Raw genomic sequence first — 288358 nt, 5'->3', positions numbered from 1 at the left:
CTGAGCCTGAAGTAATTCTGAGCTGACCAGGATTCTTGTCCTATGCCTGTAGATCTCAGCTGTGTGGCCTTTGCAAGCTGATAAATGGCTCTTTGTAGCCTTGTACTATTTTTATTGCTTGCAACATGTGTTTTAGCCACAACAGGGAAGCATCCCTCTAAAAGTAAAAAGCTGACACGTGTGAAGGAAACCCACAATCTATAACATCATTTAGCAGAAAGAGATTTTTATGTTGTTTTCTAGTTTCCATCTGTGTAATGCATTTTTAGTGATGGATGATGGTGTGAAGGATCCTGCCCCATTCCTGGTGCTCTGCAGTCCACAAGTAGTGCAGCTGGAGTGGGACTGTACTCACCTGCAGTGGCAGAGTGTCTCCCCTGGGCTGTTTCTTCCCAGCCCTGCTGTTCAATCCTCACTCCTCTCTGCATGAGGGGAGAGGCAGGGAAAGTAGGGAAACTGATGATTTCCTCTGTGTACTGGATCCTCTTACAGGATATGGGTGTTAAACACACTCCTGTAGTGTGAACCTTGGATTTCAATATAATAATTCTTGTCTAGACTATTTCTCTAAGCTTCATGTAAATTGCTAATGTCATTTGACTTATAAATTGTGTTTTTACAATATGCCAGGTAATTTAATACTCCCTAGAAATTAAGCCATTAATCCAATCTCCATCAGACATTTTTGTGCTTTTTCCTGTAATAACGCACAAGAAAGGCTCTCCTAAAAGCCACAAAATACTACATTGTCCTTTTTCAAGTCTCTCCTTGACTTTTGCCCCTAGTGCATTGCCAATAAAATATTCAGCAACAGCGTGGCAGCTACTCTTCTCTAACCACTGCTTATTGCATTAGTCACAATTATCTCTCTTTATATCCTCCTGCTGTTATTCCAACTCTTGTGGCCTTTTCCAGTTGTGCAAATACATATGCATGCTCTTGAATTCATGAATAGGATGAATAATCACTTTGGAGTCTTTGGAACAACCTACCTCCTTCAAGATAAGGATGTGAACAAGTGTTCAATCACAGCTTTAAATTGTGAAGTCTTTGGAACAGGAATTGGTTTCTGGTAGGTCTCTAAAATGCATTTTGTACTAGAGGACCATAACTGGACTTCCGTCCTACTGTGAATAAAATGCAAAGATTTAGAGGTTTAAAGCTCTTTATAATATAGCCTAGTAAATATGAAGGTGGTATCTTTGAAACCAGTAATTAATCACACAAAATAATTGGCAGCTAAGGCGAAGTGGTAGCCTCTCAAGAAGTATTCAGGAATTAAAGCTAGCTATGTAGTGGTGTTTAGTAAAAATTACAAAGTGATCCCTCTGCACTTGGAGGGGCAAATCCCATTCCTGGAGAGGAGCCACCAGCCTGGTTCCTTCTTGCATGCAGAGGAGTGCTTGGAGGTCAGGACTCCCCTCCAGTGCACTCCTCACCTGCAGGCTCGCTGAGATCTCTGGACAAGTCAGACTCACTAAGCTGGGTGTCCTTGCCATAGGGGCTGATGCCAGCTCATTTTCCAGCATGCTGGAAGCACGATGGAACAGGACAGGGGATGATGCTGCTGCACAGGCCCCTCTAAGAGGATTTGTTCTCTGCATTCTTAGCTTTCTCCAGTGTTTCATGGATGGTTTTCCCATGTACTCTTCCCTGCTTGCACACAGCTCTGGCAATGTCTTACTGCAGTGTTTAAGTGAATTCTTCACAGGAATTGCCCATATGGATTGCCTTGGGGGATGAGCAGGGACAGGTGACAAACTCACAGGTGGTTCCTCGTTTGCTCCTGATGTATGATTTTGCTCCCTGCAAGGAGCAAATGGCAATGCCACATCCTCAGCCTCACCACTGTCCTGGGTGTCTGTGACCCGTAAAGGGACCTCACAGAGCAGTGGCTGGCTGTCAGGTTATAAGGACAGTACTTCCCTATGAAAGTTTGATATTGCCAAATTTTTCTGGGGTTAAATGTAAGCTCACACAGTCAGTGGAAGACTCTCATTGATTTTAGTGGACTTTGGATTCTTAGCTATATAGTTACAAGGCATTAAGTGCCAGGAAAGACAGGCTTTAAAATACCAAGGTATTGGAAGTATTGAGCTGCAAATGGAAGATGTGTCTTCAGATGAACTGCTGAGCAGAGGGAACCGTGGTCAGTAGTGGGAGTGTACACATTGCTTCACACCAGATGTGTTTGAATCAGCCCTCGCAACATTTTGGTGAGCAATTTAAAGCCCTCATATTAGTAGAAATCTGGCTGCTTTCTTCCCAATGATGATTTAGTGCATGAAAAAAAATGAGGTGTAGGAAAGTTTTGGATTGCAGCCCCCAGGGTGGAAGTGAATGATCACAGTACTCAAGCCATCCTTCACTGTGCTGTCATCATCTATTGGAAAGTTGGAGGATGTAAGCAGCAGCTGTCCAGGGAGACAAATCAGTTGAAAAAAATTATGTCTTACAGGTTTCCAGATAATGACCCTGGGAAGATAATCAATTATAAAATCAATGTAATACATGGAACTTGGGATCTCATTCTGAGCATGCTGGGTTTTGAAAGATTCTGGCTGTGTTGGAAAATGTGAATGCTGCAGGAGTCATCCTCCTGTCTTTATAAGAGATGATTTTAAAAGCTGAAACTATCCTAATTCACACATGCCAGCACGTTGTCCTCCTCTGAGCACACTGACTGCAGGTTTTCAGTGTTCCTCTCGTAAACTTCTTTTAACACGTGAGTTATGTGCAGATGTTGTGCTACTGCATCAGATGGAACAGCTTTAGAGACTGGATACAAGATACCTGAGTGTTCAATGCAGAAATCTTGATTGCAGTAAAGTCAAGGCAAAACTCCCATTGACTTTGGTGGAGTTGTGTGTTCTACCTGCCTTCTCTTTTGGAGTTACCTTTTTTTTTTTTCCCCTATATGGACTTTTAAATATACTATTTGATTATTAAAGCAGTCTTTCTGACCCTTTAAAGTATATAGCAATTGTGTCAGCAGAGTGGCCTCTTCCCAGATGTGCCTATTAAATATTTCCTGATCAGAGCATTATACCTGCTGTAGGAGAGAAAAATAAAGACAAATTGAGTGGCCCATAGCTAAAAACAAAGCTAGTGGCACAGCTGGGAAGTGAAAACCAAGGCACTGAGTGCTGACCACGGGGCTGCCCCTTCCTGACCTGCTGTTTTGTTTGTCTTTCTGTACTTCTTTTATTTTTGAAAATGCCAGACAGAGACAGGATTATAAGTGTAATTAAAAGTCCTTAAGATTTGTGTCCCTCCCTGTCTTGACTACTTTTCTAAAAGCAAGGTCTCTACAAGAAAGTAGCTAATGGAAATTTGATGTCTGTTTTCAGGTGTCTGCCTAAGAACACTTTAATGTTTGGTGTTTGGGAATACAATGTAACTGCACTAAAAAATCAATATTCTTAAATATTCCATTTGAGAACCCCAAAACAAATATCTAATATCTATTAGGTTTCTCTGAATTGTTTTCTACGGAGTTCATAAATGGCCTAAAAAGATGCCATTGTTAGAAAGCAAATTAATTCTGTTTCTGGGAAGGTGATTTACAGCTTCCTATAAAAAGAATTGTGCATGACATCTGTTGAATTTTGCTGCCCATTTTCCCCAAATATAGAGAGCAGCTAGAGGTTCATTAGGGATAGTTTTTGACCCTGGACAGCTCCGTAAGACAGTAAGGTTTTTAATTTGGCTATTAGTACATTATTAATTAGACAATATAGCTAGAAGCAGAAAAGACTAAATGTAAAGTAAAAGATGCCATAAGCAAAATGGATTGCAACTCTCCTGCAACTCTGTGTGAGCTCAGTTGAGATGCTGGCTGTATCTGCACCTCAGTCAGTGTCTGCTGTGGAGGGGAGGGCTGTGTGTGACAGCTCCCTGCTTCCAGCACTGTTGGAATATCGTTAACATTCATGGCACACTCCCATTCTGTGCCACAGGGATAAATTCTTTCCATTGGTGTTGGCATTTTGCTCATCAAAGCCACAGATCCAGGACTATGATCTTTTCCTCCAGATATGGGGGAGTTTGTTCCGTTTGAGACTTCTGCTAGGAGCTCTGCAATAGTCACTCCTGGGGAGTGCAGGAGGGCGTGGGGATTTCTGATGTTGCCCAGCTGAAATGGAGTGTTTGCACCCAGGGCAGTGTGGGCACTGCTCCTGCCCTGTGTCCCCAGAGCCTGAAGTCTGCCTCCAGCAGGAGGAGAGAAGAGGATGAAGAGGGCTGCAAATCCCCAGCAGCTCAGCAGGTCTGGGGAAGGCAATCCTTCTCCTGCGTGCTGCATCTGTTATTTACTGCAGGGACCTGAGTCTGGATTGGGGGGGGATACTCAGGGCAGGACAGCAGATCTACAGGCTGGGATGAAGGCATAAAAGGGAGAGTTTTCTGGTGTTCTACACCCATTCACACAAACCAGCTCTGCGTAAACTAGGGAGCATGAATTTGTTCAACTTTATAGCTTTTTTGCCTTTTTTATTTGTGTATAAATCCTGATTTCTGTCACAGACAGAGAGCACTTCACCAGCCAATATATGGGCCCTCTGCAAATGCTGTGACTTGCTCAACGCTTTAAGGACAAGGCTGAGCTTTGTAAAAAAAACATTAATAAAAAAGAGCTTATAAGAGGCATAAAGTTCAAACACATTGTGCTTTCTTGTTTATAACAAGATTTCTGTTATTTTTTTGACATGCATTTTATTAAAATTTCCATAATTTTATTCTCTCTTCTCAATGACATGTTATATAATCTCAAGCACCGTCATAATCCACCTTCAAGAGATGATGTACTATGAAAACTCTTCCCTGTTGGTGTGAGGTATTTGGAAGCTGGTAATGGGTGTAGGTTTCTCTCTTAGCTGGCAGCTCTCCTAGGACATGCTACCAGAGCAAGGCTGGTGGAGCTACTTGATGACCAATGCACATTTCACTAATTTGGGGCAAGGTGAAACCTTTGTGTCCCATGCAAATTTTATGCCAGGTTGCTGTTTGCTCCAGAAGGTAAGAGACAGACTCTGCTCTTGCTTTTAGTTTCCAGAAATTTAAGATGAATTTTTAATTAACTTGAGATCCATATGTTCATCGTATCATGATCAGTGATAAACAGTTTTGAGTCATGACTGGTATTTTGAACATATGACATTCCTCAATGTATTATTTTGGAAACTCTTACTCCGGGCACATGGGGCAGTTTTGATTCAAGGTGAACTACATCAGTCACCAAAATTAGGTGGCTATTGCTAGAGGAAGAAATTCCTTATCCTTCCCCTGGAAGTCAGCATGTATTTTTACAATATTGGTTTCATAAGAACAGTTTCTCACTTTTACTCATTTGAAAATTGAATTAGTTTTTGCTGCTGCTTCACTGATTTCACAGAACATTTCCCCACAATCATTTAACATGCTATTAAATTCTAGAGTATGTTGTCAGTACATCTGATAATTTGATTTTGAATGATGTTTGTGTCATTCCTAAGTATTTTAGTCAGCAACAACAATGTTGGTAATATGTAGTGATGCTTTTACAATGAGCTCAAAAACAGATGCAGAAGCCCTGGTGTAAAACTGGCAGCAACCAGAATGGATGACTTCTGAAGCCATTATCTCCCAACAGCTTCTGAGGTTCAATTCACTTAAACTTGCTGCTTTTGCATTTTCATCAGCTTCTTCAGTTTCTTCTATTTAGTCAAAACCATGCAAAATTGAATTTCTTAAAGCTATTTTTAAATAGTTTAGAGCTTCCAACCTACAAAACGTGGAGTACTCTGAGGATTGCACTTCTCTCTAAACGTCTTTATGTTGCATGTTGTAATTCAGGGGCTACCAAAGCCAGAGGAGATCTAACAGATTATTAACTGTGGCCAGCTGTTGATTCTCCAATTCTGGACCTTGTTGCACAGTGCAACTCATTCCACTGGAAATGAGTCCTTTCAAAGCTGTGCCAGTTGAAAAGTACCAAATATGAGGAATACTTGGTGTGATCAAATACCACATCTGACAGAGACGTTACCTTGGTTTAAACAACTGGTTATGTGGAAGATTTGCTCAAAAATGAAGAAAAAGGAAAATCCTGGTTGCTCAACAATGCAGATTTGTCTTGTTGCCCCTAAATGTTCATGTTAAGGCTAAATGTGTTTGTGTCTGGGGCTCCATGTTGCCAGTCTGTCGACAGCAGAAGTGGTTTACGGGATGTCCATCCCAGTCCAAGGGCTCTGTGGTGGCCTCCTCTTCATCCTCTCCCACCAGAGAGTGGTGGTCTCTGTGCACATCTGTGTGCTTCTTCTTTAACACGGAGCTGGGATGTGATTTAATTACATACAAAAAGCCCAGTGCCAATGACTGGGAGTAAATGTGGCTTTAATTCACTTTTTCAGGTTCTGGAAGTGCCCAGACCCTGATGTGGCTGCCCATAAAAGCCAGCACAAGCTCATAGACCAATTGCTGACCAGCCCCAGCGTGGGTGCTTTGTCTACCTGCAGTCAGCAGACACAAAATGCATGGCTATTCCAATTACTGCCTCTTGCTCTGCTGACTTTGTCATTTCTGCACAGGTTCACTGAGAAGGAGGAAGGTCTCTGTTGGCTGGGTCTCCATGGCCTGAATCTTTGTGGGTGCTGTGGCAATCCAGCTCCATGGGATAACTCAGTGCAGCCAGGTGCTAAAGGCCAGCAGGGTTGGGGCCATTGCAGGGAGGGTGTCCCTGCACTGAGGGGACAGGGGCAGGGTGACCTGGCCACTGCTGGTCACTCTGTGCTGTTGGTGAGGACACAGTGAGTGCTCTGGAGCCGGGGTGAGGGCACAATTCTGAGCACTGCTCACCTGGACATGCCTTGCCCCAGCTGCAGGGATGGGCACACGGAGTAGCTGGTGCCTTTTCCACCATTTGGTCTTCAGCCCCACGATTTCTCCCTGGCACTCTTCATTAGCAACAAACAGCTAATGGAGACTGTATCGCTTTGCTTTGCTTTCTCGTGGGGTTTTGGGGTTGGTTTGATTGTTTTTCTGGGGATGGGAGAAGCGATATGCCATGATTAGTAGAAAAGCTCTTAATTTGCTGCTTATTGGGTTTTGTGTATTTTTGGTTTCTCCCTAAAAGTCTTGCTCTAGAGAATTCTCCTGTGTCTTGTGAATGCTTTGCTTTGTGAACATTTAATCCAGCGTGGGCTTCGGCAGTAATTAGTAACATGGATATTTATGGAGACATTCTAACCTGCTTTGTTCATGAATATTTCACCACGGTGGAAATTTCACACCCAATAAATCACTAATGAAAATGTCATTTCCCAGCTGCATTTACCTGATATGCTGTTAATCTTGCTGTACCCATTGGAGGCAGAATTACTGCCAGATTTGCAACACAGAGAGGAATTGATTTTTAATTAGTGACCCCAATAGTGTAGGTTAAAAATTATTTTTTAAATGGTGATTTAATGGCCCTTTTCATATAATGGCATCAGCTTCATTGCCAGTACTGATGTTTTGAAGGCTGCCATTCAAACAGATACTTTGAAGGACAACATAACAACTGCTGGGATCAAAGGAGGGATCAAGGAGAGCAGAGGTGTGGGGAAGGTGGCTATGAAAGCAAGAAGTGTCAGAGAAACCCAGTACCCTCTGTATTGACAAATCTCACAAGCCAAATATGTCAGTCTACTTGCATTTGGCCTCTTCCCAATGTGGTCCTGAACTGGGCCATTCAACTCTTGTATGACATTTCATGAAGGAAATTATTACAAGATAGATTATCGTCTTTGGAAAGATCATAAATTATTTTGCCTGACAGATGAGTTTTATCCACTTTCCTAAAGTAATTTTTATCATGGCCAGCATTCCTGTGGACAGACATCTCTAATTTTAGGGAAAGCAGAATGGCACAGCACAAAAAGAGTGTGGCTTCCCTGAGATTGTCGCTGCAGGTTAATTGACTAAATTAAGAACGTTAATGAAATACTAGAGTAGGATGATCACTGTTAAAAATTATCAGGAAAAAGGATGTGAATCATGCCATAGGAGGGAGCTATAGCACTCTCCTTTCCTGGAAGTTAGGCTCTCTAGCTGCATTTTATTATCCTGCATATTGCTGACTGCAGATGCTCACAATTAAAAAAAAAATAAAAAATTACCAAGCACTGGTCAGTCTCAGTGAAGCTGTCAGCTCATTAGATTCTGTCAAAATCTGGATTTGCAGAAATCAAGCCCTGCTTTTGAGCTTGTAGGTGTGTGTGCCTTGTACAGACAGGTGCTCCTCTGTGCAACTGCCACAGCATGACCTCTGCAGAGAGGCTGTGACTGGGGACCACCACCATCACCTGGGGATTTTCACCTGGATTCTGGATGCTGCATGAGTAAGGCTCGTCTGCATCTGTGTTGATGAAGCTCTTGATAAGGCCATATGTTTCTCATGTGTCTAGTGTTGTGACTTTTCCTTCAGGAAGGATAACCCAGGCTGTCTGTAGGCTAAATTTTGAGGTCTCTGTCTTGGTTGTTTAACGCGCAAGTTGAGCGAATATCCAATATGTCTGAAATAAGACCTTTTTTCTATGACTGTTGCTAAAATAGGAATTTAAAAGCTTGAGTGCTCAGAGTCCGCCAAAACCAAACCTAGTTTTTCTTTTCACATTGCTAGGTTTTGGAGCAAAGCTTAATTCCTGAATTTAGAGCACTCATTGTCTTTCATGACTAACAACTGCATCATGTTGGAGACCATGGAGCTGTGACATGACTAAACACTCCTCTCCCAGACTTCAGGCTCTTTTATATTTTATAGAGGCTCATAACTGTGGCATTATTCACTGCCTTGAGACAACTCCTCTCTCTGAGGTGCTTTGTCTGAATCAACAGTCCAAAAGCAGCAGTCTCTCACATGGGTTGTCCTTGCCTTCAGCAGAAATGCAGGGTACTCTGAGAAGAGAAGGCAAGTGTCTCTGAGAAACAGATTAACAGTGAGAGTCGCTATTGATTCCTTGAACTGCTGTGGGGTGGGGCTGTGTGTTAGCTCTCTCAGAGGGAAAGCACCAAGTTAAAAAAGCAGCCTGCTCTGTACATCAAATCACACCACAGGGAGCTGTAGGGTAACATAAAAATGATACAGTGCCTCTCTGAGGGCTTGTTCATTTGTATTCTGTCTTAATGTGCGTTTGCCCCGTGTTCTGGTGTTTGCAAGAGCAGCACTGATTCAGGACTGAGTGCTTTCCAAGTCCCCGTGCTCTCAGGCTGGTGGGACAAACCCCCCAGTTCCTTCCTGCTTCCTACAGCTTGGAAGAGCAGCCCGGCTGTACCTCTGCATTTGGCCACTTTTTTTTTTTTTTTTTTTTTTTTAATTTTTAACTAGTTAGTTATTCTGTGTTGGTGAAGTTTGCCAGCAGAATTGCTCCCCCTGTGCTGATGAGAGAGCTCCAAGCAGCCTGTCTGTGAACTCAGCTGAGCCAGCCCTGCAGGGCAAGCAGAGTTTGCAGGAATGGATCCCCAAGCTCGTATTGTCAAGTGGTTTGACAAAATGGCAGATGAAATTCATTGTTGATAAATGTGCAGTGATGCACATGGGAGGAAAAACACACTCAGTGATGGTCTCTGAACTAGCTATTAACTCCAAGATCTCTTTCCTGAGTGGTTTTATAGGACTATCCATTACATTGTCAATTCAGCAGCAAAGTAAAACTAAACAAACCAAAAACCCGGCTAGAATGAGAGTAATTACTAGGAAAAGACCGGTGAATAAAACAGAATGCATTGCTGTGCAGCTGTATAGATCTGTTGAGTGCCCACATTTTAAACATTTTTATCCAGTTTTGATATCCTACAGACCTCCCCATCCCGTTTCAAACAGGGATGACACTTTCAGGTAAGATGATCTCATGTAAGATTAAGATCAACTAAAAAGAGCTGTTCTGAGCTGTGAAACTGCCATTTATTGCTGTGGAGATGGAAGGAGCAGGTGAGTGAATTCTCAGAGCAGTGAAGTACCTCCATGGAAGAGGTCTGTGTGTGTTACCTCTGGCTCTGTGAGGATCTGAGCTGCTGGTCAGTCAGGAGGTGCAGCAGGGAGTTTTCTCTCCCTGTAGGTGATACGTCAGGAGCTCTGCCCTGGGCACCTAGACACAGGAACCTGGACCTTTGAATGATCCCATACAGCTTGCCTTTTGTCTCTGCCACGCCAAAATCCTTGCAAGACTCTTGAGCATTTTGGACACAGATTATCAGCAGGAATTCCTAGAAAGAAGTCTCTGTAATGTCATTCATCCAGATTTAAGGAGACTATGCAGCCTGACATCTGTCAGATACCCTCAGAGCTCAGCACAGGAGCTTAATCTCCAAATATGACTGCTCTTTAGAAGTTATGAACACAGGGGACTTGGAGCTTAGTGTAATTTGAAATTTCAGGAAGAGATGAATGGTTCCAAGACAAATATTTGAAAAGACTGCTCCTTTGGAAGCACGCTGGCTTGCTGCTTCACCTCTCCATGCTGCGAGCTTTTGGCAGTTACTGGTGGAGCATTAAATTCTTTACTGTGAAATGTAGTGTCTCATCCTTCATTAATAAATTTTCTCTGGAGAAGACGCAATGGCATTTAGCTGTCATGACAAACAAGAAAAGCCTTGTGGAAGCTGAAGATTCTGCATGTTCACCACCAAAGACACTGCAAGGGCAACTGAGCTCTCAGATGCCTGTAGAGGTGCAGTCAGATTCAGATCTCTTCCTGAAGGCCTGAACCTTTTCAGAGAACAAAACCAAACCAACAACCAAAGCACTCTGCTTGTGGAGGTTCCTCTGGCATACCCAGGCTGTCCTGGCTTTGCACTGAAATCCCCAGAAGGAAACAAAACAAACACATCACCTAGTTTGAACTGAAATTGTTGCTTCTCGTCTTCAAAACTTTCTACTCTAAAGCTGTAGAAAGGAGCTTTTATGAACCTGAACACTTCTGTCCTAAAAGTTCTACTCACTTCCCTCTGCGAGCTGTGTCTGAGCAGCCTGTAGGATGAGATGAGGACTGCCTCATCTCTCTGAGGGATCCAGCTCAAGCTGTCTCCCTGTTTGGGAGAGACCAGCATTTGATCCCACAGTCCCAGGTGGTGGGACTAAGGGATGGGAGGGGTCTCTCTGACCCTGTACATTGGCACGCCTGATGCTCTGCATGTGGGAGAGCAATTGGTTGCAGAAAGGGAAGCACTGAGCCTAAAATACAAATAAAAAGCCTTGAGACTCTGTTTAGTCTTGATTATATCACCAGCTAATACAGACATCCTAGACAGAAATCAGATTTTCTGTCTGCTGAGTTCATTTATTTATTTTTAAAACAATGTTACTTTTTCAAAAGGGCAGAGGAGCACTGTTTTTAAAAGCTATCTTGTATACTAGAAAAAACAAAAAACAAAATAAAACCAGGCCTTGAAAATAAACTCATTGGCCAAAGTCAATAATGAGCTAGAGGTAAAAGGGTTCTTAGCTTGTAAACCAAGAACTTTCCCACATAGCTGTGTAAAGTCTACTTTGAAAAAATGCAGTTTTATTGTTAACTGAGAACTTGGGTGACAGCAATAGGAAGAAAAGATGACAGTGGCTCCACTGCACGAGGGGCTGAGAACAGCACACAAATTATAATGAATTTTTCAAGATTTTTTTCTTCACACCCCATTGCAGGTAAATCTCTAAAAGTTCAATGGAACAGCCAATCTCAGCAAGTGCTGAGAAAAAAGCAAAAATCTTTAGAAAAACAATCTTAGATTTAAAACTGGGGTTTCCATATTTCAGTGTCTTTTGGGACTCATTCAGAATCATGTTGTGCCCTATAAACAGTTCATTCACAGTTCTTACAACATGATTTTTTTGGCTTTGTGTGTCACATGGGTGAATAGAGCCTTTCATATCAAATGTAGCTCATATAATTCCTAGAGGCCTTCAGTGTGTAAGGGGAAAATGTATGTAATTTTCCTGATAAAGTCATGAAAGACTAACAAATAGTGAAAAATGATGGGAGGTTCTGAGACGGAAAGAGCTGAGTGTGTGAGGAATTTTTTTAATACAAAAAATGTCACCTTAGCTCTTTTAGGCTTCTCGTTGATGCAGTTTAGTATTTAATGAAAGAGGGAAACCCCCCCTCACATAATGCTTTAGGGAGTTTTTGATAAACTGTGATTGACCCAGACATAAATGGCATGTTCCAAAAGTGCTGTGTGTATTTGAAGCCAAGATTTTATTCTGATCATGGGATTAGCCAAAAAAAGAAGAAATTAAGGTTGCAATTTATGTTTCAGACTCTGCATAGTTCATTAAAATGAATCGAAGGAAGAAGAGCCAAGGGAGCCACAGGAGCCACCAAGGGCTGCTCTGTCAGGTCACTGCTGGGGCTCTTCCTCGGCTGTGTGAAGTGGAAAATCCTTCAGAGCTGGAAACTGAGTGATAATGGATTTTGGGCCACAATTTCTCTTCCTATGCTCTTTGTTTTGATTTATTGATGACTTCGAGGAGGTGACATAAGCTGAATCCTAAAGCATCAGACTTTTTCACTTGTTTTCTTCTTGAACAGGAAAGTGGAAGGGAGAGCATAGGCAAGGCAAGCAGGATGCAGTTTCTCCCTTCCCACTTACCAGGGAGCTCGCTGTGGGACTGGAGGGCAGAGAAATCCTTTAAGAGATTGAATGCAAGACAGGCAGGTGGTTTTGCTTAACTGATTTATAGATGCCTAAGCCAGATTCTTGTACAGCTCAATCTCTCTGCACACTGCGATGCCTCTCTGCCTTCTGAGCATCAGCAGTTGTGCTTTGGCTGAATCCATATCTGAAGCAAAAAAACCACAGCTGACTGTGCTGGAGAGGGCCAGGAGTAATTCTGCAATCTTGTCAGGGAGCTGCAAGGCTGAGGGCAACAACGAGGTCTGCAGGAACACCTGTGTACAAATGGGTCTTTCATTATCCAGGTAACAAAGCTGTTACTGACATGTACAAAGGGAATGGCACACTTCAAAATTTATCATGTCTAGGCTGCTATGTTCCAGCAGTACGTAGCCAGAAGGTGAATTTTTGTTCTGCTTGGTCTGGTTTCACTGCCTTAAAGCAGTTTCCAGCAGTCTGAATTTGGAATTGGTCCCTGGCCACCCAATGGCTCCAGGAGGCATCAAACCAATGAAACCCCTGAACTCTGCTGTGCCTTTTCCAGCACTTTACCACTGACTGGCTCTTCTGCCTCAGCCCCAGGCAGAGATGGCACCACCTCTGTCCTGTTGCAGGCAAACAGGAAAGGACTGTGCTGGATTTTGTAATGCAGGAGTGGAGGTAGCCACATAAGCTTTGCTGAGATAAGGGAGACAGACTGCCCTGCAAAAATCTGGTTTGTTATAAATCTCTTCCCAATAGCTCTCTTATGCATTATTTTTAGTACAATTTAGTGTGATTACCCATCAGACAATAGAATGATGACTTGCTATAGCTAAAACATGTATTAGGAAAAAAAAAAAGTTTTATCCAAATCAGCCAGATGTAGTCCTAAAGGAGAAAGCCTTCATTGCTAAGAAATGTACTTCACCTATGCATAATTCAGGAAAAGTCATCTGTGCATGTGTCTTTCTCCTGCTTTGACTGAAACCAAGACTTCCAGATATGTGTCCTGAGGCCAGCCTGTCCTGTCCGTGCTCAGCCTGGCTGTCTCAGAGCAGCACCACTGGTTGTCCTCAGTGCCACCAATTGTGCTTTATTTCTTGCTTCCAGCTGGGAGCACTGTGTGAACACACTGCTGGGAGTGGAACACCATGCTCGGATTTTCCAGGCTGCATGGGGTGTTTAAAATGGGAGCAGAGGACTAGAAGGGGGGAGGTATTGTAAGCAGATTCAAGATATTTGGGTTGTGATCAAAACTTTTCTTTTTTTTTTTATTTTTTTTTTCAATCTCATCTTCTCTGCTTGGCTGCTTCACTCTTTCATTCTCATGACTCCATGGCTACATTGCTGAAGGGTCTGGAGCTGTATGGTTTTATGGCCCTTTGAAGATGTAATTCAGGCTGATTTGTAAATATCCTCATCCTCTCTGTATCTTCTAGCCTCTGAGTGGTATTTCTTTGCTGACTGTACCTTTTCCACATTCTTTGTGCATTCTGTTTACTTATGGTATGCTTTTTTCTTGGAGAGATTATTCACCTAGACTTGGAGCCCTTCATTTTTTCTCTCTGTGACTTCGACAAAAGCTCTTGGGAAATTCACTATCCTGAATTCAAGAATTTCCAGGCTGTCAGGTACCCATGGACCCTGAACACATTGGCCCAGATGGTTTCTAGGTACTTTAATGTAGCAAAATTTGTCCTTCAGGTTTGGTTTTGATTATCTTTCCATTTAATTTAAATAGAATCACCTTCTTCCCACTCAATATCAATTTATTGTTCAAAGTCACATCTGTCATGCCCTCATTGCTTACAAGACTGAGTCTAGAATAGCAAAAGCTCTTGTTGGTTCAGTGTCTTAGCAACTTGGACTTAATTCCTCTCACATTAATAAAGAAACCCTACACTTGTCAGGGGGGAAAAGAAGAAAATAAGGGCCCAGGCTTACAAAGTGGTGGGAAGTTTATCAGGGAGCTGGGAGATGAGAAAAGCTAATTTAATTCTGATGCTAGAAATGCCAAGGAATTCATTGAAGTGGTGCATGGTTGGAAATAGTTGTGCTATAGTTATGAAACCTGAGGAAGAGTGTTTAAGAAAAGATGGGATGTGGCACTCAGTGCTGTGGCCTGGTTGATAAGGTGGTGTTAGGTCATAGGTTGTATTCAGTGATCTCAAAGGTCTTTTCTAACCTAGTTAGTTCTGTGATTCTGTGAAGAGCAGCTTAGATCTGGCAGTGGAAATCATTGGCACAGTTGAGTCTGCCAAGAAAAAGTGGAATCAGTGACTGAGCATGGAGCTGCTGAGCTGTGGAGCTGCAGGGACCCTGCCACTGGTGGCCACAGAGCCAACCCTGCTTTTCAGAAGTGCCCAGCGTGGGGCTGCAGTCATCATTAATTACAGGAACCGCACAAGTTAATAATTTTAATAATTGCATTAGCAGTGTTACTAACTGCTTGTATCACAGAAGTATTCAGAGATGATTTTTCTGGATGAAATGTGTGTAAGTGATGAGGAGAGGCTTGGCTGAGGCTGTGGGTGCTGTGCTGACAGAAGCAGCTCCACTCCCAGGTGCCTGCCCACATGTGGGAACAGCTGCCCACCGTGGCTGCCAGGGGATTCTTGGAGAGATTGTGGCAGAGACATTTTTTGAGTAGATGCCAGCTGCTGTATCATCTTCATTATACCTTCCAAATAACTGGAAGATAAAACAGATTCCCTCTCAGTGTATTTCTTCCCTAAAAATACCTACATGAAACATGAAATTTCTGGATAATGTGAGTCATTCACTTCTTGCATCCATCAATTCTCTCAAACAGCGAAATAAACTGAAAAGAAGGTATTTCTGGATTGGGTTAGGGTTTATCTGAAAGCACTGGTCTGAGCTCACAGGTGGATCCCCAGGGGTACCTGCCGGGGGTGGTGGGACCCCCAGAGCTGCACATGCTGTGGGTGAGCCTGGGCTGGGTGTCAGCCCTGCTCTGGGTGGTATTTGCTGAAGAACAGAAAAAGGGAGGGCATGTTTTGCCCTGAGTCCAGCAGCAGGTGAAGGCAACTGTACTGCAGTGACAGAGTCTGACCCTTACCCTCTGTGTGATGCCTTGGGTTTCAGCCTTTATAGTTGTCAGATTCTCTGCTGCTAGTGTGTAACTCTGAAACTTCATACCAGGTGTTAGTCAGTTCTCTTCTCTGGGTGGTTAGACAGAACAATCCCTTCCCAGCTAGAGAATCAAGGACACCTGGTACCCAAAAAGCAGAAACAACGGCAAAGGGAAGGGGGCAAGGCAGGGGACTGAGACTTCATAGCCTGGGGCTGCGGTTGGACAATTAACCCCAATGTGTAGATGAACCAAAATTTATAGAAGTGTGAAAACTCATGACCAGGATCCATCTTGGATTTGATTGGAGTGTAGCCCCAGCCAGGCTCTTACAATGTCCAAGGTGTATCCTTTCAATAAATTCCTGTTTTGTTCTTTTTGCTCTGCCTAGTCTGTGTTCCAGGTCAGCCTTTCCAGGCAGCAGCTCCGGCAGAACCTGCAGAACGAGCTCGTGTTTGCTGGAGGGTGAAGCTGGGTTGTTTTGGCACTGTTCAGTCAGGGCAGGAGGTGACAGGGCCATCCTAAGTGAGAAGAGTCCTCGTGCCAGGGGCTGGCACTCCCTGGCTGGGAGCCATAAACCACTTGTGTGGCTCCAGACAGGAGCAATGAGGGTCACACACACACTGGGGGTGTCCTGCTGCTTGTGCAGCTGGGTCACCTCCCTTGCCTGTGGTTCCCCCAACAGCTGGGGCCCTGCCCTGCCCTTTGCCATGAGTCCCCTCCAAAAGCTGAGCCAGGACAGAACTTGCAGGTGGCGTTTGCCCACAGCAGTCAGTGGGTGAGGAGTGGCACCCTCTGAGTGCACCCCGTGTTCCTGGGGCCAGTGCTGCTCTGGAGAGGGCTTGGACTTAGAGAGAAGCTCAACAGGACAGTCCAGCTTAGCTCAGGGAAAGAAATGAACTTAGCACTTTATTTTATGGTAATGATACTGAATTCTGATATGAACAGACTGTGCCTTCATTTTACATCTTTCACTGAACTTTGCTGTAAAAGCTGCCATAGAAATGAATTAAAATACTTTCTTCACTTGGGTTAGCTCAGTGTAACTCTTCCTCTGGGTCATTTACTAATTCCAGATGACTTGTGAATCCAAATGAAAGTGTAGATAAACAGATGTCAGGTATCTTTCAAGTGGTCAGGACACCACCCACTGAAACTCAGGGTGTGGAGTTGCTATGGTTCTCAGCACATCACTGTTAACAAGACCTTTTAGAACCTCTCTGTGCACTGTGTAACACCTGTGTCTGCTCCCAAACTACTGTTTCTCCCTAGATCTGACTTTCCAGCATCACACTGTTTAACTAGCAACTACATAAATGTCGTAGTACCCTTTAAATTACAGTCCTCATCCCTAAGTCACTCCCAAAGCCAGTCAAAAACACCTTGTCCCCATGGCTCTGCTTTCAATGGCTGCTGGAGATGTTAATCATTTGGCCTTTGACCCTTTATCAGATTTATCTAGAGTTTAACTCATTGCTAACATTTAACTCTTTCTTACACCCAGCTCAGTGACCCATAACAGGCCAGCTGAATGACCCATCAGCCTTGGCTGCCTCAGTTCCCACATCCTAAACAGCCACATCTGCTCAGAACAGTGCCCTAAGGCTGTCCAGGATCCTGCTACCCTGCTATTCCAGTCTTTGGCATTGCTGCTCACAGGGTATTTACCCCCTACCTCAGCACAGGTGATTCACTGTGCTGCTTCTTGGTTTGTAAGTAGTTACATTTTCCAGAGAAGCTGTGTCTGCCCCCTCCCTGGAAGCATTCAAGACCAGATTGGACAGGGCTTGGAGCAGTCTGGGATAGTGGAAGTTGTCCCTGCCCATGGCAGGGGGTGGAACTTGCTTTTCAGATCTCTTCCAACCCAAACCTTTCTATGAATCCATTACTTTCTACCCTCCTGTCTAAATTATTACCTGCTTGGAAGCTAAAGTTCTTTTATCTCAGCTTGTGTCCTCTTCTACACCCAGTCCCATCTTGGCTCCACACCTTTGTCTAAGAGGGCAAATCCTTCAACCCTGCCTACAGGATGACTGCTGCAGCATTTAATAATTTTTTATGGAGGAAGGTGTTATCTTAAATGTGATCTGATTTTCTCAGGCATTGACCAGTTTTATTCTATGTTTTTCCCCAAGTCTGATGTATAGAATTCTGCACAAGTTTACCTGTGGGCTATCCACTTGATCCCTGCCTAAAACAGAATGGAGAAACTTGTTGCAGTCATTCTTCTCCCTTGATTGTGGTAATCTCAGCTGAGGTTAATTTGTCAGCAATACAAGCAGGGGAAATGCAGTGTGCCTGATCTGCATGAATGGAGCAGGAGAAAATGCACAGCCTTGTGATTTAAATTAATATTGATCCCACTAATAGGAATCAGAGGACCAAAATAAATTACATAAATGGAGTAATCAAGACAAAAAATTTCTACAGAGTAACCTTGTGTTAATGGAGCTGATTTTTCTGATGTCAGGTAAAGACATAGAGAAGAATAACACACCATTTGTTTGGAAAGATAGTGGACACTGCTGTCTCCTGCTCTGACTGCCCAGGATTTCTAAGATAGAAAATTATTTCTGAGTACCCTAGATAGACTTGGAAAAAAACTATTTTTCCCTGTTTTTCCTGACTCTCTGTGAAAATACCCAAAAGCCTGAGGCTGCCAACATGTTTTCTGTTTCTGATTGATAGCCCTATTTGCCTTCATTTGAGAAGTCTCCCCACCTGGCAGGTGTAAGTAACCTTTGCTGGCAGGAGCTCAGGTGGTGCTGCAGGCAGTGCCTGGGAGTTCTGTGCCCCTGCAGAGGGGCAGAGCAGCAGTGCAGGTGTCAGGCAAACAGGTAGGGATGAACGGGAGCTGGGGGGCAAGGGAATCAGTTCAAAGCTTCTTGGAGACAGACAGAGGGGATAACATTTTGAATGCTGCTACTCCTGTACTCCCACATCACCCCTTGCTGCACAGGAGGCTGCTGAACAGATGTTGCTTAACCTGTAACTCCAGTTGCTGAGCACTGAGCTTCAATCCACTGGGGAGGAAGGAAGGGAATGATTGTGGGGATCGCCCTGGCCGAGTACAGGTCTTCTCACAAGGACCTCATGGATGTGTTTTGCCTCATGGTAACACACACAGCAGTGTGTGATTTGTGCATGATACTTTGTGAGCATCTTTGCTCTCTGTGGGCAGCCTCCTACAGAATCAGGGCACTGTCACTGCTCCCTGTAGGCAGGGTAAGAGGAGACAGCTGGTTGGGGCTCTGTCTGCCAGGTTCTATTTGCTTGGGGAGGAGTACCTCAGGAGATTCCTCTTGCTGAGGAATTGATATGCAGAGTGGGACTCGGGCAAACCTTGTCAGCTCAGGGAAAAAGCTCATGGTAGAAAGCCTCAGTCCCAGCCATGCTCACCCCTGAGTTCTAACACAGCCAGGCAGCAGAAGCACTTGGCATATTTTATCTCAGGGTGTTCAAAATGGCAATGGTGCCTAACAGGGTGCTTATTTCAAGCTGCTCAAAACCTGGTTGGAGATGCTCTGCCCCTTCTCCAGATCAGCAGATCAAGAATTTGTTTCCACTCCTTACACAGCTCTGTCAGTTGGAGTTCAGATGTTCATTTGAGGACATTCAGTAACATGCACATGCATACCAGTATATCACTGGTGTTTCCCCAAGAACAAATTGGGAATGTGGCGTCTCCACCAGTTTGATCTGTGCCCTTCCTGTGCATTTCCTTACTGAAATGTTCTATCACCTTCTCCCACTGCTTTTACCCCCGACAGCAACCATAGTGAAAAACTTTCAGAAAGAGACTGTGGTAAGAAAAAGATTTTAAACCAAGTTTGACATTCACTTAAGTTGCTTCTGGAGACTTTGAAACAGCTCAGGGAATTTGGATGTGCCATTTTCATTCTTACTAGTTCTGTTCAATTTTCATTATATAGACTTCATTTAAATGTCTCAGACTGCATCAAACATTGCTATTATTGGATGTGGATCTGTGCTGGATTGTTGTGTCAAATGTATTATATGCTGCATCTTGTTTTTGAAATTTAACATTTTTTCATTACTTTTTTTGACAATATAACTTTAGTCATTCAAACGTATGTTACATTAGTACTTTCTTGCATATTTAATACATTCCAGTTCTATCTCTGCAGCAGTTGCCAAAGTTTTCAGACAAAGCCTTCAAAAATATAGTAAGTATAAATCATCATTAAAAAGTTTCAAGGAGATTATTGCAGCTATTTTCCCGTGGTGATGATTTCCCTGTGTTTGGTAGAGAGCTTGTGTGCTGTGGTGCTCTAGGGTGCTGCACACACAGATTCAAGGGATGTAAAAGAAAGACTGAGACAGTGAATCTATAAAACAATATGGCTTCATAATAGCTGAAAAGCTGCATTATCCCAAATACTCAGAAAATAATCTTTCCTATGCATTGATTGTATTGCTACTAGACAAACAGTTGCTATAGAAAAGAAATAAAACCAGTCAATTTGGATATCTTAGAAATATTAGCCGGATGTCAAGGAGTGAAGAGCAGAGCGTGCACATATGAGCAGAGGATTTTTGCTGAATTGAAGATTAGGCTTCTCTTAATTCTATCCTGTTATTGTGCATTCAGCACGTGCCTGCCTTGTGTTTACATGAGCACATCCAGGGAATGCTGCACCAGGGATACTAATTAACACCCTGAGCAGCACCTTCTTCCTGGTTCATGTCTCTCATTATGTGATGCTGCTAATGGGAGAAGCAGAATGCAAGAATTCCATGCCTCAGTTTTGAGCTGTAGCAAAGATGAGGTGCCTGTGGTCTGAGGCATTGTTTTCCAGCTATCTGAGTTTTACTTGACTGACTGTGGGACTGGCCTAAGCCTCCTTTAACACTCCCAGCACTGGTTAAACAAAACTGACCCATATTCCCTTCCTTGTAATTGTGTGTTTGCTGACCACTGTGTGTTTCCTGGGATGCTGGGATGGCAGGGTCAAAGCAGGAAAGGGGGAGGTCAGCACAAAGCCATGGGAAAATTGTGCAAAAAGCAAATGTGGACATAGAACCAGGGGAAGGAGTCGTGAAGGAGACCAGGATGCTGTGTTGGGGAAGAGGGAATGGAGGAATGGAGCAGATGGGAGAAAGTGGAGGATGGCCACTCTTGGGAGACAGCCACTGGACATCTGGTTAGGGTCTAAAGACTTTGCAGAGATACCAACAGGCCTGAGGGATATTGAAGGGGATGGAGAAAGTATAAAGGGCAAGAAGAAATAAGTCCTATGGAAACCTTTATAGAAATATAGAAATATTTGAATCTCTTATGTTGGAATCTCTGTGAAAGTCTATATCTGCTATAATTATAATATATTCATCCTGAGGCAAATAATAATAATGTTTTCTGGACAAATAAGCTCACACTGGTTTAATTTCTTCTTCTTGTTTCTCGAGGGCAAGTATTTTTTGGTAAATTTTCTGAACAGGTTTTAGAGCTGGACTACAATTTCTCAATAGTTTGTATTAAAGCTATTGCTAAAATTCAAACTCAATTAATGAGAATGGTGTTAGCTCACTGCACTTTGGAAAAGCAAAAAGAGAGCACAGACAGAAACCTGCCTTGCTGTCCTTTTCACTGAATTTGTGTCTTTTACAGCGGGAAGCTGAAAGGCCAAAGCAGCACTGGGGAAATACACTGGCGAAGGAGAAAGTCATTCTTCCCTCTTTAATTAAAGATAATGAACAATTTAAACTCACAGTTGATTGTTAGAAAACCAAAGCCAGACTCATGAACTTTCCAAATGTACTGAAGTTCCCTGAAGTCTGCATCAGGGAACTGGCAATGGCTTTGTGTGTAATCACTCTGTTGGATTATTTGGTCTATTTTTCCGTCCTCTTTCATGTCTGACTCTGGTAAACAACCTCCAGCAGAAGGACCAGTATTTGATTTTTTCTGAGCTTGGTCCTATGGCTCAGCAACAATTTCAGCGCCCAGGCAGCACAGGCAGTTTGTGCTGGCACTGAGGTGGCACTGGGGCAGTGTCAGTGTGACCCTGCAGAGCTCTGTCCCCGTCTGGAGAAACACCCCAAGGCATGACTGCAGCCAGAGACTCCTTGCTGCAGTTTCTCCCAGCCTCCCACAGCAAGGGTGGAAAGCTTTTGCAGTCTTGAGCCCTGCTGCCAGCCAGGTTGTTGCAGAGCCCTGTGGCCCAGCTGGTCCCAAGGAGAGCCCCACCAGACTCTCATCAGTGACTGTCATCAGACTGATGGCAAGGGAAATCCCTCTGAGGTCTTGTGAGTCCCAGGTGCTGTGCTAGGGGATACCAGAGACATTTTAGGTATTTCTGATGGGACTGGAAAATGTCCCAGACCCAAGGAACTCTCTCTGAGCCATTCTTTAGCTCATGAGTTTTCCTTTAAAAAAACCCACCTTTTATCAAGCTCCCTGACATGCAGTGGAGCTGGATTCAGCAGGTTCAGATTTACTGACTTGAATTCACTGTGCTAGCTTTTGCTGGAGACCAAAGTTGTGTGTTTTTAAAGAAAGTTAAGTTCTTATGAAAATGTAGCTTAGAAGACCTTTAAATAAACAATAAACATCTTCTGTTTTATTTGTGCATATAAATTTACATTAATCTGCCGCTTAGTTAACAAATGCTATTTTTTTGCCTTAAATACTGAATTTCATGAAAACAGTATTTTGTGCCAAACTGGTTATAATGATCATGTAATTGAGGAAATATATGACATTAAAACTCTGTGACATCTCCTTCACATGCTAAAGACTGTAAGAGGGATTGATGGGGCCAATAAATCCTTTCCCATAGGGAAGAATGTAGAAAAACCAGGGAGCAGTACAAAATATAGCCCACCTGGTAGTTTTATGGCCCTATCTGAATGCTGTAATCATTTTAAAGAGATGTGGATTAGTACCAGCAACAGGAGTTGAATTGGCAGCATCAGTAGCATCAATTTCAACAGCAACACTGGAGGTCCTTTATTTCCCATTTTGTGGCTTGGATGCACATGATTCATCAGTCAGCAGGTGCTCTTCAATCCATACTAAATATATGAAGCAAACAGATGAAGGAATGCAGAATTTGCACTTACAGAAATAATTGAATGCCACAAATGTCACTAAAATTCATTTATTTGAAAAGGCATTTTACAGTATGGACAGAAAAGATACAGCCCCAGCTTCTCAGGAGAGTAAATGTTGCCAAGCCAATTTATTCTAACTGGGAGTCTGGTATGGAGATGGTTCTTTCCCTTTTATCATGAGTTTCCATAGTCTCCACATCTAAATCTCTTCCTGCTAAAACCCAGTCAAGCAGCAGTGATTGGCTCCAGCCAGATCACCAGGATTCATCTGGCTGAGCCTGAAGGAGGAGAGGCAAACCATTGCAACTCAGAGAATTGGAAACACCTTTCCAGAGCTGCATAAATGCTCTTCATGAACCTGAAAACCAGCATGATGCCATCAGCAACAATCATCAATGATTATGTTTCTCAAGCAGCCCCTGTCTTTCCATTCAAAGCTTGTTGTTGGGGTTTAGGTGTTTCAGTTTCTTCCTACCTGTGGTGCCTAAGGCACCCAACCAGAATGAGCACTGGAAGTCCAGAAGCAGCAGGCAGTGGAGTGTTGTTTATCCAAGGTTCCATACAGGCTCACAGTCACTGGTGTTTCACTTTGGTGCTGATAAAAGGCTGGCAGATGTATTGCATTGACGCCGGCTGCTTCCAGCGTTTTGACATTCAGGCTGCCCGTCAAAGTTGTTTAAAATGTCAGTTCTATTATGTATCAAAAGTAAACTGAGGCCATTGAAGGCCATCTCTGAACAGTGAGTGTGGAATTCAGAGGGTTTGGCAGGATTTGCAGCAATCCTCACCTGGGCTAAACCAGTCCCATTTTCACCTGAGCAGGTGAAACGAGAGCTGCTGTTCTGCCAGGGTGCACAGGGTCCCATCCCAGCACGCTGAAATCCACTTATCCACAGAGTATAAAACAGATTTTTCTCCTCAAACCCCTTTGATGCTCCAACAGTGTTGTACCATAGATGCAACTTTTGGTGTACCTATTAGAATTTTTGCACTCTTTTCCATGGAATCAGTTTCTACAGAATTTTATGACAAATTTGACTTAGTTTAGCAAAACTTGAATGAGCTGGCCATTGCTCTTGTGGCAGAGTATATTGCTCTGTTATTCCTGGTGGTTCAGTTCCTATCATCATTTCTTTGTTTTGTTTCCTTGTTAATAAAAGAAGGGTGGCAAATACCTACTGTGCTCATTATCTTTTCTACATCCCCCTTTTTTCCTGATAATTTCCTGATATTTTAATTTCTTTCTTTCTTATTTTGGTACATTTTCCTTTAAGGCATTGTAATTAATGGACTGTGCTAATTTCCTTTGAGAAAACATTCTTAATTGCTGTAATTCTCACTTATGTTTTTTAGGCATCCCTGCTGGCATTGATTCATTTCAATTTGCATTCCCAAATGCTGTGACTATAAATACCCAATACATGTAGGAGTTGGTCTTTTGTCCTCTGAATGCTATACAGGTTTTTCTTTGTGCCTTCTTTTTTTTTTTTTTTTTTCTTTAAACAAAACTAAACGGTGACTTATGGTGTAGCCTTATTTTAAATGCTGGCACGTGTGTGCCTTTATCATGGTTATGATTTGGGTTGGTGGCAAAGTTCCAGAGTGATGTTTTCCACTGTGCACACCTGCCATTTTGGGATCATTTTGAGAATTATAACCTTTAGGGGGTTTTTGATGCCAAATTGTCCAAACAAATGAGTTTTCCAGGGATAGAAGTGACAAGTTATGAATAGGACTTACAAATCTAGAAAATAAAATAACAGGTACTGGTGCACAAGATTTCTTTATATAGAAGAAGTGCGAATGAGATCATCTGAAGCTGAAGGTCTCCAGCCTGATGAAGGCAGCAGGAACAGCAGAACCAGGCCATTATACAGAAACATTTTACCTCTGCACTCACCCCAGTGCCACGGGTGATCCTGCCCCAGGTCAGGGTTGAAGGCTCTCCTGCCACTGCCCCCAGCTCATGCTGGCTTTGAACTAAACAGCTTTAAATAGATATTTTGCCACTTTCAACTCATTTCTGGCAGGCCACCAGAAAAGACGCAAGGGAAAGAGGTTTTAGTCTGAGCTGCAAATAACACAGAGCAAAGCAAAGGCAGCTCTGTGTCCTGTTCCCAAACTCTGCCTCATTCAGACCTCCAGGTTTCTCATTTGACTTTTCACTCCGGTATGGTTACTTCTTGCAGGCACAGAACTGCAAAATGAGATGAAAATTACTTGGTTACACATTAGAATGAGTGTATCAAGATTGCTCCAAATGCAGTAAAAACATCCTCTGCAGAGGAGTCCTATTTATAGATCAAAGAAATACAACAAGCAATCCAGTATTTTGTTAGTATCCCTACAAATGCATTCCCATTGAAGGGAACATGAAGTGTGGCTCTGCAGTCAGCAGTTGAAGCAGTTGCAGTTTCTCTATTGATGACAGAGAGCTATAATGGGCAAAGATTGCTGGATTGCAGGAAAATGGAGAAGGAATTGTCTTCTCACCCATTAAGATGATTAATCAATGAATTATTACAAGAATTAAATGCCTAACACACTAAAATTATATCAATAGTGGTGATTTAAACTGCATTCATAGATTACTTCTGTTTAAATTTGTGTCCAGTGCATATAATTCCCAAACAGGTGATGGCAGTGCACAGCAGGGCAGGAGGCAGAAAGGAGAGAGATCCTGCACTGGAGGGGTGGCCAGGCACTGGGATGGGAGAAAGTGGGGTCACACCCCTGGAATTGTTCAAGGAATGACTCCATGTGGCATTTAGTGATATGGTGGTGTTTTATCAAGGGCTGGATTCAATGATCATGGAGGTTTTTTCCAACCTTAATGATTCTTTGGTTCTGTGATTTGTGCTAATGTGCAATTCCAGGGTGACCACTGGCAATTTGTTGCACCTTTCCCTTTTTCCACATGTGTTTATTTGGAACTCTTTACTTGTTTTTCAGCACTCTAATGTCTTTTTATTTAATGGAAAGTATTTGTGAACTATCATCATGTTCAACAGAGAATCCCATTTCCCCCTGCCTCATTTATTATTGTTATAAATTTTCCATTCGCTGACAAAAATGAGTTCTGTTTTCCTTGTTTTTTATGAAGTATAGAGTAAAGGGGTTTCAATACAATGTCTTAAATGCCAATTAGAATGAAATGCAGCATTGGCTGGCAGAAAAGCTCACCTGCCAGGCAGCCTTGGAGTCCAGGTAAGGCTGTAATGTGCTCTGAGAACAGGTTGTGCTGCTTTTACACCTTCTGTTGTCATCTTTCCTCTTAAATGATGGGCTTTTACACAGCCCTGGGTGCTGGTGCAGGGCACCTTTCCAAAGTGTGCTGTCCCTGTGCTGAATTTTGTGCCTCCAGGTCACTTACCTTCAAGTCAGTATCAGCACCAAGCTGGACACGCTGTGATGAGCTGAGTGGACCAGGCTTTCTCTGCAGATTTGTTTTGGTTTTAAGTAACAATAAACTGGCTCATTCTCTTTGTGTCTGGGTTTAAAACAGAGATAGATGACTTCAAATGAGAGTGAATTAAAATTCAAGATGTGTTGGGAGCTTGAATAAGCTGGGCTGGGTTCCAGGATGCTTCACGAAGAGACAAAGACAGAAGGGGAGACAGCAGAAGTGGTGAGAGCAGACAAGGAAAAGTGGAGTGGTGGCTGGCAAGGAGCAGGGAGGGAGTGATTCCCCCCATGCTGAATGGGAAGGGATGTGAAGGAGGTGCTTCTCGGCCTGTGCTCTGTATAGAGCCAACTTTTGCTTTAAATTGTTTTTAAGTTAACCAAACGAGGAGGAAAATGCTTTAAAAACATTACCCCTTTTCCCTTTCACTCCTTCCTCCTACAGCTGATGCTACTTCTGTCTTTGCCATTTTCTAATTTTTCTTGTTTCTACTGGCTCTGTGCAAAATGAAGGGAAATATTCCTTTTTCCTTGATTCCCTCTTGTCCCAAGCAATCCTTTCTGGGACAAAAAGCTGAAAACAGCAGTACATCCCTGGCAGGGTCCAAGGCCAGGTTGGACGGGGCTCTGAGCAGCCTGCTCTCGTGAAAGGAGTCCCTGCCCAAAGCAGGGTGGTTGGAACTGGATGATCTTTAGGGTCCCTTCCAACCAAACCCATTCTGTGATTCTGTGACATGGAAAACACTGCTTCCCTCAGGACAAGGCAAATATCAGGGAGGTTACTGATGGCCTGTGGGAGCGTGGCTGCAGCCCAGAGGGGTCACAGCCAGGATGAGGCTGAGAAAGTATCTTTTTTTTCCAATTATCTCTTTTTTTAAAATGTGATTTTTTTTTAATTCCTTCTTTTGTATTTAGGTGGCATTAATTGGTATTTTCTTATGAAGAAAATGATGAATGGGTTTTAGGTTAACACTACTTTACTTGCAAATGAGCATAAAGTAAGTCCATTTAATAAATGATAACAAATGTAATAGAGCTGAATGGAGGGCCAAGTAATTTTTGATTTTTTTTTTCCAAATTAATACATAAAATAAATTCGAACAATATATTTTTCAGCTGGCTTCATACAAATAAGCATATTTTGCAAAGCACTATTAAAGCAGGAAGAGATGTAAAGAAGACAACATAGTATTCTGACTGGGATTCCATTTTTGCAAAAGAAAGTTGTACTTTGTCAAGGAAAATTAATAGTTAATGATCTCATCCTCTGAAATGTCAAAGGAGATATGAAAGATTTTCTGTTATTATGTAGGATTTTCATCAAGGAAAGCATATGCAAAGGGTACTCAGCCTGCTGTAGAACTTCTCCTCCAGCAGTTTTTCTTGTCTATAAATCCACAGAATTAATTGTACTCTGCTGTGCTGCTCATACAACATTAATGCAAACACGTGTGACTCAGTTTGTCCCCTGCACTCTGGGGCCCTGGTGAGTTCAGGTGCTGGGTTTAGATGGTCTTGTGGAACAGACCAGAAGCCAATCCAACCCAGAGGTGGAAGGTGGATAAATTCTTGTCCTAAAGGAGCACAAAGAATTAAGCCAAATATTGGCAAATGCATCCTGGGCTGCATCTCTGGCAAGAGCAACCCAACTCTTCTTACTTCCCTGAATTCAGTGTCTGCCTCGTAAATTCTCCTTCCTGGGACTGCCTGACATAGGAGCACACTTATTTAAGGTCAGAGCTAGCTTTTTGATAGTTTCCATAATGGTGTCTGCCATTCTTAAGAATATATACTGTAAGAAATATAAATAGACTGGCCTTTGCTGCCTGCTGCTGTTTGTCAAAGTTCTCAGCTGTAAAATATAAATATGATTGTGCTCCTGGATCTTGCTGACTGGAGCTGTGGGCTGAGCAGAGAGTGGCAAATGGGTCTGTTCTGAGCTGCTAAAACCATTTGTTTGGGAAGGGTGCTGCTGTCACTTGAGTCCCAGCAAGCCCTGGTTTTCCTAAGAAAGTGCAGGAAATCTGTATTGAAATCATACAATTGTTTGCACCAAAGTAACACCGTGGAGCTTTACTGTGCTCTAGAGACCTGCTCCTTCCCCAGCTCTGCTTCTGCCTGGGCATTCTCTTCACATTAAGATGCACAAGTGGGAGAAGTTAAATAGGGCTTTCTAGATTACACTTCACCAAGTGAAAATGAAAGACAGAACCAGTAACTTCAGCAGGTTTTGAGAGCAGCTGAAGAGTCTAAGAGAGTAATGTAATGTGCAAAACACAGTAGAAGTTCACCATGGAAAAATAATGTGAAGTGCTGGCAATAATAAGAGCTCCCTGCTCTTATGCTAAATCACATAGAGATCCACAGAGGTGTTTGTGTGACTGACAAAATCCAGCTGTCTGTGGGGATATTCCTTCCTTGGCCTTTGTGAGCAGCAGCAAAGATGATGGCTGAGACTTGCTTGGGTTCCCTGGAGTGCAGAGGGTACTTCACTGGCACAGTAGATCTCTCTGGATGCACCACTTCTTCAGCACTTGTTTTTTTGTCCTTTGTGCCCAAGCTCTACTCCTGGAATATGACTGGGATTATGATAAAGGTTGCTGATGCTATGGTATAAGTGTTTTCATGTGCTGTGCAAAGTTACTTCTCTTTAGAAGATTTAGCTGTGCTGGCTCAGCAAAGCTCTGGATATCTGTTCATGTCCCTCTTGTCCCAGTCAAGTGTAAAGGGCAAACCCTGAGATGTGCTGCTGATCCTTTCAGGCTGATAAAAATGCCTAAGTGACTCATGGATTCTGGATTCAGTTGTTCAAAGAAAATTGTTACAGGAAAAGTTGAGATGTACATACAGATAGTTCACTCATGTCTTAAATGCAGAGGCAGCATGGTAGTTAGACATAGCCTGTAGCATTTAAGATTTATCCATGATATGCAGAGTGGCTCAGTAACACATCTCCAACCCTTGTTCTCCTAAGGAACAGTGTAGATAAGTTTATGGAAATATCTTTGGGCGAAGAAGCAAAAAAATCTGCGTGTCTGGTCCAAAATTTAAAGTGAATTCAAACTAAAACATCTGGGGCATTTTGGAAAGCTTGGTTAACTTCTGTAAAAATGTAAATAAATCCCTACACTTGATTTTCAGGTTTGAAATTGTCTTACGTGTAGCTCTTGACGGGAATCTATTGAACCCACAGTGTGGATCACTTTGCTCTTCTCACATTCCTTCATCCTTACTTGTGTGACACCATGCTCAGATCTGTTGAAGCCCCTGTAACTTGGCCACTGATTGCACGTGTAGGTTTATCTCAGAGTTTCTAGAGCTGCCACCATGCAGAGAGTTCAGCCATAAAATTCACAGCGGCTGAAAGATGAACTTGGAAAACCACAAAAGTAAGGAACACTTCACATCTTTCTGCTGGTTGCATTTTATGGTGTACACTTCATATTCAACTTCTTAGTATAGAAGACTGAGGACAAAACTGTGGGTTTTTTTCTGTCACAGCTCTTCAACATAACAACTCTTATTTTCTTCAAAGCTTCTGACTGCAGCTTAACATAAATATTAAATAAGTTACACTGGTAGTGTTCCCATGCCTCCACTTAAAGATATTACACTGTCCCAGCCTTCAGCTGTGACTTTACCCCAGCTGGGCGCAGCGTTTGGCTGGGCAGAGTGCTGAGATGATGCTGCAGGCAAAATCCTCAGCTCTGCTCCCACAGCCGAGGGTGGCTTCAATATTAGTTCTTCTCCCAGAAATACACTACAGCTTGTAAGTGTTATAACAACAGCCTTTCTTTTTCTGAGCACGGCCTTACCTAAGCTCAAGGGGAAGCTCTGTGCTCCCTCATGGTCCCTGCTGGGGCGTGGGTGTTGTGCTGAGGACTCTGAGGACAGCAGCAGCCAAGGGGTGACACCGTGTGCCGGGGATGCCACCCAGCACCCGCCCTCAGAGCCAGCCAGGAGGGGCTGTAGCAGCACAGGTGAAGTGTACAAAGCTGGAAGCCTGCTGGCTGCTGTCCCAGCTCTTGGCTGGGGACAAGAAGCAAGAGGAGGAGGAGGCTGCAGGCAGCACAGCACAGCACAGCACAGCACAGCACAGCATTTCTGGGCACCATGGCGGGTGTGAATCAGGAGCGCTGGGGGTGGCTCTCAGCAAGCTGCTCTGTCTCTGGTTTGCGTCCCACAGTCAGTCCCTGTCTAGCACCAGAGCCACTCTCCCTGGGTGACACCACACCCAGGCTTCAGTCACCAACGGCTTCAGCTGTCCCCTCATGGGGACAGATTTTGACCTAGCATTGATCTACCACCACTCCCAGCCCGTAACATCTTGTACCCCTCTGAGCTGCAGCTGGAAATCTTGACCAAAGGCTGTTTGCTTGTGTCCTTTGCTGTCGGACTCTGAGCATCAGTACAATATCCTCTTGCAAAGACCATGAGGTGTGAACTCTGCATGTTGCAAGCCACACAGAAACTACTCTTTCCTGCTTTCCTGATCTGTTGAAATTTTGGAAGGATTTCAGCCCATGCCTCCATTGCACTGTTTTATTCATGCAACACACATTGTGTTAAAAACACATTGAAAACACTTAAAGAACAGAGAGAGGAAGGAAGAAAAACCTTGGTGAAGGCTGAAACAGATTTGCTGCATCTGCCCCTCATTACCCTGTCACCAAGGGGTGCTTCTATGTGCTTGCATTTCTGCCAAGATGCTTGAGGAAATACACCTTGTTCTATCCTTTCCTGTGAATTTTGTTGCCTTTATGGTTTCTTGGTATCAGGTGACTGCCAAGGAAACACAACTCCCACTCTATTTAGGAAGTACACTTTTTAACTTCAGTATAGGTGAAGTACTGCTTTTGTTAACAACCAATGGGAAGATCCCAAACCTTTAGAATCTTTGTGAAACTTCACAAGTTTTTTCCTAATGACTATATTTTTATTTTTTTAATGAGAACTAAAGCTTATTTCTGTCCTTCTTGCTTTGATGTCTTTATAAATGCTGGAAGGCTGTCTCCCTGTCTGCTGTGGCTCTACATTTATAGCATGCTTACAGCAAAATCCTATTTCTATCTGTAGTTGTAAGAACTCCCAAGCTGATCCTTATATAGATCTGATTGCTCTGTAGTCCTTACTGCCTCAATTTGTCTGAAAAATATTGGTCTATTCTTTCTAGTTAATAAATGTATGCTCCTTCTCTCTGCCACCAAATATTTCAGTGGTGTAAGTAGAGCAGAATACTTCATATCTTCAACATGTGGAGTAAAACAGGCTTAATGGAACGTAAGTTTTTATACTATTTGACTAAACAGGTCTCTGCTTTTTTTCTGGTTATTCATTTTGCTTGTGAATTTTGCTCATTTATTTTGAATGTTTTGTTCTGTCTAATAGACCTGCCACAGGCATCTGTGAGACCTGAGATCAATAATTGCTGAAAGCAAAAGGCTGGAGGCAAGCTGTAGCTACAACAGATTTTCCAGATGAGACTGGGCATGCTAAAGGGCAGCTCAAGCTGGCCTCTTATGTGACAATTTTTTTCTGACATCCATGGCATGGTCTTTGCAGCTCAGGGGGGGTTTCCCTGCTGAAAGGGTTAATGCCACATCTCTGTCACTCCTGTAGGGATGAACCATTGCTGTAATCACTCTGGTGCCAATATAAGGCAATGTATTTTCTCTTCCTTTAGTGTTACGAATTGTTATTGATAGGTGTGTTTGGAAAACGTTATTTATACTGAAGAAATTATTGGCACTTTTCTGCTACTTAAAGCTTTCTTGGTTACTTTCCTTGTGCTCTTTTTACTTTGCTCTTAGACTCACACTTAGGGCTGAGTGGTTAGGAAAAGGGTCTGTGGCAGAGTGAACTGAGATCTTTGGAATTACTGGGGAATTTTGTATCAGGAAATTATTCAAAATAAAAATTAAGGAGTACATCTCTCAAATGATTTGAAGTAATTTGAAAGAGTGGAGGATGCTGGTAAGAAATTAGGTGCTGCTGCAGATAAGACTTTTTTCTCAAACAAAGACAAATAGTCACGTGTTGAGATCTGTTTTTATCAAGGGCTTTCTGTCTCAAAGGGAAGAAGGATGCATGTGAGGCCCTGTATTGCTATGGACTTTACAGATCTTGCCAGGGGAGGCATTGTTTTAGGAGCTGTCAGTGTAGAGCTTTGGCCCCTCCAAAGACATGCCCAGAATGTGAGCTCCCCTCCACGAGCAAACCTTGTGGCACCTGCAGTGGCAGTCACTGAGAGCGTGTGTCACCTTTGTTATGACAAAAAATCCACTGGTTTTTAATAGAAATGCTGTGTGGAGAAAAACTCATTAGTTTCTCCCTTTTTAGCTTTTTAATCAGAAGTCTTGGGAGCAATGCTTGTGTTTGATTTCTGCAGGGTCTCTAGCTGAGGTCCAAAGTCACAGCCCAGGGGTGGCTGCAGTTGTCCCAGTACAAGAGCTCTTAGATTACCCAAGGTAGTTCACACCCTGTATATAACCTTCACCTCTCCCTCTTAAAGAAACAGCTGAAAATATCTTTGCATTTATGTTTGCTTCCTCTGAGACGTTTAAAGATCAAGCCCTGTGCAGTATTTTAATATAATTGTTATGTACATTTCTCCCTGTGTACTTGCTCACTTCAGCCAAGAATTGCACTTCATTGATGTTCAGAGTGTGCAAAAGTTATTCCTCAGGGTTGTTTATACACTATGCTGGTTTATTTTTTTCTCCTGATGCTCCTATCTGTCAGACGACAGCTGGGAAATTCAAGATGTGTCAATATGAAATGAGAAACTATTTTGTGTTATTTTAATAGACAAGGCAGCAGTTCTAGGAAGGAGACACCACCTTAAGGCCTGAAAAGAAATGAATACTTATTTCTTGTTCTGCCCTGAAGTGAGGCTCCTGTGCAGGCAGCAGTGGGATCAGTCCTGGGAGCCCAGGTGGAGGGATGCCAGTCCCCAGAGGTTTGGGGTAACAAGCAAAATAGCTGTGACACTGAGTGTCTGCTGGAGGCTGGCTCTGAGCCTTGCACTGAATTAAGGATCACATGGAAGATATTTCACACCTGTGCAGGTGGCAATTACATAAGTGAATATGTAACGCTGTGTTCCATCAGTTGAGCTGGGTATGGAATGCTCAGGTCTGCATCCATGGTGCATTCCTGGTGTCTGCGAGGCTGCAGCTCCAGGGGCTGGGCTCCTCTTTATGTCCAGAGCTGTCACACGGTGTCACAGCACTCACTGCACACCAGCACGAACCACACACAGGTACAAAGGCTGCTCTAGTTTGGGGTGGTTTGCTTCATGCCCGTGGATAAACAGAGAGGCAGTAAGGCCCATCCATGGAAGCGGGCAGCAGCCCAGGAATGTCAGCACTCCTCCATAACTGAGGCTGTCCTGCTGAGGAAAGCTCCTGGCATGGCCAGAGCTGCCCCCAGGCACAAGGTGTCCCTTTGCCAGCCTTCTCTGGCCTCTTGCATTGTGCTCTTGGGCAAGATGCAAAGATGTGGCGCTGAAACATCCTCATCTGCAGAGGAAAGATTACAATACTTGTCCTCCAAACAGGGATTTTGCTAGGATTAGGCAGTTAATGTGTAAAGGGATGAATGTCCCTGTTAAACACCAGGGACATTAGAGTTATTGTATAAATAGCAAACCATAATAAAAATATTAAATTGGATAGGCTTCTTATATATTTATTTCTCCAGGCTGCCAGTAACATTGTTTTTAAATAATTCAGAAGCAAATTAGCATGCAAATGTTTCTGCCTCCATTAACAGAGTATTTTTGCAGTTTTTTAGTCTAAAAGACAATGCAAGATTAGAAGTTAGAACCTGTTATTCTCTGCCTGACAATGGAAAGCAGCTGTCAGAATCCAAGAGATTTCTGCTTCTAGTTAAAAAATGTCACTGTTGCTTCAAGGAAAGAGGAAATATCATCTGAGATCTGGTAAAATCAAAGGTGGGCATAGCTAAATACAGAGTTTTGTAAAAGCTCACCTATACCCATCGTGGAGAGGCAGAGTGTCTGGAAATTTATTTGCACATGATCCACCTTTTGAATTTTGCAAGGTTATGTGTGCTTGATCTCACCCAAGCACCAAAGTCAATGAAACCCAGAAGAGTTTTTGGGTGGGCTGTGAGATTTTGAACAAATCCTAACTGAGTTCAAAACAATGTGAGTGAGGCAGACAGATTTTGCTTGATATGAGCTAAAGGAAAATCAGATTTGTTACCTGGAATCAGAGTCAATTCATGGATCTCTCTGTTATTTTGAATGCCCTTTCTACTTATCTCCAATTTTCACTCTCTTCCTCAGAATTGTTTCTGACTCCCAGATTATATAAAGGAACATCCTTATTCCCCCATTAGGTGCAGTCTGGTATTACACCTATTTAATGACAGCTGCTGTCAGAAATGCTCCCAGCTCCACTCATGGCATTGCATTCCTGCTCTCCCTTCTGCACTGGATCTTGCAGAGGTGCTTGGCCAAATTTGACAGGAAACTCTCTCAGTAAAAATAACCCCACAAAATCCCATACCCTGCCTGTTCCCTTTGACCAGCCCAGTCATCGATTTCAACATGGGCAGGGGGACAAACTGTGGGAGGGAATGCAAAGTGGTTCTGACAGAAAACTACAGTTGCACCAGAAAAAATACAATGTGAAGTTCCTGTGGTGGCACTCCTTGAGTGGGAAAGGTGTGATGTGAGCATGGGTTCAGGTGAATACCTCACACCTTTGGCTGAGAGAACACAGCCCTGCCCTCTCACAAAGAAGATATCACAGAAGATGTTTTCATTTGCAGTGTCGTAAAAAGCTGTTCTGACTTAAAAAAAAAAAATAGAAAAAGTTGACATGAGTTTTTACTTTTCTTAATGTTGGGAACAGAGCTCTTGTGAAATATGACTCCTGAAGTTTTCTAGGCTGTACAAAATGCTTCCACTCCTCTAGTATTTACTAACAGCTTGATTGACTGAAGAAGTGCTGTGCAACTTTCTCTTGCAGCAAAATGAGGTTCCATTTTCTGTTGGGACTCTCTGTGTGCTATGTGATTTCTGCAAATGGCATCAGAGGAAGGAATGAGTTAATATTTTCCAGTTGAAACCCCCTTATGCCTGCAAATTGAATGGAGTTTGATGTATTTTAAATTCTTGGCTCCACACAGAAACCAGGTTGGGATGTTCAGTGGGTAAGAAGGGGTAGTATTTCTGAGCTTAGCATAAACCATTTTATTTGCCTTTTTTCCTGTCAGACTTAAAACTTTACTATTTCCTGCACCAGAATGAAATAAAATAATTTCATGCATGATAAAGAAATCCCTGGTCAGTTCTGTTCTGCAAGACCACTGTTGGAAGCTTTAGACTGAGATAAGTAAAAGGACAATGTATCTTTTCAATATCTATTTCAAAGATTTTTTTTCCCCCTGCTTAATCATCAAAGACTTTTATTCTGTCATAGCTGACATAGTTTGATCACTAATGTATCCACAGTGCTCTCTGTACAGGCTGTGGGCGTTCCAAGATGATGGGGGTGGTGTTTGCCATTACTGACTGGGTTGGATGCCCTGGGCACCTGCAAGGAAAACTGTCATCTCTGGCTTGTGCTGCATCCTCTTATGCACAGGTAAAGCAACAGGAGCGTGGCATTCAGTGTAAGCTTGAGAATAGTCAGCAAAAAAAAAAAAAAAAAAAAAAAAAAAAATCCATACAAATAACCCCTTCCAACCCCTCAGGAGGCATTAGACTGAAAGTAACTGGTTTGGAGATTAATTTCTTAGAAATGTCTAAATGCAGAACAAATCATCTCGCCTTTTGAGTACTAATTGCATGCAAAGCCCATGATTTATGCATTTGTGACAGGCAGTGAGTGATTGCTGAAGGATGTGCCTGGGTCCCCTCTGGGCTGACTCTGGGCTCAGGAGATGGATTTGGTGTCTGTTGGCTGCTCACCCCTCCTGGGCACACGCTGCTGTGTCTGGCTGCAGGCCACTGGACTGTGCCACACTGTCCTGCTCCGTCTGGTGTTCCAGGAGCTCCTGGTGCACCTGCCAGCTGAGAATTCCAGTGCTTCCCTGGGCTGTGTCTAAAGCAGTTTCCCAGCCCCACGACCCTGGGGGATTCTCAGTGCTCAAATCCTGCACATGCCCTGTGTGTGGCCGGGCTGCCAGGGGCCAGGAGGGCACCCGCTGGTGCAGGACAGCCTGGGCAGCACAGGAGCACTGGGGCAGACAACCTGACCCCACTGCTCTCTGTCACAGCCAGGGGCTGATCGTTCTCTGCCAACAGCGAGCTGGGGTTCAGTCTGTCTTTGAGAGTGAGCAGAGCCTACTGAGCCTTCCTTACAGCCATTCATCAAAACCTCACATAGTCATGTTTTCCCTGTAAAGTAGGGGCACAGCCTGGCGTCTCCTTTTCCCATTTACTTAAAGCAGTAAATTGTCATTTTCTCAGAGCTCTAGGACCAATTTCTCATCTCCCCTGCTTATAAAGATGTTACTTATGCAGACATCTCTTCTGCAAAATGTTTTCTGCCTCAAAACACTCAGTACCCTTCAAGCATTCCATTCCCCTTTTAACACACATTATGTTTCCGGCCCAGCACCCTGCATAGCCTTCTGTTCTGGCTTCAGCCTTCCACTGACAACAGGTAATTTGCAACTCATCCCCCTCCATATGAAAGCAAAGCTGATCATCAGCTTCTTCCAACCCAGGGCCTCTTCCCTGAGATAAAAGGTTGTCCTTTCTCAGAAGGCGGCAGGAGAAGCGTGTCAGGAGAGCAGGGAATCACACAGCCACACTTGTCACATTAGAGGGGAGTCTGATCCTCTCCTTGGGGACCTGTCATCCCCTGTTACAGACCACCTGAGTGGCTCCAGGGCTCTCTCATTAGCATTCACTGCACTTAACGTGGAACTGTAAAACACTGAACTCGAGGAAAACAGCCTGCCTCATGTCCCACGGCCAACTGCAAGCTATCCTAGCAAGCCATGTTCTTCCTGTGGTGCTGGGGCAGCATTAGGCCAAATCTAAATGCTTGTGGCAACTCTGTCTGGGTTTTAATTAGAAATAATTTGGTAATACTCATGGCACTGAAGAAATGAATATCCATGTACTGCTGGTGTTTGTGTGGGTATTTTTGGCACACTCTCAAGAAGCTGCTCCAGGACACAGTGGGGCACAGGAGAGAGCTCAGGGTGCTGAGTGCTCCTGGGTCAGAGTGCCCTCAGCCCAGGTCTTCTGATGCTGTTTGACTCCACACTTGCCTTGCACCAGCCTGAGTTCAGTGGCTCCACCAAGGTTTCTCAAGTTACAAACATAAGAAAGATGAAGATTTGAGCAAAGCCATGATCACAGAAGAAATGCCACAGCAATAAGCTGGCTGCTTATAGGGGGAAGCAGAGCAAGTGCTGTTTTCAGGCTGGCTCTGGGAGCAGCAGTGCTGGCCAAGCCAGGCAGGAAAGGTGCCAGCAATCAGACCTGGAGCCCTCCCAGCAGCAGGGAGGCACCACACACCGTGCTGGACTCTGCTGAGCTCCCCTTTCCCCACTTGGTCCTTTTTCAGTGCTGGTGCTGCAGCTGTGGAGCTCATGGCTGGTCACACCACGTTGGTGTCACTGCAGTGTCACTCTGCAGAGCAGAGCCATCCAGCCCCAGCTCAGGGCAGGTCACAGGCAGGGGCTGTGTGGGACTGAGCTTTGCTCTCCCTGCTGTGACACTGCCAGCTTTGCAAACCCTCCCAGCACTACCAGTTCCTGGGCACATTAAATGATACCACACTGCAAGTGCACCAAAAAATTCCCTGGAGCCCAGCTACACCAATGAATGGCACTACTTGTAATTCATCCTGTCGACAAGTGGGTGTGTTAATCAAGGGGAAAATTTGTGCAATTGGCTGATCCTGATTCCAATTAATTTCCCATTAACAGATTTCCTAAATCACTAGCAGAATGCCTAGTTAGAGATGATGCCAATAACTCTTGGCACATACGGCCTTCCTGCCATTGTGGGAGGGAGTGGGCTGGTGCAGTCAGAAGGGAGAACTTGCATCCTGGTGCTTTTCTAAAAATAAGGATTTTTACCTGAATATTTTTATAGATGGCTGCTTGCTGGAAGACATGTGTCTTGGTCAAGACTGATCCCTTTGTAAAGGGAAATTAGGTTTTGTGTGATGAGAAGCAGAGTTTGTAATAGCATGTGTATTGTGAAGTTTGATAATTTTAATTTCTATCCCAAATTATCATGTCTCTGACTTAAGATTCTGGTTTCTGATTCAGAAGACTTGTTACAGGATCTGACCTCTAAAATGTGTAGTATTGTTTTAGAGAAGGAAGAAGCAGTTAGGAAACATGGGTATTTTAAAGGTTCTGTAGTGCTTCAGGTTCCTGTTGCTTTGCTGTTCCAGTGTTGAAGAGTTGCCTAAAATCAACCTATCAAGGGGACCCTTTCAGCAGAGTGGAAATTTAGTGAGCTGGGACTTGCTGGATGGGAGTTTTGGATTTAGACCTTGAGCAGGACAGTGTAGTAAAAAAAGTTAATTTTCATAGAAATGCTTTCATAGTTCTGGATATTGTTTTAGATCCCTTCTTTAGTACATTAGATTTCAGTTGGTAGAAATAAGGACTTTTTTCCTTCCATGGGGGATTTCCTCGTGCCTCTGAAGTCAGTGGGAGTTCTACTGTGACTACAGCTGCTGACCTGTGACTTTATCCTGCAGCTCTGTGGTTTACAGTGGCCCACCTGAGTTTCCCTCACTCCTGGACAGTCTGATTTAGGCTGCTCTTGACTGCTGGCTGTGCCATTGACTCTTGAGTAAGGACTCTGCTACTGGAAAAGAAAGCGCTCAGGGTGAACCCAGTGGAGTTACCAACGGTGGGCACTTTATTCAGAGCGTTGTCTCAAAGGAGCTTGATGTCATCTCCCAGTGAGGGTTGGCTCTGGCAGGAGTTATTACACCTGCTTTTTACAGGTGTGTTGTTCCTTTGTCCCTGGAAATGTCTGAGCTTCCCTGCTTTTTGGGTATGTGGCAGCCCCCGCTGCACTCTAGAGGGGCTGTACACAGAACATCACAAGTCAGCGTGCAAGAATTTAAATAATCCTTTGCCTCTGTTAGAAATGGCAGGCTTGAGCTTGGACATGACTGTCTGTCAGCACCTCTCAGCCCCAGGGGGTTACAAGTGCAGTTTAGGGCCCTGGCAGAGCCTGCATTCCCTAAGGAATGCTGTGCTCACCACCAGCCCTGGGAGCAGTTCCTGAAGCTGGACCCAATGGATCAGTTACTCAGCCCTGGAATTTAAACAACAGCTTGAGGAAGGGGGGAAAAAAAAAGAAAAACACAGCCTGGGGGGAATGAAAAATAATTTTATTTTATAATTAAGCTACAAAGCAGGATGACAGACTTCATAAACTGAGTTCTGTTTCCCCAGACAAGCCAATTAATGTACATGGTTGGAATGATATGTGTTTTAACAAGCAGCATGAAGAATAGTGTATTTCAAGTTAGGAAAGTCACAGTCGAAGCCTTTAACATGCACAGTCAGCTAGATACAAAACACCAACAAATCTATCTTAACAAGCTTTTAAAATGCATTTGGAGTAATGAGGAGAAAATATAGGAGGACTTATAAACACACATGAAAGTAATTTCAGCAGATATAGATTGCATAGCATAGTGAGAGCATTTCAGTTACTGAGCAGCAGTAAAATGCGTTGACTGTTTAATTTGTACACAGTTTTTTAATAGCATTTAAAAAGTTGCCTTTTTGCAGAGAGAATACATAAAAGGATGTCAACTTATTGTAAGGCAGATGGCTGACAAGAGAGCTCAAGTTATCCGAGGTTAGAGCAGTTGTGTGACAATAATGCTCCTGAGGATCTGGGATGTGCGTGGCTGTGGCTGGGTCCATAATCAATTTCAATTTTATGGATCCCACCAGCAAAGGCATTCTTGGATTAGCAGCTGGATTTCAGATGTTCTGCTGGCGCCTGGGTCTGGTCTCATGCTGGACAACCTGCTTGTCATTCCATGGACCATAGAAAGGGCCTAATGAGAAATTGTCTTTTCACCAATGCCTATAATCAAAGAGAACAGGGGCTTCATCACTGTTTGTAAAATGACTGAGATTTCCTGCACATTCATTTTTTTAAATCCAGCAACCATGTAGGACTCCCAATAGTCCTTATGAGGCCTGGAAAGCTAATCACAGATATTTTTACAGTTGGTATTTTCCATCATAATTCAGCTTAAAAGAACTGCACTTTGAATAGTAAGTGTATAATGTCTTCACCTTGGCCAAGAAGTTCCATGCTTTCATCTGAGAGGCAGATGCTTTTTAGTCCTAAGGGCAGTAGTTTGCATGATAATAACAAAATTGTACAGAACTACTTGACCATGTGTGAAGTGCAAGTAGCAGGATGGGCAGTAGTTACACCCACTGTATATCGGTGAAGGAAAGGCAGTGGAAATGCTGAAATAGCTGCAAGTCCCAGGAGAGAAGGAATCAGTCTTCAGTAAGGACTAAATGGAAACAGAGATGCGCAAGAGCAGACCCTGCACTTCAGTAGCTGAGCACGGTGCTCTCTCTGCATGCTGCAAGGCTCCTTTTTGATGATTTGTCTCCCCCCCTACCCTGGCAGTGCCTGAGGAGAATATCTGATTATAGGCAGCCTGGCTCAGGCTGAGGGCAGAGCTGAGCTCCTCTAAATCCAGCAGCCCTGGAAGTGCTGTGCTGTACAAGTACTTCTCTGACTTGTTTTCCCGAAGGAAAGCTCAGCCATTTGGACTGATGTCAACTGAATACAGCCACAGGTGTTTGAGCTTGGAAGCTGTTAGTTCAGAGATCACAAATTTCATGCTCTCATTGGCTGTGTGAAGCTGTTGTTTCCTGGCTGCTCATCAGTGTATTTGAATGCACAGGATCAGCAGCAGTGATTTTTATGATGCTTGGGTGGGGTTCGTTGTGACTCCCAGATTCTGTAGGCACAAGCCAAGGAGTCCTGGTGGAGCTCTGTCCTATCAAACCCATTCAGTTGTGTCATTGCTGAGCTGAGGGCTGGGGAAAAGCTCTGCTACACTCAAGACTAGTAAGAGGCCTCAAAATAGCAGCCCAAAATTTACCTCTCTTTGTGGCTTGGTGCAATAGCCTATGAATCAGCAGCAGTCAAGGCTTATTTTAATCTATTTTTCCTGTCTGTGAGATGGAAGACCAGGGCCCCATGCTTGAGTAAGAAAGTTTCACCAGCAGTTCCTTCTGCTTATGGATGGCCCAGCTGTGTTCCCTGAGCAGAGCCAGCTCCAGCCACTTCTGGACCAAGTTACACTGCACCATCTGCTTGTCATTAGACAGGAGTGAATAGCCCTGATTTTCCATCTCTTACACGTTAATACAGCCCTGCTGCACTCCAGAGCATGGAGGGAGGCTCTTTGCAGAGGTGGGATGTGCACAGTTCAGCTGTGGAGGTGGCATCAGTGTGCCCATTCCTCCCAGGGGTTAACCTGCTGCTGAAGCCATAAAAAAGGAAAATATAACAGTAGCTTAGATTAAGTTATAGCTTTATTTCTCTTACTCTCCATGTGTTTAATTTATCTCTACATTCAGAATCCTTCAAGCAAATTATGTCTGTTTAACTCTGCTTAACTAATTGGTACTCGTATATGCAAGATTGGAGATCACCTATACTAATATTATTGACCCCTGTTTGCCCCTTAGTGCTATCTGTTTTTCCCAGGTGAATGCAATTAGAGTGTAATTACTTATCAAATAACTATGTTCCTGTTATTGTGAACATTGTAACAATTACTGAGATCGGCACAAAATCCTGAATACATAATACATTGTTTTGTGCTTTCCCTATAGACTCCATTGGAGATTTCCTGGACAGCAAACACAAGTAGTGGATACATAATGTATTTGAAGACCTATAAAAGTTTCATCCTTGAGGGCCCACTGGGAGGAGGGTGCTTGAATGTAACTTTTAATTGTAGAGCTGAGAAATGAAGTACAGATAAGGGATAGTTACTGTAACTGGCGCCAGACCAAAGTAAATGTTGGATGCAGCTATCCGCATCCATGAATACATGAGTAACTTTCTGCTCTTGCCTTGTGTAATTGGATTCTGTGGGACTGTGAATTTGAGTAAACTTATTCATGCGTGGGCGTTGTCTGAGGATCAGGCTGTCGCGAGTATTTCACTGTGGCGCAGAGGAACAATTTCAAGGTGACTGTGGATGAGGCGGTGTCTGACCCTGGCCGTGCAGCTCCAGCCTTTCCCTGCGAGGGCCCGGCCACGGCACCCGCGGAATCACAGCAGCACGGGGAATTATTCCCAATAAAAACTGCGGCGGAGGCTCAGCGCGCGCTCCCTGATCCCCAACCAGATCCCGATCACCGATCCTGGTCACTGTCCCCGGTCCCGATCCCGATCCCGGTCACTGTTCCCGATCCCGGTCACTGTCCCCGGTCCCTGTCCCCGGTCCCGATCCCGATCCCGGTCACTGTTCCCGATCCCGGTCACTGTCCCCGATCCCGGTCCCGGTCACTGTTCCCGATCCCGGTCACTGTCCCCGGTCACTGTCCCCGATCCCGATCCCGGTCACTGTTCCCGATCCCGATCCCGGTCACAGTCCCCGATCCCGATCCCGGTCACTGTCCCCGATCCCGGTCACTGTCCCCGATCCCGGTCCCGGTCACTGTTCCCGATCCCGGTCACTGTCCCCGGTCACTGTCCCCGATCCCGATCCCGGTCACTGTTCCCGATCCCGATCCCGGTCACAGTCCCCGATCCCGATCCCGGTCACTGTCCCCGATCCCGGTCACTGTCCCCGATCCCGGTCCCGGTCACTGTCCCCGATCCCGGTCACTGTCCCGGTCACTGTCCCCGATCCCGATCCCGGTCCCGGTCCCGGTCCCGCGCGGGCTCCCGCGCCCCCTGAGCCGGTGCCGCGGCGCCACCTGGCGGCGAGGGGGCAGAAGCGCGGCCGCTCAGGCGAGCACGGGGGTCCCGGGAGAGCACAGGTGGGCACAGGTGGGCACAGGTGGGCACAGGAGAGCTCAGGTGAGTTTAGGCGAGCACAGGAGGGCTCAGGTGGGCATTGGCCGCCCCTCCGGCCCGCAGCACCCACACGCGTTGCGAGCCGGGGCGCCGCCCCCGCCCATCCCCCGCCCATCCCTCGCCCATCCCTCGCCCATCCTTGCTGGTCTCGGTTAAACACAGGCGGGAGCGCTGCCCCTCTGTAAGCATGGCCCCGGCCTGTGCGGGATCTGTCTGTCCGTACTCTCCCGATGTTCCTAACAGCCGGGAATTGGTATTCAAGAGAGAAGAATTCTACGTTTGTTTTAGTAATTTTCCGAGAGATTTTCCAAGAGCGATCCTCTAATGCTGAGCTCAGCTTTCTATGGCAGGTTTTACCAGTTTGAGATGGAAAATAGCTGTTAAAAATGGAGAGGGAGGAAAAAGAAAACACCCCGAAGTCTAATGATGACAGGTTGGAATACAATTAGCTGAGCTTTTCCTGGCTGGAAAGCCCTGAAATACTGAGGGCTGCAGGAGACTCTTGGAATGATATTGCAAGAAGCTTGAAAAATATGTTCCATATTGTCCCTAAGTTTTAGATGGCAGGGTGAAACAGCAAAATTTCATTGGTAGAAAACATCAGAGAGTTCGTTATGTAATTCTCCTTTTTCATCACGGTAGTTGTATTTATGTTTTCCAACATAAGCACTTACCTGGAATATGCTGTGGGCATTCTAAAATATTGCTGTGTACCTGTGGGGGTGCCTGACACAAATTAGGCCAGAGGATTTCAAGGATTCACCAAGTTACTGCTCTTCTTGCCAGCTGATGCAGCTCAGAAATGGTGGACCATGAAGTCCAGATTTTAATATCCACAAACATCTCGAGCAGAGAGATTGATTCCAGGTCCATCAGCTTTGAGTGTGGCTTTAATGATTCCAATCAGTTTCCTCTGTCAGAATGTGAATTGGGCAGCATGAAGAGCCAGTCCATTTTTAACTCCTCCTTCTGATTAACAAGAATAGTAGCGTGTGAAGGTAAAGCTCCTTCCCCTAAATCAGGATTTGCTCCCTGGCTGCCATGTAAAAATAACTCCAGAACAATATCTGGAGACACCAGACCTCTCCTCTTTCAGTTGTACCACTTGGAAATTGCTCATTTGCTAAATGAAAGTTGTTCCTAATCTTAGCTTGGATTACACAGGCTGCTTTTCAGTGAGATTTACATGAGAAAAGATAACATTCTCCACCCTCACATACTTTCATTTCTGCTTTTCAGAGCCTTTCTTAGCTTCCTGTAATACTGAGAATTTCTTTTCTCTTCATTGAAGGAAGGCTGGTGACTTTGACAGCTGCCAGGGTATCAGTAGTCTTTCACTCACAACAGCAAGTCACAAGAGCTGAAATTCTGCCTGCATCTCTCAAAATAGGCTAGGTAGATAGCAGAAGCATTAACAGAGCATTCCTTATACATTATGATTAATTGAGCATGAATTATGAATTATAGTTCACATTTGGTGCTCAGCATGCTGCTTAGGAACACTTGTCACATGTGGTACTCTTCCATTTTCCAGAAAGAATTAAAGGATGTTTGTAGAGGAGAAGGAATTATTTTGATGCTACTCTGGCATAAATTTGAATTGCTTCACTGTTCGGTGATTTTAGTCTGGATTCCATCCAGCATTACTCAAGGGATAATTTTACCCAATTTTTACTGCATTTCTTCCTTCAAATGTTTTGTTGTTTGTAGGTTGTGTGTTGTCTCTTCACGCTCATTTCAAGGGAGTTCCTGATACTCAGGTTTGTTCCTAGGTGCTATAGGGCAGGCAAAAATTTTGGGGCAAAAATCACATTGTAGAGTCTTCATCAGTTTGGGGTTTTTTTTAACAAGGCAGAAAATGAGTTTTAAATCAGTATTATTTTACTACATCATTAACATAATGATAGTGGGGATGAAAGAGCTATACTGGGCCCAGAAGAAACATTAAAAATTTAATGTACTGCATTACATGTAAATCAGGACAGGTATTTATTCCACAGTTTTGAAAAATCAGGAAAACATAACTACATACTGTGACTGAAGAGGTTGTTCTGTTCTGGTGTTATGCTAACATTAGATTTTTTAGTTGAGTTCTAAACAGAAAAATTCTGGTTAAATGCCCAAAAATTGTGTTTCTTTCACCAAATTCACCTCAGCCTCTGAATCTTATAATCCAAATGCTCCTCAGTTTGTCCCTCCAGCACATTTCTCCATGCTACCTCTTCTCTCTTTGTCCCTGCTGTGAGCTTCAGCTCCCAGGGAAGGTCCTTATCCCATGCAAAATCCTGGTGACAGAAATGGGATTGTCTGGGCTGGAGACAAGAGCTGATTTTCACCCAGGGACCTCTGCTGGGCAGGTCCTGGGAAGGGCTCTCAGACCAGCACAAACGCTGTGACTGTGACACAGCAATATCAGCTTCTCCTTGCCTGAAGAGCTTGGCCAGGCCCTTCTTTCTCTCTCACAGAACTACACTTCATCGCACATTACAGATCACTTAAATCTTCTTTGGGGTTTGTTCTTTCTTCATTTTTTTTGTTATTACTAAAATAATCAACACTTAAAATGGGATGAAGCGGGGGAGAGTTCTTCAAGTCACTGATTTCTTTTGAAAGTAATTCTTCCCTGTGTTTATTTATACAGATAAATCCATGGTTCTAATTAAAACAGCTACATGTGCAAATGTAAATGGATTTTTGCTTCTGCTTTGAAGGTGGTCATGCATAGGTCTTGAAACTTCTTTGTGAGCCTCAAGCCTCTCCCGTGGGATGTTTTGCATAGGACAACCACAATGCAGGTAATCAATTGTAAAGCACAAATTCTGGCAGTGAAAGATCCATTTTTAAAGGAACAGTGAAGAGCAAATTGAGAAGAAGATATAGTTTGAATGTAGAAAACTTCCAATCAAAGAAAGTGATGATGGCTTGGAATTGAGGATGTGTTGAAAAATCTGAGTTTACCCAGTCTTAGAGACCTTATTTTTACAAGCTCTAATACTTTTGATTTTGAGAAAGATCTTACAAAACAAGATCACTCTACATGTAATTGCCTGAATTTATTTAGAGGCAAATATGTACCAGAAGAATACAAGATGTAAACCAGAAAACCTAGAATCACAGTGAAGTCTGAATGAAATTATTCTGTCAGCAAAGAGTATGGTACAAAGAGTATGGCAACCTTCTTGTTCAAGGAAGATGTAAGGAAGGGTTGTCTGGATGTTATCTGCAGAGTCTCTTAGAGACATGCCTTGGCAAGCCTAAAAATCTAATATTATTTATTATCTAAGGGTAAAAGATAACACAGCAGAAGAACTAGTACATATTATATCAAATCTAAATATTTTAGCAGTAGTTATGGTTATTGTATACAGAGTATAAATATGCATTAATAGAATTCTTGAATGGGTGGAAAGGGATTGCTCTGGAAATTCTCAGTTAATGTTCCCAGTTCCTACAAACTGCTAACCCACCCCTACTGGTACTTAGTGCCATGTTTTAACTTGTCCTACCTCATAATTTAATTAATATTTGTTTTTGTAACACTAATTTAAATAGTGTAGCTTACAGCATATTGACTAATCCAAAATTCTCTATAATTAAACTAGAAGATACCAGTAAAAATGGTAATCTGTCCAGAACAACCTTTTCCCTATATTTATAAATTGAAAAAATATAAAAAAATCACAGGGACCATTTTTGTAATCTTCTCTCAGGTTACACCGACATGAATTAGTTATGCTTAGGACCTTTTAAGGGGATTTTTTTTTCCCCTAAACCTGCCTTGATTTGACCTTTAAACTAGAGATGATGTAGATTTTTCCCTGAGAGTCCAGGGTGAGCTGTTCTATCGGAGTTTCGATCCCAGCCTTTCCGTACAGTGCCCAGCTGCAGAGTCAGCCAGCCTGTTTTGCTGACCTCTGCTGTACTAAACAACACAGCCTCAGGTTTTTTTTATGTGAATCTTGATTCTTTTTTATTTTAACAAACATTTTCAGCCGCTTGAACTTCTTGGTGGAAAGGGTGTTCCTCCTAGGCTCTGCCCTTCCATCTCTCCTTTGGTTTTGATGCCTTTCAGTTTATTAACATCCCCCACTGTGCATATGGTGCTGGATTTAGTATTCTGATCATGGCTGAGACAGTATAGGGTCTATATAGCTTATTCTTTAAATGCTGAGGCACATCAGGATTCTCTTTTGGCCATGAGGAAAGAGGAAGATGCCCATGCCCACAAAATTTCTGCAGTTTCTGTGCCTACTGAGTTTGTCTGAGCTTGTGTTGTGTATTTGCTGCTGGTACATTTTCTTGCAGAGGGAGGATACACTACAGTACTTATCTTCTCTGTGCTTCTTCTGGCTCTTGGGGGAAATTTGGCCTTTTTAGTATGCAGTTCAAACACTGTCTGAAAAGGAGTCATGGCTTGGATAATAATTTTTCAAACAAATTTAATAACTGATTTCCTTGGGATGAAGATAAAGTACTGTTTCATCCAAGATGCACCTAAAGGGCAACTTGTTTGAGTTAAGTTTACTGAAACAGAAGTGACAGAATATCAATTTGTTTTCTACCTTCATGTCATAGTTGAGAATCAAATAAGCAATTACACAAGAGTAAATTTGATTTATTTCACTATCAGATTTGCAGTTCACATCTTGGCTCATTTGATTGAGAAAAAATAGCCCTTCATTTTACAGTAAACATGCTCAAGTATTACATTTGTTTCTTGGCTTCTTCAAGAGCTCGTAGTTCCTCAACCTAGGGTTGAAAACATTCCGGATACACAACATGTGACTGACTTAACACCAGAAGCCTTCCCTGTAGCAAGGTGATGAAAAGTCCCAAATATCTCTCACTTTGCAATGAGGTGACTTCTAAACTGGTGCCAATTTATTCATGTCAACTTCTCCCATCATTTGCATTTACCAAAACACCAAAATTAAGTGTAAAAATAAGACCTCATACATATGTATTTGCTTAGTTGAAGGCTTCAGCCAAGTGTAAATATAGATCCAGACCCAAAAAGGGTAAAATTTTTTCTTCCATCTGCGAATTATGGCGTTTTAAGATTCTTCCTAGATTTTTCCGAATGTTCAGATGCTTTTAAATAATCCAAATTGTCCTACTAAAAGGAAGTGGATTTCAGCAGGGTTCCTCTTTCTGTTTAACAGAGCTCTTACTGTAGTTTGCTTTGTTACTAGTTATGATTTACACAAATGTTGCTGCTCTCTAACACTACCTAAGGCTCCTAGACAGCTCCAAGGATTACTGCAAGGAACTGTACGTGCTCACTTCTAGGCCTCCTGCTCAAGGTGATGGAATTGCTTCCTTCCCCTGCACTCACCCACCATGTATTTGGCTAAGTATGTCATATCAGGTTCTTCCAACTCCATTTTCTCAATTAATTCCCATGGTGGAGAGGGAAAGATTATGTTGCTTTTGTTTCAGTTCATCTTTAATACAGAATTATTTTGGAACATTCCATTACAGATTGCTTCTGTATTAAAAAAAAAGCACATTTTATCTAGAATTGTAATGCCTCTCTAGGCCAAACAGAATTTTGATGAAATATGTGAAGCTTTTTGCCAAATCCCTGGGCCACTGAGAGTCATTCCATTCTACGCAAATCAAATTTCTGCATTTATAATAAGTGTTAAAGAAAATCCAAACATGACAATTGAGGTTTTACAAGCCTGAAAATTATAGCCCAGCCATGATAAGTGATGTTCTGACAGCAATGAAGCCGAAATTTGGCGGCCAAAAGCCATATTTAGCTGTTTGCTGTAATGGTTGTGCTCACCATGAATTCTGAAGGAGAGGAGCAATCTCAGCCACGTAGTTGCAGAGCATGCAACGTGCAAGAGACAGCCAGGGATCTACCTGCAGAGTAACTGCTGCCAGCCAAAGGGATGGGCTCAGTCAATTAAAAGCTGAATTAGCCTCTAAATGAAGGACTCAGAGGAGCTGCCCACACAGCTCTTTGCTGGAATGCACAGGCACTGCCTGACCTCATGCTGCCACTGCCTGCTGGGGTGGGAAATGCAGCACTCGCTTGGTGGGTGCTGCCAGCCTTTCACAAACACTGAATTCAGCTCTCCTATTTCTGCTCTTTGCAAACATTTCTTAATTTCTTATTGCACTTGTGTCTCTAGATTCTTTCAAAAAAATAATACTGTATATTAATAATGTGTTTCTTTTTCTAGCATCCTAATTTTCAGATAGGAAACATCAAATTCATCTGTGTTTCCATGTGGAATTGGCAGGCTCCTGCTCCTTTGGTTCACCTGCTAGCATGTTCTGTAATATTGTAGCATACTGGGAGGGAAGGGATTCCAAAAACTCATTTTGACCTTGGGGAAAATCAGAAGCACTGAAGCCATTCTGACAGCTTATTCACTAAACTGCTTTTGGAGACCTCTCAACTTCCCTAAATTATCTTAACAGTGCTTAGAAAATTTTATTAATTTATTTCTAAATATTTTCTTGTTGTAATTGAACTCTGAACAATTAATTGTTTTTCTCTTTGCAACAGTCTTACATATGTTTAAAGGCCATGAGCATATCTATTAATATTGTCCCAAGATACATAATACATATTTTCACATATCTTTTTCCCCCCCTTACAAAGCAGACAGATAGGCTATGTCACAGAATTTACCAATTCCAATCTTATCTCATGCTAGGTTAAGGACTTGGATGATTTATTTATTGCCTTCCAGCAAGGGGTGGTAAAGAGTACAGCACTTTCTCCTCCATAAGATTTTTAATTGCTCCTGTCCCACTTGTGCTTGGTCAACAGTAATATTTTGCAGATTAGTCCAGAAGAGGAAGAAATGGCAATGTGAGACAACAGCACAGCCAGAAGTGTTTCTCCTTGTTTAGGGTGCTCTTTTTCTTACTTCATAGTAAGACTAAAGGTTTTTATAGCCCTTTTGCACAATTACTTAGAAACCCGGGGAGAGGTTACTCTTTTCACTAATCACTTCCTTTCCAGTCCAGCTCTGTCAAAGGACAAGATCCCCATTCTCAAATAGTCTTTACTGACCGGAAGGAGAACAGTTTGTGAGAGTGCTGCCTAATAGGCTTCTGACAGAGGCAGCTGGGCAAGTTTAAAGTTTATAAATGGATAGTCTGAGCTATGTCAGACAAATTTGCTTGAGGAACTGTAGGAGTCTTCCTGTAAATGTTTTCAGTAGAATTATCTCCACCAGGGAATGGTGACAAGTACTAGCAAACCTTGGAGGACATATGAAAAATAAGTTGGACACGCGATTCAAAAGTACTGAAGGCACAGAACTTGCCACAATACTGGTTTTAGGGGAATGTCCAAAAGCCAAGACACTACGAACAGGCAGTAGTGTTTTGCAAAGGAAGGGCTAAAAATGTTAGGCCAATGTAAAGTTAAGAGCTGGTGCCCCTGCAGCCAGACCCAGGGTAGGCATGGTACAAGCCACTGACTGCTCTGGGTCACTTGCATTGCTGTTAAGTCAGGAGCCAGCACAGTGAAGTCCAAAGATGTGCTGCTGAGAGCAAAATCAGGAATCATTTCCATGTGCTGGGATTTATTTGCTGTTCAGGATTTACAGTCATCTCTGGCAATTGCTTCTTGCAGCCACAAAACCAAGTATATCCTATACTGAAGCACAGCAATAACAAGATTTAAATGTCATTAGGGGCTGCTCCTACACATCTTGTATTAAAGCAGCTAAGTGTTTAACCCATGAATAGAACTCCTATTATCTTTGCTTTTGAAACCTCAGTATAGATCACTTAACCACTCTGCAAGAAATCCCGTGAGAGACCAACAACAGCAGGGAACAAAGTCAGGCAAGAAATAGCAGATTGTATCTGCTAGACCTTTTAAAATACATTTTTCATATGAGTGCAGTCAACTTGAATATTACTCCTAATACAGATTAACTTAAGACAGATTTTTGCAGAGCATGAGGCTCTGAGAATTTGGCCAGATAGTTTTTTTACTGAAAAGCTCTGCCAATTATATACAATACAAAGGAGAGAATAATGCATGAAATGCATAATATGCCTTTTTCTTCACTACATGGGGCTTAAAAATAAATGATACAGATCCTCTTTGTGTTTTTCCATCTGTGCTCAGGTAAATCTGAGGTAAGAATCTGTTTCAGTGGAGTTCATCTAGCAGAATGAGCTACCAAATTTGTTGGTTCAGTTTCCAGGCAAGAATGTGGTCGTTTGAGAAGTTTCAGTGTTGTATAGGATCAGCTATAGTCTCATCAACAGTTGTGTTAACCTGGAGGATCAGGGTTGAGGAGGTAATAGCAATGTGAGATCTGCCTGTATGTACCTTATTGTGAAGGAATCTAGAGCCTCTTTTTTGGCTAACAAGCAAATTACCTTATTCACTTAAATATATTTTATGAATAGTAGCTGATCTGCATAGCACCATTTTTTAAGGCCTCAGTTCAGCAAAGCTCCTAAGAACATGTTTTGATTGAAGCCCTTGCCTATGTCCCCATATTCAATGGGACCATACATGTCATTAAATGCTTTCTTGCGTTGAGACCTAATTGAATTTACAAGGAATTTCAGGTGCTTATTTACATCATGAGAGATATAAAATATTTTATTGTAATACTTTTCAGTGAAAGAAAGATCTGATACAAAACTTTACTTTCACTAATTGAGAAAGGTGTGCTTAACTATTACATCAAATTGCAATACTAGAAGCCATCCCAGGGCAAAAGATATGTCATGAGTCACTTTGCTGAGAATGCAGATTGTGTTGAAATGGATCATTCATGTGTTGTCAAAATTTACTACATGATTCAGAAGTTGGATTAAAATTCATCATAATAATTTTTTTACCTTAAAGGTGGCTTGCACACTATATACAAATAACTTGTTATATGGGCTTCCTGAAGAATTTATCTTGTACTGTAATTTGGAGAATACTTGAATTGTTTTAAGAGCATGGTATAATCACTTAGGGTCTGCTTGTTTTCCCTTCCACTGAATAATATATATATATAATTTTTTTTATTTTCTCTGCCTAGACAAGAAATGTAGCACCTTTTAGCATCAGTACTGGAACAAAACATTGCAATTTAAATTCCAATCCCTAATTTGTATTTTGTGAGCTACACTTTTATCCATGGCATCTACTTGTCTATTCAAAAGGACTATACACGGATATCCTGGGTTTTGTGTATTTAGGTATTGGAGCAATTCTTCAATATAACATGTGAACTACACAGGCAGGTGTCTCCTGCACATCACCTCACTGCCACAACAGTGGCAAACACCTCCTGGTCTTTTGGAGTAGAATGTTCTCCAGGCAAATGAGTTGTCAGATGTGTGTGTCATACCCACAACTTAATAATGAAATAGGTGGAAGGAACTAGTAATTTCAGCACTGAGTTATCATGGCAAGAACTGTACTATTCAAAAGTTAAAGCTGCAGTCATGTAAGTATCTCCATTTTACAAGGCAGACCTGAATGAAGAAGCAGCAGCAGAATTTACCATCTCCCTCAGCGAGACCACAGAGCAAATAAGCCTCTACCTCCAGCAGCCCTCACTGAAGAGTTAGCACATCCACAGTACTTCTATATGAGATGAGTATCCATTTTCAGAACTGATGGAGCCACGATGGTGGGCACCAAACCATGCCTTTTCCTTAAAAGTGGTTCTAGCAGTACGTGCTGCAGTGTGATGTAACTTGGCCATTTCCATGCACACCTGCTTTGTGCAGCTGCAGGGTGACACACAGCAGACAAACTACTGATTACAAGTGTGTGCAAGTGAGTACTGCACAGCAGCCTCTGCTCAGGCACAGCCAGGAACAGAGCTCTGCAAATTGTAGGGAGCTGGTATGTTTTGTGTCAGGTTGCTGATGTGGACAGAGAGGTTTACCAGCTCTTTTTCCTCCCAGTCCTCACGTTCATCAAAGCAGAAACCACTACAAGCCCAAATCATACAGACAACACTGGGATTACCTCACTTGGTTGGAGCATGGTGCTAATAGTGCCAAGGTTGTGGGGTTGGATCTCTGTATGGTGTTGCATCCCAGGAATTAGCAGGGGAGGGTGTGCTCCAGATGCCCAGGAAAAAACACCCCTTAAGGTTAGGGAGACGCTCTCCCACAACTCTCTTAAATTCTATGTTAATATTCGCAGTTACATCATCCCTTTTCCCCACCCCAGTTCTAGAATGTTCCCCGCTCCTGATTTCCCTGATTGGTCCCCATTCCTAGTTAGTCCTCCCCTAGATCCCAGTTGGTTGCTACCCCTGAGTCCCACCTCCGCACTGCTCCTGTTCCCTTAGCCCATTGGCTCTCAGTTCTGATGCCCCAACCTCCACTGTTCCCTATATAGTCCTGGACCCTCCTTTGTTCTCGGTTCCTTGACCCCGGTTCCCTTCTGTGTGTGGTGAATAAAGCCCCCCCAGGAATACCTTAAACGAGCCCCTCCTGTCTTTACTCGTCGGCCTTCAGACAGCGCTGTGGTGTGTGAGTGCCTGGTGCGCTGAGCTGTCCCTTTCTTGCAGAGATGCTCTCAGTGGTCTCAGCAGCTCCTGCCGCAGTAGAGGCCACTCACTTGTTTCTTACCCTTCTCTGCACAGGGAGATTGCAGCACAGTCTTCGCCTGTCAGCCTGCTGGTGCCGTGATAAAGCATCACTTACCTGGAGGCGGCAGGACTGCTGACTTCTGCCGTGTTCCTATAGTGACAAGCAGCCTTCCCAGGTGCGTGGAGCAATTAGGGAAGGGGGAAAAGCTGAAGGGGAAAGGAGGCAACTCGTTTTTGGGGTCTCAGGGGAAGAAGGTGTGAGAGAGAGCACGGAGGTGGGAGCAGCGAAGTCCTTACATGTTGAGCAGCCTTGCTGCAGTCTCTGCAGCCCCTTGCTGTAGTTTCCCATCTGCCACCACACTGAGGTGTAATATAAAGGTTATACCAGTGTACCATTTCAGGTTTAATTTTTATTCCACAGGGGGTTAAATTATTTATGTGCAGCACAGCAACAACTGAACCTGCTGTTAGAAGGTACCTTGTAAGACCTTTTAAAATATTTAGTACTTACTAACAGAACAAAGCAAACAAGCAGGAGTAGCTAAAGTGTTGAGGATGCACTCACTTAAGAGTTGGACTTGATGATCCTTGTGGGTTTCTTCCAGCTCAGAAGATTCTGTGATTCTGTGAACAACCAGATGTAGAAGAGCACCTCAAGATACTGTTCTGTCTGCTTCTGCAAAACTGCTGTTAGTTACCTACTTCACAAGAATTCTTTGGCTCCTCAGTCTCCATGTGGCTTCAAGAACCCTCCTTTTTGTCTTGCCAAGGTAGGCATTTGTTCCTTAGAGGAGCAAGTTTGCTAGATTCACATGGAATCTCACATGTTTATGGAGGGTTTTCCATTGTGATGGAAGAATAGGGCACAGATAAAGTCAATGCTGTCAAGAATGGGATGAATTCTCACAGACTGTAAAGGAGCTGTCAGCTTTACCAAAATCCTCCGTAATTCATTAAGGAGGTGTTTACAATGTGTTACTACTTCTATGAATTCAAAAGCTATTAAAATAAGAGATCATACAATGTATGACATAGTCATCTTTGCCATACATGGACTAATGCTTTACTCTCCCAAAAACTGTATTTCTTTTAAGGCACATCAAATACCTTGTCTGAAAACTTCCTTTTCTTGTAGCATCCAAATTACAGCCAAACATGGTTTTGCACCTGCTTTTGCTAATGACTTTCTAAATACAGAAAGATTGATAGTTATCAAGTTTGTTTGCTTGAATTTGTATAATTGTCTTTGCTCTGTAAAATCCCACATAGCCCATAGTGTTGACAGACCAGTTTCAGAGGGAAGCTGAAACACTCTTTTGCCACCTCAGCTGTTAGAAACTGCAGCAGGGAATCAGACTACCTATTCAGTTCCCATCTCCCAGGGGAACATGGCACAAGTGCACTTCCCCCACTCCCTGTCCAAGGGTTTGGAGACTTTATGCAGAAGCTCATGCAAGTGTCACTGTCATGCATTGGCAAATAGTCCCAGCTCCACCTGACATGCTGTGCTCTGTGGGACTGCCTAGTGAGCACAAGGGACATGAGTGCATCAGTGGTAGCAAATGATCTGTTGAGGCTGCCAATACTGGGTTTGACATATCATCATAAACAACGTTTCCTGACAGAAAAGCTTGTATTAAACCAATTGCCACAAAATGGCTCTATTTATGAAGAACAGTCACACTATTTTATCAGATCTGTTTTCAGAGCAAGCTTTCATACAGATGAATTTGTATCATATCAGGAGCTTAAAAATTAAACTTTGCCTTTAAAATACTGTATTTTCCAGTGTTAGGAAAAATGAAAGATTATTGAAATTTCTTTAAAACCTTGTTTCATTTCTAGTTATTGTTCCTGCAGCAAGTGATAGTGATACCTCAGTAGGAATTTAGACACATAGAACATATTTCAGGTGACTACTGGGATAAATCTCTACATATACTTTACAGTGGTATGTCATTGAAGTAAATGTAGTTTAAAAACTGTTGGGTGTTCTGAAAAACTGGTTAATCATGTAAACAAAACCCACAAACTCACTCTTAGTGAAAAAGTATATTTTTTCCATCTCTTTTCCTTTGATTGCCCTTTTTTGTGTACCACTTGTCTTCTTCCATCAAGTGGACAGATAGAAAAAAACCCCAAAACCGAGAATGAAAGCCCAAGCCAAAGAAACCTTCTGCATCTAAACAAAGTGCTATTTTCAACAGGCAGTGGTTAGTTCTAATTTAGATAATCCAAAGTAGGTCACTTTCATGAGTCTTCCAGACTTTCCAACTTAGCAACTCAGATGGATAATAAAACAGTTTTTAGTTTTTAGTTAATGAGAGAACATCAGAAAAAAAGAACTGCAGGAAGCTGTGAACTGCAGTATCTCCTCACTGAAGACAGAATGCCACATGGCAAGAACAGATGGGTAATCCTTCCCTGGTTATCCTTGACCACTGGCTGAAAGAAAAAGCTGTTGCAACACGAAAGGCTGTATATAAAATACATATACAGGCATTTCTTCTCATTGATAGTAAAAGGTTTTATATGCTGGGAGTTTATAAAGAAAAAGAGACACTTTAATGTGATGGTGAATGGAATAATTCTTCCATTTTCCTTCACTTCCTGAAGTGGAGCATATGCCAAGGTCCTGAACTAAATTCATCTCTCAGAAGGAAGGGGTAATATACATTCCACATGAAATTATGTATTTCATACAAATTGAACACTGAGACTGCTTTTATTGTCTTTGAATCCTGACACAGTATGTTCAGTTCATGATTTATAGACAGTGTTACCAGAATGAAATGTTGGTGTCAAAAATTTGGCTTTTGCATATTCCTTGACATCAGAGTTTACACTTTTGATGTGGCAAAATGAAACCAGAGTGGATTAAGAAAAGTTTGGTGGAATCTCAAATTTTACAAAACCACCAGAATGGAAGGCATTTCTTGCATGCAGTGGTCACATCTCCATTGACTTTAGTTCTGCCCATACACGAGAGAGAACCTGAGTTTTATAACCCACTTGGCAAGTAGCCTGATGTAAAATGGGTACTAGGCAAGTAATCTTGGTTTTGTTTATGAAAAGAAAATATGGAAGAGTGAATATCCATGGTACAATATACCTAAGTGGTGAAGAACATACATATAAACCATAAAATGACTGAATTGCAGAACATTAAATTAATGGTGGTTCTGTGGTTCCAAAAAAATCAAAATACACTTCCTCTACCCTTTAAGTCTAGCAATATACCAGCATGCAAAAACAAACAGCAGTGTTTTGGGAACTTGTTGCAGAGCAAACAGTGACCTATAGTCTGAGATGGTGAAATTCTCAAGGAGTAATTCCCTACCCTGTTTTGCTCTTTCAGATTTGATGCTTAGACCAGTAAGACTGCCAGACTCTCAGGGAAAAGGTCTATGTTCTCCATATGCACTAAAGGGATTAGGAGTCATGTGCTGTTCTGGTAGTGATGGAAGGAAAGGAAAAGAAAAGAAAGACTTTGTCACTTCAGGGAAGAAGCCCAAGGGAAGGTCCAGGGAAGACAGTGCTATTGCTGCTGCAGATTGCTCATTAAACACTGCTCATGGCTATTTCCAACCTTTTCTATTCCTAAGGCACATTCCTTAGGTGCTGTGATTTTTTTGATATCATGGGAATATCCACAAATTTGCTATTTGTTCTGTTATCGTCACAGATCTTAAGACTGATTATATTAGAGATACCAATTCTTGGACAAACCAGTTCATTCACCTTTTTCCCCTTCATCTCATAACACATATCCAAAATCTAAATTTTGATGTGATAAGGACATGACTGTTTTTAAGAAAAATGCAAATCTTCACTCTGAAATAACTTAGTCTTCAGTGATTACAGAATGTGCTTCTAAACCGCCTATGAGTCAGGCTGTGAGTTGGAGTTCAGATAAGCCTGCAGTGTTTGTTCACCAGATGGACCATAAGCTCTGCAAAGCAGAGCAAAGGATATTGCTAATTAACACTGCTCTCAACTTCATGTATTTCTTTGTCAAAAGGCTGGTTACTTGATGCAATTTTAGACTGTATTTACACTGTTAGGAGGAGGAAACAATTTTTTTTTTGTAACAGGATAGGTAAACCTAGCAAAGTAGATCAGACTAAAATGGAACTGAGAATGCTTCTTTTTTTACATAATTTTAAGTAGGCAAGATTGATACCTTCCATCTCTCAAACACACCCACACTGAATTTACATACCTGTGCAGTGGCAAAAAATATTTAAATCAATTGTATCTTGGGACTTTAGAGCAAATTAACCAAGTCACAGTTGTTACCCTTGCTTAAAACACTGCCACTTTGACAGTTACGTGCAACCAACATAATACTTATATAAGAAACAGATATGTTTTTTTCTCTTATGCACTTTGTACTAGATATTAATTCCCACCTAACGTGGGCAACCTGGGAAGTCTTCAGAGTGGTAACTCAAGTGTCTTCTGTGTAACCCAATTAAATATTTTCTGATGCAACACAGCTCAAACAAACTGCCATTATTAATAAACCTTATAATAAAACTAATTTAACAGTTTTATGCAATCTCTGATTTTAGTTTGTTCTTTGGCTTGGTAGAGTTAATTTCTTCAGTTTCTGTGTTTTTTTTCATCTTCATGTTTTCAAGATGTTCAGCCTTGCCCTTGTCACTTTTTAGTTTCAATCAGCCCAAGAAAAAACAATGTTATTAAATTGTTTTCCTTCTATATGGTTGTTTCCTTTAGCACAGAAGAAGGATGTTTTGAACAGTTAGTGGTCATTGGTTATAGCACAGTTTTAAAAATGAATGCCACACCTACTGCACTGTCCTTTCCAGATATTACATGTCTCTAAATATGGGGAAAGGAGGATGTAGAAGGTGGAGAAGTCTGCTCCTCTCTCTGCTCTGCTTTTTCTGTCAATGCAGAAGTGTCTCATGCTGAGGCTCCCACCCATACACAGGGCTGACTTTACACTGAAGACTCAGATCTTTATGGCCTATAAATTATTGTGGTTTGGATACAAATCTTCTCTCCAGAAGGGCTTTCAGTAGGACATGGGTGAGACTGACCATGCACTGCTGTTCCTCACTGCCCTATCAGTCATAGTAATTATTTACAGAGATTAGGAACACCCGGAGATATTTTCCAGCACAAAAATTAGTCCATAAAATCTGGAGGAAATTTTCCCATAGGTCATAAAAGTTTTAAGAACCATGGATCACAAGTTCATCACAATTGCTGCTGTGCTCCCTTTATAGGAAGCAGTGTTGCCCTGTGCTGAAGTATTGCCTGCCTTGGATGCTGCTGTGAGGGCTTTTAGCCATTTTAGGGTATCCATGGGAATGAGTCTCCCATTTCCCAATGAGGTATGCAGGACTGGAATCAGGTCCTGAGGCTCTCGAGAGCTCTTGGTCATTTGGCCTGTTCAGAGTCTGTTTCTTTTCTGGCACCATGAGCACCATCTGCCATTCACAAGCCCAAGGGAAGACTGCAGGGAGCAACTACTTAGTAGAACCACAACTTCCTTTTGAAAAGAAAACCCCAAATGGAAGACACTTTTATCTTGTATTCGTCAGCAAATTTGCTTGACTGTGTTCATAATGCCCATTTGGTAGTTTGGAATAAAAATTAGCCATCATCTTCCTGAGCTGTGCAGGCTCTGTCAGAATATTCAGGAACACTTTGAGTGTTTTTCATTTCTTTGTTCCAACAGCTCACTTACTTCTCTGTACTGTGAGACCAGCAAATCTGATGCATGTGCAACTGGTGTGGAACTGTCAAAATTTGTTATCACGGGCTCTCTGCCATCACCCCAGCTGGCAAAAATGGTACATGGTTCCACGGCATGAGTGGGAGGTCAGCCAGACGATGCTCTGCTGTCACACAGAGAGGAGCCTTTCTGGGCTGACTTTCCTGGAAGTTGCTAATGATGTATTTTGACCTCTCTGTTTTAGAGACACCTTGCAGTCAGCAATACTCAGTGTGTGGCACTCTCTGAAACTGACACACACCTCATCTGCTTGTGAAATGTAGCAATGAAGGAAACCTCCTGTAAAATTTGTAGCCTTGCTGGATGATTAGGAAAAGTCCCTTAATAAAGGATGCTTCTGAATCTTACTGCTTGTTTTATTTTCTTCAGATCAGAAACTAAAGCACTTCCAATGGAAACAAAATCCCTCTGGTCTGTGCAAATCCTACCTGGCTGTCATTTTAAAAAGCAACTGTTCTTACCAGGCGATAATATTTTTTACCTTTGGATTTGGTTTTTAAAGTGGAATTAGGCTTAGAAAAAGAGGCACTGTGCAGGCAGATTACAAAAACCTCCCTACTTCTGTCCTATCATCAGATAATGAGATCTTTCAGATTAGAAAGCCAATATCAGTATGGGAGAAAAAGGCAACTGAACTCGTCCGTTTTACGTTCACTTTTTGAGACACTGGGCTTTTAGTTACAGTCGCCTTGTGCCTGGTCCCTGCAAACCTCACCGGGATGTGGAGGTGTTGCACCTTGCACTCACTCTCAATCCGCTGAGGCGAAATTCTGCCAGGGACCCTTTGACTTCAGGAAAAACCAAAAAAAAAAACCCACAAAACAACCCAAACAAAACAAACCCAAAATACAAACCACAAAACCATCACTGGGGAATCTGTGCCCTTTTTGCCGGTGACCGGTCCTCAGGCGGGGGCTCCAGCCCTCCAGGTGCCGCCGCCTGGCCCGGCCGCCGTGAGGCCGCGTTCCCTCAGAAGATGGCACTCGCCGCCCGCCCCGCGCCGGCCGCCCCCTCGCCTTGCCTTGCCTCGCCTCGCCTCTGCCTTCCCTTCCCTTCCCTCGCCTCCTCTCCCTTCCCCTCCTCTCCCCTCGCCTCCTCTCCCCTCCCCTGCCGCCGCCCGCCCGCCGGGAGCCGCCGCCCCGCCCCGGCCCCTTCCCCTCACGCAGCGCCGGGGCTCGCCCGCCGAGCCCCGACCACCGCTCCTCCTCCGCCCCCCAGCCCACCCTCCTTCTCCTCCTCCTCCTCCTCCTCCTTCTCCTTCCTCTTCCTCCGCCAACCCCACCCCTGGCCCCCGGCTGGCCCGGCCGCGGGCTGCCGCGCCGCCAGGGCTCCCCGCCGGCTTCCCCCATCCCCACGCGCCGCGAACACCTCCTCCTGCTTCCCCCCTCCCTCCTTCCCCACCTCCGCCCTCCTCCTGCTGACGTCTGGCTCTGCCCGGCTGAAAACTCGGTGCCGCGGCGGATGCGGCGGCTCTCGGCAGCGCGGCGGCGGCAGCGGCAGCAGCGAAGATGGTGGCGGCTCCGTGCGCCCGGCGGCTGGCGCGGCGCTCCCGCTCGGCGCTGGTGGCGGCGCTCACCGTGCTGCTCCTGCAGACCCTCCTCGTCTGGAATTTCACCTCCCTCGACGCCGGCGAGGAGCAGCGCGGCGGCCGCGAGAAGCGAGACCGCGGCGGAGAGCAGCGGGGGCAGGCGCAGCGCCGCGGACCCGCCGCCCCGCACGGCAAGGCGATGGTAGGCGGGGAGCGGGAGCGGGAGCGGCGGTGTCTCACGGCGGTGTCTCACGGCGGTGTCTCACGGCGGTGTCTCGCGGCGGTCCCTCGCGGCGGTGCCTCGCGGCGGTGCCTCGCGGCGTCTGGCGGCGCTTCTGCCGGGACTGCGGCGCGGGGAAGTTGGGGCGAGCGAGGCGCGGTCGCCTCGGGGCTCGCGTTCCCCGCAGCCCGCGTGAGCGCCTCTCGCAGGTGCCCCGGTCCTGCCCCGGTCCTGCCCCGGTCCGGCGGGAGCGCTCGGGGGGCCGCGGTGCAGAGCCAGAAAAATGCATCCGTGGGATCCTCTCCCTTTCCCGAGACAAACATCTCCCGTCCCATTCCTGGCGCTGCCTGCCGCGGGCATCCCAGCATCCTCGAACTTCGCGGGATAGCCGCCTGCCCCACTCCCTCCTAGGGGTTTGTTTTAGCTCAGCTTTGCTTTTTCCACCCAGAAAAGATCACAGGCGCTATTCTTTATTGCACAGCTCTAACAGGCCCAGGAGGTGACGGGCAGTGAAATGTAATGCAAGCATTTTATTAACCGCTGACAACTGAGGGACACTGTAACTGTGCCCACACAGGATGAGGACCTTGTCTCTTACCTCATTCTTTTGCAAACTCTCTGGTTTTCATTCAAATGACTCGGGCCTGAAACCACAAGGGGTTGCAAATCTGGCTCTATTGCCAGTTGAGTTTTCTATTTTTGAATTTTCTATTTTTGAATTTTCTATTAGGCATGTGAAGAAGCAAATTAAGAGTGTTCTTGCAAATGTCAGATATGTAGCACCAGTACTAGCATTCCCCAGCTCAAGAGAAGCTTCCTTTGGTTTTCATTTTATTCTTTTAGCAGTAGGCTTACATTAAGCAAGTGATGCCTCCCGAAGTGCATGCTTAATTTTGTCAGTGTGTGTATTTTTATTTACATCCTTGAGAGAGAAGGCAAGAACTTAGACTCAGAAGTGACTTATCCTTGTAAATTACAGTGAGTGATTTGGCCTTGAAAGGCTGCAAAGAGCTGGGCTCCCAGGGTATGAGTACTCAATCACTAACGTTTGGGACAACTTGTAGTATATACCCATCCACTGTGTGCAGATCCTGCTCTTCTTTCTGGATGTGAAAATTTAAACTCTAATTTACTGAGTGCAGTTTTTGTCTCTACACATAATCTTATCTTGGTATTCGCTGTGTTCATAAATGTCGCTATTTTGGCTCCACTATTTTCCCTCCAGCACCTTGCCCTCTGCCTCTTTTCCTGTCCATCAAGTCTTCTATGCTTTCATCCCTCAGCCTTCTGCAGCCTTTTTCCTTCCTGATCTCTCCACTGTGGGATATCAAGGATGGCAGGTGCTGGTACCTGGGCAGGCAGGGGGCCGGGAGAGGGCAGGCTGCACCTGGAGCTTCAGACCTGCTTCCCAGCTCCCCAGACTTTCTAGGAAATTATCCTCTTCTGTGGGTTCTGGGCTATGTTGGAACATGTACTCTTAACAGTTGTCCTACAAATGTCCTGGCACAGTGTCCAGTTTGCACCCTATGTGCTGGAGCAAGTGCTGGGTTCGGGGTTGTGAGCTCATTGTTTCCACACTGGCCACATGCAGACACCAAATATGAGTATTTTGATGCTGGCAGTTATGAATCATGCCTTTTGCATACAGTTTTGATCAAAGACCTAAAGATGGAGCACTGGGGTTCTGAATAGCAAACATGTTTTAAAGCCCATGCTGAGTGCACCTATTTTCCCCCTCGTTATCTAAATGACTGGTATGGATCACACTGGGCTGTGCCACAATGTCCGACATTGATTAAAAAAAAAACAACAAAAAGGAACAATGCTCAAAGCAAGTGGAAGCATACTTAACAATGCTGTGTCAAGAGGTGATTTGGCAAGGCTCCTTCAAGATGGCTTTATGGTACTTGTGGCTTTGCTTAGCCTGGGAAGTGGGGACCATCCTTAAAATTACTTTGTCAGAATACAAAACCTCTCACTTAAGTATCCATCTGTGGACTGCAATGTGTGTTTGGTGGAAAAGTGGTAGAGAAATTGGCTTTGTGCAGCCTTCTGCCTTAAAAATTTGGCACCTGTAGGTGACAATTAAATTGGTAGGTAAAGATACCAGTCTTACCTATGTTTCCAGTCTTGATTTTATACTCAGTTCACAAGGAAAATCTGAGAAATGGAGTTGTATATCATCTATGTGAAGGAAGACTTTTTTTTCCTGTTGCTTTGTTTGCACATTACAATGCAATTTATGTAATATCCAAGCAAAGTTAGTATCCTTCTCAATCCTAGTTTTCCATAGTGTATATCAGATTGTTTTGCAGTTGTTGGAGGAACTGACTGGTGTGTATACAGTGGTTCCATTATATCCACATGTCTTGGGTTAAGTGCATCTGAGGGGCCCTCCAAGGATTTTTCAAAAAATTTCAGAGTCTTACATTTTAACCAAAAATAGTATTAATTTCAACGTGTCTTTGGCCTGTGAGTGGACTGGTGAGTTTTAATACACTTTGAGGAGTAGATTTTTGAAAGGCTACTAAATGTTCATCTGTGATGTAGTACTTGATTGTGGCTTTTTGTATTTTTTTTTCACTTGCCCTGCTAACTATCCTTGTACGAGCGTTTATACTAAATAATTATGCAGACCAGATTTTGGACGCTTGGCAGAAGATGCTGCTTTTCAAACCTATGTCTGAAAGTTGCCAGATGAGGCTACAGTGTTTTTATTTATCTTGTTTCTAATTTCAGTCTTTTACACAGGCCTGAGACAAATGGGAGTGCCTGCTTTACTTTATCGAGTTAGACATAAGTAGTGTGAGGATTTGGTAATTTGTGTCTGCGGGAAAAGAAACATATTCCTTTGAACCAGGTGTTTAAAAAATATTTAGATTTTTATTCAATGCTGTCAGATACGTGCAATAAGCACTATCATTTGGTAGATAAAATAACATTATCCTGTAGTAAAAGGTTTGCCACTTTACCTGTATGTAATTGAACGGGAATTGCCAACTTGGCAGGAAGAAACAGATTTGAATTGAGCAATTTTGCAACTGAAAACACTTACTGTGCTAGATCCCCTGACCAGCTACATCTGGAGCTTTCATTAGTCATAAGCAGTTTCCTGCAGTTGTTCCATATTTAATTAAACCATCTTATAGATACTTGTAAAGCAGCATCAACGGTATCATTAGCACTGATTTTAGGGTGTACTTTGAACCGTTCTGACAGCTGCACCCTTTCCACAAGCTTTATTCATGCAGTATAACTCAAGTGTAAAAGCACAGGAGAATTGAGCTCCCTTTTGAGAATAGGTTGATTTTTATGTAAGCGTCTTTATCTTTGAAAATCGTGCAACAGTTTCTTGTGAAAATACCGTAAGCATGCTGCTCAGTCTTGGGTTTCCTTAATGCAGCCTGCTACGGATGGTGGAAGGGGCTTGTGGGTGTTGTGTGTTGGGAGCCCAAAGGGAAAAAATTGCGATGCAAATGTGTGCTTTGGGGCTGCTGAGGATGAGAGGGATGTGACAGCAGAGCATCTGCTGCTGTGGTGTTGCACTGACAGGCTGTTGTGCATCACAGCGATGCACTTGTGCTGCCCAGCTGTGGCCCCTGCCTTGGAACTGGGTGTTGAAGGCACTGTCTGTGGTATGTGTTGCTGCTTTGTGCCTCCTGGTAGCCTTGGGCTTTCACTGTTGCCTGTTTTGCCATAAAGCAGAAATGCCAGTGCACTGTTACTGTCAGTTCAGTGAAATACAGCTCTTGCCTGCTGGTGTGGGATCAAAGCATTTCTTCAGCCTGAAATTTTGTGTGTTTTGTGGTATGCTTCTTTCAGCATAAAGCTGTCAAAGGCACCAAACATATCGATAGCTCAAAATGTTGAGAACTGTAGAATGAAAAGAAAGTGTGTTTGGGGTCAGTGAGCAGTTTTAATTCCAAGCAAAAGTTAAGCTAGGAAGGACAGTCCTGAGGATCACCAGTGCCTCTCCTTAATTTCATAGCTGCAGTGGGAAATGTGGTACTTTTTGTTTTCTTGGCAGCGTGGAGAGTGAGGCTGGGCCCTCCATGGGTTGATTAGCTGAATGTGCTCAAGCTGTTTTTTCTTGCTTTTTCCTCCCTTGTCACCTCCTGGTGATACATACCGAGCTCCACGAGGTTGAAGGTACAAGAAGCAAAAAGTAATTACAATGTGTGCCTAAACTCTGTAATCCCTGTTGGTTACTGAAGCTAGCAAAGGTGTCCAGGGGCTGCTCTGCTGCATGCTAAGGGCTATAAAAACTGTGATCAGTTGTAAAAGCAAAGTAGCAGCAACTCTAATGCTGGAAAACAGTGTGGAAATCATACAGGAAAGAAAACCCAGGAGGCTTTACTCCACTTTCTCTAAGGTTCATCCATGAATTATTTCCCCAAAATGCTTTTCTGAATGCTTCCCCTAACTAAGATCAGTGCAGAATTCACCTTGTGTATTGAATACAAGCTCGGGATTCTTTCAGGTTTGGAAAGGAGGGTTTTCTTTTGAAGTGTATGTGCCCCTGGAATGTTTAGATTGTGCAGGTGGATTCCCAGCACTGTTTTGCCAGAAACAAACACACAGCCTGGACCAAGCCTCTGCCAAGCATCCTCGTGGGAGGTACAGGACAAATGAATTTCTGGATGGAGCACAGCTTTAGGTGCAGCAGCATTAAAGCACAGCTTTGCACAGGGCTGGCAGCAGGTATGTGTTGAAGGAAGGAGCCTCTGCCATGGGTGAGGAACTGGGCTACTGCTGGAGCAGTCACTGTAGTCCCTGGGAATTCACTCTGCAGAGCTGCACTTAAGTGTAAAATAAGCGATTAAGCTCCATAAGACACATGAGTTTTCAAGAAAAAAGGAACTACTCCACCACTGATTTATCCTTTTTGCTTAAATCAGTGCATTTATAGGTTCCATATATGTAGACGCAATCAAATGGTACCTATTTAAATATATTCCACTCTAAATTTGTTGATGTAGACCTGTGGCCTCAGTAATTTCATCTGATCACACGAAATGAGGGAAAACTGCTTTTCAGAAAAATTCCCAGACATGAAAAGTGCGAAGAAGCTTACTGTGAACTAATCATTTGTGTGTTAAACTTCAGTCCAGAATTAATCAATCTCTGGAAACTTGAGTTTCACTTCAGTACACTGGGCTCAATGGAACAGTTTAGTTAAAAAGTACCTTGCATTGTGAATAAAATTAATAGCATTGAGTTCTTATGTGCCCCAAAATGATATATTTCGTAGAGAATGGATCCATAGTACTGACTTGACTGTTAAGTACAGTTTTAATTATTATCAGGAGCTTAATCATGCTTCAATATGGCTTTCATAACAATCAAGAAAGAGAAGGGAGATAGCTCATGATTTAGTAATGGCAAAGGGGGAGACAATACATCTGCAGGTGGGAGGTGCATAATCATTTTTACAAAGTCTTAGCACTTAACAAGGCACACGTTAATAAAACAAACAAATCTTTGCAGCATGAGAACTAATGTATGCATCATTTAAGGGGGGCATTAGAACCAGATTAGACTGTTGGTCTCCTGCAGCAGTTTCCTTGTTAAGCATCTTCTCTGCAGGAACGTGGGAATGTGTTACATGAAATGGATCAGAAGCCTTTTCTAGGCCACCGGTGTATTTTTTGTTGTGTTGGTTTTTATTCCTTAGTGTGATGGGATTTTGCAGATGTTCTCTTTGAAATAGAAGCATTTTAATTTTTTAGCAAGAGAAAACCAGCTGTTGTACAGGGGACATACAAATCCCATTTACTTCCTGTCAGCTATTGCAAAATGGGTACTTCTTGGTGTAAAAGGCCCTCATTACCTGCCGCATGTTTTGGCTCTATTCAAAAATTTCATTTTCATTAATTTTTCAGAATATTTCTTCCTTTCAGCATTGGAAGTCTGTGGTCTCCAATATGGTGTCTTATTAGTGCTTGCTGAAGGGCCAGGAGTACAATGAAAGCATGTAGTGATCTTAATTTGTAGCAACAGTCAAATTGTATAACCTCAAGGATTAATTTTAATAAAATACTTCCTGTTTTTTCTTTGTAGTGTTAAAATTAGATCTGGCACTTCACTGTGACTCTTCAATTGGAATACAGCATCCTGTATTTTTCCTTTTTGATGTAGGCTGATGGGATGTCTGATTTGGGCAGAGGTAGGAGCATCCCTGTGCTGATACTCAGAGGGCACATGGGTTCTGGTGTGTATGACTGCTTGTATGACTTTGAGGACTAGCAGTTTCAAGTGTTTGGGTCTGATTTTTAGACTTGGAACCTAACTCCTGCATTTTTTTTTTAAGTAATGGTAGACCTTTGATGATGTTCCACAGGGCACATGTTGAATAAGAGACAGCTCTGTGGGACAAGGGAAAGTTGAAGTCATGATTGTCTACTCTGATCTGTAACTTCTTGACATCTTTAGTGAAGTGTTTAGGGCCCCATAACTAAGGGTAACAGGTAGTTTTGGGTTTTTCAGTTATTGGTACTCCAGACTAGTCTTCTTTGGTCTGATAATTGTGGTTTTTTATCTCTTTCTTCCAGAGGAGCCAAGCCCAGTCTGGTCCCAACTTTATTCTTCCCTTTCACACTTGGTACTGCTGATTATGGCTGTTTCCTTTTGGCTGCTTAAGCCTGGGTTGAATCTGGGGTCTGAGGTCTTCTGAACAGAGCTGAGTGTCTCCAGAAGGCAATTCAGCTCATTTGAGGTGTGCATCTGTGCAGAAGCCTGCTCCTCTGTGCCAGCAAGGCAGGGGCCATGGCTGTGATGCTCAGGTACCTGCCATGCCTGTAGGAATCCATTTCTGCAGATGCCAGCTCTGGTGTTTTGTTTTCCTCAGTCTGCCAAGTGTGTTTAATTAACGTCCCATCCTTCATGGAAGTGGTGTGGGTTTGAAGTAATCTGTTCCTGCAAAGCAGCTGAGATCTTCAACAAGGACCAGCAGCTTGCACTGGTATAACACCATTAAAGTCAGTACAGACCAGCTGGGGATTCTGGACCACTAATGTAATTATTGTTATAATGATAGCATCAAACAAGTAATCATTATTTTTACTCTCTCTTTTCATTTCAAAATGAGAAAATTATTTCCTCTTGGATCACTGAAAGTAATTTACATTATGCTCAATAATGGTCTACATGAAAATATAATTATTATTCATTTGTATGACACCATCTGGGCACTAGAAGCTTCACAGACACATGCGAGGAGAGGTCCCCGTCTTGAAGAGTTTAGAGGATGAATAGCAAGTTAGAGCTGCTAGCAGTTAACCAGAGTTACAAATAGAACTTTGCAGTATTGGCATCAGGGACCTGTTCAGCACAGGACTTCCACAAACCCTGCTTCAGTGGTTCCCACTCAGAATTTCTCTGTATTTGGCACTATAGAGCCTAGGGGAGGGGTGAGTTTAAGGATTGATTAGTGTGGCTGGATCAAGAAAGAAGGCAGCAAGAGGCTAGTATTAAAAATTGGCTGCCCAGCTGGTTTTTGGCAAAGTAAAGGATATTTCCAGGCTTCACTTGGAAGCACAAAATGGTTTTGATGCCTTGTGGATCTGTGCTTCCTATAGAGTAATTCCCAAGCTTTACAACAAATATAGGACTGAATGCTTTACTGAGTGTGAGTGTGCACTGGAAGTGAAGAGACCAGGCTTTTATAACTGTATGGATATAAAAATTGAGCAACATGTAGCATTACCTAAACATATGTAACCTGAAAGGGTCAGTGCAGGAGAATGAAATCATATGACTTCTTATTTTTAGAGATGATTAGAGAATTTCTCCAAGGGACAAACTATTTATAACATGTCTATAATTTGCTGCTTTTCTTTTTTTAAATGGTGAAAAATTAAACCAATAAATGGATACCAGTTAATTTAAAAAGTTAGCTAAAAAAGATTTCACACTAGTGTGTGGTTGACTTTGAGGTCAGATCGTGAATGCCTCCCACATATATTTTGTTTTCAAGCTACTGTTCTGTTGCTGTTCTATTATTAGAGGGTAAGTGGGATCTTATTTAAAACAATTCTACAAAGCTGAATGACACTGCAAACTTCAGTTTAACTTGGATTTGGTTGAATGAGTCATGGACACTCATCTCTGCTTCATGCTGCAGCCTTTGCTTGCCCTTCAGATGTACTTTTTGGTTCAGATATATTGGTGAAATCTGAGTATTTTTCTTCAAATTGATGCTATTCGCTGACTTTTTGTCATGCTCAGTTTTGGAATTAATGCTGTCTGAATTTCTGAGACATCTCATTTTGTTCTTAAAACTCAACCTGTTTCTAGTTATCTTTGTTCTTTATAATTGCATTCTTTCTGATTCAGTAGCACACATGGTTCAGTAAAAATGTCTTCTTTCAAAGAAAAAGTGTTTGAGGTCGTGACTGTATTGATTCAAGTGAAGCAATCTCTCTGAAACTACATCCAGCCTGTTGACCTTTACTTGGGAGAGGCACAACAAACCTGAAAAATGACATTTCCACGGGAATTTTTTGGTTCTTTAGAATTGCACCACTGCATGTCACAAGGCAAGTAGAGTCCTATGTGAACTCAGAGGGTGACAGCTTGGCCACCCTTGATGGGGAGACCCACAGTTGCCAATGTCATTAGTTACTTAAGGAACCTTTTTCTCAGTGTGGCAGTGTACCTGGAACTGTAACTAAATAAATGGCCATCTGCTAATTATGAAACTCTAGACTGGATTTCTCTGTGGAAATTGAGTGTTACCAGAGATCTGGATTGGAGCCATCTTGAAAGGACATGTAAATAAAAAATAATCTGTTATCAAGCTAATTCTGCCTTGTAGAAAAAAAAATACTTTCACAAAAACTAGTAACTTGTCTGCAGATATCCACATTTGGCTAGCTGGGGATAAATCTAGGCACTTAACTAAATTGACTTAGATGTTTACAGGCTTGCTTTTCTCTTAAAACTTGCTGTGGGTGCCTGACAGCTATTTAGATGTGTAAATAAGAATTCAGGTGGCTACCTTTTGGCATCTAAGTTCAGCAACTTGGCCCACAGTATGTAAAACCAAGGAAACAAGAAGAGGAGTGAATGTAGTAAACAAAGCTGTTAGTGTGTGTGCACTATGAGAATAATAATACTTTGCATAGCTACTGTGCCTCAAACTGCTTATGTTTTGGCATTTGCTGGAATTGAGTTTAGTCACTCAGTGGCAGAAATAGAAACTTGGAGGTGCTGCCTGCTAGCAGAGTACATGGAGCAGTACCTCAGCAATGAGCTGCCTTTTTGGCAGTCTTACAACAAAAGACGTGAGAGTCTTCAGTGCAATATTTTGATAAGTCATTGATTCTTATTAAAATAATAATTATGACAATAATTATAGCTGTAGTTGGCTCTGACTGAGCTGCTAACTGAATAGAGGACAGGGGGAGGAGGATTATCAAATATTCTTGTAAAGCCATTGGAGTCCTGCTCCTCCAGCTGAGTGCACACAAATGAGGATGTTTGTGTCTGTATTTTGGCATGTCGTGTGCCAGTACATGGCAGTGCCCGTGTGCTGGGTGGGTCCCCCAGGAGAGAGTTGGAGATCCCTGTGCAGTCTGCCCTACAGGTGACTGGTCACCTCTGTGTTCATGTTTCTAATAACAGAGATATGATCAAAATAGGTGATAGTATTTTACCTTTTTACCTATTCATAGCTGTACAGTGATAAATTGGTGCAATAAGCTCCCGGCCATCTGCCTTCCTGTAGTTAGCTCTGTGATGTTTGCTGTGTCTCACCTTCATAGCAAGACCACATCATCTCATCCCCAAAGCCCAGGTCAGGCCTCAGGGATACTGAAACCAAAGGAAAGTTGGGTAGGTTTTGCACGTGGCACTGTAGTTATGATGACACTGTCCTGAGCCTTTCTAATCTTATTCAGTATTAAACATTTACACTGGCCAGGCTGCCACTGCATGACCTCCTGTGCTAAGTGACTGCAAGTGATTAATGACTATTTATGAGGAGAAGATGGTCTCAAACATGCTCACTTCACAGACAGTGTAAACAGAGATTTCTGCTCCTTGCCCTTTACCCCCAGTTTAAAAATACGGTGTTTTGCTTTCTTTTGAAGTTGATTTTTTTCATCTCTGGTTGTCTAAGAAAAGCAGACTGCAGTGGCCTTTTCCTGCCCTCCTGTGTGAAGCTGCAGTGGGCTTCTAGAGTGTGAGTTTAGGGCTGTTTGCTCCCCTTGGCTAGGTCTTCAGTGAAATGCCTTGTGGAATGGACAGTAGGACAAGCTTGTACTGCAGGACAAGCTTCTGTGTGGGGAAGAACAAAAGTTAGGTCAGCTGTAAGGCTCTGTGGGACTTGAGAGAGCACAACTAGTTTAAAAGTTGGGTAAATACAAATGCATTTGTTGTGCTTTCAGAGGACAGTGTTTTTTTCAGAAGAGAATCTCAGAACGGTCAGCAATTTTAAGAGGTAGTTGATGCAGAAAAACAACCAAGTTAGTTTGGAATTTTGGGTAGGTTTGTGTAGCCTGGGACTCTAATTCTACAGGTGCTGTGGTATCCTATGTTTCACACACCAGAATTTGACCTAAAGGTATTCTGTGGGAAAGTTGTTATAGGATTTGTTTGCTGTTGTACAACCAAATATATAAGTTAAGATTTCAGACAAATTTGATACAGTTATTTAAAGTGGTTTGGGGTTTGTCCATGTTAGTACCATCACGACTCTGTCAGACTGAGCAATGATCTCATGTTCTCCCAGAATGTTATCAATAGTTTTAAGTTCTTCAGGGAATTTTCATTTTGTAGTGGCATTGATGTAAATTTACAGTAATTCTCATATTGAGGGCCTATGAATGAATAACTGTGGAAAGAAAAATGGGGTCTTGCAGGTCAAATGGTTCTTCAGGGGCTTAATTTTTGGACAATGGGGACAGCTCAGCAACTGCTGGAACGTTTTGTTGCTTTTGAAGTGTCAGTGTAATTTTGCAGTGTTCAGCAGTCATGCCCTGTGCTCCAGATGCTCTCTGTGGAGTGGTGTCACCTGGAAGGGAGAAGTGAATGGAAGCCCTTGAATTTCATACTCTCCTGGATTCAATCTCAGGGTTGAGTTTCCAGTTTAGTTACCAGAACTAGCCAGGCTTTGCTCTAAATTCTGCCACCTAAGCTTCAGTGCTTTCATGCCTTTGGTAGGCAATGAACGAGGTGCTGTGTGTTTTTGTTTGCTTGTCAATGTTTGTATATTCTGAGTTTTAGCACAGCCTTGTATACTCACTTCCTCCTCATCCTTGAACAATTGCCTCCTGTTTCTGGAGCTTTTGTCAGTGGTTGCAGAGGCTGGTCCAGGCTCCAGCTGGGAGTCACTGACAGGTCTGGCAGTGACTCCAGTAGCTCAGCTGGGACTGTGTTGGTTAGGAAGTGGGTTAAGGTAACTTGTGAGGAAAGTTCTTCAGGTCACTATTCCACACTTGGTAAATAGTAACTTCATTATGAAATGCTGTTTCATTGTTGAATAAATTGGTGCCAGGCTCTTTTCCTTGCTTGCTATCATAAATTGCTTTCTTCCTAACTTGTGTTGTCCAGTTTGAAATGCTGTTTTCTGTTGGTTTAAAATAAACCCTTCTGCAGCATTTTCCTGTTTTATGTGGCCTATGGAGAGCAAAATGTATCCTCAAAGGTTTAAATCTGTTGCTAAGGTTAGGATGGTAGTTTCGTAGCAACACGGAGATACCGCAGGTGTTCGAATCATCTCCTTAGTAGAGAGTTGGTGGTTTGGTGGTTTCTGTGTTTCTCCCTTTCCTGTTTACTAGAGTAAAATGTGCTCAGGACTCAGTTTTGCAACTCTCATGCAAACAGAGGCATGCATGCATACCTATATTCCATAGTGGCCAAATATTTGTGGTCAAATACAAGCAAGAGTTTCTCAGGCTGGAATTTTGGAGGCTGAATGTTGCTTAGAAATCTTTTGCTTTGCAGCATGCAGTTTAAACAAGTCTAGGATGTGGTAAGTTATCACTTCATCAAGATCACGCTCTTTTAGTAGCAGATTCCTTAAGAAAATCTTCACATTTAGGTTCCATGTTTGATCATTATCCTGTGTAAGCATGAAGTGAGAGAGATTTTTGTAAAGGACTGGTTTTGAGACACCTTTGTAGCTAAATTTCACCTTTTTCAGTTGTTTGCTATGGGATGAAGATGCAGATGTGTAAAACAGCACATTGAAAATAACCTGTGTTTTTTCAGGGCCATGGAGTGTCTTCATTAGGATGTGGAGTGCAGGTGTGGATGTAAAATCAGTCAAGAATAGTCTTGTGAATATGACTGTGTTAGGGTGGGTTTTTAATACAGCCTTTGTATTTTCACTAAAATTGTTAAAGTGAAAAGGGTCTTAAAATAAAGGTTGTTCTGTTGTTCTAAATTGTTCCCAGTATATTAGGAAAAAAAAATTGATAGCAATACTTCTTTTAGTGGGTTTTTATAAATATTGGTTCTGTAAAGCTAATATATAATGTTATTTTCTATTCTTTGTTCTGAATGGAATTACCTGTGGTATGAGAGATTGGTGGTGCTGGGCAGTTACAGATTGAGTTCTTGCATGTTTCTTTTGGCGGTGGTGGAATTATTTAACAATTACTCCCCATGTTTAGTGTTTTATGAGTGCAAAAACTTTAAACTTAAAACTTAAAATTCAGGGGTTTTTGTTTGTTTGTTTGTTTTTTGTTTTTTGTTTTTTGTTTTTTTTTCTTTTTTAAAGGGCTCTTCATATTCTGCTGGCCTGGTTTGGTCTCAGTGAACGTTGTGGAATGTTAATAATTTAGCCCCATGCTGAATTACCAAGGATGCTCATGCAGGAAGACTCTGCTCTGAGTTTTGCGTTATGGAAATGTTACATTGATGACAGATGTTTTGAATCCCCCTCTGCTGCATTATGCTTTACCTCTGATTATCTCAGCTTTTTAGAGCTCATGTGCTTCAGTGTGTAACTGGTGGACTTCCTTGGGCCAGATTTGAAGGGAATGGGTGGCTTTTCTCTATGGGTTTAAAATGCCTGTTTTGTATTCAAGTGGATTACCTGTGTTAGAATTTAATTTAACTGTATTGATCCCCACCTAAGGAGATATCCAAATTACCCATGAGTGATGATCAGCTCAGGCATCTGCCAGTGTGAGATTAAACTGCAAACATTTATGTTGAAGTTTGTTTATGCAAATATTTATGTTGTTGTCGTGTATTCAGATCCACTTCTACAATGTGTCAGCTTCAATGGCTGGTTTATGGTGTTTTTAACAGGTGGGCTCAATGATCATGTCATTTCCAACCTAAATGATGCTATGATTGTATGAACCTAACTTTGATGAAAAATAAAACAAAGCCTCAGGGTCTAGAAGAAAGGTGCTCTCTGTGACTGCAAGTGGATGTAGATTCAACTCCCATCTTTAGAGAATGCTGCTTGTGTGGCCTCTCCTGGAGGAGGAAAACACAGTCTGGCTGTCTCTGCTTCCCAGTCAAACAGAAGCACTGAGTCACTGGGCAGGGACCAGATTTGTGTGCACCACTGCCTGGCAGACAACAAACACATGTATTGAAGCTGCACTGTGGAGTGATGTTTGCCACACATCCATGTCTGTTTGTTGTTTGGGGTTTTTTTAGTGACAGGGTGACTATCCTGGATAGAGCAGTCACCCAAAGGAGTTTGAAGGTTTGAAGGGCATTCATAATGTGGTAAGTGACTCACTGAGGAATGCAGAAGAGAAGGTGAATTTGAAGAAAAGCATGAGATAGTTTTTTTGCCACAATATCTGTTGGGGATTGCTGTGACTAAGGAGATGGCATAAATGTACTTGGCTGTGACAAATTCTTATTCCAATACCAGTGCAGAAAGTCACTGTCGTTTACAGCTTCTAAGTCCTGTGCCTGACACCATCCTGTGCAGGATTCCCAGAAGCAGGTGAGCTCTTTTCTCTGTTTCAGTTTGAGTCTTGAATTTGTTTGAGCCACACCTGGAACTGTTAGTTAACAGAACAGTTGCCAGCCCTTGAGGTACCCAGGTGGGTTGTGCAGGCACCTTTCCTGCCCCAAGAGAAGAGACCCTTCTACTTCAGCTGTCTCACAGACCCTGGTTTGGTGGGATGGGTGGTCCAGGTCTGGACAGTGATGGTTAGATCCTGTTACCAGTGCTACAGGCTGGGGTTGTGCCTGGCTCACTTTGCAGCAGCTGGTTCTGTTTTGGAGCAGTTGGTGAATTTAACTCATTTTATCTTCTTTCTGCTACATCAGTAATCAGGTTAATTTTTCTGTGAGCTGCACACATCTGTGGCCCAAAACCTGTGCTCAGCCTGGAGGAAGTCAGTGAAAGGTGATATTTCCCTCAGCTCAGTGCCCACTTCCCAGTAGCAGAAGCAGCTTATGCTGCTTCAGTTCTATACATTTTATTTTTAAGGATTTAACACAGATATTTGTGAAGTCATTTGATTTGCATGTATCAGCATAAGAGTATCTTTTGAACATACCTAGTTACAAGCCTAATATTTCTTTGAAGATTACCAATCTCAAGTAGTTCTTCTGTGTGTGTGTGAAGGGGGAAAAAAACCCAACAAACCCCCAAACCTTTGGTCATTCCAGCTACCGACTGTGAGCATAAGTCCTTGAGAAGAAGCTTTTCTATTATTCCTAATGCTTCAAAGCTTGCTAAATAAACAAAATGAACACAGATGTTTCCTTGCTGGTGATACAGGTCATAAGAAGACACTACTCAAGGCATTGCTCAGTTGCAACTTCTGTGTGTGCAGAAACCTGTGGACCAAACAATTCAGTCCTACCCAAGGAAACTTCCTGTGAAGTTGAACAGGCTTGTTGACTAATACCTTTTGTGTTCATAGTGTATTAACCATTTAATGAATTACCCAGATGTGTATAAATTAGCCAAAAGCTCATTTCTTGCCACATGGAAATGCTGTGAGGATGCTGCAATGTGGTGCTGAGGTCAAGTCCCATCTTTGGAGGAATGACCATGTGAACAGACATTTGCCTGCTGTTCTGGGGGGGGCACTTATGTGGCTCATAATTGAGCAAAATCAGAATCAAAATCAGTACTGTATAGAAACCCTTTATGGGTGTTTTAATTCTGGGTAAACTCAGGTTATGCTGGTTTTAACAATTTTGTAAGAGACCTTCTATACATGATGAAAGAAGAATAACTATGAATTGGTTGCAATCTGTGTGTTGTGACAAAGCCACTCTTTGCTGTTACTCTGGTCAAGTTGCCTCTCTGTTTGCTCTTTTTTGCAATTATTTTCCTTATTTGGACAATTTTTTTTTCCGGAGTAAGATCTTCAGGCTTATAGAGCAGAATTTGATAATGTGAGTGTGAAGGGGAAGCCAGAAACAATGTCCAGCTCTGCAGTGAAGCTGTGCCATTAGCAGTGGATGTGCCTCCAGAATGCCCTGATCTTAGACAGCTTTCACAGTCTGCCTACAGACAAGGTCATGGTTTGGAGAGGAGAGCAGGAGTATGTTAAGGCTTTAGGGAAAGCTTGACGAATCTGACCACTTAGACTCTGTTGCTGCAGGACCTGCTGTTGTGTTAAAAAATAAAAAAGAAACACTTGGATTAAGTTTGCAAGGACTCATGTTTTAATAATGATTTCAGACTATGCATTCCGTGGATTTTAGAGGTATCAGTTGCTACTGGAAGGCAACTTCAGTCACTTTGCTCATGAGAAGTTCAAGGCAATTTGTGTAGGATTAAATTATTTTAGTGCAGCTGATTTCCCTTACTATGCTACTAGCTCCTGACTTCTTGGCAACTCTGTTGCTGCGCTTATCCACAAATCCCTTTTTGTTGAAAGCTGACTGGTCCATTCCCCTACCTGACTGAGCTGCTGTTGCTGCAGTTGCTGGTAGCCCCAGGCAGGGGCTCATGGGGCACTCAGCTCCTGTTCTGTCCCTGCCCAGGGGCTCTTGGGGCACTCAGCTCCTGTTCTGTCCCTGCCCAGGGGCTCTTGAGGCACTCAGCTCCTGTTCTGTCCCTGCCCAGGGGCTCTTGGGGCACTCAGCTCCTGTTCTGTCCCTGCCCAGGGGCTCTTGGGGCACTCAGCTCCTGTTCTGTCCCTGCCCAGGGGCTCTTGGGGCACTCAGCTCCTCTTCTGTCCCTGCCCAGGGGCTCTTGGGGCACTCAGCTCCTGTTCTGTCCCTGCCCAGGGGCTCTTGGGGCACTCAGCTCCTGTTCTGTCCCTGCCCAGGGGCTCTTGGGGCACTCAGCTCCTGTTCTGTCCCTGCCCAGGGGCTCTTGGGGCACTCAGCTCCTGTTCTGTCCCTGCCCAGGGGCTCTTGGGGCACTCAGCTCCTGTTCTGTCCCTGCCCAGGGGCTCTTGGGGCACTCAGCTCCTGTTCTGTCCCTGCCCAGGGGCTCTTGGGGCACTCAGCTCCTGTTCTGTCCCTGCCCAGGGGCTCTTGGGGCACTCAGCTCCTGTTCTGTCCCTGCCCAGGGGCTCTTGGGGCACTCAGCTCCTGTTCTGTCCCTGCCCAGGGGCTCATGGGGCACTCAGCTCCTGTTCTGTCCCTCCAGCTCCTCTTCTGTCCCTGCCCAGGAGATTGCAGGAGGCTTTATGGGAAATGCTGGAGGCTACACCTTCAGCCACCCCTCACCCTACACAATCTGGCTGATTCACCTGCAGGACAGCTCTTGCTGGGGTAGAGATGAACTTACTGTTTGGATTCTCCCTTAGCATGCCATGGAAACTTGCTTTTATGTCCGTGTCTCTGCTCCTCTTTGCTCGCACCTTTCTTCTTTCTAAAGATCATATTTTTCTGTTCTCCCTTTCGTTTTTTATTCTCATTGATGTGTGTCTCTACTTTTGTTCTTCCATCCTTTTTCTGAACAAAGACAATTTATTGTTTCTGAGCATTTTAGTAACAGTTTTGTCACCATTTTGCAGAGATGGACCAATTCTGATCAATAGAAAAAGAAAGTGCTTTGCAGAAATTCACATTATGCACTTGAATACTCTGTAGTGTCTTTGTAGCTGGTCCTTAGCATATTGCCTCTGGAAACGTGTTTCTGGCATGTAGCTTTTGTTTGTGCAGCAAGAGACCCTGACAAATGCTTCAAGTTTGATATGAATTCAGATGTTGAATAATATGAATGAGGGTTTCCCAGCATCTTCTCAAAGAGCACTTTGTGCCCTGCAATGGTGGCATAATACAGTATGGTGTAATAGGAAGGTTGCAAACGGTGTTTGAAATACTATGATCTGTATTAACAGTAAAAGCAATTAAATGTGGAAGGAATTTCTTAGGAAAACTGTGACTTTTCTGATGTTGAAGTCTCTTAAATGAAGTCTAGATTCTCTAGGGGAACTGGAAGTTAATACAGTTGTCACAGGGTAATGTTCTGGACTTAATGAACATTACATTAGTGGTACATGTCTGAGCTTGTGGTCTGTTGGAATATCAAAGGGCAGACAGGTAGTGGAGCCCAGGCTGTAGGTGAAGTACTGTTCTTGATACATTTGTGTGTGATACATCCGCATCACTGTGCAGGAGCTTTACCTGGTGCTAATGTTTCTGTTAGCTGGGCTCAAGGATGCTGTGCTTGATATTTCTAATTTCTATCTTTTCAAGATCACTTATGAGTTAGAATAAAATTATAATCTCCATTATCCTTTAATATGTAGCATCAGTATGTAGCAAATTCTTAACTCCTCTGAAGCTGGTGGAAAAATTCCCAATTACAAAATCACAGAATTACCTGGGTTGGAAAAGACCTTTGAGATCATAAAGTCTGGCCTAATACTTTGAAGGAGTCAAGATTTCACCTTAAGGCTTGTTTGCTCCAGCATTTGTCCTTTGAGTTGTAAAGTCCTGGCACGGCTGTAAGACCTGAAATATTTAGTAGTGATTGGTAGTGACTGACTGCAGTCAAAGTCACCTGAAGCTTTTCACCAAGTTGACATTTTGTTCTCTGAGCTCAGGTTGATGTTTCCTTTAATGTTTCTTACTCGAAATCAAGTTCAGTTTTGGCTCACATTGCTGAAGAGGCAATACAAGCTCTGCCCTGAACTAGAGCAGTGCAGTGTGCTGTGCTGTGACATTTGTATCATGGCAGATGCACCAACCTCCTGAGCTGATGTTTAGGCTTCTTTTGCCAATAAAATGCATTTATGGATTTTTCTCCCTGCTTATGAAATGCACTTGTCTCAAATATGGTATAAACAAATGCACTTGGAATATGCCCTGTTTGTTGAGAAATCAGCCACCCTTACTTAAATATGTATATGTACATACATGCATTTATGTCCATAAATATGTTTGTGTGCATATTTATGCATATCTGTATGGTGCAGAAGATTCTTGCTATGTGAAGCCAGAGATCAAAGGGTGAATGCTCTCCTTGAAAGGCAGTAGGGTGTCAGCCCATCCCAGCTGCTGTATAAAAAGATTGTTGTAGGACTTTGATGCTGCATGAAACAGCTTTAGATTCCCAGTGAACATTGTTTTGTTGCATAGAGGAAGACAAGGACACTAAATCTGTGGAGAGTGAATCTTGAGGAAAAAGAACTTCAACAAATAACAAGATGAAATTTGTATTCATACACACCTCAGGTGTTTGGAGATACAGGCTGTGCACAGAGTTGTGCCGTTGTAACAAACCAGCTTTTTGTTCTTAACAAAATTGTTGCTATTAGTCTCTTGCAGCACATCCAGAAGCTTTTGTCACATTTGATTTTAGGTTAAAGCTGTGTGAAGCCTTTAGGGTTTTTTCAAAGGAACTTTAAATTTTCCTAGTCTGTTAGTTGAGAAGTGGTGTCTGCCTGCTACTTCATTTTTATTTTCCATTTTGAAATTTTTCTCTTTGGTATTTATAACAAAAGCTGCCATCTAAGTTTTGTTTCGCGTTCACTCCATAGCAAAGTGCGTAGTTGGCACAAATTTTTATTTTATAACTGGAAGAGAAAGCACAATAAAGTAAAGATTTGGAAAGGGAAGTAGTCTGTCTTTATCGAAAACAAATGTTGATAATCTTGTGACCTTTCCAACAGTGTAAAAGTGTGATATCTTGTATTTATTTGCAGTCTCCTTGGTTATAGAGGTTGTAGTGGGATCCTTCCCATCCTTTGCCAATTTCTGCCTTTTTGCCCCCCAGTGTCATCAGAAGTTTGGAGCATAAACAGCTCAATTTCTGCAAAAGAAAATGAGATCTTGCTGGTCTGCTAGAAGTTATCAGCAAAATAGATGATAAAGAGGTGAGGAATTATGAGTCTGCAGGGTAGTAATGAGCAATTCCATTCTGAAGCTGTTGACAGGACACTGCTAGAGAAAGTTTTCAGAAAGTGGCAAGCAGCATCCTGCCTGAAAGATTATAAATAAATATTCAAAATAAATTGCCCATTTTTATTGTTTCAGTGCATTTGTTGAGAGTCTCCTCTGAGGTTCTAAAACCTGGAATAAGATTGGTTTGTATCACCAAGATGATAGCTTTGTTTTAAAAGCTATATTAAAAACCTCTTTGTCAAATAAATAGCTGATCCTCCTTTCTTGGCTTGCTTTTCTTCCTCTACTTTGAAGAGATCTGAAGAAATGTTTTCCCTGTATGCAGGAGCTGCTTCTCAGTAGCAGACAGGGCATGTCATCATGAAGAAAGGATTGAGTGTCCTCTTGGTCAGGAGTGATTGGAGCATCTCACAGTTGAGTGATATTTGACAGAACTTTGTAACCTCAGCTGAGGTAACAACTTACCAGAAGTGCCACCTTGGATGGGGGGGTGATGCCCCTTAAAACCTTACAGGAGCTGATGCACAAAGTAACTCCTATGCACCTGTATTTCCTGTTGGGATCTTTCTAGCTTGAAAAAATTGAAAGGACAGCAAAATGTAAAGTGCAATGACCTCTGAGCCTTCTCTCAGAAAGTAAAACATGTTTGCAGTTAGGAAAGCATATTATTTTGTGCTCCAAATTAAGTCCTGTAGTACTGGAGAAATACAAGATGATACAGCAAGTGAGGTGCTGACCATGTTAGTTTTTATTTGTCATATGGAAGTTTTTCAGAAACTATCACTGTATTCATTATTTTTTCTCTGAATTAGTTCTTGCTGCCACATTTCAGTTGGTAATGTTGTCTTTAGAATTTTAAACCATATTTAAAATGTATCTTAGGGTAAGAATATATAATGAACCGATCACTATTCATGATAAAGCATCCAAAGACAGATAAATTAATACTATGTGAAGAGTCTCTAGTTTTATAATTTCAAATTACTTCATGGCCTGAATTATTTTTTGATTACTAAAGCACTGATAATTTAAATACCTTGACTTTTTGAGTTCTAGCAAGAATTTCAAATTAATGTTACAAGTTGCAAGTTCAGGCCTCAGAGAAGTTGTCCAGCACCTCTGCAGTAGCTTCACCTCAGTTAAATTAAATGTGGAGTGATCTTTGTCTTGGTTCCTGTAGAGAAGTGAACTCTATACTTAATCCTTGTGTGGCAGACCCTCTAGGGATGACTTTTGTTCTGCACAGTGGAAGAGTGGCTTTGCTCATTGTCCTGTGTCTCCTCCTGACTTCAGAGCATGTTACAGTTTATTACTGGGAGTGGGAAGAAGGGTCAGACGATGCTGGGAGACCTCTTGACTCTGCAGGGGTGATACTGCGTACAAGGGGACAGAACTTGGAAGTTTCATTCTTGCTGACCTTTTTCTGTGGCCTTTGGTGGCCTCAGTGCCTCATTTTGTTTCTGGATTGCGTCTTTTGTCTCTTTGGATCTTGTAAGTTTTCTTTGAAGCAGGCACGTTATTTTACTATATGTTCAGCACAGAGAGGCCCCCACTCCCAGTGGGGTTATTCAGGGGCTTTTGTGTAACATATAACGATGGTCTGCATTGTAAAAAAGGCAAAGCAAACAAACCCAGAGAGGAGAATGTGCTGCTGGTTTGAAGGCAGCTTTTGTGCATAAATCTGTTTGACTTCAGGAAACTGCAGTTTGTTACAAAGGAAATGTTTAGCTGCAGCTTTCCACACACTTCCAGATTTTCAGTTCTTCTGTTCTTCCCCCTGCATCTAAATGGTTCAGGAAAATGCATTTTCCAAATGAGTGTTTTGCTATTTTAACAAAAGTAATTGGTCCTAGGACTTTCGTGGAGCTAACATCAGAGGCAGGCTGCTTGTTTCTATTCAAACCTCTTGGATTTGATGGCAAGACTCTTAGAGCTTATTATTTCCTGAAATTGTGCTTAGTGGGGTTTACCTTTACATTGCTCTACCAGTTTTTCTTCGGAGCTCTGTTACTCTGTTTGCGTCCATCTTTGAAGAGCTGTTCTACAGCATTCTATTTACTAGGAGTTTTGATTCATTTAGCACTTCTTGTCTCCTAGCAGATTGATTTACAGACATGGTTTGGTACATGTTGTTGTTTGCTGCTTTCAGAAATGTCACGTTGGCAACAAAATGCCACAGTTTCCTAACTACGGTAGTTAAACCAATCCATGAACTGCAGGGATGGTAAACCTTTTAAAAATTGAATTTTATATCATAGAAGCTTATTACTCTGTGAGGAATAAATTACTTCTTTGCAACATTTTCTGCTAAGATGTTCTTCCTTTAGCTTTCTGATTATTCATCAGCTTATCAAACTCTTCCTGTTGCCGTTTATCCTTTTGTTTTAAATACCTCATAAGTTCTGATTGATTTGCCAAATTTTCTTAGTTTGGAAGAGAACACGTTTGAGAGCTCTGAAATAGTTGCTACAATACGATACCATAAGAAAATGCTGTGGTATTGAATAAAAATTCAAATAAAAATTGGCTGGAAACATTAATTTTCTGGTAAATGCTGTTACATAAAATTCTCAGGGATCTCACATAAATGTTTAATTCCTACAAACAAAGCCCTGAGTAGACACTTTATCTGACTCATTCAAATTTAAAAAAAGAATTAGTGCTCTCTTCAGAGTGAACCTGCAGGAGTCTGGAAAGTTGCGCTGTTAATGTGATTGATTTTTATGTCAAGGATAAATTTTTCCTTCAACATCCAAGTGCAAAGGTTCACACGCCTGTGTGGAATAACTAATAAGTGTGTGCGGTTTCAAAGTCTTCAGGAGGCAAAGGAGCAGAGTGTTTCCATGCAAAAATGCCTGTTTTGTTTCTCTGGAAAGCAAGAGGCCTGGTGTGGACTCTGTCAGGGAGAAACTCGTATTAGGCTTTATTTCAAGATCCTGTCAGATGGGCTTGTGTGATGGGGCTGCACAGCTTTTCCCTCTCTGGAATCTCTGGATGCTGTGGCCTGATCTGCATTTGGACAGTCTTTTGCAAGCACTGCTTGAGATGTGGCACTTCAGTCATCTTGTAAAATCACAGTTACAAATATTGGCTCATTGGCAGTGCCTCAAAAGCAGCCAGCCCTGTTAAAATTGTAAACCCAGCAGTGCAGGGGAGTGGTGGGGAGCCCATCAGAATTGTACCTGTGTGCACCTGCCTTGGGCAGGCTGTGCCAGTGGGCTCTCAGTGGCCCCAGTGCTGCTGCTCCCAGGAGCTCCAGCAGCAGAACACCCACCCCACAGGGTCAGGGCAGCTGAGCATCACATCCCCCAGGAGCTCTGCTCGGGCAGGGGCTCCTTGGAGAACGTGCTTCTAGGGGAGAAGGGCTGGGGGACACTGCCTCATGTGCATGTATGTGAGCAGAGAGAGTGAAAGCTTTGCTAAAATAAATGAATTGGCTTTTTTCTGCCCAAACATTCTAGGCATAATGGATGGAAAAATAAATTCACTGGGCTTTGATAACAATGTGGGTAGCCTGTCTTCATCCATGTATTTATTTTTGCCAAACTCATCTGAAGTGAACAGGTTGTGTTCACTTGCACACTTGCAGGTTTCATTTGTACTCTCCTGCACACGCACTCTAGTCATTGCAAACATTTTCTGTCTTCCAATAATGAGTTGGTGTGAGCTATCATTGTGTTGGTGTTGGTTTCTCAGTTGCAGCAGGCTTGTGTGTGATGATCCTGACCCCCCCAAATTAGGATGTACTACTCTTGCTCCTTACTGTTCTGGTTGGAAATACTTTGAACATTGCTTACCTACTTAAAATCCCTGTTTTCCACAGTAGGGGTTAGTGTGACAGAAGCCTTCCAAGCTGCTGCTTAGGTAACAGAAAGATGAACACTTAAATGTGAGTAAATGGCGAGGCAAGAGTTTTATTTGGTATAGGGGAGCTGTTCTGTGCTAGAACATTGCTGTTTCACCTGCCTGTCAAGAAGAGGATGGGTTTCTCATACAGTTTCTCACTGCAAATCTAATTCATGCATGGCTGAAAGTCTTGTGTAAAGGGATTCTAAATATTATGCAGAGAATTCCCTGAGGAAGTTTGATAAACACAGCAGCAATATAGGTTATTGCATGTTCATTACATGTTTGTAGGTCTTTTTTTTAAGGGAATTTAGATGTGTCCTACAATGCAGATTTTGAAGTTCTGATCTTTTGGATAAGGTAGCAGAGGTATTGTTAATGAAAACTGTCTTGGGTACAGCAAGGACTGCGGGTTTCCTAGCGCATGAAATTATTGATGGAAGGAGACAAGCAGAAAAGCAAACAGCAGAGGATTATGTTTCAGGGCAGAGCTTAAGCTTTCAGGAAGAGAAAGATTCTATTTTTGCCGAAGTGCCTGTCACGGAGATGATGCTAGCGTTGGGTGTTTCACCGTGTTCTGCCAGCCCCTGCAGACAGGTAGATGCTCAAGAAGACAAGCTCCCATCTGTGCTTCCTGTAAAAATCTTTCTCAGCTTCCCACTTTTAAACTTATTATCTCTACCTCTTCTTGCCTTTCTCTGGCTGTTACCACGGTTCCTCATTTTGTAACCACTCTTGGTTTTACTCTTTTAGCACTCTTTCCCCCTGTGAATCCCAGCCGCATGCGCTGCACTCTCCCAGCTGCGGTGCTTCCTCTTTGGGGTTTCTGTGAGGAGCCTCAGCCCAGCTTTACTGGGTGCTCTTGGCACCCTGAGCCCGAGGCCATGGCTGAGCCAGTTCCTGTTTGCTCTGAGTGCTGTGTGCTGGCCACAAAATGGCCCAGCTGTGGAGCCACCCAGTGCTGGCTCCTGTCATCTTCTGTAGTGGGGGAAACTGGGACCAGCAGCACACAAAGTTAGGAGTGTTAAGGGATAAGGTGCCAGGGAAATTACTGCCACGGACCCTCGGGGGTGATTCTCTAAAGTGATGCTTCTGCCTTTCAGAGGGGCACAGCTGTCTCTAGGGAAGTTTCCTAACATTTGTTTGCAATAGAGCGAATTCTTGAAACCAGTAATACTTGCATAGAGTAACTGCCAGAATTTTCAGGGGTAGCAAAATCAACCTTAGTCTGTGTCTCAGAGTGCTGAGGAATTTCACACACAGGTTGGACAGTCAGTGTAGAAGATCTGACTTCTTATTTATTTATTAACAGAGCAGTTAACATTGGAAAATGCACTTTCATGTGTGAAAACTCAATGTAAGATTTTAAAGAACTAGAGACCAGAAGAGACACTACTGCTCTGCCACCCTCCTAGCATTGTTGTCATCTTGTTCTAGCCCATAACTTACAATATAATCTGAATATACACTACCTGGTAATGTCTGTACATGAGGGATAATGCGTGCATTAGAGTAAATTCTTTATTTCCTAAAGTGAAAGCATAGAAAGCATTAAAGAAATTTTATCTAGAATTTTCATAGAACTAAATTTTCCAACTTCTGTTTGATTTTAAGAATTATGGTTAATTTCAGGTTTTCTTTGTGCTGGAAGATCCATTTTCTGTCCCTGTCTGCAACAATATTTGAGCAGATACTTGAACTCTCAACAGTAGTGTCTGGAGTTTTGTTTTACTGTTTTAGTGTGTGGAAAAGTGTAAGACAATGCCTGTGTTTTTACCAAATGAGAAGAATTTAATCAGGAAATGTCTCCACTCCAAACATGTCCAGCTTTTCTTTACTGCATTCAATACAGTTATTAATGGATTTCTGCTCCCAGCTCTCTCCTGGCTATATTTAACATATGTTATTGTACTGGGTTACATAGTTTTAAGAAAGTTGTTATTGTTGTACAGATGTGTGCTGCAGTGAGGCCAGGGCTGAACACAGCCAGGGTGCTGTAGAAATCTCCTGCTCCTGTAAACATGAGCAGGGTTGCTCTGTGTGTTGGGTTTTGCTGAGGACTGGTTTACATTCCTGTAGTGGCTGGAGCTGGCCAGCTCAGAACATCATCCATGGTGTACATTCAGCACTTCACACCTTTGCATAAATAACTGCTCAGATAATCTGTGTAGTTTGTGTAGTGCTGAAAACAATTTGCTGCTGCTGATGCCTATGACATTAAATATCTGCTTGTTGTGAGGATGTGTCCTCTGTTGACAGAACTGGTTTATTTTATTTTTCAGGGGTTTTGAGTGTTCTGAAATGAAATGACTTTTTTTTTAAAAAAAGGTCAGTGGCTACATAGACACAATTAGGAGCATCTTGGCTGTTTTTATTGACAGGGATGAGCCAACATCACCTGTGAGAAGCAAATAGTGTATTTTATTTAATTTTTTTCTCTCACTCATCTGATTGAGAGTGAGAGAAAGAGTCTCCAATTGATTTTCTGTTGAAATGTGATGCTAGGCAGTCAAGGTAGATCATTTAAAGTGAAGACCGCTCCCAAGCTGAGCTTTGGGATTTTTGGGGCACACATGTACCCCAAAATGAAACCCACTTCATTACGGATGCAACTACCCACAATTTTCAAGAACTTCAATAGCATGCAGGTCTCTGGCACCATCCAGAGGACATTGGCCACTTTTTAGTTAATCCCAGTAGAATATTTGTTAACACTTGTAATTTTGAAGAGTGTTTGGCACTTAGGCATGCAGATGCCATTAGTTTTGAATGAAATTGGCTCCCTTTGGAAACCTCAGCTGTGTGTCCTTCATTGGGACAGTTCTTTTCCTTGGGATCACCATTGCTTCCTACTTTCATCATCTTGGGGTGCCCTTGTTTCTCACATACAGTTTCCCACGTAGCAGCCTGCCAGCATTATCTGCAAGAAGTTTTATTGCTCCGTTCTACAAACACAGCATTTAAACAACAGCAACGAAGTTTAACGTATTGCATGTTTACTCAGGAAATGCTGCTGTGCATGGGATCTGGAGGTTTGGGATAGGTGCCAGTGCAGGATATGACCCACAGTGCCCTGTGGCTGTGCTTCCTGGGGCAAGGCAGGCAATGAGAACACAGGCCAAGGCACACTGGAGTGGGTATCAGCTGCAGAGAGCTGGGGCTGGTGCCTGTCCGAGAGGCAGCAGTGCTAGGGCTTGGTTCATTTCCATAACATTGTTCCAATAGGATGCAGTTTCCTAAAGCAGAAAGCAAGGGCTGGCAGCAAACTCACTTCAATTAATACAGTGAAATTTCTACACAACTTTAGGTAGGGATTAAGTTAATTTTTTTTATTGAGAACTGTTATCTTCCTACAGTTTTGATTTAATAGGCCAATGAGGAGCTATGATTATATTAATTTCAGGTGTCATCCCTTTAGGGTAAAGTCATATTACCTGATTTTGAGAGAGAATATAAATGCAGAGGTTATCACAAAAGTAATTTTTGTCATTTTAGTTGCTCTGTTGCAAACTATAGATTGCAACTTGACAAGAAAGTGGGATTGCAGCCTTTTTTGAAATGCTGTCACACCTGTTTTTGTGGTAAGTGTTTGAACTCTGAAAGAGTGAGAGCCCTCAGGCAGAGGAGGTACCCCCATGATATTTTGCTGAGGTTGGGCTGTAGTATGAATTTGAAATATCTGAGAGCTTTTTTCCAATCAAATTGTTTTAGATTGGATTAGGTTAGAGTAATCCACTTGATAGTAATGCTGGAAATCTGTAAGATGATCTGGTAAAAATATTCCTGGTTTTCTTTGACCTCAGTACAAGTGTATTGCCTTGTAAATGTGTATGAATGTGCTCCCACATCTGGTGAGGAAATGAAAGGTATGCCTGAGGCCTCACAAAGAGGTGGTGGCAGATCTACAATAAAAAATCAAGAGCTCAAATCTAGGCTGCCTGAATCTGCCCTCGCTTCTCTGGATCCATGTTTTCTTTTCATCAAAGAAGACATCTCTCTCTCCATGTTATCCACAGATACCTTTAGCCTTTGCAGGTAGTCCCAGCAGTTTTGAAAAATTCAGTTATTTGCCAAGTGAATGGAGAACTGGAGCTGCTGGATGGCTCTAAAATGGTGATGGAAGGGTGTGTACAAGTGTTTGAACAAGGTCAGCAGTTCATTTTCTGTGTGTGCATGCATCATTCATCTTTACCAAAACCCAGCTCTGTTTCTCTACATTGCCAGGCCTGGTGTCCCATCCTGGCTGGGATCAGAGCCCCAGCCAATGACTTGGGCTATTCCACAGGAGATTCTGCTGGGGACAGCTGCAAAGAGGAGCAGACCTGCTTTGTAGGATCTACTCAGTTCCTCATGTTTTCAACTTGATCACCTAAACTCTATTACCACTATTATCTTAGCCCTCCCCTCCTTTTTTCAGAATCAACTGACTATGCCTGACAGTGGAACTATGACTTTCATGCTTGAAGTGATATGGTTATTGCAATAAAGGTTTTACTAAATTCACAGCTGGCTATGGTTTGCATAGTGAGCATAAATTAAATTCAGTGAGCTCTACTGTGTTAACTCCCTGACATAAAAGCTACGTCAGGCAGAAATACTTACATATACCCTGCAGAAATCCCAAACAATTCCTCTCCTGCAAAACACTCTATGTAGGTTGGTTGAAGTTATTAATAAGTTGCTTATCCTTCTTATTTACTGATATGTGGGCAGGCTGTTGTGCTTTTGTAAGCTGCACAATTCAAATTGCTCTTGGCCACAGTTTTCAGTGATAGCGTATAGAATATTTTAAAGACCGTCTGTATGGTCTTTATGAACCCTGAGCTGGCTTCACAGTTAAAGTGGCCATGGTGTGCCTGGTCATCTGTGACAAGTGGTACCAGTAGCTACCAGCTGTTGGTTGCTGTTGGGAAGATATGAATGAGAACATGTCAATTGATAGTCTGTGAGTGATCAACTTAGCTCTGTTATTTTTGTATGAAGCAAAGTGAAAAGCTTTTGCATTACATATTAAGGTGTAGGAGGGCTTTGCTTCTTTTTAGCTGGAGATCTTTTAATCACATTCAAAATACTGTGTGATGGCATACTTCAGACTTCTGCTCATACTGATATTCACACCTGACAGTAAAAAAGACCTGTAAGTTAGGTTGCTTGCCTATCACACTGTTTTGTTTTGTTTTGCCCTTGTTTATATTTGTAAGCACTAGACTAAACAGGATGGGGTAACTTTTGGTCTGCTAACTAGACTGGCCTTACCTTTAGTTCCTTTGGGAGCAGGGCAGTGCAGAATGGCTCTCCTTCCCCATGCTCCTGCATTAGTGCAGATTGCTTCCACTCCTGCCATGAACATGTCTAGTTACCTTCCACTGCTCTTTGCAACTTGTTCTTGATGCCGAAGTTGCCCAGTCCTTTGAGCTGTAGGTGCTACTATCAATTCATTATCTAGATGGAATTTAAGCAGTGTCTGATGTCAGCTCAGAAATATTAAATACACTGTGGTGCAAAATGTTAGATCTGGTGTACCTTGTACACGTGTCTGCTTCATATTGTGAATTTCAATGGGCTTGACTGTGTCGGTGTGCCCATTACAAAGAACTTGGAAAATACTCTTCAAAATGTTTTGGTTACACTAAAACTGTTGGCGACCTCCTAAAAATGGAAAAGCAAATACCTCCATTGTTTCATGTAGTGAAAAGAGAAAAATTTTGGCTAGTATTTTGCAAGAACTACATACAAAATGGTGTGTAAATGGAGACAGTGTGGTAGATGTTCAGCTGGTGTCTCAGATTAGCCCTGTCTCAGCTGCGTTTTGAGGGTTGGCTCTCTTGGGTAACTGCTAATTTCAGGAGTCAGTCCTGGCTTTCTTGGGATTCAGTCAAGTAATTTTTGCCCAAGGAAAAGAAAAGCAAAGCCGTGTAACATTCATAACTGCTTTTAAAACCTCATAATCGTGATTTGTTTGATTTGGCCGCCTCCCTCTGTAGTAACCCCAGGTGTTAAGTGTCCCCCCGGTGTCACAGGTGAGGGAGCCTGACAGGGAGCCCTGTCTGTGCCCCGTGTCCCTGGGGTGCTGCTGGAGCTCCGGGTGCCACTGGCAGCCACTCTCAATGGTCTGCTTTCACCAAAGTGTAAACCTTGGCTGCAGGGTGCCCTTGGAAAGACACACTGCCTCCCTGCTGCACAAAGAAAATCGCTGCTCCTCGGGGCGATAACGGAGTTACAGCCCGGGTGCCCCTGTTAGAGGATGCCAGCACAGCCAGTGCTTGTGTTCTCAGAGCTCTCTGCCTTGCCATTAACAAGGACTGATTGTGCAGGACCAAAGGATTTGCCTTCAAGGCCTGTACTTAAATTGCCATTAGAGTTTATTCATTGCCTGGTACTTTTCCTTAGACACCATCAGCTGCCATACTTGACTTTAAACTGGAAGGAATTAGTTTGTAGTAGATTGCTGTAAAGTGATACAATAATCTCCCTGTTCAGTAAAAGTCTGATTTATATGGCATTGTTTTCCTCCCAGGATGTACATGTGAAAGGAAAGAGCATTCTAATTGCTCTTACATAACATGCAGTAAGAAAATGGATTTTGGAGAAGTTAATATAAAAAGCAGAGTTACTCAGTAGTTAAAGGGATTTGTAAAGTGTTAAGCATTTAAAAAAAAAAATGCACTTTTTTTGCTCCTGAGTAGGTGAGCAACTCAGGTTACTGAATGTAGAGGTCTCTCTAAAATTTAATTTTTAATTTTTCATGATAAATTTAGGCTTAAGTCTTTCTTACAGCCTTAGGTTATTGAAGGCATAAAGGACTTGCACTGGTAAATTCAGAGAAAGGTTTTCACAGTGGTCGTGATGCAGAATAGGAAGGAAAATAATCCACTCCATCTGAAGTTTTGTGAGAACATTGGTCAAAAAAACCATTGCAGTGTGTCTCCAGGTGGGAAGGGTGTAGACATCTTTAATGGTCACTTACTGCAGAGTAATGCTGTCAAGTAGAGACTTCCATATCTGTGAGTATAAACGGAGTAAAGGATTAAAACCTTTTAATGGTGAAGAGGCATTTTGGTTGTATTAGGGTGGTGCTGAGCACATCAGTGTTTGAATGAATGAGTCCCAATGTTCATGGAGGGTTAGTCTTCCTTTTTGCTGCAGTGAACTACTACTTATTAATTACATGTTTCAAACCTTACTTTATGGTGTTTTTATCTCCTCATCAGTGATCTTCTCATCTGGATCTTTCATTACTTCCAAAACATCATGGCCAGGATTGATGAGCCAGACCACCCTGGCCTCTGCTCCTGTCCTGAGGGCTGTCTGCAGGTTTTAGCTCTTAATTGCAGTGCTCTGAGTCATCTCACTTCAGCATTGTAGCTCCTCCTTTTTAAGGCTTTGTGTATTACTCTTCCTCAAGCTAGCAATCAAAAATTCACAGGCTCATTTCCTTGCTTCCTTTTTCAGGAATGAGCTGTCTTTTTTAGCAGAACTTGAGGATAAAGCCCATCCATTACTATTTAAAGATCCTGATTATCACATGTTGAAGAAGGTCATGAAGTTTCTTAACCTTCAGTCCATTAAGACAGATCAGAAGGGCTGTGCATTAATTAAGTTTCTGCTTAGCTTAGAACAATGGTATTTCTTCCTTACTGAGAAAGCCTTGTCTCCAGGTAGTATGAGCTCTGCTTCAGGGGAACAGGTTTTCTCCTGGCCATTAAGGAATGAAGGAATGAAGGAATGAAGGAATGAATGAATGAATGAAGGAATGAATGAAGAAAGGATGTATTTGGTTGCTTTCAAAGACATCTGTTTAAAAAGCTAGTGATTGCTACTTTGATGATCCTTTCTTTACACACCTACCCCTTATGCTTTCCCAAAGTCAGATGTGGTGACTTGCTCTTTTTTAATTCAAATTAAAAACATCCCAAAAGTCAAATTCTGGTATGATACAGATGTGGTACATGATAGGCATGAGCAGTATCAGCTCAAACATACATGCATTATAGGGCAGAAAGCAATGTTAGTTCATATTCAAGTAGACTTATGGTTTATTTCTCCTGAAATTTTCAGTTTTATTTTCAATCAAAATAATACAAATAAATGCTTTATTTTAAATGTTAACTAATAGACTGTTTTTTAAAAACCAAAGCCATTTCCTTAGAACTGAACACTATTGATTACATTGACAGATTTTGCTGTAGAAATTTTGTTTTTTGAAACCGGTTGCCTGTCTAAAAATATAATTGCTCTAGGAGGGAGATGATGTTTGAAATCTGCGTTATTTTTTCAAATACAGGAATCTTGTTATTTATAGTTTGAGATGTGTTTGATATGCATTGCCTTTAAGGAGCTGTTGCTCTCGGAAACTACCAAAAGAATGAGAGGTTGGTTTCCTCTTAGATAAAACTGAATTTCCTATCTGCAGCCCAGCAGTCACCTGTCAGTTGCAGAATTGTTAGAATGAGAAATACCTTCTTCAAAGTTTTTTTTTTTTTTTGTCTGAAACACTTGTGTCTTGTATAATATTGCCATTAGCAATGTAATGTTCAGTAAATTATCTGCCTCTGACAGAACAGCAGTGTTTATTTATGCTTTAGATCAGTGATGGTATTTTCAAGAAAAGAGATGTTGTACATGTAGCAATTTCTTGTAATTATATTTCTTTTACTAAGCCTGGATGATCAGTCTGCACTCTTCTCAGAAGTTCTGGTTTGTTCCAGCAAGTTAGGAAACTTTTCCTTATGATTGGGTGAGAACCTGTCTACAACTTCCCACTAGTTTACAGTTTCCATGATGATTTAATTGAAGGTGCCATATCAGAAACTGAAATATGTACTCCTGAGTTTTAGTTAAAAAATCAAATAAGCAAACAAACAGAACCCACAAACCAAACAATCATTAAGAAACAAGCAAAGAACCCAAACCTCTTGTCTGGGCATTCGGGATGAACTGGCTTCAACCATTCTGCCTTTAGTTGTAGGTGAGTATTTATGTGCAGCTGAGATGCACATACATGATGCACATACATGCACTCAACATGATTCAAGATGTTGGGAAACACCATTGAAATAGGTGAAAGTCATTCCTGTCTTGTCATGTTTTTAAATTTCCACCACTGTCCCAGATCCTGGCACTGACTTACTGGCAGAAAGTGCCCATGGCCCGTTTTTGTGGCCAAAGGCAGCTGGAGTGTCAGACAGGTGAGGGCTCTGTGCCTCAGTGATCCCATCTCAGAGGATTTCTTGGCTATGGATGAGTTCCTCTCTGAAACAATGATGTGCTGTCTGCATCCCCTCTACTGTGCTCATCTGAATGCTGTGTGTTTTCTTCCACTCACTGGAAGGAAGTTGTAGTTTCACAAAGACCTACTTGGCTTTCATTCCAAAAGGAAGATAATTCGTTTTGTTTTGTTCTCTTGACTGGGCCAGCAATTATATCATAAAAAGGATATGGTTGCAGTGATTCAAATGAATTAGCCAAAATGCTTATCAAGGTACTAGAGCCATGAAATCACACAATTAGTGATGAAGCAGTAACAGCAGGTTTGCCTTTCACCTCAATACTTCTACAGGTTTTTGATTCAGAGAAGTAGAATAGAGAGTTAAATTCTTCAGCGTAGGAATAACTCTGTAATGAAAACCTCAAGTGACCAGTGTATTGGTAAAATATATATTTGCCCAAGCAAAGAAGATATTATGAAGGAAAACTGTTCAGCCCTGTGTTCTAGATGCAACAATAAGGTACTTGTTTTTATGGTTTTTGAGGCTACATTCAGAGATGCTAAAAGTGTAGACAGATTTTAAATGATGATTTAATTGTTTACAAGTGAGTGTTTTCTGCAGCATACAAAACAGATGAACTAATCCCCAAAGGCTTTTCGATATAACTTGAACAGATGATTTCCTGACATTGTTATATATCCTGGTTTAAGGCAATGAATAATTAGCTATTTAAGTTAAAAAAAAAAATACCTTGAGAACTAAATGTCAGCTGAAAAGCTGTCAGTAAATTGGGAACAGCTTTGCATGTCAAGTTGATTATAGCAATGAATAAAAGGCATTACAGGAAAATGAACCATGCAGTGTGCAGTTTTTAACTTCAGTCTCCCCACAGTTTCTCCCATTTCATTCTCCAGATTCCTAGGGTGCTTGTGATACTATCAGGCTGTGGAGTTGCCTTTAACAAAATCCTTCACTGTGGACAAGTTTTTCTTGTTGCTTACTCCTCTTCCTCAATGTGCAATGACTTGAAAGTTTACATTCAAGGATTTCCCCCCTCCAGCCCCAAGTGCCATTAATAGCATCTTTTGTCTGAGTTCCTGAAATCTGGAAAGCCATTTACTACACAGCTTCAGTTCCAGGCAGCTGCCTGGGATCAGGCAGGCAGCTCAGCCTCCCCTGCACATCCTGCAAGCTGCCACGTTTATCCTCCAGTAACAGAGATTATTTTATGTTTTCTGAAGTGGATTGGATGTGACAGAACAGTTGCTAGGTCTGAGCTGTGTGTTTGTGAGATGGTACTAAGTGAGTTTCAGTAAAGAGTTGTGGAGCCTTTTATGCACAGCCAAAACCAGCCCAGTGCTCTTGGTAAAAAGGGTGCTATGGACCTACGAGCTAATTAGGATCTTATACATCTGTTTCATTTGAGCAGATGGGAGTGAATGAATGTTCTTTGAAGTATTCAGCTTGAAAATAAAATTGTGCATCTGTATTAAAGTTACGAATTTAGGTGGGCTGAAGTCCTCTGACACCTCCCCATGTGGAAGTAGCACTGACTGGCTGCAGCGCAGGGGATGGGGATGCTTTGGCAGGAATCGAAGGACTCGCGTTCATGTTCTTACATGAGCAATTGTCACCGTGGCGTCTGAAGGCCAGTGCAAAACGAAGCTGCTGTAGGGCCATCTGGATGACAATTGCTGTTTACCAACACACAGTACCTGTCTGGCATGTGGAAGTGGCAGAGTTTTCCTCTCTGTCATCATCATGACTGTAGTGAGCCAAAGCAGTGCTGGAAGCCTGGTCCAGAAGAGAGAGGGAGCCTCTCCTGGCAGAGGCAGATGTGCTGTTTATGCAGAGGTGGCTTGTTGAAAATAGATTGCAGATGGTGTGACAGTAGTGATGTGCAGAAGAGGGGTTAGAGGGAAGGAAAAGAAGAAAAACCTGGAAATTAAGGATGCAGATGAGATGTTCCTCACTGACTGCTTCCCGTATTCAGGCAATGAGCAGCAGTTGCTTTGCACTGTATTGCTGCAACCCTTTCTTTTGCCTGTGCATGTTTCTTGTCTTGTCATCAAATGTGTGATGTGCAGCAAGGTTTGCTTAAGAATGGTTTGAAATCGTGGGGACTGGGTACTGTTACTGTGTCCCATCTTAGTACAGCATGCTGGCTTCAGCTCACCAGTTGGAAAGAAACGATCCTTTGAGGCTGCAGTGATTGTCATCGTGGTGCAGCACCAATACAGCAGCAGTGTGCACCAGCACAGGGTTCAAACCTGAGCTCCTACAGTCTATTACTAAGTACTTGGCTGTTTATGAGGGGCTTAATAGCATCACATGAATGGATTGGTAGCTAAATGAAGGATTGACGAAGCTAATCTCTGTGAGAATCCTCTTTAATGAGTTAATGAGGTGTTCTTATGGGCTCCCTACACACATAGATGCTAATGAGAGTTTTTCTAACTTACCAAGTGATGAAACTTGGATCTGCATCCAGGCTGATAATAAAAATGATGGATAGGTTCTGTTATTTGGGAAAAATATGATTTAGTTCTGGCATGAAAACTGCAGAAGGGAGCCAAAACTGCTATTCTACCTGCATATTCTTTGTCTTTTCCTGTAGCTTATTGATAAAACTCAAAGTCTAATGCTAAACCCTCAGTGCTTCCAAAGCTGAAAATCAGCAACTGTACTTTTAAAAAGTAACTTTCTATTATAAATCTATATAAATCTATTTCATTCATTAAAGATCAGTGTTACCAAATTCTGTTGTTAAAAATTTCATTCAAAATTTTTCAAAAAGTTGTTGGTTTGGTCGGATTTTTTTTGTCGTGTCTGTTGTTTTGGGTTCAGAGTTTTTGTTTCTTTCTTTCTTTCCTCCCCCCCCATCATAAAGATTGGAGTGTAGCCATTTCATGCAGAGGAAGTGTCTGGTCCTAAATGAATTTATCAGGGACTTTAATCCATAGCCCCACAGTTTTTTATGATGTATCAGGGAGACCATGAAAACACAACTTGGTGGGATTTAAGACATTTGTGTTATTTTTAGTGGTGGGATTTTCTTTTCCTGGCTGTGCTTAAATGGGAGGTCTCAGCCTTCCTCTTGTAAGTGCACTCCTGCATTCCTGGCATGTGCCAAGGGCTGCGTGGCTGCCTGCACACCTCGTTTGGCTCTGGGGCAGCAGCAGTTGTGTTTATTGCAGGGTGGCCAGCAGGGAAAGGAGATGTGCAGTGCTGTGTGCTCAGGGTGAGGGCACGGACGACAGGCAGCTGTGGCTGGAGCATGCCACACCTGCCTGCCAAGGATCTGGGAGCAGGATCCTGGTGCTGGACGTGTCCTCTCCTCCTTACTGCAGCCTTGCATCCATCAGATGCAATCGAGTTTTAATGCAACCATCACGTTTTGTTGGCATGTTCTTTAATCCTCATTCCAGGTCATGAATGAATTTGTTCAATATGACTTCCCCTCAGCTCAATACAGGGCCATTTATCATTATCATTTGTTTACAGTCCTGCAGCCAGTTCTCAAGTCCAGTGCTGTGCTTGCCCCTTCCCAAGTCTTTTTGAATTAATTTTTCAATTAAGATTTCATAAGACACAGATGCTGTCCTAAAATCCAGAAAATATTGCCTCCTCTGTGTTCCTTTCATTCACTCTATAACTCTGTCAAAGAATAAATAAAGCAATTGGATTTGTCTGGCAGGCTTTATTCTGTATGAAGCTATACAGACTGCTTCTCATTCTATTACCCTAAAGATTTTTAGCTGGATTTTCCCTTAAAGCTGATTTTCCCTTGTCTTTTCCCTTTCCCTCTGGAAAGACCCAGGGCTGTTTATTCTTTTGAAAGATCCTTCTCATGAGAATAGCAGGATGGAGAGGCTCAGGGCATGACCCCAGCTCTGTGCCAGGCTGTGCCCCTCTCCGGGAGGGCCCTGGGTGGTTGCAGAAGGGTTCAGGAGGGCGAAGACCTGAAGCTGCTCCCAACAGCACTGGATGACTCCCCAGCGTGGCTGTCACTGAGCAGCCTTGCTTTGCTGTGTTTTGAAAGCAGGGACTGCATGGGTGTCTCTTTCTGTGTGCAGTGCAAAATCTGGTGAAAATGTGCTTTCTTTTTGTTGTTGTTGTTGCTACTGGGGTTATGCCAACAACACTTAAGCTGGCCCCCCAACGTGTCTCTGTCTTTTCCAAGTTCTTTGATGTGGATTTCCAGCTCGATTACCTGTGATATTTCCAAGTGCAGTATGCAGCCCTTGTGCTGACTGGCTGATTTCTGTTCTCAGCATAGTAGTGCCCACCTCAGCTTTGAAACTGGCCCTGCCCTGTTCTCTTCAGTTGCTCCTTTATCTTTGGAACATGTTTCTTACTGTGCAGGCTTTAATTTTCTTCCGGTAACTTATTTATCTGGAAACTTCAAATGAGCCAGATCTTTGAGTTTGGTCAGGGTCTTCTTTCTGATTTTGTACACTGTGTCCTGTGTCAGATAATATTCGGATATAGTAATAGGCACATTGTTCTCATAACAGATGATGCCTGGAATGGTTGTCAGACAGGACATTTTTTTCCTATAAATGTAATGCTTATAGTCTCAAGTGAATTAGTGTCTCCTTCCATGTGCTTTTTTATGTAGCTGTTTAAGACACTTGGTTACTCTATAAATACAGACTCCTCCAGCTCTATTAAAATGTTGCATAAGGATGTGTCTTTTTTTTTTTCCCCATCACTAGAACTACAAATAACTCACATCCACGAGTGTAATTAAACTTAAAATCATACCCAGGCTGTACCTTGTGGGGTGCCCTCTTGGAGGCTTCCATAGCTGCATCCGCTGGGGAAGTGGGCATGAAACTGTGGTTCACAGCAGCGAGGGTGCTTGGGGCTTTCAGAGATGAGCTGGGGCATGGGGGGAAAAGATCTTTGTCAGCAGCATCCGGTACACTTTGCCATCTCTAAGCAGCCCAATTACATTGATCCATTAGATTAGCGTTCCTCGTCTTCTTACACATTTGCATTTAGTGCTGAAATTCAGTTGCTGCCTGAAACCAGCTGTGCAGTTGGTTAGAGCAACTGAACAGTGCAGCAAAGCCGTGGCTCCTGCCAGCTCTTAATAAATTATTAAGGCAAGCAGGACAGTTGACCCTTGCTGTGAGTTGGTCACATGTATCATTCTTAAGCACAGATTTGGTAAGTGGTGTTGGAGCAGCTGTGCTGTATTGAGGTGTCAGGGCTGAAAGATAAGTGTGCCTGGAGTTAATAAGTGAAACCATTAACTGTCTGTTGCTCATACCTGTGAGAAAGCATGTCTGGCCTGGGGAGCTGACATATTCAAAATGTCAAAGCAGCACTTGGACAGCATCATCTCAGTGGCCAGACATATTTTACAGACATCTGGGAAAGCTCCCTGCTGCTATCCGTGTGCTGCAGTCACTGGCCCTGGCTATATTCACAGGTCTGTGCTGAGCTGGATGCAGCAGATACTTTTCAAGTGGTAAAAGACACTGAAGATGATTAGGTATAATTCCAGCTTCATTTGTAACTGGAACAGTAATAGACGGAAGATTCAGTGTATGAGTTAAATGTTCAGTAAGATGGTATGGATTTATTTTGGGTAATGTTTTTTATGGAGGTATTAGGGAGTTCTGGGCTATTTCTGGGCACTGACTGTAATTGCAAGCTAAGGAGTAGTAGGTGTTGCTGCAGTTTAGGTTTTGTAAGTGACTACAGTCTTCTGTACAACTCCTGCAGACAAGAGAACAGTTTTATATTTACTGAAAAGCAAGGAACTAGCAGGTCTTAGATTTAACTGAGCTGCTCTTCCACTGCTAGATAAGCATACAATTGTTCATTTAGGAAACAACACAGACCCTCAGATTTTTGGCTTTGAAGAAGCTGTACTGATTTATTTTACTAACCGAGCATTAGAACAGTTTGTACCAAAGCCATCAGCTATCTAAGACTGCAGTTGTTTCTGGTGGTGAAATATCCAGAGTTGGGGTAGACAGGGGAGGAGAGGTGGTGGGGAAGCCCTGTATGTGAGGAAGTGTTTTGGTTGTCTAGAGCCTGTGTTGTATGCTTAGGGGTGTTGCCCAAGACAGCACTTTTATGAAGCTGATCATGAAAGTCTTCATCTTAAATTTTGGTGGGTGTCCTGGCTTAAAATGCCCTCCCATTTTTTGCAGCTTCTCATCAAACTAGTTGAGAAAATGATCTTCAGTAAATACATTTTCATCCAGCGGTTTGTTTAGTTAGGATCAGTTCCGCAATTTGGCCACACAAACAGTACATTTGTCAAAATTAAGGACTGGCAGAGCCACGTGGGCTCATGTTGCTGTTGAAGAGCAGGTTGGTTAAGCTGTGCACCAGGGAGGCTGTTGGCAGTGAGGGCACTGATGGCAGCTCGGTGGATTGGAGCAGCCTCTGCACACTCTGGTGGCCCAAGAGCTCCCAGGAGCTGCAGGACCACCCAGCACCTCTGAGTGGGGTTGATCCACTTCCACTTCTTGTCCCTTCACTGCCACCCAGACCACCCTGGAAATGCTCGCTTCTCACAGGCATTGGTGCAGCTTCTGATGGTGGGCCTTGTGATGAAAGTCAGATCTGCCAGAGCATTTTCTGGCTGACTTGGGAATTTCCTGTACCTTGCCCAGCAGCTCCTGCCCCAGCTGGCAGGACTGGCACCGCTGGGAAGTCTCTCTTCCCCGACAATTCAGCGTGTGAGATAGCGGGTGGTGCGGAGGCAGCTGTTAATGTGACTTGTAGCTAAAGGCTACAGTTAAGGTTACTGAACGCTTCCTGTAATTAGAGGCTGGGACGTGTCTGCAGGGAAGCTCAGTGCGTTGGTGCCCTGGCTGCTGCTCCAGGGCACTGGTGCCACCGCCATCCTCGGGATGTGGGGAGGTTCCCTGACTTGTGCTCCCCCTCACTAGTGCAGAGGTGGCAGAAATGCGGGGAAATGGCAGTCCCTCCAAATCCTGTTGTTTTCTTTTACTTTTTGCTTCTGTGAATATACAAAAGTTTTGAGCCACTTTCGAGTGTAGGATAAAAACCACAGGCTGGCAGGCTAACAAACAAACCTCTGGGTCATAAAATGAGTCAGCAGAAGAGACATAGCAACAGTGCCTTGGGATAGCTGTAACCCTCAACTGCAAATTGTAAAAACAGCACTGCCCACACAGGGATCTGCTGCTACCTGATCCTGCCTTGCAGGCAGCAGAGCAATTGTAGAGGACACCTGAAATGTCACTTTTAGGTGAATATTTTGTATCTTTGTCTGAACCTGTGGTTTCATGGGAAGAAGTGTTTGGTGGTGGTCCTGGCACTTGTTATTCCTACTTGCCTTCTTATCCTGTTCTAACTGCTTGGTTCTTCCTTGGTATCCTCCTGCTCCTGGCATTGCTGGCCACCTCTCTGCTGTACTGGCACAGCTCTCTTTGCCTAGTGGCATGAGCTGACTGAAAGAACTGTTTCAGCTGTAAAGTGACATAGTACAAATCAGTGAAACTGAAATAGAACTTTACAAGCCAGTTCCCCTGTATCTAGCTGCGTAAAACCTGGAAAACCTGTGCAAGTGCTGAGGTTCTGGGGTGAGGGCACCTGTGGCTGGCATGGCTGCCACAGGCCATTGCCTTGTGCCAAGTCACACACAGATCTGTGCTGCCTCCAGGGATGGAGAGAAGTGACCAGAAATGAGTGAGAATTGCTCATCAAGTATAAAAAAATATTTTGAAGTTCCTGCCCCACTCACCAAAGCTGAACAGAGCTGCATGGAAGCTAAAGGTGTGCAGTCTAGAAGTGATGGGAGGAGCAGTGAGCAGAAGGCTTGTCTGCAGGAACAAGTCCAGGGCAGCCAACAACACTTGGAGTCTAAGCCCTGGGCTTCCCTGCAGTCAAGCTGAGGTCAGTTGTGACCAGATTGAAGCAGTGATGGAGTTACCATAGTAAAACCTGGTGTCTCTTAAAACTTCTGGAAAAACATCTTTTGTGGCATGGGGGAGAAGCATATCTTGTGGGCAAGGTCCTGGATGCTGCAGGTTTCTCTCATGTTTCCCATGTGACTTTGGAATACTTGGTTTATTTGTCTGTACCTCAGTTCCTCCAATCCTTCCTATCCTTTAGTTTTGTTTTGGGAAGGTTGCAAAGTATTTGAAAACATGTCTATTTCCTTTATGGGAGTGAGATATTAACCCATTATAAAAAACACAGTGGCCAAACCCCAGAACAGAGCTGCTGTTCTCAGTGTCACCTTTCAGTAGTAAACTGAATGTTACCCTGATCAGTCTTTAAAGGTGATCAATGTGTCAGGCTGTTTATACAACACTGTCAAAGTGTTTACACTCCAATCCCACTACAGATTTCATTTGATCACAAGCACTGGAGATTAATGATTCATAGCACTTGAAAAATGGCAGTCTGAAATTTCAGATGGGATGATTGCTGACATCCCTGGGGTTTAGGTATCAAAACTCTTGTGGTTCTGTGTCAGGCTGCTAAAACCTGCTAGAATTAAAGTGGAACATACACAGACCAACTGAAACTTTGCTTTGAATGGTGCCAGTTATTCTGCTGTTTTTCCTGAGTGTTTCTGTGTGATAATTTGCTCTCTTACCTTTTGTTAGCAACTAATAATCAATGAGGGCAGGTAGGTTGGACAGAGGTTGTAGCTTTAAAAAAAAAAAGGGTTCCCTCATCCCTCACATGTGGGTTATTGCTGTGCACATTGTCATCCATAACCACGCATCAGGCCATGCACAGGAGCTGGAGGAAAGCTCTGGGATTTACCAAAATATCACATTTATTCGGCACTAGTGATAAGCAGATGATTTTAAGAACATCCTCTTCCTGCAGTAAAAGTCTTTCTGACTTTGAGCTTGAATTTTAAAACTATTTTTGCTGTTGAAAATCTAATTTGACTGTATTTATATCCTCCCACCTTCTTTGCCCTTCTCAGCTTCCTTATTGCCTTGCTTAAAGAGGAGAATTGGGGTGTATTCTATGCAGTTGTGTTTTGGGGACCCTCAGGTTGGCTCCAAGAGCTGTCCTGAGCGTGGTACCTGTAACCTGCATGAGTGAAGCAGGAAAGTAGAGTGGGCAGTTGGGAATGGGGTGAAAGAAAATACCTCTATGCAAGGCAGAGGTGGCATCCAGAGACAGCCCAGCCACATCTCTTCGTTTCACAGTCAGTGGAGTGCAGACTGAGAGGCAGCAATGTTGTACTGTATGAACTGCAGATGGGAGAAAGGTTTGGGTTTTTGCCCATCACCATCTCTAGCAATTGTGCAAAAAGTGCGAGCTGGGAAAGGCGTTAACCTGGATTGTTCATACTTTTGCCCATAAAAGCCAAGTTTTGTTTTTTTCTCAGATAATTTGGAAGTGAGTATAACATTTGGGTGTTGTGTGTTCTAATGATGGGGCAAAACAGTCCCCCTTGCAATGCTGCACAATTGGATACAACTTAACCACAGCCAAAATGAAGGGGAAAATAAAGAGGAAAAAACTGAAGATCACAGGCCCACACTGATGTATGGTGAAATAATGCCATACAAAACCTGGTTTATATTTACAGCTTTCATTGGTGCCGGAAGCTTTAAAGATTAGTAATTAATGTAAGAAATCCGTTCTATTCAGGAAATATTGGATTGAGTTTGTCCAGCTTTTAAGCAGTCTGAAGCCTTTATCTATTACAAGAATCCCCTGATCTTTCCAGGATGTTTTATACATACAGTAGCTACTTCCTCTTACGGAAGTATTGTCATTTGGAAGTGAACAGTACATGCTGAAAAAGCTTTTGTCTGTAGTCAAATTGGCACTGGCTGAGAAAATCCAGATGATCTCCCAAAGGGAGCCTGTGCAGCTGAGCTGTTCTTTGTTACAGTAGTATTTTGCTTTTTTTAAACACACTTTGTGTTCTATCTGCCCCACACACCTGCTAGTGTTGTGATCTTCTTGCTATGATATAAATGTGAGTGGGACAATGGAGGACAATGTTGTGGCCAAACTAGCATTGCTTAAGAGTCCAGCTGCAAAATGGATGAGTTTATCCCAGCTAAATCTATACGAGAAGAGCTGTGAGTGTTGTCATCATTTGTTTTAGAGTAGGGCAGTCCAAGGACAAGAGTCCTCTCACCTCATCTCTCACCTTCAGATGATTTTTTTTTCCTCCTCTAGCTTATGTCATTTGATTTCATTGAGGTTTCTCAGTTTCCTTCCAGTCTTAGTGTCATTTGGCCAGTTGTCAGATGAGATCTACTACATCTGTGTCATAATGGTGGTGGCACTGGTGTTAAAGGTAACCTTTCATCAGCCTGTTGTAAGTTAGCAGTGTGACAGAGGTAATCATGAGCTTTTTCACCTCTGCACACTGTGCTGCCTGACCCATGATATTCTGGGTGGAGGAAAGGTGTATCGAGGTTTTTCAAGGCCAATTTCCTCCTTAACCTTTTCTTTCCTGGGCTGATAGTTTGTTTCTTCATTAGTATATTTATAACGATTGTTAAAACAAAAGCTGCTTTATAAGCATAATTAGAAATAAAAGGAATATATAGTTTATTGGAGAAACTTGGAAAAGCCCACATTTTTTTTTTTCATTCTGTTCTGTGATTTAGCCAGAGTGAGAATCACAATGGCTCAAAACTGAAAATTAGTCTCAGGAGCCCAGTAATGTGATAGACCAGAATTTTCTAAACTAGAAGTGTCTAAATGAGACAGATGTGATGGATTGAAGAGAGAGGACCAATGACCTGGTTTTGCTCTGTTAGGCTTTCCAATTAAACAGGCTGTGGAAAGGAAGACCTTGCAGAAGAATGCTTGGACCAGCAGGACTGAAGTTTTAAATGTTCCTTATACTTTAAAAGATGTGCTTTTAAAGATTTTGCTTGAGTGCTAATCCCAGAACACTAATGATGGAGTTTCCTACAGGGATGTTATCTCTTGCTAACCTTTTAATTAACAGGCTAAATAGACGATTTTGTGCTTTTGTGTTTAGAAGCTCTTTAATGAGCTTTGAATCCTCTGGCCAAGCTAAGCTGAGAGTTCAGATTTTGACACCAAGGAAGATGCCAGACTGCAGAAAATGTACAGTGCACTTGCATTATAATGTGCAGAACTGGAGAGAGGCATTCACTAGGAAGAAATTTGATGGAAAACTAAATAACCACAGCCAACAGCAGCTGTTGAGAAGAAAAATTTTGCCGAGGATGTGGCCAGCCCATTCACCATTAAGATCAACTTTCTAAAAAGGTCTTAATGTCTTGAAGTTACAGCAGCACCAGTCAAATATCAAGATCTAAAACCAGTCAGCTGTAATCTAAGAGTTTTAAATGAGCATCAAATCAAAGATATGAGGGCCTGCACATGGGTCTCTGGTATACTCCTGTTACTGCAACTTTTTCTACTCATCCAAATTGTAGAGATTCTGTAAATTCTGTGTGATTTCCAAATGTCTGGAAAAGTGATAAATCTGAAAAGAAAATTAAAAAAAGAATCCTGCCATCCTTGTTCAAGTGGGTGTGTTTGTTCCTGATATCACTACTTTAGACCAGTAACAGCTCAGAACACCTTCTTTTCCACTATTTCAGAGTAATGGCTCTTTCTGTCTGCTCTCTTTGTAGATTGAACCTCCTAGTCCCTACACCAGCTTGGAGACTCAGGTTAGTACCACCCCCCATCCCACTTCTTTCTCACAGAAGATTCTCTGAAAGAGAGGGCTGGGCTGGTGTTGCCCACTGTACTTATGGTGTTTACCCCTGCTGGTGTCCCTGGAGAGGGTGCAGGTGTAGCAGTAGCTCCTGACATACCTGGCCGGGAAAGGAGAGGAGCAGATTCCTGACAGGAAACAGCAGGTGCAGATGGTGAGGAAGGGCCTGGCATGAAGCTGGACAACAGCAGAACTGACTTGTATGTGTTGGAAGGGAGGGCACAGTCCTCAAGGCAGAGTGAGCATCCTTTCATGATGTTCTCATTTCTTTTTGTGCGTTCTGCTTCCCAGCCTTTTCCCAATTCCTGCTGCTGGTGTTACTCTCAAACACTTGTGCTGCTGATTTTTTCTTCAGACGTTACAATGAACGGTAATGAATCTGTGGGGCTGCCTGGCACCAGAAGGTCAAAGTGACAGAAGAGATTTTACAAAGTCACTGATGCTTTGATTTGTGTTTTCTAACAAGGCAGCATCATTGATTTCCATTCTTGCTGATCTTTGGGAGACAGCAAGGGCTATGGAGCTTGCATACTGAAGATGAATGTTTATTCAGAACACATTTCCAATGCCCCTGAGTGACTGCATAAATATTTCTACCTTTGTCTTCTGCTTCCTTTCTCTGGGGAAAGCTTTTGACTGTTTTGTTATTTGTTTCAATAAGCCTACTACATCTATTTTATGGACCTCACTTCAGAGCCAAGTCCTTGTGAGTCAAAACTGGCAAGGAAGGATCACACAGAATTTGTTAAACACAGTGGCATTATAAAGTGGTCTCAAAACACAGTGTCTGTAATAAAATACTGATCTGTGCATGATTTAGAACTAGAAATACACAGTAATGATGAAGACTTACATTATTACTGACTTTAAAAAGTGTGAGAACATGAGTTTGTGTTAATGAAGGTGCTAGGAGAGAATGCACATGTGAGTATGAGCAAGAAAACTTTTCATTTGGAGAAGGAAGTGACAAGATTATCAGCTCCAGCTGCTGGAATGCTCCAGCTGCTCTAAATTATGGCTGAGGGGTGCCTTCAGCCCCAACAGACCTCCTCCTTACCCTTCCCTGCCAGCCTGCATCCCCTGACCTCCATGGCATTCCCTCTTCTGGCCCATTACCTCCTTGCTAAGATTCACTGCAAGACTGCCAGTCCCAAAGTTTCTGTACTTTTGAGGGACCTTAATGTTGTTGGGGTCAGGGAAGGCACAGATACATTGTTTAATGAATAACCAAAGTAGAAATTAAGAGTATCCTCTTATGTATTGGTATTTCTTTCAGTGTTATTGAAAGTCACATCTGCTTCTGAATCCATTTTCTGTAGAAAGCTGATTTCTTCTGGAGTTAAAATAGATGAGGAGAGTCAAAACTTCTCCTAGACAATGCACTTATGTCCCACAGTGTTGTAGACTGGGGGCTGCTCACATGCAGGAGCTGAGACCAGAAGGTGTCCTGGAGTTGGGAGGGAACAGATTGTCTCTGTGAGGGGCAGAAGTACATCTGGAGGACCTTCTCAGCTGAGGGTCAGGGTACAACTTTGGTTTCTAGGGATGTATTTCTCTTTACCTGAAGTATTCAGAAGCATTCAGATTAACCATGGAAGGATGGTTTGCATCCTGACTAAGAAATTACCACTCTTAGCTGCAAGTATCTCTGTTTTCTCTGCTGTGAAAAAGCACTTTGAGAAGAATAACATCAGCAGCTTTAACGTTTTACAGACTTGAACAGAATGTTAGCTCCCATGGTTGGTAAAGAATCTTCAAATTTGCCAAAGTTTCCTGCATGCTTTGTTCTCCTCCTTTTTCTTTGGGGGCAGGTGGGAGCAGAGTGTTGCACTGCACTCACTTGAGTAGAGTGAGCAGCTTCTCTGCTGGGTCGTTTCCTGCACAATCTTGGCATGGATCACCTCTTTTGAGAGTTTTTCTCCACTGTCTTCTGGTTTCCTGTCTTGCCTTGGTTTGGTTGGTATTTTGAGTGTTGACATTTCAAACCCATGCTGTGTTCTGGAGGCCGCCTCATGAATTTTCAATACAATTTCCTCTCCTTTCCCTGGTATTTCAATCAGCCATACAGGCTGTTGGAAAATTTTGCAGGTTTTGCTGCAAGTGGCCTTCTGAAGAGAGAGAGTGGGTACTCTTCCAATGTGCTCAGCTTTAGCAGATCTCTTTGGACTTTGAACTCCCATAAAAAGATTATTTTGGTTTGTGTGCAAATGAACAGAGGAAAGTACTCACTTGTGAGCTAAGCAAGTGTTCTCCCTGATATTTTTCCAAGGAAAATATGCACAATTCCCTCATGTTCCCTCTTCTAGAGGCTTATTGAAGCAGTTTGTTCCAATTGGATCTGCCAAATCACAATACTTGTGCTAATCAAATAGCAATATAGTGGGGATCAGTGTGATTCACTAATACCAGCACCGGTGCTGGGACAGCGTGTCACAACTTGATACAGTCAGATAAGTTCCTGTTCTACCTGGTTTGATTTTCTTTCCCCCCCAAGTGTGATTATATAGCTCACAAACAACTATTCTTTAGCTTTTCTCATGTTAAATAGTGTGTAAAAGGCCTGAATTATGTAATTTATAAATTTGGTGCAGCAAATTAGCAGCTACCTAATTACTTATGTTCAAGGGAGTGGCAACTTTATTTGCAGTGTGTTGCAGATGATTCTAATCTAGGGTAAAACCAGAAACTTGGTCTTATTTGGAAACAAAAACATTTTAAGAACAAGTGTCCCATTTCCTATCTCTAATCTCACTGTGGGCTAATGCCAAAGCCAGATACCCCTGAGCATCCTTGAGGTGTTCATCCTTTATCAAACAATAAAGTCACATCAGGATTCTTTGGGAGGGTTCAGGCATGTTTGCTTGCACTATCACACAGAGAAGCTGAGCAAACTTTAAGATGATGCAAACAAAAAGAGAATGAAAGCTGTCTTCAGCAGCTTAGATGTTTATACATTGCATGTGAAGCAGCTGTGACTGTTTGTGACTCCTTTTCTCATTATTTCAGAAGTTATCTCCATTAATGAGATTGTGGCTGTTTCCATTTTGCACTTCCCATCCTCCATTTCACACAAAAAAAGCAGGAGCCAAATAGGACAGCTTTAGCAGCAGTTAGCCCAGAGATAAATTTTGGCCCAGTTTTTCATTCCCTCGGAGCAATGGAGTTTGTTAATGTCTGTAGGTTACAGAGGTGGTTGCTGCTCTCCTTCCAAAGCTGTGGCTTTGTGCCTGTTCCAAGCTGTGTGATGGGATGCTGTGGGGCCCTCCCAGGCTGACTGGTACAGGAGCATGGAATAATGTGCCTGGCAGAGGGAAAGGGGCTCTGTGCCACAGAGGGACTGAGTAATCAGTGCAGCTGTGGCAGTTTTTACCTTTTCCCCTGTGAGGTGAACCTTGCCCTGGGTTGTCCTTAGCCTGACTGTGCTCAGTGCTTACCCTGAAAGCTGCTCTCTGAGAGGAGCTGGGCTAAGCCTGCAGCAGGCACATATCTGGGTGGGAAGTGCTTGGTTTTATGTCTCTTGGAATTACTTTGAGTTTTATTGTTACCTCACGTGTAAGAAACCTGGGGATTTTTTCAGTTTAAATAAATATTAGTGAAAAAAATCCCCCTTGAATCCAGCAAGCTTGGAGCATGTAGAAAAAGAATGTCTTGCAGTTTTTGTGACAAGATAATTGTGACTGGTAACACCACAAGCATGGAGTCTTTCATAAAATCCTGTTGTGAAGATAAAGGAAACTTCCAGGGTGATTGCTTTTCAGAATTCAGATAAATATTTTTCTTGCAAAGCATTAGTTTGGGGGTTGAGGAGGGATCCATGCCAGTTCATGATGTGCCAAGGAAAGTAAAGAGCTGACCTCTCAAAGGGGACACGGCCACTGGGGAAAATTCTGCAATTTCTTGTGGTGACTGTGCACACAGTAATTGAGGATTTTGCACTCAGCTGTCAAAGTGAATAGGAAACAGCATGTTTTCCTTCCTGCTGAGGAGCATGAATATGCAAGTAGAATTCATGAGCTTCCCCCTGGAATCTTCATAAAGCAGTTCCCATAGAAGCATCCACTGCAGTCTAACTGCTGAGCTGCTGTTGTCTTAATAATCAGATACACTGATTTTGACAAAGATAAGTCCAGAAACACAGTGGATAGAAATGTCCCCATTGTTAAATCACACAGGAAGGAATTTAGATATTATTAGGAGAATGCATCTTCAAATGTATCTGCTGAGTGGGTCCCTTTTGGATTTGGGTGGAAAATCACCAGTCAATCCAGCAGGCTATTATTTACGTTGAAGATACTGAGGTTAAATCTTGTGCAGTATTTTGGGAAGTTTCAATTTCTCTTACACACCCTGTGTAACTTCTGTTACCTCCAATCCTTGTATGGGGTTCAGCCATTGCCACAGAAAGGAAGCACTGAATGGCTTTGAACTTGCACGCTCTGAACAAACTGAGAAGTCTGGCGTTGAAGGCCAGTGAAATTCTTTGCATCAGTTTGTTGCTTGAAAAGGCTACACACTTGGAAACATTCTTCCAATGCTGGGAAGGCTGAATTTTTTATGAAAACTCTTTTTAAAAATCAAGTTAAAAAAAAAAAGCTTACATAAAGCTTTTTAATTTATGCAAGAAGAAAAAAGCACTTGTCAGCTCACAGTGACTTGGGTGCTGTGTAATAATGTAATTCCTTTCTTTTGTTCTTTGCAGGGAGTTTGATATTTTCGGCATGTTTTCAGTCTGCTTGGTGCTTGTAAAAGCTGTCCCATGGACAGCACTGAGAATGAAATCTCCTCTGTGAGAGCTGCCACCTGGGCAAACTTCCCAGAGCTAGCACATATAGAAAGGAACTTCTGTGATGGACAGGAGAGGATTTTCAACTCTTACCTGAACTCTGCAACCACAGCTTGCTAAGCATCCTTGCTCTCGTTTAATTAAGCCTGAACTACAGCTTGCATTCTCTGGATGTCAGCTCTGGTTTGTCTTTTTGTTCCCAAAAGTATTCCTAAGCTGTCCAGTGGCTTGTCTGTCCCTTCCATATGCTTATTTGATAAAACATACTTGTCTTTTCTATAAATGGGCAAGTTTCTAATTGTCCCTAAGGCCATTCAAACGTGATGAAGCTTCAGGAACATGGGGTGTTCTTATGCAGTTGTCTTTAATTATGAATATTTTTAGCAGTGAACCTACCAAAGCCTTATGCTTACAAGCTATGATTTTAAAGACTTGGGGAAATAGTGATATTTGTGCTACATTTAAAATGCAATAGTGAAGGAAAGAAAATTGAGTTCTGTGCTTGCCTGTTTTTATTGTATAGGGCAATTTGGCAAAAGGGAAGTTATACAAATTATAAGGTATCTAAATTACGTTAATTATAATCAACTGCTCTCAGAACCAAATGTGTCATTCTGATTCTGTTTCTGTACTGTAAAGCTATTCTATGCTGTTATACTCTGCACTTCAAATAGCGTCACAGAACAGGAAAATTCTTGATTTTTTTTTTTCAAAGTAATGGTAGTGGAGATAAAGCATAAAATATTAATATTTGATACCATGAGGTCCAGCTGATTGCTTAAATAGAGCTCTAAGGCATATCTTTTCTCATAGCAAATAGACAGTTGTGCTAACAAAAATATTTGGAGACTCATGGAATGCTTGTGTTTCTGTCTCATTTCTTTAAGTGAAATAAATGTAGAAGTTGTTCTGATAAATATATCTAGGAAAAAAAGAGGTACTTCATTTCTTACTGATTGCAAATACAATATGTGTTTGTGACAGCTGCGGTGTTGAAGTGAGGGCTCTAAAGGATTTTAGTGCTGCTTCCTTTTTCCTGAGTGTCACTTGCTGTCAGAACATCAAGACAGGAGGAACTCGCCTGTTATTTTATGTGCTGGGTGGGCCCCATTTATCCCCTCCTAGGCTAACATTGCAGAGCATGCTGATTTACAAGCACCCAGTGAGCAGTGAGGGAAATGCGAGTTGACTTGCCAGGGTGAATGTTGTGCAACAGGTAGGACAAAAAGCTGTGTGCAGGTGACCTTGTTCACTTTACCCTCTGTGGGATGTTTTCTGCACAGCATTTCTTGAAAACTGTCTGGGATGCATTTCACTTTGGGGTTGGTTTGAAATGATACTGACATGTGGGGTCTGTGTTTTATTTCATTTTCTGTAATAGCTACAGCTGAACACAACTGAAAAGGCTTTTGTGATGCTGCTTTTTTCTCTACACACACTCCTGCAATTTTCCTCAGGTTATGCTGGGAGTAAACCTCGGTGGCATAAATAGCTTTTGTATAGCAAAGTGATTTAAAATGTTAATTCCATTACTGGGATGGAGAAGCACGGCACAGAGCATAAAAATACACCAGGAATTTCTTACAAACAATCAGATAATAATTGGATAAATATAGACGTGCACAGCTGTGTTTTACATGCAGCACTTTCCAGATCTGGTTACAATAATTTTGTAGCCAGGGCAGCTTTGAAGTGGCTATGCCCGCTTCCATGTAACACACTGAGAGTTGTGTCTCTTTCTGTAATTGCCTCTCCCCTGAGTCCTGGAGCCCCCAGCACAAGGAGAACCAACTCCTGGAGCTGTTGTTCCCAGTGCACAGAAGTGAGATGAGTTGTGCAGAAGATTCTTTTGCTCACCTGCCTGGGCTGTTGCACAGATCACATGGGCATTTTCCACAGTTACCTTCCTCCTCCTCCTCTGACTGCCTTGTTCTACAGCCCTGTTGACATAGCTGTGCAGTCCCTGGAGTTTGGCTCATTGTTAGAGCTCCCCAGTACCCCTTGGTGAGGAATTAACTGGGCTGTAGGCCAGCACTAAAAGTGTCTCAGTAGCTGGAAAATCCCACAGATATATGGAGCTCTGTGTTACCTACTCCTGTGTCCTGGCTTCTGATTGGGAAAATGACAGCGACTGAATGGGCTGTAGTGCTGAAGCCAGAGCAAGATTTAAAAGAAAAAGACACCAATGTTTGATTGTCTTGCCTTACAGCAGTGTTTATTACCACACTTGATGACTGTGCTGAGGCAGTGGGCGGTCTGTCAGTTGACACTCCCAAAGCTGCTAGCTGGACATTTGTGGAAGTGATAAAATTTGTCTGAAAACACGTTTCCATGGGAAATTAAGGAAGGAAGCTAATAATCTCAGGTTATTTGAAATATTCCCTGTATTTCCTTTTCAGGAAGAAGAAACCAAATTTTGGCTTGCTGGTGTGGCCCCTTGTTAGTACTGGTGGGAAATGTGTGGTTCAGTATCACTTCCATGACTGAAAATCTTGCGTTAGCCCAGGCCAAACAGGTGACTTTTGCTGTGGAAATGGCATGTCCCACATGCACCAGCTACTCCCCCTCCCCTTCAGCACCCTCTTGTGACATCCCAGTTGTGATGACAGGGACAGCCCTGGCTGTCACCCATCCTGTCCTACCCAGTCACGCAGGCAGCCTTGCACTCCTCTATCAGTTGTGTTTCCAGCCACAGCAAGCCATGCGTTAGATAAGACTGTATGAGGAGCGAGCACTTGGAAGCTGTGTCCAGTAATCCACAGAGCGTCTGAATTTGGGGCTTACCTTTCAAAGCTCCAGGCAGAGCCTGCATTAGTGCCCGAGCTCAGTGCATTGTGTGTGTGTAGAGAGCTGTCAGCCTCAGAACAGCATGAGCAAAATCTGTCATGCAGCAAAAGTACCGAGGTTGTGAGAGTTCTGCCTTTCGCAGCAGCACAACCCTGGGCAGAGGCAGTGTGTGCCTCTCTGGTGTTTGGCATTCACAGCCCATCACCCCAGAGCATTTTTTTATACTCTCAAAGCAAAACAAAACCCAGCACACCACCGTCAGGGCTGCTTCTGTCTGTGAAAGGGGGGAGTTTTCTCTGATGGGGAGCTCTTGCCTGAGAAGTGGGAACCCCAGAGGAGCCCTCTCCTTAGGCTGGGATGGCACAACCTTTCTATGGCCACGTCCCAGGGTGGCCTTGCCACGCTGCCCTGTGCCCTACCAGTGGGCACTGAGACTTTGGAGAGTGCAAGCCATGCTGTCCCTTGTTGCATGACTGTTTTTCTACTTCATATGTGCTGCTAAACTGGAGAAAAAAGATCAGCAGTTTTAAGATTGAAATCATGGCTAGGGAGCCTGTGATGCTGGCTTCTGTTAGGCAGCAAGTTCCAGGGGCCACCATTGGTAATGGGTTAAGAATTTGTAAGGCCAAGCTTGAAGTGGAGCTTCCAGGAAAGGTTTTGCTACAAGTAGGTTTGATGAGCTCCTTGCTCTACTTAGAAAGTCAGCTGTAAAACAGTTGTAAACCTGAAACAGTTTTCATCTTGCTGCTTATGCATAATGCAATTTATTATACGTGTTATTCCATGACTCCACAAGAACCAGAAAGAATTATTATTATTTTTTGTTCCTGTGTCTTTCAGCATTTAATTGTGATTTGTCCTATGTAGCAAATGTTACCTACATTTCTAATTGCTTTTGACTGTCTTCTAATGTTTGCGTTTACATACAGCAAACAAAATATTTTTAATAAATGCTGATAATTAAATCGTGATATTAGAAGAGCAAGCACTTAGGACCTATAAAATGACACTAAGTTAATTATTTACAAATTATCTGGATGCTAATTTGGTTGTGGTCTTCAACAGTGTTTGGTTTCTTAATAAGCAGGAAACGAGCAAGGTTTGATCTCTGCTTACAGAGCACCTTTCTGGCAGCTCAGCTTTGAACTTGTGTTGGCACTGTTATCACAGTACTTGCTAGCCAAACATAGGGTCTTACAAAGGTCAAAAGGTTAGTCTTGTCTAATAGCTGGTTTGTTGGTTTTTTAAGGGCAAAAAAGCAAAATACAGTTTAAATAACGATGAGGCGCCAAGTCAGCCTCATGGTAACCTTTCCTCAAGATGTGCTGGCTGTTCCTTTGCCTATGAAAACACAGAAATGTTGTGTAAATGGGACTCATTACCTTTTTATTTTAGGCATCAAACTGACATATTCTTCACATTCACTTTTTTTCTCTTCTCGAATAACTTTGTGTTCTTTATAGCCCAGCCTTTCAAAACTGACACACATAAAGCTGTTGATTTTTTTTATCTTGTCTTTAAATTCTGATTTAAATCAGAAGTTTTAAGTTTGGAGCCTAAGTTTAAAGACGCACAAGTCCCTGATCCAGATTTCTTGCGTCACCCTGTGCAGGAGTCCCTTTCTGGCTCTCCTGGTCCTGTGGCAGTTGGGTAGCCTGGCACAGAAGTGCTGATGATGTGCCAGCACTGCTCCTGTCAGTGAATTGGTGGTTGTGTGGCAGATTTAGCACACCTGAGACTTGGCCATTCATGTTGCAGTTTTTCCTTGCAGACCATACAGCATGAGGTACACACTGGTTTGGGAGCTGTTCCTTTACTGTGCAGTGAAGAAAGTTAGTAAAGACCCGTTTTGATTTATTTTATATACAAAGTGCCAGTATCATGACTGATCCATAGGTCTGTGCTATTTCTTACCATTTTACCTGAAACTTCACCCTCAAGTCCGTGCTGTTAAAATGAGAGCAACATTTCAGATTGCATTTGCTCCAGAGTGGATTGGGAGGCTTTGGCGTAGTGCCTAGTTTACACTAAGCTTGCCAGCAAAGGAAGTTAATCAAGAATTGTTGGTCCAAGGTGAATTCTTGCTCTGTTTTAGCTTAAATGACTTTCCACAGTAGACAGTCCTACATCTTGAGCTAATCCATTCAACTCCAGGATTAGGTTGTATATTTTCAAAAGCATTATTTCCTTGAAAAAGCTCCTGAAACAGCTGTCTGAGCCTGTATGCTTCATCCAAGACCAATCCAAATGTTGGCATATTCTTAAAAATGGCATTCATCCATTTGTTGAGTGGGAGAGTGGGCATTGCAGTCAGTCAAGGACCTGTGGTGTCCCAGCTGGTAATTTTCATTTTCATTGGGGTCATCAAACCCTCTCCTGTCCCTTGCTCTCACCGTCTTAGCTGGTCATGAAAAAGCAGAATTAGAAAGCTGGGGAAGGTCATCCTGGGAAATTCAAAGTATAGAGGGTCAGCAGGGCTTGCCTGTCTGGTGAGACTGCCAGACTCGTGCTGTCTGGCAGAGATGCTCAGCTCCCAAAAGAAGGTTTTTTGTTTTTCTAAGTGTTTACTGTTTTTCTAAGTGTCCCTGTTCCTCTTCAGATTTTCCTTCTCTTCCTTGTCACCTCATGATGTAAGCATATGCTTTTCCTCTAAGTTTCATGTTCTTAATTAAAATTTAACGTTTAGTTTGATGTATCCCATTTTCTGAATGCTCTTCAAACTGGGATTCCTTGTGCTTAATGTCTGTGCTCCTTCTGTAGCAGTTAATTTTGTTCCAGAAATATTTGTAAATATGCTGCCTGAAGTAGAACACTTTCTTGATGCCCTTATTTCCATTATTGTCTGCCTTTGTGATATTGTATGCATCTGAATAACTGAAGTATTTTGATGTCTGAGAAAATACAGTGGAGACTAAATTCTGTCAGTACTATTTGCTTTTTCTATCCAGATTCAAAATTATAGGACTTAGGCTGAAATCAGTCTTGTTTTTCTACTTACAAAACCGTTGGTTTTGCTAGATATTTTGAAATCTTGAATAACTGTATGTTTCCACAAGAGAAAGTAATTTGCAGAGCTGAGTAATAGCCCTTACTCAGTAAAACACAAGACTTACAAGTCAGGTAGTTGCATCAATGTGAATGCTCACTTGCTTTGGATTGAAGGTGCTGTTTAAGTGTTTCCCCCCCGTCTGGGCCCTGATGCAAAAATATTTGCTTATAATTTCAGTGAATTGGCTTTTGCTGTCTTAATAGGCTTTTAAATTATTTATTGGCAGTAATGCTGAAAGGCAGTGAATTTCCAGGATGTGTGCATTTTGAGTCAACACATGCGAGCAACTGCATTTAAAATGCCTGCTTCAGCACTCAGTAAGAAGGAAGAATCCATTAGGCTGGTCACAATCACAGGGGTGCAAATGCTGTGCAAAGACACAGTGAAATTCCTAAAAATCCTGAGGGGTGTTTGCCAGACTGCTTGAAGGCATCCAGCTGTCCTTGCCTGTGAATGAGAGTCCCCTAGAGCTGAGTAGGAAAAGCTTTTCTTGGCAGTTGCAGGATTTAGATATTTGAGGTAGTTTTTCACTTGAAAACAAAACCACGTCTTTTGATATTTTCATAAAAGGTGAGCAGAAGATTCTCCTTAAGCCCAGTGCTGTGTTATGTATGTACATACCAGAGAACTTCTGGAGGTTCAGGGGTTCTTCCTGCTGCCCTGCTGCTGAGCAGGAGAGAGCTATGGCAGTCACCAGGTAACACAAATTCCAGAATTCTTTTCTTTACCAGCCTTTGGAGCATAGTGGAAATGCGTGCTGTTGAGAAGCAGCATGTGTGCTGCAAACTCCTGGTCCTAAACATCCACGTAGTCCCCCAGAGAAGTTCCTTGTTAAAAAAGGAGAGGTGGGAGCAGGAATTTCATTTTCTCAGTTCCCTAGTTGTCATGTTTTTCTGATAAACCTCAGCCATACAGTGGCAAAGATGGAATGTCTGCCCAAAGCAGCAGTCTGCCCCAGCCTGAGCAGTACCAGAAATGCCCATTTCACTGGGGGTCTGAGCTCAGGCTGGGCAGTGGAGCCTGGTGAGTGGTACCTCTGGAAATGGAAGTGCCAGGTACTGTGACCAATACCCAGAGGTAAAGGCTTACACTGCAGGTTTAATTAAAGCATCTCAGGGAATTTGCATCGTCTAAACATTATAACGCTCAGCAGGAACTTTGAATCAAAGCCAAAGGATAATAAGAATTAAACCACATTTTACCCATGTACATTACAAGGATTTATATTCTTTGCTGGCACTTAATAATGCATTACTGTGGTGTCATAACTGGTGTTACATATGACCTTATAAAATGCTGTGATCCCTTCAAGCATTTATTATTAAGTAAAAAACAAAGAATTTTTTTTCCAGCTATCCCACTTTCATGTTTTTTTCAAGTTTAAATTGGTTTTGGAACATAGCCTAGAAAGAGCAATTACACTACACATCATTATTTTTAGGAAAATTTGCATAGCTTGCTTTTACACAGGTATATAAAAACATAATGGTACTAGATGGAGAAGGATAGCTGTGAAGTGCGTTGCTTTTCTTTGCCAAAATTTCATTTAACCATGAGATATCATCCCAGGGATTGAGAACAAACTTGTAATTTCAGAGAAAAATATGAAAGCTGCTTCTCCAGTATAAACTTCTGCTATGTGTTACCAGAGATTAACAAAAGGAATAGGAAATAACAAATAGCTTAAAATAAAGAGTAACTTGTGTCCCTGTAATAAAGCATATGTGCATCTAAGCAAGAAACTGAACAAAAAACAATCAGCACAGTCATTATCAGTCACTCTTGGGTCAGGTGGAGGAGAAACCTTCAAGACCACACTGCAAGTCACCAGCCAGGCTGCTAAGTTTCTTTGTTTGGATTTTTGGTTCTTCTCTCCTGTTACTGGTGTTCAACAGCTACTTCTCCTTACAGCAGTTTGTCAGGGTGATGTCATCTTTTACTGCTTGCTGCCATTGATTTCTAGGCAATCCAGACTGCTAAAATTATTTTTGAAGTTTATCTTAGGTAAATAAGCTTAATGAAATGAAGGGAAATGCAAAAATTACTCTCTCTGAGATAATGAAGAGAATAAAAGGTGGCAGTTCAGGCTGACTAGGTGAAATGGATGTGAAGCCTCAGTGGAATCTGAGGTCTCCAGGGTTTAGGTTTGGAAAACCCTCTGTGAGCTTTGAAAATGTCACCAAATTCATACACTAAGCACAGGCAGGGCTGTGATTGTTCACGTGTGTCCCTGTCTGCCTCTGCACAGAGAGCTGGCACTGGCAGGTAATATCCAGCTGTACTGGCCAGGTGTGTTCCCTGGGGTTAGAGGACAAGGGAGGGCTCAAAGGAGATGCTCCCCACTGCCACTGCACTGGTATTTTCCTAACAAGAGCCAGCCCAGTGTCTGTAACACCTCTGTGCCCAGGCTGGTTGTTTCTTGAGCACCTGAGCGTTTCCTCTGAAGTACTACTGTGCTAACTGGGCTTTTTCCACAAGGACTTTTAGCATAATTTTATTCTTAATTAACTCTGAGCCAGCCTTCCAAACTGTTCCCATGACATGTGGCTAAAGCAGGACTGCTGCATAATCTGTGCACCATATGTAGGTAGGTAGGTAGAAAACGTGTCGTTCTCCTTGTGCTCTCTAATTCTTTTCTGGAACAGATTTTCTGTCCTGTAGCCCAAACTCTCCAATGCTTACCAAAAACTTGAAAGGGCCATGTCTTAGAAAACTTCCCCTTAGTTATGTGCCTTCCTCTGCATCTGCTGGCCTCAGCACCTGTCCCTTAAGCACTTCGCTCTAGTGCAAGTATTGCAGGTGCCAACTGCAGCCTCCCTCCTTTTTATTATTATTTGTTGCTGTTAAATGTATTTACTTAATATATAAAGCTAAAATAGTTGTGCTTCTGAAGGAATGTGGAGTTCTTGCTGGTTTACAGACTTGGTGTAGCTGAGCTGTGCCACTGTCAAATTCATGTAAGGTATGGGATCACTGAAAATAAGTTAATACTGATGTTTCACCACAGAGCTGCATGAATATAAAATTTCTTGGCATTAGTTAAAAAATTTTAACAGGATCCTCTTGTTATTTAACAAAGCATTAGGTACTTGTCCAGAGACCTCAGTAACAACCTTCAAGCAGATTGTAAAACACCCAAACAAGCTTAAGGCAAGTAATTTGGTGTTTTTGCTTCACCTTTCATGTCTCATTCTTAGGGTTTGTTTGTGTTCTTACTGCTCTTGCGTGACTCAAAAGGCAAATGCTAGCCAAGAATAAACAGTATTATTTTTATTATCATCATTGCAAAGTTAAGCTGTGTCAGTCTCTGGATAACTGCGCGTTGACCCCAGGTGATGCTGAGGTCTGAGCAGGTTGAAGGGATGTTCCAACTGCTCTTCTGTAGGTGGTGGCTCATAGACACCACAGCAGAGTGTCAGATAATCTTGGACAAAGCTTAATTCTGCTTACATTTCTGGGAGTTTGTCTTGAGCTTGCAGCTGTTATAAAACAGCTGCTCTTCAGCAACTCATCCACCTTCCAGAGTCTCACTGGAAGAGATCTTAGCCCTGTCTTACTCTTCAGTAACGACCTGAAGTGTCACTGGGTGCAATTCTGCATTTTCCACAGGGGTCTACCAAATTTTTATGCTGGTGTTTGTCTAAGCTCAGTGGCTTCTAGTGTGACTTTTTGAACAATGCTGCCTTTGGAAGGGCCATGGATGATTCAAGTGGCTCACCAGGCCCTGCAGTAATGAGTGTCCCATGCTCTATGCCAGAGACAGTGAGCTGTGAAGCAACTGCAGTGAAGACTACATCCAGCTTCAGCTAAATAATTTGTTGTGCACTGTTTCTCTGTTTATGATTCAGTTTTAAAGACCCTTTTAAGTGAAATTGGATACACTACAAAGTGTTGGTTTCATGTGTTTTATTTGCAGTTTAATCAGCGTGATCCAGCTGCCAGTGCAGGGGAAACCAGAGCTCGATTTTTAATTATCCCTGCTTTGCCTGAGTTAGGAATTCCCAGTAGTGCTGTCTGAGAAAAGATGCCAAAAACCACATTGTTCTTTAATTAGCTGTTGTAATTGTTTCAGTCTTATCTCCATGATTAGCAACAGCATTAAATACAGCAGTAAGAATAGGCCTGCCCTCTTTGTGCTGCCCTAGTAAACACAATATTCTTACTTCTGGTAAGGGACATAATATAAAATCAATTAGAAGCCAACTAGTGTTGATTGGAAAATGATAAAGAGCAGTTACCATGAAGTGCAGATTGCTTTGTAAAGTTGGTTCATAACCATTCTCCTGGGATGGCTTTACTGCTCAGTTTTGGGGAAAATACTAGAATAACCACCTCTGTTGCAGAGAAGCCTTTGGAGATCTTGCAGAGGCTCTGTCTTGTGTGAAACTGATACAAGCTTGACAATAATCTTTGCTGCCACTAAGTTTAGTGCCCATCCAGTTTTAACGAGAGGGTCATTTTTACCTCTGTGCAAAACAGTTTTATTGTTAGATACGGAAAATTGCTGAATATTCCCCCAAGAGACATTTTTATATCTAAGTTTTGCATTGATTTTTATTCTGAGGTTCAAAGCTCCTATGCATCTGTAGAGGGGAATTTTACTTCACAAAGAAAAATTCCGCACAAGCAGAATATGTGTTAGATCTCTTTCAGAATGGATGATGATACATACACATGTAAAAATAAAGGAAAAGTACTTCATGACATAGAAGTACAATTCTCATGCCTGCTATGATGGTGTTGAACTACCTGCTAAAGTAACAGTTATTACTTCTAGGTCCCTAAATACCTTTGTAAATTTGGCTTTAAGTATCAATGCATGTGGGAAAAGTAGGAATAATGCTCTTGGAAAATGCAGATTTAAGTCAGGTCATGCAGTCTAAAGTGAGCATTTGTGAGTGTAAAATGAGCACTTCTGGAGGAATGTAATTGCTGTAGTAATGGTTGTAGTCACAGACTGTGGAAATGTGAATATTTTGGCTGGTGCTATGTTTTTGTAAAGTAATTGATACACCCTTTTATGTCTTCTGCTGACATTTCAGACCCAATGTGCTCCAGTGTCACCAGCAGAACTGGCAGCATGGGCTCAGGTTTTGGATGTCAGAGTGCAGGTGTGGCACAGAGCTGGGAGAGCTCTGGCCATACACCCAGCAGTGCTCTGGGGCTTGGAGAGTTTGTGCTTGCTTAAGTCCCACAAAGGCAAGTCTCTCTCTTATTAGGAGACTAGAGAAATAAGGTTATGTTGCACCTAAACCCATATTTCCTGAGTCTAAACCCAGTGCTTGGGACAAAAAAAAAATAAAATCAGTCCAACTAAACTTGCAGAAAAACAACTGTAAATTATGGTGAGCTGATGAAAGAACAGAAGTGAGTTTATGTCTGCATCAGATTATTCGGTGTGTATCAAAATTACTGTAGTTTGCAAGTGTGAAAAACTATCATTTTCTTGTCAATGAAACAGAAGAAGACTGCAATTCTTTTATTCAATGCTTTGAGGTTATCTGAAGTGTTCTCCATATTTTTTAGAAGGGTCAAATTAATACTTCTGATGCTTTGTTTGAATAGCACTGCAAAAGAGTTAATCCTGGTTTACAGCAGAAATCCAGTTCTCTTAAACCACTGAAAACATCAGGTACTTGTCCAATGGGAAAACAACTCAACTAAAATCTAGGTGTATTTATTAGATTATTCATTTGAAGATACATTGTTTGAACAACAAAAACTACCTATGCACTCAACCGAGTCTATTTGGGGAAGCCACTGTGCAGGTGCTCGGTGTTGTGAAGCTGGATATTACTGAAACGTGAAACTGCCCACAGCAAAACACTGATGAAATAGCCTTGGCTTTATACAACTCTCTTGGTCTTTCTGCCTGTAATTTACATATGGAAGGAGAGAAGAAGCTATTTTTTTCTCAGCAGTTTATCTATGATTTTCCAGTTTACAGGCCTGATTAAAAGTAGAAAGAATAATCATATATGATCCTAGTGACCTCAAAGACACATAACCACATTTGTTCTATCAAAAGCAGTACTTGATAGATTCAATTTAGTGATAATTTCACTCTTTGCTTTGCAGTAACAGCATTAAAATTAAACCACTGAGGAGTAGGTCTGTACCTGGGAAGGCCTGAAAGCTAAATACTGCAGAATGGTGACACATTTTCCCCATATTTTTCATGGATTCTTGTATTTTTTTTCCAGGGTGTTACAAAACCTCAGGCTATTTAGGAAGTGTGTGTGATTGTGTTTCATGATGCTGGCTGGTTTTCAGTGTGAATATGATAAAGTCCACTATGTGTGACCATTGCTGTTGTTCAGGGGACCATTTCTCCTCCAGACAGCCCATCTGTCCAGCTGAACTTCACTACCAACACAATCTACCAGCAGAATTCTGCTGCTGTTTCGTTTCATGTAGATAATTAAGCCTGGTAATGAGCCAGAACACAGCTGGGGCTTATACAATGTAGGCAGCACTGGGACACTTTCTTACACTGTAAGAGATACTAAACAATCTAGGCTGGTTAAAGTATTGAAATCAGAAGAATTGAATCAATATAAGATGGAAACGGCTGGAGAATTAAGTCTGGTTTCTCTGCAAGAAGCAGTAACTGCTTTCCATCAGTCACAGGAGGAAGCTGAACTAGCCATTAATTAGGTGAACATTTATATTAATGCTGAGGTGTAATCCCATAAAGATTTTTTTAAATCAGTGTAAGTAAGATGGGCTAGTGTTAGTGCTTCCACACATAAAAGCAGAGGATTTCAGAATAGAGGAGTTTTGAGATTGCAGTAAATGTGTGACCTGCTGCACCCCTTGGGTTTCTGCGTGTGACTGCTGGCAGTGTGCTGGAACCAGTGACTGAGACAGGCCTTGTGGAATCAGGATGTCTTCCCACCAGCCCTGTAATCACAGTAAATGGAACCAACTTTTTGATTTTACTGCTTCTGACAGTATGCTCATACTGCTCTGAATTCTCATAAGAGAATGCCAAATATATGAAATTCTCTGCACAAAAGCCTTGTGGAGCTGTGTTAATTATTAAGTTGCCTTCCTCCACTTTCAATCTCTTATTTCTCTAGAAGTAAAAATGGTTGCAGCATTTCCTTAACTTCGTATTTCAGGAAATGTCATGAAAACAGCAAGAAAAAGTTGGGAGAATTAGTGAGCTCAGATACCACTGATACCACTGGGATGAGCTGAAAATGGGTAGAGAATTTGAAGGTAGGTACAGAGAACACAGCAGCAGCAGAGTTTTGCATTAATCCAAGCCCTGAAATGTCTGATGAGAATGAATAGAGAGCACCAGAGTACCATTGTGAAGTTAAGGGATCATTAGCTTTACAAATACTTAACCTGTCAGACACAGATACATTCTGTGGTAGCTTAAATGATCTCATTGTTATAAATATACATTGATTCTGTACATTCAAATTCTGCAGTGTGCTTCCAGAAACTGAAGCCAAAGTTGCCCAAAAGAAAGTGAAGGGAAGATGCCAGCTGGCAGCTTTGCTGCTGGCAGCACTGGCCTGTGCTCAAGTGGGTTTGAGGAATTGCCCAGCTTTGGGGAAGCAGGAGACAATTCCTGCCACATGTCCCTTCTGACAGTAAGTGTTCTCCAGCATTTATCTGTCCCCCTGAGACAACTTGGAGATTACCTTGGAGTGGTGGACTGATACTACCTGTAGATTTTAAATACACACATGTGAATAATAAATTCTAATCTCTGTATCACCAGCAGTGCATATAAACAGCAGGATTGTAAAACCTGCTTTAAGGTTGGAAAAGTAGGAAAAATCACCTGCAATGTCTTTGCACTTGTATAATCCTGTCTTGTGTTTCTGAACCTGAATTTAAGTGAATAACTACCATGCAAGCACTGATTGCATAAATGCTGTCGTAGAGGTTCTCCTGCAGCTGTCAGCCGTGGCCAATCCATGTTTGGGCCAAGGGGAGGATGTACCATCCTTGCAGCAGCTCCAGCAGCTTTTGCAGCTGCTCCTGGAAATTCTCATTGTCTGATCTTGCATCTAGAAACAAGCCAAGTGCAGTAATTGGCTGCCAAATGTTTTACAACTGCTATTATTAAAGATTTTTACTTAGCAATAAGGAACATAAAACTTTCTGTTCTTTGCTTCTTTGGTTCCTGTGCAATCATGCCACTGATGTGCTCATTATAATTTGTCTCTACTAATCCTTAGGGACTCCAGAGAGCTGCTTCCTTTAGACTGTTAAGTTCAGGTTGTACCAACTATGTCAACGAGCAGAACTTCTCTTTAGAGATAAAACTGCATTAGAATGGGAGTGGATTTATTTTGAATCTCACATGTGCATGTCTTGCTATGGAGCTCCTTTGGAGCTGGTTAAAAAGGTAATATTCTGTTTTTCACTTACACAGTCGTCACTTTTCTTGTTGTTTAGTTGTGGGCTGCCATGAGCTGAGGGTGTGGAAGAGATGATTTCATCAGCCCCAGAGCCAGGTCCTGTCTCAGCCAGGACACACCCCACCCCTTCCAATACAGAGCTCCTGCAGCTACAGAATGCACAAGAGTCTTCCCTAGTAAATGTCGTTTGGCCTTACATCTGTGGGATTCAAGCTGTCCAAGTGATCTGTAGTGGTTTTTGTTTCACAAGATACCCCAAAAGGTTTGGCATGTATGACTGAGAAAAACCACCCCCTTTGAGAGCAGACACAAATCTGAAGTGAGCGAGGGCCCCGAGGCTCCCAGGTGGAGCAAGAGGCTGTCAGCCCACCTGGCAGGACCAGGAAAATTTTTACTTTCTTCTCTTTCTCCCACCATTGCTGCCTATAAAAGATGGGAGAAAAGGAAATCAATTAACTCCATCCAAGCATTTTTCTGGTTTTAACTCAATTCTTTACTGGGTAGTAGAAGTTCTTTGATTTACTGGCTGAAGATCTGCCCTGACAGAGAAGGCCTTGTTTGGGTGGGGTTTTTTGATTTCTGTTTGTTTGTATGTGGTGTTTTTCTGTAGGCTATTTTATTTTCTAAGCGTAACTACTGAATTGTTATTTGAATTCCTGAATTATTGCAGGAGCAATCAAGGGACGTAGAAGGCTTCTGTGGAAACAAGCTACTTTTTAGAGAATTACACTGAGAATTCCCCTGAAAGGGCTCATGGTGAGATTGTTTCCTTGCAGCTCCAGGGGACGGTAACAGAACCGGTGATTCTTGGAGCCGGGCTGAACGTGGGGCTCGTTGCCCTCCCAACAAGGCTCCGTCAGTGCCGAGGTGGCTGAGCCTGGCTGTGCCTGCAGAGCCCTGCTGGGCACTGAAAGCACCTCTGTGCTCCTGCACAGGCCCTTTTTGTGCAGCCAGGGCTGCCCAGGGCCCCGCCAAGCAGGGTGCGTGGGCAGGGTCACGACTGCACCGCAGCTGCGCACAGGGCGCTCTTTCAGCAGCTGCCTGACACTCACGTTGTTCCTGCAGGAAAAAAACAGGATCCCCAACAGAATCTACAAGGTACGTCTGTGAAAGAATTCCTCTTCTGTACTAAAAATAAATTTAAAAGTTAGCAGTGAGCGTAATTTTTCAGTTGAGTCAAAAAAAGTATGCTGGACCAAAGGAAATATTTTTGGTCTTTGGTTTGCCACTAACACCAAAAGATGTTTCTTTTAGTTCTGAGCACGTTTGCATTGATCTGCTCTGTGTTCGAACTTCAGCCACACTGACATCCCAGATCTTAAAATCTCAAAATCCAGATTGCCCTCTTGCCTTCTTTGCTGTCACATAGTGGTGACTGCAGTTTTGCCTCTGTCTTGGGTCACAGTTTCAGGTCTTTCTCTGCTCAAAATACCAGCTACAAAGTATTTTGAAACAAGTGAGCAAGAAAGGGTGAGGTAAAATTGGCAGAATGGTTAACTGGAGGATACAACAATTAATTCATATTTTATAGCCTGCATGGCCTCACTATGAAAGAAAGTTTTAACTAGAGTTATAAACCTGTCATTACTTGGTGTATTATCCATTGGATTTATCACTTCATGAGGTCTTTTCTGGCCTTCTAGGAAGGGTAAAAGGCAAATACAGAAAATCCCAGAGCTTGAGCATAAGAAAAGTGATCTTCATTTTCATGGTGGTCTTTATTTCACATAAAGTAAGGCTGGAAGAAAAGATTTTTTTTAATTATAATTTTATTGATGCCTTCCTGCTAATCATAGTAGGATTTAAAAGAAAAGTCTATTTCTCATTTATCTCATTGTTTGAAAAAAACCATTAAATTAGCTTCAGTGAAATCTTGTAAGACTCTTTATAGCTTGTGTGTAAGCTGTAGGTTTGCTGAGGATCTAGAAAAGGCAGAGCCTGTGGAAATGTGCTGGTGCTGAGCCTGCAGGTTGTACCAGGCTCCTCCTGCCTTTTTGGCTATTCCTCTGTTAAGAGCAATACTGTTAAGAGTCACCATAGCATGTAGATTCATTTAGTCAAAGATACTAACCAGGAGAATGAGCAATCCTCTCTCCTCCAGGTTTTCCCACATCCCTCCTAAAGGGATAATTAGCAGTTATGTGCTACATATATCTCCTCCATGGATTTGTAGGTAATTTCATAGCCTTGACCATCATCCTTTGTGTATATATTTATGTAAGTAAGGTAGAGAGTGTTTAGGGTTTATATCTCACAGGCTGTTAAAATTCAGTATGTATTAGGACCTACTTGGGTCCTTGATTTGGTTAATTCTTTTTCTGTATTAGGAAACTTCCTCACATGAAACAATTCTCTGTGTGGAGTTAAAAAGCATTCTTGCAACAGCTGATTTGTTAAAAACCCAGGAAATGCAAAAGAAAATATTGTCATTTGTTAGCTCTAAATGAGCCCTTGTGCTCCTTCAAATGGCAGCAGTAGTTCAGAGTCATGTGTAAATACAATCGTGTGGCTTGTGTCAGTTATCTCCCAGTTTGTGTCATTCTTCTTGCATAGCAGATTACACATCCTAAATGATTCACATTTCCATCATTTCCAAAAGAAAATCTGAACAAAGGCAGACAACTGGCCAAGGGTTATGGTGGGAAATGGGAATTGAGAAGTTAATATGTTCTTGTCCATATGCCTTTTGTAATAGCTACTAGGAGATTATCAGGTGAAGATAATAATGTTAATGAGGCATATAGATAGTTCCTGGAAAATACCAAATTTTGATACCACTTTCTATTTAACCCATCCTAACCATGTAAGGAAAATACAGTGAGTTCCCATGCTTTACTACCTGTGGGAAATGTGGCATCCCATGTTTTCTGCTGGTACTGGGGAAAGGTGCAGCTCCTGGAAGGTGCCAGCAGTTTCCCTGGGAGACGCGTGGCTGAGGCAGGGTGACTGCTGTGCTCACTGCTTTGTGGGGTAGCTCCGAGGCAAAGGCAGTGGGGACACCTGGTGTGCAGGTGGCTGGAGCTGAGGAAGGACTGGCTGAAGGGAGGAGCCCCGGGGAGTGGCTGTGGGCAGCAGCTGCCAGGTTTGGCTCAGGTGTGCGGAGAGCTGCGCCGGTGGCTGGTGGTGGCAGTACCCTGTACGTGAGCCATGCCAGCTACAGACACACAGCTCTCCAGAGCTGCTGAGCCCACCAGTGGGTGGGTGGTGTCCCATCTGCTGTCCCCACAACTGTTCTGTGTGTGCTGTGCCAGTGCAGCTGTCTGAGCTCCGTTGCTCTTTGGGGCCAGGCGGTGCTGGCAGCGAGGTGCAGAACTGCAGTACAGTGTGACAGTTACCCTTTATGGGATGTCAGCTGTAGAGGCTTCAGACTCATCTGAAATTGTCTTCTTGAGGTCCTGAGACGAGCACCATCTCCTTGTTTTCTTTTCTCTTACGTTTCTACCTTCTGTCACTTCTTTATGTGCATGTGTGGTTGGTTTTTCATCTTCAAGATGATGCCTTTTCCTTGATCCTAAAATTAAGAGTTAGACACAGTTAAGGGTAAAGGGTTTTTATTTCAGTATTTAATAAGGATCTTTATGATGCAACACTTTGCCAAGGTGGAATATGTCAAAGTGCACACACATGGTAGATTATGTATACATTTTTACAGACCCTGCAAGTTAGCATATCTAACAAAGACACGTCAATGAGAGACTTGAATTAATAGCATGATATTTTTCTATTTCAAAGTATTCTTCTTTAGATGGGCTTGTTCTTAGTTTACAGGATGTATTCTAGAGGGGACCTTGGTTTCTTAAGATAGCGTGGAGTTTTCCAGCCTCCAGCTGTGAAGCCTTTAGGATGTTTGGTCTTTTGGTCTAACAGAATACCAAGACTATGTTAAGTTATCAGACCTAAGGAATTATAAGTATGCATGCTAAGGGCATACACATAAAAGATATATAAAAGAAAAGGCAAAAAATCATCATGGCATCAACATGGCACTGTGCAACAGTACAGACCACAACAATTCAGTGATGGCCACTCATGGTCCCAGTTTGTATGTCATTGAGTAACCAGTGTGGCTCACTTGACAAGTCATTCTTTGCTGCAGATGAACAATCAGGATAGCAGGGCCTGCTTGCTGCTCAGTAGTTTCTAAAATAATGCTGACCTCTGAGTGCAGCAGTTGCATTTCTTATTATAGCAACATACAGTTGCTTTACTGCTGGCTAAAATCAGCTGTGGACCATATGGGTCGCTTCTAAGCTCTTTTGGATTTGTTAAAGTATTGCTTAATGATCACGTACTCAAATGTCTGACATCAGAATGTCTATTATTTGACCTATAAAATCAGTGAAACACAAATTGGCAGCTGCCAGAACTCTGTCAGAAAGACTTCATTACTTATCTAAATTTAATATTGCCACACATTCTCATATATAGACTTTGTGAGTTGGTTCTGAAGCCTCCCTTATGTAAAACAAACTGTCAGCCCAAATGAGATTTTGTTTAGATTTTTTAGAAAGGAAATGTTGGTTAAAGGAGTCCTGTTTTGATGCTTATATAGGATATTTCCTGAAGCAGTTCAAGAAGATAGTTTAATTTTTCAGTGGAAATTACTTATTGCTTGTGCTGATACTGAAATGTTCAGTATTTCAATGAGCTGTGTGCTGTGGAGTGTTTGGGATGGAAGATGCTGTATAAGCATTAGACACATTGCATTTTAGTGAAAGCTGGCCACAGATTGCAGCAAGAACACAGAGATAAATCATCCTTGTTTTCTCCCTCTGAGTTTGCTGATTCTGCAAATTGAATTTGCTGCCTCCTGTTTTGCTTTAGGTGAGCTGTAGTTTTCCCATGGAAAATGCCTCTGTTTCACTTACACGTCTGGACAACTCTCTCACCCGACTATTTTCACTGATTTTTGAATTCTCACAGTACTGTGGGTCAGCCCTGCTTAGTTATATTTGTACTTCTTCGTGACTGTTCTACTTACACAGTGCTGTGCTCCCTCATTCGTCCACCTCGGGCCTCAGAGTGACCTGTGTCTGTGTCCAGAGCATTCCCAGTGGTTAAGGAGACGCTTTCTGCTGGAACTGAGCTGCTGGAAAACCACTGGGAGCTGGTTGCCTCCCAGAGCTGCTGCTGGGCTGTGCAGGCTGCACAGAACCGGTCCCATAACCAGCTCTCATCCAGCTCTGATTTATTTGTTTTATTAGCTGTTTTATGCACATACTAGTTTTAGTGGGATGAGTGTCAACTACATGATAATTACAGCTATTCTCACTTAGAAATTAAAAAACATGAGACCAAAAAGCCTTAGGCTTCCTCCAGAGCCCAGGCTTTGTCAGCAGCCATGAGTCACCCTGAATTGAGTGAGTGTCAGGTGAAGCAAACGTGCTGATTTTTCCTTTGTTCCCTTAACCTTTTCTGAGCAAACAGCAGGAGTTGCTTCTCTGTGCCTTAGCACCTAAAATTTCACTGGGGCAGGAAAAGCTTCCAATCACAAACCTTGCAATTCTTAGCACTGGGAAGGTGCAACATCAGCAGCTTTATCTCTTGTCATTGCAAAACATGGAATTTTTTTTACATTTTAACCACTTGTGCGAATACCCAGATTCCTTTAACTGGATCCGCAAAGAGGATGCCTGTCAAAAAAGGCTTTTTCTTTCCACCCACTCCTTTGCTTACTTTGTTGCAAAATAGATCTTCACTAGAGTTGTTGCAAATTTATGAGGTTGCGGAGAAGATAAGCAGGGTTTTTCCAGGCTTTTGTTTAAAAAGCTATTTTGATATGTGTGTTGATATTTGAAAAAAAAAATAAATCAGGAAGTGTGTAATATGCAAATTATATATAAGATGTAAATATATAATAAGTATGCATAATAATGACATCTGCTGTTTTTAGTTTAGTCTTCAGCATATGTAGCATATTTCAGTTTCACAGTTTTATAAATATTTCCATTTTGTGTGCATCTTCATAAGGACTTTAATGGTACTTGAAAAGTAGGAGGAAGATCTCCAGTGTCAATATGAGCCTGTTTGAGGAGTGATAATTCAAGAGAGACTTGGGACTGTTGATGTTAAAGATGGCAAATTAAAGGAAGGCAGAAAGTTGTGAAAGCACTCAGTGCTCTTCCATGCCCTGTCTCCTGGATGAAGGTCATTACCAGCAGGACTGGCAGAGTTGCACAGTCTCAAAAAATTGGTTGAAATCTCTGGAAAAGGAACAAGGAATCCATTTTTATTTGTTTTCTGTAATAACATAAGCCAGATTTTAGACCGACAGAAAGTTTTTGTATTGGAGTAGCTTTATGCTGGCTGTGAATTGCTTGGTTAACTTTTCATTTTACACACATGAAAATACTCCTGTCAAACAATATATGCAGTCTGCATGCATTTTTGAATGCCTCTTTCTTGTCTTTCCAAGACCACCATCATATATGTAGGGGGGCATCTGGATAGTAAAACCATGTGAAAGATGTTCAGTGTAAACACTGAGACAGCGTTACCATGCAGGGAGCGTAACCTCAAACCATTTTATTTGTGATAGGAAAAAATACATGTTCCTTTGAACACTGTGAACTGCCCTACCCTGTTCTGCAGGGGTAATAAATTCATGATAGACCTTGTCAAATCCTCGTAGCTGTGGTGTGCTGGCTCAGCAGTGCCACAACAGACAAGGCTTCCCGATTGCCTTTGGTTTAGGACACCGTCGCCTTTCCAGTGACTTCCATTTGAATTGCCTCCACTAACAATGTCATGGCCACCATGGCTGTGGTTGTAGAACCACTTAAATATGCTCTTGGGCCAGCTGGGTCAGTCTGTGCCCTGGGGACCATCACCTGCAGATTTCTCTGTGGCTGTGGCTGGGGGGAGAAGCTCTGTTGTTCCTGTGGGTGTCTCTGGGGCACGCTGCAGCATGGGGCTCATGTATTTGGAAAAACCCTAGGAGGCCTCAGCCCATCCTTGTTTCAGCTTTGTGTGGTGCAATCTTGAAGCATGTTCCAGCACTTTTGACAACAATGGAAATGGAGCAATGTCCTGGGGAGTTAACTGCTAAAAATGTCAAACCCGTGTTTTCAGTTATACTCGGATCTTTTTTCAGTTTGCCTAATAAGCCTTTAGCTCTAAAGTACTAAACTCATTGTGAAAATGTAATTTTATCTGGAACTTGAGAAAGAATAGTTAAGAGAAGAAGAAAGGAAACTGTTGATCCAAATTTGTTGTGTCACTCTGAGAAGGAAGAGGTAAGATGTTGACCTCAGTGGTTATTAGGAAGAGTCTTTGAGGTTTTGTTTAGTGACTTTCATTGCTGACAAGGAACTGGAAAATACTGGTGGCTTTCTTGACCCCAGTCAGGGCTCCTGAGCCAGGCCAAATTGAGGCCTCCCTGTCGATACAGCTGTGCCAGTCCAGCAGAGCAATAGGCAGCCTCAGTGAGGTGGAGAAACAGTGCAGCCCTTGGTCCTTGCCTGAAGCTATATTAGAGCTCTAAGGCTGAAAGGTTTTGGGACATTTCATGTGCTTTCACCAGCAAAGCAGTAGAGCAGGAAGCCTGACTCCTCTTGGCAGCACTTCACAAAACCTGCTGTCCTAACTTCAGGTGGAACCTGACACATGGCTGTTTGTATGTTCCCTTATCTAATTAGAAACAAGTTTTTTGTTCCTCGTCTGACAGGTTTGCAGCTCTACAAAGGCTGGAACCCAAGCAGGGCAGCAAACAGACAAAAGGTGAACTATTGAACACCAAAGCAGAAGCTGAAAGATAAGGTTAAAAGACAAACATAAAACACATTGTATTTGCCATGGATGGCATCTGACAGGATGGGTGCCCAGCAGCAAGGTTCACAATGGGGTCAGAAGTCATAGTCTGAAGGAGATTGAGGCTATGTAAGTGTCAAATAAACTTAATCCAGAGTTTGTGTCTTCAAACTGCCCGTAATTTCTAGACAATAATCTAAATATTCATCAAACTCCTTATTTCTCATTGTTTATACCATGTATGTCCTGAGCAATATGTAAAACTTTTGCTACCTGTACATTTACACTTGTATTCTGCTTTGTTTTCCTTACTTCTTGCCCAATTTTTGTAAATTGCTCAGGGTCTCGGAGGTCTGAGCCCTTTGTTCAACATTCCTGGAAGCTGTCTTCCTTCACATCCATGTGTGCTGATGTCAAAGTCTGCACTTGCTTGACATAAGTTGTTATTGAAGACTGGATTCCTTCCCCTGTAATTCCTCTTTCGGAGCCATGCATTACTCTTGCCTTTGAACATTTTGTCATTAAGTCTGCTTGATCATTTTTGTACTATCAAGAACGAAGGTCTTTAACTACTGGCAATTCCACTGATCTTCAGTCAGTTTTTCTTAAATAAATAATATCTGCTGTACACTTGAAGTTGTACCATCATCTGTATGAGAGGCAGGTTGAATAGTTGGCCAGCTGCAGGCTTACTTACCAACCCAGAACTGAACTCTGAACACAGGAATGTTGCATCTTCTTTTCAGGATTCCTGGGAAAAATTAGCCCTTGAAAAAATCTCTTTAGTTCTTAGAAAAAGTATGGCATGGGTTTTTCTAAATCTGGAAAATTGTTTCAGCCTCATTATTTCAGTGTTCCTTTTGCATCATATTCTTTGTAATGAAAAGTGACAGTTATTTTACATACTGGAAAATCTTGCATGATTGGTCTCAGTTCAGTATTTGCAGGAGGAAATTAAGATTACACTGCTTGCACATTAATGATGAACTTCCCATGGCTTTTTAATGATATTTTGCTTTAAATACAAAGATACTATTGTTTGTGAACAAGATCACTACAGTTAATCCTAATGATCAGGATCAGATCATATTTGTGTTAATGTGATCTGTAATTAAAAACAACCGCTTTGTAATAGCAATTAAAATATTCACTGAGTAATTAGATGTTGCTTTTTAAAGACTTTTTCTTTGCAGTTAATGAATGTCAGGCTGACAGTCAAGAGGGCTGGTGTTAAACAGTTTCCTGTTGACGAGTATTTACTTGACAATTACATTTTTCATGTCAGATAGTTGCCTTTCAGTTTGCGCTCTGGGCTCTGCCCCTTTCCTGTGCACTGAGCTGTGTATCTGCAATTTTTCTCCTAAGTGCAGTGGGGAAGCCATTTCCTTGCTTAGACTATTTTTATCAAAGTTCATGCATGTTTTTTATTTCACCATTCTCCCCTGCTCTGCCCCTCCAAATGACTGGAAGAGCAGTGAAAGTAAATTTACTTTTACTCCATGCAATATCATCCTGTTTTTTGTTCCTTGCTCAGCAGCCTGTTGCATTGAACATACTTGGAGACAGTTTTCAGTGTAGATGTGTTTAAAGCTTCAGAAATTTCATTGCCAGCCAGTTCACAACATAAATGGAATTATATTGTAAAAAGTATTGTTTTTTTTATAGGAGATTGCATTAGAATATGGGCACTGCATGGAATAATTAGCATTGTAAGCAATTGTAGCTCATCATCTAGATTTGCTCTGAGTTCAGACACTGTGGTGTATTTTGTGAGCAGGACTGTGCTAGAACCTGCTGGATCCCTGTGGGGCTGATGTGGCTCACCAGGAGTGGAAGACTTTCTCCTGTCCATTGACTTCTGGGTGGGCCCTACCAGAATTTCACCTTATTTGTACAATCAGCACTGAAGTAATACCCTTATGTGTGGGAACAGTCTTGTTGTCTGTAGAGAACAGAAGAATTTGTATTTATAGATGTGGAACATTGCAATTGTCATTTGCTCTCTCTATGGACAATTTATGGCAGATGAGATGAACAGGGGTTTTTCAACCACTACTGTCTTGCTGCAATATTCTGTGTCAGTGGGGGCTTTTGGCCAACTAGCCCACATTTAGTCACTAACTACAAAATTAAAAGAAATAATTCAAGTGAATTATACTTACTATACTTAGTTCAATCACGTCTATAAAATTAACACAAACTACTTGTTTACTGGAAGCAGCCCAGCTCTTGCCTTCAGTCAGAGTTGAGGATGATAACGATCTTGTTGCTCTTTCCAAGACCTTCATTATCTTGGAGATTTCAACGCAGAGAGAAAATGTTGCCTAATAAATTCCCAAGTCTCTTTTTTAAGTTCCTTGAGCAGTTCGAGGAGCCAATAATAGCCCATCTTAACAGTCATTCAAAGGGTCTACCTTCAGAAGATTATGAAATTTATTTGGGCACCAACTGAGAATCTGGGCCGTAGACAGGGACTATATCGTTGTTTTTTCTTGGTGAAGGCTTTTGCTGCTCTAAAGGACACGCAGGAATTAAACTAAGTGAAGACGACAGCTCGTTCTCGGCTTTCATCGCCTGCGAAATGCATCCTTCCACATGCGGATTTACAGCAGGCTTCGGCTCGCATTAGCTTCCTTCAGATCTGCTCGGCTCACACAATTTCATGCTAACAGAAAACAAGGAAGGGCGACCCTGGGATGCTCTGCGGTGACCAGCGGTCCTGCCGCTGGAAGCGATGGGAAGCCGGAGCGTGTCCCGGCCTCGCCGCCCCGCTGGTGAGCGCTGGGAATCCCGATGCGGTACCTGCTGCGGGAGCTCATCTCCGGCTCTTTGTTTCCTTTGTGTCACTGGGGTTTTCTTTTTTTCCCCTCATTCCTGTTTGCCGTTCAGCGCGTTGCTGGGCTGCATTGGTATTCCGGCCAGCTCGGGCTTGAGCCATCATTTCTGTGCCATGGGGGGAGCTGGCTGAAGGTCGTGTTTCGGCATCCTTCCCGTGCTGCTGCTCCTGAAACATCCCGGCGTTCAGAAAGGGAATTATGTCCAACCCGTCACCACAAGGGGCTTTTCCGAGAAAGCCTCGAGGCGTCCGTGGATTTTCCAGGTTGTTTCCAGGGAGGCGATCTGCTGCCGGCAGCTGTGCACAAGGACCAGGAGTGTGACACTTGCTCCATTTGCACCTTTCAGAGCAGCATCGTGTCACTGAGAGACAGCAGCTCATCACACAAAATGGCACACTGAAAGTCTTTCCTCTTGCGTATATGGAAAACACCACCCAAAGGGGCAAAGCTTGCAGAAGGATAGTACTTCATCTGCCCCATTGCTACACTAAAGGGACACTGTGTGTATGCCTCTCCTTGCTTCATGTGGATATACCCATCCTTACAAACCCTGGATTAGAAGCTGTTAGCTTCAAATCTCTAATACCAACAGTTCCCTTAGGCAGCGCCCTCATCTCTGCAGTTTATGCATCCTACATGAGATTTTAGGTAGAGATTTTCTTCCTTTCAAAACCTTGCAAATATCACTCTGCTGAAGCATTATTATTATGTTGGTGAACATGTAGCATTATAATTGTCAGGTGTCACTTTGATATTTGGAATGGTTGGCATAGTAAAATTACTAATGAGAAATACATGTTTTGAAAGATATACATAGCATGGTGTGTGAGCTATCATTGTGCTGTCTCTGCAAAGGAAACTGTGTTCCAGCAATCAGAAAATTCTCAAAACAGTTTCCTTCTAAATTACAGTGCACTACAGTAGTAGTATGTGCACCAAACTTGCTGTAGATTATTAAATATGCTTGTGAAAGAGAACTCCCTAGTGTATAAAAGACTAAACCCTGTCCTACATACCAGGTTTGAGATATAAAAACAGATACTGAATTTTCCCATTGGTTCCATGAGAGAAAGCACCCCTGAATGTGGGACATCTAAACCCTGAATGTGTGACTGACACCTTGTCCCTGGAACTGAAACATGTCTTTGCCTTTCACCCTATCACAGTGTTTGGTGAGAGTTGATGAGTGCTGCAAAATAAAAATGAAAATAAAAAAATCCAAAGAGCAACTGTTTAAAAAGGCAAAAGTAGTAATTTCATCCTGCAATCATCACTACACTGTCCATTTAATTCCAATTATGTGAAAATAATGCCGCTGTTGAGTATTGCCACTGTTAAATTCCCTCACAGCATGTTTTGGACTAGTGCTGATGTTATCGAAGAAAACATAGCAAAATCTGTGATAAAACTGATAAATTTCACATAATATCTATTTGTAGATGCAAATTTAAAGTTTCCAGCTCACTTTACATTATTTTTATGGTTTAGAATAGTAAGGTATTAGGAAGACACAAGCAAGAATTTCTAGATAGGCAGGATCCATTTTTCATCACTGTTTCTCTGCCTTCCATTATTTTAATGCTCTAACATAATGATGTTCATTAAAACAATGGAGTATGTTGTGATTTGATTTTTCTGCATGGCATAGTCTATGAGCAGTGACTAAGTTAACATTATGCTGTGTTGTCCAGCTGGTTCTGTCAGCTGAGGATGTGGATATGCTGGGATATGATCACTGACTGTGTGTGGAGGGAGTCCTTGTTTCTGACAGAATTGTAAGCGTGGAGTTCTGGAAATATGACCATTGTTAAATGCAGTGTAATTACAAATAACCGTTTTGACAGCACTGTGCTTACAGAATGAGAGGAAAGCTGCTCTGTGGCTGAAGAAGTTGGCACTATACAATCTAGTGTTTGGCTCAAATTGCATTCAGTGTGTTTAGTACAGTACAGAAAAAGGGTTTGGTCTCCAAAGTGAGTATCTATTCAGGTAAGGGAGGAGGGCAGTTTCCCAAAAAACTTTTTGGTGTTTTTCCTAATGCATGTATTCTTTATGATCTTTGCTGGAGCCAATAAAATGACAAGTTTTTGAACTTAAGGTACATAGTTTTTGGTGGTTTTGGTAATTTTTATTTTGCTCTTTTAACCCCAGAACTCTGTCATTTCTCATCATGTTGTTAAAACTGCTCATTTGTATAGCTCTGAATTTGCAAGAACTGAGAGGGCAGTACCACACAGACCCCCCCTTGCTGAGGCTAGTCCTAGGCTGAATTTTCAGGAAGGCTGAACTGCTGACAGGGTAGCTAAGGAGGTAGGTGCAGAGCCCATAATCCTCTGGCTGTTGCAGTTTTTCTTTTATGAATGTTACTCCTGTTCTCGATGAAGAACTTTCTGTGAAGATACAAAGCAGTCTCTAGCAGATCCACACATCCAGCAGTGCCCCTGTAGTTATCACCTGTGTGGAAGTGTTAATGTTTCAGTGTCTCACCCAAAACAAGAGGAAACATGGAGGCCTTTCATTTCTATGTGCTTGGTTCAAAGACTCCTGTGATGCCGGTGAAAAAATATTTGAATTAATCTATTTCTTTTAGTGTTGTTCTTATTAATAGGCTTTGCTCTTCATGCTTGTTGTATTGTAATTCTGATTTAGCAACATTTATCAGTAGAAGATCACTGCAGGGCCTTTAATGATTATAGTTGTTTGAGCTGATAGTCTGAGACTATTAAATAAGGTCCAATTACTTCCCATTTATTTGTGTTGTTTTTTTCCCTCCAAGTAACAAAATGTTATACTGAAGTCCATTGTTATTCTTTGTATTGTATTCATCTAAATAGATTTTCTACCTAATTAAGGCTGAATACATTTGTGCTAAACTGACTGTATTTTACAAGGATGTTTTCATTTGTGTGTGAGGGTGTCTTTGGTTTCTACCATCCGTATTCTGATTATGTTTAATTTCTATAGCTGCCAGAGATGTATTGTGTGTCTCAGCAATTCACCCTGGGCTGCTCAAGATTGTTTAGATTGAAGTTGGAATAGGCCTCCTGGTGAATTTAGTTGGAATCTAGCTAATAACAAGTCACTAGGAAGCAATTTCACATGTTCACTACTTCTCTGAAAGATATAGAATCTATACTGGCTGCATTCTGGATGAAAGAAATAGAGATGAAAGCTGAGCAATTCGGTTCAGATGAACTGTGTTATTTTTTTTATGGATTAGGTCACTGAGAGGAGAAGGTAAAAAAGTAAAATTGAAAGTTTGGCTGGTAATGGACATGATAACCACACTGAATATCTGTAGTTTAAGCACGGAAATAATTGAGCTTTATCCCTGTTCTTACTTTGTGTTATTTATTTACATGCTATCTCTTTGGAGCACCTTTGTCAAATAATGAAGCAGTACAATTTGGTGAGAAATAAAAACACAGAACATCTCACATTTTCCTTTCAGTATCAGAATAGCCATCAGGAAGAACAACCATGTAGATTTATCAGTTCTTGACCCCAGTTGCTGAGCTCCTGTTAAGAAGTTGTGTGGCATTAATTAGTGCCTGCTGCTGCTCTACCATGTCTTTTTAACTGAGGGTTCTGTTCAAGGATCACAAAGCACAGACATTATTATAAGAACTCACTTAAATACTTTCCCTTGGAAGAAGACTGACTTCTTTGTAAGCTCCTTCATGTCTGAACTCTCTTTTAAGATCCACCTTCTCTAGGGGAGAAGCTGTAGGAAAATAAGCCTCCAGGGTTTTCCTGAGCTTCCTCAGGAGCTGCATTTTGCACTGTCAGGCTAGTCCTCCTTCATCTCTTTCCTGGTTTTGTGGTGAATTCTGTTTAAAGATGTGGTTATGCTGAAGTGGATCCAGGAGGCTCAATAACACTGGTTAATGTTGCAGGACAGATGCTCAAATGAATAGTCTTTTGAGAGCTTGTTTGCCTGGGAACTGAGCAATGTGCAGTCACGCAGGGCTGGGCTCCACTGCCCACACCCAGGCAGAGCTCAAGCTGCTGCAAAGCAGAGGTGGGAACTGTTAAAATGTGTGTGTGAATACACAGACAAACAAACTGCCCCAGCTCAGTGTTGTCACTGCCCCAACCCAGTGAGTGTTGCTGTTCCCGGGTGAATCAGACTGGGAGGGACCTTTGCCAAAGGCAGGGCTTGTGCCTGAATGTGGAGTCTTAATGAGGTTCAGTGTCATTTGGAAGAGAGCAAAATGTGTGAAATGGGGGCAGTTACTGGTTATAAATCAAGCTCTGTTACAGACTGAATACACTTGACTGGTCTGCGCTATCAAAGACCAAACCTTCCTGAGAAGTTTAAAGTAGGAGAAAACAAAGTGGTCAATTTTGTAAGCACTATGGATGTGTGCTTTCACAGCTCCCTCTAGCAGTATTCCAAAGTTTTTAATAACCCGATGAACATCTGAAATGACTGTTGATACAGTATGGCTTTTTGTACAGTTACTATGCTCAGCTGGAACAAATCTGTTTGGTCTCTTGAGGGATGCAATATTATTTTCCTTCCTAATCTAAATCACTCTGAAAGTTAGTCACATGTTAAGAAAAACAAGAAAAACTCTTTTGAGGATAGCAGCCAAAGTTGTGAAGCTGTTTCCATTTGATTTCAAACCAGAACGTCTTCCTTTAGTGTATGTATGTGAAAAGGGATAAAAGCCACTTCTAGAAATGATTTTTTTACGATGTTGTTTGTAGTGTTTTGGACCATACTGCTGAAAATTGCATTAAGGAGAAATGAAAGTGGATGGCAAGAGTTTTGGAAAAGAAGGGAAAACTAATCCTCCAAACAATCACCAATGCAGATATTCCACTGAGGGGTCACCCATGCACTTTGTGGTGGTCCATCTGTTTCTCTGCATTTTGAAATGCCAAGTGTTGCAATAGTTCTGGGCTTGCTGTGCCTGTATCTGTTGGTGCTGAACCTGAAGGACTCATGTTTTTTCAAGTATCAGAATCCCCCTTTTAACCCAAATCATTGCTTTCTCTCGTTTTCCTTTTACATAACAGAAAGCACTGTGTTTGAAGCAATTACATCTTGCATCTTTGCCAGCTTGCAAGTCAATAAGCCTATTTTCACCTTTTGCGTCTCCCTCTCTAATGAAAGGCATAAGGTAACATAATATATTTCTCACAAAATGTTTCTCCCAAGTCTTCAGCCACTGGCAATTAAAGTACAATGTACTTATTACAGCAAAACAGGAAAACATATGGAAAAATATAACTACATTAACATCTGCTGCCTTTCCTCCATCTGCTGTCTTTGGCCTCGCTTTTGTTCAAACCTGCCAAAAGTACTCATTTTCCAAGGGTCTCATGGCACATCAACCACATCTTCAATTAAAGTTCCCCATTTCTTGTATGTTTTGATGGCACGATGGGATGTCTGCTCTGCATCCATGTGGCTGCATGAGGGCTTCAAGCAGGGAAGTGGTGGTTTTAGTTTGAAAGATGTGAGTGTAATAGGATAGGAGACAATGGGGTGACCACAGTGTAAAGTTTATAGTTCTGGATGCAAAAGCTTTTGATTTCAACTAAGAAGCAGCCCACAAATGCACAAAGATAAGAGCAGAAAAAAAAAAAAAGATTTAGCTGTAGAGATGCCATCCTCTGACTCCTCTGGTAATTGGAAGGTATCTTTATTGAAATAATTGCCAAGCACTGCAAAATAATATGTCACAGCTGTGATTAATATTGAACAGAAACTTGTTTTAATTATCTTTTCATAGTTCTGTTTAAATTCTTCTCAGTCACAGGACAGGTAAAATAGGTAGTCCTGTGAAAGCTGACCAGGTCTCTGAGGCTTTGACATGTGATGCAGATTTTGAAGGTATGCCTCACCTCTGGGAGCTGTGAGCTCCTGAACAGCAAATGCCTGCCTCAGCTCTGGGGGCCTCAGCTGTGTGTGAATCTGCATGACTGCCCAGGCATTGCATATTTTTACAGGAGGTCAATAATTGGGTGCTTTACTACGTGAAAACTTTTTATAGTACAGGTATTTGATTTACAGCTGGTTCTCAAGGTCAGAATGTCCAATACTTTGTATTTAGAGGAAAATCTGTGTGTTTTGTTATTGCTCTGTGCATATTTCATGTGCATATTTCTGTTTTGTTTTGCTGTGTCTTTGAGGTACCAAGCTTTGTCAGAGGAAGAATATGAGAATACGTTCTCAGTACAGAAAGACAGCAAATCCTTCCACGCTAGGGAGAAAATGAGTTGACAGATAAACTGTAACTGTGAATATTTGCCATTCAGGGCTTGGCTGCACATGGTCCATCCATCTGTATAGTATTTATAGGACTTCATTGATAAAGAAATCGTACAGTGAATAACTTTTCCTAAGAAAGGAGCATTTTCTTATTGTCAGGAGGAAGTGCTTTGCACAGTGCAATGAACGCCTCTGGCAGATAAATGCAAGCTCCTATTGTGTGCCTTTGTGAACTGATTAGGGCTTTCTTTTCTGTTCCCTACAAAGCCTCTCCAGAAGGAGCCTTCCAGCAGCACTGTGCCTCTGCAGGTGTGTGGCAGGTGATGCTGGAGCAGTGCCTGTCTCCACTGTGGGCTCTTCCCTTGGTTTTGGTGCCTCAAGTTGGACCCCTCAGCCACAGTCTGTGTGCCCTTGTGTCTGCAGAGCTGCTACACCCTTGTCTGCTCAAGTCTAGGTCTCTGCTGATTTAAATGCACATTATGTTCTCTCTCTGAAAGCATTGCTGGCTTTTTGTGTATTGGAAAAATTAGCAGTCTTATTGCCTGATCTAGGCTGTTGGCAGAGGAACTCCTTCCAGGGGCAGTGGGACACTCTGCCAGTTGTACCTAATGGCTTTGCAGTGTATTCTGATCCTGCAGTGGGATGCCCCACTGTGAAAGGCTGGCTTGTTGGAGGTTTCCCATGCCCAGTATTGGAGCCATAGTCTTTATCTTTAACCTCCTGCCTTTAGCAGGCAGGATACAGAACTGTACTTGAGAGTACGGGAGAATTTGTGACCTGGGTAACCCCAAATGCATGTCTATGCTTGAACATGCTTAGCTTGGATGCAAATATAGGTGACAGATGTGTCTTGCAAATATAGGCAAGCAAAATGTGAAGAGGCAGTCTGCAGGTGTGTAAACTTACCTGGGGTCTGGCTGAACTAGTGTGGGTTGTACTTGCAAAAGCCTCTGAGAGTGTTAACAAGCTGTTGTTAAAATCCATTTGTCATTACAGACAGCTGTGAAGTTCTTCCAAATTCTCTGTATTTGTGCTAGCAGCAGCTGTTGTTGGGTCTGTAGTAGGTGACAGCAGCAATTTATTCCATGGTTTCCTCAGTAGATTGCAAAGTCTCTGCAGAAACCCAGGCTTTCCCTCCTGAGATAGATGGGACTTTGAATTCAATCAAACTCAGAGTGCCTAAGCCCCAGACCCTCGATCACTGCTGATAAAGTGGCTAATACACCAAAGAGCATGCATTGTGTCTGACAAACTTTATTAAAACACACCAGAGCTGGGGTTTGGAGAATTAAAATCTGTCTGTTCAGCAGGGAGAAGAATTTGGAGCAGAATTCAAATTCTCACATTACATAAAATGACTCTGAGCTTAAAATGTTATTTTTGCATTAATATTATAATACTATTTTTAGCATCAATGGCAATCATTGGCAGTGATCTCATGCACACTCCTGGGTACACACTGTTCTTTCCCAGTTTTGGAGTATTTGCTTGTTATTCCTGAACTGCAGTGTGCATATGCTTAGAAGAGGCCCCACAGTCATTAAAACTCTTCATGCCAAGGCTCTTGCCATTGAGTACTCAGCAGTTAACCTCTCCTTGTATCTTCTGAGAACCAGATCAAGTTAGGACAGAACATTTCTGCTTGTGGCAATCCTTCTCTTAGTCTTGTGTTCTGTGATAGACATCCACATCATCTTGGAAATATGATGTTCCAGTCTCCAGAGGTTTCTTTATAGCATCTTCCAGTACCTGAAGCAGCTACAGGAGAGCTGGAGAGGGACTTGCAAGGGCATGGAGTGACTGAACGAGAGGGGATGGCTTTAAACTGACAGAGGTTAAGACTGTAGGAAAGGCACAAGTGAAATATGTGATCTTGGGTGGCACGTGTTGTGTGTGACACCTGCAATACTGAGTCATTTAATAAGATAGCCTCTCGAATGAGTCGATTTGGATAGAGCCTCTTCTGGTCTATGCCTAGAGAGAATTGCTCTGTTGCAAAGACTGAAACATTGCTTTCAGTAGCAGTGTTAGGTGTTGGTTTGAAAGTAGTTTTCATCTTTGGCTGTAGACATATGCAGGCTGTATTAATAGGCTTATGCTTCTCGTTTCGTCCTCGTATGGCCTTCCATTTTTTCAGTGATTTGCAAGCACAGAGATAAGGAGATGCTGCTACAAATAGCTTGATAAAAGTTGAAAAAAATGATGATTCAGACAGTGAACCTACTGATGTATGTCCCATGATACTGTCAGAACTGGGACTGCCTGGTTTCAAGATCATCTTTCTGTGAGATGACTCTGCCCCTTCTTGAATGTCTCAGCCATCTATGACAAATAAAATCTGCAATTAATCCAGCACTGTGAAAATAAAGTATTGCAAAGCAAGTAAAACCCATCTTCCTGTAGCCAGCTAAAAACCTGATGTGCTGCTTTTTGCTTGTACCCCTGAACTTCACAAATGAACACAACTTATTGTCAGCAGCTGCTGCTGTTCTAAGCTTGGAGTGCTGAGTTTCATTTCCTCTGCACTGCAAATATGAACATTCTGCTCTCACATGTGGAGCCTATCTTGAAATCATTGTACTGTAAAAATCACGTTTGGCTTTGGTGAAAGCAGTCAAGAAGGAAATGCAGATCAAAGGTGGGTGGAGATTACGGGTTTTGTGGCATTTAACACTTGCACCAACAGGTGTGAGATTGTGTGAGGCTGGATTTGACTTTCTAACTGGGGTATTTGTTACGTGTCCTTATGCTTCTATGTATATCTATATCTCTTGGTTTTACACTTGTACAGACCTGCTTTTATTTTTAGTCTTTGCTCCTCTCAGAGATGTCCCTGCAGACACTGGGTGTCCTGTGCGGTGGGAGTTTTTGTGGTGTTCACTGTCCCTGCAGGCAGGGAGGAGTTGTGGCCCAGCTTTGTTTTGTGTCTGCTTTGGAAGCATTTAGATTTCATCTTTTTTTCAGATTCCAGCATGTAGATTTGGAGAAGCATTTCCCAGAGGGTGCAAAGCACTTGAAGGAAGAAAATAGTTTAAAGAGGTGAACCATACACCAATAAATGTGCTGTTTAATTTGCCTTGTCCTCCTGAGGTTTCATCACAGCTCTGTGCTCTGTCCCAGCATGTTGGGATCACTTCCTGCAGTGCTGGAGTTGTAGCCTCTGGCTGTCCCAGGGGAGCTACACAGCTTGTCCAGCACTCCTGGTGCAGGGGGGCAAACTGGAGAGCAAGGATTCTGATTGAAACATCACATGAGTGTGGTGTCAGATGTTGTTTGAGACAAGAATGTGCCAACACCTCATCTTCTGGCACTTTTTCATGCTTTAGAGAGGTTTGCAAAGAGCAGGAGGGCAGAGTGTGTGCAGGGCTCTGCATTCCCCAGGATATGAGAGGTGTGTGCCTGTTGCTCTGGTGCAGACCAGTGTCTCCTTTGTGGGTAATTAGAATTACTGTGAAGAACCAATAGCTAACATTTCCTCACCCTTCCTTTCTCTTTTATCAACATGCATTTGCTTTACAGATTAGGATTTATTTTTTTTTTAATTTGAAGACAAAAATAATTTAGCAAGAGTCAGCCCGTGAGAGAATGTTGCCAAGATATGTAGAAATATCCTGTTGTGGCATTGCCTTAAAGACTTAGAAAAGGTTTATTGAAGAAGACAGAGTTGGTGTTTTTCTTTGAAGATCCATTGAGGATACAGGACAAATGGTGGGAGCTGGGCTCTGAAAGTATTTTTTTTATTTATTTTAGTTCGGTAATTCCTGGGAATAAGAAACAATTAGCTCATGCTGATAAAATGTTTTGAATACAAAATGTGGTTGGTAGGTTCTAAAAGATGCTCCCATCAGTCATCATTAGTGATGCTGTCTTTTCCCAATCTCCAGTTTTTGATTAGGTGTTCCACAAGTGGAAAGGAAACAGGGCAGACTTCAAAAGTCTATCAATATTTTTACTCCTGTCTACAAGTGTTTTAATAACCATTCATCATTGATTTTAATCTGCTGTTGTTCACTTTTGCTAACAGACATATTTCCATGTCCATGGGTCTAAAAATTGTGTCCCCGAAAAGTTTCCACAGCTGGAGTGAAGGCAGCTCAACCTCACCCATTCCTGCTGCAGACAAATATTTCACGTGGTCTATTCCTTTTCCTTTATATGATAGATTTCGAATGTTGCAAAGTTATGGGCTGTGTATTTATCTAACAGCATTGAGAGGAGGAACACGATGGTTAAGAGCTGACACCTGAGCCTGACTCTGACCTTCCCAGGGCGGGATTCCAATGTATAGGAACTCAAAAACAAAAAAAAAAAAAAAAAACAAAACCAAAATTGGGAGGGATTTGTTTTGTACCAAAGTTGCTTCACTGCAAGAAAGCTCAGGCTGTAGTCAAGTGGTGCAAGGCTGTTCTGGGGTACCAAACCATGATTGTTAATCACGAGGACTATAGGAAAGCATTGAAGAACCTGCTTTTGCTCCCTTGAAACCTGTGTCTGTTTTCTCATGGATATTTAATGGTGTCAGGGTGAAGTGTCTGGTTAATCACTGCTAACAAAACTGTGTAAAACCTCCCTGCTCCATCTGAGATAGGGCTTGGACTCTGGCCCAGTGAAGAAGAGATGCCAGTGCAGGTGACTTGGGCACTCCAGAGGCCTCTCAGGTTCTGTCTGCTGCAAAACCCAGCGCTGGGATTTTCTGCAGGATGTTGAATTGCACTTGATCTGTGTTTTCATGTAAGAAATGCCTATAATGCATGAGATGTGACTGTTTTAGTAAGATGAGTATAATTTTTCTCCCCATTTATAGGATGGCTATTTTTCCCACCGACCGAAAGAGAAAATGCGAACAGACAGCAATAATGAAAATTCTGTCCCCAAGGACTTTGAAACTATTGATAACAGTAACTTTGCTCCCAGGACTCAGAGGCAAAAACACCAGTCTGAGCTGGTGAAAAAACCCCTTAGCAAACAAAAGGAGCACTTAAGAAAGAAGCTGGAAGAGGAAAGGATGAAGGAGAACTTGCTGCTGGGGAAGAACTCCAACGAGGTGGTGCAGTTCAGTGATCACCTGGGAAAAAACAGCAGCAACAACAACATTCTGAAGGAGATTGACAGGTCTCCCACACAGCATCTTCTACAAAAAATTGAGAACAGCTCCCCTGAACTGAAATACGACCAACCACCCAAGTGTGAGGTGACGGGCAAGGAGGCGATCTCAGCCATGTCCCGCGCCAAGTCCCAGCAGTGCCGCCAGCAGATCGCGGACGTTTATTGCCAGCACAAGCTCGGGAAGCTGATGCCGGAGCAGGTGACACGTTTCTGTGCCCTCGAGGGTAAGTTGGGAGATGGAGAAGTAACACACTGTCTTGGGGGAAGCATTCTGTGTAACTGGAATGGCCTTCTGGTGGTAAAAGTGGCTTTATTGCAGGAATGCGTAATGGATTTAGTCTGTGAAAACAAGGGAGACTTTGGGGATGATGTTAACAGGGAATTACATGGATGTCACAAGATCCCTGGTGGATTCCTGTAGAATTCACTTCCACCAGATTTTTATTGCACAAATGTGATGTAGGTATTCAGCTGCTACTCCTGTTTCTTTTAGTTCTTAATCTACAGACACAGAGAAGTGTAGTCAAAATCTCGCTATGCTGTGCAGGAGTTGTGTGCTTTTTGGTAATCAGAGAACAGCCATATTTTGGAGTGAATTTTGGAGCTTTATGCTAACCAATACATGAGTGGCATTGCTGTTATGGTTGTATGGCTATTTTTCTGTCACAGTGGAGTCCTAAGCATTTTGATAACTCCAGGTAGTCATCAGAAGTATATTAAAAAATTCCGAAAGCCCAGGGAAAATTCAATTTTGTGGCTGACTTCTATTTTTAATGTTCTTGAATCAGCAAAAGTTATTTTCAAAATCACTGCTGGATAGTCAGTTACCTCTGCTGGCCTAAGCCAAGCTTTGATTCGTTGCTTTGGTTTCTGCATGCCCTCAGATCACGAGTTACCTCTCAGCTTGCTGTCAGCTTGCATGTCCGAGCTGACCTTTCTCTACTTTTCAAAAAGTGCTTCATGTGCCCCTGTTCATTTGGCTATAAGCTCTCCATAGAGTAAAGTGCTTTAAAAAAAAAATGGCATTCATCAGTTTATCAAAGTGGGTACTGATCAGGAGCAGCATTATTCACAGCAGCATTTGTTCATACAACAGTCCAGTGTCCCCACCCTGTAATTTACACTTCCAGCCCATGCAGAGAAGGATATGTCATGTCTTTGTCCAAGCTGAAAGTTCAGAGGGGATTTATAAACTAGAGAATAGGTCTTGCTTTGAGACTGTAGAATAAACATGGGGATCCATGGGAACCAGGGGTTCTTTAGTTCCTTTCATTGGGAATGTCCTCTAATGGCTTGTTTACTGCACCATCACAAAGCAGTGGTTGCTGCGGGGTGACTTCAGTGTGGTAGAGAGATGGATAGCATTGCTATTACAGAGATTAGGAGGTTACATTCCCTGTACAGACAGTGAAAAAGAGGAGCTGCCCCAGAGAATGTGTCCAAAAAAGCACATCTCTCCTGTAACAATAGTCTTAGGCTTCTAATTTAGATGGTGCATCGTACCAGGATGAATGGTCTGAGCACCCCCATTTCCCCACCCCAGTGCATCTATGACTGTTTTGTTTTGGCTTTTTTACCATGATTCTTTTGGTGTTTTTTCTTCTCTTTCTTATCATGGTAATACTCCAAATTGTTACGCTGGGTGGGCAGACACTGGAGACAAAAAATCAATGGAGCAGGCAGAAGACATGGTATTCAGTGGGAAGAAGGGAAGAGGAACAGTAAAGACAGCACAAGTTGGAGGGAACACGAGAACAGTAGAGAGTTAAAAACTGAACAAAAGCAGACATCAGTAACAGGGTGAGCATCAGCGAGTACCACTGGGCACTGCTGAGGTGCCACTGGTGGAACCCTCTGTGATGAGCATGTCCTTGCTATTCCTTCCCCCTTCTTCCCCTTTCTTCCCCCTTCTTTCCTAAGGGCAGGGCCATCAGCTATGGTCTGTGAGAAAGCTGAGGGAGGTCAGCACCTTGCAGACACTGTCCTATACTTTTTGGGATCAAGAAGATGTCTTAGCAATAGGATCAATGCTATAAATCTTGTGTAGGTAAATGTATCCCATATGCAAATATTCAAGTGATATCCTGGCCAGAGCTGGAAGGTGTATTGTCATTGGTGTGGGCAGACACTGCAACTGTGCAATTTTGCACACACCTATGGTTCCATGCCCTGCTTGGTAATCTGTCTCCCTGGGATGCAGGGTGACTTTCCAGAAGTTTTAAACAGCTACCATCCTTAAAAACAGGTTTCTCAATAAATATTTCCTACTTCTTTTCTGAATACCGGATTTATCACTTATGCCCTGCAGTTAGGATAATAACATGGCCTTAGAACCAAGAACAGTGTCACATTTTATACCTGAAGCCTTTCAGTGTATATATACATAGCACATTGGTACAAATACTTCCATTGTAATGTCACAGTAAAATTCTCAGGAAAACTGAGAGAGCTACAGATGTGACTAGAAAAATTATGAAAATATCCGAATGTAATTAATTTAGGAAAAACTCATGTGGTATGTATATATGCAACATCAAAAAATTCAGTGCAAAAAGAGTGTGTCTAAAATTTTTAGGTTTTCTGAGCTGGAGTTTCATTTAGTTTTTTATTTTAAGTGGTGACACTTGTTTAAAAAGAATAATTGAGAGACATGTTAGCCTAGCCAGATGGATGCATGTGGAAAATGTTGATTTTTCTTTGCCTCAAGGTTATTTCCTCCTGCTCATGCTGATAGCTGAAGTTAGCCACTTCAACTGCCAGATTTCCTTGGCAGAAAGTCTGGACATCCTGTGTTGCATACAAGGTTGCTCTAGAACAGCTTTGGGAGCTTTGCTGTGGGGAAGTGGTAATGCAGCAGCATATGGAATGGGACACAAGTTACTAATGCAGGAAACTGCAGTGCACAAGAAGATTGGGTCACCAAACCTACAGAGGAGATCCAGACCTTGAAGTCATTACCCAAATGTTTGAATACAGAACTGTCAAGACAGACATAGGGGAACCCCAAAACTGGAAGTGCCCAGTGCCTGCTGGAAGGCCTTGTATGTACATAATTTCTGTAGATCCCTTGAATTTTATAACCCTGTTAAAGATACGTTGTCTTAGTTTCAGTGTGTTGTGGTCCCATACCTGTCCTCACACTGTAGAACATAAATACTGCTGTTCTTCACTCACAGTGTGACTCCATCCCTCATGAAAGGTGACTTCATCAACTCTGTTGGTCCTTGAGAGGAGTTGAGCTTGGTTATAGGAGATGTTTGTGAAGTACTGGACATCAGCTTTTGGGTATGTAAGACACCCCTTTGGTAGGATTGCTGGTAAGGGGAGATGTGGGTAGAGGCCTTGGCACTTCGTGTATTAAAAAAACAAGCTGGTGTTTTTCAGCAGCAGTCAGACATCTGGGGTCTGAGTCTGTATGTTCAGCATGTGAGTGTTCCTGTCAGTTTGGTTTGAACTAAGGTTTCCTGTCTGTTTTCAGCAAAACTGTGAAGTATAAATATTTATGCACTGGAGCAGTACATTCATCCATTATTCCAACATATAAACATGTTCCCGGTGCTGTGGTTTCCATTGAGATATCATCCAGCATTTAATCCCCTTGGATCTTGTCTCAGCTGATCAAAACCATGACGCTGCTAAGTGTGTCTATCAATCATGGACAGGACTCCATCCAGCTGGATTGTCATAAATGTTAAGTGATACATTCACTTCAGTGGTTATCAACAGAACAGGATCATACAAGCTGTTTCTATTTAAAGTGTTTTATTGTTTCCAAAGGCAACAGGCGAAGGAAGTTGATTATAAGGCTCTTCAGTGATGAAAGAAAGTATTGTTAAAATCAAGAGCGTGATGTCCCTTATCTGACGTGCAGGTATTATTTCCATGAGGGCTGCAGTCCCTCTAAGGGCACTGCTGCTGACATGGCACCTTCACCCATCACCTGACCTGCAGAGCAGGTGAGCTGGCGTTTCCCTGCAAGCTGGTCCTAAAGACACAGCACAAATGCTGTGGCACAGGAGATTGGTGTCAAAGGCTTTCGGTGCAGCCTTTCCCAGTCAGGGCTGAGAGCAGGGCAATGGGTAGCTTGCAAGCCTCCCTTCACTCAGAAGGGGATGTTTGGCTTTCATAGAAGTGTGTTTTGCAGAAAATGCATTCAGCAAGTGTAAGAGGGGAAGACTAGGTTCAGCATAAGGTTAGATGAGGAAACAGCAAATCCAGTCCTGTGCAGGTTGAAGAGAAGATACAGGGAGGCATCCTTTGGGGAGTTCCTTTCTTCTCAAGGAGACATGGTGCAGAGGTAAGCAACCTGTAGACAATGTGGCAGATATTTCCTTCCTGGGGCCATGTCTGGCCTAGTCCTGTGCAGGCCAGACTACAGACACTGATTCTCCTGGTGTGCCAGACTCTCTCTGCTCACCAAGGCTGTCAGTGGATGTGGACCAGCTGCCTCCTTTCTTTGTCCATCATCATGCATGGTCCTCCTCTTGTGCAGAGGTACTGAGAAGAAGCAGAAGTTTAAATGTGAATTCTTGTCTCTAAAATACCCATCACTCTGTACCTAGATAAAATCCCCTTGAACAAAGTATAAGTGACCTGATCTGTGCCACGTTACTCCCTGCAGAATCCATTATTTCTGTGGACAAGAGCACAGTCCTAGAACGTCCACTGTGACCCTGAGCCTCCCCAACAGCACTGGGCAGCACTGCAGTTACAATTACACAACTTTGCATTTCATCATGATATTGAACTTGATTTCTACTTCCTGTCCTCCTCCTGAGCTGAAAAAAGGCGTAGCTGCTGACCCAGGGGCTGGATTCAGTCCCCGAGTTCTCCGTTTTTCACTTCCCTGTGGATCGTGGCAGTTTGCAGCTCTGCACTTTGCCCTGCAGGGCTGCTGGGTGGACACAGAGCACAGTTCCTGCTTGGTCAGTGCCACCAGGTCAGGAGTCACCACAGGCACAGTCCCAGGTGGTATCTGCACCGGGCATCCTCTGGGCCAGCTTCTCTCAGCTGCCATGTCCCCAGGGGACACTGGCCTAATCCTTGTCTTTAATTACCCCACTGGCTTTATTCTTGACCCAGATCCATGGCCTTAGATAGACCAAAGAACATAGCAGAGTTTTTTGAGAAGGGTTTTCTAAGATGTAGTTCTAGCAAATGAAAACTTCCTAGGAAAGCAGAGAGCCTCAAATGATCCTGATTTATTTTCCCTGGGTGTTTCTGTTGTCTTTTCTTAGTTTTTAAATCAAACATGTTTTCTGCTACCTTCATCCCTGTAGGATAAACCCAACTTACAATAAAGTAGGAAAATAATCAAGCTTCCTTCATTCCGAATAATTTATCGGAATAAATAATTTATTTAAACTGAAAGAGTTTTTTGCAGATCACACTGCCTTCTCCCTGGTTGCTTGTTGATAATGCTGCTCTGGCACACTGAAGCAAGTCCCTTTAGCTTCTAAGAGGTTGCTGGGAAGAAATTTTTACATTTTATTTTAGAAAACACAACCTTTTGGTTTTCACACTGAGAGGAAAGGGCTCTGGAGCTCTGCTTAGTGAACAACACACAGGTAATAGCAATCTGAATGTCCATAATGTTTTTATCTGATGACTTCAAAGCACTCAGCAGAAAGAGGTGTGATTTGCAGGAAGGGAGAGGAGAAGCCATAAATATTTGTGGGGGGGAGCAGAGCTGTTCTTCAAGGCATGGAATTGAGAGCATCCTCTACAGAATTTTAAAAGAATGAGAGCTGTAATGAAGCAAATAGAGGATTTCATCTGCTCATTATGCATGTGTATGCACACAGTGACATATAAATGTGTGGTTTGTTTAGCTTTTAAGGTTTTGGCAGTGCATTTTTGGACTCACTGGGTTTGATCTACAGATCATTGAACTGCAGATTAGTCTTTTTCTGCTGGTTTCAGGATTCCAAATGACATTGGCTGCTGCTGCTTTGCTGTGTTAATCTGTTAGTGTGACAGAATCACTGTGGTGAGCTATACACAGTTTAAGGAGCATGTAAGAGCCACTGCACATGCAGCCCAGACAGCATTTTAATTTGTTGCACCACAGATGACTCTGGTTGCAGTAAATTTACTGTGAGTAGACTAATTACAAAATAACCCTAATTGAGTAGTTATCAGCAAACAACATCCTGTGGAACAAAACTGCTTACAATTAATAGCATTTAAGCCATGCACTGGTATTTTGCAGAGCACTAAGATGTAATTATACCGTGCACAGAGATTGTGTTCTGTTCTGGAAACCATGTTTCCAGCACTGCTTTCATTATAAAGCCCTTTCAAGATTCAGTACTTGCATTTTAGGCAAAATGAATTTATGAAATAAGTGATGTGTCTCTCCCGTTATGTGCGTGAAGCAGAACCAACTCTAATAAAATCAATGAAGCTGTGGCACTGTCAGGAGAAAATGAGGAGAAAAATTAGGAGAAGAATGAGGTCTCAGGAAGGGCACATGTTGCCAGTGATTCTCAGATTAACTTTTATTATGGCCACATGTACAAGTTTGCATATGTGTAAGGAATTAAAAGACACTTTGCTGTTCTAGCTGAAGATGGGCCCTACCTCGTTGCATGGATGAGGAATGCAGTCTCTCATTTAAGTGATGGAAATGCATGTCAGTGCATGGACCCAAAGGACACATGAACCCCTGTCACCAGTCTGGGTGTGCAGACAGCCCCTGCCTTGCTGGTGGTGGCTGGTCATTTGAAGGGACTGGTGAGGCAACCCTGGTGAAAGAGCTGACAAAACACCTCCTCCTGCTCACAGCTGACTTTTTCCCTAGGCAGAGAGAGGGCCAAATGAATGAATTATCCTTAGAAACTAGATCTGGCCAGTGGATCAGAAACTGCACAAGTTTCTTGTGTGCATCTTGTGAGGGAACTGGAATTGCTAGAAATGTCCTTGTGGCATCCCAAAGTAGGATGACACTATTTTGCCATCTCCTTGTACCTCTGGGGACAGCTGCCCTGTAGAAAACAGGGGACTGCTCTTTCTCAGGGATGTGTGAAATTGTGGCATTGCAGAGCTGAGGGATTCTTCCTCCAAAAATAAGGTAGTGATGAGCACAGCCTGGCTCTGTCAGCGCTGTCTTGCATAGACAGCTTTGGTTTTAGAAGAAATTCAGTGAGGGGGAAACTGCTGGATGTCTGTGCAAATTAATCCTTTCATTTAAATACAGATAGCTCCTGTCTAGATCATCTGCAAGTTTAGAGGTGGGAGAATGAAATCAGCCTGATGTTCCTCTTGTTTTTTTTTTCTCAATGCTACTGTCTGGTCATGTTTTTCCATGTCAGTCCTGTCAGATCACCTGTGGGTCTGGAGGCTGCAGAATTGGTCCCCGAGAGCAGAGTTGCAGAGATCATGTGGCACATGGCATCTCAAGGAAATGCTGGGAGCAATACATGACACAAGGAGTGGGGGGCAGAAGGGATGGAAAATTTATGGTCAGCAGTCCTAGTTCTCACCAAGTCGCTGTTTTGGAAAATGTTATCATTTTGTGGAGCATTGAAGGGAGAGCATGGGCAAGCGTGGGAGAGGATAATGGCTAAGTATGTCCTTGCTGCAAACCTCCTGGGAAGGGAGCATGAGGCTAGCAGAAGCTCAGCGAATATTTTGATAAAGATTACTGTGTATGTACAGAGATGGTAGAAAAGTACTTAAGTGGTCGTTAATGCTTCCCAGTGATCCTGAAATGTGTGGACAGAGTATTGGTGAGGAAAATCAAATACAACTATGGCTAAAGAAAATTGTTGGTACGAAGGTATGAGCTGGGGAGAAGAATCAGAAGGACCAAGAAACCCAACCCAAAACAAAAGCACCTTCCCCCAGCCAACCTCCCCCTGTACAACGAAAACTTGAGTCCTACTCTTTTTCATACATAATGTTTTTCATATAAAATGGTTGTTGGATCTCTGGAGTGGGCCCATTATGATGATTTTAGTAGACAGACCCTGAAGAGGAAACATGATGTCTAATTATCTTAATTTTATTCAATACTAAGCAAGCAGCTATGTACATTAGTACTGGACTGATCTTGAGTTAAGCTTCAATGTTATTCTTTCCTAATTTGACATTCCAGCCATATCAAAACTGTGTTAGGGTGTCAGTGTAACATACTAATTGTAAGCAGACAGCTTTTAGAGTTGCTTTTTGTTTTAAGCCTAAAATGCCACCAAGGACAAAGGAGATAGATTCAGCTATGTCTTTCTTGCACTTCTCCAAGTACCCTTACCTAGCAAATACTCAGTTTTCACAGGAACCTGCAGCTGATGAACTATTATTTTGAGAATGGGGAAGTGTTATGTTCCAGAAATGCCATGCTAGCTGCAGTTCAAGGCTGCCACAGTTTAGTTTCAAGTCGGTGGCACTGAGTGTATTACTTTTAAAATAATTCGGGGGAGAAAGTACTGACATTTAATTTCTTCCTCCTGAGCTGAGGTGAAGAATTTTCCTCTTTTGTGGTTTCTTGAAACAATGCCTTAAATATATACAGAGCTTTTTACAGTATTAGAAATATAATAAAAGGGAATGCAGCCTGTCTCATGAAGGTTTTTGAAAGGCTACATTTCTTTGATGTATTTCTGGAGTCACTGAGTTTTATGAGATCGCTGGTTTGTACTGGCTTCCCCTGGAAATTAGGAAGAGTTGTTTAAGAGATCTAACTCTGAATTAAAATGCCAGCAATATAGGCAGCAAGCCAATTTTACAGGACATTTATTGCCATTTTAAGATTCCAAACCATAATTGGTTTCTGTTGCAAATATTTCTTATGCAGAACATAGTTTTAAAACGTCCATCTTTTTTCTCCATGGGTAATCATGACTTCCATAGAAAAACTGAATGACAAGAATCTGTAGCTGAGCAACCTTGAAAAAAATTTTGAAATTGCTCATTGTATATTTAGTCTTCAAAGTAAATGCTTGTCTTTGATAGTTTGAGAACATGTTAGAAATGAATAGCCCTGATTTACTGCTCACAGTATTTTAATATCCACAGTACCTCACTGATTCACTTAGTTGTGTCAAATAAGTTACTCCTGATTGGCACCTTTGTAAAGGAGGAACGGAGCTCTCCCATCTCCCAGTCCCTATTGCTGTCACCAACAGGCTCAGTTGAATGCACAGTAAAGTCTGAAGTTCTACAGTTTTACTGTAAAACAAGATATTGGTTTGAAGTCCTGGCCCTACTGAAAAGCCCATGGCAAAATTCCTTCATTTTGCCTCTCTAGCTTTCTCACCAGCCCCCAGGGAGGCTAAAGAATTTTTCAGTCCCTTCTTCCAGGGATTGCTGCAAGCTGAATGATCTCTACCCTTTCTTGTGTTCAGTGCTCACCCGTTTGTCCTCATCCACAGATGTTACTGCAAAAATGGTGGAAGATTTAAGCCAAAAAGCAAAATTACACTGCAGGAGGATCATTGTCTAATAACTCGAACTCTATGGTTTCTGGAAAATGATTTGAACAGCAATTGTAGGTGCTTTCAAATTGTGGAATTAATAGGATTTCTTCTGAAGGCCTGAATTGCGTGTTGCCTTCTAAAACAGAACCCTGTGCCTGAAAACATTGTCCAAACATTCCCTGAGCTGTCAGCCTTGGAGCCCTGACCACCTCCCTGGGGAGCCTGGTCCAGTGCCCAGCCACCCTCTAAGTGAAGAACCTTTTCCTAATATCCAAATCCCCCTCAATAGTCTGCAACTGTTGTAGGTCCTGTCAGAGAGCGCCACAAAAAAGAGTTGTCAGTCAAAAGGATATCTTTCTACAAATCTCTTTGGAAACCTCACTACTCAGATGAAGCTTGATGGTTTGTATCATTCTCTTTGATGAAAGGTGATTGTGTCTCTTTTGTGGAAACTTCCTTCCCTGTACTAGTGGAAGTGTTTTGTTGAAGTCTTGATTAATTGCTGTAACTCATTAAAAGTTGTAAGAGAAACACCTTCCTGGTGAGAGTGCACCTTTGTTGGTGACTGGCTGTAAGCAGCAGCTTCAGCAGTCTGGCTGCTTACTCACCTATGGTTTTAATTGCAATTGAAGGCTGGATATTATGTGCAGTGAAGCATTGCAAACCCTGCTACTCTCAGACTGAAAGCTCTGTGTGTGTTACTGTGCTGCATAATGGTGTAGAGCTCAACAGTAGTATGACTAAACAGAACCATGCATTTTCATGTTCTTTATCTGTTTCTGGGCTGTGATTCATTCTGGGCAATTTACTGAATAGTAGAGAGGAAAAGGAAAGTTCAAAAGAGAAATTTGCTGCAATGTATGTTTTACCCATTTGTACTTTCTCTTTTGTGTGGGAATGAGGTGTAGGTGCTCTGGAAGAATTTCCCTGGGACAGTCTGAGCAGGTTTGAGGATCTATCCCCAAGTCACTCTGTCTGAGACAGTCACTTACTCAAAAGCATGTGAGGAATAGACCCCCTTACAGAAGGGAAAGCAGGACAGGACAACCCAGCCTGGCTCATGTGGTCACCTTGCCAGAGAAACAAATGGCTCAGGAGAGGTGTGGTTGAGATTAGTTGTGAGGAGAGCTACCAGAGACATTGTGAAAAGACTTCTGTATAACACACACTGGATTTCCCAAGCCAGAGCAGAGGGAGGCGACACGGAGCCGATGTGCATTTGTAAACAAATCTATAATTTTCTGCCAGGAGGTGATCACAGACCCACGTTCCCTGTGAAGTGTTGAAAGAAGAGTGGGCTTGAGGTTTAACTGATGTAATAAAGTAGCTTTGCTGACCCCTCTTAAGTGATGTCCTACTTCAGTAAATTTATTCTGTGACCTTTATCTGTGAACTATAAAATGTCCATGCACTTCTGTCACCAAAATTTTAAGTTCACTGAGAAACAAACAAGACAATTTTGTTGTTATAGGAGCAAGCAGAGATAAAGAGGTAGGGATTTTTGCCTTACCAGTCTATGGAAGTTTATAGTCCAAAGCAAAGCCCATCCATCCAGCATTTGGGAATAAGAACAGTTGTATGGCAGTTCTGATTCTGAAAATGTTCTACCTTGCAGATCCCTGAACAACAAATGAGAAAATCACTTCTGACAGGCTCATGAGGAATATTACAGGGAAGCTTCAGACATCTCTGGCATTCCTAGCCTGGTCATCAAAAAGGAAATCTTAATGAGAAATCCCACTAGATTCAGCTCCATCATTTACAATTGAAAAGGCTGCAGTTAACACACAGGTTCACTCATTTTAATTTCTCTCAATCATTTCTAGCCATTTGTAGACATAATTTCCCAAACATGCAAACATTTGTGTTGTCATGATATTTGTTTAATATTGCTACAGCCTGCAAAATTTTAGGAAATAAATCAGGGATGTTAGGGGGCCCCTAATGTGCAAACTTGAAATCACTCAGAAAATTCCACTGGAATCTGTCGCAGCAGAAGGATCACTTCAAGAAGAAGAAAAAGGAAAGATGCAATGTGATTTCTCTAGAAGCTATTAAAGAGCTCTCCACTAAGAAGGGACAGCAAGAATATGCTCCATTACACCATATCACAGGCCAATCATGTAAGCACTAATAGAAGTCCTAGAATAAAACTGGGGAAACTTGGGTTTCATTCTTTGATGTGTCACAGGCTCCTTGGGACATCTCAGACAGCTCATGTCATGTACAGACCAGGTATTTAACTCCATTGCAGATACATGCAGAGGAAAAATGGGGTTGGTGATGTTACTATTAGTATGGTGTTTATGTGGATTTTAAATCCTGTTTTCCGAGAGACTTTGAAATAATTTTGTTTAAAAATAACAGGGTTTTTTTTCTGAGTTCCCTAACGGAGTTTGCTGAACAAAAGTATCTTTTAGGAGGAAAATTTCTCTCTTTTCTCTCTTCCTCACTTTTTCTGGTAGCTGTCAGTATGTCTGATGTTTTTGTACCAGACCAAATCTGTTCCCATTGTTTCAGGGTGCTTAGGAAGGGAACTGTTGTTTTACTTATCATATATTTCAAAGCCTGCCTGGTGCAATATTAGTTTCCACAATAAATCCAAGGTAAAGTGACAAACCAGTAATTTTTCATTATGAATCAGCTATCCATGAAAGATTGGATTTAGGTCAAAATTTATTACCCTATGGAACTGAAGCCAATATTTAACATAATGTCAGCTATCTTGATATCAGAGAATTTTAATGGCTATGCAATTTTATTCAATGATGAAGTTATTTCAGTTGTGAAGTGTGTGTCTGGGCAATTTGATATACAGAGGCCTGAGATGAAAATTGGATAAACACGGAAAATGGTGATTGATTGGTGGAAGGTTGCAATAATGTCTGCCTTGATGTACCTTTTATTGTTAAATTATTTATCTAATGCAATCTCCTACACTTTTAGTAGTCTTTAAGTTGGCATTAAATCGATGTTTAAGTCTTCACAGTCAGAAAGGCCTCATAACTCAAACTGATAAATACCTTCTAACACATTAGGAGGAATAATGATCCATCTTAATATCTGAAAGTAAGAAAGGTGTTATTCTATTTTCTATGAATCCCTGTAAAAGGACTGAACCATAAACCAGAAGAATTAAGATTAGAAGACAGATAGAAATATCAGAAAGAAAAAGCATAGTAGTAGGGGAATCAAGAGCAAATCCTGCTTTGAAAGATGAGTAAAAAGAGTCTCCAGGAGTGAGCAGAGCAGTGTGAGTTGTCCTTGCCATGCTGGCTGTCCTGGAGGGCACAGCAGGAGTCTGCAGGAGGCTCATTCCTGGGACAGGGAGCAGAGGTTGGCCCCAGCTCTTGTGTCTGCCAGGGCACATCCAGCACCTCCCCTGCTCTGTGCTCAGGACACATCCAGCACCTTCCCTGCTCTGTGCTCAGGACACATCCAGCACCTCCCCTGCTCTGTGCTCAGGGCACATCCAGCACCTTCCCTGCTCTGTGCTCAGGACACATCCAGCACCTTCCCTGCTCTGTGCTCAGGGCACATCCAGCACCTTCCCTGCTCTGTGCTCAGGGCACATCCAGCACCTTCCCTGCTCTGTGCTCAGGACACATCCAGCACCTCCCCTGCTCTGTGCTCAGACCACATCCAGCACCTTCCCTGCTCTGTGCTCAGAGCACATCCAGCACCTCCCCTGCTCTGTGCTCAGGACACATCCAGCACCTCCCCTGCTCTGTGCTCAGGGCACATCCAGCACCTTCCCTGCTCTGTGCTCAGGGCACATCCAGCACCTTCCCTGCTCTGTGCTCAGGGCACATCCAGCACCTTCTCTGCTCTGTGCTCAGGGTGTGCCAGGGGCAGGGGACATCAGCAGAGCAGCAACACTTTGGAAGGGCTGGCAGCACAGCGTGGCACTGGGATTGTCCCTGGGAGCTGGGGGTGCCACTGATCCTGTGCAAATGGCACCAAAACATCAAAACAGGTCCTGTTCTGTGCTGGGAACCTGGCTGCTCTGCCCTGCGTGGCCTCTTACTTGTGTCCTTCTGTCTGCACTGTGCCTAAATACAGATTAATAATGTTGTATTTCATTGTTCAGAAAATGGTGTAAGCAAATTGTTTTCTACCCCATCTACTAGGTGCTCTATGGCAAGGGCCTGAACTATTTGTCAGAAGGCAGGTAAAAGGATCAGCAAGCACAGCTGAAATTGCCTTTTTCTTTTGCACGTACCAGTTTAAACACCAGAAAGAAGTAAGCATAGTCTATAGGCAAAAAAAAAAAAAAAAAAAAAAAAAAGAGAGAAATCTTTATTCAGATAGTAGCTAAATCTAGTGAAGAGTGAATAGGAATGTGAGTTCCTTTCTGCCTTAAAGGCAGCAATATTGTTGAAAACTGATGCTGGAATTTTTTTCAAATAGTAGGAGGCTTTTCATTTTTTGAGGTGGAGATATAAATAATTATCCTATGGATAAATAGAATCTCCAAATGAGTTTTCCTCTGATATAATTTTACATTTATTTCAACTCTGCCTAAAACTAGCCAGCTGCAATACCACAGAAGTGTCCTAAATGCACCTTCAATACTTTGTAAGTTTGTCCAGAATTCAAGAGAATGTAAAAAACTTTGCATCATCCCTGAATAAAACATTTCAGTGCTGCTGGAATATTTTTCATCATGTGCATAAATCTTGCGTAGAAATAATTGTGATTTGACAATTTTCTTTTCCTTATCTGAGTTGAGAACTGAAAACTGTAATTGTTAGCTGGCCTAAATTGGTGTAGCTTCATTTGGATAAAGCAGTGAACCAAACCAACCCTGCAGCTTTTCTGAAATGCCACCATCTCCCTTTTGAACAGCATCTGCCTATGCTGAGGCAAAACGGAGGAAATCCTACATCTCTTCAGACTAATTGGATTAAGCCAGACTGGAAATTGTGTAATACTACCCAGGAGACATCTAGCATCCCTAAAACCTCAAGCTTCAAAGGGTAGTTTTTGTAGCAGTTCAGGCTCCCTACCTGGGCTTGTTTATGGCTTTGAACATTGCAGACTTACTTTTATGATTCATAATCATCCATAAAGAAATTCAGCTGTTATTTAAAATGCTCTGTTGGGAATACTCAGTAGTTATTAATTAATAATACATCAGTAAAGCAACAACAGGGCAGGTAAAGATGCAGTTAGAAGTATTAGCTGGGTCTCTGCTGCCTTCAGAATTGTGGTTATGTCTTGTTTCCCTGGGGATAGCTCATCCTTGTGACTCTGAGCTTTCCTCTTCATGCTTTCTGTAGAAAATACTGACTGATGCATGAATTTATCCACAATTCAAAGTAAACCAAAGCCTGTTAGCAGTAAGAGGTATAAACTGACTCCTAACTTTTTTTCAGTGCCAGAAAGTTGTCAGGGACTTGTGAGAAGAGAACACAGAATCATTTAGTAATTTCTTTTAAATGAAGAAAATTTAAGGCTAAGTATAAAAAAAGAAAAATAGAAAAGCACTGTAAAATCTACTTTGAAGTGCTGTTATATATTGCTAAAGAGTTTTATAGACAACAGTGCCACTTTATTACAGTGCCTATGAGGATAAATGCTGTAAAAGTCAATGCAAACCTGGTGTCAGTGGGGTGTCAGTTTGCCCATTCATTCAAATGGACCAACTGAATGTTGCTGTTTTTATAAAAAAAAAGGGATGAACTGCTGGGAGATTTCCTATACCCACCGCTGGCCCAGAGCTCAGCTCTGTTTGGCAGTATTTTTTTGTATTTTTGCTTTCTTGCTGATAACCACTTTTGCAATGTGTTCCTATTTCTGTGTGGTAATTGGTAATCTGGAAAATTTACTTGGTGTGCAAGATTTAATATTAGGTGCTTCTGTCGTGCTGACAATGAATTAGCTTTTTGGACTCTATCATATGTTCTCAGCAGGCACATATGTAATTAAAATGAGCCCACATTGAGTTTCATATTAACACTCAAATCACCTTTGGCAAAAGGTCTCTGTGTTCTTTTGGGATTACACTCTAGGGCAGTGTAATTACAGTGTCAAGTATAATTTTTACTTTTAAATACTTCTTCATTTACAATAATATTAAACTTTTCCATACTGGTTCACTTTTAGATTTATAAAGTGATTTTGTTCTAATAAAAAGACTGCCAGCAGACATTCTGCTTTAGATGTTGTCTTTAACTCTAAGAAAGTTTTGATGTTGAACAGTAAGCATTTGGTGTCAGGAGACATTGGATTAATTTACTTAAAAAGTCATTCCAGAAATTTTGTGTTCTTTCATAAAGATACTACTAACTGTGGCAATAAGGTCAGGGTGGTCCAATGTCATAGAAGAAAGGGTGAGATTGAACGGTGTGTGTGTGGATAAACAGTTCACCTTCTAGCATTCGTGTCTTGAGAGGTCATATGAAGAGATTTTTCATCATTCTTTTAATGTCAAAGATAGGGGAAATTAAATTCTATTTGAAAGAAATTGCAGCTCAGGTTTTTTAAATTCTTGTAGCCATCATGGGGGCTTGTTAAAGAGCTCAAAGTTTACCTGCATTTTATAGACCAGGGATTGTTCGTAACTGGAATATGAGCAGAATTTGGCTCAGACATGCTAATTCTCCTTCGATACTGATTTTACACTGTCCATTCTCCATTGATTTCAGAGGGGCTGCAGAGTAGGAAATGGACTGAAATTAATTCAGCAGATGAACTGAATGAAGTTATGTTGCTACTACTCATTAACTACCTCCTTGCCTTAACAAGTAATATTTCTTCTTGGCTCAGTTACAATGAATCTTCGGGGTGTTTTGGCTTTTAAGCTGCGAGGAGGTTGAGTTCCTGATAGGCAGAGCCTCCCAGGAGTTTGCAGAGCAGCTGCTGCAGTGAGAGGAGACCTTGCTGGAGACCTGGATGGTTCGTGGTTCTGCAGGGCCGTGGGTTTGTTCCTCTGTGTGCTGAGCTGCTGCCATTGGGTCCCTACTGCCCTACCCCTGTAGGCAGTGAAGTACAGAACTATTGCTGCTACAAACCTGCTGGGGCTTTTTTCCTGCCTCCCTGTGCTGGGTGTCAGAGGGCTGGGAGCTGCTGCCCTGCCCTGGCCTGGGAGCGTGCAGCTCGTGGGCAGCTCTGAGCTCCTGACAGTCAGGGAACCTTTGGGCTGTTGCTGCAATCCTCTGCCAACATTTCTTATTTTTCCTGGTCTCTTTTTTTAAATAAACATGTCATTTTACAATCTGTGAGATGCTTCTTGTGTTTCACACATTTTTGTCTCCTGAATTAGGTTTACTTAGCAGTTTTGCAGCCAGTTGATGATTTTCATGCCCTACTGTACCATAAAAGCCAAGTTGTGAATGAATTTGTTTGGGGCTCTGTCATTTTAGAGGAGGAGGAACTGAATTACATCTCAACACAAGTTTTTTGAGTTGGGGATTTTTTTAATTTTTCTTTTAAGCCTCCCCTTGTGAAAGGGATGATCAAATAGTTTGTGTGTGAATGAGAGATGGCAGGAGGAAAACCCAAATATGGGAAACCAATACTGCTGGATTACATCTCGACCTTCAAAGCAATATTTAGCACTTGCTTTACCTAATTAAAATGCAAAACAACTTGGATGTGTGCCCTGTCTCACAGTGTGCTGCACCATTACGTTTTTCCTGGAGATCCACACTAGTGCACAGCTCACTTCTGCCAGGCTCCCCAAATTCAGTGGGATGGGATGAGCTGTGCACAAGCAGAGCCTCCCTGTGCCAAGGTCCTGCTCAAACCCTGCTGGCACACAGGGAACAGTGTTGGGAGGCAGGATCTGTCCCAGCTGCAGGAAATGAGAACTGCCTGGGGCCAAATTTAGTACCTCTGCTGACATGAAATGAAGAGTTGCAGAATGGGAAGAGAGACTCTGAGGGGCAGAGTTAAGATAATTTTAGCAATAATCTAAACAAGTTACTGTTTAAGCAGCTCCTTGACATCCAAGGGCGTCATAGGCTTGTTAAAATTGGAGAGAAATTTATAAATTATGGTATTATTGTGAGAATGCATTTTGCATACAAATTCTCCCCAGATGCTTTTAACAGCAGCCAGTAACTTATTTAGTCAATAAAGTGATGTTTTCTGCACATTGGATTTTTTAACAAAACTGTAATGTCTATTGAAATACAGAAGAATCACTTTATGTTGCTTTTGTTGAACATTTTCTGATGCTGGCAGTTTGATTTTCCCTTTGTTTTCCTCTAGTGGTATGTTAATGGGATCCTTTTATTCTGTGATGGAGTAATGGAGTGCAAGTCCTTTATTTTAGCAAGAAGACTATGCTTTTTGTTCTATCCTTTGCCCATCATTTTAAGTGTGAATGTATGTCCTCAGGAATACCAGTCCAAACAATTTTCATGAAAACATTTTAAAAAATCAAGCTCGGTTAGTTCATAGTAATTTGTTCCTTGCTGGCAAAAACTTTGTATAGAGTTGTTTTCCCTGTTGTCTCAAAAGGGTGAATGTTGAAAGTGCTGACCCTGACAGATGTGTCAGGTTTGGTGCTGGTGCAGCTGGAGCTGGGCTGCTCCAGGCAGGGCTGGGTTCATTCCAGAGGGTGGGAAGGGGGCTGTGGAGCAGAGCAGGTGTTCAGCAGCTCTGTGCTCTGTGGGTGTTTCACTCACACAGAACCCATCACAATGAAGCATGGAATTCAAGATATGATTTTCAAGGCACCCTAATTGGATTAGAGGGATTGTATTAAAGATATGTTGGCTATGAAATATTTAGAGGATTAATGCCTGATGATTTTTTTCTCCTTCTTCTTAAACCATCTTTACTAATCCCTCTTGATCAGAAGCAGCTTCTGGAAAGCATTCTAGCCAGGAAGGAGAGCCCAGCCCTACCTCGGCCATCTCCAGGAGGAGAGACATAGGCTGCTAATGCACTGCACAGACCAAAATTCTCCATTTTACTTAGATCCAGAGTACTCATTGTCACTGGTGCTTGTTTTTTTCTGAAAATGTGAATATTTATGCCCTTGACATTTTCCATATTAATGAACAATTTTGGAGTGTAAGGGTGGCCTGTGCAAGAATTAACATCTGTATCTGCATAAAACATCCATCTCTTTCTTCTGTGTTTTAACCTGTCTGTATATGCTAAAATCTAGCTCAAGTAATGCAGTGTCATTTATTATTCAGATGTTATTGTAACTGAGCATGCCATACAATTACATTTTTGAAGTCTGCTGAAGGAACCAGTGTTAATTGCTTGCAGTAGAATCTATTTGCTGGTGGAAATGTCACAATATAATTATGTTGTGTTCCTCTGTCTGACAAGCAATATACTCAGAGAAGATTGGTCCTTTTTTTCTTCTCTGTTAAGTAAAATTATTGAAATTCCACAAGGATCTTTTATGTAGTGCACATGGTAGCAAGGAGTACACAGGTGCTTTCTAGAAGCACAGAAGCTGATAGTGAGCAAATGAGAAGTACTTTGGGTAATTTGAGATAAAGGATTTTTGACAATAGTTATGTGTCAAAAAATTAATTATGCTGAAAAATGTATACTCTGGGTGCAGAAACTGCATTTGTTTCTGGGGGAAGCTTGTTTTTTTAGGTGTGCTCTTTTGCTTTAAATGCTTCAATTCCCACTGTTTCCTAGCTAATCTACCAGTATATACAAACTCGAGGCATATATGTATTTATTGTACCTACACATACGTGAATCTGATGTCTGACGCATCTTTTATTGCCACAGTGTGAGATTCTTAGCAGCACTTAGTCCCAGCCCTGCAGCCTTTGAAATCTGTAAAGTTTAACTTAAGGGGATGCAGGGGAAGCAGATCCTGACAGCTTTGGAATGAATCTGCACAGACCTGTGCTATTCATCTTTTCTCTCTCTCTTGAATGTATTGTGAAATTTCTATTAATTTCACTCGCAGTGCAAGTACCAGCTAAAACATGAGGCTAAACTTCTTCATTTTGCACCACACTGACACAGGGAACAGGTATGAGGGTTGATTTTTGCTTTTGCTAGTGCAGCCTTAATTCTCGGTAGCTAAACTTGACCTTTTCAAACTAGCTATGTAAAATACATGTGAAAGTCTTTACTATTTTTGGTGTGTTTCCAACACTATGTTCATAATTATCTTGAACAGAGACTAAAGGCAGACTCTGGCCTTCCAGTTCTACATTCAAAAAATAGCAGACAGATGTAGTGGAATCTCAAAGGGAGGATTAACTTTGAATTAACAGACCAGATATTCATATGGTATAAATTAACTTGGTCCTGGCCTTACATCAGCTGATCATAATGATTAACTGTTAATTTCTTAAGATTATTTGGGGGATGAGATACTTTACATAGGACTTGAACGATGACAGCAAAGTTAAACAGAAAGGGAAAACATTGATCAGACAGGTAACGAACATGCTTTTATCTACCTATTCATTTCTTGGTAGTCTCAGCAGTACATCATATCTCCTGGGAGGTTATGTGAAGTGGAGATGTGTGTAATTGCTTGTGTTTTCACTCCTTATTGATTATTCTTGCTGTGAGCATGAGAGGAAGAGGTGGTGTAAAGGTCACAGTGTGCCAGTCTCCAAACACACTGGAACAGACACTCCAATCAGTAAAGGCTGTTTCAAATGCTAATTTGAAGTATAAACCTTGATATACTTCTGTTGCTATTTTGCTTAGTATTTGTTATGTTGATATTGTCACTTTGTTTGATGTCTGTCTTGGTTGCTCCATAGTAACTGATTGGCTTTCAAGTTTCTGTTCCTTGAAGGCTTAAACTTCCTGATGATTTGAGGCAGGGAAGAGAGTCTGAACTGAAATAAGGGCATTTTCTGCATTTTCTTCTTGTCCTGGGCAATAAATCTAAAGGCTTTTCAGGAGGGAAGGGAGTGAGGCTCATCACAGAAGAGCTGAGTCCAAAGCCCATTGTTGGTTTTGGTGTGAATGGTGGTGAGGCTGTCACTGGTGTCCCAGTTGGGGTGGAATCCATCCACAGCCGGAAGGCTGGCAGCCTCTGGAGTGTAACTGAGGCCACCTAAATTGTTCAGAAAATGCAAATTGTGAATGAGGTTTTATAAATGCTTCAGTCTGGGTTTGTGTCATCTGTTTTCTTGGGAGTGGTGGGATGACTCCTCCTGTATGACAAATTCCTGTTCTCATCAGTTTGGGGCTGTTGATAGGAGCATCCTTAGCAACAACCAGTGCAGGATAAGAGAACTAAACACATGCTTCCTTTCAAGCCTTTACTTCTTGCCCTCTGTAACCTCTGCCCCCCTAACGAGCCCAAGTCAGCTCTCAGAGCACAGGAGCTGAATGAAATGTCTCCTGCAGTGAGCTTTTTGTGGGAGGAGGATGGCTCCACACACTGAGAAAACCCTCACATCTTATGTGTTAGCCATAAAAGACAGGAGTGCTGTTCCTCCTTTTATCCCAGGTGTATTGTCATGGAACTAGTGCACTCAGGAGCTGCTCCTGGTTCCAGTGATGAGCTGGTGGGGCTCTACAGGTTTTGACTCTGAGCTGGGAATGGGCTGTGGGTTTGTCCTGAGAGCCAAGCTGGAAAATCTGTTATTTGAGTTTCTTCTTAAGACTGTGTGACCCAGGCACCTGTAAATAGTGGTCTTCCTCTGTTTTTGTAGTTTCCAAGGGTCTTACCTCTCACATGTTAAGTCATAGAGTCAAAGAATGGTTTGGGTTGGAAGGAACCTTAAAGATCATTTTGCTATGTGCAGAGATGCCTTCCACTGGACCAGGCCTTATCCAACCTGGTCTTGAACATTTCCAAGGCTGGGGCACCCACAACCTCCCTAGGAAAACTTGTTCCAGTATCTCACCACCCTCACAGTAAAGGATTTCTTCACAATATCTAATCCAAATTTCCCCTCTTTCAGTTTGTACCCATTACTCCTTTTCTTGTCACTACAGTTCCTGACAAAGGGTCCCTCTCCCTGTAGGCCCCCTGAGGCACTGGAAGGTCGCTGTGATGTCTCCACAGAACCTTCTCTTCTCCAGGCTGAACAGCCCCAACTCTCTCAGCCTGTCTCCACAGGGTAGGTGTTCCAGTCCTCTTACCACCTTCATGGCTCCTGGATTTGCTCCAGCAGCTCCGTGCCCTTATGTTGGGGGCATCAGAATGGGTTGCAGCAGTCCTGGTGGGGTCTCACAAGAGCAGAGCAGAAGGGCAGAATCCCCTCCCTCGACCTGCTGGCCATGCTGCTTTGGATGCAGCCCAGGGTTTGGGTGGGTTTTGGACTGTGAAGTCAAAGTAAGGTGTGAGGTGCAAGAGGAATCAGTGGTCTTTTGAAGGAATATTTGTGTCTGTTCTTGGGTACAGCTCTGAAGTCCAGTAGTGTCCCTGAATATAGTAAAAATAGCATGATACTCATTTAAAAGGCATTTTGTATTCACCCTAATAACACTAATCACAATGTGCTAATTGGCTGTTAATTGATATGATAAATACTATTATTATGAGATCCTTTCTAATTCATCATTAATTAATTTACTGTTGCTTTTGAGTGTTATTTATTCATAGCAGTCGGTAGGATGGGGAGAAAAATGCTTGACTAACGCACTCCAGCAAAACTACAAATAATTGAGATTTGTTTCCTGGGAATGCTACCATTTTCATAATTAGAATAGTCAGAAAAGCAGGCTTGTTAGAGAGCTGATTGGCCTGCTTAGATAAGTATTGTAGTAAATTAAGTTTAGTGTGTATTGCAAGTGCAGTATAGTGGAATCTGATAATTAGTTGGTCATTTGCAAATCATAAAAATGGTTTCAGTAATGACTCGATACTGACTGCAAGATAGAGCAAATTTTTTGTTTGAAATATGGTAGGCTGCTTCAAACCAAATGCTGTCTGCTTTTGCAAGAAATTCAATGCATATGAATGTGCTGCTGCTGCACACACACATGTACATGGGCGCTGGAGGTTGATTTTGAACAGTTCTGTGTTATCCCGACTGCTTTTGCAGGTTTTGAGATACCAAAAAAAAATGCTGTCCTTGTTCTCAAAGTTTTTATATTTCTTCATTTACAATGATCTCTGCAAATCATGTGAAAAAGACGTAGTCATCAAATTTTCTGGTGCATGGTGTCTTTCTGCATTTGTGTAATGGATGATGTCTGTCCCAATGGGTTCTTGAGTGAGTCTTGGAAGCGCTGCATGCAGCACAAATGTTACATAGCTATAACAGGAAGATAACAAAGCTGGGATGGAAATGTTTTCTTCTAAATTCCAAAACAGATAAATACTTTTTGGGTTTTTTTCCTTTGGGATAAAATAGAAAAAAAATCATCTTCTTGTGATCCAGGTGTAAATATGAAACACTTTTATTTGTGTCCTTTATCTTTCTACCTTTATTCTTTCATGCCCATTACTTTTCTGTTCATGAACAGCAGAGCTGAACCTATATGTGTAATTACAGCGAGTTTCCCTTTTTATGTCTGCAGGGATGCAGAGTTGCTTATCAGCTCACAAACTCACTGTAGAGAAACTTCCAGTGATCTCATGAAGGGAATTTCCATCTTTAAGGCAGAGATTCTTCTCCTCTGACTGCCCTAAGTTTATGCTGTCACCCTCTGAAATTATTAAAGAAGATTCAAAATGCCCACAACAACAGCTCCTTTGTTCCAAGCCAGGGCTTCTTCTCAGCATGGAAAGAACATTACTGAAATCTGTCTCTTAAAAGTTAAATGCAGTAGCCACTGAGTGCTTCTAAATTATTTCTCACTGCTTTCCCTCCTGCCTTGCATTGATGTTTTGCTTATGGGTTACTTGATCATATGAAGTTACAGAGGATCATAAATTACAGTTCCTGTAATTTTTGATAGAGCCTGAGACTGAAAAGTTGTAGAACAGGGATGTTGAGATAAAACATTACTGCAACATGTTGAATATCTACTCTTCGATAGCAGCATGATTTCTGAATTTTTTTCCAAAGTGCTCAATGGTAACTCAGGGATAAAAAGTACAGGTAACAGCAGTTTTAAGGAAACCTGCAGAACATAACTAGCAATACTTTGTTCTTTAAATCATAACCATCCCTCTCTAATCCCCATGCCTGGGGACAGTTTTGCAGAAGATCATCTCAACTGATTTCACCTCTCCTACTTTGCCAAGCAAGTTAAAACCCACTAGGAAAAGCCACACCTGTGACCAGTCATGATAATTCTCTTCTTCAGGAGCTTAGCATGCTTTGCTAGAGCCCCTCACTGACCTGGGCAGTGGGTGTGCTGGGCTCGATGGGCACATGAGGTGCTGAATCCACTTTATGCTCAATATCTTATTTACCAGAGGGGTATTCTGCACAGTGAACAGCCTGGACACCAGTGGGCACTTGACATATACGTAATTATAATAATTAAATATATATATATATGTAATCAATGCTCACCTGAAACCGTTTTTTTTCACTGAAGATCTCCACAAGGACCACCATGGAAACAAATGAATCATTTCTTAGACTGGAAATGAAAATTGGCATCCCAAAGTTGTGACTAATGTTGCTAAAGAAAGTTTTCTAGGTTCTGGCATAGGAAAAATTGTCTTTTCATCTGAGTATTATTGACACACACCATGCTTCAGAATTTACCTCTCCTGTGCAGGGTGTCCTCAGTGCAGGGTACTGCAGCAAGACAGACCATCCCCTCTGGAGCCTGATGGCAAGAGATGCACTTGCTGTGATGGACCACTGGGGCTTAGCTCCAGCAAGAGTTCTGGATCAGCCCAGGGCAATGTTGCTGTTATCAAACCCTCAGACAAAGACTTCTCATCAGGTCCTGATGACTCACTGGTAAATTGCTCAGTGACATTTTTTGTGGTTTTTGTATAACCCTCCAAATACTTTTATTATTAGGTCTGATATAAAAATTTTTGTGTCCTAAGTGAAAACATTGTATTTGTTTATTTTTGGTCTTGCCACCATTTAAACAAGGCAAACCTGTTTCTGCTCTAATCAAAATGGAAAACATTTTCAGATGAAAGCCAAGCCTGAAAAGTTTCAACCTGCTGTGTTGTTGAGTTGTGAGCAATTCAAAAGGTGTTTATAGAGGAAATCTGAGTTCAGCAGCTACCACTCATCTGTCTGTTGCAGAAATGGTCCCACTGAAGGGAATGGGGCTGCTCCTAGGAGTTTAAGTAGGGACTACAGAGCTCTGCCTCTTTGGAGTGATTATGGCTCATACTCCTGCTATAATGACAGGGCTTCTGATTGCATTTATGGATGTAATAGCAGTAAACACTCTGCTGAACTACACAGCAATAACTCCACTAATGCCTATCCATTGATTCATGGATCAAGGCACAGTGTACACACACAGCTGGGCTCAGATGAAGTCGGCAGCATCCAGCTATCTCTGTGCAGAGGAAATCTGTGGGACAGCCAGGACAGTACCAGACTGAGAGCAGAAGTTGATTTACAAAACGTCAGAGGGTTCACAAAATAGATTGAAAGATTGTTTTGTGCTGCTGGGGAAGTGTGATCCCATTAATTAACAGTAGAGGTAAGAAATCAACAGGCTGGCTCTGAGTTATACTGGGGGATGATTGAACATAATGTAGCATCACAACAAATGTGAAAATGATTGCACTATCTTCATGATTCTGGAATTTAGTAATTCTGCAACAATTAAAGATTAAGTTCTTAATTGTCAGTATTGAATTCTCTGGGCATAGAAAATACAAGTTAAAATTGCACTAGAGCTGAGATTCTGCTGGTTTTTTTTCAAAAACAGGTACAGGTTTTCCTGCTAACATGTTGATGTCAAGCCTGTCAGGCTTTGAGCAGGAAGCAAAAGGGGAGCTTTTACTTTTCTCAGTAAGTTTTTTTGAAAGACATTTGGTGAGAGAGCAAAATGCTGTGGCTTTTTTTCAGTGGAGGGTAGCACAATAAGGTCGCACAATAAATGCTCTTTGATACAAGGGCTGGAAGATGTTTCTTTATGAGCTGGGTGTGCACTGCCCCTTCTGCTGAGATTCAAGTTTCTTTGGATCAAGGCAACGTGAGAAGTTGCTCTTCTATCCTCTGTTCCCATTGTGCAATGGAACAGCAATTTTAGGGAAGCTTGAGACAAGTCCTGCTTCAAAGCCAGGGCTGTTTCACCTGTGCCAGATGGCCCTAAAGAGGATGTTCCACTCACTGTCACCACTGATTCACATGTGCAAAGCAATTCTGAGGGCAGAGCTGTGCTCCCAATATGGAACTCTAACAATCTTCATGGGGGTTGTTTTACTTTGTAAACTTTTACTTTACTTTCTCAACTTTACTTTTATATTAACGTTGTGGGGTTTTGATTGTGGTTTATAAAGCACTGATAGTTTTTGTTTTAATTTGTATTAACATTGTGGGGTTTTTATTAAAGTTTGTAAAGCGCTGATTTGTGTAAATTATTACAGAAAAAGGGAATTCCCTAAGCATGTAGGAAACTTCATTCAACAGGCATTACCCACACTCAGAGGAGCTTTCTGGTGAGATGGAGTGCAGCTCCAGTCCTGCTGAGACTGCCACAAGTGACCTGTGCAAGAGGAGATGGGAATTCTCTTGTGTGGGCCTGACTCATTTTTCTAGGAAAGGCAGAGCGTGGAGTGTTGAGAGGTGACAAGTGTAGTGAAGGCTGGGGATAAGGAGTGCCTCAGAGGAAAGAACTGCCCATGAATCCTCTGTACCTGCTGGCTGAGAGGAAGGTGATCTTGGCAGCTGCTTCTTGCAGGACTGAAGTGACTGAGGGTGGAGCTGGGATCAGCATCTGGAAGGAGATTCAGTGCATGGGCAGAGTGCAGTGTAGTGCTGTACTGAAGTAGCTGTCAAATCCAAGTGCCTCCTTAAAATGCTTTTAGATTTTTATCACTAGTGAATGGTAGGATGTTGAGTGAAATCATCTGATGCATTTTCTGTGTATCCTGTCCCAACAGCCTGAAGAGGATGTGCTCCTACCTGAGGCAGCTCATTACTATGCAGGCACTGACATGATGTGCTAGGCTTTGGTCTGCATGAGTTTTATAGAAATGAAGTGGCTGGAGCTGTTCAGGTCTTGACATTGCTCATACAGATCTGAAGTCCTACTGCAATTTTCACTAAGCAGATCCTCAACTGAATGTTTCCTGCCAATTTCATCTTCTTTGCAAACCAGGCTGGTTCTTCATCAGTGAAGCAGTCTGCAAGAGGGTGCTGAGCATCCATGAGCTAAAACCAGACAAGTTACAGTATAGAGCAAAGTAGCAGATAGTCTGACAGATGGAAAAAGTGTAACATTCTTCCTTTGTGAAACTGCAGGCAGCCAAGAATAGGATTATATTAAAAAAGCCATAATAGTATGCAGGTGGTAAATGCAAGTATGAAACCCTACACCTAAAACAGAAGGAAGGAACAAGCACAAGAAGAAAAAAGGGTTAGAGAAGGAAAACAGCAGAGAGCAAGCAAAATATGTCACTGCATGAGTTTATTCAAGAAAACTGATGCAGTGAAGTGGCATTTCAGGTGAAAATTTGAGAGGATTTTGTTCTCAGTAATTACTGGATAAATGATAGTGTAGGTATTGAAAGCAAGTTAGATTAAAATAAAATACCCACAATATGACTATTTTAAATTCCCCTCACCTTCTGCATATCATTGCAGAAAGCTAGTGATTTCAGAAGAGAGGTATCCAAAAATGTAATGAAAACCACTAAAAATATTTGAGTCCATTGATGGGACATCATCAGCTTGAAATGAAAGCAGTTTAAAAGAAAAATTGCTTGTTTTTGCAATTGCAATTGCCCTTCATTCCCATCAGTTCTCTTTGTAAGCACATTTTCATTCTCTCACAGTCCCTTTTTGTCCCTGTCACTCTGCAGAAACCCTAAGCACATGCATGGTGAAGCTTATCAGCTGCACAGGAGAAACAGTAGAACTGAGCATGAGCTAATGGTCATAATAAACAAACTGAAAATTATAGAAGAAATTAAATGTAAGCTTTCTTTCTAATATTTTAATATTCATCTGAGTCTTGCTGAACCAGTGGTGGACGTTTTTTTAAAGAAATAACATTTAAGTTGTTTATGTCCTGTGTAGAGTTAAGAGTGACTTACAGGGCTAGAAATTTCCTAATGTCTGGTCTGAATACAACAGGGGGACAATAAAATTGCATTAATTTATGAGCAGTACTACTGCAAAGAGATGCCTTGAGGAAGGGTGTGCTCCATGGGGGCAGGGACCCTCTGGGACTTTGTAGGCTCTTTGGTCTTGTGGATCTGTGTGTGTTCCTGGACAGGGACACAGCTGCCTTTTAGCCCTTTCCACAGTCCAGCAAAGAGCCACATCCTAGGCACAAGGGATACCTCTGACATGTTCAGCTTTCCTGGGGCTCCAGGGTGGGAAAAAGAGATTCTGACTTAGAGAAGTGTGCTAGGGAAGCACTGCTGAGGAGAATCTTGAAGGGAGAGCTGTGGGAGATGACCATTCCCTTCTGGGATGTGCTGCTCCCATTGCAGCAGGATCTCTCTCTCTCACAGTCTGAAGGGAGTGTTTCAATTACTTAAGGGCATTTCAGTACAATTAAGGGGATCAAATTGTTTTATCACCTAAACAGTGCTCTGCAAACATACAGTTGGTCTGGTTTTTCCAAGTTAATACTACTGCCTTGAATAAGGAGGAGATGTCCAAAAGGGATTAGGCAAAGGTCTTTGTTCTGTGTCCAGCCTTTATTTTGTAGTCGTTACATTTGGAGAAAAGGAAAGCTTTTGGTATTGTTTATTTTTATCGACATATGTTTCCAGTTTCAAAAACCTGGAGAAAATGTCTTTCCCCCCTCTCTTACTCTCACTTCACACTTGGCAAATGTCTTCTTTCATGCTCCTTATATCAAATCAAACAGACATGAGCATGTTTTTTTTAATAACTGTAGGAGATGTTTTGGAAAGTGCAGTGGGCTTTGTAGCTGCAGTAAGGCTGTCTGATAAGCTGGTTGTGTCAGGAACAACCTCAAATTTGTCCTACAACCTAGAACAAGTGTCTCCACTGTCTGCAGAAGAAGTCTTGAGGTGGTGGGGATGTGTAGGCGGGAGGAGAAAGGGGCATCACAAAAGGCACTAAGTGCAGAAAGTGGTAACAGCTCAGATCTTCGGAATTTGAAAATTGTGCCTCTGGCAGGGGGGACACACATCAAGTAGCTTTTAAGACAACACTATTCTTTTAATTTAAAAAAGAATAAAGTTACAATTTGGGCAGGAGGAAAATTTGGGCAGGAGGAAGTTTTTTTTGCTTGGAGGTACTTTCCTTCTTTGACTGCTAATATTCAAAAATTTCAGGTTCTTTTTAAATAATTTTTGTTGAAAAAGGTCCTTACAAAGTCAAAGCACTGAAGAATGGTGTTGTTTCATTGAAGAATGAATGTCAGATTTTGGAAAAAACAATGTTTTTCTTACATTGTGTTCAGGTTTTTGAGTTGCAGTGGGTACACAAACCAAAACCAAAGCAGTTTAAATTTCTTATTAAAAATGTCCCTGTCTGAACCTCACACTGTGGTGTTTGCTTTAGAAAAGGAAGACCAGAAATTACTCTGTTAAAATTAAAATAAACAGGAATTTTAAATACTATTGGAAGAGCCCCACTCCTCCTCCATGTAGAAGTGAAGATATGCAAGTTGCATTTAGATGTTCCAGGGCATATCTGCTGTTACAAATAAATGCTCTAAGTCAATAATCCTCAGCAGCTGTCCAGTAGCAGAGTTCCACCAGCTTCTCAGGAGAGCTGTGCTGATCATGGGAATGAGCAGCTTTGGCTAAACAGGGGGTTTCCTTTTGGGGGAACATCGGCCTTGTCATTGTTTGAATACTTTGGACTCTAGTTACAAACTTGGAGGTGATTCCTTTGAAGGTTCAGATGTCTGTACTCAAGTGGAGTTTGACACAGCTCATAAACATCTGGGTACTTGTCCGTGCTTGTGCAGCCTTGTTTGGGATGAGGCCCATGGGCATGGGCTGCTGCCCCAGGGATGACGGCCCAGGGTGGGCACAGAGAAGGGGGACACAACCTGGATGGGACACAGGCTGGCACCCCTGGCCAACTCTCACCCTGCCTGCAAAGGGCTTGGAAGCAAGAGCCGAGGTGGAATGTGTACTGCTCTCTGCACCCTTGCCCTGTGGATACACTCAGATGTCCTGTGTTTTGTTTTTGAACAGGAAAAGCCAACAACAATGTACAGTGGGATGAGGACTCCGTAGAATACATGCCAGCCAACCCAGTCAGGATCGCATTTGTCTTGGTTGTTCATGGCAGAGCTTCCCGGCAGCTCCAGCGCATGTTTAAGGCTATTTACCATAAAGACCATTTTTATTACATTCATGTTGACAAGGTAATATATCACTGGTTATAAATTGCCTGTCTCACCATCTGTCAGTCTACCCATCCTTGTCATCTTCTTCATCTTCCCTTTACCTCTCCTGCATAAAGTGCATGTCACTTTTTGTCTCTCCATCTGTTACATGTTTGGAGCCTCTTTTTTCCATAAATTTTCTTTCTTGTTATCTTCTTTACATAACAGCCTTCATTTCTCCTTCTATGCCAATGAGTATCTCCCCTTGTCTGTCTGTTGCACATTTGATTAGCAGTAATTGATAAGCTGATGCAGAGTGAGGTGGTGGCCCACTGGATGGAGAACTGACCTGAGGTGCCTTGGGCAAGTGACACACTGTAAAAGGGAGGTGGTAGCAGTCACCTCCTTTACAAAAGCCCTTTGGGATGTATGATGAAAAATGGTGAATAAAGCTAATCACACTAGTTAGTGATTACTGTAGCTGTAATAAAAAATATTTACCAGGGCTCTCTGTACATTTAGTAAAAGAAGGTTGTGTGCCATAATAAGCGCAGGGAAAGCAATGGCAGCATTCAGTGAGTCAAAAGGTAGGGTAGGCCTTTAGTGAGTATAGGGAGAGACAATTTTGGACAGAATAACTTGAATGTATTACTCTTTTCTCCTGTAAAGCGATCCAATTACTTGCACCGGCAAGTGCTGCAGTTTGCCAGCCAGTACCCAAATGTGAGAGTCACCTCCTGGAGAATGGCCACTATCTGGGGAGGAGCAAGTCTTCTGACCACCTACCTGCAGACCATGAAGGACTTAATGGAAATGAGTGACTGGCCCTGGGATTTCTTCATTAACCTCAGTGCTGCTGACTACCCAATCAGGTACAATGAGGATTTTAAGAATGTGCATGTTTTGTTCCTAAAGGAAGTAAGTATGGAAATAAGCAGTGAGGTGTCTGTGCTGTGCTGCAAGAAGCAGAGGAGCAGTTTCTTTTGTTTTACAGCAGAAAACTCCTGTTGGTGACCTGGTGTCTGACAGCCAGGCTTTAGCCAAGGCTTCAATCATTTGCCTGTACCCTGTGTGTCTTCCAATTGCCTGGGGGGGGGCTTCCACTGGGAGGCTGCTCCAGTTAGTCCTTATTTCCTGCAAAAGGGGTACCTGCAAGAGAGGATGAGGAAAGTAGCCAGAAGTGCTGGAGCTCAGCTAATGAAACCCAGGTGTGGAGATATTCTTCCCTCTCAGGGCTCTGATTAACAGTGTGATTTGATGTCTTAGCAAGTGTTGAAGGTATGAGTTCAGGTACTCCTCTTCCTTTTTTTGGTGCTTTTCCTGTGGAGGATAATGGCTGTACAAGTGACAAATAAGTTGCTAGGAGTCAATTATATCTTCAGCACCACCCATTGACTGAATATCTTTATTCAGATAGTACCAGGCTAAGAATTTCACACATCATCACATCATAAGGCTTGTGTTTTTAAGTGAAATTATATTCTTTCTGGATTTACATCACCCAGGCTGCAGAGCTGCATTTAGTAAGTTTACTACATTGTGCAAAATTAGATAGTCTGTGAAAAAACCCAACCCAAACAAAAAGAAAACAACCATAAAAACCCAACAACAAGAAACAAAGCCACCCAAAAAGTCCCCAAGTGTCCTGAAACTGTTTTTAGGTTTAGGTTGTAAGAGTTATTAAGGAGAAGGAAACATGAAATTCTTCTTGTGGCTTCTGTTTCCCTGTATGCTAAAATTAATCAATGAAAGGGGAAGTGACTTTCTTGGGTGATTTTCTGATGGGTGATGATACAACATGGTTTTAATACTCCCGGAAGAGAAATATGCTTCCACTGCTTAGGTTTCTCCAAGATCTCTCTCGAAGTTTGAATCCCTTCCTGAGGGTGCTCCTTGGATGGAAATCGCCACTGAACAATGACAAAACCCTTGAGCCTATGCCTTAGGAAGGATTTTGTGAGGACTGACAAAATGCATTATTGCTGGTGCCCATTTCTAAGCACTCTCAATGAAATGCAGCACATTTTGGTGAGTAAGATTAGAGCACAAGAATTTCTGAGACTGCCTTGATATTAGAATATGGGGATTTGAATTTAGAAATCACAGTTTTAAACATTTTTGATGTGCAGCAGGAAGAGAGCTAACAATGTTGATCTATCAACTTTGCTTATAAGGAAGAGTATGTAGTTTTCTGTGCATCTCCTGAGTTTTGGGAAAAGCTAGCTTGTTATTCCTGATTATTCACTTTTCTGGTGAGGAATGCTGTATGAATGCTAAAAAGTGGACTAGTGCAAAACCATAAAGGAAGAGGTAGGTGATGACACTGTGAATCAAACAGGATAAATTGTAGGAGAGTGATTGCTGAAGGTCATATGGCTGTACACTAGTTCCAGCAGCTGTGTCAAGGTATCCTGTGGTGTTGAGTCCACCCTAACCACAATGTAATGCTGAGGCCATGACCTGGGACAGACTGAACTGTTCCTAGTTCCCTGTGGAACAAGTCAAACCATAGGACCAAGGTGGGGTCAGTGGCCTCCAGACATGGCCATCACATGCCCCAGCTTTGTGGGGCAGACTGCAGTTGGTTCAGTGTTAATGGAGTCTTTGTAATAATGCCATGCTGTCTTGCAGTCATTCCAACTCTGCTGGAGAAATTCCAGGCACTTGTTTCTTCAGAGGGGGAATTCTTGAAGGTGGTGCTTCCCCCTTGCAGCTCTCAGAGCTCTGTGGTGGCTCTTGGTGGCTCTCAGCCCCCAGGCAGGGTCTGAAGTGCTCACTTCCCTTCCTGCCAAAGCCCTCTGTTACCAGAACTGAAGGGAACGTGCTTCCTCTTCATACCATGATGCACTTCAACAAAATATGAGAAACCTTTTTCAGTGCTTCAACTTCAATGACAGTGACTTACAAGTAACATTAAGAATTTCTTTTAATATGGAATATTACAGCTATAAACTGTGGAAAGTCTTGTCTCATCAAATATGTATATATGAGTCCATTTCATTTTCATGGTGAAGATGCTATAAATTATTATTATTTATAATCTTTAGGAAAGCATAACTTCCCTGCATAATCCAGAGACAGCTGATTGTTTCTCCAGGAAATAGTAAATTGGGTGTTTGAGGGATTCTTTTCTTTCTTTCAGATCCCATGCCATGATTTATCAGATAACGGGCTAGGGGCACTTTACACTTCTCTCTGGTTAGTCATATTGCAGAGGGTTTTGCTAGGTTTCCCTGCATAAGAACATATGAGTTTTGTGGATTAATAGTTTTTATCCAGAGCTGCTTCATATTAAGCTTTTGCTTCCCATCTGCCATTCCATCTGTAATACTGAAACCTTTACTACTTCTCTTCTGATAATAAAAGCTAATCCAGCCTTCTAAGTAAAAAAAAAAAAAAAAAAAAAAAACAAACCATAACTGATATGTGGGGTTAATACAATATGATGCAGCCTAAATCTGTCCAGGGAGTAGACTGGTATGTTCACAGACTACAGTAGAATTGCCAGGAGCCTTTCATCCTTCAGAAGAGATGTCCAGAAGCAGATGTTAAGCATCATAATATATAAGGACATGGGAGAAAAATGTTAGAACTATTCATTTTGTAAGGAAAACAATTAAAAACGTGTAAAATAAAACATATGCAAGCCAGAAAAATCCAGATACCCTTATTATTCCTTCTCGTGCCTGAATGTTTTGTTTGTGGAGTCTGTAGGTCCAGCACTAGCACAGAGGAGGTCCTAATCCACATGCTTCTCCTTACTGCACTGCATACCACTGGCAAACAGTCTGGACATGAAGGTGCCTCCAACAAAAGTGTTTCCCTTTAATCACGAGGCAATATGTTATTTATTGGCCTAAGTGAAAAGATGTGATGCATTATCCAACCTTGACTTCATTCAGCTCTGTTAAACATTCTCAGCAGGAAAAGAGGGGATGAAATGGCTAAAAACAAACCTCCACAAGCAACTCAGAGGTGGGAGGTTGTGTGACTGTCCCTCCTTTTGCTCTGGGCTCGTGAATAAAAAAGGAACACGTGCCTGCAGGGTTCTCAAGAAATCATCTCTCACAGTCATTGCACTCATAAAGAAATAAAAGAAAACAACACCTTCCTTACTTTTCCTTATATTTTTTAATTTTAGTGGTATTTTTTCATAATTTAAAGTCTTTTCTTTTGAGAGCCTCTTTCAAAACCTTATGGGAAAGTTATTGATGTCTTTAACCTCTTACTTTATATGGGTACCTATTTGCATTATTTATTGTCTCTGACAAACAGTGTAAAGTAGTCAACCTTATGTTCAGGGACTGAAATTTCACTCCCAACAAGGTGAACTATGGTAGAGCATCTATTCATGCTGAATGTTTAATGTGCATTGCAGGAGTCCTTGGATAATGTGGCAGGTGAAGTGTTGCACCACTTAAATTAAGAAGTTTAATGAGATCATTTAACAGTGAATGTCATGTCAGTGGCTTACCTGGCCACAGAGCTTGTATAAAGAATAAACATAATGAAACATTTGAACTATTTATAATTTACAGTAAATCACTCAGCCTCAGTCACCAAAGGGATCACCAAATCTAATTGCCAGCTAATGCTTGGTCTTTAATAAAGGTCAAGCAAAATTATTAGCAGAAGCTTGGGAAAGTGCTTCAGAAAAGTAAGAAAAATAAAGTGTCTTATTGATGGAGGCAGGAATTCAAATACAATTACATTTTCCATTATGGGCAATCAGGTATAACAAAGGAGCTTAAATGAAACCCTGTGAAACTACTTGTGTTTTGCTGCTTGACATTATTTTAGGATAAAGTTGTGTGGCCTTACTTTCCATAAAAGCCTGTGTTGTGAAGAATCAGTTAAATGAGACACGTTCAGTAGAAGCTTTGGTCTGGCACTTGAATGGAAGGTGTGTCATAATACTAATAGCACCTGAGGTAATGCACACTCCAGGGTGTAAATGGGATTATCTGACTGGGCCTGGTCCTTTCAACAGGTGACAATATGGAGATTATCTCTGCCAAGCAGAATAACACTCAGAAATTAAGAAAACTGAGCTAGCAAATAACTGTTTACTGATCTGCACTTGCTTCATTGTGTTCCCCTCTGTTGGTCAAGGTAACACTGGTTGATAATTAATCAAAGTGATGATTTCTAAATGAGGTCCCTGGGCCAGACAATATTTATATTTGCCAAGAGTGGGAGTGCAGAGAAGAGGTCTTCAGGTTTTCATTCTTGTGGTAGGTGAAAATGATTACAACCAACAGATTTTAGAAAGAAGTTCAACCTTTGGGGGGGAAAAAAAATGCTTTAGCACTTTTTCAAGTTACTTTTCAGGTGCTTGAACTACCAGGGAGATCATGCTCTTGTTTCTGCCAGTGGCTCAGTTTCATCCCCTGCAAAGCACAGGTGACTACCATTCTATAGAAACTACATCAGGGATGATTTCTGTTCTGTAAAATTCACCATGACCTGCCCTGATTTCACCTATGACCAAATGACACAACCTTTGGAGCAGGTGACAGGGAGGAAAACGGACAATACAGTTTGCATGGAGTGGGTACACCAGACTGGAGCTGCCCAGCTGCTCTTGCAAAACATCTCAGCTTTTGCAATGTGCAGGCTTGAAATGCAATATTGGAAATACAGGAAAGTCTCCTCTTTGAACTGAAACAAAGCACGTAGCTTTCACATACAGCACTCCAGTTTTGGGAGAAATGTCTGAGACCCAGTTGTGCCCTCTTGGTGGCCGTGAACTTAGAAACCCCAAAGCCAGCAGGGCTGATGAGAGCTGTGTAATGGTAAATAAGGCAAAGCCATTGGCTCAAAAGGCAGTTCCACTTTCTCTCTGTCTCACTTCTCATCAATTTGACTTAATGTAACAATTCTGTGTCTCACTGAGATTCAGACTTCGGAGCTGTCCTCTAGAGACGTCTCCTCCCTGGCGCTACGTAAATTGGTGCTCGACATGAAAGCCTGGATAAAGGATACTGACTTTCCAGGGCTGAACTTCACCTTATGCCCCATAGGAAGTCTTGCAGTGCTGATTTGAAAAGCAGGCCTTGCCACTAGAATAATGTACCAGGCACTAGGCAAATAGTACAGTGTTCTTCAAATTGCCCTTTGGAATGTTATCCTGGGCTGAAGCACTGCTCAATCGTGTCCCTACATCAAAAGGGGAGTGCAGCTCAGGTAACTTTTGCTCTACACCATCTGTTAAGATGCCAGTGCCTGAGGTTTTTATCTCAGGATTGTCACTGACATTGTATGTGGTTTTGTTTGCTCAGAGTATCTTTATCTGGCAAGCCAGATGTCAATCCACTCTTAATGCTTCTCAGGGAATCTTTTTTCCTGTCCAGAAGGAACTTTATCAGTGTTTTTCTTGAATCTGCATTCTCTGAGAATTTCAGATTTGCTTCTTTCTTTAATCCCTCAAATAACCTTTTCTCCTCTTCTTTCTTCACTTTGCCAGCACATTTGCTTGAGATTTATATATATTTTGAAAATTATCTTTTTGATTTGCTGTTCCACTTCTCTGTTTTGCTGTAAAGTTTTCAATGGTTGGCAAAGCAGTGGTTTTGTGCATAGTCACAAATGGGTGGGGTAAAATGTGGAAATTATTGTGGCTCAAAAATTTTATTTATCTGTGATGTTAACATAATGCTTTCTTCAAGCTGGCAAATATCAGTGATGGGAGGCCCACCCTTTCTCTGTGCAGCCACAGCAGCTGTGGTTATTCCTTCTGCCCTCCCCTCCTGGATTTTAGGATATAAAGCAGCTTTTGCTTGGGGGAATTGACATCTGCAGTTCATAGTAATTCCTTTGGATATTTAGTAGTTATGAGATGTGCTCCATAGCCTCAGACTAGCAACAGAAATATATGCACCCCAAACTGGAATTGGCTATCCAGGCGTCTTTACTGTGCATGCAGTTTTAGAATAGGATTTTTACTCAAAGTGCTGTTGTACTTGGCAGCATCTTACCCTGTTGATTACAGTGCTGAACATGGAGCCCTTTATATCTTCCCATCGGGACTGAAGCATCTAAGCCAGTGTCTGGACCCCTGGGGGTTCTGCCTGGCAGATGAGAGCCCCAGATGCCAGACTTGCAGTCTGATGGGCACTGAGCCCATGCTGGGTGCCTGGCTGGTGGCCCCTTCTCTTCTGGCTTGGCTCTGGGACTGCTCACAGGGAGGTCCTCAAGCAAAGAGCCAATAGTTTTCATCTGTTTGCTATTTGCTTTCTGGATGTAATTTATTTTTTACTTATTTATGACTGAGAAAAACGTCTGTCTCCTAAAAAAGAGTTAAATGTAAGTTTGCACTGGATTCATTTGCCATTCAGCCTGGTCTATAAACAATAACAGCACAAGTGTTGTGATAATGTACACCATCATTTCCTAGGCTACAGTTCCATCTTTTGTCAGCAGGATGCTACAGTAATGCCTGGAATAGTATTTTTGTGAGAGTAACCAATGTGTTGGGGCAGAGGAAGGCAATGAGCAGCATGAGGGATCTGGCCAGCTCCATATTTCTCCTTCACAGCTCCAGGGTTATTTACAAAATCTGTTTTTCACTTACAACTTGTCTTTGTGGACAAATAGTGTGGGGTGAGCAAGCCAAGAAAAGAGTCTTTTGTGCAGAGTGGCTTTTGTGCTTTAAAGCCATGGTTAGAAAAACTCCCCACTAGTTGCCCTGCACTGGCAAGCCCTTCCCATGGTATTTAACTGCTCACTGCATTTCTGGGCAAGAAGCTTCAGTGGAGTTTGAGCTGCAGTGGGATGTTGATCATCAGGGAAATCCCAGGTGTGATCTCTTGTGTGCTCTCCCACAGCTTTGCTCCAAGTGACTTTGAATTAAGTCTGAGGTGGGTAACAGAAGCTGCAGAGAAACAGGTCCTTGTGGTGTTTACCTGGGTTTATGAGCAGAAACCTTAATGGCTCTTCAACTCAGTTTATTTTTGTCAGGTTTTTTTACAAAGCTCAGTGAAATCATTATCAAATTCCAAAAGCTAGAAGTGCTTGAAAGAGGTAAACATTCCTATTATGGCCTTGCATTTTAAATGTGCTCTCCCTTTGTGGTCCCACTGAATTCGCTCAGGAAATTAAAAATCTGCTGAAATTGCCATTAAGATACTCTTTTGTTTAGATTTCAGGATGCCACTTACAATAAAACAGCTGCAAAATAATATCTGGTGGCAGTTCAAAGTGAAGATAACACAACATGTGCTGTTATACCTTTCCCAAGTTACTCTTAAATAGTTGTGAACCAAAAGGCCATTAAAGGGTGAGCCAAAATGTTATTCTAATTCAGTCTTTTAGTGATGATATAGAAATAGGAAGGAGAGAGAGAGATGAGTAAATTCTTTCCCTTGAAAATAGGGCTAAAAATATGAGTTGAATGGTATTTGGTGTTGAAGATTTTTCAGCTCTCACAGGTCTGTAGACCAAATGCAGGGTCTGTGAGCCTGTCCAGTGCTGCAGAGCTTGCATGGTTCATAAGTGAGTATGGGCTCCTCTGTGTGTGGTGTTTTTCACCTTCAATGATGTGCTGCAGAACGTGTCTCTTTTCATAAATCTTTTTTTGTTTTTCTTTATAGTCCTGACTAGTACTAGCTGGTCAAAACTTCATATCTTGAGATACTGTGGAAGCTTTGACCTGGTAGTGCAGAAATGCCAGACCTACATTTTGCTGTGCAATGCCAGGTAGAATTAGGGACTAGCTGGCTTTTACAGTGGAATACTTCTTATTGCAGTGGAATACTTCTTTTCTGCTCAACCTACACAGAGCATTTGTGTGATACCTCTGAATCTCTCTGTATAAATAGCAGTGCTGAATGCCCCTGACTGTTTGTGATGGCCCATCTGTAGTTCCAGGCTGATGGGAGGGGATGAGGCCCTAAATGGATCATTGTAGCACATTCCACTCTGCTGCATGCAGTTTAATTATATCCATCATTCAGCATTACTTGATGAACCAGCTGTAGGCACAAGCATCCCTAAGCTTTCATCAGGATAATTGCACTCTTTGCCATATTAGGAACTGGTTTGGGGCCAAGTCTTTTCCAAATGCAGAGTTTTTCTTGGTTGAAAAGTTTGCTGCCCCAAAGTCACTTCTAGCAGGTAATCCTGCAACAATGCATTCTTGGGACAGCTGAAGACCAAAAGGTCTATAAATCCAAGTTTGGTTATTTAACTGAGGCAGCCTCAGATGTTTTGGCTGTGACTCAGATTATTGTATTCCTGTGATGGGATGCACTGTGCCAGTCAGGTGCAAGGTAGCTTGCAGATGATTTCTGTAGCAAAGACTTGCAGGGACCATGGCTCTGCTTGCTCTGTTGAGGGTCAATGTCATTGCTAAACCTTTGTACAGCTGGTATTGTGTAGGCACTGAAGCTGTTCCCATAGGGCTCAAGTCATGTTGCAGGTGGCAGCTGCAAATCTACAGCTGAAGTCTAAAACACCCTGATATTTCTTCTCTGTGAGAAACTGGTACATGTGGTGTGTCATGAGATACCAGTGCTGGGTATCATCACAAAGTGCCTGGAGAATGATTTGTGAACCACTGCAGCCCAGGAGGGGAGAGGCAGCCAGGAAATGGCTCCATGTCACAGCCTGTCCACTTGGCAGTGCCAGGAGTTCACTGGTGACAGACTGCCCAGCTAAAGTTCACATGCCTTTTCTAGAGTCTTTTCTTGAGTTGAAGTGACCCCCTGGTTCTCTCCTGATGGAATAAGTCTGTATTGGTTGCAGCTCACTGAGCACAGCAGTGAGCAGGGACATCAGCCTCCCACCCTGCCACTTGTTTTGTCAGCAGCCCCAGTTGTATCAGTTAGTGGATCTGTAATCTGTACATTCCCATTGCAGACATCCTCTCTGCCACGTGTTTGTGCCTGCTATCCCAGCTCTGCATTCCTCACTGTCTTACCCGACAACAGTCCCAGCCAAGAGTAGGGCACAAATTGTCAAAATAAGGTGGCACAAAATCAGGTGGCACAAATTGTCAAAATAAGATCGTTGCTCAACCCAAATAAAGGTAACAAAATGTGACCTTTTGTTTTTAAAACCAATTAAGTTTCTTTCCATCAGCTCTCAGTTCATTATCCCTTTCACCCCCAGGCTCTGTTCTTCCATCTTTTCAGGCTTGGTTCAGAATTAATGTTAAATCCCATTAGCCTGACCCCATTTTCCCTGTTTTGCCTTCTGGTCCTTTGAATTGATGCACTCCGACAGGTTGATTCAGCAGCTCAGGAATCAAAGGGAGTGGCAGGCCCAGGAGGAGCTTCAGGAAGGGCCTGATTTATAATAATTCACTTTACTTTTAAAGGAGTTTGTGAAAGTGCCTCAGCAGCGGGGTCTGCACTGGGTGGGTGAAGAGCCCTGGGCTGTATCCCTGGCACAGAGAGCACCACAGGACCTTGTGCTGGTGGAGTCCCACCACTCTTCCCTTGGGATAACTCCAGTTAGGAGGTGAAGCTGCTCACTGGATGGGTGAATATTCCCTCTGGTCTTTTCCCATCAGCCTGTGAGAGGGGGGTAAGTGTTTCTTTACCCAGGTCCATCCTTCCCACTGCATCAGAAGAACCACCTGCTCTCAGGGCAGTGTCACACATAGCCAGCCAGTTTTTGTCCAGGATTACACTGCAAATTAAACAGGGAGATGGCAAGACCCAGAAGTGCTGAGTTTTGTACTTTGTGCCCTTTTAGAAAGGGCTTTCCTGCTTCCTTTCCCAGCGAGAGGAGGGTTGTCTCAGCTCCCTGCTGCTTCCAAGCTTAGCATGAGCACTTTCTGCTTCATTACTGAGGTGAAACACTGGGTGGCCGCTGTGGCAGCAGGGAGTGTGTCTGTGAGCTTTGGGGAAGATGCTGGGCTGGACATTTGGGAGCTGTGAGCTTTGGGGAGGATGCTGGGCTGGACATTTGGGAGCTGTGAGCTTTGGGGAAGATGCTGGGCTGGACATTTGGGAGCTGTGAGCTTTGGGGAAGATGCTGGGCTGGACATTTGGGAGCTGTGAGCTTTGGGGAAGATGCTGGGCTGGACATTTGGGAGCTGTGAGCTTTGGGGAAGATGCTGGGCTGGACATTTGGGAGCTGTGAGCTTTGGGGAGGATGCTGGGCTGGACATTTGGGAGCTGTGAGCTTTGGGGAAGATGCTGGGCTGGACATTTGGGAGCTGTGAGCTTTGGGGAAGATGCTGGGCTGGACATTTGGGAGCTGTGAGCTTTGGGGAGGATGCTGGGCTGGACATTTGGGAGCTGTGAGCTTTGGGGAAGATGCTGGGCTGGACATTTGGGAGCTGTGAGCTTTGGGGAGGATGCTGGGCTGGACATTTGGGAGCTGTGAGCTTTGGGGAGGATGCTGGGCTGGACATTTGGGAGCATTGCTGTCCTGTCTTCCCCTGCAGGAGCTGGGAGGGCCCTGCAGAGGGGCTGTGGCAGGGTGCCTTCAGCAGGGACAGTGCAGAGAGGGTGTTTTGGGTCCTGCAGGAGCTGTCCTTGGGCTCTGCGGGCACTGATGGCTTTGAGAGTGTCCTGGGCAGGGCAGGATGGAATGGCTCTGGTTCCCTGGTGGGACTGATGGGTGAGAGTGGGGTGTCAGGGTGAATCATCATCAGCACAGTCAGAGGGAGCAAGTAATGTTTCAGAAATTGAGAAATTACCAAAATTTAACACTAAAGCGGGGAAGTGGCACTCGACCAGCTGCATTCAGAAAAGCAGAGATTGCTCATGAGTCTTAAGCTGCAGGACTGTTGCAGCTGATGGAGGAACACACAGCTCACAGTGATGGACTTTGAATCCAAGTTGGATCTGCTGAATAGATCCATCCCTGGCATGGAGCTGGCCCAGGGTGACACCTGGGGATGCTGGAGAGTCTCTGCTGTGGCAGGACAGCAGGACTGCATCCCTGGACTGACAGACCTCACCAGGCAGAGCTCTGTGATGAGAAGCAGGGTGAAGGAGGTTTCTTTCTTTCCACTTTCTTGGAAGAAAGTGAGCATTTTAAATTATAGTTGCTCAACAACTATCAAACAATTTTTCAACAATTAGCAAATCACTTTTCTTATTGACTTGTACAAATAAAATTTCAGATGGATGTAGGAATGTATGAATTGGATTAAGTGAATGGTTGCTTTAAATTTGTGCTCATATTTAATTTTAATCTCTTTTTGCATAAAACTCTTGATAATTTTATTTTAGAGATGGCAAAAAAAGCTGCTGAATATAAACTATGCCATGTAAAATATACACTGTATAAACAAACAAAAAGCTCCTATTCAGCCCAATATCTAGATTTTTTTTCTTTTTATATAAAGTCTCACTAATTTGAGTAATGAACTTGATCATTTCTAAAGCTCACTCCACTTGCTTATTTAATCAGTGATTATTGTTTTCATCAAAATGAGATGTATCGTGTAGGCAGATGAGGTTCTACATGAATATGCAGCACCAGACAAACACTGAAAAAATACAAAGCAGTGAGCATCATTCTGTACTAAATAAAATCCCAGTGCTTTTATAAAGCTAAAATTATATCATGTTTAGTTTTAATAATTAAATATCCTTGGGTATTAGCAGCTGGTTAGTCAAGTATTCTAGCACTCTCTTTCTTCAGATACTTTTCAGCAGATACTAAGTGGACTCAGATGTTTTTGTGAGATAGGATAATCCTGCCTGTCTTAACTCTTTGTGGTGCTGCATCCTCACGAGTGATATTCTGGCATCCACAGGACCATGGCCCATGCAGAGTTGTGGCTGTTAAATGTGGGAGTTCTCTGTGCTGATCCCTGCATTGAGGCAGTGATCAGAAATGGAACAGTTTGCTTTTATAATAACAGGGAAAGGCAACTTTGTGAAAAGCAAATTATCTTGGCAAATACTTTTCAGCAGCTTTAGAAGTCATGTAGTAACTGGCAGCAGTTACATTTGCTGCCACTCTGACACAATGGATGGGCCTTACAGAAAGAAGTGGTTGCTTGGGAATTTTTCCAATGGAGAATTACCTACCTTGAGACAAGGCAAGGGAAGACAGAGCACCTCTAGGAGTGAGAGGAAGGCAGTGCTGATTTTCAACTATTAATATGCTGTCACACATGGAACAACACATTTTCACAGACTCAAAACTGGGAAACAACACAAAACCTTTGTTATGATTTCCCAAAGCCTATTTCAGGAACACAGAGCAGGGTTTATGTTCTGGCTTACACAAGCATAAACTGAGTGCACTGCACTGATTCTGCAGCATTACAGAAAAAGAAAAGTCCCTTGCATGGTGCTTTATCAGTAGGAAAGAGGATAGAAAAAAAGTGGGGTTTTTTCATTGATTAAAGGACTTGCCAGAGGAAGCGTGTTATTGAAGGTACTAAAAATGTTTTGAGGAACAAAATGTAGGTAATTTGTGTACTGCTTTCTTCAAATTTGTACTTTGGGTAGAAAGTGCATTTACCAATGTTTCTGTCACTCCATAGGTTTTTCTACTGTGAGAAAGCTCTTATTGATTTAAAAGTTTGAAAATATGCTGAAAAGAGAGTTTTGTTTTGTTTTTTTCCTTACAGGATTAAAACTAAGCAAATAACCTTATTAAATTTAGACATTCTGAACATGAATCCTCTTTAGACATGTGTCTCAATGTAAATAGCAGTGTAGCTTGAAGCTGTGTAGGTAACCTCTTCAGGTGCAGGGCTGCTTCCTGCTCACTGTCCATCAAAATGATCATTTACGTCAACACTCAACTTCCTTATTGACGGTAATTAAAAATGTGATAGATCTTTGACAGCGTGACATTAAAACAGCCTTTCTGTGCCAAATTGTCAGCAGATAGTGTGTGTTCATTAGCTCCACACTCTGCATTCACTCAGTCTTACACTCCTAATAGAAAAAGGTTAAAAGCATTCACATTTGGACTTGATGTCATTCACCAAATTGGTGCATTTTTACCACAAAAATCACAATTCTTTCCATTTATCATGAGCACAGCTACCTTGGAAAGTTGCTGACTGAAGGGTCAATGGCAGCTATTAGTGGAAGGTCAGCTAAAGTGACTAGGGGGAACATTGGCCTCATTGTGCTTTGTGTGAACCCATCTGCCTGCATGTGACAAGTTTCCCAGAAGTTCTTCCCAGTGTGGGCAGCCTCACCTGCCCCTGCCTGTGCTGCTGCTTCTCCTCTATTGTATCATTAGCTGGGGAAGAATTCAATTTGAACCCGAGCGGTGACTGTTGTTGGATTGTCTCCTGCAAATCTGCCATGTGGTGTGGAGAGGAAATATGGACAAGGACAATCGCTGATGGTGCTGCTCAGGGGAGGGCAGAGCTGAGCTGTCACTGCCAGGGATCCTGGCCTGGCTTCTGAGCAGCACCTGTGCCCCTCCACGGACCAGAGTGAGACATCTTCCACTCTGCTGCTGGGGGATGTTGCATCCTGTCTGCAAGAGAGACCCCAAACACACCTGTGGCTCATCCTTTACATGACTCTTAAGCCCAGGAGGGGTGATCATATTTAACCATTGGTCCTACCAGGGAACAACAATCAAAAGAAGATGGTATGTTAGGCCATTTTCAATTGGTAGATTTGTGTTGGTTGGATCAAAAGCCAAAAAAAAGTCTGGGAACAAACGATGAATGTGCCCAAGGTAAACAGGATGTGATGTGAGTGCACAAACTGCCTGTGCTCCAGGCAGTGCCCCGTGTGCCCCATGCTGAAGAGGGGACCAGGCAGAGGTGCCAGTTCTCTCCCTTGTGGAATAGCTTTCACAGGCCCCTGAACAGAAACTTCTGCTTCTGAACACGACTGCACTAATGCCAAAAGGAAATCTGCTTACTCAAGGCTTCCACCTTAGTTTGGGAGAGTGGCACTGGGGGATGTGGTTTAGTGATGGGCTTGGCAGTGCTGGATTTGATGATCTTAAAGGTCTTTTTCAAATTAAGCATTTCTATGATTTTATGTTTGGAGCTCACATAATGCTGAGTAATCATGTGATTCTGTGAATGCTAAACATTTTAGATCAGAATGTAAGTTGAAGAGTCTAAACCCCACTTTGCTGTATTTTTTCTGCATTAATCTGCATTGTTTTAATTTCCAAATACGAATAATGGGAATTCCAGCAAGGCTTGATAAACAGCTTTTGCCAGCACTGATAAAAATGAGCGTTTTTTCCATACATGCAGTTCAACTAAAATGACATCTCTTGTGAATATGGTGGGAGAAGAATTTTTCCTTTACTGCAGTATATACCTTTAACAAGTTTTCTAGCCCTTATCTAAGCTAGACACACATCTCTCCCTTTACTTAAAAATATTTATTTGAAATAGGCATTTATAGGTCTTTCTAGCAAAGGCTATCTGTCAGGCACTCAAATTCTGGGCTAGCAAGATGAAAAAAAAATAAATAATCGTGGTGATATGCTGATGATTCATAAACTAAAATAGAAAAATAAATAGAAAATTGTTTAACAAATCAGAGTGAAATATTTCCTTCCTTCCTTCCTAGCAAAATACCTCTGAGCTGCATGCATCAACACCAGGTTATTTAGGGAATAAGCCATCCTGTACGTAGCTGATTTTCTTTGATTATTTTCATGTGTACCAGGTCTTACACAATTGCACATTTGGAAGGTGCTTCAGAAGATTTTGTTATTCAAGTGTTTTTCAGTGCATTTATTGTTGTTAAGCATACAAATAATTTGGACTTATCAATTGCATACAATTAGATTTATGAAAGGAAAACTGCCTTAATGTATTTCATAGTTTTACTCTAAAATATAGCAACTTGCAACTTATAGTGGCTTTAAAATCAGAGAAAAAGAGCTGCATATGGCATGGTATTATAGGGTAGTGTTTTTCTTATTTACTTTTTACTGCAGCAGCAGGGATGCTGAGAAAATGTCATTGTCACAAACAAATTAATTCCTAGGATCAATTCAAAGGTACTCCTGGGACTGAGGGGATTTTGTAAAAGTTTTTGTTTCATAAATACCAGTGAGTTAAATCTCCAAACATTGGTGAGTTGGTGACATATCTGTGGTGGAGGTGGACAATCTGAGATATAACTGGATTGCCTCCCTGGAAAAGTCTCCTAAATAAATGTACTTGTGCACCTAAGAGATCGAAGATGAGCTTAAGGACAGCTCTCAGCTCTTGACCTTGTGTGTAATCCTTGCACATTCTGCTTCTGGACACTTGGACATGTGGGCCCTGACCCATAAAGTCATTTATGACAATACAGTGTGAAAGTTGCATCATTTTGGGAGAGCTCCAAGTGTGCTACAGTTCAGCAGTTTCTGTTCAGGGCTTCACCAGATCAGAGACACAGTGATTGCACCATTGTATGGTGTATTTGATAAGGTCCTGGAGATTTTAAATGCTTGTGTTGAAATTGTGCTGTAAAATAATTGGAAATTGAGTAATTTACTTTTTTTTCCCAGTGAATATTTAAAGAAAGTCAAAAGTGACATTACAAAGTTTTAATGAGTGCATGTGGTGAGAATTTTATTATCATAAAAGCTGTAGGTTTTATCAGCTGATATAGGGGCTGGAGTTTTTCATTAGCCAAGGGCCTTTCAGGGTTTCATGGGATATAGCTGGAAAACATTCCAAACAAATGAATATTCTATTTTAAAAGAATAATGAGACATTGAGGGTTTTATAGACTTCAAAGTTTGCTAAACCAATATCTCTAATTAGATGGAGAAACTCTCTATAGAGGCTTTGCATCAACGGCAGTACACACAGCAAATGTTTTAAGCATTTACATATCAAACACTGCTGGCAGCGTGTTGGCAGCAGTCCAGAACTGTAGATAGTTTTAATCACATTTGTTCATTAATCCTTGGTGGAATTCTCTTATATGGTCTTTTTGGTATTTTCATTTAAGCATGTGCTGCTGCTTCTCAGCAGTGGTCTTATTTATTTATTTTTATAAATAAATCTGAAGCCTTGAATTTATAGAAACTAAGTTGTGGAGTGGCTCAGGAAGCAGACGATGCAAGATATTCTATTTTCTCTCAGCAGATCTCCTTTGTACCCAGGCACTTATGTACTCTCGCTGGGAAGAAGTTTATTCAGCAGTGTGACATTTATAAAAGACTTCTACTCTTTTTTTGACTATGTGAGTTCTTTTCTTTTCCACAGGAAACAGACAATGGTTGAATGGGAAGCAGTAATTGAAAGCACAACCAAGATGTCTGTATTGCTAATAGACTGTCTTGAGCATCATATGGCACTGGCAAGGCTGCAGGGAGAGTGGCTGCATCCCTTGTGATGAGTGATCAGTGCTTGCAGCATCCAAATGCAGAAGGCTGACACTTTGAAATACACAGCTGTGAATTCCCAGCCTGGATGGCAGCGCTGGTGCTGGAGCACAGCTCTGATCTCCCAAGTACTCCAGGAGCTGAGCTGCTAAGGCAATAGTTTTCTTCCATTATCTTGTTCCTCCTGTTAAACCTGACTTGAAAGACAAAACAAACCATTTAAGACAACACTGTTGTAAAAGCAGAGCTATTAACTGTCACCCAGAGCCTTCCTCGAGCAGTTGGACTCTGAAATCGTATCTGCTGTTCTCATTTTTATGGTTTGTTTTATGAATGGTTGCTGTTACAGGAATCTGCTTTGCTGAGAAAGGCCTGCCATGCTAATCTTTGCTCTGTGATGGATAGCAAAGGCTAAAGAGAGCCTTCCCCTTTCTTTGCATTTTTAAATGGCAGACCTGTTTTTTTTTGTTGTTTTTTTTTTACTTCAGACTAGGTCAGGCTCTGCTGAGCCTCCCCTTGCACCAGATTGCCTTTGGAGAAGCAGGAGGACTTGGGAGCACCAGTAAGAGGATCAGGCTGCCTATCCAGGATCTGAAAGCTGAACCCTGCAAACTTTTCCTTGTATTCTTCTCATGCTGCATTTGAGTGGTTGATTATCTTGCTATAAGTGTTCCAGGAGGAGATTTTGTAGGTTTTTGCTTTTTTCCATTGAATTATTCATCTGTTGCATCCTTTTGTAAGGTTAGATGCTGTACCCACGTGCATGTCCACTGCCCAGGTGGAGGGACCAGAAACAGGTCAGGATCCCTTTCTGGAGTGGGAAGATGCCACAGGTGATGCTGTTCCCCAGCAGAAGCTTTCAGAGTGCACTGGGTGCTGTGCAGGTGTGTGCAGCAATTGGCAAAAAGCCCTTCCCTGGGCTGCTGTCCTTCCTCCCCAGCTCCTATGTGCCCCGTGGTGCTGCAGGACTGTCAGGCAGCTGCAGAGCCTGGGAGCCAGGCTGAGCACAGGCATTCCCTGTGTAAGAGGGACAGGGGTAGCCCTGGGCTAGGAATAGCCAGGGAAGGAACTCTCCTGAAGGAACTCTCCTGCCACAGGGGCTTGGTAGTGATGGCAGGCCCTAATACTCTACAATACTGGGTTAATGAATTAATAACTTACTGAAATCAGTGAGCTTAATTATGCTTGTAAGAATTTATTGAAAAGAAGGTAGCAGAATTTAAGGCGTTCAGTTCTTCCACTTTCAGGCTCTTGTGTGCACATCTGCATGTTTAACCATGTTTAGTCATATTAGCCATTAATATCATGCTTAACTCTGAATAGGTGAGTTTGCCCATAATTCCAGGTTTTGTCTCTGCAGTCTTTTCCTTCTCTAGTGACCTTGTAGAAAGAGTTTCTTGGCAAAGAGCTGCTGGGGTTGCTGTAGGTCTGGGTTCTGTAGGGCTGTGCCTTCACACAGTCACAGGAGTCCTGGGAAAGGAAACTGTGGCCATGAGTCAGGCAGGGTACGACTTGAAATACCAAAGCTTTGGCCACTGGAAGAACTTGTAACAGTTTTGATTTATCTGTTCTGTCTGTATATTTGTCTTCATCATCCCTGCTTCAGAGGCCCTTCATTGCTGCTTCAAACCACATTAGCCTCCTTGCCCTATTCTCCCAAACACTTTTGCCTTTGTGTTTCTTTTTTTGCCTGTTCAGCTGCTTTTGTAATCCTTGTCTGCCTCTCCAGCACCCCACACCAGGCAGAATTACTGCTGTGTTTGCTGCCACCACTGCTCACCATGGCCAGGGCTAATCCCCTCCCTGCACTAACTCCTCCTGTGAAGCAGCCAGTAGGATTGTCATTAGATAGCCCTAAGTTAATCAAGATGAATAATTAATAAACTCAGAACAGATCTCATTCCTTTATCTGATTCCTACACAGAATCAAACCATCTTGTTTCCATACCTGTGCGCTGCCAAAAAGTTCTGAACTTTTGATCTAACTTAGCCAACTTTTTAGTAACTTGTATAGGTTTTGACATATTAATAATCCCATTGTATTGGCTGCTATCCCCTGCATAATTCAATTTGCCCATGTGTTAAAGTACCTTGCTTGAACCAGAACATTTTTATTAGCCATCACTATGGTCCAAAAGTAACAATCTCTTGTTTTCCTTTTCTCATATTCTCCAAAGGCTTTCCTAATCTGTTTTCACAGATGCAGACTGAGGCCATCTCTGCTCTCTGCTTGGGTTAGTCACTAGGGTTAGAGGGTTTGCTGAAAAGCAAGGACAGCTCTGCCCTTGCTGTCCGCAGTGCCGGCCACGGCCGTGTGCAGGGACTCGCTCGTACCGCGCTCTGCACCGACCTCCAGCGTGTTCAGACACTGCAAACACGGAGTCACTGCTTCTCTTCCAGTTTTTCGTTTCAGTCCCCAGTGCAGAGGCCGTATCCTGAAATTATTGCCATGCTCAGCATGTGCTTACTGAGTGCCTGGTTTGCCTGCTCACACCCTGGGACACCTCAATCCCAGCCACGGGCTGCTCATGAGGAAACACTGGTAGTAGATTTTGCTTTGCTTTGACAATATCTTCTGGATTTCCTTCAGGATATAGGACTCACCTTTTTCTCTCCCTTAGACCTGCAACTCTAATCTTGACCTAACCCCAAGCAGGGTCCCAGCCCAGGGGCTCAGCCACATCCTCAGCTGAGCAGTGCCATGGGTTGAGTCACTTTTGCAGCCTCCGGAGCCCCGGTGCCTGCCCAGCCGAGTGCTGCCATCCTTGAGCCCAGCCCTGCGGGGGCTTGGCTGAGCTTTGCTGAGTGGCATCTGAGCAGGTGGGCACAGTGCCCCTGCCACTCCTGCCCACCCCTGCTGCAGGAGGGGAGCTGTAGGACCCCTTACTGAGGTGACCTGAACAAGGGTCTGGGGAAGATGGGCACCCCCATGCCAGCTGGCAGACCTGTCCTTGTTGAACATCAAATCTGCATCAGTGAACTCAAATATGCCTTGTTTCCCATCCCTCTTCTTTACTTGTCATCTTCTCCTGGCAGCCCTCCCCCACACACAAGCTTTCTCCACTCTTGGAGTTTACTGGAGAATTAGGTTTGCATTTCTCCCTGTGTGCTGCACACCTGAAAATGCCTATTTCTCTCAGTCTCTCTACACTCACACCATCCTCCTCCCTGCTAATGATACAGGTAACCAGCTGACTAATCCTTCTCCCTGGTGCCTTGCCCTCCAAGTGAGTTTAATAGCAAAAGGAAATAGAAGTGGGAGCTGTGTGGATGCATCCATCAGGTCCAGCCTCAGGCACCAACTGCAGAAGGACTTTTTCCTCAATCTGTATTCATGCTGTGTTACACACTGAGGAAACTGATAGGAATGTGGTATGTAATATTAGTGTATTTTTAATCAGTAGCATGAACTGCCCTCCCTCTCCCCATGACTTTATTTCCTTCTTAGGAAGGCACTTGTTACTTTCTGTTTTACCATGATAGTTAGTAAAAGATTTTGTGCCAAATTTATGCTCAGTGAGTTATCTCTGAAATTTGTGGAGCTACAGCAGAATTTAATTTGGCAGTGTGGAGTTGCTATTGCTCCCAGTGATGTCTTCAGCTGAAAATCTCAGCTTTTGATTGCCTCAGAGAAAAAGTGGGCCCATATCTCCAGTCTTTGTCCAAAGGAGTGCCAGAGGCACTGCCATGGCAGAGACTCTGCTGCTGCTGTACTGAAGAAGTGTGGCAGCAATGTGTGCCAGAGGTATTTAGGAAATCTACCCTTGAAGGCTAAGTTTTCTGAAAGATGAGGAGGATTTTAACAAATGCATTAACATGTGTGTGTTCAAGACCTTTGATTTTTTCCTTAATGTCTTCTGGTGGAGTAAGTCAGAGGTGATATGCAGTATCCTCATGCTGTTGGGGCCAGAAGGAGTACTTTGAATGAAAGCTTAATAGAAATTCAGTGTACTGCCATGCTGAGCATAGAATTGGTTGACTGCATAAATCTGAATGTCAATTAACTTTAGAAAGTTTTACCAAATGGAACTATGATGTTTTAGTTCCATGTTGTCAGCACATGAAAAGAAGCATATTGACAAGGAGTAAACCTCTGTATGAGTTCTTTAAAACAAAAAATTAAAAATATTCACAGTAGGACCAAGATACCACCAGTGCTTTCAAGAAGAGGGAAAATGTCAATTACTGATTACTTTGAGAGCTAAGCATCATTTGGACATTTATAAGAATTACCTAAAAACTGAGAAGCAATGAAAAGTTTGTATGACAGCCCCAAGTCCTGAAACACTTGGTAGAGTACTGCTGAACAGCAAAATACAGGTTGTTGAGCAATCTAGAAGGGATGATATTTTATTGAGTGGTGTGGATTGTTACTTTGGTTGATTTGATTTTTATCCTGTAAGGAAATTTGAGCTCAAGCACTTCCAAACTTGATTATATTTCTAAAGATCATCTTTTCAAGCCAGCTTTTGCCTAGAAACTCTCCCAAAGATGTCAGCCATTGAAACGATTTCATGTGGAAGTATTGCTAAGTAAATTCACTAAATGCCTATTCATCCCAGTAAGATGGAGAGTCACTGGAGCAGCAAATGTGAAAATCTGCACAGCTTACAATACAGAAAGCAGTTTCTGAGTTTGCCAAATTGAGATGCAGAGTCTGACCCTGGGAGGTATTGCAGCTCACACGAGGGAGTAAAGGAGGAGGGTTTCAGGCCCTGTCTGTCAGGATGCTTGACTGACAGACACTCATTTGGTCTAGATAAAATTAATGAGATTATGGAAATAGTTTACTTGACTGTTAATATTTCCAGGTTCTTGCAGCCTGACCCCAGAAGTTAAACACGTTTTGTAGAGTTAAACACATTCAGGTTTAACTTGGTTTTCTGTGGCTTATAATAATGAAATGTTTTCAAAATACAGTACTATTGACAGCTCTTTTATCTTGAGTCTTTCTGCCACCAACTTCATTACAGATCATTGCTTAAATGGTATTGTATCCATAAGGTTGTGGGTTTGAGTGCAATTCAGGAGATTAAGATCTTTTTAATGTGATTTATTCAGTTTTCCTAAATATGCTGACCTAGATAAATAGAGAACATTTTTGCTCCATTGTTAAAGAAATAGCAGACCACAAAAGCTGTCAAGTGTAACTACATTCTTGGACATAGCAGCTGAAATTTTGAAAGTGCTGATGTCAGATTGCCTGTCATACTAATTGGAATTAACTTTCTAAATTCTTTTGTTCCTGTTGATTATATTGCCTTTTTGACATCAAAATTCTCTTGCATTATGCATTTCAACTTTGGTCTGTTCTCTATTACACAGTAGAAACAAATAAAATGCCAATAGATACTGAATCAAATTCCCTAGGAAATATCTATCAAAGCATGTAAAATGGAACTACCAATGCAGTCATCTTGCAGCTGGATTTTCATACTTTAAAAGTGTTGAGTGAGTGACTTCATACATACTCTCTTGTAGTGCTTAAAATACCTGCCAAGGGTTGATAAGAAATTTGTTAAGGTGTAATAAAGCTGTGCTTCCTTCCAAGTATGCTTTCCTGAGCAGAGGGGGTCATTGAAGTTCAGCAGCAGGATGGAAGTATTTTTTTGGAACCACCTCCTTGAGAATGGTCCCCAAATGAGAACATTAAATGTATAAATTGCTCTGGACACAGTGGTTTTCACAGTGTAATTTGTGCACCTTTTGTTCTTTCTCTCCCAGGACGAACGATCAGCTCGTGGCATTCCTGTCCAGATACCGTGACATGAACTTCTTGAAATCACACGGGAGGGACAACGCAAGGTGAGCTGGCCCTTTCCTCACCTTATTTTAACCAAAGCACTGAGAATTATTGTATGGTGATGGTTTTCCAGCATCACCTGATTGAAGAAATCCCTAGTCCAGGAAAGAGAAGTGAATGAAGAGGAAACCCTTTTCTGAGGATGGTTGTTTCTTGGCCCAGAGTGACTCCTTCCCAGATTCAGAGATGCTTTTGTAGGGAGAGAGGCACTGAGCAGACTGATGTTGCATCCCCCTGTGGATTTGGCACAGATGGATGTTTTGTGAGCAAGTGGCAATTGTCTCACACACCAGCACTGCCCAGGTGGCCCCAAGGATGCTGGGGAGAAAGACCTGGCTCAGCTGAGCTCTGCAGCACAGCCTGGCATGGGCAGAGCCCTGGCTGTGGGAGCCTGTAGTAGCCTGCAATGCCAGTAAGAGTGAGGATGGTGGCTGGAGCTTACCACAGTCTGCTAAAGTTTGGAGGTCCTTGGAGGTCCATCTTCTTCCACCCTGCACAGGTGTCGGGGAGAAGAGAATGTGCTGTGTTTCTCACCACTCATCAGGAGTGCTTAAACTTGCCATTGTGATTTGAGGGAGCAGCAGTGACCAAACACCATCTTCCAGAGGCTTTAGCAGATGAAAGAAGTTTCCCATCTGACTACAGTGGTCCTGTTTTCCTATTTATTCATGGTTTTGCTGTTCCTCTTTTTTTCTGGTTTTGTTCCATAACAGCAATCCTGCTGCACTTCCAGCAGCCCATCTACTGAGTCCCAGTGGCTTTGCATCTAAAAATATTGTTTTATTCTGCTTGGGTCACCAGGTCTTCCCTTTATTCTGTAAAATGTCAAGTGTACCCAGAGAATGTGACACACTGAGTCGTGTGTTCAGCACAGCAGGCAGACAGAATAACTCACAAGTCTCTCTCTCTTTTCTCTGTCTTACTCTTGTCACCAGATTTATCAATTCTGTCATGTTCCTGTTTAAATTAAGTCCTCACGAGCATTCATCTTGTGTGTGCACAAATTCTATAGCAGGTAGTAAAAAAATAATCCTGTGAGGAGTAATATTTAAAGCCAAGTCAATAGTTTTCACAGGAGAGTGCCTGGTTTGGGAAATGCAAAGTGTCAGAGTGATTGGCAGACTCAGCTCTAGCTGCAATAGTGATCGACAGCAGAGTTAGTGTGGAAAAGAAGAGAGAAAGAGCCAGGGAAAAGCAGTCGGTCTCTTGCCTCCTTGCTCCTCTGGTGCTCCTGAGTCTTCTCAAATTCCCTGAGCTGGCTAAGGAAAATAACTAATGGATTGTGACACACCAACATCAGGCTGGTTCAAACATGCCAACTTCAGCTGGATCAGAGCAATTTAGATCAGTTAAACACACTGAGCTGATATTAATTTAATAATGAAATGAGCTAATGTGGCACTTGTCCTTCCATCACAGGAACATTTAGTAGTTCAATGGTTCTCTTTGTATGAATAACTAAATACCTTTTAGCTGATTTCAACATGTCACCGTGTTTTTTGTTGTTTTATTTTTTTCCCTGTATTTCCACCATAAATTCCCTGTGCATCAGGGAACATGATTTGGGACATGAGTGCAGATTTGCCATCCCTGTCTGCATTGGTTGCCTAATCCCTGAGTCCCACAAGTGCTCCCACTACTGACCACTGGATGAATGGGTCCTTTCACATTACCCCTTGGCATGTCCCCAAATTTTCTATCAGGGAGGTAGAGTGGCTTCCCTCCTCCTGCAGCCCAGGCAGCTGTAGAAACACTCAAGCCAGCAGCTGCAAATGCCTCTGATAATGCTGGTGCTGGGTAAAAATTTATTCCATTGTTTCCAAAAGCTGATCAAAAAGTAGTTATTCCCTGTTTGTATTGTGGGTGAATTTACAACTGTACAGCCACCTGTTGAGAGAGAAATATCTTAAAAAGTGAAGATTTCTAGCCTGATATTTCATGTTTAGTACCCTCTGCTCTCCCCATCTGACACACAATTCCCACCTGATTCTCACTGAGTCCCCAGGTGTGTAAGCTGTGCTCACAGCAGTGAGGTTTATCCCTGTAGTTAGAATGGTGAAGTCCTCGGAGCTGAAATACATCCTACAAGCTCAGGCAGGTGAGCCAAGAGCAAAGGCCCACCTAGGCTGTCACCCTGTGTCCATGTCCTACAGACAGTGCCCCCAAGGAGCAGAAGGGTGTGTAGTGGTGCTGCTTTACAGTATTCTCCCAACCTCTTGTGACCTTTGCCTGGGGAATTTCAACAGCCAAACTCAGTGACTTGCTCATTGTAAGAGTAAGGGATGGGGTTTTCTCCCATTAATTTTCCCAGTTTTTAAATTTTGCTCTTTGCTTTGTCCTGTCACAGCCCAGGGGAAAAGAAATACCCCATGAAGAGAATGGTGTGGCCAAGAGCTTAGTAAGGTCTGGAAGATAAGCAACAGCCTCAAGCATTGGCAGCAAAAAGTTAAGGAAAAAGAAAAAGAAAGACAGGTTTCAGAACACAGGCCAGTGTCCATGTTATTGGGCAATAGAAGAAAACTCACTTTGGATATCCTATCTCAAAACACACTGGAACAGAATTTTTTGTTTAAAACAACTAATTGAAGCCATAATAAGGGAGAGGACACTGGACTGTACTGGCTGCTGCCCCATGTACAATAATGATTTAGCTAGTCCAAGGTGTTTTTCTCAAAACATGTGAACTAATAATATGGAGCACAGCACCTAAACATAATTGAAAGCAGCGTATAAACCTTGCTGATACTTCTAATTTTAATTTGTGGATGAATAATAGCACCTAATCAATAAGCTTTTTGGCTAAGTCTGCCTTGTAAACAACTGAAAACTCTTAATTTTAAGTCATCATAGTCTTTGGATCATACAACAGAGAAAGATCAGAAGTGCCATCTTAAACCTGAAATGCTTGTACAGCTCAATTACAGTGTACTTTGTATTCAAGCCATGTTCACAATCAGTACATGTATTACTGCCAAATAAGGAGAGAAACCACGTTTCCTTTCGGAGTTAAGTCTTCTTTTAGTTAGGCCAAAGTCATGAAAAAGTGCATAGTTCTGATTTTCCTTTAGTGGCTTTAGCAAAGAGAATGGTTATGAAAATGGCTCCTTCACTCAGCTGGAGAAGCATTATTTCCTGACAGAGGTGGATGGATGAAATGAAATTGCACACAGTGGCTGGAGTCGTTACATAGTGCTTAGTGGGCAACACATTTCCTCTTCTTTTCAGTTTCTTAGACAATTAAAAGCGTGTGAACACTCTGGTAGTTGTATAAGCTATTCTGTTTGGAATACACAGAAGATTTTTTTCTTTTTTGGCAGGAGCAGCACCTGTCGATGTATTATAAAACATAAAAACAGTCAAATGTGGCATCCTCAATGACAGGCGGGAAAAAGGGGGGGTTTGTATAGAAACCTCTCCACAGCAGTCATTTAGGAAACAGTGTAAACATGCTGAGAAGGCTGGATGCTGTTAGATCTTCAAGGAATCTTGAGCTCATAGGCAAAACACAAACAGCTAAAGAAAAAGCCCTTAAAATTTTGGTATGTGTCCATATTATTGTGCTGATTTTTTTTTTCCTCATTACTACTCGCAGCTGTGTTGTTCCCTTTCTGGTTTCTGGGTTCCAGATAATTTTAGAGGTGTTAGTGAACTATACCAAGGAGCATCACAATCCCATCCCAGTTCTCAGAGGCTGGAGAAACCTTAGCTACTGAAGGACTGGAGCATGTTCCCAAAATCTCCCCTGCTGTCCTACATCTGTTTCACTGCATTTCAGACGTGCTTTTTTCCTCAGTGGCACAAGCTGTTTGTTGGTGTGCTGTACATGGGGCTGATGGGGGTCTGGTGACCACTTAGGAGAATGGATCACACAGCAAACACTGTTGTGTACTGCACTGATGAATTGCCCAGTAAGTACCCAAATGCTAGGGGAAAAAATTGAGTAATTATTGCTGCTGTTGGACCATGCTGTTGCTGATGTCCTAACAGCACTTACGCTGCTGATAATATAACATATTTGTTCCTTTGGCACAAATTACCCTCAGCCTCATACTTTTTTTGCTAAATTTTTTAGAACACTTGAGTATTCTGGAGCACATGGACTAAGATCTATTTTTTGCTGTAGTATTTTTTGGAAGTAGTTCAGTCCAACAGTTGCATGAGAAGTGTAGTGACTGAAATAGCAACATGCATCTTCTCTGAAAAGAGACTGCACTTTAAAAATTTAGACATTACAGCTAACTTTCAAATGTTCTTAGTGCTTTATGCTAAGCATTAGGGGAGCCATAAAGCCTTTATGGCTTCAGCTTGACAATTCGCCTCCTTGTAGGGCTTTTATTTCTGCTCAGTTTTGGAAAACAGTGCTCTAAGCTGTCAATGCAAAGAGAAACAAAAGCAGCCATATTGACATGGGACTGAGCAGGATGTTCTTTGTTCTTAGAGTGTACAGGCAAGATCATCTGCTGGCTCAGGAAGGGGCTTTAAGTGAGAAGGTTTGAAGTAGCTATACATTATGGGGCAAGGACAGAATTAGGAAGGAGGTAAAAATTGACTGGTAAAATAATCAGGACTCTTGTTGCTATCTAAGAGCACTGAGCAACACAATTCATTTGCAGCCATGTAAACAGCCCTGTCATCTGAGGTCCTGAGGCATTTTGTAGAATGGCTATGACAGGAAACATAATTTTAAGCTTCATAGATGCTGTTGGCCCTGGTGTAACCACAGGTCAGTGGCCTGATCTGGTAGCTTGAAAACCTTTATAGAAGGGACTCACACTTGCCCTCTGTCACCAGAAAGGAAGTGAGGAGACAAGAAACCTTCTAGAGAAGACATTTATTGGAGACAAGCAGATGGCAAAACGTCAGGTTTCATGTCATTGAGTCTGTCTGTGGTGAGTTCATGCAACATCTCTGCATACTATCCTTTGCAATTCTTATTTAGTATAAAAGGGACAGGATCCCTTGAGTTGTGGTCTCCCTGAGTGTGAGAAGCAGCCATTTCATTTTTAACCTTCTAAAAGCTGTTTCAGTATTGCTTAAAAAATACTGTGAAGTAAGTGAAGAGTAGGGGAAAGAAACCCACAGGAAGGTCTTTGAAAGTCTCTCTCGAGCTTTATGCTTACAAGGAAATGCATGGAATTGCTAGTAGAGCAAGGCAATTCCTAGTGGAGTCATTACTGCAAAAAATAGACTTTGCAAGTTTCCTTCAACTAAAGAATTTTAGAGGGTTTTTTCATTTTGCTCCCTGACCTGCAACATTAAAATATGGAGAAATATTAAGGCTTTTTAAGGCTTTCTCTGAAAAGTAAACTTCTCCTTTGAAAGAGAGAAAGTAGAAATAAAAGATTTTCTAAACCAGTGAAAAGTTAATGTGTAGGAAAAGGTGGAGAAGAAGAAAGAATCATGAGAAATTTCTTCTAAATAGAATGCAAAGATGTGCTAGGACTGAAGCATTAAATGGGTGTTATGGGAAGGTTGCAAATGTAAGAAGCAGAAACTAATTGTATAACATATGAGGTACCTATTGTAAGCTTGAAAAGTCTCATCGTGTCCATATAGAGATGGAATAATGAGCAGATGAAATGTGTGTGTTCATCAGCTTTCAACAGCATCTCATGTGGAATACCCTAAGTGCCATGGCTGCTTGGCTTCCATAAAAATACCACTGATTGAGAAGGGACACATTGAACATAGTATTTCAAGGTGAAGTTGTATCTTGAAAGAGATATTCAAATTACTGTACCATTTTTGCTGCACTGTAAATGATCTAAACTTTCTATTGCCCAGCGTGTGTGGCAGCAGCACTCTGCCCCAGGTTTAATTGCACACAGAAGTTTTTAACATACTTTGAAAACAACATGGTCCTTGTGGTAACATGGACTGTCAAAAAATCCTTCTAGCTGAGCTGCTTGTTCCCATGACTTGCAGTTCAGCTCCTGCCACAGAAACTCCAGGAGCAAACATCACAAACTGCATCTCTCAGCTCTGTCTTACTTCTGGTGGCTGTGTCACTTGGATTTTGTGCTCTGAAGCCCATCCCTGTCCTCCCAGGGACACTGATCTCCCAGGGCAGGGTGTGATCATCCCTCCTGCACACCCACTGTGGGACATGCAGAGATACAGGTGACAAACATTAATCACATTTAAAAGTAAGATTTCCCTGTGTTCCTTGGTAACTCCTGAGTGTTTAGCACAGTGGCAAAAACTGCTAAAAACATTTCAAATTGTGTGCTTATTTATGGCTTTGGCTTTTGCTCCTGAAATCAGCCAAATCTTCCTAGACCAAATTCAGTCAAGAGAGAAATTATTTGTGATATTGTTGATGTTTGTTTCAGCATTGGCATTAAAGCTTTGGGGGATTGTCGAGATTCTAATGTGCTTAAACATTTTCTTCTGAGTAAGGGAATTAATAGAAGATAAGAATTTTGCTCTCGTAACATTTTTGACCTAATAGCAATTGCATTTAGGATGCCATAGTAAAAGCACATTGAAAAGCAAGTTACAATTATCCTTTCTCTTTTCTTCCATCATTTCTGTCTGTACTGAGAGTTATTTTCAAGGCCTTTTGAAACAGCAGGAATTGTTTGTTCTGTGCTTTCCACACAATGCTGTCGTACTAGGTACAAATCTTCCTCATCTTGACAGACTAAGTAGGTTCTATTTCTGTTTGACACTGTTCCCCTTTTCAAGCATCAACTCCTTTTTGGGAGTGGGGGGTCAGCCTTGGAGGCTTTCAGCATGACAGGAAGAGGTCTCAGGAAACATAGTGCAACATCCTCTCCTTAGAAAAACAGATGAGTATCTGGTACCATATAGACATGGTGTTTAAATAGCCAGTTGTTAATCATTTCAGATGTTGTAAATATTGTTTAACCCTTGGTAGACGAGAGTTGCTCATGGAAATGGAATGAAATCAGGGTCAGCTGGACTCAGCATGCTCAGTGGAGGCCAGGATTTCCACCCTGAGCAGACAGGGAATGATTCTGCTCTGCACAGGGTTTGGATTTATTAATATGCTAATTATAAAGAATTTTTCAGTGCCTGATTTATGGAGATGTGTGGTAGCCTAGAGATTGCTCACAAGTTACTACTTGCAACTGCTACGCTCAAGATTGTCAAATTACTATTCAGTGCTTTCTAGTTGGTCACCTAAACTCCAAATTACTGTTTTGTGCTTCACAACTGATTGACTCTGGTGTTTCCAGGGTGGCTGTGCAAACACTGCTGGCAAGTGACTCTCACATTGCTCATCTATAAAAACATTTACTTGACTTTTTCACTGCAATGGACTTTCTTCCTCAAATTTTCATCTGAAGACAGTTAAGAGGAGCAGATAAAGTCAACGCATGCAGAGCTTGTTCACATATGCTCAGGAAAACATGGACATGATGCTAGTGGAGCTCCTGGCACTGTAGATTCTCGCTTTGACATTGGCTTTTGACTCGTGAAGAATTGTTTTGCTGGAGTTTTGTAACTTTGTCTTGGTTTGAAAGACAGATGTCTGCTAAGGAAGGCAGGAGCCTCCTTTGACATGGTAGATGTAAACCCTCTCCTTCTGAATTACGATAATTTTGAAATTAAGGGGCTTTTAGGTAAAGATGTGGGAATGGGAATAGGAATAACAGTTCTTTGCTAGTATGTGCAAATATAAAAACAAACAAACTATAGCTTAATAGGAAAATTAAAATAAAAAGCGATTGTACAAAAAAACACTGACAGAGCCAGAATACTGTCAGAATCCTGACATCCCATCAGTCAGGGTGTTGGCAGCAGTCCCATTAAATGGTGGCTGCAGCCCAGCTGCAGTGACAGATGTGGTTCTGTTGGAGCAGTGCTCCTACAGAAGGTGCAGTTTCCTCTGAAGGTCCAGTGATGATGTAGAAGGGTCTGGTTTTCCTATGGAATCCAGTGGGAAAAGGCTGCTCTGATGTTCCAGATTCAGATTTTATCTAGGCAGGAGAAGTTTGGCTATCCCCCTGGGTGGAGCATCTCCCAATGGGATGATGGAATTTTATCAGTCATGCAGTGGGACTCAATGGCCCATTAACAGAGGATACTTCCCTGGAGAGAGGATGGGTCATGGAAAAGGTAAAGAGCACTGCCCCACCTGGTTTCAACAGATGGTGGTAGAATACATACTTTTGGTTACATCCATCTTTGCAAACCAAGACAAACTTTTATTCATAGCTTTTATTCTTAAATCCTGAGTAGTGATGATGACATCCTGGGCAGATGCACCTGATTAACAGTGAAATGTTAATGGGAAGCTTTCTAGGTGATAGGCCAGAAACAGGAAACATTTAGGAAGAAACCTTTTCACCTTAACAAATACATTCTTTCCAGGAAAAGCATTTTAGTGATAGAGTACTGGTAAATGGCATTTAGCAATCTGATAGCCTCCAATGCTTTAGGAAGTTTTGTTCATTCATAAACGTCAGGAAACAGAAAATAGCAAACTCTCTGACTTACATAAGGTGTAAGTAGAGCATTCAGGAGCAGGGGTCTCTCAAGTCACTGTGTTTTGCACTGGCCCTTGGAGGAAACTATCCAAAAGAAGGATATTTGATTGTGATGGTTTTGCTGATATTAAGTAACTGTGGGACAATGTTTATTAGCAGTTAGAACATACCATAGGAACTGAGCTGTGTTTATACTCATGTTGTAGGAGTATGTGCTACACAAGTTACAAATCCTTTATGTGTTATACCGTTCTAGAATCTTGTGTGAAATGCATTTGTAGGTATTTAAATAAACTACAAAGTGAAAGGAATTCCCTGAGCTGGATTGTAATCATGAGCTGTCTGGACTGACATCTATACTCAGTGACAGACCACGTGCTGCAGGCACTAGGGGCTTTTTTAGCAAAGTATAAAAATAACTCTGGAACCATGTGAACTGTGAGGCTGCATCCACACACAGGGCACAGTGGCACCTTTCATGTGTGTCAGAAATTGCTGGGCTCAGGTGCCAGCACACCTTCTTAATATCCTCTGTGTCCTGCTTACTTTTGAGTGTAATCTCAGGCCCTCAAAACTGAAGGCTCTTTGGGAAGAATCAGAATTGTTAAGGGGAAGCATAAGATGTCTTAGATGGAATGTTCTATGAAATAAGGCAAAATGGCAGTTTTTTCTCAACCCTAGCCTTATTTTAATTCTATTTTCTCCTGGTTGACTCTTCCTATCATTGTTATTTTCTGTCTGTTGTTTTTTTTAGATTAGGAGAAAGCCAGTTGTCTTCAGATGATGGTAATCTCTGTTTTATTTGGCCAATCATACCTTGGTTCAGTGGGGTGCCATTGTCCTGGCCCGTGCATCTGTGGCTGGCAGAGGTGTGCCAGTCTTACCTGATGTTCAGAGTGACAGAAAGCACCTGAATTTTTCCACACTGTCTAAGATTAAGGAAATGATATTATTAAGCCTTTTTTCCCCCCTACTTTTAATTTGGGGGTTATCTGCAAGCTATTTTGTGAGACCCAAGAGAGAAAGGCAAGGGGGAAAACCACTCCTTTTTTGCATTTCATTGCTCTTTCTGAAGCTTGGCCTGGCTTTATAGAATTTACTATTTTGGTATTCCCTTGAGCATAACCAGAAACTAATGAAATACAGAATGAGACTAGAAACAAATCAGTAGGGTCATGCTTTTGCCCTCCATCTTCCTTTCTTTTCGGAGGTGGCTGCAATCCTTCTTGGATGGCTAGTCAAGAATCTTTATGAACTATTTGTAGTGTTCAAGAGTTTTTCATTTCTTCAAAAGGCCTATGTGGCATACAAATGCCCTTTCCCTCAGGCACTATTCAAGATGCTTAGAGTAAGTTCTTGCCTGCCTGAGTGCCAAAATCTCTATTGCTGGAGTAGCTGGGAGCATCAGTCATCCTAGAAGAGTGCCTGGAGGGGAAAAAAGGGAGTCTCATCCACCTTTTCCACTTTGGTTGCAGTTCAGCTCTCTGTGCCAGCAGCCCCTCCTATTTAGCTTCCAGCAGATCTGAAATACACTTGGTCCCCTTGGCTCCCAAGGAACATAAATGAACAGCAAGCAATCACCCAGTGGAGAGATGTGTCTTCACAGCCCCTTGTATAAATTATTGCTTCATAGGCCACAGAATTTATTTGCTTTGCAAATGCCTTATTCCACTGAGGTGTAGTGACTGTGTGTGAAGAGACTCAGTAAGGGTGATCCTTCGGAAAAAACACCTGCTCTCTGTTCAGCTGTAATATATCTGAAACCTGGTGTGATGTTTCTAGGAGGGTTTCAAGAAGCACAAGCAAAAGGGTCATTTCTCTGGAGATCTCTAAAGGCATTGCAGCTCTTCAGCTGGGCTCTGCTGCCTTGCTGGAGGGTGAGTGTTTGGAAAGTACATTTAGTTTCTTCTATTAACCCAGTTGTATGCGAAAACTTTGTTGTACTTTCAGGAATTGGCTTATTTCACTCCATATCCAGAGATTTGCTTTTCCAAGACATTAGCTCTAAAAAACCCCACAGAACTGTGCACATATAGATAAAAAAGGAGCCTGTCAAATCTTTTGGAAACATGAAGCTGTGAGTCAGGATTTGCTGGGACCTTCTCATCTTGAGTGGGGTCATGCTCCTCTGCTGCCAAGTTCAGACAATAAGGCTGAAGTTGTTACAGTACCAGGGAGCTGGGAGCTGTATCATGGCATACAGGCTGAGGCAGTTTCTACATAGAGCAGCTTTTGAAATAGCTAGGGTTTGGTTTCTTTTTTTTTTTTTTTGTTTGAGGATTTCTATTGCAGTCAAAGAACCTTCTATTTGAAAAGGAGAGCAAAGGGTGATAAATTGGTAGAGATGGCAGTTGAAAGAAATTAATTAATGGAAAAGAACTTTATGTCCCTATTTAAATATAGTCGATAAAGTTCTGTTATTTTCTTAAAATAATTAACTCTAATGAGCATTTAGTTTTGAAGAGAAATAAATAAATGACCAAACTTTCAGGCACATTAATATTTGATTTGGAGATAACTGCATAAATATTGAATTTGAAGATTACATTCCAGAGCACTGCATTAAAATTGCAAGACTTTTCTATTATCCTTCATAATGGAACATGAAATTAGAAACTTGTTCATGGAAAGAAAATTTTTTTGACTCTCATTTATGCATTTTCAACACTATTGTGTTAACAGAGGAGCTCTTCTCATACTGTGAAAAGAGTCATAGCTATCAGTAGGGCATAGACCCTGAAGTGATTTACGGTCCTTTGAAAATTAATATGCACCATTTCATAATTGCATCTCAGTTCTTTGATTGCTGTAGAACAGAACTTGAACCAGGGAGTTGGCCTACGGGGTTAATGCTCGTGTTTCCAGATTCAGGACTCCAGAAAGCTCTGGTGTTTGTTGTTCCTTAACTTTAATTCTTTTGGTTTCCTTCAGTAGCCTGTATTTGAGGACCACGAAAATGTCATCTTGACTTGCTGATCCTGAAATACCCTGGCACAGCTGTGTGTGGCTCAGGAAGGGAAGGCTGTGCCCCTCTCGCAGGTGCCACAGCTATCACAGTTATCCTGCAGGTCCTGTCCCCAGAGAGCTCTGGGGGCTCTGGCTGTGGGTTGCTGTACTGTGTGGTCAGTGAGCATTTGTTACTGCTCAGAACGTGTGGCATGTGTCCAGTGCTCACATGGATGGTGCTCAGCCCCCTTGGTGCTAATTCATGGCTGCCCTGCTTCTCCTCCAGGGAAATCATTCCCAAACACAATAACAAACAGAAACTTGGATCAGGCAGTCTCAAAACATGAGTGGGCATCCAGTCCAAAGTGTTTTCAAGCACAGATTGATTTCCCAGCTTTTCTTCTCTTATACTGGTCTCAAATAATTCATTTTCATAACTTTGCAGTTCTGCAGTTGCTCCTCTTATTCATGGTTCAGCAATAACAAAACCTTGTTCCTCAGAGACTTGAAAATGGAGCACACTTGCTCTTTCTACAGAAAAGACTACTACAATAGTATTTCTTCCTAATTGGCTATATCCCTATAGAAAAATTAATGAAATAATAGCACAGGAGAAAATCGGTTATTTTACCTTTGTGTACAGTCTTCTGTTTTTTAAAAGCTGAATTTATTTATAGAGAGAAGATTGTGTTTAGTTCCTGTTCATGTTGCAGTTCTTTCACAGTGGTTTGTTCAGAGTTAATGAACATTAGGCCTTTCCTGCCCCAGAACTCTGTCACCTGCACAGCCTTAGGGCAGCAGAAGGTGTAAATGATGTTTAAAAGCAATCTGTTGATCTTTGCCTCTGTAACTGAACATATAACCAATCAATCATTTATTAAATCTTTCTACATTACTTATGAGTAGGACAGAAATATAAACAAGTGACTTTTTGATCCTTTTTTGTTCGAGAAAGTAGCTTTTTATTTATAATGCTCCCGATGACAGCAAAATACAAATGAACGTTTACTGGCTCCTCTTGTATTCCCTCAGATTTATCAGGAAACAAGGGCTGGATCGGCTCTTCCTGGAGTGTGACACACACATGTGGCGCCTGGGGGACCGCAAGATCCCAGAGGGAATCACAGTCGATGGGGGCTCAGACTGGTTCCTCCTGAACAGGAAGTTTGTAGAGTATGTCACCTTTTCCAATGATGATCTGGTAACAAAGATGAAGAGGTTTTACTCTTACACGCTGCTTCCTGCCGAGGTATGTGGGTGCAAAGGCTGCCTCTCTGTGTTCAAACCTGCAATGTTTGTGCTTGTCCCAAAGATCTGACTGAAATCATTTCACCTGATGTCAGTAGGCTTTGGAGCATCCCACAGTGGGTAATGAAAATTTTACTTATGTGATGAGTAAGCCCTTTAGGGTTAGAACATCTTTTGTAGTTGTTTATTGTTTTGTTTGTTTGTGGGACTTTTCTGCAAAGAGTGGCTTTGTTTTATATTTCTAAGCCTATTAATCTGCTACTGAACAACCAAAAATCCAGCTGCCCTTTGCTTGCAAATTGTTCCTGCACAAAGCGTTTGAAGGATATTAGAGATGGCGAATTGTCTTCATAAGTAGCTTTCCTTGCTATTATCCAGTGCTTTTCTTTAAAAATATAAACCCTGCAAACAAAGGTTTATTGTTCTGTTCAAAACTCAGCTAGAAGGCACAGTCACAAATCATTTAGATCACTCAGGAGTTTCTCTGGCTGCAAGTGATGCAGAAGGGGAATGCACAGAAGTGTGGGGTTTTGCCTGTGGTGTGCAGCAATGTGTCAGGAATGTGTGCTACCTGTAGGGAGAGCACAGTGCCATGGCTGGCAGCCTGTGCTACACCTGCCCCAGCAGGTACACTGCTCCCCTGGCTTGCCAGGCTCTGCTCCACAGCCTGCAGCAGTCAGCAAGCCCAGCCCAAGGAAGAACTGATGGCTGCCTTTAAACACATAACTGCCTTGGCTCCTGCACATTTTGAGGGATGGATGACACTGATCTTGCAAATCTAGGCTGGTTAGCTTGTGGTGGAGCACAGCAATTGTTATCTTTTGATAGAGGTTTATTATTCCACACACATGTTGTATAATCTTATTTTAATCCCATTTCTGTTAAAAATCACCTTTTCTCTCTATTCTGATAACCTTTTCATCCATTATCTAGAGAAAAAAAAGGGACACAGGGCAATGGGTAATTGGGTAGGGTTTTTTTTCCCCTCTCGCTTGAGTGAGAATGGATGCCTTTATAGGTTTAACCAAACAGTTCAAGCATAAAATCCATATTCACTGGGCTGTCATTTAACATTAAAAAGGGTAGGGGGATTATTTGGGGGTCAGCCATGCTAAAGTTATGCTGGTTATTTATAGGTCTTACTATTGCTGATGTTAAACAGAAGTCACTGCTCTGAAAATGTCTCTTGCAGGGCTAAAACTGATGATGTTCCATAGCTTTTTTCTATAAGGTTTTCTTTGGAAGATACATAGCTGGTTTTGTAAAATGGCCCTGCCTTCACTGACCTGTTGACCTGCTATATCAGTCCCCATTACATATGGTTTATGTAATTGCTGATATTATGATGATATAATTAGGATTGCCCAATAGGAATTCCATGCTGCCATGAGTCAGCAAATACAGACTTAAAATTTCAGACTTAAATGCAGGACGCAGAATGTCCTTTTGGTGCCTAGGGTGAACTGTGTGTTTCAGAACAAAGCCATTCAACTAGAAATGCATTTCAGAGTGCTGGAGATAGACACCCACAGAAGAGCTGTCTGAGACTGTATTTTTATCAGGGTAACCAGGGTGATGGTATTGTTTTGACAATGGTTTTGGGATACAACTTGAAATATGCCATTAGCACACTGTTCAGAAAAATAGTCCTAAATCTGCTAGACCAGGGAGTAACTTACAGAAGGGAAATAAAGGGCATTTCTTAGAATTGCTCATACAGCTGAAATAAAAATTTTAAAAAAGTATTTCTGGCACAGATGTCTTTCCTGGAGTCCTTTGGGCTGCCAGTGCCCAAAACTGGTCATTGTAGAAGTGTAATTATTCTGTGCCAGATTTTTGGAGCAGGAGTGAGTTCTTACTGGTCAGCTGTGTGTTCTTACAGTTTGGTTGGGTCTGTAGAGTGTTGAGATTTTTCCATGCTCTGTGGAATACAGGCACACAGAGTGTGTTTCATATGTGGCAGAACAACAGAGCTTGTTAATTCTGTCATTTCAAATGAAAATAAGTCACTTGTATTAGGTTAGGGCCCATGAGCTGAAGTGAAAGAAAAAATGGAATTTTGAGGAGCTAAATGTGCTGTGTGTTTGTTGCAGTCCTTCTTTCACACCGTGCTGGAGAACAGCCCGTTCTGTGACTCCATGGTGGACAACAACCTGCGCATCACCAACTGGAACAGGAAGCTCGGCTGCAAGTGTCAGTACAAGCACATTGTTGACTGGTGTGGCTGCTCACCCAATGACTTCAAACCAGCAGACTTCCACCGGTTCCAGGTAACTGAACACACCTGCAGACAGGTTCTTCCCCCTTTGCTGGGTTTGGAGAGCTGGCTGAATGCATGGCTGCAGCAGGGAGAGGGAAGGGAAGTTTTGACTCCATCAGGCAGGTGGAGAAAGAGATGTGAGGAAGTTCTGGTCTTAATTTCAGGAGAATGAAAGGTAAGTTCTATATTTTGGTCCTGGAAACATACCACTGCATGGTAAGGTCACAAAGCAACTGTTTGGACTCCTTGGTGTTGGTAATCTGCTGTGCTAACAAGGAGGGAAGCTTGACATGTCTCTGACTGTACCACTATTACTTGGTAACTCTTGTGAGTTTATTGCAAAAGGTTTCTTCCAATGTTCCAGCTCAGGTGCTTTCATCATTTTACGAAACTGCTGGCTTTCAGTGTTAAACAATGTTTATCATCTTTTGAAAAAGCTTAGAAGTTGATTAGTGTGCATGCTAGAGACTTACATAGCACAAGGCAAAATCCATTTTCATTATTGTATTCATCAGCACGATCATACTAAAGTTTTTCTCGTGGTTTTGGGTGCCTTAGTCATGAGGTTTTGATCACCCAGCTTTGGCAGGACTGTCTTAGAAAGTTTAATCAGTTCCTTTATGATCGTTTCCTCAAGGCAGACGTGAGAGCGAGTCCTGTGCTCCAGGGTGCATGATGTCTCCAGGCTCTATCCAGCCTGTGTATCTTCTGTTGAGAATGAACAGCCGCTTGTTTCAGGGTCACCAGATTTGCAATTCCATCCCTCCAGCTCCTCGGGGTTCCCTGCATAAAGCATGTTTGTGTGGGATGGGGAATGTGTTACCCTACAGCACAGGAATGATGACTGCTCTGAAACAGAGATCTTTACTGTAATGCACTGCCTACCAGGCACGCTTGAAGTTGGTGACACAGGCACTCACAAAAAGAGCAAATGAGACATTATCTAAAAGAGACTCTGCTGCCCTAAACACCAATCCCAGGGAACTCTCCAGCACAGAATAAATGAAAAGTCTTACAAAACTCATGCCAGATTGCAAAACCTTACCTGCTCCAGGCTGAACCCACAGCCATATTTCAGAAAAAAATCAGGTAAACCAAGCTGGAAAGTTCAAAATTAGAATAGATGTAAAGGCAGCTTCTGACACATTCTGGTGAGAGAGTCCCTCACATGAGCACACAGCACCAGAAGGCTGGGGCTTGCTGTTCCCACGGAGGCACAAAGTGAGCCAACATCACAAAGCCCACAGTATGCACTGTCTCAGAGCAAAACTGAGCATCCTCAAAAGAATTTTCCAACCATCTGGGGCACTCTTGAACTACCTCAGGACCCATGCTCAAATATGAACAAGGCAAAACAAAGAGTTTATGAAAGCTAATGGTAGTTGAGTAGCATATAAAGCAGTTACATGCCCAAGACTGTGTCAAGCGAAGAGAAAAAAATGTGGGCAGGACCACTCAGAAGTGGAGAAACTTCAGCCACAAATGACACCTCCCCCAGAGACCTCTTACCACCTCCTAGCAGCGAATCCATACACAGAAAAAGCTGTTCTGCCTCTTCTGAGCCCCAGTGTCCCAGTACACTTTGCTCCCTGCATAACACGTGCCAGTGCTGCACTGTCTCCAGGCTAACATGGGGGTTTGGAGAGCATTCCCCACCCCTCCTGCACTTGGAGAGCCAGAGCAAGGCAGAACGGGCTGACTGTTGGTCTGAAGGGATTTTCACTGAGTAGTTATGTAGTTTTTAGCTAAATCTTAACATCGCTCCTAACAATGAATGGTCCCAAAGGTGATCTTTTAAGTCATCTTGCCCATGGAGAGAAACAGTTCATGTCCTCAACTCCAACCCATTGCTTAGGACAAAGTGTCATGTCTGAAAATGGGAACTCAGCGTCTCTTCCTGTCCTGTCCCAACAGCAAACCGCCAGGCCAACGTTCTTCGCCCGCAAGTTTGAAGCCGTGGTGAATCAGGAGATCATTGGGCAGCTGGACTATTACCTGTACGGGAATTACCCGCCGGGCACGCCGGGGCTGCGCTCCTACTGGGAGAACGTGTACGAGGAGCCCGACGGGCTGAGCGCCCTCAGCGACGTGGCCCTCACCATGTTCCACTCCTTCTCCCGCCTGGGCCTGCGCAGGGCCGAGAGCTCGTTCCACGCTGCTGGGGACAACAGCTGCAGGTCAGTGCCACCTCTCCTCGCTGTCCCGGGGACACGAGCACTGCCAGCCTCCGCGGGGGCTCCTTCTGCTCGGCTGTGCTGGCCGCGAGTGGAGCCAGGCAGCTGCAAGTGCACGGCGCTTATTTCCAGGAGTATTTATGTCCGTAATAAAGCTTTGGCTATTCCAGGTTGACATTATGTGACCTGTTTGCTGCACTTTTAAGGAGCTCCTCTCCAGCCTGATGAAGACTGACAGGATCCAGTTGGGCAGTGCTACCCCCACTGCTGCGTTTCCCTTGATTAATTTCAGCAAGTGCATTATAGCCTCAGCTCCTAAACCCTCCGTGTGATTGCAGCAGAGGTCGTGTTCACCTCTATTATGCTTACTAAAAGCAGAGGACAGGATTTCAGAACAAATCTGAATACAGGCAGGTTAATGGTCCTTGCTTGTTTGTTCCCCTGGGAGCACACATGGAGTACAGAGAGCTTGCTTGGCTCAGTTTGGCTGCTTGGTGCAGCTCTCTGCCAAATGTACTGCAACTGGTAAGATCTATTAGCATCAAATACATAAAATACATGTAGGTGTTTATATATCTATATATAGATATATATAGATATATCTATCTCAAATAAAAAGTCCTTATTCTTTACAAGGAGATTCCCCTTACATTTTAGATTCCTTTTTACCTATAAGCCTGGCTAAGAATTCAGTCTAAAAGGGATTTGAAGGAAGAATTCCTGTAGTTAGACTTGCACAGAAAAGGCTCTCTTCATGGTACATGTTTGCTGTCTGCAAACACATTTGCAGCTGTTTAGACTCAAAGCAGAGAGGGTTCATCTTCTAATGTCTTACTTTACCATCTCTTAATTCCTTCTTCAGAATGTATTTCTGGAGCCTGCCCTTTTTTATCCTAATAGAAAACACATAGAGCCTAAGTCAGCAAACACTGAAGATGCTCCATGTGCTTTGATGGATGGACATTGCCCCTCTTGTGTTCTCGAGAGGGAACCAAATGTGCCTTGACCTTCCTAAATTAGTCATGGAAGTGCTGAGCAATGTCCCCTTTAGAAAGATGTGGCAATAAGTGCTCAAGATTCCTATTAGAGTTTTGTCAGTGAAGGTTACGGGTGCAAAGCAATAAAAGATCAATAACAATTAGATAGAAATAATCAGTAGTAGCATGCCTTCCTTATATGAAATAAGGGCAGACCTAAGGAAGTCCTGGGTCATTTGTTCTGTACAGTGAAGCCAGCAAAGAGGATGGGGACTATGTATAACCAGCTCAGAAATAATTTGACAACTACTTTTGTACTCACTCCTTTTGCCAGGGTTCTGATGCTGATTTATATCAATTATCACTTTTGTTTCTGAGGAATTTTCCATTGCACGGGAACTCAAGGTGCTTTTCAAGCTTGCTCAGATTATAGATAGGAGCACTGTGACTGCAACTGTCTCCAGGATAAAGCACAACTCCTTTACAGCAGGCTGGAGCCTCATGAAACAGTGCAGGGAGGAATTGCAAACAGTGATACAGAGCAGAGGCTTCGTTTTCATACCTACCTGAGCCCCCCTCAAGACACTGAGAGTCAGCATCCAGTTCAGATCAGAGAGACACGATCTTCAGGTTTATGTTTCACATCTCTTCTCTTTTGATAGCGCACTGTCCTTCTGGGTGTTTGCACCTATACCTCTCCTCTTTCCCTGTTGTCATTTTGCATGTCTAATGCAGTAATGGAAGGATGGATTTGTGCTGGGCACCTCGACAGTGTTCCCTTTGCTGCGGGGCTGAGCACAGCCCAAGCTGGCTGATCCTGCATGCAGCATCCAGCTCATGCTGTGAGGAATGTGGCTCCCACCTCAGATCCCCCTTGGAGTCAGGCCCATGCTGCCACCCACAGCAGCCCAGGAGATGTTGATAAGAGCAGCTGCCTTGCACACTTTCCTAACCAGGGCCAGCCCACAGCCTCGGGAAGCCGTGCCCCCCCCAGACTGCTCGTGTACCAAAGGAGATGGAGTGTCAGCATCTTCTGTGGGAGCAACATTAATGTGTGATTGAGATTTAATTCATTTCTTCCATCTCTAGGCATTTTTACTCTTCGCTGCCAAGAGGCAATTTACTCAGACTGTTTCAAGGATATTGTAAATATTTGCTGCTGCACACATATAAAACAGGAGGTCTTAGTACTCGGAACAGAAGTCAGATTGTTGCTGGCATTGGCTGCGTAGCTTTGCAGTGTTTTTGCTTGGTCCATCAGTGCAGGCTCTGTTGGTACCCTGTCTTTTTATGTTGATTTCTCCAGCTCTAGAGAGTTCCTTCTGGGTGTTGCTGACCTCGTGCAACGGAAAGTCCTCCTTGGTGTTCATCCTTAGTGCTCATCCTTCAGTTGTGATCACAAGCCTGAGGAGTCAGGCTTAGCTGACTTACTGGGAAGGTGTGATGCTGGTTGGTTTAACTTATTTTGCAGTTAATATCAGTTCTGTAAAGTAGCAAAAATATTTGATTTCTGAGCTATGAATAACACATTTTTAATTATTTATGCATCTATATGTAGCCAAACATTGTTACAGATGTTTCTAAGGCCATAGCAGACAATCAACCATACATTTTAATTATTTGAAGCTGTGACTACAATGTCTTTAAATCTCAACTGCAACTGAAGGCTTCCAGATCTCTCAATAACTAGTTTTGCCCAGTTAGTTGACCCTTTTTCAAGGTGGTGGGGTTTTCTTTTTTATTATGAGTCAAAAAGTCACAGCAAAAGCAATCTCAAGTCTGAAGTCTTTAAAGACTGTGAAGTTTTTTTCCTAAAATAAGGAGACTTAAAATGGGGATGAGATCCTGGTGCCCTTCACTGCAGTGCCACCCTGCAGAGCCCTGTCCTTGGGAAAGGGGTATGGGAATGCAGGGTGCCCAGGAGTCAGTGCCTGGTCATACAGCACTCACTGCTGTCCTGTCCAGACAGCTACTGACCCTGCTGTGGAGCACAGGCACAATGCTGGGGCATCCTTTATCCTACAGTTTATCTGAGCACACAGTGCTGCACCCTAACAATCTGCATGTGTCTCTGGGTACCACTTTGTACCAGGAGAGGTGGTGAGGGAGAGAAGCTCTCTAGCACACAGAAGGACCTCCTAAAGAGCTTGGAGCTGTGGATATGGAATTAATGAGCCTATATTCTTAGTAACATATTTTTACGTTTCGGGGTAATCTGAACAGCCTAAGAATACTTGATAATGAGTCATGCACACATTTGAAATCTCTTAACGAACAGTGGTGGATTTTCTAGTTGGTATAAATGCTTCTTAAGCCATTAGCTCCAAGTAAATGGAGATTTCATGTCTCTCTTGTGTAACTGATGACCATGTGCTGTTTTGCAGATACTACCCCATGGGCCATCCAGTTTCAATCCACCTTTACTTCCTTGCTGACCGTTTCCAAGGCTTTCTGATCAGGCACCAAGCAACCAACCTGGCTGTCAGTAAACTGGAAACTTTGGAAACGTGGGTGATGCCCAAGAAAGTCTTCAAGATTGCGAGTCCACCAAGTGATTTCGGGAGGTTGCAGTTCTCAGAGGTGAGTGCTCGTGGCTACCCAAGCACACCTCTGCAGTCACAAGAATGAACACTAAATCAGCAGCCTTTGGAAACTGTATTTCCATGTAAATTTGAGTTGAGAATGGTGTTCTAGCATAGTAGACATCCTCATCATAGAAGGAGATACTGCTGGCAGTTCAGACCTGTGTTCAATGCTCATTTCTTGCATTAATCTGAGTGTCCTCACTCCCTTCTGTTTTAAAAACAAATGGAAGGCTTTTGTTGTTGTCAAAGGGGCTCAGTAATTTAAAAGTAAATTAAAAGTTTTGCCACCATGTTTGTTGTGAGTGCTGTGAAAGGCTCGTGGGGAAAATGCCATTTTTCTGCAATTCCAGATGTAAATGGTGACATGTTTAAATGTGTCTCTCAATAGTATGCTAAAAAAACCCTCATAAAATTAGTGGTAGTCAGGTACTGATATCACATGTGAACAGACTATTGATGTTCTAACACAAAAGAGAAAATTATCACAGCAGGGGCTGAGATTTCCCACAAATCTTGTTATTTTTCTAGAAATTTGTCCCAGAGTCTGTCACAGAGTATAAAAAGTCTACCTAAAATATATGAGGAAAGTTGGCCACTAATAGGACGTGACATTTGTGTTCTGTTTTAAAGATACAACTGTCTGAGCAGTTAATTTCATGATTTTTCTTGTTAAGCCGCAAATTTCAATTAAGGTGTAAAATTGATTGAAGAAATGTGTTCCAGTCATTATGGCTAAGTCCATAAATTACCATCTTCTTGGGCAATTAAGAAATGCCTGGGTTGGATTCAGTGTTTTGGTGTGCATGGCAAATCCATGACACTAATGTGCCATTAAAGAGATGGATGGAAAGTGTGTTTCATTTATCAATGTGTCGGATGGTAGGCCTGCCATTTCATGCAGTGATAAATGTTCATACAAGCTCCAATTCTTGTGATTTGTGGGAGTATTTCTGCTGCTTATTTAGTACTTTTAAGAATTTAATCACTGGTGAGCTTTTTTGAGCATAAGGAAACATTTTCTTCTATTTGTAAGTCAACAAAAAGAGTTTTGGTGGCTGCTTACTTGTTTTCATTATATTTTCCTCTTTAATTGTCCTCTTCTTTCATAGATGATTCGTATTTTCAAAGATAAGGAGTAATTGTAAAAAGTAAATAATTTCATTTTTAATTGTTTTTTGTTTTTTTTTTTTACTTTCTGCCTTCCCTTGGCCTGCAGGGATCTCTGCCTCTGAGCCAAATAATTCTCTCAGTTACCATGCTATAAATCCAGCATTAACTTCTTCAGCTTCAGTGTGGCTGGAAAGCTCTGATCTGCTACTGCTTATTAAAATGCCACTGCTTTGTCAAGGTCTAGCATATGGAAAACAAACTCAGCAGATTAGCTAAGATGGAAGCATAAGTGTTCACAGAAAATAAAATTTAGATTTATGCTTAGTGAGACATAGAACTGCTTGTTCTTTGGCAACTTTCACCCCATCATCTGGCAGGAATTTGAAACGGAATGGGGCTATTTTAGCTGGGAACTTTCTCCTCTGTCCCAGCTCACACCACTGGGGTCAGCAGAAAGAGCACACAAATATGCTGCATTGAATGTGCTCCCGAGTGTATTTGTGACCCTGCTGCACAACTGGGATTGCAGCAGAGATTATGGGATCTCTCCAGCCCCTGTCTCCTGCCCTCTGCTCCTCTCAGACTTCACTTCCTGAGGAGATTTCACCCCACACCCTGGAAAGACAAGTGGGAAGCCATCAGCCAGCTGGGCTGCCCCACGGCTGGGGGGAGTTAATGACAGCATTTCCATGGCATATGGCTCCTGCAGGCTGAGGCAAATAAAATAAACTTACAGGAAATCCAAGAGAGATGATTTCCAAGCATGGAACTCCCACTCCTCCTAAAATTGGCTCGTGCACAATGCACACACTATGTGTCCTGCCAACCTGAGTTCCGGCAACTTCTCCATGGAGGGCAGGGGATTGATTTGCTGCATGGAACTAAAGGTCTAAGCTCACTGTCTAGCAGTTGAACACTAAGTTTCTGGTCTTGTTAAGACTTGTGATTCATCACAGAGAATAAAATAAACTAGGTGGCAGGCAATTAGTGTGCATTGTGTGAACCTAATGGTCCTGTTTGTGGTGAGCAATGAGACACGAACCCATAATCAGGGTATAATTTATCTTGGGAAAATTTTATCTTGGGTTCAGAGATAGAAACAAAAGTTTTGAGCCAGTGAGAGATTTCCAGCTTTCCAAGCATACCCCGTTCACAGTGGTAGCTCTTGAAACCCAAAATAAAGGTGATTAAAATAATGATGTGGAAAATGTCAGTTTCTGTGCCACATCCCTTCATAATTTATCAGATATTCATTACTGCTTGAGTCCATCCCATTCTTGTTGTGTTCTGTTTGAAAGTGAAAGCCTGTTCACAATGTTTTAAAGAGCTGTGAAACTTATTATGGGGCTGTAGTATCTCTTACCCTGTAAAATTGGACATCTCAGTACTGGGAACTCAGCTGTGTGAAGTTCAAGGGTTATAAACCTCTAACCAGTGCTTTAAGTAAAATTCCCTGTAAAATACTGTGCTTCTAAAAACAGCTGGTTCTGCAAGCTGTGCATAATGGGAAAGTATGTCCCCAGCTGGATACCAGACATAAAGGGCAGATCCCATGATCAGAGTGTACAGCTCCCTGCCTTCCACTGCCTGTGGATCCTGTGGAGCCTTGGTGTGAGCCCTGGCCCTGGAGCACACAGGGATCTGAGAGTACCTGTCCTTCCCTCCCCTCTTCCCCTGCCCTTTGGCTGGAACTTTTGGTTCACTTTAGGGAACCCAATGCCACGCCTGCACGAAGCTTAAGAACCAGACAACAATTCCGTTATGGTTTTTCCCCAAAAGCAGCCTTAGCTCTTCCACAGAGCAGTCTGATAAACTTTTATGCATGTGAACACATCTCAACATCTTTTGTTCAGCATGGCATGGAGGAGTGTCACCTGGAGGCTGGAGCAAGGGGACTGTAACTTTCTGATTTATTTTCTCAGGGATGAGAAAATAAAGAGAGGGGAAATAGTTGCATGTGAGGAGTGAATGTTTAATTTTTTTTGAGGATGAAGTAAGTTTTCTGCAAGGAGTTCTTCAGTAAATAATACTGAATGTGGTGGAAAGAGCTTCCTTACAGACTTTTCTTTGCCCAGCAGGACGTAGGTTTGTTTCAGATGTTGTGACTTTATTATTTCCAGGTCCCTTGAGCTGTGGTAGGTGTGATATGGCTGCACCTCAGCGAAGGTTGGCAGAGTAGATAATAAGGTCTGGTCAGGAAATTTTCTTTCTTAACTTATTTCCATACATATTCAGTCAGTCTTGTCAGGAGAGCACACACTGACAGCTCCTCGAGGCGTTCGATGCTTGGGTCTGATATCTGGGCTATGCTGTCTGGTTTGATTAGCTGGTGTGCTGGGTGAAATACCTCTGAAATACCAGAAATGCTGCGTTGATTGCAGAGTAGTGGAAGGCTCATTTTGTCTCATACTCTGCAGTGTCATAGGAAGAATTTGTGTGATGACAGATGGATTTAGGATGGTAGGGTTTTATTTTACTGACCTTGTAGCTTTTTGCTTGCAGTCCCCCTGTAATTTGTCTGCCAACCACAGGGATTTATTTAGAAGAGACTGGAGGCTGGACAGTTTCCAGTACACGTAATAGGTGTCAGGTAATTGTTATGTTTTGGGGATTTGGGGGGATTTAGGAATTATATTGGAATCACTTATTCTCATGAAGTGAAATGAAATCTAGAAGAAAAATCTCTGAAGCAAATGAGCTACAATTATTTGTTATGCTTTCAGGAAAGCAGGTTCTGATCATGCCCTTGTGAGGTGAAGCTTAGGGACAAGGACAGTTCTGTGTGGGGGAAATCTGCAATATCCACACATACTTTGAAAGTGGGGATCTTGCCTGTGTGTGCATGGGTCTCCAGAGGTCACCCACAAAGGCTTTCTATACAGGGAACAAATCAACTCCTTGGTCATCTGCACTATTTGGAGAGCAGAACAAAAGAAGACCAGTAGGGCTTTGAGGGGTTTCATACCAGAACGTTTGTATGTGTCTCCAAGGAAGGACATCAGATGTCTGCTTGCCTAAAGGAGCCAGGGTTGTCCTGTTCTTCACCTCAAATGGTGTCCCTCATGTCTTTTTGTGTTTGATATTGATCATGCTTGATTTGACCTCACAGGGACAGGACCTCCTGAGACACCTGAGGTGGGCACTGCCTCCAAAAGCAGAACTGCATCCCTCAATCCTGCGGTCACAGGAAAGGCAGTTTTTCCATTTCCATGCTCACTGGTCAGAGATGCTGTTTTCAGTAGTGCAAAAGTGTTAGTGGCAACAGCTTGGAAGTTTGTGTCATCCCCCAAGTTATGGGTAAACCACCGAAATTGATATAAAGAACACTGGAACATGAAGGCTAGGAGAAGGAAAGGTCAATTAAATATTGACACTAGATTGTGAATCAGCTGGCCTACTGTTAGTGAATAAATGAAAAACAATGTCACTATTGTCACTATTACGACAGTAAGAGTTTACAAGAAATAAATTCCCACATGATGCAGGAAGGGAGTGCAAGGAGACAGCATCTCATGGATGGGTTGTAGTAAAGGACCCGATGTGACTTGTCCTGAAGTCAGCAGCTGAAGTGTCTTCCTTGCTCTTAGCAGCTGGGCAGGCCTCTCCTGCAGGGACTGTCTCTCAAGTGTGTGATACATTTTCATGACCCAGGAGATGATGAGTCACTTTTTTTTTTCTGTGCATAGGCTGTGTCTAGCCACTAGGCTTGGTCCCTTGTTGACTGCTTCTGTGGAGGGAAGAGAGAGCTGCTATCACCTGTTGTGTCACTCTTAAAATAAAAGAAACCCTTTTATCCATCAAAAAGGGAGCACAAAAGCGGGCCTTCTTGCTTGCCTCACAATTTGTATATGCATTATGATCTTAGGTCATGTTGCTTTTATGTGTATGTATCATTCACGTCATTAGAGAAATATGATTTGTGTCTCTTGAGAACCCTTATTTGCCATAAGGGTCTCAGGTGCTTACAGAGATGATGCTACCAGCACTGTGTTCTTTACTTTCAGATTGGCACCGAGTGGGACGCCAAGGAAAGGCTTTTCCGGAATTTTGGCGGACTTCTTGGGCCAACAGATGAGCCAGTTGGGATGCAGAAATGGGGGAAAGGCCCCAATGTCACCGTGACTGTCATTTGGGTGGATCCCATTAATGTAATTGCAGCAACATATGATATTCTTATTGAATCCAGTGCCGAGTTTACTCACTACAAACCACCTCTGAATTTGCCCCTACGACCCGGTGTCTGGACAATAAAAATTCTGCACCACTGGGTACAAGTAGCTGAAACCAAATTCCTCGTTACTCCTCTCACCTTCTCAAATCAGCAGCCTATCAAACAAGGTAAGTTTTATTATTTGCTACAGGAATAGTACAGATATTTTGTCTGTATTCACTGTAAATGCTGCAGTTAAAGATGAAGTAGCACTATACTGGAAAAGGATTAAAGAAAGGGATTTTATAGGTACTAAGTCAGAGGAAACTTTTGCACTAAGACTAGAAGTGTCTGTATCCAGTAGGTAAAACAAGGCCATTTTGAACAAAAGACTATCTGTATCTTTAAATTATGCACAGTTCAGAATCCAGAGAACTTCAGACTCTCAGTAATCTAACAGCTATCGTAAAAGCCATCATTTAGAAATCGAAAGAAAAATTGACCTTTCTGTTCTGCTTTTCATCCGTGTTTCCTCTTAAGAGACTTGCATGTGTTTAAACTGTTTTCTTGACAAAGCCTGCGTGTTTAACAATAAAAGCATTACTATACAAAATGCTGGATTAGACAAAATTACCCTAGGCCAGAGCTCACCTGACATGTTGTCAGATGCAGGCATTCACTTCTGCCTGATACCTGCTCAGTACTTGCCAAGCAGCTGTGTTACAGAAATATCTGCAAATGCAGTCCTTGGACCAGACCCACACTGACAGATTTTAGAAAGGAACTGTTTTCTTGCCACAGCAGCCCCGAGCCATCCAAATACACAGGCCATTCTGGGGCTGCCAGGTTCTGCAGGCTCCCATGTTTGCATGGCACAGGCATCATCCAAATGCTTGGGTCTGCAGCCAGTGCCCAGGACACTGTGCTGGGAGAAGAGGGAACATTTTACAGCCACACCTGGCTTTTGATTCACTAAGATCAAAACAAGCCTGTTGCTCTGAATATCTTTACCATTCTTCTTAAAGTGCTCAAGTGCTTCCATCTGCCCAGTATTAATATTCATAACTTTAGACATCCTAAATTTGCTAGATACATGAATGATCCTATTAGGTTTTCAGAAGTTCTTCTTCCTGACAAGGCAGCAAATAAACTGAGTCAGGCATTTACCTTCCAGCATAACGTGCTGCTTCTGTAATGCAAACACCAGCAGACAACTGCTGAGAGCTAATGCAGCCCTTATCTCACTCAACAGGAGTTTGATTCCACACATTTCCAGCACAAGAGTGAACTTACTGATTTCTGCTGCTAACATTTGGTGGCATCGTTTCTTAAGCAGAAACTAACCACTTCCAACCCACTGCTGTTAATAGCTAATAGGTAATGATAAATTGTGAACAGACACCATGTGTAGAAGCTATACATTTTCAAAGTTTGAGGCTGCCTGCTTCTGAATGCAGCTGCTATCAACTTGTCTGCTGGAAATTAATGAATTCCATGTTCTTTGGTAATTTAACATTTAAGGCATAAATTGAATGGAAACGTGGCATGTAGCCAGCAACCTTGCTGCTTTTTCCTACAATGTTAGAGCTCCATGGACAGGTAAGCATGCGTTAGACTTCAAAAATAAACCCACATTTTATGGTGTAAAGGGAAATCTCCCTTTGGTCTAAACTCTAATCTAGAATAATTCCACTGAAATTGTGTAGTTAGTCTGTGTTGCCCATTGATACAGTGGGCTTGCATTTTTTGTTAAAAGCCTGTTCATTCATATGATAACTAGAATCTACTACAGGAATGAAATACAAAGCTTGGGAACAAGCTTGTCTAGGAAGAAAGTCTCAGGAGTGATTTGCTACTGATGATGTGTGCAATCTGTAGATGGCTGAGGCTTGGAGGTAGAGAAGAAAGTTAATTACAGGGGCAGGTAGTAACATTGCACTGTATTTATAATTGTATTTGCAATGCAAATTCCTGTTTGTTTTTTTTAAGGCTTTCTGTCTCAGTGACACCGTTGTGCTCTGTGCAGGCAGTCATCATTTAACTTTGATTTCCAGCTTTTCATTAGTTTGTCACCACTTTATTCTCTAAATACATTTTTCTCTGCCAAATAAAGGCATTTTGAGAGTATGGCAGAAGAATTAAAACTTCTAAAAGAATGATTTCTTATAAACAACACAAAACCTGCCAAAAATCATCAAAAATGAAGGAATAGTATTATTTTCTTATCTTAACATTGAAAATAAAACTAGAATACATCAGAATTAGCCAGGAGTTGTCAGTGGAAGAGGGGAATACGTTTTATTAGGGATTTCTTTAAAATTTTTCTTTTTCCAACCACCCTTCCTCACCACCACCACCAACTCCCACCCTGCCCTTCCCTGCCCTGATGAAAAAAACAACTCTTGTCAGAAAGATTGCCCTGGACTGATACATTTCATAGCACTTTGCATGTTGTTTCTTCAATAATGGTTCTGCTCCCTCTGTCTCATCCATTCCAGACTTAGAAAGTGGAGTCCACAGAGTTACAGACATAAATGATCTTGATCCACGATCTCCATGATCTTGTGTGCAATTTGCTTTTGCTGTTCTAAAAAGCATTTGCACAAAACTGGCAGAAGCCACTAACATCTTGTATCCTGAGAACACGGTCATGAAAACAATCTCTGCATTTCCTAAATCATTGCTTATCTACACATCACTTCAGCCCAGAGCACAACAAGGAAAAATTGTTTTGGTTTCCCAGCATCATGAAGGGAGCCACTGGCTCTTCTTTTGAATAATCAAAGTAAAACACATTTATTCCTGTGTCGTGACTCTCAGAATTCATAGTTGCATTCAAAATTAAAAAAAAATAATCATGGGACAGCTGCCAGCAAAAATGTTCTGTTTAGCAGTTTATAAAAACAGCATATGCCACTCGTTTATTCATTTTTCTATTTCCATTTATTTATTAATTTTGGCCTAAATTCTGTGCATGCAAGTAAAACCATAAAGGGAAGTCAAGGGTGAGTGTTTTCTTTGATGCTGTGTCCAGATGTGAGTAACAGATAGTATGTCAATTTTTTTAAAAACACAGATTCATTGACCTTTTCAAAACCTGAATCCATGAGAGATCAGATCTTACATGGAATTGCTGAGGATACTGTTTGGGGTATTTCCACTATAAATATGGCTCCCTAAGCTATTTCAGTGGAGAGTCTATAATCTAATGTTACTTATTCCTTTCTGCTCCTTTTCCCCTCTCCAGTCATCCAGATCTGTGTCTATTTTCTTTGCTTTGAGTTGTGTCACTGATCAGCTCTGCCTACAGCAAATCCTCTGGCTCAGGAGTGCCTGCAAGTATTTGCCTGGTTGGAGAAAGTACAGAAGAAAAGACAGGAAATTAGGTTTATTTGTGATAAATCATTTGGAGAAATCGGGTTCACTTTCTCCACCAGAGTTTCGTTCCCTCTACCTCCTGCACAGACAGATTCTGGTTTATTCTTCTAAACAATTTTGAGGTTCTCACCGTACGGTTGAGTGTGTCAAAGCCAAGTACTCCATGCTTGTTTCAAAGACTCACGAGGGCTGCCAAGGACCAACAGGATGCTCTAGGAATAATTGTGCCAAGACAAAGAGGGAATGGGATGTGGAGAAGACAAAGCAGGGGACAGAACCATGTAAGATCACTGGCGGATCACACAGGAATGGGGGACTGTTGCTGGCAGCTTTAGGGAACTGGGATTTCAGTACTTGGGAGACTCAAGGCCAGATGTCCAGCTCCCCTGTGAAGGGACTGCAGAGGCAGAAGCAAACAACAGGTGTCATTCAGAGCACTTAGCCAGCAGACTTCAAGTCCTAAGAAAATAGCAAATTCAGTAGCAGTTGTCTCTCATCCCCATCATCCCACTTTCTCCCCTTCCCTGCTCTTTAAAGGCCAAGTGTGATCAACTCCCAGGGTCACAGTGAGGGGAAGACAAAAAGCCAAAGCAATTTCATTTTTAAATTTGAGTTTGCATTCACAGCAAAGTTTCCTCAGCTGGAGTCCTGATAATGACATGTAGTCTGTTTAATGGATAGTACCTGTTCCATTAAAGCCAAATAGGTTATTTGTGAGCCAGTAGCAGGTTCACTCCTGGGGCAGAAAAAGCCCCAAAACCTCAAGATGACAGTAAACCCTGGATTGTAAATAAATGAATACATTAAAAGCCCTTCCTCATTCAAGCAAGGAGAGAAGTGAGAAAGTGCAACCTCCTTTTTTCCTTTAAGAAAGACGTTCCCCACTCTGTTCCCAGCTTGATGGCATGTTCTGGCCATGGGGCTGCTGATCTTTGCTGCTCCCGTGGAGTCTGAAATACCAGTGCCTGGTCCCTATGCCCCCAAACTGCAGCCACCCCTTTCAAGGGCTGACAGTATTAGCAGACGTGGGCAGTGCACTCCGGGTCCTCAATGGCCTTTTAACCTAATCCATATTTATAGATCATCTCAATTAGCAGATACTGGGAAACCTTTGTTTTGCCCTTGGTTGTTTGCAGTGGCTCAATCAATTCTAATTGCATCTATAGGATTGTAAAGTGGGTGGCAACTTGTGTCAGAACTGCTGTGATTTCTTTAAATTAACCAGAGGTAACATGACATGTTCTTGATAAACACAGTAATAGCAGCAGGCAGGCGCATGACTGCAGAAGAGCAGACATGCCCTGGAATCATCATTCTGAGAAAAACCCTGAAGACAGGGATTTGCTTTGAAATTTAGTTCAGATCCAGCTGACAAGGAGTCGATTAGTTCCACAATGAGCAAATGCAGCACTGTCTTGTTTGCTGCAAGAGAAAACAAACAAAATGTCAATAAAAAATTACCTCTTTGCCAGAGGGCTTTAACACAATTCAAGTAAAGAAATAAAGCTGTATGTTCTGTGTTGCTTTAAAAAACCCACAGGTCTAGCGCCTTAATGTGTACCAAGCTAACCACATTTTTCATTCCTTAGCCCACTCTCTGTCTAAACCAATTTGTTTTTTCTGCAAAATGATGAACAAACCCACACAAAAAGGCTGAAATCCCAGCCTGTGTGGCTGGTTATAGGCTGTGTGTTTAATCCAAAGAAGTTAGACCAAGAAGAGTCAATTGAGAAATGTGTCCTCACATGTGAGTGAGGAGCAAATAAAAATAGGGGTCAAAAATAGCCAGGTTTTTTATGTTCTATTTTCAAGTCAGAGGAATAATATTTTGCATTGATACACATCCTCCTTAAGTCAAACGGCCAGCAAAAAAAGTCTGGCTTAATGTCTGCAATTCAGCTAATTTTGAATTGTTTGTGCTAACCATACAGATCTAAATGTCTAAACATCTAGAGGCAAGCCTTACATTCTTCATTATTTTTTATGAGCTCCTCCTCGTGACACTTGACTGACGTGACACTTGACTGACGTGTCAGTGCTTCAAGAGCACACCCAGTAGCTCCAGCCTTCTTTTTTATAGCATATCAGGGCTCGGGAGCCTCACTGTCTCTCTTCTGTACCAGCTCAGTAAATTATGGAGTCATGATTCTCTGTCATTTTTCCTTTAATGCAGAGAGGAACAGCCTATCTGCCATTGCTCAGATGAGCAGCACCCTTCCTGGTTTCTGCTATGAACTGTTTAACAAAGACTTGGAGGCTCCAGGAGAGGGTTCTGAGTCCAGTCCCCAGCATTTCCTGTTGATGAATACTTGTGGCTCTGCACTCAGGTTGCTGTTACCCAGCTTTTCCTTTCAAGGATGTGCTGACACCTAACTTGAGGTGCTGTAGGGCAGGCAGTCCCCACCAGTACCAGATCAGGGTTTTCCATGTGTCTTGACTGGACCAGTACCTTCCACTGTGGGTAGTAGTAGCCCTTAACACTCTGCTGCTTTGCCCACCACAGTCCTGCAGTTTCTGCAGGTTTCATCCTTTCCAGTCCTGATAATCCACCAAGTCCTGAGGCCTGGGACAGGTATGAGGCTGAGCCAGAGAGAACAGCAAGTTCCATTTCATCCTGTTTCTTGACTGAATAAAGATCTCTCTTGTTCCATGCACCAAACACATGCACAACAGGCTTTGATTCAACAAGCTCACTGAATTGCCTGTTTCAATCAGATGATCCTACTAGTAATGCCAATTCTTCTTTATTTGGGAATTTTTACTCAGAATGTTCCTATTTAATTAATATGTTGACAAACAGTCTTCCATATTTAATTGCTTCCAAAGGAGGAAATTTAATCATGTGTACTTGTTCTATTTCTTAAACTGCAGTGCTCTGGCAGAGCACATTCCTGACACGTGCACAAATTGAACTCATTTTGACTACAGGTTATTGTGGATATTTACCATTTAAAATAAAAAGAGGGTTTTAGATAAATGCAGGAACAGTTATATATAATGGTGATGGGCATGTGCTGGACCACTTTAACTGGGGATTTGAAGTAACAGACTTGCACATTATTTGGCATTAAAAGACTTTGCAAATGTAATAGCAAAGCTCCAATTAAACATCCCTTTTCCCCTCTAAATAAACACATGGATTTATTTCCAGCACCTGAGATACTGTCCTCTGCATGGAAGAAAGGACTCAGTGTCAGGCTGCAGCGCAAGAAGCAAGGACATGTGGAAGAAATTGTAGCCATGAATATGTAATTCCTGGCCTCTGACGTTCACGGGGCACAGTGGCTTTCCTTGCCTGGAGTAGCCTGAATGGGCCCATTTTCTCTTTTAGACAGTGTGTCTGTTGGCAGAGCTAAACATATCCGCTGTGCTGCCAGAGTGAGGATGCTGGGGGAGGGCAGCTGAGAGTGAAAATAAAGAGCTGGAAATTTGCTCCCAACAGGCACTTGGTGAACATTTTTGTAGGGTCCCATCCTGATTTTATAAGCACTCTAACTCTCAGAAGTCAGCTGAGCTTTGACAGGGGCAGCTTGACCCACAGTGTCCAGTTTAGGTCTCTGAAAGGATTGTCACTGTCTGATACTGATTTTTACTGCAATATTGCAAATTTGTGGTATTGTACTGGATTTTGCTGAGGTAGAAAAGTAAGGAAAGCAGCCGCCATGCAAAGTGTCATTAGGGAATGACTGTGACCTATTGTTCAGCACAGGGGCTTGAAAATATAACTGTCACAAGAGAATATTTCCCAGTGAGTCTGGAGCACTTCCAGGAATCACGTTGGTGCTGTTATGGTCTGGTCTGTCCAAGACCATGGTGTTGTCCTTTTAGTGCCACAGGTGCCACCACCTGGGTTTTGTAGGCAGACAGAAGTAACAAATGTTGTGGCTTTTCCACCGCAGGGCAAGGTTCATCTGTTTAGGGGGAAAAGACCCCACAGCAAAACCAGCTGACAACTTGGCTCTTTCTCCTGGACAAATCAATGATAGCACTTGGATGTCTGACAGGGGTCGGCAGACTTCTCACACCGGGTGTCCTTGAACTGTTTCCTCATTTCGAGGTGCGGCCAGTCCTAGATGTCCTGCAGCTCTGGGGATGCTGGTTGTACATGTTGATAATAAGGATGACTGTTTTCAGGGTCAGAGCTTTGCCCGCTAAGGCAGCACTTGCAGGATGAGAATCACAGCGAGCAGAATCCATAGTGCTGAGCACGAGGAGTGCCAAAGCTGAGCGCAGCTCCCGGGATGCAATGCGTGGGAAATGGGCTACAGCTCACCCTTAAACCTTGATCTTTTTGTTTACTGTACCCTTAGATCCTTAGCGGTGGCTTTTTCAATGCACTGACTTTGGGATTTGCTTCTGCCTTTCCAGAGGAAGCCATCAAGTTGCACAGCGGGCCTCCAAAGAACGCGTACATGGAGCAGAGCTTCCAGGGCCTGAACCCCGTGCTGAACATCCCCGTCAGCGCCGCCCGCGCCGACCAGGCCAGGCGCAGCGCGGGGCTGGTGGGAGCGCGCCTGGACGCCTGGGTGGACTCCCTGGTCAGCGGCGTCTGGTCGGCCGTGGACATCTGCAGCGTGGGGCCCACGGCCTGCCCCGTGCTGCAGGGCTGTGCCCAGACAGCCTGGAGCTCCCTGAGCCCCGACCCCAAGTCCGAGCTGGGCCCCGTCAAACCCGACGGACGCCTCAGGTAGCGTCCGGCACGCTCCGCCCCGGCATGGGTTTGTAAAATGGAATTTGACCTCGCTTCTCTGTGAATCTTGCACCGGGTTTCAGGAACCTAAGGGAAAGTTACGTGGGTTTTTTGTTACTTATTGCAATAGAATTCATTTTTACAAAAACAAAAAAACAAAACAAAAAAAAAAAAAGAAAAAAAAAAGAAAAAAAAGCAAAAAGAAGTTCCGAAGTTCTGACAAGGCCTTTGGCACTGCCCTCTCCATCAGCTCTGTAGGGAGCAGCTTGCTTCATCCCACAGCCTGTGCTGCCCCATGGAGACCTGGCCATTCCAGGTGCCACTGCACCCACCATCCTGTGGGCTTAGAAACATTAGCACCAAGCTGTGGAGAGGGCAGTGAAGAAGCAGCTGCTGAAGGGTTTTGTTTAAATAAATTTGTCTGTACCTCTGCTGTTTCATAGGCTTCCGTTATTTTGTTACAATGAATAAATCACAGCAAAATACCCTTCTACTTACGCTTCCTGGGGAGTTTGGTTCCTGCAGGCTGGAGCCTGTATGGCCACATGACCTCAGAGAATGTGAAGTAATTATGGTACAGCCTCACTCTGGTTTTTAATAACACAAGGTAATTCTGGACATAGCTGATAGACGTCTGTTATCCTAGTTAGAGAAAACGAGCAAAAGCAGAAACTTTCCGATTACTTTCAGAGGTTTTTTCAGACTAATTTCATTATAAACCCTAAATGAAACCAGTGTTTTGCTATAGTAGTCTTTTATGTCTCATGCAGTCGGGTTCAGGGTCAGAGTACTAAGAGTATTTATTAAAGAACAAAGAAGGTTTTTGAATTTCAGCCCTTTCAAATCTGCAGGTATTTTCGGAAGCCACCAGTACCTGAGTATTTTCACAGGCTGCCAGTAGAGCAGGTGGGTATGAGTTGGCTGGGGTGGGTTGTGATGTGCCTGCTCACACCCTTTGCTCATGAGCTGAGCTGAGCTGAGTTTTTTCTCAGGCAGTGGAGTTGTAAAACAGTAAAACTGGGACCTAAATCTGCAACAACAGGTTTCTTCCCTAATTTGAGTAGTGGCTAGTAAGTCTTAACACTAATTCCCTCCCTTGGTCTCAGATCTCCATCTTGTCCTAAAGAAGGATCCTCTCAGGCTTTGCCAGGGCATCTGGAAGGCTGTGCAGGATGTGGATCGCTGCCCAAAGCCAGGGGAAGGAGAACAATGCCATGTTTCTCTGTGCTTTTACTTTATTCTGTCAACAATCTACCATTGCCTATCTTCAGAATTCCTAGCAGGCTGCATCCTGTTTTAAATAGGCATGTTTTGCATCATTTCGACCTGCATTTTCTACAGTAGGGAAAAATTAATTTACATTCCAAGAACTTTTTAAAATACAGGTTTTATATACTAATTCATCTCCAAGTAATGCATTTTATGTTAGCAAAAACATGCACTTTGTTGTTGTTGCTGTGTTAATCTCTAGTTAGCAACAGAACCAAAAAAGACCATTAAAAGCCACTGGGTTAATTAGGAAAGAAGTCCTGTTGCTGTAATAAAGGAGGGTATCTGTTCACCCTTCTGTGTGCATAACTGCATAACTTTGCATAAATGTGTGGATAACTTTCTGCTGAGGGTTAAGTGTCCACATCAGGAGGGAAACAGACCCTTAGATCATTCCGTAATCACTTCTCACAGGAAGGTTGAATTCCCTTTTAAACAACACTTGCAGTAGGACTGTAACACACAGATCCCCATGGCTTGGAGTATCTCTGTCGTATTGGTTTAAAGCTACTTCAGTTTGCTTTGGACTTGAAATTGTGGTGTCAGCTGTGCTGGCATTAAGGCAGAGCATCAAAATGTTTATCTGGCAAAAAAATGGATGCATAGAAGGAACAATTTAGGTATTTATTATTTATGTTTTAGTCAATGACTAATTAGTAGGTGCTGCTTTTGCAGCTTGAAGATTATGTTATTTTACTAACTGAACCTGCCTTTATTGAGAAAAGGCCTTCCTCCCCTCACACCTCCCTTTCTTTTTTTGTCTTGGTTTTGTCAGTCGCGAGTGGTAGCTTTAGGAAAGTTTGTAGCATTGAGAGCTGATTGGAATATTCCAGTCAAGATAATGTTCCAGCTTTTCAACCAGCTCTAGAGGTAAGTATGTGTGAAACCAGGGTTGCCAACAGGTTTATGTAATAGAATCACAGTGTTATTACTTATGCAGTAGGGGTTTATAAGAGTGCTTGTTTTTAATGTGACATTCCTTTGTGAAGTTCATATTTCTGGGGACCTCCAATCCTCACTGTGAAATCCAGGGCTTTAGTCACACTGATGTGATGGCGACTGCACAGCCCAAGCCCTCCAGATTAAATGAAGAAGGTCATATTTAGGGCACAGTATAAAATTCATTAACAAGCCCAGGAAGTGCTTGTTCTCAGTAAGACTCCTGAGGTAATCACAAAATCTTCAGTCTGTCTTGTACATAAGCACATGTGTAGGGGTGCACCCACGCACACACATGCAGATAACTTAGTTTTTAAATTTGATACTTGTTTTTATTCTTAAGCAGGAATGTTTTTAAGTGCTCTTTTGGTAAGTTTTCATTAACTAGACCAAGCAGAAGGTGACAACAATCATGTCTCCTGTGGTTAGGAAAAAAGCTGCCACTTACATAATTTAAAACATAAGGTGCAAATTATTTTGTTTTAGTACAAAAAAGGGAAAGCAAACAGATGGTTTCTGATATATCCATTTGCATTATATGCTAGGTTTAAAATATCTCAAAGAAAATTTATATGAGATTATTTTCTGAAAGGCAAAAAGCATTTAAACATTGAAGTTTTGTAGCAAGCTGGCAATCCCAGTGCTGCTGTTAAAATACAGGATGCAGAGCTGAAGGGGTTCATCCTGCATTCTTTTCTTAGGCGAAACTTCCAAAGTGCTAGTGCTAAATCAGGACTTCAGAGTCAAGTCCAGCATAAATAAAAGGTATGACAGTGTACTAGGGGTAAATGTTGTCTGCTTGAAGTCATCAAAGGATAAGCTGCCATGTTTGGAACATCTTCTGGGAGTAATGTCAAGTTTTGGACCTAAACAGCCATCTCTACTGTAGCTGTTATCATGCAGACATGGATCCAAAAGATACATATGAGACTCTGTGTCTGCGTTACGAGGTCCAGTAGTTGTGAATAAAAACTTATAAAGCCAGACTCTGCACCAGGGATTAGAGCTGGCTCCAAGGTGGTGCTGTTAAGCCCAACTTAGTCCTGCTTAGTAGCTTCTCTGGTTCGAAATGGCAGCACTGGAAGCTTGGGATGAATAATGTCAATGGTCAGAAGAGAATAACTTCACAGATCTTACATTTGGTGAAAAGGAGAATTCAGAGCAGGGACCCACAACTGGTACAAAACACAAGAGTTATGCATCTTTGTCTGAATGTGCAGGTGTTCTTTTCCAGTCACACTGGCCAGTCTTTGCTGAACAGGATCCCAGCTAAAAGCCTGGTTTGATCAAAATTCCTTTCAATGGGAGGGGTTTCTATTTCTATATGCATACATTTATCCTCTGCGTGCAATGCTTTGCTTGTCTAAATTCCCTGCCCATTCTGCATGACAGCCATGTAATACTCCTGTGATCAATCTGTATTACATAGAAAGGGAATGTGGCAAAATGCAGAACATCTACATATGTGATTTAATAAATTATGTCCAAAGTCAGTCTTAGCATTATGCAAACCTGTTTATATGGTAATGTTAAACCCCAAGGCTAAACGAAATAGCTCAAATGACAGTTTATTTTCAGATTTGTCCAAGTCTTTCTTTGATGACATTTGGACATTGAGTAGTAATATTTGCATTTTCATTTTCTGATATTCAAGGGGGGTTTTATAGAATTGAAATTATGTCTTCATTTTTTGTGCTCTGGGCAAGCAGAGAATTTTAACAATTCCTTCATGATCGCAAGTGTTACACAAGAAAGTCCCTCTGTATCTCTGTTGTTAAGCCTTCATTATTGCTAAGCCTAGAGATACAGGAATGTGCATTTGTGTGTTACAAATTGACTTTCCTGGATACAGGCTTCAGTGCACAATGCCTGTACAGTTGTTTAATGGTGTATTAACAGTGATCCTGCAGCACCTTCAGAAGTACCAACTAATGTGCATTCACTTTCCCTCCATCTCCTGCAGCACTAATTGCCATCCTAATGAAGCCTCCGTCACTCTTAGCCACAATTATAGTGAGCACAGTAGTGAAGTCAGTGAATCAGAATGGGGATAGTGTACACCTGACCAAAGGGAGAGAGAAAGGGTAAAGAAGGTGCTGAAACTTTTCAAAAGTTTGGCACAACTGTGTTGCAATAAACCTTGAACAAACTGGGCTCCTTCTGCACAGCAAGGCTGAAAACCACTGATGCCCTGAGATCTCAGCTTTAACTTCCCAGATAAACAAGATGCAGATGTTTCTTGTGGCCCAGCACTGAGGACCAGCTTTCTTTTGATTTCTCTAGTTCTTGTTCATCACAGCCATCAGAGTATTGCCAGCTTGCCACTGGCTAGCAAGCCCGCCTTGTTGTCTTCCCCAGCTCCCAAAGCTTCAGGAGTTGGGCACATGAAACCTTGGCCAACTCCAGCACTTTCCATAAAGCAGGAAGTTTTATACCTGAGTGAATTAAATCCTCTAGGCTTCTTCAGAAACCCAGCTGCAGATGAGGAAAGTTTGTTTTTCAGAGCAGCCTTCAGTCAGTTCAGTGCTTGCACACAGGAAGGAGTTGGTGAAAGCCAGCAGTTACCTTGTCCTGACTTTCAGGAATGGTAATCTGATATTTGTAAAAGGGGACTTGGTTGTTTGATATTTCAGTAACAGAATAAGACAGACCTAGTGGGACATTGTTGGTGACCTTTCTCACTGGCCTTTGTTTCAGTTCAGTTGTGAAAAGATAATGATCCATATATGTCTTTATTTTTACCATTCAAGACCTCCAGTGTAGTCTTGAGGATTAGTAGGACTTAAGCACCTATTAAATGACAAATGAAAATTGAAGTGACAAATGTAGAAAAACCTTTCCAAACCAAATCTTTGGGCTTCTGCTGAGGCAGCTCCAGAGATGATGCCCACAGAGAGGGTAGGGAGTGAGGCAGTGTTAGAGGGGACAGAGCACTGTCCTTCCAGGGGCCCAGGAGGAATCCCTGAGAGCAGGAACACCTGCTGCTGAGCCCTGAGGGCAGCTGCTGCTGCAGCCAGGCATAGAGGAGCCAAAGAAATGTGAATTGAGGTTAAGGACAGCAAGGAAGAATTTGTAGGACAGCAGATTTTCCTGCGGAATCTTCAAAGGTGAGCAAAGACTCTGATTTGTAATTCCCTTCGAAGGTGTATTGTAGAAGAGATTGACCTTCAAAACCTTCACCACCGTCATCAGAGTGAGGGAAAGAATAATCGGGCTGAAAGCATTTTAAATTGAGGCTACAAGGCCTTACAGCCTGTGTTACCCAGGACCACAGCAGCATTAGGGTGTCTCAGTTAGGTGTGGCGTTGGGAGCAGTTCCTCTCGTGATGGACACTGCAGGTACCATGTTGATTCCCTTCCTTCTTACTAACAGTAGTGTATTGATCACTCTGCTCTTTGCTTCTGCCTTGGTTACCTTCTTTTGCTCATGGGTGCTACCACAGCTGCTACCTCACTGTGTCTGCAAACATGTTTACCTGAGAACAACAGAAAAAAGGTACCAGAAGTCTCCTTGAACTGAATGTACAATCTATGCAAATTCTCTTTCTACTTTGTTAAAACCTAGAAGTATTACTTGTAACCTTGCCAAATAAACAGCAAGATACTGTACAGGTGCCTCTGATACCAGAGTGACAATTCTAGGCGCAGTTCATGGCGCTGCATTTGTATATTGTAATGACTTGGCTTGTCTTTGGTTCTGTTGTCATTAACACCCTTGACTGAGACAATAGCTCTCCTGCTAGGGGAGCACCTTTAGTTTGCTGGGAATATTCCAGAGGAGGATATCTATAGCATTTAATTTTATTTTCCTGCTTAGATCCAAAAAAAGGCACAGACCTGCTGGCCAAAACTAGAGAGTTGTTTCAGCTTTTCTGTGGATGAATCCCATCTGCTTTGGATCACTCGGTGTCTGTTCCCATTGTGGCATCCAGTGTGTTGCCCCTTAAAGAAAGCCTTACTTCCATCCTTTCTAAATGTGGCCTTAAACTGTGTTAGGAACTTTGGTGTTGTCTGTGTCTTGCTCACTTTCTCTGTGTGGATGAATAAAAGGCACCTTGAGATTTCTATTACAGCTCAGCTGTGTTGCTGTCAGCTTACACTTCACAAATACAATAGAAATTGCTTACAAATGCAGTCTTGAAGGAAAAAAAAGTGACCTTCCTTTCAGGCAAAAGGAAGTCTCAGACATTCATATAAACCTTAGGAAATTATGAGCTCTGTCTCTTGTAAGTCACTGTAGATAAGGAGCTTGGTTTAATTACATACAAAGTAAAAACTTAGTAATTTTTACTTTATCTTCAGACTACAACAGGACATACTGGTCTCAGATACATTAGACAAATTGTAGAGTAATTTCACTCATTTTAACATGGCATAGTAGCATTCCTCAGATTTGTACTGGTAGCTGGGAGAAGAAACATCCTCTTTATGGTATGGTCTTAAAATCTGAAGAACGTCACCACATAGGGTCAGATTTTGGGTGTTGGTTGGGAATCTAACAGTACATTTACAACATGGTTGTTTTGTCTAAGTCATAAGTGCATTTCAGAAAATCTGGCTTTTGGAGCTTCATTCAAAGGTTGTCAAAGTCAGCAGAAACCAATGACTTCTGCTAAGGCTTGTATATGCTGGGTTTCTTTAATACTTTTCCTCTGTCATGTTTCAGCGAGTAGCACCAATATTCCTGGCAGGCTGCAGTGCTTTTAAGAATTCCAAATCCTGTCCTGTGTTGGTATTCAGATTTGAATACAGCCCAAAGGCAACCTAAAAGGGTTTACATGTGAAACAAGATTTGTGAAACTAAAATAATTAATTCAATGTAATGAAATTATTTTTCTGACTTTGGCCTTTTGGTTCTGTTTTGGTTTGATTGGATTTTTCTATTGCCTAACATAGTCCATAATAAGTTATTCTTATTCTGTCATTTTCAAAGACTGGTGGTAATATAGTTTTAAGAAATAACTATTTTGTTATAGATCATAATATGCATAAAATTGTACAGAAATATTTTGTAATCTATTGAATAAGAAAAAAGAAAACCGTGTATATACAGGAAAGTTTAAAAAAAATTGGAAATTCAAATGGAACACACTGAAAGATGTAGATATTTTGCTATTTATTTAAAGGAGTATTTTATGAGATATTGAAATGTCTTAAATTGACCGGTAATCAAAGTCAGAATGCTTTTCTTGTAGTAGAATGTGATTTTCAGCAATTATTGCACTACCTGTTTTTGCACCCTTTTGTCTTTCATTTAGCAGAAACAATGTGCCTTAGCTGTATTCTTTGTCAATGGGAGTTTGGTTGTTTGTCTGACAAAGCAAATTTTTTTGCAGAAAAAGAAATGGATGTATGAAATACTGTATTATACCAAAAAACACTGCAGTGTATATAATGCTTTCTGTCATACGGTGTTTTCAGATGCAGAGTTTTAAAATAAAAAAAAAAAAATACTGTCTTTAAGAGCATGTGCACTTTGTATTATTTTCAACCCCACCAATGCGTGTGTCTTAAAAGGCACTTCCAACCTGTGATCCCAGGGCTACTGCCTAGTCAGTCATTTCTCAGCCATAGCCATGATGGGGGAAGCATTCCTGAGCACCTTTTGGGAATCTGTCACTGGTCAGAGCTCGCTCGCAGGCAGTGCTGCAGCCTCACCTGGGGGCTGTCTCCAGTGCAGGGCTGGAAGGTGGGTGAACTCTGCAGGGCTCCCAGTACTGCCAGCATAGTGGGACCCAGAGAAATGTCCAAATTCCTGTTTTCAAAACCCATGTGTCTGCTTTTGGGCCAGAGCCTCCCTGCCTTTTCCAGTAATGACAAGGCATGGTAGGCAAAGGGTCAGAAGGGATCAACAAGGAGCTCAGCTGAAGTCTGTTTTCTCAAGACCATTAACCATGAGAAGTGCTGGAACAGTTTCTTCCCTGCGTCCCCAAAGGGTTCATCAGCCAAAGAGAAAGGACTCTGTGCTGGAGTTACAAATGCCCAGCTGGGTGTAGAAAGATAAATTAATGCAAGGGCTGGCTGGTTCCAAGAGCAGCAAAATATGTGTCCTTTGCCTTAAGTGCAAGCATGAGCTCAGAAAGACACATTTCTTCCATAGCTCCCTGCTGGGTTATGGACCCAAACCAGCCATTGCCTAATGTTCACCCAGTGTGAGTGCTTACATTTATTTCCATACCCTGGTCTCCAACAGAGCACTGTTTTCTTAGAGCTGCTTCCATAGTTGTGATGGGGGAAAAGTTAAATTCTCCTGAAAGTGGAAGATTGATATCTTTAGCACCATCCTCATGATGTATTGCAGGTTTGTCTCCCTGCACAGCTTTTTGATGTGAGATGCTTGAAAAAAAACCCTTGATGACCTTCCAGAAGTCTTTGACAGCACCAGGAGCTGCATGACTTTTCATGCACCCCCAAGCTGTTCTGCAGGTTCTCTTGGCAGCCAGAACTGCATTTGATCTTGTGTTTTCTTTTCACCTGCTGTTCAGGAATTCCACTTTTTTGGCATTTAGATGCAATGAGGTCTGTTTAAACAGAGGAGGGAACACAGCATTAATATTTTAATCTTGGCACAAAGAAAAGATTTTCTGTGGAGGGGAAAAAGGAAAAAAAAGTCCTGCTTTCAAATTTGAATCCTGGTTTTATTTATAGCTGATATAAGAAATATCCTACTTTTGTGCTGGTTTATTCCTAATCCAGCTGCTAATAGTAATGGCATATTTAAACAAAAAAATCCTCAACCTTTGTTTTCATTATCTCCAAATGCATCATTGGCCACTACTTAAAAGAAAGGGCGGGGGGAGGGGGGGTTGAAAATCAGGCTGCCAGGTTCTTAAGTGTTTTGTTTGATTTGTAGACTCCAGTGAGAATCTGCTCTACAAGGCACAGGAATCCCAGTTCACCATGGAGAGGGTGACACTGGCAGTGTCACACTGGCAGGAAAGGCTGTGCCTCTCTGCTGGAAACACCATCACCACATCCCTGCATCTGCCACGCCTGTGTCTTATTTTAATTATTATTCATAGTCTAGAACATGGTTAATTCACACAACGACACGAGACCTAGGGCAGAGTAGTTTGCCAAGAGTTGCACAGTAAACCAAGTGCAACAGGAATGAGATATTTAATTGCCTTGACAATGGGGATTTTGAAATTTGGCATTTCCTCATCTGTTGCTAAATAATCTGTAACCTATTTTCTAAAACTCAGAAGCTGTTAGTAATCTGAGGCTTCACAAATGCAAACAGCTCTAGATCTTCGCTGTCTATGGATGATTAAAAAAACAGGAGATACGTGAGGTTGTACTAAAGTTAAAACCAGACACAGATGGCAATTTTTCATTCTTCCAGGAAAGATGATCATGGCTATTCTGGTGCCACAGCAGCCTTTTGCTGTGGGTTTCTCCCTGCCCTGACTGCAGGGCTGTGCCCGAGGGCAGAGCTGAGGCACCAAACTGTGAATCCCACCCGGATGGGGAAGGGCTGAACCTGGAGCTGGGGACTCCGGAGGGACAAGGCTCAGACACTGCAGGTCCTGGAGTAAATTGCCAAGCACCAGTTTGTTCTGGCCAGCTCTCAAGCAAAGCAGAATCATGCCAGGATCCTAAACTCATGGGCAAGGAGTTTCAGGTTAATTTATTAATAGGATTAACATGATCCAAAAGTATCCTGCATTTTGCAGATTCAAGCCTCAAGCTGCACCCTCTTCTGGAAGAGACCAGACTGGACTCTTCAGCTAAAGCATGATGTCAATGTACACATTCACTGTACACCACGGCTGCCCCATCCTGGGGAAGCTTTTGGATCCACAGCATTGGTGAATCTGCAGGCAAAGCTTTCTGCTCCAGCAGCATGACAGCAGATGTTGTGGACCCTACTGGGTCTCTGTCAGACTGCTTGAATGGAAGTGAAAAGATGTTGGAAAAGTGGCAGGATTATGACACGGTTTGGGTGCCCAGATTTGAAGGTTTAAAACAGACATTTGTGCCTAATCAGCCAAAGTGAGTTATAAGATGTAAAGCACTTTTTCCTTCTCGCCCTGAAACATCCATCATGATGCACTGTGCTGGTTCCAGGCTGCCAGTGGTCTCTTCTCTGAATTAATGCCTCCACCAGAGCAGGTAGTGCAGCTCTGCAGAACCCTCAACCACTGGCCCAGCTGGGCTGGCAATCCCTGCACGTGTCCACAGGTTGCACCAGGGCAGCAGATCCTCCCCTCCTCCCTGGCCACATGGAAACTTCCTAAAACACTTGTCTGTCCATGGTGTAGTGTCAGGAGTGACAGCTCACATTAATTATGGACCATCCTTAAAATATATTTGGCTTCAGTAAGACAGAGGCCAAATGTAATACTTCAATATGAATATATTCCATATAAAAACACATATGTATATCTGTGTGTATACACACGTAGCAGTGCCCCACACCATACAAGCTATTTTAGACTCCATTTGTATTTCCACTGCCCATAAATTTTCCCTAATCTGGTAGCATGGCTGCAATGGAGCAACCTCTTCCAAGGTGTTTAGTAGTGCATAATGTTCAGCCTTTAAGTAGGAGCAGTATTTCACTTGTATAAATTTCAGTTGTATAAACGGGTTAAAATAATGTGCTCTTCTTAGTCCGCTTCTGTAATTGTTTTTTTTTCCTAACTAGGAATTGCATAATAATAAAAGAGATTTGACTAGAAACATAAAGTACATTTTAATGTGATCTCATTTATGAAAGTCTATCACTGGATACACATGGCAAGGAAATGAAAGTATTCTTATAACAGATTAATAGCCAAGATCAAATATTTCACTTTCTAATAGAGTCTGCCTATATGTGCTTTAAATTCTTTGCTAAATTTAAATTTAAAAGGGCTTTTTTGGTGCCTTGAAAGCAAGCCACTGCCTGCCACATCATCCCCGATTTTCCATTACTGCTCACTGATGGTTTGCATTCATTAGCAGAGGACAGCTCCAGCCCTGGCCTTCAGAGGAAGAAATTACTTTTTGCCTCAAGTAAAAAAGAAAAAGTGCTGTGAGCTACTTCTCGGCAGCCTGGCCACAGCAGGACCAGCCAAACCATGGGGGAGGAAGGTGTCCCTGGGAAGGGACAGTGCAGGGACCACAGTGGCCCATCACAGATGGGGATGCAGCTGTGGTTTGCTCACTGCAGAGAACTTACACACCCAGGCAATTGATGTGATGTCCACATGCATTTGAAAGCATGCATTTCTTTACAGAATTCCCTGTCTATGAGCTTTTTTGCCAGATTTAGTCCTTCTCTCCACAGTTCCAGTAAGTCCCTAACCCAAGGTCTGCTGGATCAACACCTCACATTCCCCAGGTGTCTCTGAGGAGCCAGCACTTGGCTACCTGCTGACTACAAACTGCAACACAGCACCTTCCTCTCACATGGCTAGGTAAGCGCTGATTTAATTTGTCCATTCCTCTAATTAATTAACATCAGTTAAATTGGTATCAGTATAATAAAGCATTAAGAATTAGCATGAGCGGTGTAGTTCTTATTTAGAGTGCATCAGCATGAGTGTGAAGCAGCACCACAGTACTGTAATGCTCTGAATCCACTCAGTGAAATGACACTGAGGGTCATTGTACCAGCTCACTCTAAATCTGGCCTCAAAAAGCAAAAATTCTCTCTTTTTTACTCTTTCCCCACACTTGACTGGCCTTGAAGATTTCATAAAACAAACCAAGAAATATCAACAGGAGACTAACACAGCAGCGACACTCCGGGTTTATTTTTAGCCCAACTCTGTGCCTGGTGCATCTCAACTCATGCCCAATGTGCATCACACAGAACTAAAGGAATCTGAAAGTGGCACTGCCAGAAATGAACCCAGAATCCCCCCAAGCCCCCTTTTCTCATCTTAATTAAAGGCAGATGTAGAGACTGTCTGTGCTGGGAAAGGGGCATTAGGACATGCTCTCTTCACCCCACAGAGGAGATCTAGGGTGGTGAGAACCTTTAAACCACCTGTGTTTGCAGTGCTGCCTGCCTCATCCTGCTCTCTGGGCATGGAAAATGGGAAGTGATGGTTGGCTGAACAGACTTAACAATGTATTTACCCTAAAACCAGGGGCAACATCAGAGCTGAGCCAAGAGCTGATCCCGCTGCTGGGAGCTTTGCAGCCCGCCTGCCCTTCCCAAATTACCTCTGTGCTGTCAAGACACTTGGCTTCACTGCATCCCTGCACTGATTAATTGAAAAAAGAAAAAAGAAAGAAAAAAAAAACAAGGCAAGATGAGAAATAGTGAGGCAGCGCTTTGAGTCTGCATCCCACTTTAATGTTGGTGTGTGAGCATCCCTGCACGCCTGGGAAATGCGTTTTAGAAACTCAGTGTGAATGGTTTTTGGTTTTGGGCTGCAGAGCAGGGCTGGCACTGCCCATGGGAACCAGCAGAGTTCCTTTGCTGGGCTCCAAGTGCCTCCAGTCCCAGTGCCCAGAGAGCCCAGGCACTGCCACGTGTGAGGCGATGGCTGCGCTTGAAACTGCAAATTAGTCACAGCAAATAAATAACTTCAGAACAAGAGCTGGCTGAGAACTGCGGTTCACATTACAGCAATATTTTTAAGTCTAGAGAATTTCCTTTTCTCTGCTCCAGTCTGGACAAAAAGTGTCATTAACCCCAAATAGTGCTGCTCACACACAGGCAGGCTGGGTTTCTTTATTTGCCTAATGTTTTGGCTGTATTTCTGACCACCTTCAACTTCCTTTTCTCCCTCTAATTATTTTACTATTTTGGATGGATTGAGCTGAACAAACAACAAAATCATTAACTATTTAAAATGCATTGAAATTACTCAAATTGTTGTGAAAAGAAGAGCTGAGTCTGGCCCCTTTCCATGTCCATATTTCATTACAGTATAGTTTGTGTCTTTTGACAAGTTCATCCCTGTTTTGTAACGCGGCTCAGCAGAAACCCGAGCTGGTATCTGGTATCTCCCATGGAAAACCACCAATTACTGCCAGAAGCCCCTTGGGCAGCCCAGAAAGCCTGGCAGGGTGACAGCCACAGCCACCCCACAAACCATAGAGCATGTGGGATCCTGCCTTTCCCCACTGCGTCTGGATGGGGATGAACAAGAGTTCTGGAGCAGCCTGATGCTGTCACAGCCAGGGGAAAGACAGGCAAGATTCATTTCCCTGTGAGGGAAGCGGGGGCACGGCCCTTGGGAAGTGGAGTCCAAGACTTGGAGCACTTTGTTTCAGCTCACTCTGGCAATTTGGTGCCAAGGGAGCCACGAAGGGATGGCCATTGCAGCCCTTAAGCCGTGGTGGTTCCCCTGCAGCCAGGCTGGGTGAGGATGCTGCACACACCAAACCTGCCTGTGTGTGTGCTGGCTGGGATGAGGGGATTGCTGCTGCCATCCAAGGCAGCTCTGTCTCCCACAGGGACGACAGTCTGTGTTGACTCAGTTATTTTGGTTTCATTTCCAAACAAGCTTAATATTCATTTTCAAGTGATTCATTCCCTGCTTTGCAAGTGGTTCTCCTCCCACAACCAGCAGCAGGACTAGTTCAGGTGAGTTACACTGGAGGACATATAAAGGAATTTTTTCTGACATGCTGGAAGACCCACAGAGCCATGAAAGTTCCTGTCCACGCACAGAGCTGATGAAGGGCTCTGGACCAACCCTTGAAGGTCTTCTAGAGTATTTACAAACAAGAAAGGATAGGGGAAATATGAGACACAGTTCCTTAAAGTTTAATAAAATCACCTCAAGAGTATGCTAGAGGGAGAACATGGCCTGTAAGTCCAGGGTGTTTTTGGTTTTGGCTTGTTTTTCTCCAGTTCCTAATATTCTTTCTCTGGGAGCTCAATGGGAAAAGGTGATACAGGGTGCATGAGCTCAACTTTTTAGTGGATGAGGGTTCAGACCCCCTCTCATGCAGGTGCTGTTAAGCTGAATGAAATGAATGAAATTAAATTCTGTGACATTTCTGATCATGTTGGGGCAAACTTTTTCACTTACCTTAACCCCACAGAATATTTCAGCAACTCCAAGGAATTCCAAGGAATCCCCTTTTCTTCTGAATTTCAGCAAAGTTGGGGCTAGAGTTACCTGGAGACCTAGGCTTTAATATATGCCTTTAAGCAGAACACCAGTCAATACTCTGGTGAGAAAACTCTCTCCTGAGATAGGTGTCATCAGGAGCTTGGGGGATTTGCTTACTATCTGACTTTTAAACTACTGTGAAAAAGCACAGCTGAGTGACAGCACTGTCATCTCCAAACCTAACTGGGAAACCAGCTGCAGCATCAGAATGTGTGAGAAGGGAAAGAAGCCTTTGCTGTCTGGGGACCCCAAGCTGTGCTCCTAAAGCCAGATCCCAGGGTGGTGACCCCATCCTGCACTGGATTTTGCTTCGTATTAAGGTAAATCTCATGTAAAGCTCTTTTGTGCTGTAACTTTCTTATTCTGTTTTTTTTTGGAGGTGTTTTGTCTCCCATCCATCACTGCATGGCAAGGGTGGTGAAATATGCCCACCCACACAACAGCAGAGCACCTGACCATGCATGAAAATTTCCAGGGAAGGCTCTTTCCTTCACCAGTCACTGCAGCTGCACTCTCTGGATGCTGTTATTCAGACTGAATTATTTGTAAGTCCCTGAGGGAGTAATCAATACCAGCAAAGTGATAAATATCAGCACGTGCCCCATGTGCTGCCTCAGGGCTTTCCTGCCTGCAGTGGGGACAGAGCTGCAGCATGCTGGGGACACTAGCACACACACACACACACACACATAAGGAAAGGGAAAGGCACTGGTGTGTCTGAAATGGTGACAGTCCTTTGGGTGATGCCTGTGTCACACGAGAAAAACCTTCAGAAGATCTCTGTGACATGGATATACAATCACAGGCACAGCTCAGTGGATAAAGATGAAAGGTTCCAGGTCAATTGTTGGTCATGTTCACAGCTTCCTGCTGCTGTTTTATTCCTAGTGATTTTCAGTGTTGCATTTATATGCTGACAAATACTCGGTTTAAAAACCTTTTGCAAATGTAAGCCTGTGTAGTCGCTCCCTGACGTATTCCACGTGCTCCAGCACTGCCTCTTCCCGTCTGTCCCCGCGGGGCCTGCGTTCCTTTAGCTGGGCATAAATGAAACATTAGAGAACTAATGTGACTTGGGAGAAGCTGGAAGATGATGTGTGGGTTTGGGCCATGCTGTTTCTCCAGGTTTGTCCCATCCTTTCTCTTGTTCTTGCACTTTGAGCCTCATTCCTCTCCTGACCCACCAGGAGCTTTAGCAAGACCTTAGATGCGAGGCAGGTTCACAGCCAGAGGTGCCCTGGCTGCCACCTTGGGGCTGGCACTGGCTGAGCTGCAGCTCCCACTGCAGCTCCCACGGGAGTCCATCCATCCTCATCTCCTGGGAGTCATGGAACAGCCCTGCTGCCTCTCCTGGATGCAGCTTGTTACACAAATATTGAATAACCCATTAGGTTGCTCCAGCGCATGGCGTGATTTTGGTTTTTAATCCCACTGGAGACACGGTGGCTGTTGTTGAGCCGGGTGCAGCTGGCCAGGGAAGGAGCTCTGTGGCTCCTCTCTTCAGCTCTTTGCACCAGGAGGAGTGGTGGCCCCAGCACGTCCTGAGATACGCTGTCTTGGCTCTGACAGGAGGGTCTGGTATAAAAAAATCACATATAATGAGAGATAAATGACTGGTTTTCACAGGAATTGTTATATTCAATTGATCTGCTCCTCAGGAAATTGCCATCCTGGGGCCCCAAGTCCTATTTGAGGTTTTGGCACTAACAATGTTTGCATAAAAGCAGTGGTGGTTCCCAGCCTGAATGTTTGGAATCAAACAGGGCTGGTACATCCCAGGCAGCAGCAAACACCTCCTGGCAGGAGGATGCTCTGCCTCCAAGGCTTCACGTGGTGAAGCAGAGACCTGAAACCTTCCCCAAAACTCGTGACAGACAGAGAAGTAATTTTGGGATCACTCATTTTCCAGTCTCATTCCCTGCCTGTTTGCATAAGGCCCAAGGACTATTTTTAACAGGCAATTTGGTTTTATTAGTGACAAGGAGACAAATAAACACCCTGAACTCTTGGTTCCTGTGGAAATAGCTTTGATTCAAAATCTTTCTATTTAAGGGCACAGTCAAAATAAAGTTCCCCAAGGAAGAATGGGATTTTCTAATTTTTTTTCCCCCAGTAGCCTCAGGGTTGGGTGCCTGAAGGGGTGGGGGAACACAGGAGATGGAGAAGATGGAGGAGCAGTGCTCCCCTTGGAGCTCTGTGCTGTCCAAGAGCTCAGCTCTGCTCTGTGCACACCCCAGAACTCTCTGAGATGGAACAAATTAGGTCCTGGATTCCTCCAGATAGCCAAAATCTGTCATTTCCACTGTGTAACAGTGGAATAGGCCCCAAGAGCAACAATGCCCCTAAAACTCCCAGAAAAGCTCTGGGAGGCTACACAGAGCAGGAAAAAAGGGTATTTTTTTTCTTGAGCTGGTAACTGTGGATGTTTTAGTCATTTCGATCAAATCTCACTACATCTAACTCAGCTGGACTCTTTTATCCCCAGTACATTCTTTGTAGGCAGACATGTTTGTAGCAAAACATCACTGAATTCATATACCTAATATTTTTCTTAACACAAAAAAAAAAAATAAATTAGGGCAGAGCAAAAAAATATTGCAATTTCCATTAATTCTTTCAATCCTGAATAAAAGGGATGGAAGAAATACACAAAGAAATACTGACAATTTACATTCCTCCATGAACCTCGAGGCTTTCTCATCCAGAGAAACAGGACTTGGCTCAGCACCATTTTATAAGGATATAACCAATGTTTAAAGGTTCATTGTTTGAAAACAGTCCAAAAAACACAGCAAGCTCCACGGCTCTGTTTTCTCCAGTCCTATTTACCTGCACACCTGGCAGCACCCAGCCCTGTGTCCTGCACAGAGCCATGGAGAGCTGGGGCTTTTTCCTGCTGCATTTTGGGGGGAAATGAGGCTTTCTTGCTGTAAACTCTTAAGATGAAGCAGATGGATCTGCTTTCCCCATAGCAAGGACTGGCCTCTTGCTGGGATCAGTCCTGGTCGCTCCCAGAGCTGGAGCAGGAGCCTGGAAAGGGCTCATGTGCTTTCTCAGGGCTTGTGATCAGTGCAGCTCAATGCCAGCACATCTCTGCTTCTCAGCCTCGACAACACTGCAGGAACATTTTCTTTCTTCTGGTAAAACACACAATATCTCGGCTTTTAACCTTGCTGCTGGGTTCTAAAGTAAATTCCTGTGGAATTGAGTTTAATGTCTGTTTTAAGGAAGGATAAAAGAAAACAACAACAACAGAAAAAACCCAGACAAACATAATTTTAATTTCAATCTGTCAAAAATAATCCTGTTTGATCCCAATTGGAACTACTGGCTGTTTATTTTCCTTTTTTTTTTTTTTTTTTGTTTATCAACTCCATGTTAACTCACAGAAATGTTTTATTATCCTCCATTTTAAAGTGAAAGATCAGTTTGATCTAGATCCTCACATGATCTAGATGGAAATACAGCCCTCAGTGCACAGAACATAACAATGGGTTTCTCACAGTGTGCCAGCTCACAGAAGGCAGATCCTGCCTTCTCTTTTTGACCAGCCTACATGATTTTGAAGGGGGAAAAGCCCCACAGGGGTGTGAGGTGCTCACTGCTGTGCCTTCTTCTGTATTTCTGGAGCAGAAATAGCTGGCTATAAAATTTGCTGATTATTTTCCAAATACTGCAGCAGGCTTGCTCACTCAGTATCACACTGCTTTCTTTGCCTGGGACATTCCCAAAGCTAAGACACAGCTTCAACATTTGATCAACAATGCACTGTCCATTGCTTTTCCCAAATATTCCCTATTTACAACCAAAAAGCTGGCTCCTAATTCCTTAAACAACACCATCTGTAATGCTTTAAATATAATATTTTCTTCTAGGTAATTGGAAATAAAGAGAAAGGGGCACCTTCTCAGCCATGAGAGCCTGGACCTCAACTCCAGTGGGCTTAGAATCAAGCCTTGTATAACTCAGCAATTATAACCTGATTTACTGGTGCTGTACAGTTGTCTCCTCCTCATGAGGGGGAAAGTATATATCCTTTACAATGCAATAATGGTCCTGTCTGTTAAAGCTATAAAACATGGGAGATTTAACAATATGTGCCCTTTCTGTGTGCCCCGCAGGTTTAGACTTTGATGCAAATATTTATACACTTAATTTATTGCTTTGATTTTCTGCCATTTTGGGGAACTCCCACCACAGGAGGATTAATTTTCTTTGCATAATGTTCTGTCCATCTGCTGTCCTTGTGGCAAGTAGCATCACTTCCAAGGATGCAGCAGAACGCAGCAATGCAATATGAACACAACTTCATAATCATTAATGTATAGAAAGCCCACAAACAGCTAAATGCCAAGAGAGGGACAGGTGAGCTGCACTGAACAAGGGATCTAAGCAGGGAGAAAGAAGCACATTGTGTCCTTTTTCAAGAGCTGGAGGTTTAGTTAGCAATTCTTAACAGTGTGTATTGATTTCCAGGATGGGGAAAAGTCCCCAGGGGAAGAAGGACAGCAGGCAGGAGCATCACTGTCATTCCCACTGCACAGACAATGATGGATGTGCTACATGGGCAGTGGCCATGCTGGGGACATAGCCAGTGATGAGGCACAACCTCAATGCACAAACATTCCTGTGCAGTGCACTTCCCAGCTGTTCAGAAGGATGTGGGCTTTGCAGTGAGGGCATGGTAAGCCAAACAAGCACGATAGACCTGAAAGGCTGCCAGGCAAGAAAAGGGCAGAAGTCACAAGCTGAACATGAAATAATGCAAGGCAGCACTGGGAACAGGACTTGGGATTTGAGTTGCATCCTCATGGCTCAGCTCCTGCAGCCCTGTGAGCTTCTCCCAGCAAAAGCAGCAAGCCTAGGGTCTCCATCCCAGGGCTGTGTGCCCACAGGAGCTTCAGGCAAGCCCTGTGTGCTGCTGTGCTGCCTCCTCCACGGGACACACTGACACCAAGGGCAACAGCCTCTCGACAGCTGAGTCCCCTGACCAAGGGATTAACTCTGTACATTTATATATAGAACTCCATGCATTTACATACAGATGTATTTCTTTGTATCCAGACTCCAGATATATACACAGGCATGTATACACTTTATTCTACACTCTCTATGTAGTGCGGAATACACACACATATATATGGGTATATAGAGAGAATTAAATAAAGCCCTAGGCAAAACAGGAGGCAAAGCATCTTTTTATGCCAGCCTTGAAGGAACGGGACCCCTAAAAGGCATGAGTCATTTATTCCCCTATGCAAGAACAAATCTGACTGTTTGCTGGCCATTTTATTAAAAGCAGACACTGGAGCCTCATGAAAAACCCAAACATTAAACTGTTCCATGTGGTGCACAAACACCAACAGGCTTGTTTCTAAAGCCACCCCAACCTCTGGGCATGTGACAACTTCCGAGCTCAACATAGATAAAATCAGATTTCCAGCAAAAAGGACAACCTACAGCAGCTCTGGCTTCTGGGGAACTTACTCTTTCCATTGGCCTTAGAGATGAAATATTCTTGCCCTTCTTCAGCACAGGGCTGCCCTGATGGCTCTGAGTGCTTTACTTATTCAGCTGTCTTTATCTCAGCCCACGAGTTCTCTCACTCTTACCCTTTAGATTGCCCCCCAGCCCACTGGGGGGTGAGTGAGTGGCTTTGTGGGGCTGAGTTGCCCTAACCCAGGCACATGCACAGGTGAGTGACATCCAGGGGCACTGCTGGATGCAAATGGCAGCTCTCCTGCTGAGCCATGTGCCCAGGTAGTGCACATAATTGCAAACAGGTATTACCCAGGTTTCTGTGCCTTTGAGCAGATAAATACCTCTGGACAAACCTGTGTGCCTGAATATGAGAGTAGCTGCACTGAGACCCAAGTCTGCCTTTATTTAATGGCTTCAGGATTTGTGGAGCTTCATGCAAGAAACCCGGGGAAGATAAGGGTTTATCTTTAACTTCAGCATGAGCTACAGGGATGTTGTGGTAGTCGATTCAGCTAAGATGGACCAGGATTTAACTCAGATTCCCTATACAGAAGGCATAAATTTAAAACCCTGGAAATGTTAAAAAGCAAGGCTTTAGACATTAGGTCTGGCCCCTGCCCTGCAGATGCAGAGGCTATAACCTAAAACCATGGATTAAGGACATCTAAGGGCATACCCAGACGTGTCCCTAGTTCAGGTTTGTGACTGGACCCTTGCCCTCAGGTGTCCCTATGGATTGTTAACCCCATCCCTCCCCTGGTGTTTGGGTACTGCCTCCACGGTGACAGATGGATTAAAGGAAATCTCAGGCACAGCACTGTACCTGTCCTGTTTTTATAGCCATGTTGTGACCTGGTTCAGCTGGTCAGGTTGTCACAAGGGAAAACCCTCTCCTCACAGTGGTGACAGGATATTATTGTACAGAACCACACAAAGCACCCATTTCCTTTATGATGCAGAGGACCTAAAAAGACAGGTGTAATGAAAATAGAAAGCAGCACAGCACTTCTGTGGGAGGTAATGGCAAAACTAATCCAGTCCTTACAGCCCTGTGAAAACTCTGCCAGCCCCAGAACGTTATGCAGAGAGAACTGCCACTGTATTTTCCTCTAGCTGCACATTTTTCATACAATTCTGATTAAGTCCTACAATATGAACAGCTGGAGCATTTTTGTACTGACCTGTGCACTGAGATTTTGAGTGCTTGGAATAACTGGGTTGTGTTAATGTCAGTAAGGAGTTTCAGAGAGGGAGTGTTTTTCTGACATGATTCTGTTATAGGAAGACCTGGATAGTTGTGTTTGTCCCTCCCTGCAGAGGAAAGCCACAAATGGCAGTGGAATCCCTCCATCACCCCAGCTCTACCAACACACACACTTGGAGCAAACACACAGACACCCTCCACAGGCCATCCATCCCCAGGGAAAGTGCTGCTGCTTTTGCTTTGTTCCTCCTGAATTCCCTGTCTGGAGAAGCCTGTGCCAATGTTCTTTAAATTCTAATTGTTATTGTGGCTGCAAAGCAAGCTGTGTATTCCAAATACCGTCCCACCCCTCAAATATAAGAGGATAGTTGTACCCACGGCGTAACAGAAAAGGAACTTTGAGTGCTCACAGGTGTGCTCAGTGGGGAAGAGCAGAGGAGGGACAGCACTCAGCCTTTCCTCTGCCTGCCTGCACCCTAGTGGGACACAGGTGCCTCTGAATTGACAGATCTGGCAGCACCCACAAAGCATCAGAGCAGGTCAGGCCATAGCTTGGGATGTGAAGGTGAAAATGTGCCATGTACCTTTTCCCTCCTAAAAGCCAATGGATAAATGAGCATTGTGGCTGGGTACAGAACACCCCTTTGCTCACCTTCATTCCTGTGCTTTGTGCTCTTCTGCTCCAATGGGAGGTGCAAGAACTTGACCTTCAGTAGACTTAGAGAAACCAGCCACGTGCAGTTCCCAGGGAATTTCATGTGACTGCCATTGGTGACAACGTTCCAGGCAATATGTGGAAAATACACAGAGATGCTCTCAAAGCATATTTTTTCCTGGCCTGTGGATAGCTTCTTTTGTTAATAATTTTCTTGTGATAACTGGGACATCAAATTATTTTGGAGTTGTTCTCAAAGGTGTATAGATACTTCATTTTTGTGCTGACAGCTTTAATTATTCAGCACGCTGTAGCACCGGATGAAATATAATCGCAACAAAGGGCTCCTAGCAGCACAAGTAATAGCCAATTGTGAGGATGGTGTGTTACAATCAGCAGTGAAAAACAGCTTATACTCTCTGACCTCTACCCAGTCAAATCCTCCTGTTGCTATAGTTGCTGTTCTAGAAAGAGTGTTATTTCTCTCAGCTCAGAGTCACTTGTGAGACAAAAGGAAAACACTGCCTTTCCTTGAATCTTTTCTGTGGTCCCAAGTCATTATATTTTATCAGTGGACTGATTATTCATTTAAAATGCAAACCTATTAAAAAATGCAATTTTCTGCTGTACCTCACTCAACATATATTTCCCATTTACTCCTGGGGAGATGCAGGCACTCTTTAACATTGTGGAAATTCATATGGAGTGGAAAGAAGCTCAGTCTTGAGTGTGATGTGGGCAATGGACATTCCTCAGAATTGAGCTCCCCTAGTCCTTGGTGGGCAACCCCACAGCTGCAAATGTTGAACTCACAGTGCAGGAAAAGAAGTGCCCCAGAGGATCCAAACCTCTCTGAAATGACCCCAAAATTCACAAGTGTCCTCATATTAAGGAAGTACATGAAAGCTCAAACTTGAGTGAGAAAATGTTGTGAAGTGCTAAAGCTTGCAGAAATTGGGTACAGCAGACCTTTGTCTGCAGCCATGGGGACGAGATGAAATCAAGGAACACGGAGGAACAGCAAAGGACATCCCAAGCAGGGCCTTACAGCATCTGAGCCACTCCCTGGGCTGCTCACAAATACCATTTAAAGTGATTTTCAGTATGGGAGCAGGTAGCAGGCCAGGCTGAAAAATAATTAAATCTAAGGAAAAACAAAAAGAAGAACGTGCTGAGGAAGAGGACCTTGCCAAACCCCTTGGTTGAAATGTGCAGTTGGGTTCCTGTCTGGCAAAACTCAAAATTACTGTCTGGGAAATTCACTTAGTTAAGAAGAGAAGGGAGAGTAAGAGTAAGAGTAAGTAATTAAGGTTCACAATATCCTTTGAGCCTGGAATCTGCTTAAATTAGCTCATTTGTTCTCTACTTTCTCCTTTAATCTGAGTAGTTCTGGAAGAGTTATTACAGGACACGAATCTCTGTTCTGGTTTGCCTCTTTTTGTTCTACTATTTATCCAATTAATTTATTTGTTCTGTGTTTTAGATTCCTTTGTCTGCTTTTACCAGATTCCCCTCCATGGATTGTCTCATCTTTTTGCCCTTGCTCTCACTTCCTTCCTGCATGGGCTTGTTTTGAACCCATTTAGTTCTTAAGTAGTGTAATTTCCAAAGTTTTCCTGAAGACTGAAGCAGTTATATCGTGGCCAGAGGATGAAGCCAGCCCAGATGCCCTGCAGAGTTAGAACCCAGGGTGTTGCAGGGTAAATCAGCTGTCTGCTCTCCCTGGGTCCCACCCTGCTCTAACCCCAGTCTCCTCACCCCCAACTCACCCAGGTTTCTGATTCCTCCTCCCACCTCTGCAGATTCATTAATTAATTTTGGTTAATTTTAGAGCTCTCCAGGACACTACACAGAATTAAACAAAATGTGCTCCAAAGCTAAGTTTTCCACCCATTCTTGCTGCCACCGTATCACCAGCGAGCCCCATGGCTCAGGGAAGGTTGGGCAGATCCTTGCTCACATTGGTTTCCACACAGGTAACACACTCAGACACTGTTCAACCCTTCTTGGATTATTTGAAAACCTGGAAATTTTCACTTCCCAGGTGCCAGGGGTCACTTTGCAGAAGGAAAAGCAGTGTAAGAACTCAGAATCATGACAGCCTTGGGCTCTGCACCAAAAATCCTTCTCTTCACCAGCCCACTACTGGCTGGCTCTGTAGAGAAGGGCTCTCAAGGCTAGATACATTATCAAAGCTTAAATTAGGTCCATTGAATTTTATTAGCAAATTTCTACTTTGTTAGCAATTTCATGCTGCCTATTAACATTTGCTTTCAATATATTGTTATCACTCGTCACAAAAGGCTAATCCTGTTAGCATTTTCCACATTGTATTACAGAAAACAAACCAGAAGGCTTTGATTCCTCACCCTGCCATTTTCATTTATTTCTAGACAAACATATCTCTCCCTGAGCACTCCCAGCCATTTCTGCCCAAGAGGCCAAGTCCAAGGCGTGGCTGGTTGGAAGAAGCCACACAAAACATGCTCAGGTGTGTGAAAATGAGACATGAGCTCTTTGTAGGTGAAGTCATGAGATGCTCCTTTATGGGCAGGAGCATCTTATCAAATCTGGTCAAAAGTGATATATTTCCTGTTAGGATTTAAAAGAAAAAAATAGGCAAATATTCCCAACAGCCAACACTGAAGTTTGATTCTTAAATTAAAATACAAATAGATTAATTTTAGTGAAACCATCAATGAAATATCCATAGATGCCTAAATGATTCATTCACTACTAAATACAAGACATTCCCTGTAAGAGACATTCATGCCCATGGATACATTTACAAAATACATTGAATACACTATTTCAGATGGAAGCATAATACTCCTGTTCTTTATGAGCAGAGAATGTAGGTCAGACTTTGAGATATATATCGATGACCTCTGAACTCATATTTTCCTTTCTTTTCTCTTTTACACCCTGGAATTCATTATGGGGTGTAAAACAGTAACATCAGAAGATGGCAATTACTCACAACCTCTGCAAGAAGTGGACTGTGTTCTTGGGATGGGAACTGGCACCTCCTTGAGCCCGAGCTGAGCCCTGAGTTGGTAAATAGGTACATAGCACTGGAATAAGGCAAGAAATCACTATGATATACTGCAGTATCTCACCAAAAAAGGCCCAAATATTTGTCCTACACAGCAGAGTCAGTTTTCACCTTGGTATATTTGCATTCAGAACTTCCAGGTTTCATCATGTTATTTTCACTGTCACATCTGGGACCACACTAGCATGGTTCCCATTTAATCCAGGGACTATTGAGAGAAGGAGAGAGGGGTATATCTTCTGCACAGTGCCTGTGAAATTACCCTTATCCTTTGATATATTAAAATTGAAGTGCTATAAATTTCTGTTGTCATGGAGATATTTTCCATGCCACTTCATGATTGGCCATCAGAATTCACTTTCCTTTGGGTTTTCCAGCCTAATTAACTGTTGTATTTTTGCTGGCAGAGAGGAAAAACCCACATGAACAGCTTTTGGACTGACTTCCTCCCTTACGGAACAAATTTAATTTTTTATATGCTATTAAAGGTAAAATGCATAAGCGTGGCTTGCATTCCTAGTGCAGGAAAGGCAGCAGGGCTCTGGCAGGAGTGGGTTGGAGCATGGAGATGTTATTTGGATCTCCTGAGCAGGAAGCAGCGCAGCCTTGGGCAGGGCTGCACATTCCCAAGGCAGGGAGAGGGGATGGAGCAGGGCACAGCCACACAACCCTGGGCATGATCACTGCAGCCACTGCCATGGGGTGACCTCAGAGCCCACCAGAACAACAGCAGCGTGTCCTGACATGGGAAGACAAACTCAGGATTCAGGGTCTAAGCAGATTTCTGCCAATTATAACAATGTTTTGTTTACTCCTGTCTTTGTTTTCTTTGCCCTTGTGTTGCTGGCTTCTACTAAACTTATTTTGGAGTTCAAGAATGATTGATCAAGTCTGTCAGATTTGGATAGCGGGCAGGGACAAACTCACTCACTTAAACTGGTATGTCCATAGAATTTCAGGCTACCTGTACCCTTCCAAAACCTGGATGGTCAGGTGCTATTTCAAGAAAATGCCTGATGGTAGGGGTTCATCCTACCCACTCCCTAGTGATGTGGTTGATTATAAATTTGTAGTTAATTTATGTGCTGCTGTACAGTCTGTAACATGGACAGGCCTGGAGATCAGCTTCCCCTATGCTTTTTGAATTAAAGTGTCTTTGATGTACTTCTCTTCCTGCCTTTGAACATTTAGAGTCCATTGGCAATGAACTGAATGATTTGGTACTAAATAGACACCCCTTTCTTTCCCCCCAAGAGAATTAGCATCAGGTCTTAATTTACTAATGGACTATAGACATCCATTAATGTAGTAATTAATTCAGTGCTAAAGTGCCTGTAAGATGGAACCACGCTGAGTGCACGGGGAAAAAAATTAGAAGTGACATCTTCCCAGTGAGCATCACAGGGTTTTGGTGGAAAAGTTAATTTAACAAAGAAATAATGGTGTACTTTATTCCTTGTCTACAGCTCTGTGTCTAATTGCAGCATTTGACAACAATGCTACGCTCAATTCTCAGTTTTTGGACAGGGCTCCAATTTTTTCCATCTTCCAGAAATCAAGCGTGGAGGTGGCTCAGGCCAGCCTAAACAGCTCCCTCAGAGTTTGGCAGATCCTCCTTGGCAGCATGGCAGAGTGCTGGCCCCCAGCCCAGATGATGACCCAGAGACAGCACAGGGAGCCACGGCAGGAACAGGGAGGATATTGCCTGTACATCCCCCTGGCAGTGCCTTACAGCTTCCAAGAGCAGTCCCTCCTGCAGCCTCTGGGCTGGCAGCACCTTCCCTTGCTCCCTCTCCATCTGCCTGTGGGGCTGCTGCTGAAGGAGCTGGGTTCATGGCTTGGCAGCGTGTCCTCAGCTTCTCCAAACCTCACCCTGGCTCTGCAAAGTGCTGCCCAGTGCTTGTCACACTGCTGTGCAGCTGCTTTTATTGGTACTTCAAAAAGACAAGGACGTGTGCTCCTCACCTTTCAGATTCCCTCTGCTGATTGAAATTAGCCTTCTTCCTGAAAATAATTACTGCCAGTGGCAATTATTACAATTAAAGTGTTTACTAATGGTTTGCAATGCCCAGGCTAAGCTAGGCATCACATGCCAGGTCATGAATGAATTTAATTAGGCATTATTTAGAACTACATCTTGGTTCATAAATTAAACACCTTTCCAGTCCTGCTCATTTGCGAGGTATCCATTGCATTCCAATGAGAAAGACAAATGAGCAAGAGTAGTTTTCACTTAGAGCCATTCAAAGCTCTGTGAGCAATCAGATTTTTTTTTTTAATGCTAGATTACGTATTTTAGGAACACACCAGCCAATTCAAATAAACACACCAAATTAATGAGGCAAACAATTATGTGAGTTCAGAGTTGACGTGAGCTTTCCAATGGCTTTCATGTGGTAGAATTTAATTTGAATGAAGAAGCTGGGCTACAGAGAACACCACAATCTTGAAAAAACTGCACCAGGTTATTATTGCTGCCTTTATGGGTGCTGTTTATATGGTTTCTATCATCACTTGCTCTTGAGTTCAGAACGCAAGCATGCTCTTGTACTGCACAAGATTAGCACTTAACTGATTGCTCTTAACTGCTAACACTCTGCAGGCAGAGACGATGTGCCATGGTCTGATTGCATCAATAGAACAATGATTTCATTAAAGCTTTTCATGCTGCACTATCGATATGAAGGGATGATGTGGGTCCTTCAGTCTCTGTTACCCGTGGTGCCTATTAGTGACTGCTTGGGCAGGATTGTGGAATTACACAGAGGAAAGGATACAGCAACCTACCATCTGTTGATGGCTTATTGTGTGCACAAAGCAAGCAGCATCAGTTGTGCTATGCCTTGTTCAGCCCTAGTACTGAGCACGGAATAGCAATCTGGATGTGTAAATACGTGCAGCACAGAAAAGGTTCATGGGCTGAGAAGTTTCTGGTCATCCAGCACCAGACCAATGGTCTGGCTGCCTCCGAGCCACACCCTGAGCATGTCCTGGTTTGTTCTGGCACAAATCCTTTATGAACACCTTTGCCTTCAAGGCCTTGTTTTCTTTTAAAAACGGGCAAAGGAGTTGCATGTGGTGTGGCTGCACAGAGTAGGTGTGAAGGCACCATTTGGATGGGGCCGGAGAACCTTGGTTACTGTGTGCCTTGGCATGATCAAGAAACACCATTTCAGCCTTACTCAGGGTCTGTAGTCTCCCAGGCTCCAGCCAAGATATTTCAGAGGGGGCCATGCTATTTTCTTCACTGGACACTTCTCTTGCACCAGCCTCTCCTGCTCGTAGCAGAGTTTCCTCTTGCAGGCACCAGCAGCAATTCCAGCTGCAGGGAGGTGCCTTGGTATCCTGTTTGTCAGCTGCTGAGTGCCACTCAGCCACAGGAGACTTGGTACCGCTCTGCTTTCATGCTGTGCTGTAACAAAAACAGCGTGGCTCCCAGGAACGAATTTGCCTTCAAAGTTCTTGTGATCCATGTGTGACACACATACATTGGATTAGAAACCCGTTTGTCAGTCAGAGCTGATAAGGGTGCTCACTGCACAGAGCAATATGGCACGTCATGAATATGCATGGACAGGGTGAGCCTGCTTGGCACAAATGTTTTTACATCAGATGGGCTCCAGCAGGGACTTCATGTTCTAGGTGGGAGTATGTGTGATAACCTCGGAGCCTGGCACTACAGAGACAAGTTAGCCATGAACTCATGTGCCATAAGATCTGCTGCTGCTTTCCCTACCCATGTCTGCTGGATCAGGCCCTCAGATAATTTTAGGCGCTAAAATAAACATTAAAGGCATCAGAAACATTTTGAAAGTTGGTGTCTTGGCATTTTTCTCTTAATTCCACCACTGACGAGAGGAATATGGTGGGGTTTTTTTTCAAAGCACAGCTTCTTCAAATGGATAGAATGGATCAAAAGAGATCAGAGATGCCTATAAATATCATACTTAAATTTGCTGCAAACAGAAAGCAACTGTGTGTCGACTGGAGCTGTGTTTACTCCTAATGCTACTAACAGCCACAGCTGGCCTGGCACAGAGTGGAGCAGGGAAATCTCCCCCGAGGTTCTTGCCTCTGCAGTTTTAACAGGCTATTCTGGCAGTCTTTATCGAGTATCTAGTAAATAATTTTTAAGAGGTTATACACAGGCTTCAGCCAGCTATGCTCAGCACTCTGTTTTTTTCTCCCAACCAATTGTCCATAAAGTTGTAAGCTGATTTTTATCTTCCTATCACACTTATCTAGTGTTAATGGGACAGGGGTGGAGGAAATTAAAAACCCAGAGAAGATGATGACAGTGTGATAGCAATAGAGGAGCCTCTCCCTACTTTGTAAAGTTCATTCTGGGTTGAGAAAGGAGTAGCCTAGACAGAAACGAGACCCCTCCCTGCACACTTGGCTGGGTGTAATATTCACACAGCTTATCAGTCACGGTGCACTCCTGACCCACAAGCCCTCCAGCCCAGCTGCAGCCAGCCCTGCTCCTGCTCTGCTTGTCCAGGGGACCCACCCCCACATCAGCCTCAGTCCTGAAAAGAAATACCCCAAAATGCCCATAAACACAGCACTGTGTCCCAGAACCATCCAGTTCACTCCAGCCTGGGTTATGAAAGCACAATTCCTCATAACTGAGCTTCCCACACACCACTGAAATTCTGCTTTACCCCCACCAGAGCCCCAGCCAGAGCAATGACTCTTACTGCAGCAGAAGAGGGCTTACCCTGTGGCAGCTCATCACTCCACAACCTGCAGGAACTGGTAAGGTTGCTTTCCTTTGGCCTTTGATTCCTGCTTTTAACAGGGATCAAACATATTGCTTTAAAATCTCAAGCCTTGAAAGCCAAAATTCACCCAAAGAATGTCCTGAATCATAAAGCTTCAGTGACTGCCTTCAAACCGTCACAGTGTTATCAGAGGGACCCAGAGGTTCCTCACCCACACTGCCCTGGTGTTTGGTAATGCCAGCAGCACAAAGTCCAAGTGCAGCACAGAAGGGAGCAGGACACATCTTCTCAGGGGCTCCTAAACCACCCAGCAATGTCTCACAGCCTGCTCCCTGTGAACTGTGCACAGCCATCAAACACAAGCCAGGAGCAAACGGTCTGTGAAGTTTAAAAACCTCCAACAAAAGCTTTCCCCCCACTTCAAGGCCAAGGAAACAAGCCAGCCTTGCAGCACACGGCAGAGAGGAGAACAGAGACAAAAAAAAAAAAAAAAGAGAGACCTCCTAATTAGAGCAAGATTCAATAAGCCCTAGGCTTGTTTTAAAATGAAAATGCTACCACTTCTTCTGCAGCAGTGACCTTACTTTTGCCTTGAGGATTAATACAAAGCACAGAGGCATTTGCAGTCAATGTTTTCAGTGGAATTGCCCGAGAGCATGTGAAGTTTGGAGGATACTGTCTTTCTGGGTCAGGTTGGAGTTGTCTCACAGAGATTTCAGCTCATTTTCTTCCATTTTCTTTAACTGTCTATCAGCTTTGCATCACTCACAATGCTCATTTCAGTACCCAGCCTTTGTGGCTCCCAAATATCTTATTAACACCCGTTAAATCCCACAGGTCCCTGTGGGGACAGAGGAAACATCACTCCCTTCCAGGTGCAATGTGAAGCTGCAGGCTGCAGCTGTGCCAGATTTATCAGATTTTAATCAGATTTAAATCAGACGTTTGTTTCTCTTCAGACCTGGTTGCTATGTATGACAGCAGCTAATTTATACACACCTGACCCAGATATAATTAGCTGAGAGGATGAGATATTATTCAATATATTATTAAGTGAATAAGATAATAATTTTCCTATGGATTTGCATAACATAGCAGGATGAGGAGGAACTAATCTCTACATCCAGCTCTCACCTGCCAGCTAAATATTAATATAATTACTTAATATATTTTATGTTATGTCAATGATACATTAATATATATATTAATGCAATAAAAATAGCCATAATATTTGCAATTACAAACCCTCAAGTCTCACATAACCACACACTTATATCCTTCCTGAAGAGCCATTCATCCACCATGGTGTGCCCAAGGACAAGATTCGATAGACCATAATTTCACCTTCTTCTCCATAGCCCCAAACTTCTCAAACACCCAGAGTTTTCCGAAGTTCCCCCTCACTCCCTCATGCCAGGCTATGCTTTCATGATCATCCACTGATGACAGAAGCCTTGCTGCTCAGCCTGCCCCGCTCTGCAGGTTGGGTACCGGGTCCCTTTCCTGGCAGAGTGTGGTGCAGGCTGCTGGACAGTGCCTTGGGGTTATTCACAGCACTGTGCTGGTGTTTCACAACCACACTGACAGCTTGCCCCACACCCTGCCCCGTGCCCAGTGCCAGCAGCACAGGCAGACCATCCATGCCCTGTGTCCTCCCCCAACACCCGATGTGAGCAAGACACTGCATCCATCACCCAGACCTGTGTGATTCTGTCACATCCCCCTGCCAGAGCCCAGGGTGTGCAACTCTCACCCATGTCCAAAAGGCACCTGCACAAGCAGCTGTGGCTGCCACATGCCCTGGACACCACGTGTCCCTGGCAATGCTCGCAGGCCTGAGTTTGCTGGGGGTGATGTGTGAGTTGCACCACTGCCCACATTCCCTAACTTCTTGTGGAGCTCAAGATATAAAGTATCATCCAATACTGGACACTTGAGACTGTGTGTCACAGTGCAGTGGGGATGAGCACCTTGGAGCAACAGTACTACCCAGGACATTGCCTAAAATCACTCAAGGACCTGCTTGTGGATGACAGAAGGATAAAATATTGAAACAAGGAAAAAACAAACTCAAAATCTATGACAATATTAGAGATGCAGCTGAGCAGACCGGAAGCTTGTCACTGGGTATTGCCTTCTTTTAGCTATGAAATTCCATTTGAAGGGGCAGTCAGAGGCCCTTTTTTTCTCCTCACTTTTCTATTATGTGTTATTCACATTTTCATGCGGTAGTTTCTATGAGAAGTGCACACCTTCCAGCAACTAATAGAAAATTCAGATAATGAGGACTGCAGACCCTGACAAAAAATCTCCAGGAATAAATTAACTCTAGATGGTTTTACTCTCTGCTTTTAAATCCATGTTTATAATGAAGTAAGAAAGCTAGCTGATTTGAAAAATCATAACCCCACTACAAATTACAAGCCAGGAAATACTTTACCTTGAAGGTAAGAGTTGGACTATTTAACACCAAATATAAAGAAGCCACATGTCTTTGTTTTACCTGCCCAGGCATGTTTTTGTAATAGAGCAGCCTAGTGTAATGTCATTACTTATTTCAACTGTCCATTTGTCACAGTGGGTTTTCTCCCTGGTGTAATAGCACAGAAAAAAAAAAACCAGGACTGGGAACTTAAGGTCTTTGTTCTTCGTTCCTGTCTGCAATTCTCAGATTCTCATGTTTCTTGATACTACATGAATCCCAGCAAATGGATTTTTGCCTTTCAGGCTGCGCAGTCCATTTGTCTAGACAAAAAGCAGAAATCTCTGTGTCTGGCAGATGTCTGGAAGCTGTTCTGGCACCCTCAGGCCAGACACAAGAGGCAGCCTGAAGAGCAGCTGCAGGATGGGCAGTACCCAGTGGGTTGGAAGGGGCACTCCTCACTTCCAAACCCAGGCTGTGGGCTCAGCCTGCACTGCAGCCATGGCCTCTGAGAAGGCAGGAAGGGAAAGCTTTTTGCTGTGAATTTTTGTAAGCTCTTCAGGCAATGGTGCAAGCATCTCATTTGTACTGTGTGGGATGTCATCTCTGCTGGCTCCCAAGGCAAAACCTTTCTGAGTTGCTGGCAGTCATGCACACATGCAGAGACAAGACACCTTCATCAATGAAAGCTCTCTTAGATGCCTGAAAATAAAGCTCAGGTTCAGACTGTTCAGACATAGTCTGATTTGCCCCTGTGACTTTGCAGAAAAAGGGTTGGGAAGGTATGATTTCCTTTCTCCCATCTCATCATACTTCTATGCAAACAGTGTCCATACCTGTTCACCAAATCTGGCTGCTGCAGTCTTTGGGCAGCTTGGCTGAAGAATAGGGTGAGGGCTGCAGGTACTGAGGCAACAGGGACCTCTGCATCCACTGTAGCCCCTAAAACCTGTCTTTCCACAGGGTGGTGTGCCTGTTTACCCTCTCTTTCACCTACTGTAAAAGCTGGACCCGTAAAATGCTCTCCACTAAAATTTTAAGGGGACGGATGATGGCATAAACAGATGTCTCTGGAAATCCGACTTTAATAGTTGCCTATCCATAGCCCCCAGGCAATCCCCACACTTCTGTGGTGCCATTCGTTGCTGGCTTTTTCCTGAATAAAACCCTTCCAAACTCTCCTGGGGACAAGCAGAAGCCCAACTTCTGTTTCAGCCCCTCTGCCAGAGTTCATTCTCTGGGTCACTGTCATTCCTCACTAACCTGTATAATTTTCCAAGCTGATTAATTCAGGCACCGGTAACAAGTGGTTGTGCTGTGAGCACTGGGATCCAGGGCTCCCCCTGCACAGGAGCCCCAGCTGGCAGCAGCACATGGCTGCAGGCTGGGGAGATTCTGCAGGCACAGACAAAGTGCTGCTGCTGCTGCCTGGCACTGCAAAGCCAGTTCTGATAGTGTGCTGTCCCTCCAAGGTACAGAGAGGAGAAAACCAACATGTGAAGAACTTAAATATTTCATCACAGGCTTTTTTTCACTTTGTTCTTCATTTATGCTGGTAAGTTACACACACTTTTAAACTGAAAAAAAAATGTATATAAAGTACCCTTTTTTGGGATGTCAAAATGCACCTACTTCCACCCCCTACATCCAAGGAGTGATGAATAAGTATCACCTAAACGGGTCTCCACTGGGAATGCATGTCTGTGTCCTCAGAGCTCCTCCGTCAGCCACAGGCCTTTTGCAGGAATATTTCTCTGGGATTCAAAGCCAGGCTTCTCTGTAAACAAAAAGCTCTGCAGCCACCTCCTGAACAAGTATCTCTGTGCTGAAGTAGCAGATGCTCTTTCAGACCTGTCTGAATGCTTCAGCCAGTTCAGGACAGAGACACTGAAAGCACATTTCTGAGCACTGCTATGCAGACCTTCAGCCCAGAGATGCCAGGGCATGGCACAGCTCTTGGCATGGCATCCTCAGGGCAAGGAGAGGGGCTGTGGGCAGAAAAAGCAGAGTTAATCATGGTAACTGTTTCATAGAGGAGTTTTTTTCTTTTACAGGGGAAGATTTGGAACAAATTAGAAATGGGGAAGAAAGGTCAAGCTAATAATGGAGCAGGGAGTAACAGTGGAATATTAAAAAATAGCTTAAGTCATAAAAAGATCAATCTCTCCTTTGGAATCAGTGCCTGAAGTAGGAGTTGTCCAGTGTGGTCACCTTTCTAGATGATCCTGGGATTCAAGGAGAAAATAGTGCCCCCAAACAGATTTCCAAAGGGGTGCTGTAGAATTGCTTCAAGGGGCAACCAGCAGCAGTCAGCTGAACACTACATCTGTACAACACCATTCTGGTGAGGACAGAAAACATCAAAACCCCCTTAAAACAATAGAAAATCCTGAAGATTTTCTCAATATATTGGACCAGGAAGGACCATTCAAAAGTTAATATCAGTTATTTACTACCCTTTTCAATGGTCACTGAAGTCTGGTAATGTTTTCAAGGCTTCTTAGCTCTCTCCCACTTCAGCTCTGTGTCAAGACATTTAAAACTACCTGCCTTGATCAAGGGGCTGAAAACGGTGACCTCCAGAATTGCCTTTTAGCCTCCATTTTTTATGATTCTAGGAAAAATCCATTCACTTTTAGTGAAATCTAACATCGAGATTTTAAAAGGGATCTCAGATTTACGTTGCAGTATCACAGAGAAGAACATCTGGTTCCTAAGTCTCATGCACTCTACCAATTCCCTGGCCATTTGTTAAAGGTCAGTGTAGCTTTCCTTTAGCCCTATATGATCACAAACCTGATTTAGTGGAAGTTAGAAACCTTGCTGTGCAGTGACCAGGAGCCAGCCCGAACGCTTTTATCGCTCTCCCTTAGTGCTATAAAGGCATTGCTAATTGCAACAGTGACACAACTAGAAGTGCTAAGGGAGGATTATTGTAGCTGAAAATGCTACTGTGCTGGCTGCAGTCCTCTGCAGGAGTTAATGCCTGGATTAAACTTTCCAACATGTGCAGCACAAGGAGGCTGGAGCCTGGCAGTGCTGGTGTGAAATCAGGGGAGCACTGGGGAGCCACTGCAGGGAAGTGGCCCAGAGCTGTGGGGAGGGTGGGCCAGGGACAGGAGCCCTTGTCCCTGCTGAGAGATGTCCTGGGCTCCGTGTCTGAGGCTCTGCTGCCACTGCAGCGGAGAAGGCAAAGCTCAGGCTTGTGAGGCAGGAGGGGGCAGATGGAGCAGCCCAAGAGCTCCACGAGGCCATCTCCCTATGCTGGGAGCTGCACAAGGAGAGTGATGTGGTCTCTGAGCCCGTCCACCTCCCTCCAGGGCCAGCTTGTACTGCACACACCGAAATCAGAGCAGGAGGGCACAACTGGGCTGCTCCAGCTGGAAATTTGCTCGTCTGGAATGTCAAAGGCAAGCAGCCACTGACACAACAGACCACAAAATTATATATATTCATGCTTTCCCTTTCTTCTGACACCACATTGTTCAGGGAAATGGTCTGCAGAAAGAGGCTTGTGGCTGGCAGATGACCTAAACATCTGGCCAGAGATGTTCATGTACCAGGCAAAACACATGTAGTTACTGGAACTGAACACAGAGTCACTCAGTGCATTACACAGCAGAGGTCTATAGGCAAAACAAAATGCTTTTTCCAATACTGATTTTACCCTGAGAGGATAAGGTGCTGGAGTGATTCACCTTGTGCATGGTGTGCTCAGGGGGGACATGATCCAGACAACAGAGACAAATAATCGCGGAACCAGAAAAGGAAATTACCATTTTCAAAGCAATTTTTAATTATTTAATACGTATGTTTGAGCTTTCAGACCACCCTCGGAAGATAGGCTAAAACATACAACTTCTTCCCATTGCCACTTTCTGCATTTAACCCTCACTGAGGGAAAAAATGCCCACAGTAATCCCATCAAGGAATTGCTTTTATCCAGTGAAGGGAAGGGAAAACTGCATGATTACAAAACTGGAAAAGGTAAAAAATTATACAGAGTTGCAAACACTTCAAACTTCTGCAAGAAAGCAGCTGGTCCTTATATTGAAAATGATCAACAAGGTGCATTTCCAGTGAAAAACCTTTGTATTCTGCAAGATTGCAAGCCCAAAAATTCTTATTTTGCCTGGATACAGATATGTAACCATACAAATAATTCCTTTTTAAGAGCATTGTACAAGACTTTCTAGGGTGACCTACCAATTTCCATAATCCTAAATCACTTCTTCCAGTGGGATTTTCAGGATGGAAAGCTGCCCATCACCACCAGTTAAGGTGTGCCTGTCCCCTCAGAAACAGCGTCAGCAGAAAGGCCACAAAGTGATAGATGAATCCATCTGAACATGATGAGAATTGGCATAAACCTTCCTTCAGCCTGTTGCTGTGCAAGCCAGAGCCCAGCCTTTCCTGGTGCTCCAGGGCACTGTTGGCTCTGGTTTCATGCTCTCATGCTGTCCCAGCAGCTGCCCGGAGCTCAGCCAAGCCTCCCCCACCTTTGGAGCCAGAGGCAGATGTGCTGAATTAATGTGAGAGCCTGGTCTTGAGGGGTTTCCAGGGTGGTTGGAAGCTAAAAACAATGAAAATTTAAAGAGAGTTTCTGCCTGCTTGAGAGTTTCACCCTCCTGTTTGAAAAGTGAATGAGGTAAACTCACTTGGAAAAAAAAAATATATATACATGACACTTTCTTCTCCTTTCTCCACATGACTCCTGTAGCTTTCCTTATTCCCAAAACCACCTTTTCTCCCATTTTATACAGGCACTTCTGGCTTCACTGTGCCCTTTCCATGGCCTGTTTGAACCCACCACTCCGTCTTTTCCCCTTACCTTTTTCAATCTGATTAAATTTGCTTTTTCCTCACAGACCATTTCCAAGCAGTCCTTCCTCACCTTTCCATATTCTCACTCTCCAATTATTTCCAAAACTCAATCAAAACCCAAAGCTTTTATTTTTTTGCTAGGACTTCAACTATTTTGTTTGCCCCATTTCTCTGTGTTTCTCTCCCCCTGTTAAGTGCTTTTCAACGCTATTGGCATGACAAACACCAGACACAGAGCTGAGCTCTGTTATGCAGTAGTGTCCAGCCTAGGGGGACACCTATTCTTGACACCCACGTGTCAAGAATAATCCTGGGTCTTACTGGTCTGGGTGCACTGGTGCACACAGAAGGCAGCAGGACAGCAGCCTGCAGCCCATTGTGACCTTTCCTGACATTCCCCCCCCTCCCCTCCACCATGAACTGATTCCAGTAATTTATCTAGGGGCTGGCCCCACTTAACCCACAGTCTCTTCCATCCATTGGACTGAACAAGAATTCATTTCCCATAAAAGTTATCTTCATTCTTTTGAAGGCTACCACCTTTAAGAACAACTGACATCCCTCACTCTTTATTACCGAGTTATTTCTTATCTTGCCAATCATTTGCCCGAAAACTGAAACCAAGTACCACAAAGGTGTAACTGAAATATGAAATAAATGCACCCAGAAGGAGCACACCTCCTGAAAATGGAATTTTAGGATGGTCAATCTAACAAATGCTGGAAAAAGAAGAGAAACCTTAGGACTACAGAGAAGGAAGGAAACCCTGGACTTCATTTTCTGCTGTTATAAGGTTATGAGGGAATTAGATTGGCCCAGCTTTCCAGAATGAGCAATGGGACAAGCTGAAAAAGACTTTGCTGTGGTCTCACTGGCACAAACACTAACATTTCCACAGATGAATGAAGAAATACGAGGTGGGAGGTGGGTGGTGTGTCATAGAGGATGACGAAAAATATCTGACAGCTTCTTAATTTTATCCAACACCATGCAGACAAGATTCACCCCACAAACATTCCGTGGGACACTGATACACCCTCCTGAACCCACTGGAGTGACACCACGAGCTGGCTCAGCCTTCTTTTCTTACTCTGGAAAGATGAGGCTGAGCAGAGCTCCCCTGCCCAGCTGTCTTCTCAGCACTGACACAAAGTGCAGGCACCGAGTGTGAGTCAGGGCTGATCTAAGAGCCTGCAGGGACTCCAGAGCCATTCCTGATGGTAGTGACAGCTTCCATGGGATCCTTCTTGAGTTCTTCTTGGTGTGACAAAAAGTTCAAGGTGCTTGGGAAAGGGTGCTAGAATTATTCAGTATGTGGCACGTTCAGGGACTTCTGGGCTTTGGATGGGCACATCATCAGGGACAGGTAACTGGTCACTTGTTAATGGGGTGAGGGGCACAAAGAGGAGGAAACAGGCAGCTGTGTGTGCTGATCACAGCCCCAGCATCTCCTGAAAGTGAACTGGTGACCTCCCAGGTCCTCATGGTGGGATCTTCTCATGTTTTCACAAGCTTTGTTTCTGTAGAAGCAGCGTCATGACTGGCGCGCACACACATCCATGGAGGCAGGTCATCCAGAGGGGTCACCACCCAAAGAGAAGAGAGGAGAAAAGACAAGGGTAGGGCCAGGTAGATGGGAGAGTACGAAGAACTGACAAGGTGATGCATTAATTAACATGTCATCAAGCATTTCCATCACAGAAACAGCTGAAGCACTGTCAGGTTGGTGGGGGATTGTGGAGAACAAGTTGAGAGCTTGAACAGCCTTCAGAAAACGATTGCAACAGGCACATCAGTTTTGGAGAAACACATGCCAGCAGTCCCTGGAGGTCCAGGCAACACCCAGGTGTTACTGCTAGATTAAAAATTTCACGTTGAAACATAGGAGTTCAACCCTGGGAAAAAAAGATTTGCAAATGTCTGTCTTAGCTCTCATATTGAAAGCCCTTGATGAAGAGGGGGAAAAATATATGATACTTGTGATTGAACCAAATGGGACAAGTCCCACTCCTCCACCACAGAGCACACACACTGGGTGTCAGGTTGTCCTGCAGCAGCAGCTACAGTGAATAAAAATGTCATGAGCTGAGGTGATTTATAGCAATCTTTTCAAAGCCCACCAACTACTTTTGTTAACATACAGACTGCTGTTAATGTGACTGTGTAATTTAAGCCTCAAACTTTTCCTTAGCCAGAGAATTTAAAACAAGAAAAAAATTAAAACCCCACACATAAACTCTGCCAAAATTAAAACTTACAAACAAAACTTATCAGATGCTCATACCAAATTTGCACATGCAAATTTTTGAGCAGATACCTAGAAGTCAAGGTGCTTCATGAAGCCAGGAAAATATGAGAAAATAGTGTGGCTGTGGGAAAGTTTATCTGGGCCATTTCATTGGGGTGTGTTTGGTCCCCTCTCAGTGCCTGCCTCAGCGGTGCCAGCTGGCAGCAGAAGCACAGCAGCCCCTCTGCTCCTCCCCAGAGCCTGCTCTGCTGCCAGACACAGGGGCCAGCCTCACCCACCCTGCCAAGAGCTGCAGGCAGCAGGGCAGGACATGCTCAGGGTGTGCAGGATATCCACAGGGTGTGTAGGACATGCACAGGGTGTGCAGGACACTGTCAGGGTGTGCAGGACATGCTCAGGGTGTGCAGGACACTCTCAGGGTGTGCAGGACATGCTCAGGGTGTGCAGGACATGCACAGGGTGTGCAGGACACTGTCAGGGTGTGCAGGACATGCTCAGGGTGTGCAGGACACTGTCAGGGTGTGCAGGACATGCTCAGGGTGTGCAGGACATGCTCAGGGTGTGCAGGATATCCACAGGGTGTGCAGGACACTCTCAGGGTGTGCAGGACACTCTCAGGGTGTGCAGGACACTGTCAGGGTGTGCAGGACATGCACAGGGTGTGCAGGACACTGTCAGGGTGTGCAGGACATGCTCAGGGTGTGCAGGACACTGTCAGGGTGTGCAGGACACTCTCAGGGTGTGCAGGACACTGTCAGGGTGTGCAGGACATGCTCAGGGTGTGCAGGATATCCACAGGGTGTGCAGGACACTCTCAGGGTGTGCAGGACACTCTCAGGGTGTGCAGGACATGCTCAGGGTGTGCAGGACACTGTCAGGGTGTGCAGGACACTCTCAGGGTGTGCAGGACATGCTCAGGGTGTGCAGGACACTGTCAGGGTGTGCAGGACACTCTCAGGGTGTGCAGGACATGCTCAGGGTGTGCAGGACACTCTCAGGGTGTGCAGAGCCTGGAGCAGCAGAGCAGGGACAGCGTGGCAGGGATGCCCCAGCTGTGCCAGGGGACGTGTGCTGGGGGATGTCTGCCTGCAGCCAGCTGCTCCCAGTGCATCCCACACAGCCTGACACCCCGCTCACATCCCCGACACACCCTGAGCCAGGGCTGAGCCAGGGCAGACCTCGGGAGCAGCGCCGGGCAAAGCCGGAGAGAAAGGCCAGGGAGCAACACCTCTGTCAGGAGGAATAAAGTTACCAGAGAGCCCTATTTCGTGGCTCCTTGGCTTAAAAGGGAGAAAATTCGAGAGCGTCCCAGTGAACCTGGGCTGAGAAGATTGCTCCACTTAGGAAGGTGGGGTGAATATTGCAGTGGGAAGTTTAAAATATTCAGAAAGGCTGCTGCCAGGGTTACGTGCCTCGCTGAGGTTGCTGTAGATTTTTTTCTTATCTGCCAGTGAAGTTTCCCAGTGCCTTTAGCTAAATTGCAAACAAGAAGCCAAAGAAACGAAAGCCCTGCCCATCTCTGTCTCTCATCACACCCTTCACAGAAACAGAGAAATCGGTGTTTTCCCTTTCAAACACCCTCAAAGGTCAGAACCCTTCTCCATCGGTCACCACCAAGCCAGGCAGAGCCCTCTGCTCATTTCCCAATACCCAGACCAACATTTGGCATCTAAATTGCTTTTGAGAGGGCATCAAGAGTTTCAGACCCTGCCACTTCCCTTAAGGCTGTTTCAAGGGGATCCCAGAATGTTTAGAAATTGAAACTATGTCATGAAGTGGCAATTAATGAAAGAATGACTGCAGGACACATCTTCAAAACTAGAGCAGTGAGCTCATCACTAGGCACAGATGAAGCTTCAAGCGCTCTAAAATGCCCTTTGAGTAATTTCCCCACAGGTCAGTAGGCTTCAGCCTGCAGAACTGCTGTGAAATGATAAGTAGCTCCCACCTGGCAAAGGTGAAGGAGCAGACGGGACCTCAACAGGAGAGCAACCAGGCTGGTTGAGTCTCCTCCTTGTTTGGCAGGTGTCCAGGTGTGAAATTCAGGAGTGCAGTTTTCCTCCCTGCTGTGTTTTAGTCAGCAGTGCCATTCTGTGCCCTCTCAGCATCAGTGGCTCTTTCCACGTGTCTTTCCTGGGAGCCTAAGCAAGAGTTAAATATCTGTGAAGGAGGGATGCTGTTGGCAAGGGGCTGACACCTGCCCTTCAATATGCACACCCTGCTCCCACTGTCAAGGTGGATCAATGTTTAATGCAACAGCCTTGACAGGGTGCTGTTAATAAAGATGCAGAGAGCAAACAAGAAAAACATCTGAAATAGCAAGGCCACGTCACGGAGCTTGCTCTTCAGAGATCCGAGCCACTCTGCAGTGAATTTACGGGAGGCATCTTGAAAATGTATGAATAGAGGCCCCATCCTGAATGTGTACCTCAGGTAATGTTGTCTGCCTCCAACCACAGCTCAGGGCAGGGTGGAATGCAGGAGACACCTGGCCACCCACTTGTCCTGACCACAGGTACGTGAGGAGAAGGGGACAGTGGCACAGGACCTGGTGTCCCTGCACTCTGTTCCTGACACTGACAGTGCTGTGGGTGGAGGACATTCCCTGACCATTGTGGGAGAGGTGAGATAAACCATACACACATCCCTCTCTCTTTTGCACAGGTTACCTTCTTGAATAAGTTGCCTTTCAATATTTGCTTTCCTATTAGAAATTTGTTTGTCCACACCATACAAGCCCTCAGGCCCATAAGCTTATCAACACAAACAACACAGCTAATTCTTTGCCTTTAAGGCACCATGTGCTTTGAGGAGTTTACTAATATTGATAAATAAGGTTTCGTTCTCTTTTTTTTTTTTTTTTTTTTTTTTTTTTTTTAGTTCAGGATTTATCCAGACATCTGGATGCTTTTTTTTGCAATTTCTCCAGATTTGCTTGGCCAGTACATTTTGCTGGAAATCATGATATTTCCACTGGATTTTTGTTTTTCATCCAGTTGGAAATACAGCAAGAGGAGTTTTTCCCTCACAGCCTTCCAGGATTTCTAGTTCATGTGCTGGCTGGAATCAGCATATATAGAGGGGCATGAAAAGAAAGCCTTGATTAAGGAAAGCTGAGGAAATATTTGTACTTCAAAGGTATCTTTCCTGCTTGGGGTGATGGTTCTAATTAGTTTCTAATGAAGCAAAGCTGATGAAGCCTGGCTTTGTGGGACTGTCTAGATGACCATTCTCTGCAGAGTAGGACACTGAGGAGGGAAGATCCAGGCCTGTGCCAAGCTCGTGCTTATGATCAGATAGTGTGTCTGATGGGTATCTGAATTACCCAGTTCTTAATTAGAGATGGTTATTAGCTCCATGTCTGAGCCTCTCCATCTCCAGCCTCCAGGCCTCTCTCAAGGACACCTACTGGGACTGCTTTTGCCACCTATTTTGCAGCACTGGAGGAAGGCAAGGAGATGATTCCTCTGAGCTCCATGGTGTTTTCTCTCATGCCCCCCTCCCACGATGGAGAGAGAGTAAACTGTGGTGACTGGGGTCAAGGCACAGATCAGAAACACTCATGTGGCAAAAAAAGGATACCGTAAAAGGAGGAGGAGACTGAGGCGATATGTGTGAGACAACAGAATGATCTCCAAAAATGTGGCCTCCATCCTCACTTTCTCCAAAATCAGCCTAAATCTGGAAAGATACAGTGAAAGATAAAGGGCAAAATCCAAACAGGACAGAGTAGGGAAAAAAAATCAAGGTCGAAATGCAGAGTCAAGTGAACCACCATGCCAAAGTGGTGAAAAGCATGGGCCATTTGGTGAGAAGCTTTGTCCTCCTACAGAGGCACCACTGTTGGCTTGGTAGCACCCTGATGTCCCCTGTCCCCAGGAGCCACCAGCAGGCCAGCTTCAGCACAGCCACAGCCATTCAAGAGCACAACCCTGCTGGAAACTCATTCTATGTGCAGCATTTCCACTTCCAGGAAATCTGTTTTAGTGCACTTTGGAAAGACAGGATTCCAGGAAAACAGATGTCATGCACTTGGAAGAATTTTGTATTAGATTTAATTTCACCAGCGTGTGGTGAACCAACGGCGAGTTTCAAGCAGTGCAGGCTCAGAAAGCAGCCAAGACACTGATGGGCAGCTGTAGGACACAAGGCTGGGCCATGCTCAGGGTCACCAGGGGTGGCATTGCACACAGAGGCAGGTCACACACCCTGCCTGGTGGCACAGGCTCCCAGTGGCTGCTCAGCCAGAGCAGAGCAGCTTTTGGTGGTCAGAGCAACTGAACGCGCTGTCATTTGTTTGAAAGCAATGCCTGTCAGAGCTTTTGCTAGTGCTCTGTACTGAAAGGTGATAGAGAGTCTGCAAAATATATTTCCTATAGAACATAAAACCCCTCTGAAACTTTTACTGAGAATCATTCATAACATGTTTAAGGCTTCCAAAGCCATCAAAGCTAACCAGAATTCATTAAGAGAGAAAATAAGATTGTAATTAATTACCTTATTGAAATCATGAATCAAGGACTACGCAGAAAAGGCTATGCATCACTTTGCAAGTTATTCATTTAATCAAATAACTGGGACAAAATATTTGCATTAATAATTGCACCAGAATGTGCTGATCACAATGTTCAATAAATCCAAATTGTTAATTCTACAAACTCTGTTTCGAGTCTGAGACATTCATACAAAAAGTTCCACTGGTATAAAGGAAGTTTTGGGGCCGTGTCCTTAGAAATTCAAACAAAAGATTCTTCCAGAGCACTCTGACATGGGGCCAGAGGAACAGCTGGAACCTCAGCCATATCATGGCACTCTTCTTCTGCAGAAGGTTCAGGACAGGGAGATTGCTGTGACAGCTGCTGAGCACAGCTTACAACCCAGGGACAGGACCCGGCACTGCAGTAACCAACAGCACTCAACCTTTCCAACTCCTGGTTTAAATTAACCCTGTTAATTTAAACCCCATGAAGAGCTGTTTCCACAGGCCCCACCCAAGCTGGGCTTTGGGGACAGCTGCCCTGGCAGCCCCGGGGTGTCTTTGCTGCCTGGTCCGAGCCCTCTCCTGCCCTGTGTCCACTCTCATCTCCTGCTGCTCTCCTCCCAGCCCCAACCAAGCCCTGACACTGCTGGGACGGGCAGGCAGGAGCCACCTGGCCACGGAGCAGCCTTTGGTAGCCCCCTCCCAGCCCACTCTGGCTTTTATTGCCTTGGATCCCAAACCCAGTGACAGCTCCCATGATTTTTATGCGTTCAGGATCTGAATGTTTTATCAAGCTGTTACACATCTCACTCCAGGCACATGGAAACACACCATCCAAACTCATTTTCACTTTCTGGCAACTGAAGGTTCTTCTGCTTTGCCTGAAATGCTTTAATTTTATTTTGACTCTGTTATTTTCTACTTTTATATCTCATTATATCTGCTTTTCACTGATCTGGGACTTTTTGACTTTGTGGATAAAGCAGCAGAACGACAGTAACTCTGAGTCATGGGGCCTCTCAAACTGCCTCAAATCAGAATAATTTAATCCAGCCATTTGATACAAATGCCAGGTTATTAATATGCCAAGTACAGAGCTTCATTGCATCAGCTTTTCCCTGAGTTGCAGACATACTTTACAAGCAATAGACCTGTAAGGTTTTGTTTGGCAACACTTAGATGTAGTTTTTGCCCTTTTGTCTTTCCTGCTCTTCTTTCCCCATAGATCTATTTGCTAAAATAAATTGAAATTGGGTAAAAGAATATAAGGCACAATTTATACTAGATATATCTGCAATTACTAACTCTGAATTAAACATATTCCTTCATGAATAATGAAGCAGAAATAGGCCAGAGGAAAAATGAGATAAGATCTTCAATCCATGTATTTTTAATTGCTTCATTATCTAAAATTTGGTATGAATAGCAGTGGATACAGTTTGCTGTTAAGGCACAAAAAGAAATGAGGATTTTCAACCAAATCACAAAAGGCTATCAAAAATTAATTTTGTGTGCTGTGATCATTGAAAATGTAAGTGATTTTGTGGCAGAGTGACATAAAAAATACCATTTATATGCTAATAATGAACAAGTCATATTTTTTCATTTTGATGCAAAATAAATTTTATTTTCATTTTAATGAACTGTAATGAATTATAAGCCATTTCTTTTTATCTTCAAGTTAAAGCGGGGGGGGGGGGGGGGGGAAAGATAATGGAAGGTTGACAGGAAGATTGCCCCTGAATGAAAATAGGATGGAGCAGAGCACGACCCTTGCTTTGACCTGTTAAACTCCTCTGCTGACTTAGCAAAGTTGCCATTTAGGCCCAAGGTGAGTACTGCCCATCGTTGGGCAAAAGAGAGAAAATCATCCACACTGGGTGGAAAAGCTCCACCTTTATTTCACACCAACACAAGCATCCTCAGAAGGGGATGCCATGCTCTCATCCACGTAGCTGCAGCAGGTACAAGCTTAGGGATTACTTCTGTATCCACGGATAAAAGCACAAGGTGCGCTCGTTCTATTGGCAGTCCCTAACTCTGAATTAAACATGTTCCTTCATGAATAATGGAACCCAAAAAGGCCAGAGCTACTCAGGAATCTGATACAAAGCCTATTAAAGCCAATGAAATGCCTTGCATTTGATGCATACCATATTAATAAATAATTATGGGATATTTTTTTGCAGTAATTCCTAGAAGCATCATGCACAGCCAGGCTCTTTATCACTTCAATTGCTGCACACAACACAAGAGATAGTCCTGTCCTAAGGGCATTACAATGCAAGGATAAGGCAAGAGATAGCGAGCTGGATAAGGGCAGGGAATCCCAAGAAGCTGTGAGATTGTTGTGCTCAGCAATTATGTGCAGCAGGCTTGGCACAGCAGCTGTTCCAACACTTCTGAAACAGTTGAGCATGTACCAACACCAGCTGAAATCAATAGATACTGCAAACATTAAACACCCAGGAAAACCCAGCTCAGCTTTCTAAAATGAGCCAACCATAATGAAAAGCCAGTTTGAAACTGTTTGTCTTGTATTTACTGCTCCTTGTTCACACCAAGGACTTCCCCCAGGGTACCTGAGAACAGCCTGCCTCGATTTGCAGTCAACTTCTTTGCACCTCTCTCTTGTGGAAATGCCCACACATAATCAAATCCCAGCTTTAACTTCCTTCTTGGGGCCTTCTGCACATTATTTAAAACAATCTGTTGTGCACAGTGTTGCTGTGTTCATCACTGCTTCACCTACAAATGTACCATACTGCCACTTCAGCCTCACACACATCTGCAGAGGGTGCCAGTGTCTGGTGGGGATTTCAAAACACCTACTTGAGAGGTTATTGTCCTTGCATTTTTATGCATGATAATACCTTCAAGAAGCTCATTTTAAATAACTCCACCGCAGGAAGAACCCTTCTGCTTATTATTTGGTCTGGAGTAGTAGTAGTAGCACATTGATGATTGTTTATTAAATTTTGCCTTGAAAGAGCTAGTTCTTGGCAAACGGTAAAAGGACAGCGATGGACATAAGTTACAGTACAGAAAATTATGATATTATATTTGTATCTCATAGACTCCACAAGTCTATATTAGGAAAAATATTTCACCCTGAAGGTACTCATCCACAGCTCCCTGCTGGGATCATCCTCACCCTGTCCATGGGGTCTGAGCTCTCCTCAAAACATGTCACACATCTGCTCTGTGCTCATTTGTGCAAATATTAACTCCCAGGGTTTTGTTTGTTGGGTTTTTGTTGTTGTTTTCCTAAAAGTTTTACCTTTGTTACTTCTCTATGAATCATGCACTTAACAGGGTAAAAAAATGCAATAAGTAGCATTTTATCTTGGCCAACTGCAGGGTGAAGCAGGCAGCAATCAAAACCATTGCAACTCTGCTCCTTGGTCTCACCAAAATACTTTAAAAAATAACCTGGGTAAAATTATTAAATATACGAAGGGTTGCTTAAGAAATAAACTACTGAACCAGTCTCCACACTAAAAAACAAAAGAAGTCAGAGTTGTTTGACAGCCCAAATCAGGATACTTCTGCAGATGATTCTCCAGGTTGTGTTTGTCCTTAGTTTTGAAAGGGATTCCACTTCAAGGGAGAATATTGGATTAAAGAAGGACAGAGCAATATATATTTTTTAGCACTACTTCTCATGCAGCTGCATCATACCTTTTATCCTGACAATTTAATTGATTTCAAATTTTTAAAAAATGTAGTAAGTGTTTTCCAACTCTTGATGCTAAAAACAAAAAGAGGAGCCTGATGCAAAATGGAGTAAAAGTATTTCAATTTTGCTCTAAAATTAAAATGACATTAACTATTTCTGGACATCTCGATCTAACTTAAATATTTAACCTGTGACATTTTGGATCAAAGGACATGTAAATTGCAGCTAACAATTTCTGGTATTGAAATTTGTTTAGAGAATTGTGGAGGGTAGCATAGCACAGAAAAATATGAAAGATGACAAAACTAAACTTCTAAAAGAAACCAGATAATTGATAATTACTACTGGAGAAAATAAATAGCAGCTGTGATAACAAGGCACCGAGTCATTAGACAGATGTGTAAAGCAGATGACAAAGAAAGAGAGAGATATATACTATTTGCATGTAATAGCAATTTCATTCAGAAAGCAACCTGAGATTTGAGGGGAATTTATTACTAGGCACAATCATGAACCTGCCTATCAACTACAGAGAAATAACACAGTAGCAGTGATGTCCCAGAGAAAAACTCAGCAGCTGGTCTGGAAGAAGCTCCCTCTGGCATGACAAAATAAATATGTGTGTGACAAGTTGATTTTATTAGCATATTGATTGCAAATCAGATTGACCAAAAAGGCTTTAATAAAGAGGCTGATACTGGTCCAGTGCTAACAGCAAACAAACCCAAGCAACAACTCTCCCCTCTGTAATTTGTGTGTGTCTTGGGCTCCTGTCCTTCCCTGGTGGCAATTTGAGGCTGCTAGATGGGGTGTCATAGGGAAGGATGTTCTCAAGTTGAACTACAAGGTGTTAAGGGAGGAGGAGAAACTCTTGGCCAACAGCATAAAGTCACCTGAAGCAAAGGAACTCACGATCTTCAAATAGGCTGGCAGCAGAGCAGGGCAGATGAACCCCTGTGTTTGCAAACCCAGGCTGGTTCCAAGATAAATACAGCAAAAATCAGGTGCAGGCACCCATGAGGAAGTAAAGAGGATTAAGACGTTTTACAGATGGAGACAACTCAACAGCCTGAGGCTTTCATAGCACACCCCTGTGAGCTCCTCCCAAACCAGCAGAGACCTTCAAGGGCAGTGCCTGAGCCTGGCTTAACCAGCTACAAAACACCCTCCTTGCATTTCCACTGGCTGCCCATTGCCCAGCACTGTTCATGCCTTCAAGGGCTATTAACAAACCTACAAATTATTTATGTTTTCATTTCCTTTAGCGTCTGCTTTTTTTTCCCCCTTGAACTAAATGTTAAAATTTCCAGTTGCTGAAGAAGGGAATAGCTTAAGATTCATTTGCAGACTTGGTTTTGTTTTTCTCCATCTCTGGGTGTACAGAATACTCACAACATGTTTGACAAGATCTCCAGCACAAGGCTTTTTTGTAAATCCTGTTGGCTTATCCTAATTGTTTCCCAACTGTTACTGTGAATTTATTTGAAAAGTAATAAAGAAAATTGCAAGAAAATATTAACTGTGCAGAAGACCCCCTAAATGAAGAGGAATGAACTATGTTTTCACTCTTGGAAATGTGCATGAAAAGACTACGTAAGCAGTAACAGAAAAATAACAGATGTTTATAAGAAAAAAAACCAAAACTGAAGAAAACACGGAGATATGAATAAACACAGTTTGACTCAACCAATTACAAACATTTGTTTGATCCAACAATGAAGCTTTGATAAGCGTCAAAGTTTCTGTTTTAGTTACTATCTTGACATAGTTACTGAAAATTGCCCGGATTTTTAAGGATTTGTCCAAATCACATAAAATTGTACCATCATTTGCTTTGGCTGCTACTCTGCTCAATAGGGAATCTTGCCAACAAGAGCCATGTAAGTCTTAATCTTGCTTGAACAAGGAAGACTTACAATTCAGTTCTCAATACCACATAATGAGTCAGATAGAAGGTGATTTTCTTGTTCACATTGTTCAGGCAAATTATAGATTTTCTACAAAATCTCCATAATTTTTCCAAATATAATTCTGTTATTGTATGCTCTGTCTGTACATTTTCCCACTTTTTTATTATTCTATTCAGGTTAGTAGACATTGAGAAGCAGAGCCTGGGAAGGAGGCAGATATCTGCTGCTTGACACATTTTGTCTATTGGCATTTTCAAGAACTAGCAGTGGCCAAATCTTCTGGGCTACACCAGGCCCCCTCCCTGAGCCAAAAGCACCAACAGAGGGGTTGAAGAGCATTTCTCTGAACAGCCCCTGGTTTTAGGCCTAGGAGGGGCTGCTTGCATCTCAGCTCTCTGGGAAACAGGAGCCAAGCTTTGGAGCAGCTCAGGAGCAAGCAGGACTTCCAGAATCAGAGGTTGCAGCTGCTGCTCCTGCTAACAGTGTGCAGCCTGAGGAAGGGATGGAAATGTTCCAGGTTAGCCATATCTTGGCATCAGAGGCCCTTATGGAGAATGAATCTAGCTGAGCCCACCCCAGGGGACATGAAAGTAAAAAACAGTTTGCATGAAGCCTTTCTTGCTCACCACTCAGTATATCCTACTCCCTAAGGATCTCCTGCTTATCTTTCAAAGGCTTGCAATGGTTGTTTATCACATCCTGGGCAGCCAAGGATCAAAGCCTAGGAATGAATCTGAAGGAAGGATGGCAGGAGGGAAGAATACCTTTACTACACTGCTGCTCTTTTTTGCAGTGCATGCCAAAATTAAACAAGAGCTCACAAAAGCCTCCATCTCCAGTCATGTGGCAACGATTGTTGCTCCAATAACCACTCAGGTTCCACAAGTCCATGCATAAAGAGAACCAAAGAGATGTACTACTAAATATAATTTCCCCCCCTTTGAGACAAGTCTCAGTTTTCCCCTTTGAGAAAAATCCCTTTTCTTGCAGAAAAGTCAGGTGATAGATCTGAGAGGAAGAATGACAAAATGACATGATGGGCTGTGCTGTGCTGGCCCCAAATCAGGCTCTGCCAATGACCCATCTTCCTCTTACATGAGAAGCTGGGTGTGTAATGAGCAATACAAAGCCTAACAACAAAAATTCCAAAATATACTATTCCTTCCTCAAGTCCACAAAGTCAGTTAAGGAAGAACATAAATGTTGAGAGGCGTTGGTGCAAAAGGCCAGAGTTAATTTTACATCATTTTTGTCTGCTGGCTTTCAGAGAACATTGTCTGCAGATTTATGATTCACCAGGTAGCTCTAAGAATGTCTGAGCACTTTGGAAACAGCCCTTAGACTGCTATGAAAGAGAATGGAAACTGAAGCCAAAGAGGATGCTGTGAAGTAATTGGGTTATTAACTGCTTCCATGCTGAATGACATGCAACTGTACCCAGAAAATGTTCTTTTTTTTTTTTTTTGGTTGTTTGCTTTTTTAACACACTGTGCCAGTATGCAGAGCTTTTATCTCCCTAAGATTCCTGTTTTCTTTCAGATTCTACAATACACTTCAATTTGGCACGTGGTCACAACGAGGCTGTTACTGGGTATGACCACTTAGGAAGTGCTGCTTTTCAAGTGGCTGCAGAAGGAAAACCAAACTGCTGTGTGCACCTCAGGGCTGCTGTGTCCATGTGCACTTGCAGGGTCAGCTTTCAGTGCTGTGTCTTTGAAACAAACAGAATTTACAGGACCAAGGATTTTATAGCCAAAAGTCAAATGAAACCTGTGTCAAAGAGTTCTGCTTCTTCACTTGTCACGTTTTTTTCCTTTTAAGACATAAGCACGTGTCTTAAAGAAGAATGCAGAGCAGCAGCACATATAACCACACTAATCAAGCCTGGAGAAGGCTCATTACTGAGAGCCTGGACAGCAGTCAGAGATCTCTGTGGGGCAGCCACATCACTTGACAAACATGAGTGCTTTGGGACAACTTCCTGTTTAAAAGTGCTGGGAAATAATAAATTAGAATGGTCGTATGGATGCCTCAGTGAAAAGTAAAACTGCAGAAAAATACAGCCACATCTTCATGAAAAGGAGGGAGAAAACAACCCCAGCTGTTGAAAGCAGATGAATTGAAATGTGTCTACAAAAATAACAGAAGATATATCAGTACCTACAGCCATCCCCACTTGGCTCCATCTGGAGACTGGGCAGCCAAGAGGGAAGAGGCACAAATGTTGAAGTGTCTCAGGGAGGATATTACATCTGGGGGATGTCTTAGCAAACAGGTTCCAAATGCAAAATTGATAGCAATCATTTATTTTTTTAAAAAAAAGTATGCTATCCTAGAGGAAATGAAACATCAAACAAAGCAAGCATGTCATGTATTTTAGCTGCATCACTTTACACATAGCACCAATATGTTTTTCATATTATTTTAGGGAAAATAAACCCTAGATAGTCTCATAATGTCTTGGTAGAGTGTCAAAAGGAACCTGAACATTTCAGTCAGATCTTGTTTGGAGGGTACTGTAATGCATGTCATTTGGCAAAGAGATTTTCAGTGTAGCCAAGCCTCAGTCAGTTTATGGATTTTAGACCTTAGTTTTTTAAGGCCCTGTTTACAAAGCAATGCATCATGTCACAGCATGGCACTGAAGTTGTAAATGGCTCCCAAATTTTGAAAAAAACTTTACTCTGCAGTGGAATACAGATCACTCTGAGACACAGCCACAGGCTTTGGGAGGAATGCAGCACTCTACTACACAAACAGCATGCCAGCTCCTGAGCTGGTATAAATCAAAGCAACCTTTTTTTCAGATAAAGAGAACAATGGTGATTTATATCCATTGAATCATATTGAATATCTCTTGAGCAACACTGACCTAAGAGCCTCGGGACCAGATCCTTAGGCAGAGCTGGATGCTTAATTCCTGCTGGTGGCACAGAATTAAGTCTCCAAGCACTTCTATGGAATCCAGTCTAAGTGAAACAGAAACATACAGGCACATTTGCAGCAAGCAATAAATACAGAGCACTTCGTCCCTATCCAGGTTAGTTCCAGCTTTGGCACCAGGAGAGAAGTGACCAGCAAGGCTCAGGTTAATTAGCCCTGCTGGAAGGGCTGACTGGGCTAACACTGCTCCCCTGCTCCCAGGGCCTGAGCCAGTGCCTTTGCTGAGCTCTGCCTCATGGACCTACTTGTGTGCTTGGTGCTGGCTCGTGGCTTGCTAGCACCAGGCTAAGTGACACATCATGTTTGCACAAATGACAGAAACCCATCCATTCCACACATGCTGGAAGAGGGGAGCAGCATTTGGGACGTCACAGCCCAGGTGTACCACAGCCCTCTTGAAGTACAGCCAGGCAAGGGTAGCCCTTTAACACAGCTCTGATCAACGGGCCTGTGTTTAAAAAAAAGAGAGAAACACTCTACAGATAATGCTTTCATTTACCTGTATCTCTGTGGCACAACAGAGTAATGTGTAGGTTTAGCAGTTTGGCAGAAAGGAGCTGGGTACTGGTGGATGCCAAGCTGAACATGAACAAGCCATGTGCCCTTAATGTAAAGGCAAATATTTCCAGTAGCATGCATTGGTAGAAGACCACCACCAGCAGTCACAGGAGGTGGTTAATCTCCTCTACTCAGCCCTGGGAAGACAGGGCTGCAGCACTGCTCATCCAGTTCTGGACAACAGAGTACTGGAACAAGTCCAGTGAGGGGTTACAAAAATTTTAAGGGCTGGAATTATTCATGTGAGGAAAGGCTGGGTCAGATGGGTTTGGTCAGGCTGGGAAGAGAAGGCTCAGGGGTGGCAGTGTCTCTTTAATATATGTAAATATCTGATGGGAAGTAATCAAATCACTAAGGCGAGTTCTTTTCAGTGACAGGACAAAAGACACTGCTTGAAATACTGGAGAATCCATTTAAACCTAAGAAAAAGTTTAGCATTTTTTATCTTATGTTTGATCTCTCTGTCAAACACTGGAACATGTTTCCCAGGGGGGCTGCAGTGTCTCCATCCTTGCAGATGTTCAAAACCTGAACACGGCCCCAGGCAACCCTCTGTATTTGACCCTGCTCTGAGCAGGGGTTCTGGACCAGGCAGTTTTCAGAGGTGACTTCCAACCTCAGCCATTCTGAGATTCTGTCACTGCTTCACTGCAAATTATAGCCCTGGGGGGAAGGGAGAGGACAACCTTTGGTAGTGGCAATCTTGGAAACCACACAGCTGTGGGCAGGACACTGTGCCCAAAGGCAGCTCTGTGCTCCAGTCTGCTCTCTCAGCCAGGCACAGCACTGTGGGAGCAGCCCAGATAAACCTCAAAAAGGATCCAAGTGATTATTGCTGTAGTGATGGGGTGCAAAAATTGGGGCATAATTGGAGGACAGAAGTATTAATGAGTTGTTCAGCTTCTAAGTTACTTGCTGCAGAGTTTCATTACGTATTTTTCATACTAACTGAGCATGAAAGTTCCTCCTCTGGTGGCAAAAAGAGAGCAGATAAAACTCAGAAGTCTGCACAGCTTGCTGCCTCTTTCCTCTGCTGGAAAACGATAATTATCTCAGGCCTGCCTAATCCTGTAGGATTTATCCCAAACAGTGTTAGTGCTTCCATTGTTCTACACAGTGCTGGGCTTTTTCATCCACAGAGCTCAAAGTGCCTTACTGTGGGGAAGGCAAGCAGACCTCTTTAAAAGACAAAAAACTCTCTCCAAGCCATACACGTTTCATGATGCATTCATCTCTCTCTATACATGATTGCCAGAACTGGGACAAGTGCTTGGCAAGTCCTACAAGACAGAGGGAAGTTCCTGTGCATAAACTGGGAGGAAAATGCCAAAACACCCTAAAAAGGATCTTAGTGCTCAGTGACAGGGCAGAGTGAGTAAGGAGGTGTTGCAGGAGCTTTCCACCTCTGCAGTGCAAGCTCAGGGTGGATTTTCAGTCCTGTCCAAAGCACCAGTCAATCACAGGTGAGTTACAGCACTGTGTGGTAGGGTCCAATCCTACCTAACCTAAGGTAGGTTAGAACAAAGCTTCTTTTCCAGCTAGAGATGATTAAAACCTATTAGACACTGACAGAACATATGCCTTGCTTCAGTCACCTATAGAGAAAGTCAGAGAGCAGGGATGTGGCGATATGAACTTAAAGCCATACATTTACTTATTCTTTGAAAATAGATGGTGAATATCACTGGGGGAAAAAAAAAAGACAAAAAACTTCTTAACATGACTTCAGCACCTCAGGGGCAAAGGTTTTCTTTTAGGTGAGTCTGAACAAGAAATATAAGTTATTTTATTAGAAATATCTGGACCTTGCTTCCCTTTTTGACAGAGCAGCAATATCTGCTTTTTTTGGCTGAGTTTTCAGAAGGTCAAAGAGAGGTCTTAGATTTCTTCCCTCTGCCCATTAGGATCAGGAAATCATTATTTATATTCTGTGTCCTGGCCCAAACCCATACAACAGTGTCTCCCTGTCGATGAATTTGAGGTTGGCCTCAGGTTAGCCCCTCTGAGCTTCCTCAGGGAGAGAGAACTCTTACAAGCAGTCATTAACTGGACAGGAAGATCAAGAATGAATGCTTCAGTGTCAATGACACAGAAAAAGAAAAAGGAAGAAGTCTTCTGCCAAAAGGCTCTTGCAGCCCTGAATGCACCAATTGTTTATCTGTGCCTTCTGGAAGGAGTAAAGGTCTGACCCCACTTCCAGTTTTCACTGGTCCCTGGCCTTTCCACTGACCAAAAGCCAGAAGAGTCTGTATGAAGTTGACATGAATGAACTGCAAGCCAGGACGTTTTCAGATTTCCTGGGCAAAGATTTTACAGTTTAGGCAGTAATAATGTGAGCACCTTAACTGTAATTCTCAAGAGAGGCATATGTGATCTATATTACACTATCAACCAATGTATTTATAGCACCAGATCAGCCTTCCTCATCCTAAATTTCTACCTTGCAGAGCTGATAATTACAGATTTACTTTGCTACTGACAGAAACCTGCAAGCTCTTCATTATATATCTTGCAAAGAACTTCATTACTGTGCAATTTGTGATGTGAAGAGTTTCTTAAACCATCCTCCCCAACTCTTTTAATAGTTTGACTCTTTGAACAGAACTGAGAGGTGAATGATCTAGAGCTCAGTGTTACAAGGGAAGCAGAGGATGCCCTCAGATAGAAAGAGATGTCAGAGGAGTTGTTAAGCACCAGCTCCCTCCAAAGTGACTGCACAGCACAGCCAACACACCTCAGTTCACCACCCTCTCCAATCAAATTCAGAATTTACTTTCTTTGAGAACATTAAGAACATACAAATGTAACTCCTTTGCAGCCTTCTCTCACTGATAGTGGTATCTAAACTCTTTTTGAGAATAATTCATCTATCAAAGTGCATATCATTGAGATGTAGCACCTCACCTCAGTGCTGAAGGTCTTGGAGCAGCTTGAAAAGAGACCTCTGGAAGAAGGAATTCTTGCAGGATAAAAAGGGATATTAAATACAAAGGGTTAAAGCCATAGTGGTGTTTTGTGCTGGCCAGAGCAACCAGAGC

The 288358-nt window shown here is 42.8% G+C and overlaps 1 protein-coding gene across 1 annotated transcript; it reads left to right on the top strand.

Moving 5' to 3' along the window:
- Positions 1-61027: 61027 nt before the first annotated feature.
- On the top strand, positions 61028-233558 carry XYLT1 (xylosyltransferase 1). The gene is made up of 11 exons (XM_062503383.1): positions 61028-61249; positions 145864-146389; positions 175719-175891; positions 176522-176724; positions 198812-198892; positions 211325-211541; positions 213634-213810; positions 215715-215977; positions 219336-219531; positions 224651-224984; positions 232543-233558. Exons 1-11 carry the CDS (start codon positions 61028-61030, stop codon positions 232863-232865), a joined length of 2715 nt encoding a protein of 904 aa, XP_062359367.1. The 3' UTR covers positions 232866-233558.
- Positions 233559-288358: the final 54800 nt, after the last annotated feature.

The sequence above is a fragment of the Cinclus cinclus genome, chromosome 16 (genome assembly GCF_963662255.1).
Source record: "Cinclus cinclus chromosome 16, bCinCin1.1, whole genome shotgun sequence".
NCBI lineage: Eukaryota > Metazoa > Chordata > Aves > Passeriformes > Cinclidae > Cinclus > Cinclus cinclus.
The sequence above is the reverse complement of the archived record's forward strand: the minus strand, read 5'-3'. Positions and strand labels throughout refer to the sequence as shown.

Coding starts and splice junctions, on each gene's coding strand:
- XYLT1 (XM_062503383.1), top strand. CDS start 61,028: ATGGTGGCGGCTCCGTGCGCCCGGCGGCTGGCGCGGCGCTCCCGCTCG. Junction 146,390..175,718: donor ACGTTTCTGTGCCCTCGAGG/GTAAGTTGGGAG, acceptor GTTTTTGAACAG/GAAAAGCCAACAACAATGTA. Junction 211,542..213,633: donor ACACGCTGCTTCCTGCCGAG/GTATGTGGGTGC, acceptor TGTTTGTTGCAG/TCCTTCTTTCACACCGTGCT.